Raw genomic sequence first — 256730 nt, forward strand, 5'->3', positions numbered from 1 at the left:
TCAATTAATATAAATTCTCTCAATCTGTCAAAATCATTATTTATTCCTTTTGAGGCACACCAACAGTCAAAACATACCGACTTTCCCAGAGCAAATCCATATAAGATTGGTTCCATGTTTTCACCAAACTCCTAAATTTTTGTCTATATGCTTCTGGAACCAACTTATACATTTTCAATACTGCTTGTTTAACACTATCATAATTTACCACTTGCTTTGTAGTCAAACTAGAGCATACAATTGTGCTTTTCCCTTCAATACACTGGTCATTTTTCTTTTGGCCATCTTGAGCCCTCAGCAACCTTTTCAAAACGCTGAAAATATGTATCTATATCTCCCTCATCAAAAGGAGGAACTAGATTTACTTCTCTACTAGCTGATATCCCATCAATAAGACTTCAGGCAAGTGAATGGAATAATACTTGGCTTTTATGAACAGACTTGATGTTACCTTAGTCTGGCCAGTGGGACACTGAGCACCATCTGTTATACCAGCTCAGCAGACACTCCTACAGCAGTAGCCAATACACAAGTACGTCTGTGTGAGTGACAGTCAGTAATAGTACATTCACCTCCTCCCCCCACCCCAGAATTTAGCTAAATTCAAAAATACTGACTGGAACATAAAATGGCTGAGAAATTGCTTTTAAATTTTAGAAACATGCAATAGCAAAGTGTGTTGGTCAAAAACTTAAATACATTTAGCACTAATTGGAAATAAATTCCATAAAATGATAACATAGAGTAAACATTAAGTATTAATTGGAAGAAAATTCCACAGAATCATAACATGAAACAAAAAAAAATAACATTTCAGTTGTCACGGTCACTAAGAAACTTTTCTCTGAGTTTTGTGTATTGTAATCTCTGCAGGGCCTTAGAAATGTGGGTTGAATGTCGGAATGGAACAGGTGGAGGCCATGGGGGTGGAATTGAGACATTGGGAGAGACAGGGCATTCATTCCCAGCTGCGGCTAGAGGTTGAGGTTCAGAGGTGGGTAGGACATGTTCATGCTGCGGTGATATTTCCTGGGCTGACCCAGAATATTGGAACAGATTGTTAGATCGACTGACCCATTGTGACCAGCAGACGGTTGGAACACGTTAGTGGTTTGAGGAGTTAGTTAACTGCACACCGGGCAAGGCAAGGTCACGGAGGGAGACAATGTCTTCCCTTCCATCTGGATACATAATACAGGCCCTTGACTGCCCTTTCAGCGCGAGAGCCAAAGCACTGTCACTTTCATCGGGATGTTGTTTTCGGGTGTGAAGTTGGTGCCTCGCAATCAATATATTATGTGGCATATTATAGCAGGTTCGGAGAAGGCCCATGGTATTCTGATATATGACTGTTTCCCTGATCACTGAGTAAGGAACCTGTCCTAGGAGAGCGACCAGATGATTAATTTTCACGGGATCACTCACATGTAAACTTTGAAGCACTGGAGTCAATAGTGTAAATATTTCACCGGCTCTTGGTCCATCTTGATCTATCTCCAGCCTTCCAGGTTTCAAGGAAGTATCCATCATTGAATCTGTTAATAAAATCGATATCCCATCAATGAAAGTTCAGGCAAGTGAATGGAATAATACTTGGCTTTTATGAACAGACTCGATGCTACCTTAGTCTGGTCGGTGGAACACTGAGCACCATCTGTTATACCAGCTCGGCAGTAGCCAATACACAAGTACATCTGTGTGAGTGACAGTCAGTAATAGTAATTAGCCAAAAACCACTCCCCAGGAGTTACAGCCCCAATTCTCTTACCTCCCTCCATCTCAATTTTTAACTTCTCTAATTGAAACCGTCTGTTTCAATTTTTTCCAAGTTATATTTTGTCTTTCATCATTCCTCCCTCTGTTTTTCAGATTTGTCTGCCTTATTTTGATGTTTCTGCAACTCAAAGTTTCCGTTTCTCTCTTTCTTCCAACTCCCTCCATTTCTCTCTTTCTTCTTCCACCCTCAATTTCTCCAATTCCAATTTAACAGATCTATCCTCTGGAAAATTATCTAAGTTTTTCTCAATAGATTTCCCCTCACCTATCTAATATTTCACTATAATCCTCTGTATTTGTACTTTCCTCATTCAATGCTTGACTTCAGTCAGTTTTAATGCCTCAGAAATAACCACCAGGTCCTCTTTTCTCTTACTCTGAAGCTCTGTAGGAGATGGTTGTGACAAAAAATGTACTAACATCCAATTGCTGTTGTTTTTCCACACACAAGCTGTAAATTAGCTTGAAAAAGCAATTAATTAATAAATTACAAAAATTCCAGAAGTTTAAGATCCCAAAACTCCAATTTTGAATCCGAAAAAGAACAAGCCCCTAAATGTTATGAGCCCAGAGGACCCCGAAACCCAGCAGCAATAGAAATTCACCAAGACAAATGGTTACTTAAACAAAAGTTGTTTTTAATTACTTTTGAACATGAAAACAGGATCAAACTTTAACATTACTATTAAATTCACCCCCTTCTATTTCTATGCACATGTGTAGGTAATGTGTGTGTAAGTTCAGTTAAGTTCTTTGATACACAGTCCAATCTCACTTCTCATTCCTCCAAGTTCACTGCTTGCAGGCAATTCTTATACTGTGCACAGAATTTAACATTTATGAAGTTCACCAGGCTTTGGTTACTGTTCAGGAAGGTTCTTGTCAGTTTTTAGAGAGAGAGATTTGTTGCTCATTGGACACAAACTGATCCCTTGCAATCAGCCACTTCAGTGTCTTGCCAAAGAAACTTGCCCCATCAGGCTTCTCCAGATGATAACCTCTTTCTTTCAAGTCACCCAGAGTTCCTTTTTGTTTCCCTTATTTCAAGTCCTCTCTTCTTATATGGACCACAAGGTCTTTGACCAGGCTGACCTATGAACTCACAACCCATCTTCAAAATGGGGTTTTCCACAAGCTTGCCAGCTTGTCCTGTTCCATTCACAGCTACTGCAGTTGAACTGTAGAACTGAATTCTCTCGCTCTCAGAGAAAAACTTGTTTGACTTTCTCTGCATGCAAAACCACATGAACTTCCGAGAACAGCAAACTGCATTCAGACAGACTGCAGCACCGGACCTAATCTTCAAGTCCATTCATCTGTTGCTTTCCAAAACAATAATACATTACTCCACGGCATCAGTCCAATTACACACCTACTTGTGAAGTCCTTATAGGCATTCTTCAAAGTTTTTGCAAAGGCACCTGGAGCCTGGACTGTCTGGCTTGAGCAGAACTCTGGCATTTTAAATGAGATCTGTTTTGAAGTGTTTGCACCTGTGTGTGACCTACACAAAAAAACCCCACAATTTATCTTCTTTTAAAACATATCTATATTCAATATAAAATATAACATAATCTGCCATAATAGACATTCACTTCAGACTTTGGGTAGACTCCAACAATAATGAGCCTAGACTCTACAAACATGGACTCTTACACACTTATACCTGGTTCCCTGACCAACGGGATTGCAGCTCTCTGCGAGTACTGACCTATCGCCATAGTAACAGCACAGCTTCAGTGAAGTGCACACCTTGCCCGCGATACTTCCAGCAGTGTCCACAGTAGCGACCTGGCATAGAGCGATGTCCAGGGCTTGGACCAAAGGCAGGGAGAGGGAGAATGTGCCTGTGCACTGGTGCTATATTCAGTGCTAATCTGTGTTTTACCCAGTAATGACCCCTAAGTGGCAATAACTTTGGTAGGAAGGGTTAACTGTATTATAATGAATGTGTTGCCAAGACTCCAATATCTTTTTCAACCATTACTCATACCATTACCACAAAGATTTTTTTCAAGATTTAAATAAATAAGTTTGGAAATTCCTTTGGAATGATAAAGGGGCATGAGTTTCTATGGAAATATTAACATGGGAGAACCACAGCGGCTGAGGGAACCCACAAAGGCTGCAAGTTGGGGAATACTCGCAGGTTGCGGGGCTGCTAGAAACTAGTTCATGCAAATCAGATATTGGAGGAGGAATTTAAGAGGATGCTGAGGGCAAGAAGGGCTTCCCGTTCAGGTTGGAGACTTGCACCTGGAGCTCAGGGTGGCTGACGGATCGAGCAGGAGTCCGTGTGGCTGCAGAGGCGGCGGGAGGCAAATCTACAGACACACGGTGACTCTGAAGGGACCCTCTTCTGCGGCTCTTTCTCTCGTTCTGTCAGGGGTTCAGCAGGTTGTGCGGCGTCGACAGGAAGCACAGGAGAACCAATGTTTCAGGCCTGGGCCCCTTGTCAAGATGAGTGAAAAGCACCGGGCGCCTGAATGAAAAGGTGGGGGAGGAGAAGGGAAGGGGCTGGGGAAGAAGTAGAGATCATAGGTGGATATAGGTAATATTGGTATATTGTCATGTAATACTACACTTCAAATATAACATTGTTTAACTTGGTCTATGTGAAGAGGAAGAAATTGGTTCGGTCTAAAATTGGCCCTTTGAAAATGGGCAAGGGTGAAATTATTACCGGAAACAAGGAGATGGCAGAGGAATTTAACAACTACTTTGCAACTGTCTTCACCAAGGAGGATATAGGTTATAGTCAGTTAGGGGGTAGTGGTCATGCGGTACCAAGAGACGTGGGGAACTTTACTGGGGAGGTAGGGGATCTAATGGATATCCGGATCCAGAAGCAGGAGGTTATGAGTAAATTGTTGGGACTGAGGGCTGATAAATCCCCAGGGCCTGATGGGCTGCATCCTAGGGTGCTTAAAGAGGTGGCTATGGAAATTGTGGAGGCACTGGTCGACATTTTCCAAAGTTCTATAGATTCCGGGGAGGTCCCTGAGGATTGGAGAGTGGCTGATGTGGTGCCGCTTTTTAAGAAAGGAGGGGGGGAGAAAACAGGAAATTATAGACCGGTTAGCCTGACTTCAGTGGTGGGGAAGATATTGGAGTCCATCATAAAAGGAGAAATAGCAGAACACTTAGTCAGTAATAATAGTATAAGGGCTAGTCAGCATGGATTCCTTAAGGGTAAGTCATGCTTGATTAACCTTCTGGAATTTTTTGAGGATGTGACAAAGAGGGTGGACTCGGGAGAGCCAGTGGATGTGGTGTATTTGGACTTCCAGAAGGCCTTTGATAAGGTACCGCACAGGAGTCTAGTGGGCAAGATCAGGGAGCATGGTATTGGAGGTAAGGTGCTGACATGGATAGGAAATTGGTTAAGAGATAGGAAACAAAGGGTTGGAGTAAATGGGTCTTTTTCAGAATGGCAGGATGTGACGAGTGGAGTGCCTCAGGGATCGGTGTTGGGTCCTCAGTTGTTTGTAATTTATGTTAATGATTTGGATGAGGGGATTATAAATAACATGAGCAAATTTGCAGATGACACTAAACTGGGTGGCGGTGTGGGGTGTGAGGAGGATGTAAGGAAAATGCAGAGGGACTTGGACAGGCTGGAGGAGTGGGCGGCTAAATGGAAGATGAATTTCAATGTGAACAAATGTGAGGTTATTCATTTTGGGGGAAGTAATAGGAAAGCTGAGTATTATTTAAATGGAGACAAGCTAGGGAGTGGGGAAGTGCAAATGGATCTGGGTGTACTTGTTCACCAGTCACTGCAGGTTCAGAAAGCTGTGAAGAAGGCAAATGGAATGTTGGCTTTCATAAAGAGGGGATTAGAGTATAGGGACAGAGACGCCCTTCTGCAGTTATACAGGGCCCTGGTGAGACCCCACCTGGAGTATTGCGTCCAGTTCTGGTCTCCAAACTTGAGGAAGGACATACTAGCTATAGAGGGTGTGCAGCGCAGATTTACAAGGTTAGTTCCAGGGATGGCAGGGTTGTCATATGCAGCAAGGCTAGAAAAACTGGACTTGTATCCATTGGAGTTTAGAAGGATGAGGGGGGACATGATTGAGGCATACAAAATCATCAGGGGGATAGACAAGGTGAAGTCTGATTACTTGTTCCCAATGATGGGGGAGACGAGGACTAGAGGGCATAGTTTAAGAATACAGGGTAGGCCCTTTAGGACGGAGATGAGAAAGCATTTTTTTACCCAGAGAAGTGTGAATCTGTGGAATGCTCTGCCACAGAGGGTGGTAGAGGCGGATTCGCTGACTATGTTCAAAAGAGAGTTAGATAAGACTCTTGTGGGTAACGGAGTTAAGGGTTATGGGGATAAGGCTGGAAAGGGGTACTGATGGTAATGATCAGCCATGATCTAAAATGGCGGGGCTGGCCTGACGGGCCAAATGGCCTACTATTGTCTATTGTCTATTGTCCAGCGCCCCTCACAAAAATGAGGCTCCAGCGAGGAACGAACTCACGACCCCTGGTTTACAAGACCAATGCTCTAACCACAGAGCTCCTGACCTGGGAAGGTAGAAGAAAAGATAGTGAGGTGATGGGGAAGGGGAGGGGGTTAGCTCTCTGAATAGGCGCTGGAAGAAACAAGACAGAGGGATGGGGAAGAGAGGGGTTTCATGGTAATTGGATGTTAATGCCATGGGGTTGGAGAGTGCCCCCCATTTGTTCTTCCCATTTGCAGGTAACCTGGGTTTGGCAGTGCATGAGGCCATGGACAGACCTGTCAGCGTGGCAATGGTGTGTGGTTGGCCACTGGGAGGTTCTTGCTGCAGCAATGGACAGAGTGAGGGGCTCAACAAAATGATGGGGAATGTATTGCGAGGACGTAAATTCAACAGAAACTTACACATGAGAAACACAGTAAAACCCCTGGTACCTGGCGCCTATGGGGATTGGTAGATTCTGGATAAGTGATCTTCCAGTTGCTTGTGACTAATGCATCTGCATTAAAAATAAACAGTTAAAAGACAAAAATGCTACACTGTAGTGGCCTGCTAACTGGGACGTGACCCGGTACACAAAATGGCTAACGAATACGGCAACCGCGCACGCGACCCAGTACACAAGATGGCCAACGAACGTGGCGGCTGCGCAGACCCTGCAGGGGCCAACGACATTCATCCCAGGTGACCACCCACATGGTGGGAAATAACGAGTAACGGCAGGAACACTGGTCAGTTGGAGATTGGTGCTGCTGTGACGTCAGCGAGGGGTGAATACAAGCAGAGCTGCCAGTGCAATAAACCAGTCTGACTTCGACTCCTTGTGTGTGTGTCGTTGCTTCCACACTTCGCGGTATCGTGATCATTACCTTGTTGGACACCAAGATGACGGATCGAGCAGCTCGTTACACGGTCTCGTAGAAGCTGCCAATGTTCTGGGAGTCGCAGCCACACGTGTGGCTGAGACAGGCTGAGGCCCAGTTCCATCTCTAACAGATCACCGCTGATGACACACGTTACCATGAAACCCCTCTCTTCCCCATCCCTCTGTCTCCTTTCCTTCAGCTCCCACTCCCTTCCCTCTCCAATCAAAGAGCTACCCCCCCCCCCCCCCCCCACCATCACCCCACTATCTCTTCTTCTAAGCGGTGAGATCGCTCGACCAGGACACAGAAGCAAGGATCATCAATTTCCTACAGCAGCCTCCAAAGCAAAGGCAAATACGATGCCCTCAGGGATCTATTAACCTGCACTTTCAGGCTCTCATAGCATGAGCGCACCACCTGATTGTTGCACATGGACAGATTGGGGGGACAGGGCCCCATCCGCCCTCACGAGTAAAATGCTCGTCCTTGCTGAGGGGTACAACCCTGGAGCAGCTGCCTGAGGATATCTGACTCTTACTCGTGATGAGGACTTTAATAACCCGAGGAAAGTCGCAACCTGGGCAGACGTGCTCTGGAGAGTGAAGAAGGGAAAAGGGGCCTCGATGAAGAAGGTCACTAGGCCCCGCACACAGCCGGCAACAAGGCCACAGTAAACAGAAAGGCAAGTTGACCCCCAACCCAACAGTAACGATGGGGTGCAGGGTCCCGTCCATGCCGCCCACCCTGCGGATTTCAGGAAAACACCATGGCCAACCGACTTTAATAGCTGCGGCAGTTCACCAACATGACAGCCTCATCCATGCGTGGAACTCTGTCAGGAAGGTGCTTGCTCATTGACACTGCCATTTAAATAAATCCCCCACCACCACCCCCAACCCCGCTCCAGCCTACAACACCTGGAATGGCAAGCCATTCAAGTTCATCTATTTGGACAATATTCTCATCGCCAGCTGCAATCAACATGGATCATGTAGCCCACCTGAGGCAACTGTTGCACCTGGCTGCAGGAATTCAGACTAACTATAAACCCTGCTAAGTGCAAGTTCGGGTTGGAAACGATCAACTTCCTGGGGCATTGAATCAACAGGCACGGAACGAAACCCCTGCCCGAAAAGGTAGAGGCCATTCAGCATTTCGCCAAGCCCTGCACAGTGAAGGTGTTGCAAGAATTCGCTGGTATGATTAACTTTTATCACCGGTTCGTACTGGCAGTGGCCTGCATCTGGCGCCCCCTTTTCACACTCATGGCGGAAAAAAAGTAAAAACATTACCTGGGACAATGAGGCCTTGGAGATGTTCCAGAAGGATGCACTGGCCAATGCCACCTCTCTGGTACACCCCAGGTCAGAGGCACCAACCACAGTAGATGCTTCCAGCACAGCAGTAGGGGGTGCACTGGAGCAATTCATTGAAGGGCAAAGGCAGCCTCAGGCCTTCTTTAGTAGGCACCTCTGGCCACCCAAACTCAAATACAGTGGTTTTGACTGGGAGCTAATGGCGCTTCAGGTATTTTTCGGAAGGTAGACAATTCAGGGTCTTCACGGACCATAAACCGTTAACCTTTGCCTTCTACAAAGTGTCGGCCAGGTAGCAGTGACTCGTCTCATACGTGTCTGAATTCATTGCAGGCTTTCAATATATGGCAGGGAAAACCAATGTGGTGGCTGATGAACTGTCGTGCCCTGCGATTGAGTCTGTCCACGCCCTGTCACAGGAAATAAACTATTCCGCCCTAGCCAAGGTCCAGCTGAGATCCCGGCGTACAGAACAGCAGTTTGCAGGCTCAGGCTGGAGGATTTCGCCATCGGTCCTGGCAACCAGATGCTACTCTGTGACATCTCCCCTGGCAAACCCCGCCCCATCATCCAGCAGCATGGAGGCGGCAGGGTCACCCAGCTGGTCTCCATGTTGCCGGCACGATAGGGCAATATATCTCCTCACCATGAGTGACCACTCCATAAAGTGTCTGGAAGCAGTCCCACTGGCCAACACAACCACTAAGATCTGTGCCAGGGCACTGATTAACATCTGGGTGTCGAGGTTCAGAGTCCCAGAGCATATGACCTCCAATAGAGGTACACTTCGGGGCTCTGGGCAGCGCTGGGCAATTTGCTGGGAACCAAGCTCCACCACACCATGACTTACCACCCTCAGGCCAACGTAGGTGGAATGGTTGCACAGGCACCTAAAGGTGGCCTTGATGGCTCAACTCAAGGAATCGAACTGGGTGGATGAGTTATCCTGGGTCCTCCTGGGGATCTGCACCGTGCCGAGAGGATTTCAATGCCTCCGCAGCTGTGATTGGATACAATGCACCGTTGGTGATACTGGGGGAGTTCTTGACCGCCGCCAAGGACCTAGAGGACCCATGGCCTCATTGACTAAACTGAGGAAACATCTGGGCACTCTAGCAACTCTGCAGCCTCCGCCACACGGCCAGGCCAAAACCTATGTCCCCAAAGACTTAGAGACCTGTAAGTACATTTTCATTCGGAGGGGGGGCACACCGAACAACTCTGCAACGGCTGTATGAGGGGTCGTAAAAAGTAATCAGGCACAAAGGGTCGACATTGGCTGGACATGGGCAGTAAGAACGAGAACTTCATTATCGACCACCTCAAACCACATACAGTAGCCAATCGGTCTCCATACAGCCCATGCAATGCAGAAATAGGCCACCGAAAGCGGTGAACAGTGCTCCGATTGCTGGTATTTTTCTGGGAGGGATGCAACCCAGTATGCAAAATAGCCAACGAAGGCCACCACGCATACCCCGTCCCAGGTGATGACCTGCATGGTGGGAAACAACGAGCAATGGCAGGAACAAAGCCCACTCGGAGATCGGCGCTGCCGTAACATCAGTCCTGTCGTCAGCAGTGGGGAAAGGGAATATTAGAGGAGGTGCCAGTGCAATAATCCAATCTTCAAGTTTGACTCCTTGTTTGTATGTCTTCTTTCCACAGCTTGTGGTTGCATGCATGCTACAATACTGTACTTTCACTGAACAAATTTCACCAGCATTCAGTCACATTCTTTAAAAACATTTAACTGTCGCTGCATCTGCAGGTTCCTCCCCCTCCACGGAGCCACCCAAAAGATGAACAATAACATTATAGATAATAACACCCCCCCCCCCCCCCAAGTTTACAGATAAAGCCTCTGACCGGGGCAACTCTTACTAAGCAGAGATAAGGAGACACTTTAAGAGAGTCGCCCCCAACGGCGAGCGACATCAACCAGCTCTTCATCTTGGGCGACGCCAGAGCAATTTCACACAAATTTATTCAAACAGCTGCTATGAGCAAAGCCCGACCAAGGCTGAATATTTGCTCCCATCTTCACCAAAGGTTTATGCATCACTTCAGAGAACATTGACTTTCACAATTTTTAACTCACATTTTTTTACCTATTACAGTAAAACTTCATTAGAACGCGGTAGTTGGGGGGGGGGGGGGTCCAAGATTTCATACCGCGTTACAGCCGAGTCGCGGAACAGATGCATATAGGCCAGAGTGCATATTACCAGTTTTCGAAGGATCTACAACTAACAATTTCAATGAAAGAAAGCAAGTGCATTCTTTTAATATTGGGATTCTGAATTTTAATCAACTTATTTGCAAAGTTTGGGGTCCACAGACACCCACGCTATAAGCGATTCCGCGGATGAATGAATTACTTTCTAACGAGGTTTCACTGTATTTCATTTTTACTTTTTTTTCTCGATTTTATTTGCTGGTTGCTTGAATTCTGGATACCAGAGGTTTTACTGTGGATAAATTCTCGGAATAAAATAAAAGGGGGAAGTGAGACAAATTTTAGGGAAGAGATTTGAAAGAGCTGGTGCCGTTCCTGATGAGCCAGTGCCCTCTGCTTGAGTCCGTTCAGCTAGGGTTTCCTTCCTCTGGGTTCAGCTGAAGTTCATCAACAGCTCGAATGCTGGGACCTGTGATTCATGGCAAAGTCACATGAAACCCTGGAGAAGTTGCTCACAAAAGCAGCAGTTGTGCACTGTTCTTACTCTCACAAATGCCTCTCACTCGGCATCAGTAATTTGCATATCTCCATGGAGTTACCATGGAGTGCTATGACATTGGGCGCTTAGTTACCGTCACTGCACAACTTGTGACTCAGCGCCAGCTGAACACGGCATGGTCAAGGCCAAAATCAGACACGTCATTACAAATTCTGGCATCACAATGTGTGTGTGGATGCAGGGATTCTTGGCCCATCAAATTCAGTATTAAAATATCCATTCAGTAAAAGGTCAAACTTTTTTTCTTGCCCAAATCCTATATATTTTGTTCCCGTAAAGCAATAGGTGGTTTTCAAACTGCACCCCCCCACCAATGTCACATCCCATCTTAAGTAATCCCTTGTGCTACCACTGTGATTAGATGTACGTATGGGCTGGCCCAAACCCCCCCCGAACCTTTGACTCTCCCCTCCCAGATATACCCCATAAAGGCGGTTACCCCCAAACCCCTCCCTCAGTACCTGCCTTGGAACCGGGCCAGCAGCATGCAAGCTGTGCTGACACTTTAAGGTGATTAAAGCCTATTAATCACGACTCTCTGTCTGATCGTGGCTGATTGGTTGGACAATCCTACGCCATCGGTGCTCTGTGATTAGTAAGGGATGTGGGTTGGAAGAAAAAGTTTGAAAACCACTTGTCCCTCATTGACTCGTTATGTGCACAGTTTCAGAACTCCAAAGGAAATGGGCCAATGACAATTTTTCTCAGGCAAAATATTTCAGTCACAATTGGGTCTAGAGCAGTGATTCTTGACCTTCCCTTCCCACTCACATCCCACCTTACTAATCACAGAGCACCGATAGCATCCTAAGGTTGAGAACCATTCAGGATCATGGAGATGGAAATTGTGTTGACACCCCAATAAAACTAATTATTATACCAAGAATGGAGGTTTCATACTGTCTCACAATTGGCAGAGACTGTAAATGTAATTTTTTACTCCCCACATTCGATTGCGTGTGGTTTACCACAGTTAATGCAGCGGTTGGCGCAATGCTGTTACTGCACCAGTGACTGGGGTTCCAAGCCCTCGCTATCTGTAGAGAGTTTGTACTGTGCCTGTGTGGATTTTCCCTGAGGGGTCCCGTTTCCTACCACTCTTCAAAACATACTGGGGTTGTAGGTTAATTGTCACGGACTCGTGGGCCAGAAGAGCCTGTTACCGTGCTGTTTGTCCAAAATAATGCACAAGAAAAATGAAGTCATAATAGAACATCGAACAGCCCCGCTGACCCAGCACAGCCCTGCTGACCCAGCACAGCCCCACTGGCCCAGCACAGCCCCACTGACCCAGCACAGCCCCACTGACCCAGCAGTCCCACTGACCCAGCACAGCCCCGCTGACCCAGCACAGCCCCACTGACCCAGCATAGCCCTTCTGACCCAGCACAGCCCCACTAACCATAACACAAACATCCCCTCCCCTCCATCTACATTTCCCACTGCCTCAGAAGAACAACGAACCAACTAAAAGATCCATCCCTCCACGGCAACATCCTAGTAAATTTTCTCTGCACTCTTTCTATCTTATTGATATCTTTCCTGTAGTGAGGTGACCAGAACTGCACACCATCCTCCACATTTGGGCTCACCAATGTCTTATATAACTTTACTATCACAATCTAGCTCCTATACTCAGCACTTTTGACGAAGGCCAATATGTCAAAAGCTCTGCTTACAACTCTATCCACCTGTGACGCCACTTTCAGGAAATTATGTGCTTGCATTCCCAGATCCCTGTTCTACCGCACTCCACGATTCCCTACCATCAACCAATGTTTTATAAAGTACAGGTACTGTGACCTCTGAGCCTATATATTGTCTGTCCCAGAATATCCTTTGCTCACCACCTTATTTACCTGTGCTGCCACCTTTGGACATGCACACCAAGGTCCCGTTGTTCCTAAATGAGGGTGTACCTTCATAGTGCACGTCCCATCCATACACATCACCTCACAGTTATGGGGATTGCCAGATTAACTCATCATTCTGTTTCCTGACTATCCTCGTCAATATCAACAAAACATTTCCTACATTAAGATCTGGATCATTGATGGGTCAAACGACATGAATTTCAGAATTAAACCCTTTGGTCATGTCATGGGCTTCTAACTGCAGAAATCTCTTCAACATCATCCCCTGTATCTCATCACCAAGATGTTTTGGATTCAATTTTCCAATCAGACAAGGGTTCCATCTGCTCTAACCTTTTGGGTCAGTCTTCCCTTTGGCACTGCATCAAAGGCCTTATTTTTGTTTAAATTTTTTTTATTTTTCACACTATAAACCATATTGACCAAGATACATACAGACATTTTTCTTCTTAAATATATACAGTGTCGTTTTCTCCCCATTTTTCTCCCCTCCCTTCCCTCCCTCCCTCACCCCCTTTCCCATTTATTTGAAGTTCAATTTATAAGATACATTAAACCCGTTAAACAATGTCGTCACTTAATAAAATAAACAAGAAATTTTACTGAGTCAGTTCTTTTCGTTGTCTTCTCCTTCTGTCATTTTAGGTGGTGGAAGTCCACGGTAGGATTTCTCTATTGTGTTTCATGTATGGCTCCCATATTTGTTCGAATATTGTGATGTTATTTCTTAAATTATATGTTATTTTTTCTAAAGGAATACATTTATTCATTTCTATGTACCATTGTTGTATTCTCAAGTTGTCTTCTAATTTCCAGGTTGACATAATACATTTTTTTGCTACAGCTAGGGCTATCACAACAAATCTTCTTTGTGCTCCATCCAAATCGAGTCCAAATTCTTTGTTTCTTATATTACTTAGGACGAAGATCTCTGGGTTTTTTGGTATATTGCTTTTTGTGATTTTGTTTAATATCTGATTTAGATCTTCCCAAAATTTTTTCACTTTCTCACATGTCCAAATTGCATGAATTGTTGTTCCCGTTTCCTTTTTACAGTGAAAACATCTGTCTGATACTGTTGGGTCCCATTTATTTAACTTTTGAGGTGTGATGTACGGCCTGTGTATCCAGTTATATTGTATCATGTATAACCTCGTGTTTATTGTATTTCTCATAGTTCCGGAGCATAGCTTTTCCCATGTTTCATTCTTTATCTTTATGTTTAGATTTTGTTCCCATTTTTGTTTAGGTTTTCCGTTTGTTTCCTCATTCTCCTTTTCTTGCAGTTTGATGTACATGTTTGTTACAAATTTTTAAATTATCATTGTGTCTGTAATCACATATTCAAAATTGCTTCCTTCTGGTTACCTCAGACTGTTTCCCAATTTATCCTTCAAGTAGGTTTTCAGTTGGTAGTATGCAAACATTGTATCGTGAGTTATATTATATTTATCCTTCATTTGTTCAAAGGATAATAATTTATTTCCCGAAAAACAATTTTCTATTCTTTTGATCCCTTTTCTCTCCCATTTTCTAAAGGAAAGGTTATCTATTGTGAAAGGGATTAGCTGATTTTGTGTAAATATTAGTTTTGGTAGTTGGTAATTTGTTTTATTCCTTTCTACATGAATCTTCTTCCAAATGTTGAGCAGATGATGCAATACCGGTGAATTCCTACGTTGCACCAATTTTTCATCCCATTTATATAGTATATGTTCAGGTATCTTCTCCCCTATTTTATCTAGTTCTAATCTGGTCCAATCTGGTTTTTCCCTTGTTTGATAAAAATCTGATAGGTATCTTAATTGTGCGGCTCTATAATAATTCTTAAAGTTTGGTAGTTGTAAGCCTCCTTGTTTGTACCATTCTGTTAATTTATCTAGTGCTATCCTTGGTTTCCCCCCTTTCCATAAGAATTTCCTTATTATTTTCTTTAACTCCTTGAAAAATTTCTCTGTTAGGTGTATTGGTAATGACTGAAATAGGTATTGTATCCTTGGGAAAATATTCATTTTAATATAGTTTATCCTTCCTATCAGTGTTAGTGGTAAGTCTTTCCAATGCTCTAAATCATCTTGCAATTTTTTCATTAATGGATGGTAATTGTGTTTATATAGATGGCCGAGTTTTTATTTAGTTGTATACCTAGGTATCGTATTGCTTGTGTTTGCCATCTAAATGGCGATTCTTTCTTAAACTTTGTGAAATCCGCATTATTTATTGGGATTGCTTCACTTTTATTTTCGTTGATCTTGTACCCCGATACTTCTCCATATTCCTTCAATTTCCTATGTAATTCTTTTATTGATATTTCTGGTTCTGTTAAGTATATTATAACATCATCTGGAAATAGACTGATTTTATATTCCTTCTCTTTTATTTTATTTTCTGTTCATATCAGTTCTGCTAGTAGTTCTATAGCTAATGTGAACAGTGAGGGAGATAGTGGACATCCCTGCCTTGTTGATCTGCTTAAGTTAAATTGTTTTGATATATATCCATTTACTGTCACTTTCGCCAATGGCCCCTTATATAATGCTTTAATCCAATTAATATATTTCTCTGGTAGGCTGAATTTTTGTAGTACTTTGAATAAATAATTCCATTCTACTCTGTCAAAGGCCTTCTCTGCGTCTAAAGCAACCGCTACTGTTGGAGTTTTATTTCCTTCTACTGCATGAATTAAGTTAATAAATTTACAGATATTGTCTGTTGTTCGTCTTTTTTTAATAAATCCAGTTTGGTCTAGATTTACTATTTTTTGTACATAGTCAGCCAATCTGTTTGCTAATAGTTTAGCTATTATCTTATAATCTGTGTTAAGTAGAGATATTGATCTATATGACGCTGGTGCAAGTGGATCTTTCCCTGTCTGTATTACTGTAATTATTGCTGTTTTGCATGAATCTGGTATGCTTTGTGTTTTATCAATCTGGTTGATTACTTCCAGGAGGGGAGGAATTAATAAGTCTTTAAATGTTTTATAGAATTCTATTGGGAATCCATCCTCTCCTGGTGTTTTATTGTTCGGTAGTTTTTTTAATATCTCCTGTAATTCTTCTATTTCAAATGGTTTTATTAATTTATTTTGCTCCTATGTTTGTAATTTCATTAGTTCAATTTTAGTTAGAAATTCATCTATTTTGTCTTCTTTCCCTTTGTTTTCAGTTTGATATAGTTGCTCGTTTTAATTGATCTCCATTGAATTATATGTAATTTGTTTGTCCTTTTTCCTTAATGCCAATACCATTCTTTTAGTTTGTTCTGTCTTAAGCTGCCACGCTAGAATTTTGTGCGTTTTTTCTCCGAGCTCATAATATTTCTGTTTTGTCTTCATTATGTTCTTCTCCACCTTATATGTTTGTAGTGTTTCATATTTTATTTTTTTAATCTGCCAATTCTCTTCTTTAAGTTGTATCTTCCTTTATTGCTAATTCTTTTTCTATATTTATTTCCCTTTCCAACTGTTCTGTTTCCCGATTGTAGTCCTTCTTCATCTTAGTTACATAACTTATTATTTGCCCTCTGCTGAATGCTTTCATTGCGTCCCATAGTATAAACTTATCTTTCACTGATTCTGTATTTATTTCAAAGTACATTTTAATTTGTCGTTTAATGAATTATCTAAAATCCTGTCTTTTAAGTAGCATGGAGTTTAATCTCCATCTATACATTCTTGGTGGGATGTCCTCTAGCTCTATTGCCAATAACAGGGGTGAGTGGTCCGATAATAGTCTAGCTTTATATTCCGTTTTCCTAACTCTCTCTTGAATGTGGGCTGATAACAGGAATAGGTCTATCCTTGAGTATGTTTTATGTCTACCCGAATAATATGAATATTCCTTTTCCTTTGGGTGTTGTTTCCTCCATATATCCAAAAGTTGCATTTCTTGCATTGATTTAATTATAAATTTGGTTACTTTATTCTTTCTATTAGTTTTTTTTTTCCAGTTTTATCCATGTTTGAGTCCAAAATAAGGTTGAAATCACCTCCTATTAGTATATTCCCTTGCGTATCTGCTATCTTCAAAAAGATATCTTGCATAAATTTTTGATCTTCTTCATTAGGTGAGTATACATTGAGTAAATTTCAAAATCCTGAATATATCTGACATTTTATCATTACATATCTCCCTGCTGGATCTATTATTTCCTCTTCTATTTTGATTGGTACATTTTTATTGATTAATATAGCTACTCCTCTGGCTTTTGAATTATATGATGCTGCTGTTACATGTCCTATCCAATCTCTCTTTAATTTCTTGTGTTCCACTTCAGTTAGATGTGTTTCTTGTACAAATGCTATATCAATTTTTTCAGTAAATTTAACAGTTTCTTCCTTTTGATTTGGTTATGTATTCCATTAATATTTAAAGTCATACAGTTCAACATAGTCATTTCATACTTTGTTTATCTTTCCTTTCCATTTCCTCATCACCACCTTCCCTTCTTATCCATTTCTGCTTTCTTTTTTTGAACACATTATAAGACAACATTTCTAAAACATAAAATATTTCCAGTATTCTCATATCTAAAATTCCTTTAACCCCAATACTCCCTCCCCTTTCTGAGTTGCCCTTTGTCCCCTCTCCATTTGGATTTGCGAATCCGCTCGCAAGCGTCAACTGATTTAGCAGTGACTGTAATTCTTCCCCACCCAGCCCCCCCCCCAGAAAAGATTTTAATCTTCATATATAACAAAGGTCACTCTCTTAATTCCCTCCTTACTTCCTTTCTTCCCTTTCTTAATTCTTATCTATACTCTATTTTTTATATATACACATATATACATACACACATATACATATATATATATATATATATATATATATACCTACATACACACATACATATAGTCATTTTTGTTCTTGTTACATCTCTGTCTGTTTTGTAGTTGTTCTGCAAATTTTCATGCTTCTTCCGGATCCGAGAATAGTCTGTTTTGCTGCCCCAGAATAACTATTTTAAGTGCCGCTGGGTATTTTAACATAAATTTATAACCTTTTTTCCATAGGGTCGTTTTTGCTGCATTGAACTCCTTCCTCTTCTTCAGGAGTTCAAAACTTATATCTAGATAGAAAAAAATATTTTTGACATTTGTATTCCAGTGGTTTTTTGTCTTCTCTTATTTTTTTCATTGCCTTCTCCAATAAATAAGCCCTTCCTATCTTGTGGCCTCCTGTTTTTATTTCATCCATGTGCCTATCTAAGAGCTTCTAATGTTCCAGCCTCCACCACCACTCCCTGGCAAGGCATTCCAGTCACCCACAACTCTGAGTTTAAAATTAACAATCCGATATCTTCCCTAAACTTTCCTCCCTTCATTTTGTACATATGTTCTCTGGTTTTGCTACTCTGGCCCTGGGTAAAAGATGTTGACTGTCTACCTCAGTGGTTCTCAACCTTTTTCTTTCCACTCACATCCCACTTTAAGTAATCCCTATACCATAGATGCTCTGTGATTAGTAAGGGATTGCTTAAGGTGGTACGTGGGGGGAAAGAAAAAGTTTGAAAACCACTGTTTTAATCGACTCATTATGTGCACGGTTTCAAAACTCCAAAGGAAATGGGCCAATGGCAATTTTTCTCAAGCAAAATATTTCAGTAATAATTGGGTCTGGACCAGTGGTTCTCAACCTTCCCTTCCCACTCACACCTTAAGCAATCCCTTACTAATCACAGAGCACCGATGGCCTAGGGATTACTAAAGTGGTGTGTGTGCGGAAAGAGAAAGGTTGAGAACCACTGGACCTTATCTAGGCCTCTTAGAATCTTGTAGACCTCTATTAAGTCACCTCTCATCCTTCTACGCTCCAAAGAAAAAAGTCCAACCCCGCCATCTGGCCTTTTGATCTCAAATTATCTGCCCTTGTCCTCGAAGCAGCTATCAAAAATGCCATGGGATTTTCTTTACCTGTCACTTGGCCCCTCTTTGTCCTCCTAACTTCCCTTTTAACAACCTTGGTATGCATTCTGTTCTTCTTGTCTGTTTTCAGTGCTGTTTACTGGGAAAATTGGCTTGGTGGAAGGAGTCAGAGGGGGGCAGTGGAGGATTGCTTTTCAGATTGCAGGCCTGTGGTCAATGTGCTCTAGGGATTGGTGGTGGGCCCCATAATCTACATTGTGTATATTAATGATTTGAACAACAGGTTACTGATGTTTAGTAAGATGCCGTGGTGGTCTAATAGCTGGCGAGGTTCAGGTTCTCCACCAGGCTCAGGAACAATTGTGACCCCCTCCACCATTAGACTCCTGAACTACAGACATAATCAGATACTAATTTAAAGACTCTCGTTTGCCTATTATTTATTATAGGACATTTTCTTCTGTATTTGCAGTTTGTTTACACTTCTCTCTTTTGTACACGTGCCTTTTTCTTAAATGCAGTTTACACGACCAATAACTAAAAATCTAGACATTCATACAGCCTGGTAACAGGCCCTTCTGGCCCACGAGCCCGTGCTGCCACATTACACCTGTTTGGCCTACAACCCTGGTACGTTTTGAACAGTGGGAGGAAACCAGAGCACCGGGACAAAACCCACGCAGACACAGGGAGGACATACAAACTCCTTGCAGACAGCTCTGGATTCAAACTGGGTCACTGGCATTGTAACAGCGTTGCTCTAACCGTGCTGCCCCAGAAATTCTGCGAGGTCAGCAGGAAAAAAGAATCTCACGGTTATATGTGACGCCATGTGTTACATACAGTAACCATTTCCCATTACGTCTGAAGCCACATCCGGCTGTCCGTCAGCATTGAGGCACCACCCAGCCTCTCCAGCCTGCCAATTAGTTGTGAGCCCACTAGCCAGAGCACCCACTCCCATTGGCCAGCCCCGTACCTCACACCACTGCTGAGCAGGGGTTAGTTATAAACTGCAGCACTTCTGTTTCACTTCCTCTTTGTCATGTCGTTGCAGGTAAAGGACTAGCAACCTCTTAAGCCTACCAGGGTATCACTGAGGACACAGCTGATACCGGTGTTGTCGCTATGCTCCCAATGATCAGGGGTATGGGAGCACGTATATCCTTGCAGGTAGCCGGTGTATAGGGTACCCTCTGTAGTCAGAATCCCCTTTCCCTACAGGCATATTCCAGGGTTGGAAGCCGGTTACGTTCCCCCCTCCTTTCTCCTGGAACTGTTTCTGATTGCATGCTCCTGCTGGGTTTAGGTTCCAACTGTTTGTAAATTACTAATTGCTTTGTGCTGCTAATGGCTCCTGATCTTCCGCTGTGTTGCTGGGGTAGCCAGCCTGTTTGTTTCTGTGTTATGTGACAGAATATAGATATGTTTTTGCGAGACAAATTGGGGCAGGTTCGTTAGTGTAGGTCACATACAAACACTTTAAAACAGATCTTATTTAAAATACTGGAGCTCTGCTCATGCTAGACATCTCGACCTCAGAGCCTTTGAAAAAGCTTTGGAGAGGGCCCAAGAGACTTCACTAATGGATTATTGGTAACAAAATAGGCAACAGATGAAAGAGCATGTTGCAGCCACATTCTGTCTGGAGGGGACTTGCTGTTCCAAGAGGGTCATGTGGTTTTGCAAGCAGAGAGAGTCAAACAGGCTTTCTCTGAGAGAGAGAGATCAGTTCTACAGTGTTACAGTCAGCAGCAGCCACTGGAACTGGAACAGGACAAGCTGGCAAACTTGTGGAAAATTCCATTTGGTTGACAGGTTGTGACTGCTTAGTTTTTTTTAAATTTTTTTATTTTTCACACCATAAATCACATTAGCCATGATATACACTTTTTCTTTTTCACACATATACAGTGACTTTTTCTCCTCCCCCCCCCCCCTCCTCCCAAGCCACCCCCCCACCCCCCCCCATCCATTTTAGGTATACAATCTAGGTTGCATTAAACCCGTCAGACAATGTTGTCATTCAACAAAAATACACCAGAAATTCTACTGAGTCCATTCTTTTCTTTCCTTCTCCTTCCATCAACTTAGGTAATGTTTGTCCCCGGTAGGTTTTCGCTATTGTATTTAATGTAAGGCTCCCATATTTGTTCGAATATTTCAATATTATTTCTTAAACTATATGTTATTTTTTCTAATGGAATACATTTATTCATTTCTATATACCATTGTTGTATTTTCAAATTATCTTCCAATTTCCAGGTTGACATAATACATTTTTTTGCTACAGCTAGGGCTATCTTTTTTGTGCATCCTCCAAATCAATTCCAAATTCTTTGTTTTTTATGTTACTTAGGAGAAAGATCTCTGGATTCTTTGGTATATTGTTTTCTGTTATTTTATTTAATATCTGATTGAGATCTTCCCAAAATTTTTCTACTCTCTCACATGTCCAGATTGCATGAATTGTTGTTCCCATTTCTTTTTTACATCGAAAACATCTATCAGATACTGTTGGGTCCCATTTATTTAACATTTGAGGTGTAATGTATAGTCTGTGTAACCAATTATATTGTATCATACGTAGCCTCGTATTTATTGTATTTCTCATCGTTCCAGAACATAAATTCTCCCATGTTTCCTTTTTTATCTTTATATTTAAATCTTGTTCCCATTTTTGTTTAGTTTTACCATTTGTTTCCTCATTCTCCTTTTCTTGCAGTTTAATATACATATTTGTTATAAATCTTTTGATTAACATTGTATCTGTAATCACATATTCAAGGTTACTTCCCTCTGGCAAACTCAAATTGCTTCCTAATTTATCCTTCAAATAGGATCTCAGTTGGTAATATGCCAGCGCTGTAGCTCCAGTTATATTGTACTTATCTCTCATTTGTTCAAAGGATAAGAATCTACTTCCTGAAAAACAATTTTCTATTCTTTTAATCCCTTTTTTTCCCCATTCTCTAAAGGAAAGGTTATCTATTGTAAAAGGGAGTAGCTTATTTTGCGTCAATATTAGTTTTGGTAATTGGTAATTTGTTTTATTTCTTTCTACATGAATCTTCTTCCAAATCTTGAGGAGATGATGTAATACTGGAGAAGTTATATGTTGTACCAATTTTTCATCCCATTTATATAATATGTGTTCAGGTATCTTTTCCCCTATTTTATCTAATTCTAATCTCGTCCAGTCTGGTTTTTCCCTTGTTTGATAAAAATCTGATAGGTATCTTAATTGTGCAGCTCTATAATAATTTTTAAAGTTTGGCAATTGTAAGCCTCCTTGTTTATACCATTCTGTTAATTTATCTAGTGCTATCCTCGGTTTCCCCCCTCTCCATAAAAATTTCCTTATTATTTTCTTTAACTCTTTGAAGAATTTACAATATCCTTGGAAAAATGTTCATTTTAATACAGTTTATCCTTCCTATTAGTGTTAGTGGTAGATATTTCCAATGCTCTAAATCGTCCTGTAATTTTTTCATTAGTGGATTATAATTGAGTTTATATAATTGGCCTAGATTTTTGTTTATTTGTACACCTAGGTATCTTATTGCCTGCATTTGCCATCTGAATGGAGATTCCTTCTTAAATTTTGAGAAATCCGCATTATTCATAGGCATTGCTTCACTTTTATTTACGTTTATCTTGTAACCCGACACTTCTCCATATTCCTTCAATTTCTTATATAATTCTTTTATTGATAGTTCTGGTTCTGTTAAGTACACTATAACATCATCCGAAAATAGACTGATTTTATATTCCTTGTCTTTTATTTTATTTCTTTTATATTATTATCTATTCTTATCAATTCTGCTAGTGGTTCTATAGCTAGCGCAAACAATAAAGGTGATAGTGGGCATCCCTGCCGCGTTGACCTGCTTAAGTTAAATTGCTTTGATACATGTCCATTTACTGTCACTTTCGCTAACGGTCCCTTATATAATGCTTTAATCCAATTAATATACTTCTCCGGTAAACTGAATTTTTGCAATACTTTGAACAAATAATTCCATTCTACTCTGTCGAAGGCCTTCTCTGCGTCTAAAGCAACTGCTACTGCAGGTGCTTTATTTCCTTCTACTGTATGAATTAAGTTAATAAATTTACAAATATTGTCTGTTGTGCGTCTTTTTTTGATAAATCCAGTTTGGTCTAAATTTACCATTTTCGGTACCTGTTCTGCTAATCTGTTTGCTAATAGTTTAGCTATTATCTTATAATCTGTATTTAGCAAAGATATTGGTCTATATGACGCTGGTGAGAGTGGATCTTTCCCTTGTTTTACTATTACTGTAATTATTGCTGTTTTACATGAATCTGGTAAGCTTTGTGTTTCATAAATCTGGTTGATTACATCCAGGAGGGGCGGAATTAATAAGTCTTTAAATGTTTTGTAGAATTCTATTGGAAATCCATCCTCCCCTGGTGTCTTATTATTTGGTAATTTTTTTATTATCTCTTGTATTACTACTGTTCCAAATGGTTCTGTTAATTTATTTTGTTCCTCTATTTGTAGTTTTGGTAGTTCAATTTTAGTCAAAAATTCATCTATTTTCCCTTCTTTCCCTTCGTTTTCAGTTCGGTATAATTTTTCATAGAATTCTCTAAAGTTTTCCTTAATTTCTTTTGGATTATATGTAATTTGTTTGTCTTTTTTCCTTGATGCCAATACCATTTTCTTAGCTTGTTCTGTCTTAAGCTGCCATGCTAGGATTTTGTGCGTTTTTTCACCTAGTTCATAATATTTCTGTTTTGTCTTCATTATATTCTTCTCTACCTTATATGTTTGTAATGTTTCATATTTTATTTTTTTATCCGCCAATTCTCTTCTTTTAGTTGTATCTTCCTTCATTGCTAATTTTTTTTCTATATTTACTATTTCCCTTTCCAACTGCTCTGTTTCCTGATTATAGTCCTTCTTCATCTTGGTTACATAACTTATTTGCCCTCTAATGAATGCTTTCATTGCATCCCATAGTATAAACTTATCTTCCACTGATTCCGTATTTACTTCAAAATACATTTTTAATTGTTTTTCAATAAATTCTCTAAAATCCTGTCTTTTAAGTAGCATGGGGTTTAATCTCCATCTATACATTCTTGGAGGGATGTCCTCTAGCTTTACTGTCAATATTAAGGGTGAATGGTCCGATAGTATTCTAGCTTTATATTCTGTTTTTCTTACTCTATCCTGCATACTAGCTGATAACAAAAATAGGTCTATTCTTGAGTATGTTTTATGTCTAGCCGAGTAGTATGAGTATTCCTTTTCTTTTGGGTTTTGTTTCATCCATATATCCAAAAGTTGCATTTCTTGCATTGATTTAATTATAAATTTGGTTACTTTGTTCTTTCTGTTAATTTTTTTCCCCGTTTTATCCATATTTGAATCCAAATTCAGGTTGAAATCCCCTCCTATTAGTATGTTCCCTTGCGTATTAGCTACCTTCAAAAAGATATCTTGCATAAACTTTTGATCTTCTTCGTTAGGTGAATATACATTAAGTAGATTCCAAAACTCCGAATATATCTGACATTTTATCATAACATATCTCCCTGCTGGATCTATTATTTCCTATTCTATTTTAAATGGCACATTTTTACTAATTAATATAGCCACTCCTCTTGCTTTTGAATTATACGATGCTGCTGTTACATGTCCTACCCAATCTCTCTTTAATTTCTTGTGCTCCAATTCAGTTAATTGTGTTTCTTGGATAAATGCTATATCAATTTTTTCCTTTTTCAGTAAATTTAGTAGTTTCTTCCTTTTAATTTGGTTATGTATTCCATTAATATTTAAAGTCATATAGTTCAGCGTAGCCATTTTATACTTTGTTTATCTTCTCTTTCCGTTTTTCCATCATTACCTTTCCTCCTTTTCCATTTCTGTTTTCTTATTTTAAACTCTTTATAAGACAACATTCCTACAACATCAAACATTTTCCTTATTCTCCTATTTATATCTTCTTTGTCCCCAATCTCCCCTTCCTCTCCTGAGTTGTCCTTTATCCCTTGTCGGACAACCACATCTCCCCTCTCCATTTGGGTTTGCGAATTCACTCGCAAGCGTCAACTGATTTTGCAGTGACCGCTATTCCCCCCCACCCAGCCCCCCCCAGAAAAGATTTCGCTTTTCATATGTAACAAAGGTCACTCTTTTAATTCCCTCCTTATTCTCTCTATTCCATTACCTTCCCTTATTCATTTTTGTCTATACTATCTAAGTACAGATACATTCACGTATGCACATTGTATCTATTCACTCTTATACCTCTTTACCCACATACATATCAATCGTGATCATTTTTACTCTCATTACCCGTCTTCATCCCTCAGTCTATTTTTGTAGTTGTTCTGCAAATTTTCGTGCTTCTTCTGGATCCGAGAATAGTCTGTTTTGTTGTCCTGGAATAAATATTTTCAATACCGCTGGATGCTTTAGTATAAATTTATACCCTTTCTTCCATAAAATCGCCTTTGCTGTATTGAACTCCTTTCTCTTCTTTAGGAGTTCAAAACTTATATCTGGATAAATGAAGATTTTTTGCCCTTTATACTCCAGTGGTTTGTTGCCCTCTCTTACTTTTTCCATTGTCTTCTCCAGTACCTTTTCTCTTGTAGTATATCTTAGGAATTTTACTAAAATAGATCTTGGTTTTTGTTGTGGTTGTGGTTTAGAGGCCAATGCTCTATGTGCCCTTTCTATTTCCATTTCTTGCTGTAGTTCTGGACATCCTTGGGTCTTAGGGATCCAATCTTTTATAAACTCCCTCATATTCTTGCCTTCTTCATCTTCCTTAAGGCCCACTACCTTTATGTTATTTCTTCTGTTATAATTTTCCATTATATCTATTTTTTGAGCTAACAGTTCTTGTGTCTCTATAGCTTTTTTATTAGATTCCTCCAATTTCTTTTTTAAGTCCTCTACCTCCATTTCTGCTGCTACTGCCCGCTCTTCCATCTTGTCCATTTTCTTTCCCATTTCTGTTAAGGTCATATCTATTTTGTTCATTTTCTCTTCTGTGTTGTTTATTCTTCTTCTTAAATCATTAAATTCCTGTGTCTGCCATTCTTTTAATGACTCCATGTATCCTCTAACAAGAGAAAGTATATCCTTTATCTTGCCTTTCCCTTCTTCTTCTATTTCACTGTACTCTTCCTCTTCTTCTTCCTCTGGGTTGGCCATCTGTTGTTTCTTTGTTGCCCTTTTCTTCTCTTCTTTCTTGTTTCCATTGTCTTCTGTGTTCTCTTCTTGCTGCAGGTGTTCTGCAGCTGTCGTTGCCGGCTGTGGTGATCGACTCCCCAGCTGGTTCCCCCTCCCGTCAGTGTGTTTTTTTTCATGCGCGGTTGCGCACTTTTACTCGGCTCAGCGAGCCATTTTTGTAGTCCTATTTCTACCGACCTGAGGAAGCGGGCTTCTCTCTCCACAGCGGGCCTCTTCGGACAGGTGAGGCCTTCTCCTTCTTCCTCCGTTGTCTTCTCTTCCTCTCTTCTTACCGTTGCTTTTGATTTTTCTTTTTTTGTCGCCATCTTCTTTCCACCTTTATACTCACTTTTCTTTAACTTTTATTTCTGTGCCTTTGTGTTTTCCCTTGTTTTTGCCGACTTTTCTGGAGAGGGCTGGAGTTCACCGTCCTGCCACTACTCCATCACGTGACTCCTCCGTGACTGCTTAGTTGAGCCTGGTCAAAGCCCTGGTGGTTCATGCAAGAGGAGAAGACTGGCTGTCTAATGTTTCACTTGGAATAACGGGAACAAAAAGGCTCTCTGTGGTGACCTGAAAGAAAGAGGTTGTCATCTGGAGGACCCTGAGGCGGCACATTTCAACAGCAAGACACTGGAGTGGCTGATGGAAGTAAATCAGAAGTAAATCCTGGAACAACGAATCTCTCTCTGAAAACCGACAGGAACCTTCCTGAGTGGTAACGATTTACCTTTCAAGCACCAAAGTTTGGTGAACTTCATAAATGTTAAATTCTGTGCACAGTATAAGAAATTCTGTGCACAGTGAACTTGGAGGAATAAGAAGTGAACCAAATAACTTTTCTGACTTACACACACATATATATCTATATACTCAGTCACACTACAATTCACAGTACAAATCCTTTCGATTAACATACCAAAGGGCAACGCCTTGCTCTTGGCTGTTACCTTGGGGAGTGACCATTGACCAGAAACTAAACTGGAATCACCGCAGCACCAGATTAAAGGCACTGTTGGAGTCGTCTTTCCTTGTACTGCATGGATTAAGTTAATGAACTTAGAGATATTGTCCATTGTTTTGTCTTTTCTTAATAAATCCAGTTTCGTCAAGTTTTACTATTTTTGGCACACAGACAGCCAATCTGTTTGCTCATAGTTTTGCTATTATCTGATTCCACTTGCATTGAATTCGCTCATCGTTATTGAATGAAGATCGACCGAGACCAATGCCTGAAGAGGGCTCACAAAATCAGTGAACCAGTGCGGACTCAAAAGGCCAACATGGCCTGTTTCCGCTCTGTAAATGGTTATATGGTTATATTACATACATGTGCACTTAGAATTAGAAGGGGGTTAAGTCAATAGTGATAAGTTAAAGTGTGATTCTGTTTTCATGTTTAAAGATAATTAAAAGCAACGTTTGTTTAAGTAACCATTTGTCTTGGTGAATATCTATTGCTGTTGGGTTTTGTGGTCCTCTGGGCTTGTGACATTTTTATAAATCCTTGCTACACCATTGGTCTGGACTCGTTTCCTTCTGAACCCTAAACGAATCTCAACATAACTTGACTTTGAAGGTGACTCGAGATTTTAATCTGGTTAGCGTGGAGGCGTTTGGTCAGAGAGGCTGATTCCCCACTGATTAGCCCGATACCTGGAATGTGTCTGCAACTTTTTTAAAATATATACACAGAATGGTTAGTAAACTGATTGGAACTTCCCAAAGATTTTGCCTCTTTAAAGTTCCTCTAAACATTATGAAGTTTTCTCCATTACATATCAATGGTTCTGTCATGGAGAACACAAAGATCCTTGGTGTGGATATATAGAACAACCTATCCTGGACCATGTCACCTCCTCATTAGTCAGGAAGGAACAGCGTCACCTACACTTCCTAAGGAGGTATGATGGTAAGAACAAGTTTGGAGGGTCCAAGAAATAACAAGTGTAGACAAGGATTATTAACAATGATCTTTATTTACACGCTGGGGGAATTTGCAACAGAAACAGGACCTACGCACGACTCATAGGCATTGGACACAACTAAATCTCCCGAGGGATCGCTACTCCTGAATGTGGATACGAGAGCTAAACTAATGTACTCACGAGCAGACACAGCATCCTGATCAATACAAGGTATATCGAACTGCAAACAACGAGTAAGATGTGATAGTGTCTCTCGGGTAGGCATCACAATAGCTCCCCACCCTTTACCAGCACACACCTTGTGATGGACTCTCCAGCATCGTCCATGGCTCTCAACCCTCTAAATTTTGACATACGGCACTGTAACAGGCCCTTTTAGCCCACAAGCCAGTGCCACCCAATTATACCTGACTGACTTAAACCCCAGGTACGTTTTGAAGGGTGGGAGGAAATCGTAGCCCCCTGGGAACATAGACTCAGAGAGAATGTACAAAATCTTTAAAGACAGCACAGGATTTGAACCCCGGACCTGATCACTGGTGTTGTAACAACATTGCACTAATTGCTATGCTCCCCTGGATACATTTACTGGGAGCATTGCTTAAACAGCGCTAAAGGAATTACAGAAGACCCCATCCATCCAACACATCTATGACCTGCAACCATCAAGGAGGTACAGGAGCATTAAAAATTAGGTCAGGCTTGGAAATAGTCTTCCCACAGACCAAAACTTCAGAGTTTCTGAACTTGCACACACATGCCCTTAGAAGGGTGTTAAAAGAGAGGGTTAGGGTCTGCCAGAGGAAGCGGTTTGTCAATCTGGAGGCAGCACACAGGTTTGTCCACATTGAGCAAGTTTCACAATGGGACTATCCAAGAGGTCAAAAGGGAATTGATAAATGCCAAAGGGTGGGGGTGGGTCGATTGAACTTTTGGGGTCGAAAGAGCCCAAGGTTGCTGTTCCCACCCGGGAGCCCGAGGTCCCCGCTCCTGCCCGGGAACCCGAGGCAACTTCTTCGATGTCAACAGCACCGCACCTGATGTTGAGAATGGAGTCACCAATGCTTAAGACTTGGAGCCAACTCCATTTGGCATCTTCCTGGCCAGAAGCAAATGTTTTTTTTTACACTGTTATTGTAATCACTTGCTTAATTTACAGATTTGTTACTTGGCGACTAGGGTGTTGTAACTGTTTGAGATGTTGCTGGGAGGCCTGGACATCATGCATATAGTTTTCCTCACTAATGCATATGGAAATTGCATGTCTACTTAATTATCTATTTATTTTTGTACATGCCTGGGAGTCTATGAGGGATCAAAGATTCCATGAAGGGGTCGATGGTCTAAAAACTTTGGGGACCCCTGGCCTAGAATTTCCACACTGCATATCCCTCCATTTTGCTCAGTTCCACGTACCTATCTTAAAAGATCCAATTGTCCCTGCCTCCACCACCGTTGTCGGCAACACATTCCATGCCCCATCACTCTGTGAGTGAAAAAACTTTACTGTTACGTCCCCCCTGTACTTACTCCCAAGCTGCCTTGGGTTAACCATTTCAGTCCTGGGAAAATGTCTCTCATTATCTTGTATTGCGCTATCAGGGCTCCTTTCATCCTCCGCCATTCCAAGTTTTCTCAACCTATCCTCATAAGGCATGCTCTCCACTCCAGAGAGCGTCCTTCTGCACCTTCTCTATAGAATATGGTCTCTACAAAATGGTAAAAGATCAGGTCAGAAATGAGCAACTCAAAAGAATGTTGTCTATTCTCACACCTACCCTGCATGTTCTAACTGAAGCACAAACATTAACAGCCACTCAGATTGTATTTAGGATGTGATATGGCTCAAATAATCTCATGCAAATTTATAAATGCCTGAATAGCTGTGTATCCAAAAGCACTGGCTTATGAGTCACTTTTATTAATGTTGTAGATTCTTAGCCCAGCAATCATAAACCCTGCCAATCAAATTCTTAAACATATCTAATACAGTAAAACCCCTGGAATCCAGTACCAATGGGGATTGGTAATGCTGGATAAGTGAGTTTTCTGGTCACTTGAGACTTACTCTTACAATGTCCAACTAATACACCTGCATTAAGAATAAACAACAAGACAAAAATACTACAGTGAACAAACTTCACTTGCATGAATATATAAACGGTATATATTATTTTCCTTTATTTTCAGACACATTCTTTGAAAACATTTAACCGTCACTGCATCTGCAGGTTCCTCCCCCTCCACGGAGCTGCCTGAAAGACAGATGATAGCATTATAATTATCCCCCTCCCGCCCCAAGTTTACAGATATAGCCATACTAATATATTTAATAATATACTAATAAAGACTAAGGATAAGGAGACACTTTAAGAGAATCACCCCAAAGGTGAGAGCATCCAGTTCTTCCACCTGGACACGGGGCGGCACGGTTGGCATAGTGGTTAGCACAACACCTTTACAGCGCCTGAGATCAGGGCCGGGGTTCGAATCCCACACTGTCTGTAAGGAGTTTATACGTTTTCCCCGTGACTATGTAGGTTTTCCCCGGGGGCTTCAGCTTCCTCCCACCATTAAATGTACCTGTAGGTTAATTGGACGGCACGGACTCGTGGGTCGAAGTGGCTTGTTACCGTGCTGTATGTCTAAATTAAAAAATTTAATTAATTTTGTTCAAACAGCTGCTATGAGCAAAACATGACCAAGGCATGGCTCAATATTTGCTTCCGTCAGTGCTGTTAGTGTGGCGGTAAGCACAACTCTGTTACAGCACCAGCGACCCTGGTTCGAATCTGGTGCTGTCTTTAAGAAGCTTGCACTTCCCCCCACTTCTGCGTCGGTTTCCTCCCACCCTTCAAAACATGCTGGGGTTGGAGGTCAATTGAGGGTAATTGGCTGGCACAGTCTCATGGGGCATAAGAGCCTGTTACCGTGCTGTACATCTAAATGAAAAATTAAAATTAAATTAAAAAATCTTCACCAAAGTTTGTATGTTATTTCAAAGAACACTGAGTTTTACAATGTTAAACTTTTATTAATGTATTTATTTTCCCCAGGGGTTTTTTTGCCAGTTGCTTGAAATTGCTGGTTGCTTGAATTCCACATAACAGGGGTTCAGTGAAACACTAAAAGGCAAATTCTCCACAGATATAACAATAATTGGAAGAAAAGTTATTTAAACAGAACTCAATTGCCAAGAAAAGTTTAATAGCAACTTATCTCAAACAATTTTACCTCGCACATGAAGGCCACAAAAACCAATAGCAGTTTCATATTCAAACAAATCCATGGAAAATTTTATTGATTCAGAGGAATAAGGAGCCATTTGTCTCCTGGAACCCACTCCAAAACTGTACAGTATGAATGTTTCATTTAATACCACAATACAAAGTAAATGATGATAATCTGTCAAGTCAGAAACTTATAATTTATTTCTGTGGCCTGAGGATTTTGAAACAAAACTATCCTCAATTACCCAAAACATATAGTGTTTATCATACAGCTTAGCAATTTTTCATCCCCTCTCAACTACAAGGGATACGAAAAAGTGGCAGGGTGGAAATAACACAGAAATACACATTGATTTACTTCCCATCTGTAATCATGCCAGGTCTGTGTCAGCTGTGCATTAAAGTTACTTTGGTATCTAAAGTGCAGAGGCAGTAGAGATACGCACATGTGGATGACTGTGGGTGACTGCTCAGGGACTCTGTTTCCCATCGACTCCAGTTAATGGGGAACTGCTAATACATGTTAACTCAAGAACTACCCCCTCCCTAAAATGAGGGGATCTAAAGTAACTCTGTGTCTTAACTAGAACAAGAATGCCTGAGTGAGTTTCCTTCCAGTTCAGTGTTGTGGTTTGTGTTGAGATAACAGATAAAATGCATTTATACTTTGGTCACATTCAGATATGCTGCAGGATTGGGTTTCTCTGACAACAGTCTCCAGAGATTTATAGGTTCTGCTGTTCTGCTATATAAAAAAACATTGCATTACTTACAGATCTTTTCATCACACATCATCTTCCCACAACAAATCTCCCCCACCGATAGAATCTCAAGAACATCGACAGATACCATGCTTATCTCTCGTTACCCAGCACAACTTACCCAACCACTACTGAATTCATTTCCATTCTACAGCTATCCTCCCGAACATAATCTACAAATGCCATCCCTATAATTCCTCCTTCAACCAGCAGAGACCAGCTCCTCCCTCCACATTGGCTGGCATTTCCATCCCACAACATGCAACTCACAGATGCTGTCTTCAAATGCTGCCCCATTTTATCTAAAAGTCCTCCCCTCCCCCCCATTTTAGAAGCTGCCTTATGCACTCCGTCTCCTTCAAAAGCAGAGCTTCACCCCATATTATTCCAATGACTGACAGTATTAGGCAGATAAAACACAAGGGACTTTGCATTTGAGTAATGAGTGAATAGAAACTGCAAAAGTATCCAGTTACAGTTCCCCTTTCCCTATTTGGCTATGGCCAGTTATACCTTTCAGGGACAGAGTTGATTTATGAGCGAAATAAACAACCCTTCCCCACTGTAACAAGACCCGACAGTGAGGAGGTTTCAGATTTGGAAATGAGTGAGTGGTTAGGCTCTTCAGTTTTAGTTCTGGTTGATGAAGGATGAAAATATTGAGGCAGTGATGGCAATTCCCTGCCAATGTGTTCTCTCTAAATAAAGCTGGATTGTGCCAACAACAGATTTCTAACATTCACTTGCCCTTTGGCTCTGGAGTCCAGAGAGATTTTCAGCCTTGGATTCATTACTGTCTAGGTATCAACTCCGTATTGACTGCCACTGCTTCCCCTACACATTTTGATTAAAACCTCTCCCCACTGCTACCTGCTGGCTAATTCCTCAATCTCAAGTTCCAATCAGGCCCAAATATTCAAAACATTCCGAGAGCCACATTGAAGGGCAGGATGGGGCAGAGGACGGAAACTCAGAGCATGCGAGGTGTCTGACTGATGGGCAAACCCTTGTGTTGGTACCTCAACCACCCACATGTCTATTCAGCCTGCAGTTCTGGATCCGTGGTTCAGCAATGGAATGAGTTGTATATAAATTTACTTAATGGAAGTAAAATCTTCAACATCTGGCAATTTAGAAACCCTTCCACTGGATTGTCAAAACATTTATTAAGGTGCCAAAAGAATATTTAATTGTTCCGTTTGACATATGATCTCACATATTCCCCCCCCCCCCCACATTATTTTGGTTAGGCAGACCAAGTTCTGAGTTTTGGTGATTGCGGTTTGGGGCGGGTGAGCAAGTTCTAATCTTGCTCTCTGTCAGAAAACAGATGGCTAACTTTATACGTGACAGAGGTCAGTGGGAGTCTAATCCTGATGGGTGTAATGTAGGTGAGTTCACTGGAACGTCTCCCTGAAAATACTTCAAGTAATGGGGCATTTGAATTGCACAGATAAATTATTGTGTCAGGTGTTTTCTTTATAAATCATCTCGAAAACAATTGGAAACCCGATGCCAACAGGATCCCAACTGTGCTCTCTACTCGCGATCAGATTGTCAATGCAGCCACCCAAGTTTAGTGTCCATTTTAAGAAACAAGGAACTAAAACAATTTTAAAACTTGATTCATCACTTGAAATCTGCGTGCAAAGGCCACTTGGACAAAAAAAAACCCCAATTCTCCAAGTTCTGGCGAACACAAGCACCCTCCCAGTCAATTATGTAATTATATATCAGCCACACCATTGGCAAAGATTTTCTTTTGGTTTCCTGATATTTAGAAATCTAATTTTTTTCTAATTCTTGATTGGGAAATTTCAATAAGCTATTGATGCGTTTGTGCTGGGGCAGAAACACACAATCATGAATTTTTTTTTTCGAAGATCTCTTTCTCCCCCCCCCACCCCCCATCAAGTAATCTTGCTGCCCAAGATTCTCCGAAAACTCTCTGGAGCAAGAAATAGAGTGAAACGTTGATGAGGAGAGGATGCTGCTCAGATTGAAATTTTACTCAAATTTAGCTTTGACCCCAGAGGTCATGTTACTTGGCCCCTCAATCCTTTCCCTCATTTTTGATATTTATATAATTTACACATTTCCTTTACTGAAGCAACAAGATGAAAACAAAACACTTGTCCCTCATCAAATTTTCCACACCGAGTAGTTTATATAATTTTTTTTTAAAAAAAGCACCAACTCTTGTGTAGGATACTTAGGCCACTGGGTCATTTTGAGATATGCAGACCTGAAAATAAATGAATGTTTTCCTCTGATAAAATCTTCTATATTCATCGTGGTTGGAGTTTAGGTTCTGTCCATTCAACGCAGAGCTGTAGTGGCTACAAAGAAAGGATTGGTTGGTATTCCTCATGTCAACCGTCTATTCTCCAGCTCTGATGAACCTCTACCTCCTCGCTTACAACCAAGAGAAGCTCACAGTTCTTCCCCCTCAGCTGGTGTTTCAGGAACTTTCTGCAACAGGAAGAAAGAATGCAGAATTGAGCATTCGTGAAAAAAAATCTCTGCTATAGCCGAACAAGAGGTTGCAACACATCTGAAGTATATGACAGCTGCTTAAGAGATCAGTGTGATATTCCGACGAGGCAGCTCTTTTATTCAATATTTGTCACCCCCATCTCCTGTCCTGATTTTTCAATACACAAAAGTGCTGGAGAAACTCAGCAGGTCACGCACTGTTCCTCATGCAGGAAAGATATACAACCAACGAAGATTTGAGGTGTTGTGGACACTGAAGAATGTTTTCAAAGCTTGCAGTGGGATCAGGACCAGCTGGAAAAATGGCAGATGGAATTTAATGCAGCCAAGTGTGAGGTTTTGCATCTTGAAAGGACAAACCAAGAAAGGATGTACATGGTGAATGGTCGGGCACTGAGGACTGCGGTAGAACAGAGGGATCTGGGAATACAGATACATAATTCCCTGAAAGTGGCATCACAGGGGGTTGTAAAGAGAGAGCTTTTGGCACATTTGCCATCATAAATCAAAGTACCGAGTATAGGAGCTGGGATGTTATGGTAAAGTTGGTGAGGCAAATTTGCAGTTTTGGTCACCTAACTACAGGAAAGATGTCGATAAGATAGAAAGAATGCAGAGAAGATTTGCTAAGATGTTGCCCGGACTTCAGGAACTGAGTTATAGGGTGAGGATTTTATTCCCAGGAGAAGAATGAGGGGGAGATGTGATAGAAGTATTGAAAATTATGAAGGGAATAGACAGAGTAAATGTAGGTCAGCTTTTTCTACTGAAGTTAGGTGAGATACAAACCACAGAGGACATGGGTTAAGAATGAAAGGGGAAAGGTTTAGGGAGAGTGGTGAGAGTGTGGAATGAGCTGCCAGCTGAGGTGGTGAATGCGGGCTCAATTTTAACATTTTAGAAGAATTTGGATAGGTACATGGATGGAAGAGGTATAGAGGCTATGGAGAGGGTGCAAGTCAGTGGGACTAGGCAAAAAAAATGGTTCGGCACAGTTAAGAAGGGCTGAAGGGGTCTGTTTCTATGCTGTAGGTGTAGTGTTCTATGGTTATGAGCCTGAGCCCTTCGTCAAGGTTGATTCCAGGGTTGACCAATGAAGAGAGATTGAGTTGTCTGGATCTTACAGAAACATATAAAATTATGAAAGGCATAGACAAGATAGAGGTAGGCAAGTTGTTTCCATTGGTGAAGGAGACTAGAACTAGAGGACATAGCCTCAAGATTCAGGGTAGTAGATTTAGGACGGAGATGAGGAGGAACTGCTTTTCCCAGAGGGTGGTGAATAAGTGGAATTCGTTGCCCATTGAAGCAGTGGAGGTGACCTCAGTAAACACATTTAAGCCAAGGTTGGACAGATTTTTACATAGTAGGGAATTAGAGAGATGGGGAAAAGGTGGAGATGAGCCCATCATCAGATCAGCCATGATCTCTTTGACTGGCAGAGAAGGCTTAACAAACAGGATGGCCGACTCCTGCATCTATTTCTTATCAAAGCACAAGCAAAAAGCAAGCAGGCGCCTGAAGAGAATGGTAGGGCATGGGGAGCACAGTTAGGCCCACAGGCAATAGGTCATATGGGCGGGAGGGCAGAAGAGAAAAAAAGGCTAAGTGATAGGTAGAGGGGGTAGCTCTCTGAATGAAGAGGGAAGGGGGCTGGGAGCTGGAGAAAAAGAGACAGAGGGGCAGGGAAAGAGGGAAGCATGGAAGGGACCTAATGGAAGTTGATGTGAATGCCGTCTGGTCGGAGGGTGCCCAGACGGAATGTTAGGTGTTGCTCCTCAGATTTGAGGATGATCCTACTGTTGATGTATTAGTTCACGGAAAATTATTGGCTCCTGGAATTGGGAGAACTGTCTGGCACAACCAATACAATCTCAAGAAGATGAGAGGCTTCAGTAGAGGAAGACAAGTGTAGATCTCTTGCCATGTGTAGAGCATAAATGCTGCTCCTCATCTATCCCAAATCAGTGTCTCTCCCAGCCCACGGTGAATGATCATTCTTAAATGAGGGGCACCAATTACAGCCAGCCTGTGATGGTAAAGCTACAATTGCTTCAGTAGATGGACGTGTAATGGACACCGAGTGCCGGACAGCACATTCAGGTGGCCATTACACTTGGAACCAGCAGGCTATCTGACTGTTGAGGAGATTGGAGCTGGGAGGCAAGTCACATTGTCTAATATCCATCAGTTCCCATTCAAGGAAGGGCTATGCTTGCAAGGTAACATACCACTCTTTCCTGTATATGAGACACAATGGTGGTTTATTAGAAGGATGAGGTTGGGACGACTGATAGTCAGCAACCTTCCCTCCATTCATAATCAGTGCAGCTATTTCACAGAGCCCCAGAGAGGTGAAGGAATTCTTGAGACTTCTGTTGAGGTGGCCCTGGAGGGTGTTAGAGCCACTGTGAGTGTCCCTAGGTTGAGAAGTAGAAGCACCCTGATTTAGGTCAGTGTAGGTATACCCTTCCTCCTTCATTGATTCCTACTGTGACAATAAATGGGCCAGTAAATAAAACATTGAGATGACCTTGTGCAATGTGAACAGCTGTTGGACACATGTAGTCGGGAGCATGCCAACTTAATTGCCCAATGAAATTTGAGACAATTTTGATCCCTTAATATCTTACGAGAGAACTGGCTCTGTAGTGAATCCTTCTCCTTTAAATAAGGTGGCATGCTTGGCATAGCGGTTAGTGCAACACCCTTACAACGCCAGTGATCGGGACCCCAGATCGCATCCTATGCTGTCTGTAAGGAGATTGTACATTCTCTCCATGTCTGCATGGGTTTTTCTCCAGGAGATCCGGTTTCCTCCCACTGTTCAAAAATGTATAGGTGGTGTAGGTCAATTGGGTGTAATTGGGCATCATCGGCTTATGGGCCAAATGGCCTGCCACTATGTGTATGTCTAAATTTAAATTTAAGGCACTAGTGGGGGATGTGATGCAGCTCCCAATTTTTTCCAAATCGACATAAATAAGTGACAAGATTCAAGGTGGGAGCTTATTATCACCTCCCAGAAGATTAGTAAGTATGGACTATAAACAGTAACTTTGACAGTGATAAATTCCTTGATAAAGGGTTCAAGTCCGAAACATTGATTACGAATCTTTATCTTTGCTATATTAAGGACTCTGTGACCTGCTGAGTTTCTCCAGCGTTGTATTTTTAATTCAATCACGGTGACTGCAGACTTTCGTGTTTTACCCCAATCTACTGCAAAACTGTTAAATTTCTTCATGGGATTCTTACCCTGAAGAGATTCTCCTGTGCTCTCCAAAGGGATTTCTGTGGGATTCTTCCTGCTGTTCTCAAGCTCTACAACCACATACTCACCCAGACAAGAAAAGTGTCAATGAAGGACTCAAGCCCAAAATGTTGATTATCTATCTTTGTCTTTGCTATAGTTCGGATGCCTGCCTACATTTTGCTCATAAAGAACATTTTCGATTATCTGAAATTCTCAGTTATCTATTTTTTTTTTTAAGTTGAGCAAAATGATCTTTTCTTAAATTTATCTTTTTTGTAAGTATTGTCCCTTTATTTTTCTTGTTGTTTAATCCCTGATACAAGTTTTCTGCTGATGCTACTGGGCTACTTAAAGCAATTTCTCAGTTATCCAAAAAATCTGGTTAACTGAAAAACATCCGGCCCCAAGCATTTTGGATAATTGGAAATGTACCGTATATTGATGAAGGGTTCAAGCCCGAAACTTTGGTTATGTATCTTTATCTTTGGTGTAGTTCGGGCGCCCGTTGGGTGTGGAGTAAACATGGCCTCCCTGCCTGTCTGGAATGCGTATTGTGGGTGGTCACGTATCCTTCAAGGCTGAAACTTATTCAGAAGTCACATCACTGATCAATCAAGGTTTGATTCCAGCCACCCATCAGTGCACACCTTGCCAATGGCTAATTTAAATCAACTAGGGTTATTTTTTTTAAAAAATATTTTATTTATAGAATTTATGTCAAAAAAATCCAATAATACAATAAACGAATATATTTAACAACAATTCTTCTTGTTGTCAATAATTGTAAATAACTCCCTCCCCAATCCCTTGGGAAAAGAGGAAAAAAAAAAGAACAGAAATAAGAAGAGAAGGATCTTCCAGACACCTTCAATCTCTCAAGCCTAAAAATTATCTGACTTTTCTGGATGGGGGGGGGGGGGGGGGTGGCAGGACAAAGGGGAAAACAGTTAAAAGATTAGTTCCCACATGTCAAAGGTATGGCTGCCAAATATCCATAAATACGTCATACATAGAAGTGACTTTCTCCAGGGGGACACAGTTTTGCATTTCCGCATTCCAACATGCCAATCCTAAATGAGAATCAGACTGCCAGGGAACCGCCAGGTTTCCTGGCTACTGTCAATGTGACCGTAACGAATTGTAATGTTTTGACAGCTTCATTGTAACCCTTACGTTGTTAACATTTCCAAACAAAAATAATTCTGGGTTCTGTGGAAATAGTTTACCATAAATTTGTTCTAGAAGATCGTCCAGATCTACTCAGAAAGTTCTCACTATGGGACATGACCAAGTTGAATGCAGAAAGGTTCCTACCTCACTGCAGTATCTAAAACATTGATCTGAAATGGGAAGGGATTCCGTTTGAAACAGCTGATATAAAATTTTTTGTGTTCCCCTTTTCATTGAACAAGTGTTCCCAAGTTCCTGCATCTCAGTAAGTTCATCGTGGGACCTAAAAGGCCCTTAAAAAAAGATTTTAATTGAAGATAGTAGACGAACATATTATTTTATAAACCATATTTTTTTATTAAGCTGATCAAACGTCATAAATTTCACCTGGTCAAACCAGTCCTCAACACTCCTGATTCCCGCTATGAGACCAGGTGTCCAGGATCCTATTATCTAATGTCAATAGTATTAATTTATTATTAAATAGTGGAGTTTTAGGTGACAATTTCTCTCCTTAATTCCAATTTGCTTGTTTTTATCTAATGTTTTAATAGTGGGGCATCTCCAGATATTAATTTTATATTCTTTTTAAAAACAAAAGTCCTCTGCTTGCTTTTCACCTACCTTATGCAGATCCATTTGTGCCCTGGAAAGCCTATCTACCCCCCTCAATGAGAAAGGCGATAAATTGCCCAGTAATATTTTTTTTTAAATCTGGGAGTTGAAGTCCTCCCATATCATAATCCCATGTTAATTTTTCCATAGAAACTTATGCCCCTTTATCATTCCAAAGGAATTTCCAAACGTATTTATTTAAATCTTGAAAAAAATCTTTGTGATAATGGTATGGGTAATGGTTGAAAAAGATATTGGAGTCTTGGCAACACATTCATTATAATACAGTTAACCCTTCCTACCAAAGTTATTGCCACTTAGGGGTCATTACTGGGTAAAGCACAGATTAGCACTGAATATAGCACCAGTGCACAGGCACATTCTCCCTCTCCCTGCCTTTGGTCCAAGCCCTGGACATCGCTCTATGCCAGGTCGCTACTGTGGACACTGCTGGAAGTATCGCGGGCAAGGTCTGCACTACACTGAAGTTGAGCCGTTAGTACGGCGATAAGTCAGTACTCGCAGAGAGCCGCAACACTGTGGTCAGGGAACCGGGTATGAGTGCGTAAGAGTCCATGTTTGTGAGCAGGTCGACTATACATTTATTGTTGTCGGAGTCTAACTGAAGTTCGAGGTGAATGTCTATATCGTCACTTAAGTGAAATCGTGATCGGGTACCGTTTAACGTTGTCCCCTGTTTATTTCCCACGTGTTAATAAAAGTTACGTGTGATTGTAACACTGTGTCCAGCCTCTCTGTGAACCCACCAAACTGGATACTCTTCCCAACACGACAGCCCTTGCCTACATTTTGCTCATACCTTAACGAAGGGCTCAAGCCCGAAACGTTGGTTCTGTATCTTTACCTTTGCTATATAAAGGACACTGTTTGACCTGCTGAGTTTCTCCAGCATCATGTTTTACAGACTTTTGTGGTTCACAGTGATGCCCAGATAGTGAGGATGACACATACACAGATTTGAATCCCATCTGTCTACATTTACTTGTAGTCAGGTGACTGGTGTTGGAAGTATTTGCAATTGCTAGATATGGAAACATTGGCCCACAATGTCCCAACTCCTTCCAACCAGCAGATAAGCAACTTGCTGCCATTCAGGGAACAGGCTCTCATGTGAAATATGTCACCTTCACAGTGAGCATGAAGCCCTACCCTGGAATGAGTCAGCACTTTCGGAAGAGACGAGGTAACACGAACCAACATGAAACATTAGACTGCCAAGGAAACAGGCCCTTTGGCACATGATGCCTATCCTCAACTAGGGCAGCACAGTTAGCATAGCAGTTAGCACAATGCTTTAGTGACCAAAGTTCAATTCCTGCACTGTCTGTAAGGAGTTTGCCCATTCCCCCCATGTCTGCGTGGGTTTCCTCAGGCTGCTCCAGTTTCTTCCCATCGCTCAAAAATGTACCGGATGTGTTAGTCAATTGGGTGTAATTGGGCTCGTGGGCTAAAAGGGCCTGTAACCATGCTGTATGTCTAAATTTAAAATTTAAATTCAACCACCCACTTGCACTCGTCCACAGATTCTTATTTATCTCCCCCTAGTTCATTCACTTACACACTCGTGACAATTTACAGTGGCCAACTTTAGGATCTGGGAGGAAACCAGAGAACCCAGGGGAAACACACACAAAGTCCACACAGAATACGCATGGACAGGGTTGAACCCAGGCCGCCTGACCCTGAGAGGCAGTGGTTCCACTAGCATTACTGCACCAAGGTGGTGGTGACAGTGTTCACAATGGTATGGGTAATGGTTGAAAAAGATATTGGAGTCTTGGCAACACATTCATTATAATACAGTTAACCCTTCCTACCAAAGTTATTGCCACTTAGGGGTCATTACTGGGTAAAGCACAGATTAGCACTGAATATAGCACCAGTGCACAGGCACATTCTCCCTCTCCCTGCCTTTGGTCCTGGACATCGCTCTATGCCAGGTCGCTACTGTGGACACTGCTGGAAGTATACCTTGCGTATAACATTTGTTACAGAGTTCTGTGTTGTATATTGGCCTATGTGTTGTGTGGTTTTGTGTTGGAAAGTGACAGTTGGTGAAGTGGACTGCTGAGAGAGTGGGAGACGGACTGGGTATGTGCAGAAGGTGATCTAGAAATTTCTGGACTTGGATGACAAACCACCACTGGGTGTGGCTGTGAAGTGGAAAGAGGCCCAAGCAGAGTCATTGTCTGGGAGGCAGTTTAGAAAGTTGGGCATTTTAAAAGGGATGCAGCCAGAAGGATCCAGACCAAGTCATTGTTCCTCTCTCTGCAGCAACACAAGACAACTTCGAATTTTGTGCTCTCTCTCTCTCAAAGATCTTTTGGCTTCAGTTTACCAAACAAACTGAATTTTATTTATGATCTTTGCTTTGGTTGAGATCGAACTTTTGTGAGTCTTGTGTATTTTATGTCTAAGTTTTTCTGTGGGCTGGTTGGAAGTGTAGCTTAGACTTTGATAACGTATGAATTTATTAGTTTTACACTGTTGTAGAAATCTGCATAGTGACCAGTGGGCATTGTTATAAAGGGGGGAGATTTTGAATTAAAGTTTTGAAGGTGAATTTTTTGTTAATAAAGTAATTGTTCATCTTTACCCCTGTGTGATATGCCTTCTTTGTGGTTGCTGGTTTGATCTTGTAACACATTGCACTTTAACACTAAGTTTGTCAATTGTAGAGAGACATTGCCTCTCCCACATCCAATCGCCTTGTTTCTACATACACAAGGGAGATCATTTTATGTTTGATTCCCCCTCCATCCCCTGACTAAACTCATCCCTCACCGTGCAGCACGTTATCACTGACCTGAGTTCATCCTCATTGCCGATCTGATCCGGCAACTTTAGCTTCGAGTCGAGGTTGTAGTAGATTCCTGCGACCTCACGTACACCAATCCAATGCTGCCGTTTGAGGGGAAGTTTCACGGGACCCCAACACAGACTGGAGGGGATGTTCATGATAAAGCCCATCACATTTGAAAGAGCAATAGTATTAACATCCCTGAGAACAAAAAAAAAGAAACAAATTGAGCAATTCAAAGATGCACAAGAAATACCAAGCACCTTGGGATGGTTGACCTTATCTGAGACAGCTTCAAGTAGTAGATATAGTGTTTAGGTAACAGCAATGTTCACTGATAGAGAACCATATCTATCATAAGGAACACACATATGCAACAGGCACATGTAAAAGTACAATCTAATGTGCTTCTAAATTACCCAGAAAGTTTATTTCCCATCTGGGCATAGTTTGCAGTTTTTAACTAGGTGGATTTAACAACTGGCATTAAATGGTGTGAGAGGAACGGAGTTAATTCCTTATACACTTGGTCCATCTCTGGTGACACATCTCTGTCTCCATCTCAGGGGATAAGCTTTCTATAGACTTTTTTTTAAACAAACCTACCAACTCCCACAACTACCTCGATGACAATTCTTCACACCCAGTCCCCACGTGGATTCTATTTCTTTCTCTCAATTCCTCATCTTTGTCGTATCTGCTCCCAAGATGAGATCTTCCAGTCCAGATTATCCTCCTTCTTCCAAACAACATGGCTTCCACTTCACCACCATCAACTCAGCCCTTAACCCTATCTTTTCCATTTCCTGCTCATCTGCCCTGCCCCCCCCACCCCCAGACACAACAAAAACAAGATTCCCCTTGTTCTTATCTATATCCAGCACATTATCCACTGTAATTTCTTTCATTTACAACGTGATCCCACCTCCAGACACATCTTCCCGTCTCCTCCCCTCTCCGTCTTCTGCAGGGACCACTCCCTTCGTGACTCCCTCGTTCACATATCCCTTCCCATTAATTGTCTTCTTGGCATTTTCCCCTGCGGCCAAAGGAAGAGCCACACTTGTGCCCACACCTCCTCCCTCACCACTTCAGAACTTGCGGGAATCATCGACGGCATCCAGTGCTCCCCTTGTGGCCTTCCCTACATAGGAGAGAAGGGTTGTAGATTGGGAGATCACTTCACTGAGCACTTCGCTCTGTCCACATCAGTGACCGGGATCTCCCAGTGGCTGACCATTTCAATTCTGCGCCCCACTCCCCCATTGACAGGTCTGTCCATTGTCACACGTACTGTCAGACCAAGACCACCTGTAAATTAGAGAAGCAACACCTAATTCTCCAATCAGACGGCATTAACATCAACCTCTCCAGTTTCTGATAGACCACTCCCTGTTTCCCTCTGTTCCTGTCTTCCATCCTCTATCTCTCCACCCCATTCCCTCTCCATTCACAGAGCCAAATCCCCCCCATCTGTTTACTGCTGTGCCCTCCCTCCCTTATCCACCAATTACCTCCTGCCTTTGGCACTACCCCTCCCCTCCACTACTTTGTTCAGTTGCTTGCCCACATTTTGCTCATACCTTGTTGAAGGGGTCAAGCCTGAAACATTGATTGTGTGTCTTTACCTTTGTTATATAAAGGACCTGCTGAGTTGTTGGGAATGAGCAAGCTTAGCACCACCAATCAACGTAATTGTCGGGTGCTGTTGAGAATAGGATACTCCATGGACTCGGCAAGCACGAGGGAACTCAAAGGAACTCAGTGTGTGAGGTCATCCCAAGCTAAAAGATGCACGGAGTCCCTGAGGGCAATGCCATAATAAAGGTGATGGGAAAACTACTGAACTGGTGGAACACTGAGCCAGAACAAGAACCCTTCGCTCCAACCTGACCACATGAGGAATGGGTCAGACTGGAAGTCAAGAGGACCAGGAACTGCCCCACCACGTTCAAGATTCCAATGGGACTGTTCCCCTTGTGACCCTGGTTTGCCCATCCATTTCTGAGACCAATGCCCATCTCATTGCATTTACCCATAAATCTGCTGAGACCCAATTCATGCTGTCCCTTCCCAGGCATGTCAGAGCAGGAGTGGGGTGCATAATTGAAATTGTTGACCGCTGGGAGATTCCTGTCCCTGATGCTGACAGAGTGAAGGTGTTTAGCGAAGTGATCTCCCCAGTCTGTGTTCAGTCCTTGACGAAGGTTCAAGCCTGAAACGGTGGTTATGTATCTTTATCTTTGCTACATAAAGGACACTATTTGACCTAAGTTTCTCCAGCGTTGTGTTTTTACTTTAATCACAGTGTCTGCAGACTTTCAAGTTTTCCTCGAATTTAGCAATGGTTGAGTTTTAATTTTAGACCAAGTCAGACTGGCTGTAATGCCAGCACATTACCCAAATGGAAATATAGACACTGTTGTCTCCAGGTAAAGGATGGGCCACATAGGACCAAGATGAGGAGATATATCTTCAGAATGGTCAAGGTCATGGGGTGCTCCGATGCAATGGACACAACGGGAAACATGGAGAATAGTGAGAAAACTAGACAAGATTGACAAAAAATGTTGCCGGGACTCGAGGGCATGAGTTATCGAGAGCAGCTGGGACTGTTTTCCCAGGAGCGAAGAACGAGAGGCAACCTCATCAAGGTACACCAAATCATGAGGGGTAGAGATTAGGTGAACAACATCCACAGACACACTTCCATGGCCATGTTGCCTTCTCTCTTCTTGCATCCGTCACCATCTTGCGCCTCGTGGCTTCCTGCTCCAGTTCCAGGCCACCCAGACTAGACCCCACAAGGATCTCAGTACCTGCACAGCACTGACTGCTGCTCTTGTTTCTCTCGATGAATTCTATCCCGAAACATTAGTTAGGTGTCTTTATCTTTTGTTACCTAAAGGTCACTGTTTGACTTGCTGAGTTTCACCAGCATTGTGTTTTGACGTAGGCAAAGAGCACAGTCTTTCCAAGGGGACAGGATCTGAAACTTAAAGGCATAGATTTAAGGTGGGAGGAGAAAGATTTGAAAGGGCCCTGAGGAGCACCTTATTTCCACAAAAAGGGTGGTAGATATGTTGAACGAGCTGCCCGATAAAATGGCAGAAGGATATGGGCCAAATATTGGCAAATAGGACTAGCTCGGGTACATAATGTGGTCGGCATGGAGGAGTTAGGTCAAAGAGCCTGCTTCCAATGCAGTAAAATTCCACAACTATTCTTCTGCCTATTTCTGGTGCACATAGGTTCTAAATTTTAAATTTAGACATACAGCACGGTAACAGGGCCTATTGGCCCACGAGCCCCTGCTGCCCAATTGCACGCAATTAACCTACACTCCCCCCGCCCCCGCGGTACATCTCAAATGGTGGGAGGAAACCAGAGCCCCCAGGGGAAAGAATGTACCCACCCCTTACAGACAGCGCAGGATTCAAACCCTGGTCCCAATCACCGGTGCTGCAATAGCATTGCACTAACTGTGCCACCTTCTTGACCAGCCACTGGGAAGAGATCCAAGTAGTGAATCAATGGCTTGAGGATAAATTTTAAAAAGGCTCAGTTCCTGGCCTAAACAGAACAGCTAAAACTAAAAATGGCCACTCGGAACCTAGAGGTGAACTGTCCTTGTGGATATGGACCAACTTTCAAAGTGAACAGAATACTGACGCAGAGTGAGCAAGTAGAAACGTACACGTGCATCCTTTCCAGATGAGCCGCACTGTGACTCCTGATGCTGCCACTGACATTTATCTTAATGAGGGCTCCAGGAATTACATCAGCTGCTCGTCTGTATCAGAATTGGAATTTATAGACACACGTTTTGTCAGGCATAAAATCAATCTGCAAGGAAAAAGGCTGAGGGGTCATGCTTCCTTACACGTACACACAATGGCACACGGACACACATACCATATACAAACAAACCGTATACACACACTTGTATATACACACACGTGTAGATTCAGTTACTGTACTTGTAAACATGAACATACGAAGCCCGAGGACCCCAAAACCCAGCAGCAATGGAAATTCACCAAGACAAATGGTTATGTAACAAAAGTTGCTTTTCATTTTCTTCAAGCATAAAAGCAGGATCAAACTTTAACTTATTATTATTAACTTAACCCCCTTCTAATTCTAAGCACACGTGCATGTTCAGAAAAGTTCTTTGATTCACAGTCCAATCTCACTTCTCCAAGTTCACCGGTATCAGACAATTCTACGCACAGAATTTAACATTGATGAATTTTCACCAGGCTCTGGTACTTAAAGGTAAATTTCTCGTTGGTTTCAGAGAGATATTTGTTGCTCATTGGATACACACAAACTGATTCCCTCTGATCAGCCACTTCAGTGTCTTGCTGAAGAAACTTGCCCCATCATGGGTTTTCCAAATGATAACCTCTTCTTCCAGGTCACCACAGAGTTCCTCTTGTTTCCTTTATTTCAGGAGAAACACTCTAGCCAGCCATTTCCTCTTGTAAGGACTACAAAGGTTTTGAACAGGCTGAACTCAGAACTCACAACCCATCTTCAAATGCTGTATTCAACAAGCTGCCAGCTTGCCACGTTGCAGCCTCCAAAAGCCACTGCAGAACTGTAGAACTCTCTCTCTCTCTGCTTGAAAAAACCAGAACATCTCCTCAAGGCTCCAAAACCCAATCCTTGAAAGATTTTATCAGCACTTTGAGCCTGGACTGTTCATTTGCACCTGCTTCTCAAGTTTCTTCCAAAGTAATTTCATTGTCTTTGCAAAGGCATTGATGTCTCAATGTCTCACTTTCAGCAAAGCTCTTGCAGTTTAAATGAGATGGTCTTTTGTGAAGTGTTACTCGGTTTGTGAAGTGACCTACACACTAAAACCCCCACAATCTATCTCTTATATATAATATATACCCCGTAACAATATATACACACACACCATATATGCACACACCGGCACACGCATTCACACACAACATTGCAACATTTTCACTGAACAATTCAATGCACAATAGCCCTTTTCACACTGCCAAACCTCCTAGGAAGTGGGTAAACTTTCTGGGCATGCTGCACTGAGGAGTCTTTCCCACTGATCCATAATTTATCCAGTTCATTGGGAAACTGAGATTTTAAAGTTTCCAGCGGTGATTTTGTGTGGCGTATGGCGCTCTGACAGCCCCGCCAACTGCACAGTTATATTTCACAGCGCGGCTGCCCTTGCTGGTATCAAGTCGAAAAGACTGTTCACACCACCTCAGAGTGATAAACGAGTTAACTTGGCTGGGACAGAGTGATGAACGAGTTAACTCGGCTGGGACAGAGTGATGAACGAGTTAACTCAGCTGGGACAGAGTGATGAACGAGTTAACTCGGCTGAGACAGAGTGATGAACGAGTTAACTCGGCTGGGACAGAGTGATGAACGAGTTAACTCGGCCAGGACAGAGTGAGGAAAGAGTTAACTCAGCCGGGACAGAGTGATGAACGAGTTAACTCAGCCGGGCTCTGACACGGGCCCCCATCAAGAGTCTGAGCCCGGTTGAATTTTACTCCCCTGTCCGGATGGGACTCTTCCCACCGCCAGATTATCTGCTAAGAACTCATTAAATTAGCTGGTTCAACCCACATGAACTTGACTCACTGTTTTTGCAAATAAACAAAGTCCTGATTTTTTTTTTGTGCAGGGAAATTTTACACCGTCATGTCAGCCTCCACATGATGCAAAATTGAAGAAGTCACTTCAAATCAGCTAGACTGGTTCAGGAACAAATTGTGGTTTCATTATTTTAGATATAAAACTACCAATGCCATTAATTGGCGATGGCTTCAAAAAAGAAAGTCTGCAGATACTGGGGTCAAATGTAATACCCAATTATGTTGAAGAAACTCAGCAGGTCGCACAGCATCCACAGGAATACATTATCAGGAATACATTGGTGATAGCTTGTGTTTTCCTGTAATACTATTGAAAGTAATTAGATCCACGGTATGCAATATTTGTGTTTTGCATTTTCTCCCAGGTTTCATGTACCTGTTCTATTTATACATTGCGCCTTCAGGATCAGTTAAGTTACAAGTGCTTAAAGGGGAATTCCCTGAGAATTCCCTGCCAATCAGTGATGCAGTTAAGCACATTTCACGGAATGATATTACAGCACCAGCGACCTGGGTTTAAATCCAGCACTGTCTGTAAGGAGTTTGCACGTGTCTGCATGGGTTTCCTTCAGGTGCTCTGGTTTTCTACCACCCTCCAAAAAAAACATACAGGGTTGTAGATTAATTGGTGTATTTGGGTGACACAGGCTCATGGGCCAGGCCTGTTACCATGTTGTATCTCTAATAATAAAATGATCTGATTTTGCAGTCATACTTCACCCGACGGAACCACACACCACTCCGCAGACTGACAGAGAAATTACCACAACTATATTGGGAGAAATCTAGAGGACTGACAGTACAATGAATACCATATTTGCTGCACTATAGAACGATCCCGAAATTTCACCTTAAAGTTGGGGTCGTCCTGTATGCTGGGTCTAAAATCCAAACCTTGACAATAAAGACTCAACACCGCTGCCATCGTCCCACTGGCTCTGACGCAATTTGCGAAGTATCAGCCTTCCCCTGTGGGGTATCCGCCCAGTCCAACTGCTGTCAGTCCTGTATAGGCTTGAAACAGCCTGTTTCAGGTACTGACAGTGATTTATTTTAAAATATCCAAATAAAATTTAAACCTTTAAATGATCATTTGTTATTAATATTGTGATTTGCTTTTAACAGCATCTACTGGTCAGTGGTAAGTGCCAGATTTGGGGGTCATCTCATATAACGGGTATCACTCAAAATCAACATTTAAGGTGAAATTCTGAGGTCATCCAGTTAGAAGCAGGAGTAACCCAATTAGTGCCTCTATACCCAGTTATTTATTTATAGCATGGTTTATTAGATTGTAATTTGAACTCTACATTTCAATCCACGCCACTACCATTCACCCCTTTCCTTATCAAGAATCTATCTCCCTGTCTTCAAATTATTCAAAGATTCTGCACTGTGCGTTCCACAGATTCATGACACTCAGAAAACAATTCACCTCACCATCTGAAGGAGGCAAGCACTTAATTTTAAAGAGTAGCCCCATGTTTTAGATTCTATCTCAAGAGAAAACATCCTCTCTATATCCACTCTGTCAAGACCTCTCAGAATCTTAAACATTTCAAACAAGTCCCCTCTCTCTTCTGTATATATGTCTAGCTTTTGAATCCTTTCCTCAGAACACAGATTAGAAGGGCCTCAGGGGCCTGTTTCTGTGCTGTAGTATTCTATGGTTCTAACATAATCTTCCCATTTCAGCTATTAGTTGAGTTCACCCATTCTCAACAGGAGCCATACAGCTCCCACTGGGGGCCACAGCACATTTAATGGGAGCTACAGACTGAAATCATAATATTTTTAAATGCTTTTGTTTGTGTAGTTGGTAGGAGAGAAGTATGGAATAAACCAACTAAACGTGACTGCTTCACAGGAAAGGGGAGCAGAGTCCATAGAGACAAGCCAAAGAAAAGGCTAATCTAGTTAACGTTCCATGTACTGCGCCAATGCATTTACATCAGTGATTCTCAACCATTTTTGCCCTTGGGCCCACTTTAATTTTTTTTTAAAACATACGCCCCACCATAAGCGGAAAAAAGTTATATATTCAAAAGAAGTTTTAATTAAATCATTTACTGCAAATGTATTTCAATGCAATTAAATACACTGGAACACACATTTCATATTCAACTACTACTTCAATATGTCAATACTTCAATATGTCAACCATCTCAAACACACATTCAACAATTGTTGTCACTTCAGTGGGAACCTTGCCCTGGATGCTGGCTGCATTTTTTTGATTCAATGGACTAATTTTGCTAGTTTCAACCTTAAATCTTCACGTTTTGCAATTTCCAGTCAGTTTCTCTCAGCTTGTAGCAAATCACTAACAGCACTGAAGCTGCCACATTCTACTAAATAAGATGATGGAAAAGGTATTATTAGTTCCCTTGCTAAAGTAGTTGAGTTTTGGTATTTCTTTTTGATCTCGTTAGACCGCCACATCATGGTTCCTTTCATTTTGAACAGAGATTTCATAAAATCTATAATTGAAGTCAGTGACTTCAATGGTCAACAACGATTAGTTACCTCACACTTATTCAGCCAATAGATTCAGGGCAGTGGCAAATAATGAAGTAATTTTTGATCTATTTTCAAACTTCTCTATCAGTGATTTAAAATATTCCAAATACCCTCAGTTTCTGAATATTATTAAAAGGGTGAAAAACTACAGCATGCTGTTGTGTAGAGGGACTTGGGAGTGCTTGTGCATGAATTGCAAAAAGTTAGGTTGCAGGTGCAGCAGGTTATTAAGAAGGCAAATGGAATGTTGGCCTTCATCGCTAGAGGAATTGAATTCAGGAGTAGGGAGGTAATGTGGCAACGGTATAAGGTACTGGTGAGACCGCACCTGGAGTACTGTGTCCAGTTCTGGTCTCCATATTTGAGGAAGGATATACTGGCTTTGGAGACGGTCCAGAGGAGGTTTACTAGGTTGATCCCTGGGATGAAGGGGTTGACTTATAATGAAAGATTAAATCGTCTAGGATTGTATTCGCTCGAGTTCAGAAGAATGAGAGGAGATCTTATAGAAACATATAGGATTATGAAGGGTATGGATAGGATAGATGTAGGAAGGTTTTTTGAGCTGGCCGGGGAAACTAAAACGAGAGGACACAGTCTCAAGATTCGGGGGAGTAGATTTAGGACAGAGATGAGGAAAAATAGTTTTTCCCAGAGAGTGGTGAATGTTTGGAATTCTCTAACCAGTGAAGTGGTTGAGGCTGCCTCATTAAACATATTTAAAATTCGGTTAGATAAATTTTTACATGATAGAGGAATTAGGGGATATGGGGAGAAAGCAGGTAGGTGGAGTTAGGTCATAAATTAGATCAGCCATGATCGTATTGAATGGCGGAGCAGGCTCGATGGGCCATTTTTGGCCTACTCCTGTTCCTACTTCCTATGTTCCTATGTTTCTATGAGCTTCAAGACGGCCTGCTTTCATTGATTCATTTGTTAAAGTCTGCTGGCATAATAGGTGCACGTTCATTGTGTACAGCGGTTATAAACCCAAACTTTAAGTACTTCACTGAGTATTGACGAACCTTTTGCTTGCTTGGTCTGCTCATTTTTAATATACAACAGTGTGAGCTTCCTGAAACAGATTAATACAACAGCACGAGCTCTCTGAGACAGATTAATCAATATTTTATTATGTCTTAGAATTGAAAAATGTAAAAGCAATGATCGAATCAAAGGATGAATACTGACCCTAAAAAAAACCACGAAAAATATACTAGCGCGATTTCTGACATTTTTTTCCTCGTACAAAGTGCATGAAAACTGCACTTGCCTTGTGCTTTACCTTCTGAAGTCCATATTTCCAATTTTGGCGTCCCCCTCAGACTAGCGCCTGAGGCGGACCACCCTGCCCCCCCCCCCACCGCACCATCAATATGCTAATGCACAATGGATACTGGTCTCACTCACTACTGGACTGAAAAAGTAAAGGGGTATGGATGGAGACATAATTGTTGAGATCATTTGGAATCCTCATCGTCAATGAGATAATTTGGAATGGATGATAATAAGATTGGTCAAAAAAATATATAATTATAATGTTAACAGTTAAAATAAGAGAAACAACAAATGAGCAAAAACGCATGTTATGAAAATAAAAACAAAGTAATTTTACTTGGAAGTTACCACAATTGTGTTGTACTGAGAGTGTTACCAAGTCACATCTTTCACACCGACGTAACGAGTTGATTTTTTCAAACCAATTTTTTAATATTTCCCAAAATATTCCTATGCCTCATTAAAATATTTTCAAATTCCATTGGTGGGGCATACACCCCACCTTGAAAATCTATGATTTACATCCTTCCTTAAATAAAAATCATTGTGTCCTCCTAAGTGTATTCTCCCCAGCCATCTACATGACTTAAGCATTGTTTCCCACTTTATATTCAAATTTCCCAACTACAAATAATCAACTCACATTAACATTTCTAATTACTAGCTGCACCCGCACACTAGGCTTTTGTAAATTGTGTTCTCGGACTCGCAAAACCATCTGCATCTCAGAACACTGCAATTTCTATGGGTCCTCTACCAGCATCACCTACGGCTCCTAGAACGCTTCCACCAGCGTTGTCTCCGCTCCATCCTCAACATCCATTGGAGCGCTTTCATCCCTAACGTCGAAGTACTCGAGATGGCAGAGGTCGACAGCATCGAGTCCACGCTGCTGAAGATCCAGCTGCGCTGGATGGGTCACGTCTCCAGAATGGAGGACCATCGCCTTCCCAAGATCGTGTTATATGGCGAGCTCACCACTGGCCACCGTGACAGAGGTGCACCAAAGAAAAGGTACAAGGACTGCCTAAAGAAATCTCTTGGTGCCTGCCACATTGACCACCGCCAGTGGGCTGATATCGCCTCAAACCGTGCATCTTGGCGCCTCACAGTTTGGCGGGCAGCAACCTCCTTTGAAGAAGACCGCAGAGCCCACCTCACTGACAAAAGGCAAAGGAGGAAAAACCCAACACCCAACCCCAACCAACCAATTTTCCCCTGCAGCCGCTGCAACCGTGTCTGCCTGTCCCGCATCGGACTTGTCAGCCACAAACGAGCCTGCAGCTGACGTGGACTTTTTACCCCCTCCATAAATCTTCGTCCACGAAGCCAAGCCAAAGAAGAAACATAACATTGTCCTTTGTTCCTATCAAAATTTCCCACACTGTTCACTGTCTTCACTCACTCACCTGTTTGAAGCCTCCTTACATCCTCTGTACCATTTACATTAAAACCCCTATGGAGATTGGTAAATGTTGGATAAGTGCATTTTCTGGATGCTCAACACTTCCAAAGCCTATCTAATACACCTGCATTAAAAATAAACTGTTTAAAAGACAACAATACTACTCTGTACTTGCACTGAACAACACTTTTATGAATATACAAACCTTAAAGCTTTTTCCTTTATTTTCAGTCACATTCTTTGAAAACATTTAACCATTGCTGCTTCTGCAGGTTCCTGCCCCTCCACAGAGGCACCTGAAAGTTGAACATAAATCCTCTGACAGGGGCAACTCTTACTAAGCAGGGATAAGGAGACACTTTAAGAGAGTCACCCCAACAGTGAGCGGCATCAACCAGCTCTTCATCCTGGGTGATGCCATTGCTGTCTCACACAACTTTATTTAAACAGGTGCTACAAGCAAAGCCTGACCAAAGCAATGGCTGAATATAGGCTCCCATCTTCACCAAAGGTTTATGCGTTACTTCAGAGAACATTTTACAATTTTATGTATTTTTAACCTATTATTTTTTCTTATTTATATTATTTTTTATTTATTTGCCTCTGTTTTTTTTGTCAGTTGATTGAGGCAGCCAGTTGATTGAAAATCTTTATGATTCAAACTTACCAAGGTTTCACTGTATTTCATCTACTTTTGTGATTCAAAATAGCAGACATTCCTTAGGACTCTTCATTCGTTATTTATACAAATTACAAAAAGCGTTGATATCCATGTGGCACATTGCCTGCTACATCAGAAAAAGACCCATTTCTACCCACTCTCTCCTGTTTGCCAACCTAACTTATCTACAACAAAATGTGACTGACTATATATGAGCTTTTACTGCCTGCATCAATGTTTGAAGTGGCACCTTATCAAATGTTGAAATCTTTATTCTCAATGCATTATTTCTTCGAAAAAAACAACCAATAAAGCGCGAATGTTATTTCACTTTCACTAAATTTGCTCCATTACTTTGAATTTGTCAAAGTGCCCCATTTTAATGACAGATGTGAAGCTGACTGGCCTATAGTATCCTGATTTCTGTGTTTCTCCATTGTTGAATAGAAAGTTATAATTTCTCCCCGCTTCACCCCCCCCCCCCAGATTTAATTGAGGGTTAAGTTTTTTTTTACATTTTTCTTTATACACAGAGTTGTGGGTGCACAGAAGGCCAAAAGGCCTGTTCTGTACTGTAATGTTCTATGAAATTTTTATAATCCTTCCAAACTTCTGACATCATCAATCTGTTTTGATGCTATCTTTAAAAAGTTAACCACAGACAATGGCAAAGAACCATTTCCCACAATGGCTTTTCTACTTCATTTTTAACTTCCTCCTGTTTTCCTCAATTAAATCTGTTTGTGTGATCATCTCTTCCCTTCATCCTTGTTTGCTTGTCAAGCTCCCCTAAAATTCATCTAATATTTTATTACTGATCTGAGTACAAATTCTATATCTCGTGAACAGTACCAAAGTAAATAGATTCTGTTTGTTGTCAATCCTGCTCCCACTTTAGCTTGCTGCATCACACAGTGTTGGCACTATTCAGCTTTGTTTTAAAGAGAATTTCCAAAGAATCATCCTTTCTCATTTACAAGACAAAAAGTATTTTAACAGTGAGGAATGATTTCTTGGATATTAAAATTGCTTCCCATTTTGAAGAATAATGATTGATATTTTTCATATTTTTGGGATATCCAAAGTATTTTTTTTTACCACCAATGGATTATTTATGAAAATTATAATTGCTGTCTCAGTTAAAAGAACCACCTAACTCACACTCCGCAAAGTTCCACAAAAGGCAGTGATGTATGCTGGATAAACAATCTTAATGATGTCAGTGGGAGTTATACACGTTAGCAGAACCAAACCTCGACTCATTCGATGATTAGAAGTACACAAGGTATAAGATTGTGAGGAATGCAGTCTGACCTCTTATACTGATATAGTCTATAAGATTATCACAATTTTTGTACTTCAACTCCATTTCATTGTTGCAATCATCTGGTCTGTGCCAAACTATTATTCTTCCTAGAACCTGCACCTGGACAGTAGCCCTTCATATCCCTCCCACCCATGTCCTGATCCAGAATTTTTATTAAAAGTCAAATAATAAATGTAACAATCTCAGTGCAGAATACATGTTGCTTGAAATTCCATGTGTAGATTTCCTTCAATCCGCAACTCTCAGCAAAGAAATTTCTTCTCAGAGAGACTGCACTTCTGACTGAGGACTTCCCTGAGGTGTGAGTTGATCATGTTCAAATTGAGCTGAAGTCTTTTGCATTGTCCCTACCTTCGCTTGTCCCACCAGACAGCTTCGTATCCTTTAGTTTGAAGAGCGGCCATGATCACATTGACGTCGTAGTTTCCTGTTCCCAGCATGCTCTTCTTGTGCGGCGTTACCATGGTATTTGGGGACAACCTGTCAGACAAAAGTAGAGTTATCCATTGAAGCAGCATGAAAATAAATACCTACACTTCTATAGTGTCTTTCTTGTTCCCAAAGGGTTTTACAGACAATTAAATACTTTCAAGTATGGCCATCACAACAATCACACAAAATAAACCAGCAAACTTTCACAAATGCCAAAGTGATAATATCCAGATAAATTGCTTTCAAAAAAGCAAATTAAAATGGAAAATATATGAAGATATTGAGCAGCAGTTTAGTGTCATGGTTAGTGCAATGCTATTAGTGTCAGCGAATTGGGTTCGAATCCAGCACTGTCTGTAAGGAGTTTGTATGTTCTCGCTGTATCTGTGAGTGTTTTCCTCACGTGCTCTGGTTTCCTCCCACCCTTCAAAGCATACGGGGTTTTTAGGTTCATTTGGGTGTAATTGAGTGGCATGGATTTAAAAGGCTGGAATCGGCTTCAACCGCGCTGAGAATAAAATTTAAATAATGACCCCATGAGACCAGTGTGGACTCCATTGTGAAACAGTACCATACTATCCTTCTCACTTCCACCAAAAAGAGCAGGATACTTCTGAAGATAGTTTCTCCAACAGTGCAGAACTCCCTCTGTACTCACTGAAGAGATAGCCTGGAACATCATGCTCAAGTCTCTAGAATTGGACTTAAAACTCTGAAACTGAATAAGGCAGCAAATTATCCCCAGAATAAAGTTGTACAAGAAAGTCTGTAGACACTATGATTGTAGATTAATACACAAAAGCATTGGAGAAACTCAGCAAGTCACGCAATGTTCTTTATGGCAATGATACATAACCAATGTTTCAGGCCTGAGGCCTTCATCAAGGCATGAGCAACAGAAGGTATCTGAATAAAAAGTGGGGGAAGGGCACAGTTCCCTCTAAGCCAAGCGTGCATACACACTTTGCAACCAGCGCTCGAAGGAAATTAATGTGTGCACAAAAGGTTAGTTACCCAAAATAAAATAAAATCTTAACTAAAGGTTACTTTGAAATATATTAAAACATGCCAATACAGTTTGATTAGCCAAGAGAGGCAAGCTGTGCCAAAATTATTTTGAAACTATTTAATTTAACATTTTTGCACACGCATTCAGTGTGCACATACCTTTGTCATGGGAAAAAAAGTTTGCGCAAGATTTTTGCACACAATGACTACTAAAAATTAGAAGGAATATTGGGGATGGGGTATGGGGAGGAGCACATGCCCATGGGCAAGAGGTCATAGGTGGACATGGATGGGAGGGCAGAAGAGAAATAAAAGTTGAGAAGTGATGGGGAGGAGAGGGAAGGGATGGGGAACTGGAGGTAACGAGACAGAGGGATGGGGAAAGAGAAAGAGAGGCCCAATGAAAACCAGATGTCGATGTTAACGCCTTCTGATTGGAGAGAGCCCAGACGGAATATTGAGTGTTGTTCCTCCATTTTGTGGGTGGTCTTGGCTTGGCAGTGCATGAAGCCATGGACAGACATGTTGGCCTGGGAGTCGGACGCAGAATTAAAATGGTTCCCCGTTATTGCAAGGTGTTCAACAAAATGATCCCCATAATTAATTGGGATGGCGAAAATTCTTGGCAGGCTTTCTGGACTTTAGTATGGTGGTGATCTCATTAAAAGGTTAGAAGGTATGTAGATAGAACATAGAACAGGTCCATCGGCCCATGATGCCTGCACCAATCATTACAAGTTAAATCTCTGCTACTTGCATAGGATACATATCTATTTCTTGTATGTTCATGCATTTTTCAAGAAACCTCAAACTTCCTAACTGCTTCCAGTACTTCTGGCTAAACATTGATAAACATTCTCAACTCCTGATTTGGAATACGAGGGTTAAACACACAGTACCATCAACTATCTCCAGCATGCAGAACACACTAACAGTAAATTAATTACAACCAACAAGTATCAAATGAAGTAAAACATGAAAATCTGTAGACACTGTAGTAAAAATACACAATGCTGGAGAAACTCAGGCACCCACCACTCTGTGGTTAAAAAAACCTTGCCCGCACACATCTCCCCTAAATCACATATATTCTCTAAACTGAGATTTTTACCGGGGGTGGGGGGGAGGAGGAGGAAGATTCTGATTGCATACCAAGAGGTTAACTGGAAGATTTAGATGTTACACTAAAGTTTTATCTATTGAAGACATCCACAGGAGAAATTTCTTCACTCAGGATGTTGTAAATCTTTGGAATTTTCTACCCCAAAGAGTCTTGGATGTTCAGTCACTAAATACATTCAAGGTCCTGACTGATGGATTTTAAGGGATTTGGGAGGAAAGTGGAGGAGGTACAGCCACAATATTCTCAAGTAGTGAAGTTACCTTGAATGGATAAAATGCACCATTTCAATTTTGTTTCAATGGGCATTGAAGCATAAATAGATACTGAGCCCACAATACCCCAACTTTATCTTTTAGAAATACTAATGCATCACTGAATTAATCGTGGTTCATGTTCAAGCTGTTCAATGCATCACTCTTGTCCTACCATTCTTTTTTTTTTTCTCTTTGGCTTGGCTTCACGGACGAAGATTTATGGAGGGGGTAAAAGTCCACGTCAGCTGCAGGCTCGTTTGTGGCTGACAAGTCCGATGCGGGACAGGCAGACACGGTTGCAGCGGCTGCAGGGGAAAATTGGTTGGTTGGGGTTGGGTGTTGGGTTTTTCCTCCTTTGCCTTTTGTCAGTGAGGTGGGCTCTGCGGTCTTCTTCAAAGGAGATTGCTGCCCGCCAAACTGTGAGGCGCCAAGATGCACGGTTTGAGGCGATATCAGCCCACTGGCGGTGGTCAATGTGGCAGGCACCAAGAGATTTCTTTAGGCAGTCCTTGTACCTTTTCTTTGGTGCACCTCTGTCACGGTGGCCAGTGGAGAGCTCGCCATATAACACGATCTTAGGAAGGCGATGGTCCTCCATTCTGGAGACGTGACCCATCCAGCGCAGCTGGATCTTCAGCAGCGTGGACTCGATGCTGTCGACTTCTGCCATCTCGAGTACTTCGACGTTAGGGATGAAAGCGCTCCAATGGATGTTGAGGATGGAGCGGAGACAACGCTGGTGGAAGTGTTCTAGGAGCCGTAGGTGATGCCGGTAGAGGACCCATGATTCGGAGCCGAACAGGAGTGTGGGTATGACAACGGCTCTGTATACGCTTATCTTTGTGAGGTTTTTCAGTTGGTTGTTTTTCCAGACTCTTTTGTGTAGTCTTCCAAAGGCACTATTTGCCTTGGCGAGTCTGTTGTCTATCTCATTGTCGATCCTTGCATCTGATGAAATGGTGCAGCCGAGATAGGTAAACTGGTTGACCGTTTTGTGTGTCCTACCATTACCAATAAGAGAAAGAACCCACAAGGAATCTCACCCAAAGCCTTGTACAAATCAAATGTTCCTTGTAGACACAAACCAGTGTCCAAGGGCATATTTTAAAATGTCACTTACAGTGAATAGCATTTTATGGCCAAAAGAAAGATCCCTCCCAGGACATTAACGTTCTTCTAGTATCAGCTAACTGTGCAGTTGAGCAAAAACAGCTGGCTTCTTATTTTCTAGTTTTCTGTTGAAAATTCAAGTGGCAATTATTTGAGTCTGTACTTGTATTTATCAAGTGACAACATTGCATCAGCTATGTGTGTTCACAATTGTTTGAAGGAGCACTCTAGTTCCATGCTTATTGCATGGGACATAAGAACATAAGAAACAGGGGCAGGAGTCGGCCATCCAGCTGGTCGAGCCTGCTCCGCCATTCAATGGCATCATGGCTGATCTGCTCATAGGATCATCTCCACCTTCCTGCCTTTTCCCCATATCTCTTAATTCCCCGAGTATGTAAAAATCAATCCAATCTTGTCTTAAATATATTTACAGATATAGCCACCACTTCTTCAATGGACAGCAAATTCCACAGATTCACCATTGTTGTGTTCAAGAATAAATTTGATGGGTTCAAAGATGGACACATATTTATTTACACACAAGGGAATTCACAAAAGGACACACTCTCACACAGACCAACATACACAGCACACAGGCACAGTATATCGAGAAACAAGGGTTTAACTTCTTCAGCACTCATCACCCACGGGCATGGTATATTGTGTAACTAATGAGTATAGTGTCGCTACTGCTCGAGATCTGAGATAGGCCCATTGAGTCAGTCTTCCGGAGCTGCCTGTGGCTTGCAGCCTGGAGTTCAGCAATGGTCACAATTAACGAACACACACACAGCAATAATGTACAAATAACTACACATCGGTGCAAATAAATCATTGATAAACATTCTCAACTCCTGATTTGGAATACGAGGGTTAAACACACAGTACCATCAACTATCTCCAGCATGCAGAACACACTAACAGTAAATTAATTACAACCAACAAGTATCAAATGAAGTAAAACATGAAAATCTGTAGACACTGTAGTAAAAATACACAATGCTGGAGAAACTCAGCAGGTCAAACAGTGTCTTTTATATAGCGAAGTTAGAATTTATAACCAACGTTTCGGGCTTAAGCCCTTCAAGGTATGGAAAAATGTCAGCAGGCCTCCCATGCAAATGAGTAAGGGGGGGGGGGGGGGAGGGTGGGGAGAACACACCTTATCTCCAGCATTGCTCATGACTTGGGATCTGGGGCTCGATTTTTTCAATGCAAGACCTGTCAACATGACCTGCAAGGATCAATCGTGCATCAGCTATGGGTTGATCTAACCCATGATTGGTAGGTGAGGTGACTTCTGACAACTCCAGCCAGAGAGGTCACATGACTCTCTGCGTTCCACGTTCACACCAGATTCCAGAGAGGCCGGTAGGTGGTATAAAGGATGGGGATGTCAGCATGGATATTAGAAACTTAACTGATTGATGCACCAATAATAACCTTGCACCAATAATAACCTAGCACTCAATGTCACCAAAACTAAGGATTGTTGACCTCAGGAAAGGAAAGCCAAGGGTATACAATCCAGTGATCATTGGGGGATCAGAGGTGGGGGTTCTTGGGAGTCACTACCTCAGAGGACCTTTCCTGGACCCAACTCACCAATGGCATCGTGAAGAAAGGCAAATTTATACAGAGGTGTGCTGGAAAGTGCACTGACCAGCTGCATCACAGTCTGGTGTGGGGACACCAATATCCCAAAGAGTAAAGACCTCCAAAAGATAGTGGATACAGCCCAAGACATTACAGCAAAACCAGGGAACGCTGCCGTCGGAGAACAGCAGCAATCATCAAGGACCCACACCACCAGCACACGCTCTGTTCTCGCTGCTGCCATCAGGAAAGAGGTGTCGGTGCCACAAGACTCATACCACCAGGTTCAGGAACAGCTGCTCCCCTCCACCATCAGCCTCCTCAACAACAAACTCAATCATGGACTCATTTAAAGATTCTTATTTGTGCACTTTATTGATTTTCTTTGCTCTCCTTGTATTCCAGTTTGTTAGCATTTGTTAACTGTTTACAGTTCTTTTATTTGTTTAAGTGTTCACGTTGTGCAGAGTTTATTTTTTGCACTACCAATTAGTGGTAATTCTGCCACACCCTCAGGACAAAGGAATCTTAGGGTTGTATGTGATATCATGGAGGTACTCGACAATCACAGTATCCTCACAATCCACACTCCCATCAGGTTCCAGGAAGAAAGGCCACATGACCCTCACAATCCACACTCTCATCAGGTTCCAGGAGGAAAGGCCACATGACCCTCACAATCCACACTACATTACCCTACTCTGGGAAAAGCAGTACCTCATCTACTACCCTGAATGTAATCCAGAGGGATGGATTCATGCTTTGCAAACCTCAGGGCAGCCCAAATATATTAGGGCAAATTAAATACTTCTACAAATGAGATCACAATTGGAAAGAACCAAACCAGTGGACCATTTGCAGACAACAATCCCATGACTTGTATTGAGGTCATGTTGATTAACCAATAAACATTGGTTATGGCACAGGAGAACTTCCTTGCTCTTTAAAAGAGTTTGTGGGAATCCAGAAACAGTGATAGGGGCCACAGTTTATAATCATTTCTGTCAATACATCACACTTCTGCCTCCTGAAAAAAGACTAACATTTCCTAAACTTCATTAAGGCCTAAAGTTATTCAAGTTCTGCTGAGGAAATGTAAGGAACTATGTTAATACATATGTTGTGGTATTCACCTACAAATTATTCCACCCCCCAAAACAAATACAGATACACAATCCTTTATCTGGAACTCTTGGGGGACAATGTGTTCCGAATTTCAGATTTTTCTGGATTTCAGAACAAAAGCTAGCTGCTCCAGATTTAAGCCCACCCGAATTGTGCTGCCGTATCCACCCCCTTCCAGTCACGCTGGCGTCTCGCTCCCTCCTCGCCCACCAGAGTTGTGCTACCGTCTCTGTCCCTCCTCGCCCACCTTAGTCGCTCTGTGTCTCTCTCTCTCTCTCTCCTCCCCTCTGAGTCACGCTGCCTTCTCTCACCTAGTCGCGCTCCCGACTCTCTCTCTCCCTCTGCTGCACCAGCACCAGGAAAAAAATGCCAGCTTTTGGAACTTTCCGGATTTTAGATGTCTGGATTGTGTACCTGTAGAGCCATTGCTCTTTGAAAATTAGTTTCAGATATGTACTGTATATTGCATTGGTAATGCATAATAGGAATTGAAGCAGATTCAGTTGGGAGAAACTGTTTCCAGTAAAGGAGCATCAGAAGATGCAACTTAAAGTACAGTAAAACCCCTGGTATCTGACACCAATGGGGATTGGTAGATGCCAGGTAAGTGTATTTTCCGGTTGCTTAAGGCTTACTGTAACAATGCCTAACTATGGTAATACAACTGCATTAGGAATAAACAGTTTAAAAGACAAAAATACTAGACTGTTCTTACATTGAACAAACATCACTTGCATGAATACATAAACCTTAAAGTATTTTATTTTCAGTCACATTCTTTGAAAACATTTAACCGTCACTGCATCTGCAAGTTCCCCCTCCACGGTGCCGCCCAAAAGGCGAACAACACATTACAGATAATTAATCCAACCCCCTCCCCCCACCTCAAGTTTACAGATAAAGGCTCTGACCAGGGTGACTCTTACTAAGCAGGGATAAGGAGACACTTTAAGAGAGTCATCCCAACTGTGAATGGCATCAACCAGCTCTTCATCCTGGGCGACGCCATTGGTGTTTCACACAACTTTATTCAAACAGCTGCTATGACCAGGCATTGCAAAAGATTTGTTCCCATTTTCACAAAAGATTCAAGTGTTATTTCAGAGAACATTCACTTTCACTATTTTGGAGACGGAGGTCTTCACAGACATCCTCAACACCGCACTGCAGCAGACTGCAAGGTTCAGGACAGCCATCATCATCCCGGTACCCACGAGGGCAATAATAACAGGCCTCGATGACCACCGCCCTGTGGTACTCACCTTCACCATATGAAATGCTTCAGCGTTTGGTGATTGAACGCATCAGAATGCCACCTTCCAAAGATGCTGGTCCCATTTCAATTTACCCACAGAAGAAATCATTCCACAGAAAATACTATAGCCTTGTCGCTTCACTTGGGTCCTGGTCCACTGGTGAATGATGCCTCACAAGCCAGGCTGCTGTTCATTGACTTCAGCTCAGCCTTTAATTTAATCATTCCCCAGAGGCTGGTGGAGACTATGACCTCGCTGGGACTCAACACCCTTCTCTGTAATTGGATTCTGGACTTCCTAACAGAATATCAAACATTATCACATTTTTTTTTAAATTTTTTATTTTTCACACCATAAACCACATTGACCATGATACATACATTTTCCTTTTCAAATATATACAGTGTCATTTTCTCCCCCCCTCCCATCCCACCCTCCCTACCTCCCCCGCCATCCATTTAAAGTACAAAATCTAAGATACATTAAACCAGTCAAACAATGTTGTCATTCAATAAAAATAAACAAGAAATTCCACTGAGTCAATTTTCATTTCCTGCAGTTGTAAGCCTCCTTGTTTATACCATTCTGTTAATTTATCTAGTGCTATCCTCGGTTTCCCCCCTTTACATAAAAATTTCCTTATTATTTTCTTTAACTCCTTGAAGAATTTCGCTGTCAAGTGTATTGGCAATGCCTGAAATAGGTATAATATCCTTGGGAAAATGTTCATTTTAATACAGTTTATCCTTCCTATTGTTAATGGTAAATCTTTCCAATGCTCTAAATCGCCCTGTAATTTTTTCATTAGTGGATAATAATTGAGTTTATATAGATGGCCGAGATTTTTATTTATTTGTATACCTAGGTATCTTATTGCTTGCATTTGCCATCTGAATGGTGATTCCTTCTTAAATTTTGAGAAATCCGCATTATTCATTGGCATTGCTTCACTTTTATTTACGTTAATCTTGTAACCCGACACTTCTCTATATTCCTTCAATTTCTTATATAATTCTTTTATTGATAGTTCTGGTTCTGTTAAGTATACTATAACATCATCCGCAAAAAAACTGATTTTATATTCCTTGTCTTTTATTTTTATCCCTTTTATATTATTTTCTGTTCTTATCAATTCTGCTAGTGGTTCTATAGCTAACGCGAACAATAAGGGTGATAGTGGGCATCCCTGCCGTGTTGACCTGCTTAAGTTAAATTGCTTTGATATATATCCATTTACCGTCACTTTCGCCAATGGCCCCTTATATAATGCTTTAATCCAATTAATATATTTCTCTGGTAAACTGAATTTTTGCAATACTTTGAATAAATAATTCCATTCTACTCTGTCAAAGGCCTTCTCTGCGTCTAAAGCAACTGCTACTGTTGGCGCTTTACTCCATTCTACTGCATGAATTAAGTTAATAAATTTACAAATATTGTCTGTTGTGTGTCTTTTTTTAATAAATCCAGTTTGGTCTAGATTTACCATTTTAGGTACATAATCTGCTAATCTGTTTGCTAATAGTTTAGCTATTATCTTATAATCTGTGTTAAGTAATGATATTGGTCTATATGACGCTGGTGCGAGTGGATCTTTCCCTTGCTTTGATATTACTGTAATTATTGCTGTTTTACATGAATCTGGTAAGCTTTGTGTTTTGTCAATCTGGTTGATTACTTCCAGGAGGGGAGGAATTAACAAATCTTTAAATGTTTTATAGAATTCTATTGGGAATCCATCCTCTCCTGGTGTTTTATTATTTGGTGGTTTTTTTATTATCTCTTGTATTTCTACTATTTCAAATGGTTCTGTTAATTTATTTTGTTCCTCTATTTGTAATTTTGGTAGTTCAATTTTAGTTAAAAATTCATCTATTTTGCCTTCTTTCCCTTCGTTTTCAGTTTGGTGTAATTGTTCATAGAATTCTCTAAAGTTTTCATTGATCTCCGTTGGATTATATGTGATTTGTTTGTCTTTTTTCCTTGATGCCAATACCATTTTCTTAGCTTGTTCTGTCTTAAGCTGCCACGCTAGAATTTTGTGCATTTTTTCCCCTAGTTCATAATATTTCTGTTTTGTCTTCATTATGTTCTTCTCCACCTTATATGTTTGTAGTGTTTCATATTTTATTTTTTTATCTGCCAATTCTCTTCTTTTAGTTGTATCTTCCTTTATTGCTAATTCTTTTTCTATATTTACTATTTCCCTTTCCAACTGCTCTGTTTCCTGATTATAGTCCTTCTTCATCTTGGTTACATAACTTATTATTTGCCCTCTAATGAACGCTTTCATTGCATCCCATAGTATAAACTTATCTTTCACTGATTCTGTATTTATTTCAAAGTACATTTTAATTTGTCTTTCAATTAATTCTCTAAAATCCTGCCTTTTAAGTAGCATGGAGTTTACTCTCCATCTATACATTCTTGGTGGGATGTCCTCTAACTCTATTGTCAATATCAAGGGTGAATGGTCCGATAATATTCTAGCTTTATATTCTGTTTTTCTTACTCTATCTTGTATACGAGCTGATAACAAAAATAGGTCTATTCTTGAGTATGTTTTATGTCTACCCGAATAATTTGAATATTCCTTTTCCTTTGGGTGTTGTTTCCTCCATATATCCAAAAGTTGCATTTCTTGCATCGATTTAATTATAAATTTGGTTACTTTGTTCTTTCTGTTAATTTTTTTCCCAGTTTTATCCATATTTGAATCCAAATTAAGGTTAAAATCCCCTCCTATTAATATGTTCCCTTGCGTATCTGCTATCTTCAAAAAAAATCTTGCATAAACTTTTGATCTTCTTCGTTAGGTGAATATACATTGAGTAGATTCCAAAACTCCGAATATATCTGACATTTTATCATTACATATCTCCCTGCTGGATCTATTATTTCCTCTTCTATTTTAATTGGTACATTTTTACTGATTAATATAGCTACTCCTCTTGCTTTTGAATTATACGACGCTGCTGTTACGTGTCCTACCCAATCTCTCTTTAATTTCTTGTGCTCCAATTCAGTTAAATGTGTTTCTTGCACAAATGCTATATCAATTTTTTCTTTTTTCAGTAAATTTAGCAGTTTCTTCCTTTTGATTTGGTTATGTATTCCGTTAATATTTAAATTCATATAGTTCAACGTAGCCATTTCATACTTTGTTTACCTTCCCTTTCCGTTTCTCCATCATCACCTTTCCTTCTTATCCATTTCTGCTTTCTGGTTTTGAACACTTTATAAGACAACATTTCTAAAACATCCAACATTTTACTTATTCTCCTATTTAAAACTTCTTTAACCCCATTCTCCCCTCCCCCTCCTGAGTTGCCCTTTATCCCTTGTTGGGCAACCACATCTCCCCTCTCCATTTGGATTTGCGAATTCACTCGCAAATGTCAACTGATTTTGCAGTGACCGTAACTCCTCCCCACCCAGCCCCCCCAGAAAAGATTTCAATTTTCATATGTAACAAAGGTCACTCTTTTAATTCCCTTATTCCCTCTATTCCCTTTCATTCCCTTATTAATTCTTATCTATACTCTATATATTTTCCTCTAAATATGGATACATTCATGTATACACACACATACATACACATCTATATATATATATATATATATATACCCATATACACACACATACATATAGTTTGTGGTCATTTTTACTCTCATTACATGTCTTCATCTCTCTGCTTGTTTTGTAGTTGTTCTGCAAATTTTCGTGCTTCCTCTGGATCTGAGAATAATCTGTTTTTTTGCCCTGGAATAACTATTTTAAGTACCGCTGGGTACTTTAACATAAATTTATATCTTTTTTTCCATAAGATCGTTTTTGCTGTATTGAATTCCTTCCTCTTCTTCAGGAGTTCAAAACTTATGTCTGGATAGAAAAAATTTTTTTGACCTTTGTATTCCAGTGGCTTTTTGTCTTCTCTTATTTTCTTCATTGCTTTCTCCAATATATTTTCTCTTGTTGTATATCTTAAAAATTTTACTAAAATTGATCTTGGTTTTTGCTGCGGTTGTGGTTTCGGGGCTAATGTTCTATGTGCCCTCTCTATTTCCATTTCTTCCTGTAATTCTGGTCTTCCTAGGACCCTGGGGAACCAATCTTTTATAAATTCTCTCATATTCTTGCCTTATTCATCTTCCTTAAGGCCCACTATCTTTATATTATTTCTTCTATTATAGTTTTCCATTATATCTATCTTCTGAGCTAACAGCTCATGTGTCTCTTTAACTTTTTTATTAGATTCTTCTAATTTCTCTTTTAAGTCCTCTACTTCCATTTCTACGATTATTTCTCGTTTTTCCACATTATCCACTTTTTCCTATCTCTGATATGACCATTTCTATTTTATTCATTTTTTATTCTGCATTCTTAATTCTTCTTTTTATCTCATTAAATTCTTGTAATTGCCATTCTTTCACTGATTCCATATATTCTTTAAAAAAAGATATATCCATTGTCTTGCCTTTCTATTCTTCTTCCATTTCTTTCTGTTCTTCTTCTTCTTCCTCTGGGTTGACCATCTGTTGTTTCCTTGTTTTCTTTTCACCCTCTTCTTTCTTGTTGTCGTTATTTTCTGTTCGGCACCTATTGCTGAGTTGCAGCTGTCTCTCTCAGCTGTGGAGATCGACTCCGCAGCTGTTCCCCCCTCCCGTCAGTGTTTTTTTTCATGCGCATCGCGCATGCGTGACTCCTCGCGCATGCGCGGTTGCGCACTTTTACTCGGCTCTGTGAGCCATTTTTGTAGTCCCGAGCCCGGAACTTCCACTGACCTGAGGGAGCGGGCTTCTCTCTCCGCGGCGGGCCTCCTCGGACAGGTAAGGCCTTCACCTTCTTCTTCCGACGTTCTTTCTTCTTCCCGTTGTTTTTGACTTTTCTCTCTTCGCTGCCATTTTCTTCTCACCTTTATTTTTACTTTGTTTTAAATTTTAATCTTGTACCTTTGTGTTTTGTGTCTTTTTTTTAACTTTTCCAGAGAGGGCTGGAATTCCCTGACCGGCCACTACTCCATCACGTGACTCCTCTCAAAAATTATCACATTGAGGACTTGTACACCACAGGGCTGTGTGTTCAGCCCATCCCTGTTCACGCTACTGACCCACAACTGCATCGCTAGATGCAGACCAGTCGTTGGCCTCGTCAGCGACAACGAAGAGTCACACTACAGAGAAGAGGTGGAAAATCTCGTGAAATGGTGTGAGAATAACAAGCTTAGTCTCAATGTGGACAAGACGAAGGAGATAATCGTGGACCAGAAGGACCAGGAATAACCACCCTCCGCTAGACATCTGTAGTAAAGAGAGTGGAGAGCACCAAGTTCCTTGGAGTTCACTTAACTAGTGATCTATTGTGGATGCTCAACATCTCCTCAGTTGTCTGGAAAGCGCAACAGCGACTGCACTTCCTGAGAAGACGGAAGTGGGAAAGGCGACCGGCCACCATTATATAGGAGCTCTATCGAGAGCATCTTGGGTGGAGGCAGCAGTGTGGTACGGCTGCTGCAGAGAAATGGATCGGAGGTCAATCCACAGGACCATGTGTGGCAGAGATCACTGGAGTCTCCTCCCCGCCACCCCCCCCACCCCCCATGACGTGATCTACTGAGATCATTGTCTGAAGAGGGCATGCAAAATCATTGAGGCCCCCTTCCACCCTGCACACAGCATCTTTCAGCTGCTCCCTTCAGGAGGATCAGAGACAGCACCACCAGGCTGAGGAACAGCTTCGTCCCACGGGCAGTGAGAACGCTGAACGACCAAAGGAACTGCTCACACTAACCCTTCGAGACTCTCATCTGGACAAAAAAGGTGTATATTTATTTATTTATTTTATAGATTAAAATACTAGTCTTACATTGGTACTATTTGTCTGTATGTGTATTATGTCTGGCTGTTTTGCACTGAGGAGCGGAGGATGCTATTTTGTCGGGTTGTACAATCAGATGGCAGGCACCAAGAGATTTCTTTAGGCAGTCCTTGTACCTTTTCTTTGGTGCACCTCTGTCACGGTGGCCAGTGGAGAGCTCGCCATATAATACGATCTTGGGAAGGCGATGGTCCTCCATTCTGGAGACGTGACCCATCCAGCGCAGCTGGATCTTCAGCAGCGTGGACTCGATGCTGTCGACCTCTGCCATCTCGAGTACCTCGACGTTAGGGGTGTGAGCGCTCCAATGGATGTTGAGGATGGAGCGGAGACAACGCTGGTGGAAGCGTTCTAAGAGCCGTAGGTGGTGCCGGTAGAGGACCCATGATTCGGAGCCGAACAGGAGTGTGGGTATGACAACGGCTCTGTATACGCTTATCTTTGTGAGGTTTTTCAGTTGGTTGTTTTTCCAGACTCTTTTGTGTAGTCTTCCAAAGGCGCTACTTGCCTTGGCGAGTCTGTTGTCTATCTCATTGTCGATCCTTGCATCTGATGAAATGGTGCAGCCGAGATAGGTAAACTGGTTGACCGTTTTGAGTTTTGTGTGCCCGATGGAGATGTGGGGGGGCTGGTAGTCATGGTGGGGAGCTGGCTGATGGAGGACCTCAGTTTTCTTCAGGCTGACTTCCAGGCCAAACATTTTGGCAGTTTCCGCAAAGCAGGACGTCAAGCGCTGAAGAGCTGGCTCTGAATGGGCAACTAAAGCGGCATCATCTGCAAAGAGTAGTTAACGGACAAGTTTCTCTTGTGTCTTGGTGTGTGCTTGCAGGCGCCTCAGATTTCTAAAGAAATCTCTTGGTGCCTGCCACATTGACCACCGCCAGTGGGCTGATAACGCCTCAAACCGTGCATCTTGGCGCCTCACAGTTTGGCGGGCAGCAGCCTCCTTTGAAGAAGACCGCAGAGCCCACCTCACTGACAAAAGGCAAAGGAGGAAAAACCCAACACCCAACCCCAACCAACCAATTTTCCCTTGCAACCGCTGCAATCGTGTCTGCCTGTCCCGCATCGGACTGGTCAGCCACAAACGAGCCTGCAGCTGACGTGGACTTTTTACCCCCTCCATAAATCTTCGTCCGCAAAGCCAAGCCAAAGAAGAAGAAGACAATCAGATGACAATAAACTTGTGCATTTTTACCTATTATTTTATTCTTATTTATTTTAATTTTTTTGTATTATTTTCCTCAATTTTTTTTGTCGATTGCTTGAATTCCAGATAACAGTAATAGAAATTAAAGGAGGGACCTTTTTTAAAAAAGCACAGCAAGTTGCTGTTAACAAGAATTTGATTCCTGAACTGAAAGATAAATTTTAAAAGAGACAAGAATGAATGCAAAAAGAAATTGCTTCAGGGCTTTGAAAAGTTCCTCAAAAGAGTTTTGCACACCTGCATATTCCGCCTGGAGGTCAGTGACTCATGGAGTTACAATTGATCCAGCCACTATAATTGATACAAGTGCAGCTTGTAATTGTTTTGTCTAAATAAACTCGAACCCCCCCCCCCCACCACCTCAGTGGCTTGGCAGGATTTCTGATAAGCATGTGCCACAATTACATGGTTGAAATGATTTAAACTGATTTGTGGATCTTTTTAAGACTGATCTAGGTGTGGCAGTCTTGGCTCTCCGTGTACGTTTCTGAAGGTGGTTAATTTGTAAAAAAAACTTTGTATTTTGAAATTGTAAGGTAGCAATTTTCTTTTAAATCATTTACAGTGGGTCAACAATAGATTCAAAGTGGCAGCATAAACTCTCAAAAATTTTGTGGTTTTGAATATCTTAGCTGAAGGTTGATCTTTTTCTCAAAGAATTGTACAGCAAGGAAGCAGGCCATTTGGCCCATCTATGCCAACCATTCCATATTAACCCCATTGCCACAGCTCCCTCTGTCTGAACATTCAAGGGTTCATCTAGACAATTCTTAAACACCATCAGGGACACAGGTTTAACCACAACCACAGGCAGTACATTTCAGGGGCTTAAAGTACAGGTGCTTATATTCCCTCTGAATCTCTTTCCCCTTTCTTTAAAGGTTCCATTATTATCATGTAATACATATTTAGAATGAAACATGTATGAAATTCTTTTACTTTACCGTAAGGAAGACAGAGTTGCCAATTTGTCCAGCACCCCTCACAGAAATGAGACCCCAGCAAGGAACCATCTCATGACCCCTGATTTACAAGCCCGGTCCTTTAACCACTGAGTTAAAATTTGTCCTCTAGTTTTATCTACCTTGATATGGGGAAATGCTTCCAGAAATCTACCTCATCTATACCTTTTATTTGTATATGCTTTAATCATACCCCTGCTAACATTCTCCATAATTTAAATTTTAATTTAGAGATTAACAGCTAACAGGCCCTTCCAGCCCACACTATCCAACCACACCTGTGATCCACCAGCTTTTTCAGACTATCCTTTCTACCTGAACTGCTTAATCGCAGGCCACATCATAGTCTAGCCATTCTCAATGCAGGCCATACACCCCCTCCCACCCAGGGGCCAGTGGACATTAAGGGGAGTAAGAATACGTAGAAATGCTGGAGGAGCTCAGCCGGTCTCATAACATCCAGAGGAGGTAAAGATCTATTACTGACATTCTTGAAGCTATAAACAAAGAACAGGAAGGTAGGTGGGGGGGTTTGAGTCCAGACCAACAAAAGGTGAGAGGAGAGGTGAGAATTGGTTTTGGTTCTGAAAAAGGGGACAGCGGGAAAGAGAGAGAGAGAGAGAGAGAGAGAGAGAGAGAGAGAGAGAGAGAGAGAGAGAGAGAGAGAGAGAGAGAGAGAGCGCTAGGGGAAAGATGATAGGAGTTTAACAGAAAGTGGGGGTTAATGTTAATGCCATCCAGTTGAAGGGTGCCCAGACAGAAGATGAGGTGCTGTTCCTCCAATTTTCAGGTGGTCTCAGTCTGGCAGTGCATGGGACCACAGACAGACATGGACTGAAATCATAAAATACCATATATGCTGTCATCTAGAACGACCCCAGAATTTCCACCAAAAATGTTGGTTTTGAGTTATTGTATAAAACGACCCATATCAAATCTAGCACTTGCCGCTAACCAGTAGATCCCATTAAAAGCAAATCACAATATTTTAATAACAAATTACCAAGTAAAGATTTCAGTCATTTGGATATTTTAGAATAAACCAGTGCTGGCTCCTGTAACAGGCAATTTAAAGGCTGTACAGAGCCAACGGCAGTTGGACTAAGTAGAGCACAAATAACTAACATGACCTGTGCGAGATTGAATAGGAGCCATAGGTGGGAGGATGGCAGCGGTGTTGAGACTTCATTGTCAAGGCTTGGATTTTCAACCCAGCACACAGGACAACCCCCACATCCCCCTCCCCGATTTTTAGGTGAAATTTCTTAGTTTCGGGAATCATTCTACACGATAGCAAATACAGTATTTTTTAAATGTTTTGGTCAGTAGGAGAGAAGTAAGGAAGAAACCATCCAAACCCATATGTTTCACAGGAAAGGGGGCCTAGAAACTTTGTGCAGTTCCAAGGGGGCCATAGCTAAAAAAATGTTGAGAATGCCTGTCCACATCAATCTCCTCTACACCCTCTTTACTTCTATCACATCTCCCCTGTATCTATTTAAGGCATATCACAGAGTAACAGGCCCTTTCGGCCCATGAGCCTGTACCGCCCAATTGACCTACAACCCCCTGGTATGTTTTGAACAGTGGGAGGAAACCAGAGCCCCCGAGGAAAACTCACGCAGACATGGGGAGAACATACAAACTCTTTACGGACTGCACAGGATTTGATCCTTGGTCCCGATCACTGGCGATGTGACAGTTACACTGCCTGTTAACTGCTACGCTAACCATGCTGCTAATTTTTTCTTGGTACTTTGTGACATCTTTTATTGATATTAAATGTCCAGTATCCCTCTGAGGCTTTCATCCAGAACCACCCAAAGACTGGCGCTAAGACGAGACTGTTGACCAGAACCTATGTCCAAAGCAAGCTCACATATAATTCCAAGGATCTTAAGACCTCACACCGAAGATAATTCTGCCTGAGCTGGATCAGAGGCTGTAGGTTCAAGTCACACCAGAATCTGGCAACATGAGTCAACACCAGGACAGACTGAAGTCAATGTTTAGACACATTAAGAAATTAGGGACTGTTTGGCTGCTCCACTGAGGTTATTAAAAAGTTTTGCATCACCATCCTAGGGATCCTCTTGGCCAATAATCCGCACACCATCAAAAACAGATTACACTGGACAACAAAAATTTTGCTTCCTGAACACTTTTGGGTGTATTTTATGGAGTTTAGGCTGCTGATCATGAAAATCACCTTCAAATTTCATATCACTTACCGTCTTTTAGATAGAACTTATTTTGTGATTTACTGTCATATTTAAATCTACTGGTTTTTTTGCCCACAAAGCAAGCCATTTTGGTGAGTCCAAGCACACTTAGGCACGCACTCAGTGCAAGGGCTATGCAAATGCAGCCTTAGGCTTGGGCATGCTTAGTCAGGATAGATGCAGAGAGGCTATAAAAGCTGCACACATATACTGATGCTGTGCATTACATTGATTATAGAATACATGTCGATGCACATTCTTCAGGCAACAGCATCATGAGTGCACTTAACAACTGCATTTATTGTCTTCAGGATAAGATGCAATACAGCAGAAATGTCTCATCAATGTTGCAACAACTGTGAAACATTGTTACATTTGGGGCAAGATACACTTAAGGCTCAAAGACGCAGATTGACCATACTTTTTAAGAAAGCCCATGAGCTTGCATTGGTTGTAAAATTGATGACCAAGACAAGCCCTGGGTTCCTCACATTCGTTGTGCAACATGTGCAGTCAACCTGAGAACTTGGATCAGAGATACATTATAGGATTAAACCTGTTGCATTCAATACAAGCTAATTTAATGTTTGTCCAACCTCCTACGTGACATGGAAAATCTAAAATTATCTCTGTTCAGCTTGAAGTTGTCTATCATAATCCCCAATTTTTTTTTTCGGGAAGGAAACCTTGTGAAAAAAATTTGTTGTCCAGCATTAACAGCCCCTTTGCCTCTCTGCACCCTGTGGGACAGTCCTTCTTCTAAATCGCCTGTTCTCAATTTTCCTCATTGTGCTTCTTTAATGGTGAGAGTCTCACAGCACCAGATTCAATCCTGACTGCCAGTGCTGTCTGTATGTGAGTTACAGGTTCTCCCTGTGACTATGTGGGTTTTCTCAGGTTATCTCCCACATCCAAAAGATTTGTGGGTCGGCAGATTAAATGACGACTATAAATTGCCATTGGTATGATCCAATCTGTATGCTCATATTGTTTACACCTTTCCAAGTAAAGCATCACAAGCCGGATCAACATCTCCATGGTTTGTTGTTCACGTTATAAATTCTAAATATACCGCAGCATATTGTAACCAAATGCAAAATTTGATTTAGAAATGGCTGCCAAACCCAGGCTCAGAGATCCCCTTGATGATCAGGACTGGGCGCTGGGATACTTCTCAGACCATGGAATTGAATTATACAAATGCTGATAAGCACCTTCTGCTTTACTCTGCATCACATTATCATCTCCATAGCAACGGGCCCTCTTGCTTTTAGCAGTACAATTGTTTGCTTTGGTTTTCCTGGAGCCATGAATATGTGGCTGTGCTCATCTTGTCAAGATGAAACACTCTACCGTTTTTGTGCTTGAATCAGTAATGTCTCAAATTGGATGAAGGGATCGAGAGATGAGCAGCAAAAGCCTGCCAGTTGACCTCACAGCAGAAGAGATATATTCAGACTGGTTATGGGAAGGGAGAAAAGCCAGAGAGGGAGAGGAACTAACCCAGAAATGTAGAATATCAACATTTAATGTGTTGTGAGATCAACTCATTAATCTTTAATTTAAAAAAAATCAACATGAAACATACTGGCTCAGTTGGCATAGCAGTCGCACAACGCCTTTACCACGGCAGTGATTGGGACCGGGGTTCAAATCCCATGCTGTCTCTAAGGAGTTTGTACGTTCTTCCTGTGCCTGCGTGGGATTTACCCGGGGGCTCCGGTTTCCTCGCACCATTCAAAATGTACTGGGGATGTAGTTTCGTTGGGTGTCAATTGGCAGCCCATTACTGTGCTGTATGTCTAAAAAAATAATTGAGGAAAAAAACCAGTTGAGATTTCAAAAAAAGTCAGGCTTGACAAAGCCTGTAGTTCCTTTGAGAAGTTATGTCTGGTGTAAATGTAATGGACAATGTGTACATGGACTTATAGAAAGCCTTTAACGGGGAACCACATAGGTTGAAAATGAAGAACAAGGCCTCTAATATAAGGAAAACGCATAGAATATTTCAGCATTGTACAGGCCCTTCGGCCCTCAACGTTGTCCCATTCCCAAAATAAAAGTATTAAGCCCTCCCTATCCCATAACCCTCTTTTCCTTTCATCCATGTGTATAAGAGTTTCTTAAATGCCCATAATGTTTCAGTCTCCACCACCATCCATTCCAGCACCCACAACTCTCTGTGTAAAAACTTACCCCTGATGATGCCCCTAAACCTCCCTCCCTTAACTTTGTACAGATGTCCTCTGGTGTTTGCTGTTCCTGCCCTGGGAAACAGGGGCTGGTTGTCCACTCCATCTATGCCTCTCATAATCTTGTGAACCTCTATCAAGTCTCCTCTCATCCTTCTACGCTCCAAAGAGAAAAGTCCTAGCTCTGAAGACTTGTTTTCCAGTCCAGGCAACATCCTGGTAAATCTCCTAAAGGTAGAAAGGCAGTTTCTCAATGAAACTGATAGGAATGTCTGACAAAGTTTTATTCTGTGATGGCCTCTGTTCTGACCAACTATTAAAGAATATGACTACATGGTTGAGCTACAACTCTGCAGACTGCAAGGAAAGAAGCAACGTTAATAATTCTGGTTCAAAGGAGGTGGAGGCAACATTATGATGGAATAAACAAAGGGGTAAACACAGAAAGCTTGTCAAACAGGAGGGTAATTCAGCCCCTTGTGTCCATACCAGTTCCATGTAACAGTGATCCATATCATCCCATCTTCTGCCCATATACCTGAAAATTCTCCCTTTTCAACAACTGATCCTGCTCCCTTTTGAATGCAAAAATTAAATTCAATCAGCATTCCTGTTCCCAACCACTCAGTGCATTAAATAGCATCGTTCTTGACTTCTCTGCCAAATTAAAAAAATAATTAGAGATACAGTACGGTAACAGGACCTTCAGGCCCCCGAGCCCGCGCCGCCCAAAATACACCAATTAACACCTGCAAAAGTCCCATACATTTTTGGAGGATGCAAGGAAACCGGAGGAAACTCACACAGGGCAAGGGGAGAACATACATATGGGAACAATTTCTATTCACTGCCGAAAATTTTTACAATTTTAAATATCTTTACCAAATCCCCTTGCAAACTCATCTGGATAAAGAATAATCCCAACTTCTCCAGTCTATCCACACTTAAAATCCCTGGAATCATTAGTTCCATCTTTTCCGCACTTTCCTAAAGCATGGCACCCAGAACTGAATCCAATTGGGAATAAACAAGATGGCAGGGGACTAAAAATCTGTGTCAACCAACCAACCAGGGTGTTCATTGACATTTTCACTCTCTCACTGCTGCAGTCAGAGGTTCCCACCTGTTTCAATAGATCTTCTATCATCCTGATATCCAAGAAGAGCAGAAGGAGCTGCCCTCTAAAGACTATCGGCCAGCAGCCCTCATATAGACCATATGAAAATGCTGTGAGAGGTTGGTCAGAGCCAGAATGAACTTGCACCCAAGTAAAAGATGCGAACCCACCGCAATTCACCTACCATTACAATCACCCCACATCAGATGCTCTTCACTCAGCTCTGGATCACCTATACCCTTTTACACTGCTGTTGAAAGATGGAAATTAACTGCCTTTTAACCAGTTCACTTAACCTGTGTGAACACAACGAATGGGGGGGGGGGGGGTGGGGGGAAGGCGTCATTTTCATCCCACCAAGGTAGGTAATATCAGAGCCATCTTTTCTTGGTTCAGTGTGAACGACCCGACCTGGCTTTAATCACGGGTCGTTCTCACGCCAATTAAGTGGAATCTCTGTGTAAAAAGGATACTAGACAACAGCAACACGGGCATCTACTCTTCACTGACCACAGCTCAGCCTTCAACACCATGATACCCTCAGTGCTGGTGAACAAGCTCCAAAACCAGGGCCTCTGCACCCATCTCTGCAACTAGATCCTGGAATTCCTCATCAGAAGATCACAGCACGAATTGGAAACGTCTCCTCCTCATTGATGATCAACACAGGTGCACCTCAAGGATCCATACTTAGCCCACTGCTCTATGCGCTATTCACCTATGGCTGTGTGGTTAGGCGCAATTCAAATGCTGTCCACAAATTTGCCAATGACACCAGGTTCGTCGATAGAATCACAGACAGTAATGAGGAAGTGTACTGGAAGGAGCTAGATTAGCTAGTTGAGTGGTGTCATTCAACTTCAGAGCATTAGCAAAACCAAGGAGCATATTGTGGATTTCAGGAAGGGGAAATCATATGAACATGAACCAGTCCTCGAGGGGACAGCAGTGGAAAGAATTAAGAACTTCAAGTTCCTACATGTCAACATCTCCGAGGAGCTGTTCTGGAGCCTCTATGTTGATGCAATCACAAAGAAGGTTCACCAGCAGCTATTTGAGGAATTTGAGATTTGGAATGGCAGCAAATATTTCTGCTGGTGGACTGTGGAGAGCATTCCAACTGGTCGCTTCACTGTCTGGTATGGAGGTGCCAACACTCAGGACAAGAAAAATACCTGAGAGTTGTGAACTCAACCAGTGACATCATAGGCATCAGTCTCCACTCCATTGAGGAAAGCAGCCTCGATCCTCAAAGTTCCCCACCACCCAGCCAATGCCCTCTTCATTCTGGTACCATCAGGACAGAGGTACAGGAGAAGATGAGCAATCAGCAGCACAAGGACAGCTTCTTCTCTTCTGTCATCAGATTCCTGAATGGACATTGAACCAGACACGACCTCACTTTCTCTGATTTTTGTACTGATTTATTGATTTTTAAAGGTGATTTCATTGCAATATTTGCACGGTGATGGTGCAAAACAATGAATTTTGTGACATGCACATGACAATAAATTCTGATTCTGGTTTTAGGAAGGATGTGATTTTCTTGCTTTGTGCCCTAAACCTCAATTTATAAAGTTCAGGATCTGAGGTGCCTTTTTTTTTTTCAGTAAACCGTTCTGCCACTTCCAATGAACCATGCACAAATATCCCTGATGTTTGGTCCCTACATCCCTTTTGAAAATGTGCCCTAATCATTCTTCCTGTTAAAATATAGCATCTTGCTTTTCCCAGCACTAAATTTCATCCACCCACTCTGCAATCCAGTAAAAGTCCGAAAATGAGAATGCCAGAAATGCAGACCACCTGAGAATCTGGACTTCTCGAAAACCCTCGGCTTTCGCGTGCGTGCATATATCGCACAAGTGCAGTACTGCCCGAGAATCTGGAAAATTCAAACCAACCCAATTCCCAAGCAGTACAGATTTTAGGACTCTTCCTGTACTATGTTCCCTTTCTGCTCTTGTCACTACAAATCTGAAAATCTGTGCAACCAAGTCAGTCGTTAACATATTGCAATTGCTCTAGGGGAACTCCACTTTACAGGTCTAGAAAATACCTTTTCTCTCCTGCTACTTCCTCTCACCATGCTGTTATACCACCTTTTCTTTCACGGCCTCCAATCTTTCCATTGGGGGAGACATAGCCTCAAGATTCAGGATAATAGTTTTGAGTCACGTGATGGAGTAATGGCCAGTAGGGTAAAACCAGCCCTCTCCAGAAAAAAAGAAAAAAGTCAAGAAAAGACAAAGCTTAACAAATATAAAGTATAAGAAATAGAAGATAAAGTTGCAAAGAGAAAGAAGATGGCACCCAAGAAAGAAAAAGTAAAAACCACGGGGAAAAAGAAGAAAAGTCACCAGAAAAGGCCTTTCCTGCACGAAGGAACAGGAAGCCGTGGTGGCAAAGAGCATCCGATCTCCAAGGTTGGTGCTGGCCCCGCGGAGTCGCAACCCCCTGATCAGTGGACTGCAAAAATGGCTCTCTTAGCCAAACAAAAGTGCACAGTGTGCAATCAAAGGTAAAAGGAAACACCAACGGGAGGGGGGCTCAACCGAGGAGCGTGCAACCATGGCGCGACCAGCTGACGGATGCCCAACACCAGGGCCCTCAGCTGGAAGATGAGGAAGGCGGCAGGAGAAGGAGTGAGGAACCAGTAGAGGAAGAAAGTCAACAGGGAGAATGGCAAGAGGAGCAGCAGCAGGAGGCCCGACAGATGAGCAGCCCAGGAGGGGAGGATCAACAACAAAAGGCCCAGCAAGAAGAGGCCTGACAAAGTGATACAAGCAACTCATCAGGAAGAGACACAGATACAGAGAAGAAGACACAAACACAGGTACAGACACAGAAGAGGAAGAAGAAGACCAAGATCTTCACAGAGAGATAGAAGGTAAAACAGATGGACAGAATATAAAGCCTTTTTTGAAGAACAAATGAGATCACTAAAAGAATGGTTGTCATTAGAATTTAGTACAATTAAAAGAAATCAAAAAGAACAGAAGATAAAATGCAAAGTTTAGAATGGGTCATGACAGAAATAGAGAAAAGAGTAGAAAATGTGGAAGAACGAGAAACGGCTGTAGAAATGGAAGTAAATGACTTGAGGAAAACTGGAAGAAACTGACAACAAAAATTCAAGAGTTGTTATCTCAGAAAATTGATATGTTGGAAAATTATAGTAGGCGAAACAACATAAAAATAGTGGGCCTGAAGGAGGGTAAAGAAGGCACAGACATGAAGGAATTTATAAAAGGATGGATCCCGAAGGTCCTGGGAACGACAGAAATGCAGGAAGAAATGGAAATAGAAAGGGCACACAGAGCATTAGCTCCGAAACCACAGGCACATCAAAAACCAAGATCCATCTTGGTAAAATTTTTGAGATATTCGACAAGAGAAAATATACCAGAGCGGGCAAGGAATAAAGTTAGAGAAGATAATAACCATTGGAATACAAGGGTCAAAAAATATTTTTTTACCCAGACATAAATTTTGAACTTTTAAAGAAGAGGAAAGAATTTAATACAGCAAAATCAATTCAAAGGAAAATGGTTACAAATTCATGCCGTGCTTAAAATATTTATACCCAGGGAGCAAAACAGACTGTTCTTCAATCCGGAGGAAGCACAAGAATTCGCAGAGCATTTGCAGGATAGAAAGAGAGATGAAGAGATGTGATAAGAATGAAGAACAGTGATAAAGTATATATAAAGATGTAAAAACAATGTATATGTAAAGAACTAAAGAGGGAAAAGAGAGGGGAAGGAAGGAAGGGGGAAAAAAGGGGAGAGCTTTGTAAAATGTGTAAAAAAAAAGTATTTTCTTGGGGGATGGGGGGGGAGAGAGAATAACCGTCACTGCAAAATCAGTTGACGCTTGCAAGCAAGATCACAATCCAAATGGAAAGGGGAGTTGTGGTTGCCCAGCAAGGGATAAGGGGCAACTCAGGGAGGGAGTTGGGGTTAAGGTAATATTGGGTATGGGAATTGTTGGAGTATTTTATGTTTTAAATGTGTTGTCGTACATTGAGTTTAAAAAGGGAAAACTAAGAGATGAAAATTGGAAAAAGGGGGATAGAGGTGACGAGGAAGCGGAAAAGAGGTGGTAGCAAGATACAAGATGGCCACGTTGAACTATATGACTATAAATGTTAATGGAATACATAACCAAATTAAAAGGAAGTGACTACTAAATTCACTGAAGAAAAAAAAAATAGATATAGCATTTGTGCAGGAAACGTATCTAACTGAAGTGGAACATAATAAATTACAGAGAGACTGGGTAGGACACGTAGCGGCAGCATCATCTAATTCAAAAGCTAGAGGACAAATAATAAGTTATGTCTTCTTCTTTGGCTTGGCTTCGCGGACGAAGATTTATGGAGGGGGTAAAAAGTCCACGTCAGCTGCAGGCTCGTTTGTGGCTGACAAGTCCGATGCGGGACAGGCAGACACGATTGCAGCGGTTGCAGGGGAAAATTGGTTGGTTGGGGTTGGGTGTTAGGTTTTTCCTCCTTTGCCTTTTGTCAGTGACAAAAATAAGTTACGTAACTAAGATGAAAAAGGACTACAATCGGGAAATAGAGCAGTTGGAAAGGGAGATAGTACAGAAAAGGAACTAGTATACCTTTACCTTCTACGGACGTTGCAAGACCAGCTGAGTTAGTTCCTCCAGTATTTCTGGGTTTTTACTACAATTACAGTGTTTGCAGACTTCCATGTTTCACTACTCTTTTTGAGATAATGAAAACAAAGCAAAAGTATTACGAACTGGGAGAAAAAACACACAAAATATTAGCCTGGCAACTTAAAACAGAACAAACTAAAAGAACTGTATTGGCATCAAGGAAAAAGGACAAATAAATTATATATAACCCAACAGAGATTAATGAAAACTTCAAGGAATTTTATGAACAATTATACCAAACTGAGAACGAGGGGAAAAAAGACAAAATAGAAGAGTTTTTAGCTAAAATTGAACTGCCGAAATTGCAAGGTGGAACAAAACAAACTGATAAAACCATTTGAAATAGGGCAAGTACAGGATATATTAAAAAAGCTGACGAACAATAAAATGCCTGGAGAGGATGGATTGCCAATAGAATTCTACAAAACGTTTAAAGAGTTATTAATTCTTCCTCTCCTGGAATTAATGAACCAGATAGAAGAAACACAAAACTTGCCAGATTCATGTAAGACAGCAATAGTTACAGTAATACCAAAGATGGGGAAGGAACCATTAACACAAGCATCATATAGACCAATATCGTTACTTAACTCAGATTATAAAATAGCAAAATTATTAGCAAACAGATTGGCCGATTGTGTACCAAAAATAGTAAAACAAGATCAAACTGGATTTAAGAAAAGACGAACAGCGGATAATCTCTGTAAACTTATTAATCTAATTCATGCAGTTCAAGGAAATAAGAAACCAACAGTGGCTGTTGCTTTAGATGCAGAAAAAGCCTTTGACGGCGTAGAGTGGAACTATTTATTTATATTACAGAGGTTCAATCTACCAGAAAAATATATTAATTGGATTAAAGCATTGTATAATGGACCGTTGGTGAAGATAACAGTAAATGGATATGTAGAGCCAATTTAAATTAAGTAGGTCAACTAGACAGGGATGTCCATTATCCCCCCTCATTGTTCGCCTTAGCAATAGAACCATTGGCAGAACTGATAAGAACAAAAAATAAAATAAAAGGGATAAAAATAAAGGAGAAGGAGTATAAAATCAGCTTATTTGCAGATGACATAATAGTATACCTAACAGAACCAGAAATATCAATAAAAGAATTACATAAGAAATTGAAGGAATATGGAGAAATATCGGGGTACAAGATCAATGCAAATAAAAGTGAAGTGATGCCAATGAGTAATGTGGATTATACAGAATTTAAAAAAGAATCACCATTTAAATGGCAAGCACAAGCAATCCGATACCTAGGGATCAGGTTTGATCATAACTTAAGCCACTTGTACAAACTAAATTATCAGCCACTAATAAAGAAATTGCAAGAAGACTTACAATATTGGAAAGAATTACCGCTAATGTTGATAGGGAGGGTAAATTGCATTAAAATGAATGTGTTCCCAAGGATACAATATTTATTTCAATCGTTACCAATTCCCTTAACAGAGAAATTCTTTAATGAACTAAAGAAAATAATAAGGAAATTCTTGTGGAAAGGGGGTAAACCGAGGGTAGCATTAGATAAATTAACAGAGAGGTATAACCAAGGTAGTTTGCAGTTACCAAACATTAGAAATTATTATAGAGCCGCACAATTAAGGTATTTATCAGATTTTTACCAGACAAGGGAAAAACCAGACTGGACTAAGATAGAACTTGATAAAATAGGGGAGAAGGTACCGGAACATATACTTTATAAGTGGGATGAAAAACTGGTGCAATATAAAAGCTCACCAGTACTGCATCATTTACTTAATATATGGAAGAAGATCCACTTAGAAAAGAAAAAAATGAATTACCAAATACCAAAAGTGTTATTGACACAAAACCCACTAATCCCTTTTACAATAGATAACCTTTCCTTTAGAGAATGGGAGAGAAAAGGAATCAAAAGAATAGAAAATTGTTTTTTGGGAAATAATTTATTAACATTTGAACAGTTGAAGTCTTTCTTTGGCTTGGCTTCGCGGACGAAGATTTATGGAGGGGGTAAAAAGTCCACGTCAGCTGCAGGCTCGTTTGTGGCTGACAAGTCCGATGCGGGACAGGCAGACACGATTGCAGCGGTTGCAGGGGAAAATTGGTTGGTTGGGGTTGGGTTTTTCCTCCTTTGCCTTTTGTCAGTGAGGTGGGCTCTGCGGTCTTCTTCAAAGGAGGTTGCTGCCCGCCAAACTGTGAGGCGCCAAGATGCACGGTTTGAGGCGTTATCAGCCCACTGGCGGTGGTCAATGTGGCAGGCACCAAGAGATTTCTTTAGGCAGTCCTTGTACCTTGTCACGGTGGCCAGTTGAAGTACAAATATGGAATAACTCATAGTGCAATGTTTGCATATGACCAACTGAAAGATTATTTAAAGGATAAATTGGGAAGCAGACTGAGATTACCAGAAGGAAGCAGCTTTGAATATGTGATTACAGACACAATGATAATTAAAAGATTTATAATGAACATGTACATTAAGCTGCAAGATAAAGAAAATGATGAAATAAGCTATAAACCTAAACAAAAGTGGGAAAAGGATTTAAACAGAAAGATAAAAAATGAAGTATGGGAAAAGTTATGCTCTGGAACTATGAAGAATATAATAAACACAAGGTTACGCATGATACAGTATAATTGGTTACACAGGTTATGTATCACTCCTCAAAAATGAAAAGAATGGGATCCAACATGATCAGATAGATGTTTTCGCTGTAAGAAGGAAACGGGAACAACAGTACATGCAATTTGAGCATGTACGAAAGTGAATAGGTTTTGTAAAGATCTAAATCAGATATTAAATAAAATCACAAAAAAATAACATATCAAAAAATCCAGAGATCTTTCTTTTAAGTAACATAAGAAGTAAAGAACTAGGCCTCAAATTGGATAAAGTGCAAAAAGATTCATTATGATAGCCTTAGCAGTAGCAAAAACGTGTATAAGGTTAACTTGGAAAATGGAAGAGAGCCTGAGAATACAGCAATAAAACATGGAAATGAATAAATGTATTCCATTGGAAAAAAAATAACATATAATTTAAAAAATAAAGTCACATTATTTGAACAAATTTGGGAACCGTAGATGGAACATAACAGGGAGAGCTTGCCTCGGACCTCCACCCCCTAAAATCATAAAAACACAAAACGATTTGATTCAGTGTGTAAAAGCAGATGATGCATTTTTCTTATTTATTTTTCATTGTGTGAAGACATTGTTTATGGTTTTATTGTATGTGATGATCAGTTTGTAGAATTTCCTTCAACAAACTAGAATGTATCCTAGTTGGACCAGATGATTCAACCTCTTTAAATTCCGTTAAAGCCAATCAAAAATCTTCACTAACTTCCTTTGCTGAAACTTCCATAATTTCCTTATTGAAGAGGGGTAAATTATTCATTCAGTACCTCCACCAACCACATGCCTCTAATAGAGTTCTGGTCTCTGTCAACCCCAGCTCTCTCTTTACAACACTTTTTCACATCACCACAGAATATTTCTCGGATCTCTTTTTTGTGGGCTGCCTGCCCTTTTTGCCTCTCCTTTTACTTTTTACCTTCCCTCTCACAGGCAACACTGTCCTTCTTTTTCCTACTTAATTTTATTCTCTACCTTTTTGATCATCCAGACAATTCCTATCTTTCCACCATCTGGGACTGTATCTAGATGAAATTCAAAGTCTCCACCTTAAAAGCCTCTAGTATTCAATTAAAGTCTTCCTTGATGAGGTTTGATTCCAATGAACTTAGGCCAAAGTTCATTAAAATCTCACCCTTTCCAACTGACCACTTTTGACCTTTGAGTGGTCCATACCTTTATCCACAGCTGTTCTAAAGCTAATGCCATCAAAAAGTGGCATATCCAAGATGATCTACTTAGCCTGGTTCATTTCTCCGAACCATCAGAGAATGGTGCCCTTTTTGCTGGACCGGAAGCATAACCATCAGGAAAGTTCTCCTGAATGCTCTTCAGAAACTACCGACATTACTGCAATCAGTCACATTGGATAGTTGAGGTGATTATAAGTACCCCGACCTTTGCACATTCCCAGCAAACTTGATAATACTCTCAGTTGTTAGGAATTTTACCAGCCTATGTTTCTCTTCAACCTTATTATTATTTTCCAGACAATTCACTGTGCCTCCAAGATTTGTGTCACTCCAAATATAGAACAGAACAGTCTTATATAATTTTGCCTCTATTGTTTCTTAACTCTACATACACAGATTGCATCCTTGATTGTTTCAGGACATCCTCTCTCCATTCTCCTCCAGCAATGCTGCCACGCCCCCTCCTTCCTTCCCTTCCTCATCTTTGCTGAACATCTTGTATCCAGGAATATTTACAATCCAGGTTTTGTTTCGCTAGTTCTTTGTTTTTGCAACAAAACTGTAACCTCCTCCGGTAATCTGTGTCTGCAACTTTCCAACCACGTTTAATACAGCTCTTACAATTGCCCGCACTGCAATGGATCTGACACATCTTCTTGCATTCATTTTATTTCTGAATAAATGCTTTTAATTTTTTGTCCTGTTGCTGTTTCCTCTTTCCCAATCCACCCTTCTTGTCCATGTGCTCCTGCAAGTTTAGTTTAAAACTCTCCCAATAGGCCCTCTGAGGACATTCCACCTCCAGAGAGCTGGACTACATAGGTTCCAGCAGTCCTAGCAATGCCTCAGGAATGTAAATCCCCTCTCTCATGCACTACCTTTCCTGTCACACTGTGCTGTCCTCCTCTTTATGAAAACCAGAGAAATACTGGAGGAACTCAGCCGATCTCACAGCGTCCATAGGAGGTAGAGATAGCTTACCAACGTTTCAAGCCTGAGCCCTTCTTAAAGGCTCATACCTTGAAGGAGGACTCAGGCTTAAAACGTCACTACTATACCTTTACCTTCTATGGACGCAGCAAGACCAGCTGAGTTAGTTCCTCCAGTATTTCTGGGTTTTTACTACAATTACAGTGTTTGCAGACTTCCATGTTTCACTCCTCTTTTTGAGCAGACCACATAAAGGTTACAATCTTTGAAGTTCCTTTTCTTGATTTCTTTTCCCCAATCCTAAAAATCTTTTCTGCTGATCCATCTTTTGTTTTCCAACCTGTGCAAATGGCACTTTGCGAACAATGGCCCCTGACTATTCCACCTGTAGATTTTCTTTTCTCTCTGTGTGGCACATATTCAATTTAAGAAAAGCACATGCTGAAACTGGAACATAGATCAAAATAGATGGACTTCCAATTATCTTGTACCCTTCGCTGAGTCAGTTTTCCCCCTTTTGACCAAACACAGATTCTTGTGAGAATTCTCGCTGGAATTTAGAAGAATAAGAGGAGATCTTATAGAAACATATAAAATTATGAAAGATATAGATAAGATAGAGGTAGGCAAGATGTTTCCATTGGTGGGGGAGACTTGAACTCGGGGACATAGCCTCAAGATTCAGGGCAACAGAGTTAGGACAGAGATGAAGAGAAACTGCTTTTTCCAAAGGGTGGTGAATCTATGGAATGCACTGCCCATTGAAGCAATGGAGGTGACCACAGAGAATATATTTAAGATGTTTGGATAGATATTTACATAGTCGGGGAATTGAGGGATATGGGGAAAAGGCAGGTACTGTAGATGGAGACGAGCTAATCACAGATTAACCACGATTTCAATGAACGACGGAGCAGGCTTGATGGGTCGGATGGCCTCCTCCTGCTCCTATTTCTTATGTTCACATTTACAAGTATTTACTGATTTTTTTTTAAATTGATTTTGATCGGGAGACAAATATTAACCAAGCAAAATACCGCCTACTTTTCAAAAATATCAAAATTATTTTTAAAGTTTTGCTGAGAGATATTCGTTTCCACCTGGCAGTGCGTGTGGACTGGGAAGAATCCAAAAGCTTGTGTTTCAAGAGTGAAAAACACCAAGTCTCAATTGACAATACTACAGATTTTGGGCAAGATGCAAAGGGAGTGTGATTTAGAAATTAGAGATTGTGATACTGAACGTCACAATTTCAGATCAAATCAGAGACTGCATCAATATTTGGTTTACTTTCTGACATGAAATGGCTAAATAAAAAGTAACAAATCAATAAACAAATAGAGATATCTATATATATGTGTGCGCGTATAAGAACTAAATGGGTTTAGAATGATTATCACATCTTAATTAGAGAAAAACAAGGCATTCGCAGAAGCCCAATCAAAATAAAATGGCTCCATTTGAGAAAGCAATGAGTTAATAAATGAACTAATAATGAATGACTCAATGGATCAGAGAGCATCCAGAAAGAAAAATGTGTGATTTTAAGGTCTTAAAGAAAAAGGAAGTGGAGAAACAAGAAATTCTACAGCTTAGTAATTTGCCAAATGAAGTTGAGTTGCCAATGGATGAGTGAAATGAGAGGTGTAGAAGCAGAGGTCAGATTTTGAGCAATGTGGACTCCAGAGGGTATGGGAAGTTATATACCGGGCAGGGTAAGGCCTGAAAGAATGAGGATGTTAAATCTCAGGGGTATGGAAGCTGAGAAGCAGCTGCTGTTCAAAGAACAGGGCCCAGCATGCCTAGGATTAATTTTTGTTGAGTTTGTTTACAGAGCTGAAAACCCATTGAAGATCAGATCAAAATAGTTGAGCCTGTGATGAGAGTTTGAATGATATGTGTTGACATTGGGACGGAGATGGAAGGATGGCATGCAGATAAAAAGTGCCAGACTTTGAGATGCAATTAGGATGACAGCTTGTGTGCAATATGAAATCCAACTCTGGTTGGCTGGCCCAGATGAATGCTTCTGTGGTGTGATTTCTTGGAAGTAAATGGGACATGAATGACCACCACACGAACAAATCCTACTTCACCTTACACATCACTCCGATTTAGAAATATACTTGGCTGTCACTGGATCTAAATTTTGGAAATCGCTGTTCAATAGTATTTGGGGAGCACCTTCACGGATATGGACTACAAGGTTCATGGCTCAAGGTTCAAGGTTCATGGTGACAATGGATCATCTTCTCTCCAGCCATTCAAAGGGCAAAAATATCTGCCACCCACACCTCTCCCCATATCCAAGAAATATTTAATTTTCCTGGACCCAAGATGGCGGCCCCAGGTTTGGCAGCGGCCTCAAGGAGTTGCTGACTCCGGCACCAAAAAAACAGGAAGACCAACCCCCGTTTGAGGAGTAGCAGAGAAGATGACCCTACATGATGGTGACCGCGGCAGCGGACCAGCAAAGGGCTTTGAAGGCTGAAGAAAATCCAGGCTCAGAGAGTGGTAGCCGTGTGGAATGAGCTTCCGGGAGAAATAGTGGCGGCGGAGTCAATTGTATTATTTAAGAAAAGGTTGGACAGGTATATGGATGAGAAGAAGATGGAGGGTTATGGGCATTGTGCAGGGAGGTGGGACTAGAGAGGGGTGTTTGGTTCGGTGCGGACTAGAAGGGCCTAATGGCCTGTTTCCGTGCTGTAAATTGTTATGTTATTGTGTTTTATGTTAGGTTGTTGGGGACTGCAGTCAGGGAACTTGCACCAGGCTGTGGACAGCAGGAAACTAGCTTGAAGGGGTAACAGCTATCGGAACTGGGATACGAGAGGATGCCAAGGGTGCTGGAGCCTTCCTGATTGTGCCAGAGGTTTTGGATCTGGAGCTCAGGTTGCTAACAATTTGGAATGAAGGTTGTGTGGATGCAGAGGCTGCAGAAGCACTGGAGGCAAATCCATGGACATTTGGTGACTCTGGGGGGTCTCTCTTTTGCTTCTCTTTCTCTGACTAAGAGGGGGCAGGGCAATTTTTTGCTGATGGTGAATCCCTGTCTGCCTTATGGTAGACTAAAGGAAATTTTGTGTAATATTTTACATCTTCAGTCTTATTTCATGACTTAAAAAAAAGCTTGTATCATTTCACATCAGAGGCCCATTGGGTCTAGGCCTACTTGAAGTACTGGTATCAACTCCAATCCTCACATTCCACATCACACTTGCCAATTAACATTCTCCCAATTCTCCCCACAGGCTAGCTACATTAAGGGAGATTTATACTAACCCAGCAGCCAGCATGGGTTTGGTGTGTGGGAGGATACAGGAGCCCTGGATTGGGATGGGGGCGGGCGGCCACAGAGAGACCATGTTGACCCCACATCGACATCAGGATTGAACCTGAGTCGCCGAGGCTATGAGACGACCACACGACCTCTCAAAGGGGTGGGGGCGGGGGGAGAGTAATCGCAGCAATCCATCAACTTGTGCAAGATTGAAGTGACATTACTGGAGCAGTCGCTTTTAATGTGGTTTGAATGCACCTCTCATTTCTCAGAATAAACCAACACTGGAGGATCCACTTCTGAGCAAAAGCAAAACGTGAAGGTCTGCAGACAGCACAGTTGAATTAAAAAAAAATACAATGCTGAAGAAACTCAGCAGGTGAGACAAGAGTGGAGGAAGAAGAATCAACATTTCACAACAAATTTTCTGGCAAAAGGTTATCTACTTGACACATTGATTCCATCTCTCCCTTTACAGATCACGTCAAACCTGCTAAATATTTCCAATGATCTCTGTTTTTAACATTACAGCAACCTTTTGATTCGGCACATTTCAGCCTTCTGCAGTCAACAATTAAATCAACAACTTCAGGTTGATCCAAATCCAAAATTGTATCCCACATTTCCACTGCTCAGTATTTTTCCCCTATCTAAACTTACCTGAAGAGGTGAGTTCACCACCCTCATTCATACCTTCTGTTATTCACTAGTCTGTCTCGTCATCTTCTCGCTGGACCACCACCACTTACGTCATTCAGTATCTCCTGATCAGCCTGTCACAAGCCATCCCTTTCATTCCCCTATGCTGACATTTGATTTGCTCTTGTAACATCATTGAAATCAATCCGCGCTTTATGGCAGAGAAAAAACAACCACCACACCTTTCAAGGAAAACTAAAATACATTACACCCAGTGAGGAGTACTGAAAAAAAAAACAATGCTGGAGAAACTCAGCAGGTTGAATAGCATTCTAAGATAAAAATATATAACCATCGGCTCGGGCTTGAACCCTTCATCAAGGTATGAGCAAGATGGTATTTTTTGATGAGGTCCAGCTCTATAAAGTGCACTTTTTGATCTGATGAGTTTCTCCAGCATTGTGTGTTTACTACAACCACGGTTCCTGCAGACTTTCATATTTGACTCCCGAGGACCAATGAAATTCAGTGCATTAAAGAACTGTGTGTTTATCTTTGATTAGTTAGGACACTGTAGCTGATAGAATCTCATCTTAAAATCATATCCAAAAAAAAAGCACCTTTCAGTTCAATCCTCTCAAATTATTACATTAGATTGTAAACCCAGATCATTTGGCTTGTCTCTGGAGTGGGACTAAACCCACCATCTATCTCAACTTCCCACCAAGTCATGGTCAACATTAGGCTGAGCATAAAAGAAACATAGAACATCGAACACTGCAGCCCTCAATATTAGGCCAACCCAAAAAAAAACCTGCACCACAGAAACAGGCCTATCAGTCCACCCAGGGTCACGTATAGCAGTTTGTGCCACACTGTTACAGTGTCAGTGACCAGAGTTCAAATCCAGCTCTGGCTGTAAAGAGTTTGAATGTTCTCCCATGACCTGTGTGGGTTTTCTTTAGGTGCTCCAGTTTCCACCCACCCTTCAAAATGTATGGGGGTTGTAGGTAAATTGGTGTAGTTGGATAGCACGGGAGGAAGGGCATTTTGTCTAATTTTTAAAAAAATCAAAATATTACTACGCCTAGAACCATTGTACCTGCACCAATCCAAGTTGTTCTTAAATTTCAAGATCAAGCCTGCATTCACCACTTCATTTCGCAGCTCGTTCCACACTCTCGCCGCTCCCTGCGTGAGGAACTCCCCCACCAATGTTCCCTTTAAACATTGCACCCTTAACCCCCGTTATCGTTCTTGTTAATCGTTGGCCAGGGTAGCACGGTTAGCGTAGGGGGACAGTTAGCACAATGGTGTTCCAGCACCAGCCACCTGGGTTCAAATCTGGTGGTCTGTACATTCTCCCCATGTCTACGAGAGCTTTCCCTGTGTGCTTCAGTTTGCTCCCACCCAGGGTTGATGGTTAATTGGGTTCGTGGGCTGGAGGGCCTGCTACCGTGCTCTATGTCTAAATTTATTACTCCACACCACAATAGAATGCAGTAACACCTTTTCTCTTGTTTCAGGTACCTCTGAAAAATTTCCTGCAGCGTGTCTCTGGTAAACGCTCTCCCATCCTGGAAGACATTGTTGAGAGCATGAAGTGCACACAGCTCTCTTCTCTGTTTCTCATGGTAAATCAAAGTAGGCGGCTGCACATCAGAGTCCAGTTTTAACTTATCTCCTTTCCAGGGGACACAGCTCATTTTTCAGTTCAGCAAAACGAACTGTCCGAAATGTAGTCAAGCTTAAGAGAAAGTGCACTCTGACCTCAGTTCACATTCCAGGTTCATTATAGTCATGTTAAGACTTCTGAGCAGTAGCATTGAGTCTATTCGCAACTCCGTAATATTCAAATACGAACAAAAGCTGTGACATTCAAAATGTAGTCATGGTCATTTCCTGGTTCTTAAAAATATATTGTACGACTCCAACGAAGAAAGGCCAGTGAGAAGAGAATCTTTTAAGGACACATTCCTCCGACAAAAATAGAACACTTTTAAGACAAAAGTCAGTATTTTGTACCCTGCAGTTCAGCCATTCCAGTGCAATGTTTAGAAATTCTCAATTAGCTCCTTGTTGCTGTGAAAATCTTCTTTGTTGCAGAAATCTGCATTGCGAATTCCATTCTTCTCAAATCTACAGACCAATCCCACAGATCTTCTTCTTCTTGGCTTCTGTGATGGTTCCTATGGGTGGCATGTCCCAGGATTTCAAAACAATTCTGATACCCTGCACATGTAAAAAAAGTTACCTCCCTGTCCAGGGATCCACACTGGAATTATGCTCGACGCAGAATCCTCTGAGATCATACCCTTCCTTGGGAATCACTTTAGGAATTGTCCTTTTGCCTTGGGAACCACACTGGACCCCTCTCTCCCCTGGTAATCACCCCCCCCCCCCACCCGAGTAAAACACCTCACCCATCTCCCTGGGGAAATCACTCCACTCCCCAAGGGAATCACTCCAGATACCCCTTACTCTCTGGGGAAATCACACCTTTGTCTGAGGAAATCACTCCCTCCCCAGGGAATTGCCCCCACCCTTCTCCATGCAGTATACATCCCACCCCAATTGCAGAATAAATGAAGATCCACTCTCCCTAGGGAGTCACTCTGGAACAGATTAGGAGCCCTCCTCTGCCACAGGAACCCCCCTCTCCCCTGGGGATCACTGGAGACCCTCCTCTCCCTAGGGATCACTGGAGACTTCTCTCCCCACTGGGATCACAGGAGACCCTCCCTCCCCTGGCGGAACACTGGAGACCCCCCTCTCCCCTGGGGGAACACTGGAGGACCCCTCTCCCTTGGGGGAACACTGGAGGAGCCCTCTCCCCTGGGGGAACACTGGAGACCCCCTCTCCCCTGGCGGAACACTGGATACCCCCTCTCCCCTGGCGGAACACTGGAGACCCCCCTCTCCCCTGGGGATCACTGGAGAAACCCCACTCTCCCCTGGGGATCACTGGAGAAACCCCCCTCTCCCCTGGGGATCACTGGAGAAACCCCCCTCTCCCCTGGGGATCACTGGAGAAACCCCCCTCTCCCCAGGGGATCACTGGAGAAACTCCACTCTCTCCTGGGGATCACTGGAGACCCCCTCCTCTCGGGATCACTGGAGACCCTTCTCCCCTGGGGGAACACTGGAGACCCTTCTCCTCTGGGGGAACACTGGAGACCCCCTCTCCCCTGGGGGAACACTGGAGATCCCCTCTCCCCTGGGGGAACACTGGAGATCCCCTCTCCCCTGGGGGAACACTGGAGATCCCCTCTCCCCTGGGGGAACACTGGAGATCCCCTCTCCCCTGGGGATCACTGAAGACCCCCTGTCCCCTGGGGATCACTGGAGAAACCCCCCTCTCCCCAGGGGATCACTGGAGAAACTCCACTCTCTCCTGGGGATCACTGGAGACCTCCTCCTCTCGGGATCACTGGAGACCCTTCTCCCCTGGGGGAACACTGGAGACCCTTCTCCTCTGGGGGAACACTGGAGATCCCCTCTCCCCTGGGGGAACACTGGAGATCCCCTCTCCCCTGGGGGAACACTGGAGATCCCCTCTCCCCTGGGGATCACTGAAGACCCCCTGTCCCCTGGAGATCACTGGAGAACCCCCCCCCCCACTTGTGAAACATTCTGGAGACCAGAATGGGACCCCGCCTCCACCACTGGAGCCTGTGATACTCTACAATCCTCCGGCGTCCCGGGGTCGCCCTGTTCCCTGGGATCCTCCCGTGCGCGCCTCCTCCTTCCAACTCCAGGCCGCCTCGGCCCCTCCGCCCACCACCCCGAATGCCGCCGCCGCCGCCAGGCCGCCCCCATTCACCGAGCCGCCGCAGCAGGAGGAGGAAAGAGGCCGAGCCCACAGCGCCGCAGCCGCAATCCCCTTCACGGCACGGACGGACAATCCCCGAGCACCAGCTCTCCGCTCGCCGCCTGCGCACGACGTCAGACCCACCCACGGCTGCCGTAACGACAGCCGGGTGGGGAAGCAGCGCGCCGCGTCGTGGCGTCATCACGCTCAAGGTCCCGCCCCCTTCTGATTCTCCTTGGGAATGGCAGTGCCTGGCGAAGTTGGTCCAAGTTGAGGACACCTTTCGTGCACAAAGCCCAGCAGAAGCATCGTAAAGCATCAGAGCATAGCTGCTCAGTTGTCATTGAACCATAGAACATTACAGCGCAGAAACAGGCCCTTCGGCCACTTCACCTGGCAGGTCATTCCACACCCCCACCACTCTCTCGCCGGCTGTCAGGCAGCAGGGAGTTGGGTCGCAGCTGATAGTGTCATCAGCCCGTCCCTTAGCTTCAAGATGTATGGATATCCCCCAACAATCTATATATGTGATGTCCCCCCCCTCCCTCTCCCACCCACCCCCTCCCTCTCCCACCCACCCCCTCCCTCTCCCACCCACCCCCTCCCTCTCCCACCCACCCCCTCCCTCTCCCACCCACCCCCTCCCTCTCCCACCCACCCCCTCCCTCTCCCACCCACCCCCTCCCTCTCCCACCCACCCCCTCCCTCTCCCACCCACCCCCTCCCTCTCCCACCCACCCCCTCCCTCTCCCACCCACCCCCTCCCTCTCCCACCCACCCCCTCCCTCTCCCACCCACCCCCTCCCTCTCCCACCCACCCCCTCCCTCTCCCACCCACCCCCTCCCTCTCCCACCCACCCCCTCCCTCTCCCACCCACCCCCTCCCTCTCCCACCCACCCCCTCCCTCTCCCACCCACCCCCTCCCTCTCCCACCCACCCCCTCCCTCTCCCACCCACCCCCTCCCTCTCCCACCCACCCCCTCCCTCTCCCACCCACCCCCTCCCTCTCCCACCCACCCCCTCCCTCTCCCACCCACCCCCTCCCTCTCCCACCCACCCCCTCCCTCTCCCACCCACCCCCTCCCTCTCCCACCCCCCCCCTTTAAAAAGAATAAAAGAGAAACCTGGGTGGGGAGTCAGTGCTTCCGGTGAATATCTGGGGAGATGCCCCCTTATGTAATTTCTTTTATTAATCCATCTATTGGTGATTTTGTCAGGGTGTGGCTGCTGCTGTGTTCCCGTGTACATCAGGTATGGCTGCCATATTTTAACAGAGGTGCTGTGCCAGTTTCTAAAATCAGACATGATTTTTTTCCATGGAAATACAGCTATGCATTTCAGTAATCCACTTACCAATCAGAAGAGGGGAGTCCGTCTTCCAAGTATCGCTGCGGACAAAGCAATTAATATGAAATGAATTTGGAATTTGGTTAATTTGCAATATATCCATGAGGTTCCCCAGTAGATACAATGTTGGGTCTGGTGGAAAAGTTACCTTCGTTATCCTGGTTAGTATATCGGCCAAATCCTGCCAAAATGGGGCCACCTTTGCTCAGGGCCAAGTAGTTTGAACAAACGTTCCCAACTCCACTCCATGTCTCTGGCACCACCGGCTTTGTCTTGTGAATCTTCTGTGGTGTGTGGTAGAGATGGTATAGAAAGTTGTATTCAACCAGTCTGTACCTAGAGTTGTCACACTGTCTCTACACCAGTCCAACCAGCATCTCTCATCAATTGTGTTGCCCAAGCTCGACTCCCAACTCTCTCTTCATCTGTGCAGAGCTTTCACCTTGGAGAACTGAGTACATTCTCGAAATAAATTTGGGTGTGTTTCCCAGTCGAAGCATTCTCTCAGTCCCACTAGGTGTAGGCGGAGTCATTGTAGGGCCCCACCCAACCCTTTGAAACAATCATAACTGGAGGTAACAGTGAAAGATCCCATATGACAAATCATATTTACCTTTTAGCTGCTCAAAGGACATAAGCTGTCTGACTCATCCCCATCCTTTATACAACTCACTATCGTGGTATCGTCAGCAAATTTGTTGATGATGTTGTTGCTGTACCTAGCTACACAATGTAGGTGTAAAGTGAGTGGAGCAGGGGGGCTAATAATGCAGACCTGTGGTGCTCCAGTATTGAGGGAGATTAAGGGGGTGATGTTCTTTCCAATCCTCACTGATTGTGGTTTGGAGGTGAGGAAATCCAGAATCCAATTACACAGTCAGTCGGAAAAACACAAAATGCTGGAGAAACTCAGCAGGTCAAACCTTGTCCTTTATGTAGCAAAGGTAAAGATATAGAACCAATGTTTCAGGCTTAAACCCTTCATCAAAGTATGAGAAAATGCTGGCAGGTGGACAGCAGCAATGAGTGGGAGGGGGGAGGGCTGGGTGGGTGGGAGAACTGAAAAGACAGAAAAGGGGAGGGGAAAGAAAAGGCGAGCAGGTTTAATGGAAAACAGTAAAGTCAATGTTAAGGCCATCTGGCTGGAGGGGGCCCAGCTGGAAAATAAGGTGTTGCTCCTCCAATCTGCGGGTGGTCAGGGTGGGATAGACGTGAGCACGGGAGTGTGACTCAGAATTGAAAGGGTTGGCTACTGGGAAGGCGCAGTGACAGAGAGGAGTTGCTCAGTGAAGCGATCTCCAAATCTGTGCCCAGTCTCTCCGATGTAGGGAATGCCACAAAGGGAGCACTGGATGCAGTAAATAAGTTCTGTGGATGTACAAGAGAAGAGTTGCTTGTTTTGGGCCGCGGACCGTGGTGAGGGAGGAAGTGTGGCCGCAACTATTACATCTCCTACAGGCACAAGGGAAGGAGCAAGGTGTACTGACAATAACCACAACAGCAGTGGGAGTATAAGACAGCTTTAATAAACTAATATGTACACTAAGAGGACTTGTCTCTGCAAGACAAACTCTAGACTGTAGCTCTGGACTGCTTTATATACAAGGTCACCGGGATGACCCCTGGTGACCTAGTGGTGTAATTACATATCACCACACAAGCAGTGAGGAGAGACGAATCCACAAGGGAGCCACGGAGGGAGCGGTCCCTGCAGAAGGCTGGGGGGGTGGGGGGAGGAGGAAGAAGGAAAAGTATGTCTGGTGGTGGGATCCTGTAGTAAGTGCTGGAAATTCTGGCACATAATGTGTTGGATGCAGGGGTTCGTGTGGTGGTAGGTGAGGATGAGGAGGTTTCTACGTTTGTTGTATCTGGGGGCAGATGAACGGGAAATGGAGGAGATGGGGGTGGGAGATGGGGCCACCTGTAAAAGAAGGAAGACATTTTGGAAGATGTGGACTGGAACAGATGTGGCGGAAGCGGAGAAGGGGATGGAATCCTTGCAGGGGACAGGGTGTCAGGAAGTGTAGTCCAGGTAGTTGTGGGAGTTGGAGGGTTTGTAGTATATGTCGGTGGAAAGTTTATTTCCCAAGATGAAGATAGAGAGATCCAGGAAGGGGAGAGTGTTATTGGAGATGGGCCAGGTGAGTTTGAGATCAGGGTGGAAGTTGGCCACAAAGTGGATGAAGATGGCAAGCTCATCGCAGATGCATGAGGCAGCGAGTCCCATGGCTTCTCCTTTGATTTGGTGGAAGTGGGATGAGTTGAAGGAAAAGTCATTTAGAGTGAGGACAAGTTCTGCCAGGCAGAGTAGGGTGGTGGTAGAGGGTGACTGGTCGGGTCTCTGGTCCAGGAAGAAGCAAAGTGCTTTCAGTCCTTCTGTGTGGTGGATAGATATATAAAAGGATTGGATATCCATTATGAAGATGAGGTGGTCCAGTTCAGAGAATCTGAAATCATTGAGGAGATGGAGGGCATCTCCTAAATGTTCCAATTACACAGTGGGGTGTTGAGTCCCAGGTCTTGGAGTTTGCAGATCAGTTTTGAGGGGATAATGGTGTTAAATGCCAAACTGTAGTCCATAAAGGACACAAAGCCAGTAGAACAATAATAAACCATCAAGAATCATGGCTGTTCAGGTGTCAATTGCATAAATTACTGCAGCTTAGCTAAAATATTTATTTATATGCGGCGGCTTGCAATTGTGGAGATCCAGCTGGCCCATGGCGCAGCAGCCCACATGGACAGAGATCGTAAAGCAACTCCCAGGACAACAAACCGGCAGGGTTAGAAGCTGGGGCAGCATCAGACCAACAGCCCTAAAATGACATTGGTCAAGCTGCCCAGCTAACTCAGCAGAAACAGGCTGGGGAGGAAGGGCCTTCATATGCATGAACGGTCCTACCCGCTATTGTTATTCATATCAGCAAAAATGGCGGGAACTTGAACAGTATAAAAGCAGCCCTTCCAGCCCTAATAAAGGAGTGAGCTTAACCTGCCACACTGTGTGTGTGTGTGTGTGTGTGTGTGTGTGTGTGTGTGTGTGTGTGTGTGTGTGTGTGTGTGTTTGTTTCTTTGTAGCGGTCGGCTACATATCCACCCTTTTACATTCATTATCTCTTTTTCTGCTTTATGGCACTTTATTGCAATTTAATTCATACTATTCAAGTTCATGTTTATTATCATCTGATTGTACATATGCCGCCCTACCAAACAGCATCTCAAACCATGGTGAGGGCAGAAAAGCACAGAATAAATATCAAAATATGGGATGACTTTCACGGTTACAGGATAATGTTCATCAATCTCACAGCCTGTGGGAATAAGCTCTTCCCATAAGACCATAACACATAAGAGCAGAAATAAGCCATTCAGCCCATCAACTCTGCCCCACCATTCAATCATGAGCTGATCCATTTTCCCATTCAAACCCACTGCCCTGCCTTCTCCCCATAAGCATTGATGCCCTGGCTATCAATCTCTGTCTTAAATACACCCAATGATTTGGCCTCTACAACCACCTGCAGCAACAGATTCCACAGATTCACCAACCTCTGGCTGAAGAAATTCCTCTGCATCTCTGTCCAAAGCTGACATCCTTCAATCCTGAAGTTGTGCCCGCTTGTCCTAGACTCTCCCATCATGGGAAACAACCTTTCTACATGTATTCTGCCCATGCCTTTCAACATTCAAAATGTTTTAATGAGATTCCCCTCATTCTCCTAAATTCCAATGAATACAGACCAAGAGCTGTCAAACACTTCTCGTATGATAACCCTGTCATTCATTCCCAGAGTCATTCTAGTGAACCTCCTTTGAACCATCTCCAATGTCAACACATCTTTTCTCAAATGAGGAGCTCGTAATCCTCCAAGTGAGGTCTCACCGGTGCCTTATAAATGCTCAACATCACATCCTTGTTCTTATATTCTATTCCTCTTGAAATGAACGCCAGCATCGCATTCGCCTTCTTCACCACCATCTCAAACTGCAAGTTCACCTTCAGGTTATCCTGCATGAGATCTCCAGGTCCCTTTGCATCTGAATATTTTCAATTTTCTCCCCATTTTAACAATAGTCTGCCCATTGATTTTTTTTTTCTACCCAAGTGCATGACCATACACTTTCCAACATATTTCATTTGCCACCTCTCTGCCCATTCTCCTAATCTGTCTCAGTCCTGTAGCCTCCGAGTTTCCTCCACCGCTCTTCCACCAACCTTTGTATCATCTCTCAACTTGGTCACAAAGCCGTTCGTTCCATAATCCAAATCATTAATATACAACGTAAAAAGAATTGGCCCCAACATGGACCCCTGTGGACACCATTAGCAACTGGCAGCCAATCAGAATGTGATTCCTGTATTCCGACTCTCTGCTTCCTGCCAATTAGCCAATGCTCTTGTACGTTCCCTGTTAAACCATGGGCTCTTATCTTGTTAAGTAGCCTCATGTACGGGGGTCGTGGCGTGATGGCGTAGGAAGAAGATGTGTAATTCCACCTCTCCCCAACTGGACTAATTAATGTCCGATTTAAAAAATTTGGAAAGTTTTAAAAATAGTTTTTAAAGATGTCTGAAGACTGAAGGAAGAAAATAACTACTAATGTGAAGAAACCAAAGGCTCAATTACAGAAGAAACTATCATACAAGAGTGCTGAAGAATTGAGGCCTACTCACCAAGTTGAAACTACGGAATTGACAGATCCAGTTCCCAAGGCCCAACAAACTCCAGGTCGGATTAGTATGATGCCTGTATGGCACTGCTGCCTACTCAGCTGACTCTAATACACTTGCCCATGATACTGGGCGAGCGGGTGAGGAGGCTGAGTGGTGTCTCCCGATTACACCGCGTGACCCCACAATTGTGCCCGGCAGCCCTGAAACGTGCGGAGGCCCGTCTGAAGACGCGCCTGCACGATCGATGGCGCTGCCGGGCATGTGCAGTGCGTCACGAGTTCGCGACTTGTTAGACAGGGTCTGGGCTGTGAGGGGAACTGGCTGGCAATGGGCTGAGGAACTCGGCCCTGGGTCAGTGGGGGTCCAGACCCGCAGCAGAGCGACCTGGCCGATAACAAGCGCAGGTGAGGAGGGGGAGGGAAGTTCTGCCTTGTCAGAATGGAGACAGGAAGAACTTGCTTCATACATTACAGCTAAAGAAGGCTGGCCTCAAGGAGGAATGGAGGAATCTGGCTGAGAAGCAGTTTTTACAACTTTGGAAGGGACTGCTCAACAAATGGACAATATGTCATCCCAGATGTCTTCTCAAATGGATCAAGAAAGTTAAAGTTAAAATGAACAGTATTGGTGAAAGAGTGTCATCTGTAAAGAAAGATATGACTTGTTTAAGCTGATGTTAATAGATGTCTGAAAGTGGTGGACACAGTGCAAGATAATTTCAAAAAGATTGAAGGGGCATTCCATGATCAAAAGACCAAATGGAACGGAATAGAGATAAAATTGAAAAAGTGGTAGATTCTTTTGTAGGATGGGAGATTCAAAAGAGAGAATTTTTTTTTTGTATTTTAAATTTTTTTAAATTTTTCACACTATGAACAATATCAATCAAAATACATACAAACATTTCCCTCAAATATACACAGTGGCATTTCCTCCCCTTTTTTCCCCCCTACCTTCCTTCCCTCCTTCCCACCCCCCTCCAAACCCATTAAATGTTCAACATATACCATTAAACAATGTCATCACACAATGAAAATAAAGAGAAAATTGTTGAAGAAGATCGAATCTCTGGAAAATCAAGGGCGTCGGAATAATGTGAAAATAGTAGGACTCCTGGAAGACATTGAAGGTTCAGATCCAGAGAGATTTTTTTAAAAAATGGATTCCAGATCTACTGGGCATCGAATTTTTCCCGGATGGTTTGGATTTAGATAGAGCACACAGAGGGTTTTACTTCATTGTCTGGGATATCAGGATAGAGAGATGATTTTAAGAGGTGCTGTTCAGAAGGCTCGGCGTAATCAAACTTCAATGATGGTTCAAGGCAATAGAGTTTTTTTCTATGTTGCTTTGAGTCAGGAATTATTAAGAGGCATAAGGAATTTAATTCAGTAAAAGGAATGTTGTGGAGAAAGGGGTACAAGTTTACTTCCCGGTTTTCTATGGAAACTTACAATCTCGGTTTTTTGAGAATGACCATGATGCATTAATTTTTGCTAATTCTTTACCAGATGTGCAGGGAGCTGATCAACCATTTTCACCATAGAGGAGAATGTCTGATAAGAGAAATGGGAATGGGAATGGAAAGAAGAGTGAAATGTCAAGGATCCTGATTGATATTGAAGATCCGGATCAATCTTTGGGATTGGAATCATTGAGAATATGATTGAGATGGACAATTGCTGAAAAGTTCGACTGGGGGGTGGTGGGGGTGGATGACTGAAACTTTCGAAAGTCATCTGCCACCAGTGGGTTTTTTACCACACACAGTTAATTGGGGAATGACTACATTGGTGTAGTTTTGGGAAGATTTTTTTTTTCTGTGTGTTTATAATATTGTAGGGGTTTTTTTTTTGTATTTTATTTTAGAGGTTTTTTTATTATTTGAGCAAGGGAAGCTTTTTTTGTAATATACATGTGAATTGTGAAATTAGAAATTTTTTTAGTATAAAATGTCTAATTTGAATTTTGCAACTTTAAATGTACAGGGATTGAATAATGCGATTAAGCGTAAACGTGTTTTGGGTTACATTAAAAAGGTGAAGATTGATATTGCTTTTTTAACTGAAAAAGAACATTTAAAATTGAAGAGAGATTGGGTAGGACATGTAATTGCATCTTCTTTTAATTCTAAAAGTATGAGGAGTGGCGATTTTGGTTCATAAGAAAATACCGTTTGAACTGGAATCATCTTTTGAGACAGAGGGTCAAGTTTTAATGGTGCATTGTAAGATTTTTGCAGAATCGTGGACTTTGTTCAATGTCTATTCACCTAATAGAGATGATGAATAATTCATATCTCAAGCTTTTCTGATGTTAAATCAGGCTAAGGAAAACATTTTAGTGGGAGGGGATTTTAATTGTGTTTTAGATCCATTATTAGATAAATTTCCGAAAAGTATAAAGAAAAAAAAGTAGCCTCATGTATGGCACCTTGTCAAATGCCTTCATATTTATTAGCTCTTTTTCTGTTCTAATGTAATGGAGGATTAAAACCATGTGCTCAGATGCTTGTTTGCTTATGTGAAACTGACGACACTGGGGCCACACTCAGGTCATCTTACTTTCAGAATTAGCAGATGTAATTAAACTCAGCCATGGGGATTTATCTGAAGATACACTTTGAAATGGAATTCCACTATGAGGCCCAGGGAAAGCAGTTGTCAAATACGACGCTCTGAAATTGACGAATTGGTCACAACCTGTCTTGCTCAATAAGTTTTAATGAGTCTTTGTATCTACGAGATAAACCAGGAAATCATAGCATCCTGGTTCCATAATAATCAATCTTCTAAATTGTAGAATAGTATGCTCAGCTTTGATTTTGACTGACAAATGTTAGAGGGAGTGGGTGCATGATTAATTGTTTTTGGGGTATATAAGCCTGTGATCCTGCTGCTGAAGTTTAGACTCTCCAAGGGATGGGAACATCCCTTGTCAAGAAGGAAGAACAGCCAGAGTCCGAGCAATGTCCCGGTCAGGGGAGGTGAAGAAGCTAGTACCGGCGCCCCGGAAACCTACTACAAGTGTGCTGTCATTGCCTCGCTTCGGCAGTTGGGATCAGTCGAGGCGCTGTTAAGTATGATTAGGCAGGGCTTGCATATTATAGTTTGGAACCTTTTTTTGAATTTGTAATAAACATTTGTGTAGACTGAACTGCTCTCGGTGTGTGTCTCTGTTTTCTTTCGGTAGCTCAAACACTGTGTCCAATCTAAAACGAACAAAGTGAGAGGTACAAGTTTACCCAAGACATCTGTGGCACTTTATTGGAATTTAATTTATACTATTCAAGTTGAAGATAATTGTCATCTGATTGTACATGTCCAACCCTACAAACAGCACCTTTCCAAACCACAGTGCAACCCCAAAACACACAATACACAATCAAAATAAGTGTATATAAATATTTGGGGTCAATCTCACAGCTTGTGGAAAGTAGCCATTCCCCAGTCTGGCAGTTGTAATTTTGATACCTTCTTCTTGATGGTTTTGGGCTGTGATCTGGATGGAAAGGGTCTTCGATAAGATGAAGATTTTGCTTTCTGAACACTTTTCGATGTAATTTATTGATTTTGAGCTGCTGATCACAAAAATTGCCTTAACATTTTCCTATCACTTATTTTTATTTTTAGATATAACCTATTTTTGAGATTTCCTGCCATATTTAAAGTCTACTAGTGTATTGCCCATAAAGCAGGCTGATTTGGTCAGTCCAAGCACGTAGGCAAATATTGTCTTAGGCCTGGGCATGCTTGGAAAACTTTTAAAGACATTGCTGAGAATTTTCTTGGCAGCTACATAGCACCAAACTCCAGCTGATTAACAACATGCTTCAAGCAGACAAAACCCATAAAGTTCAACATGTCATTAAAATTCATTTTTTCCATTCACACTTGGGCCTCTTCCCTGCTGATCTTGGTGCCGTCAGTGGTAAACATGGTGAAAGGTTTTGCCAAGACATTCCAACCATGGAAAAGTGGTATCAGGGCAACTGGAAGCCATCAATGCTGGTCGACTATTGCTGGACACTGACATGAGAGGCATCAGATGCTGAGTACAAACGAAAATCAGTGGCAAAACAATCTTAGGCCAGTTGAACTAACGCAATGTGTCAGCATCATGGGATTAAATGTGCTAAATTTTCCAGCTTCCTCCATGATACTGCAAATCTGAAATGATGTTTGTGTTCAGCTTGAAGTTGTCTATCTGTAGCGCTATCGACCAACCACATTAGACAGAGGGTTGTGATTAATAGGCTTTAATCACCTTAAGACATCAACACATCTCACATGTTGCTGGCCTGGTTCCAAGGCAGGTACTGAGGGAGGAGATTGGGTGTAACAGTCTTTATGGGGATTTCTGGGAGGGAGGAGTCACAGGTTCAGGGGGTGTGCCAGGTTGCAAAGTCCAGCGGGGTGAAATGAGTCAATGTCCATTACAAGTTCAGCATGTATGGTGGTCTCATCTATTGCTGTGACCATCATAAGGTTTGCTGTGGTTCAGCTGCTGGTTCCCAGGTGGTGTTTTTCATGTCAGGCACCTTTGGAGGCTGAGGGGCGGTAATAGGACCATGGGGATGCTCAGTCTGGGGTTGGGGCATAGTGTCAGGTGAATTAGAGGGGCTGGTTGGCCAGGGTTACCATGAGGGGGCGCTGATAGGTTGGTCGAGAGGTCCCCTGCATGTGCCAGGTCTCAGATAGAAACTGTGTCCTGCCGCCTATCCTGGTTCTCATGTAAGCGTATTGGGGGTTCGTGTGGAGGAGGTGGATCTTCTCAACCAGAGGATCAGTCTTATGGCTCCTGGTATGTCTCTGGAGCAGGAGAGCCCTGGGGGTCATCAGCCAGGATGGCAGTGTGGTTCCCAACACCTGGGGAATGAAAAAAGCCTTTTCTTCAGTGTCGCATTAGTAGCAGTACAGTGGAGGGACCTGGTGGCATGGAGCGCCTCAGGGGGGACGTCTTGCCACTGGGAGATGGGCAGGCCTTTCAATCTTAGGGCTAGGAGGGCTGCCTTCCAGATGATGGTGTTCTCCCTTTCTATCTGGTTGTTCCCCCAGGGGTTATAATTGTGGTCCTGCTTGTGGCTATGCCCTTGGCCAATAGCTCCTCAGTATGAATGAGGATCCCCAGTTACTGTGGATAAAGCAGGGGTATCCAAGTGAATATGCTACAGAGGACCTTTATAACTGTGGCCGTGGTCATGTCCGGGCAGGGGATGGTGAAAGGGAAGCGGGCGTATTCGCCAATGAAGGGAGGGGGGTCCTTGAAGTCCATACTCAGATGCTCAAAAGGACAGGTGGTTTTGATGAGGTGGGTTTTGTCTGACCGATAAAATTGGGGTTTACATGGCACAGACAGGGCAGCTCCAGGTCAGCTCCCTGATATCCTCAGCCGAGTAAGGGAGGTTACAGGCTCTAATAAAGTGGTAGAGCCTGGTGACCCAGGTTGGTGCATGTCCCCTGGTGCAGGGCATCGGGAAGCTCATCGAGATTCCCAGGTCATTACAAGATCTCATAGTTGTAGGTGGACAGTTCAATTCTCCACCTCAGGATCTTGTCGTTCTTAATTTTTCCCCACTGTTTGTCATTGAACATAAAGGTGACTGCTCGTTGGTCAGTCAGCAGGGTGAAAGGTTTGCTGGCCAGGTAGTTCCTCCAGTGGTGCACAGTTTCCATTACTATGGCCTGGGCCTCCTTCTTGATGGCTGAGTGCCAAATGTTTGAGGCACTGGAGGGTTCGGGAAAAGAAAGCCACAGGGCTGCCTGCCTGGTTGAGAGTGGTTGAGTGCCAGGTTGACATAATACATTTTTTTGCTACAGCTAGGGCTATCACAACAAATCTTTTTTGTGCTCCATCCAAATCGAGTCCAAATTCTTTGTTTCTTATATTACTTAGGAGGAAGATCTCTGGGTTTTTTGGTATATTGCTTTTTGTGATTTTGTTTAATATCTTCCCAAAATTTTTTCACTTTCTCACATGTCCAAATTGCATGAATTGTTGTTCCCATTTCCTTTTTACAGTGAAAACATCTGTCTAATACTGTTGGGTCCCATTTATTTAACTTTTGAGGTGTGATGTATAGCCTGTGTATCCAGTTATATTGTATCATGCGTAACCTCGTGTTTATTGTATTTCTCATTAGTTCCGGAGCATAGCTTTTCCCATGTTTCATTCTTTATCTTTATGTTTAGATCTTGTTCCCATTTTTGTTTAGGTTTACCGTTTGTTTCCTCGTTCTCCTTTTCTTGCAGTTTGATGTACATGTTTGTTACAAATTTTTAAATTATCATTGTGTCTGTAATCACATATTCAAAATTGCTTCCTTCTGGTAACCTCAGACTGTTTCCCAATTTGTCCTTCAAGTAGGTTTTCAGTTGGTAGTATGCAAACATTGTATCGTGAGTTATATTATATTTATCCTTCATTTGTTCAAAGGATAATAATTTATTTCCCGAAAAACAATTTTCTATTCTTTTGATCCCTTTTCTCTCCCATTCTCTAAAGGAAAGGTTATCTATTGTGAAAGGGATTAGTTGATTTTGCGTCAATATTAGTTTTGGTAGTTGGTAATTTGTTTTATTCCTTTCTACATGAATTTTCTTCCAAATGTTGAGCAGATGATGCAATACCGGTGAATTCCTACGTTGCACCAATTTTTCATCCCATTTATATAGTATATGTTCAGGTATCTTCTCCCCTATTTTATCTAGTTCTAATCTGGTCCAATCTGGTTTTCCCTTTGTTTGATAAAAATCTGATAGGTATCTTAATTGTGCGGCTCTATAATAATTTTTAAAGTTTGGTAGTTGTAAGCCTCCTTGTTTGTACCATTCTGTTAATTTATCTAGTGCTATCCTCAGTTTCCCCCCTTTCCATAAGAATTTACTTATTATTTTCTTTAACTCCTTGAAGAATTTCTCTGTTAGGTGAATTGGTAATGACTGAAATAGGTATTGTATCCTTGGGAAAATGTTCATTTTAATACAGCTTATCCTTCCTATCAGTGTTAGTGGTAAGTCTTTCCAATGCTCTAAGTCGTCCTGTAATTTTTTCATTAGTGGATGGTAATTTAGTTTATATAGATGGTCGAGATTTTTATTTAGTTGTATACCTAGGTATCGCATTTCTTGTGTTTGCCATCTAAATGGTGATTCTTTCTTGAACTTTGTGAAATTTGCATTATTCATTGGCATTGCTTCACTTTTATTTGCGTTGATCTTGTACCCTGATACTTCTCCATATTCCTTCAATTTCCTATGTAATTCTTTTATTGATATTTCTGGTTCTGTTAAGTATATTATAACGTCATCTGCAAATAGACTGATTTTATATTCCTTCTCTTTTATTTGTATCCCTCTTATTTTATTTTCTGTTCTTATCAGTTCTGTTAGTGGTTCTATAGCTAATGCGAACAGTGAGGGAGATCGTGAACATCCCTGCCTTGTTGATCTGCTTAAGTTAAATTGTTTTGATATATATCCATTTACTGTCACTTTCACCAATGGCCCCTTATATAATGCTTTAATCCAATTAATATATTTCTCTGGTAGGCTGAATTTTTGTAGTACTTTGAATAAATAATTCCATTCTACTCTGTCAAAGGCCTTCTTTGCGTCTAAAGCAACCGCTACTGTTAGAGTTTTATTTCCTTCCACTGCATGAATTAAGTTAATAAATTTACAGATATTGTCCGTTGTTTGTCTTTTTTTAATAAATCCAATTTGGTCTAGATTTACTATTTTTGGTACATAGTCAGCCAATTTGTTTGCTAATAGTTTAGCTATTATCTTATAATCTGTGTTAAGTAGAGATATTCGTCTATATGACACTGGTGCGAGTGGATCTTTCCCTGTCTTTGGTATTACTGCAATTATTGCTGTTTTGCATGAATCTGGTATGTTTTGTGTTTTCTATCAATCTGGTTGATTACTTCCAGGAGGGGAGGAATTAATAAGTCTTTAAATGTTTTATAGAATTCTATTGGAAATCCATCCTCTCCTGGTGTTTTATTGTTTGGTAGTTTTTTTAATATCTCCTGTAATTCTTCTATTTCAAATGGTTTTATTAATTTATTTTGCTCCTCTGTTTGTAATTTCGGTAGTTCAATTTTAGTTAGAAATTCATCTATTTTGTCTTCTTTCCCTTCATTTTCAGTTTGATATAGTTGCTCGTAGAATTCCCTGAAGTTTTCATTGATCCCCGTTGGATTATATGTAATTTGTTTGTCCTTTTCCCTTAATGCCAATACCATTCTTTTAGTTTGTTCTGTCTTAAGCTGCCACGCTAGAATTTTGTGCGTGTTTTCTCCTAGCTCATAATATTTCTGTTTTGTCTTCATTATGTTCTTCTCCACCTTATATGTTTGTAGTGTTTCATATTTTATTTTTTTGTCTGCCAATTCTCTTCTTTTAGTTGTATTTTCCTTTATTGCTAATTCTTTTTCTATATTTCCAACTGTTCTGTTTCCCGATTGTAGTCCTTCTTCATCTTAGTTACATAACTTATTATTTGCCCTCTGATGAACGCTTTCATTGCGTCCCATAGTATAAACTTATCTTTCACTGATTCCGTATTTATTTCAAAGTACATTTTAATTTGTCATTCAATTAATTCTCTAAAATCCTGTCTTTTAAGTAGCATGGAGTTTACTCTCCATCTATACATTCTTGGTGGGATGTCCTCTAGCTCTATTGCCAATAACAGGGGTGAGTGGTCCGATAATAGTCTAGCTTTATATTCCGTTTTCCTAACTCTCCCTTGAATGTGGACTGATAACAGGAATAGGTCTATCCTTGAGTATGTTTTATGTCTACCCAAATAATATGAATATTCCTTTTCCTTTGGGTGTTGTTTCCTCCATATATCCAAAAGTTGAATTTCTTGCATTGATTTAATTATAAATTTGGTTACTTTGTTCTTTCTGTTAGTTTTTTTTTCCAGTTTTATCCATGTTTGAGTCCAAATTAAGGTTAAAATCCCCTCCTATTAGTATGTTCCCTTGCATATCTGGTATCTTCAAAAAGATATCTTGCATAAATTTTTGATCTTCTTCATTAGGTGAGTATACATTGAGTAAATTCCAAAATTCTGAATATATCTGACATTTTATCATTACTTATCTCCCTGCTGGATCTATTATTTCCTCTTCTATTTTGATTGGTACATTTTTATTGATTAATATAGCTACTCCTCTGGCTTTTGAATTATATGATGCTGCTGTTACATGTCCTATCCAATCTCTCTTTAATTTCTTGTGTTCCACTTCAGTTAGATATGTTCCTTGTACGAATGCTATATCAATTTTTTCTTTTTTCAGTAAATTTAACAGTTTCATCCTTTTGATTTGGTTATGTATTCCATTAATATTTAAAGTCATATAGTTCAACAGTCATTTCATACTTTGCTTATCTTTCCTTTCCGTTTCCTCATCACCACCTTCCCTTCTTATCCATTTTTGCTTTCTTTTTTTGAACACATTATAAGACAACATTTCTACAACATAAAATATTTCCACTATTCTCATATCTAAAATTCCTTTAACCCCAATAGTCCCTCCTCTTTCTGAGTTGCCCTTTGTCCCTTGTTCGGCAACCACATCTCCCCTCTCAATTTGGATTTGCGAATCCGCTCGCAAGCGTCAACTGATTTCGCAGTGACTGTTATTCTACCCCACCCAGCCCCCCCAGAAAAGATTTTAATCTTCATATATAACAAAGGTCACTCTCTTAATTCCCTCCTTACTTCCTTTTTTCCCTTTCTTTCCCTTCTTAGTTCTTACTTATACTCTACTTTTTATATATAATACATACACACATAGTTTGTTGTCATTTTTGTTCTTGTTACATCTCTTTATCTCTTTGTCTGATTTGTAGTTGTTCTGCAAATTTTCGTGCTTTTTCCTGGATCCGATAATAGTTTGCTTTGCTGCCCCAGGATAACTATTTTAAGTACCACTGGATATTTTAACATAAATTTATAACCTTTTTTCCATAGGGTCGTTTTTGTTGCATTGAACTCCTTCCTCTTCTTCAGGAGTTCAAAACTTATATCTGGATAGAAAAAATTTTTTTGACCCTTGTATTCCAGTGGTTTTTTGTGCTCTTATTTTTTTCATTACCTTCCCCAATATATTTTCTCTTGTTGTATATCTTAGGAATTTTACTAGAATGTATCTTGGTTTTTGTTGTGGTTGTGGTTTAGGGGCTAATGTTCTGTGTGCCCTTTCTATTTCCATTTCTTCCTGTAATTCTGGTCTTCCTAGGACCCTGGGGATCCATTCTTTTATAAATTCTCTCATATTTTTGCCTTCTTCATCTTCCTTAAGGCCCACTATCTTTATATTGTTTCTTCTATTATAATTTTCCATTATATCTATCTTCTGAGCTAACAGCTCCTGTGTTTCTTTAACTTTTTTATCAGATTCTTCTAATTTCTTTTTTAAGTCATCTACTTCCATTTCTATGGCTGTTTCTCGTTCTTCCACCTTGTCTACTCTTTTTCCTATTTCTGTCATGATCATCTCTAATCTATTCAGTTTTTCTTCTGTACTTTTTATTCTTCTTTTTATTTCACTGAATTCTTGTGACTGCCATTCTTTTACTGTTTCCATATATTTTTAAAAAAATATATATATCCATGTACTTGCCCTTCCCTTCATGTTCCATTTCTCTGTGTTCTTCCTCCTCTTCTTCTGAGTCCACTCCAGGATCTGTGTCCTTTATCTCTGTCTCTTCCGATTTTCTTGTTGGGTTGTTTGTTTTATTTTGTTGGGTATTTTTGGTCTTCTTATTTTTATTAAAAGTGTCTTGGTGTTGGTCTTCTTCCTCTGGGTTGGTCATCTGCTGTTTCTTTGATTTCTTATTTTTATTCTCTTCCTTCTTGTTCTCGTTATTTTCTATGTTTTCCTGTTGAGAGTCTTGCTGTTGTATTGTACTTGTCTGTTTCAGCTGTGGAGATTTACTCCTCAGCTGGTCCCCCCTCCCGTTGGTGTTATTTTTGTCTTGCGCATTGCGCACTTTTGTTTGGCTCCGTGAGCCATCTTTGTAGTCCTGAGTTCGGGGTTTCCACTGACCTCAGGGAGTGGGCTTCTCTCTCCACGGCGGGCCTCCTCGTACCGGTAAGGCCTTCACCTTCCTCTTCCGACGTCCTTCCTTCTTCTTTTCTTCCCGTTGTTTTTGGTTTTTCTTTCTTTGCTGCCATTTTCTCCACACTTTCACTTTCACTTTGTGATGGTTTCTATGTTTGTGCCTTTGTTTTTTCTCAACCTTTTTTTTACTTTTCTGGAGAGGGCTGGAGTTCCCCTATTGGCCACTACTCCGTCACGTGACTCCTCTGGGCCTGGCCAGTTGATGAGGACTGTCCTGATCCAAAGTAATCGAGGCCAATGTTTGGTCGCTGTCTGACATTTGTTCGGGGGTGCCCACCAAGACTGTTTCCCCCATGCTGCGCACGTGGTGCTGCTCCCTGCTGCTATAAGTGGTGTCAACCCAGTTTTCCACCCCCATGGTTCCACCAAGTTGTTTCCCGTGACTGGAAGTGACTCCAAAAGTGGTGTGGTCCAAGATGGTAGCGGCTACTGGCCACATATAGCACTGCTGGAAGAGTGTTGGAACCTGCGTAGTGTAAGGTAAAACATCATGAGATGGGAATGTGTAAGGAGTTACCCTGTGCAGGGCTGTAACAAGAAGGGGAGGTGTCCTTGTACTCCTGTTAGGTAAAACATCATGAGATGGGAATGTGTAAGGAGTTACCCTGTGCAGGGCTGTAACAAGATGTGAATGCATCCTTGTACTTACAAGATAAGAGAGACATTGATGGATTGAGAGGCAGGAAGCTAGCAGGGAAAGGATAGCAACAGTTTTAGTCATTGGACAAGTAATGATATGATGATGTTCTAAGCACGTATCCAAGGGTATAAAAAATCACCATTTTGCTGATAACGGCAGAATACATTCTCCGACTAACATTGTTAGTCGCAAGTGTTACAATCCGGTAATAAAGAACAAAGAACCCTGATTTCGACTCAGTCTGGTGTTTGTCTCACTCATTCATGAACAAAGCAGACCTAACAGTAGCTTCCTGCAGGCGGAACATGTAGTATTTCGGGCTGGGCTGCTCTTTTGGGGATGTTTCACATATCTGTAGCAGTAGTACTTCAGGTGCTCAATGGCGGCAGTGGTGACCCGGTAACCCATGTCCCAAGATGGCGGCGCCCAAGATCCTCATGTGGTGGCTGTGTTCCCCGAGGAGAAGACCTCTGCATTCAGCTGTGCTGTCTCGAGTGTTTTAGACAGGTCAACTACTTCTTGCAGGCTTCAATCACCCTTTTAATCCAGCCATATATGCATCGGGTATCAGACCTTCTAAGTAGGCTGCACCAGAGACTTTTCTGCAGTCGCAGGCTCACCCCAGCTCCCACAGGACCCACATGTACTTGTCCACTGACTCACCAGGCGCTTGTCTATGACTGCCCAGGAGGAATCTGACATAGTTGACATTCGTTGGGGTCCGATACTGTTTCTGCAGGAGGTCTATTGCGGCCGAGTAAGACGTGCAGTCCCTGATCATCTGAGTGGAGAGCAGATCTCATTTATCTTCCTCACTTTGCACGTCGTTGCGCCTCATGAAAGTGTTGAGGCAGTGCAGCCACTGATCAAATTTGACTGAGGCCTCCGGATCTTTGGGGTCGGTGTCCAATTTATCTGCCCGAGTATTCTTGACCATGGCCCAAAATTAAAGTGATTAAGTTGTAGCTCCATCGATCATCCACATCAGACAGAGAGTTATGATTAATAGCCTTTAATCACCTTAAGACATCAACACATCTCACGTGTTGCTGGCCTGGTTCCAAAGCGGGGGGTACCGAGGGCGGAGTTTGGGTGTAACAAACTTGTTGGGGATTTCCGGGAGCGAGGAGTCACAGGTTCCAGGGACGGGCTAGCCTGTACAGTACATGTGTAGTGGTTGCACCACACTATCATAATCCCCAATTTTCTTTTCAGGAAGTAAAGCTTTTGAAAACATTTGTTGTCTGTAGCATCTGCAAGTAAGAATTTTGGTGCATTTGTACATTGCACATTGGGCAATAAACTCTCATAGCTAACAAAAACCTTTCTTTTAAAAAGTCATTTGAAGTCGTAATTCATCCCTAAGCATTTCAGGGTGTTTCAGGGCTAAAGGAAGGTGCAACGGTTTAACGACCATGGAATGAGAATTTGAAAAAGGAACCAGGTCAGCACGTAAAGAGCTGATGCAGATTACCCCATTTTTATGGAGAACACAACAAGGAGGATAGATCTGATTTTTTTTTGTTTGGCGATATCGTAGAAGCTTCACTTTGCTTGCCATGAACTGGCACTATTTTGGAGTTGCAAAACAAACAAGAAAAATCACATTGAACCACAAAAGATAACAGGATTAACCATGACAATGGTGATATTTAACTTGAGCATGACAGGTGGATTACAATTTAAAATTTAAATTTAAAAGCAACAGCAGGCTCCAGACAGGGATCTGGTATGACAGTTACTCCAGTCAGTCCCGGAAGAGTGGCCTCTGTTCATGCTGTAACGCCTCGACTTCCTCAGGAGTTTGCGGAGGTTCGGAGTGATATCAGAAATCCTGGCAAATCTCTACGGATATGTGGTGCAAAGTGGGTTGGCCGGCTGCATCCCAGTCTGGTACAGGGTCACCAATACCCCTGAGAGTAAAGACCTCCAAAAGGAAGTGGACACAGCCCAGGGCATTGCAGGCAAAACCATCCCCAACATTGAGAACATCTACGGGGAGCGCTGCCTTCGACAGCAGCAGCGATCATCAAGGATCCACACCACCCCAGCACATGCTCTGCTCTCGCTACCACTATTGAAGAAGAGGTGAAGGTGTGTAGCTCACACTCAACTGGAGGGAGAACCAATGCTTTTATTAGTTTACCACACAGGTCGGGTTCATGAACAGGCTTCAGAGGGGTTCAGGGTTTAGGCAGGAAACCAGGGTTATATATGGGACCCCGGGGGAGGAGCTGGGAGGCGGGACTAGTCATCCTCAGGACACTTCTAGTGAAATCCCAGTTCACAACACTCACCCCTTCCTTCAGAATTAAGGGTTTGTGGATGAAGAGAACAAGGATCAGAAGCTGGTATAGACACAGAAGACAAATATTTACAATACTATTTACAGATTCAGGAAGCCGGGGGGTCTGGAGCACCTTAACACCTGGGGGCCTTGGGCTCCTTGTCCACCTGTGATTGAAGGGTAATGGGCTAGGACTCCAGTTCAACGATAGAGGGGGGTTTATCCACCTCTTCAACTGGGTCCCCTGAGGCCCTGGGCGGGGGTGGGGAAAAAGAGCTAGGTAGCTCGTGGGGCACCTGAGGCAACGGATCCTCGGTTCTGGTGGGAGCCAGATTCCTGATGGAGACGGTGTCTTCCCTACCATCTGGGTACTCCATGCAGGTGTACATTAGGTTGGCATGGATCAGTTTCACCCTTTCCACCAGTCTTGTTTCTTCTCTTGCGCTTCTTGAGAAGGACCGGACCAGGACTAGTGAGCCAGGCTGGGAGTGTAGTCCCTCATGCCGACCTTCTGTCGAATATAAACATGAGTTCATGAGGAGTAGCATTGGTTGCAGTGCAGAGTAGCAAGCGAATTAAGTGGATTGCGATGGACATGTTTGGAAGGCCTTTTTTGCTTCAGGGAAAGTTTGATAGCCTTCTCTTCTTCAACTGGCCTGTTCCCCCAGGATTGAAACTGGTAGTGCTGCTGGACGCGATGCCCTCACCAGCAGGTACCGATGCAGCTGGTAGCTCATGAAGGCTGAGCCCCGGTCGCTATAATTATAGCCGGGATACCTGAACAAGGTGAAAATAGAGTCTAGGGCCTTCATAACGGATGAGGCGGACGTGTCTGGGCATAGGATGGCAAACGGGAAGCAGGAATACTCATCGATTACTGAGGGAAAGTAGGTGTTCCTGTTTGTGGAGGGTAGAGGTCCCTTAAAATCGACGCTGAGCTGTTCAAAGGGCCTGGATGACTTAATCAGGTGCAGTTGCGCAGGACGAAAAAAGTGCAGCTTCCACTCAGCTCAGACCTGGCAAGTTCCCTGACGTCTTCTATTGAGTAGGGCAAAATGCGGGACTTGACAATATGATTCATGCGGGTGACCCCTGGATGGCAGAGCTCATTGTGTATGGTCCGCAGTTGACCAGTGTGTGCGGAGGCACAGCATCCCCTGGACAAGGCATTTGCAGGGTCGTTAAGGGCCCCTGGTTGGTAGGCGATGTCAAAACTGTAGGTGGAGAGTTCAATCCTCCACCTAGCAATTTTGCCATTCTTGATTTTGCCCCTCTTAGCGTTGCTGAACATGAACACAATAGAGCGCTGGTCCATGAGGAGCGTAAATCTTCTACCAGCCAGGTAGTGCCTCCAGTGCCTTACGGTTTCTACAGTGGCCTGAGTCTCCTTTTCCACAGTTGGGTTCCAGAGCTCGTGGCCTTGAAGCATCCATGAGGAAAAGGCAACTGGCCTGCCTGCCTAAAAGAGAGTAGTGGCCAGGGCTACATCCGAAGTGTCACTCTCCACTTGGAAAGGTACTTTCTCATCAACCGCGTGCATGGCTGCTTTCACAATGTAACTTCAGACGTAATTAAAAGCCATCTGGGCTTCGGCCAAAAGGGAAAAAGTGGTGGCAAATCTTTTTGGCGTATTAAGGGATCCACTGGGTATAATATGAAATAAACCCCAGGCATCTCCTCAAAGACTTTCTAGTTCCGGGGAGGGGAAGCTCTAACAGGGGGCACATCCTATCGGGGTTGGGCCAATTATGTCATTCTCCACCACGTAGCTGAAGATAACCAGTTGTGTAGTGCTGAATACACACTTGTCAGAATTGTAAGTGAGGTTCAGGGCTCTTGCCGTGTGGAGAAAACTCTGGAGATTGGTGTCATATTCTTCGACGGTGTGGCCACAGATGATGATATTGTCAAGGTAGGGTAAGGTCGCCTTCAACCCGTACTCGTCCACCATCCTGTCCATCTGCCACTGGAAAATAGAGACACCATTGGTAATACTGAAAGGGGACCTCCGGAACTGATAGAATCGACCGTTAGCCCTAAATGCTGTGTACGGGCAGTGCTCGGAATGGATTGGCAGCTGGTGATAGGCAGATTTCAGGTTGATGGTTGAATAGACCCGATACTGTGCGATATCGTTCATCACATCTGAAATGTGAGGGAGGGGGTATGCGTTCAGAAGTGTGTATCTGTTAATTGTTTGGCTATAATCAATTATTTAACCTGGACTGTCTGGGCCGTTGGCGGCATAAGGCAAGCTGGTGCCTTGCTAGGACCTCGTTCAGGGCCTTCATGTAGTGGGCCTTCAGCGCGCTTCAACGCGGCATCGTACGTTGGGCGGTCTCAGACAACTGCATACCCTTTTGTCCCTACCCTTGAGATGAGCACTGTCCTCCAGAGCTCGTCTCTATTGGAAGACGTCCCTTGTCACATTCAGGTTGGCCTGGAAGGAGTCCAGCCAATATGTGAACTCCTCAGCCGCATCGGGGATCTGGGGATCTATTAACAGCAAAGGAACGCCTCCATCCTTGTTTGTAAGCTAATAAAATTGTAGCATAGGTAGAGGCTCACGCTCAACTGGAGGGAGAACTAACATTTTCATTAGCTTACAACACAGGTAGGGTTCAGGAATGGGCTTCAGAGGAGTTCAGGATTTAGGTGGGAAACCATGGTTATATAAGGGTCCCTAGGGGAGGAGCCGGGAGGCGGGACCAGTCATCAGTACAGGACACTTCTAGTGAAATCCCAGTTCACTACCAGACTCATACCACTAGGTTTAGGAACAGCTGCTACCCCTCCACCATCAGACTCCTCAATGACAAACTCATTTAAGAACTCTTACTTTTGCACTTCACTGATTGTTTTTTTTCGGTATTGCACAGTCTGTTTGTTTACATTTCTTTATTTGTTTACATGTATGTTGAACACTTTTTTTTGCATACCATTGCACGGAGTCCAGCCGAAGCTCCAGATCTGAACCTCCACCATGGTCAGTCGACCTTCAGCACCCTTTCACGTGCCAGTTCTGCTACCTGGTGCGCCCGTCAGCCAGTCTCGAGTCAGCGGGCCGCTGGCTCGGTGTGAATCCCTCAATCGCAGTCGCCCGCAGCCTGGATAGGTTCCTCGCCTCGTGTCGCCAACAACCCCGTGATCGCCAGGGATTCCGCCTGGCCTGTAGGAGAAAGGACCTCAGGGTTGTACGTGAAGTTGTGTATGCCGTCTGACAATAAATCTGATGTCACAAACAAGTTATACAAGCGAGAGAAAAATTGGTTCAGGTTGTTGCATGGAACGTCAGCAGTGTTTCATCAGAAAGCTAAATTCCCAGTAAAAGGTCGTGAGATTACATGGCACATTGTGGCTTTTTGTTGTGTTGTGTTGCTTTGCATTGCATCAGATTGACACACAGAGGGAATGACAGGGGTTGTCCCTAGAACCTTGATTGGCATGGCAATTCTACCGCTTATAGGTGGATGTACGTGCCAATCAGATCCTGGGCGTTTGCGCAGCTCAGCCAATCCTCGTCGACCCCGCCTACCAGCAGCCGCTTAAAGGACCCGTCCCTCTCTTTCACCTTGAATGCCCATTGGCCCATATGTTATGTCCCGCCCTTTCACCTGTGCCGTGATGAGGAGGAAGTTTGAGAAAACAGCGAGCGGTTGCGAGCAGTTGGTGCGCGCGCGCGCGCGCGAGGGTCGGCGTTTGCCAAAGGGGCTTCGGGCTGCCTTGAAACAGCCGTCCGTCGACCTGCGTAGGGGAGCCTTGAAGCGGCCGATACGCGAGCGGGCAGCGGGGTACACTTGAAACACTCGCCCGGAGAGCCTGGAAACCGTCGCCTGAACGCGCCCGGCTTTTTTTTAAAATTTGCCTCGGCGGACTTTTATTCGTTAAAGAACCTTAAAGGCAGTTTGTCCTCCTGAGGAGGCCTCGGATGAATGGCGGCGCCGGCTGTGGCAGCCGAGGCCGGGCCCGGCGCCGGGGAGCTGGCCAGCATCTTCGCCCCCGAGCTGGACGGCGACGTGAACGGCGAGCTGGAGCCCGACCTGGCGTCCAAGGTAGAGGACAGGGCTCGGGGCTGGGGGAAGGAGGGGGAGGGGGCCCGGGCCCGGCCGAGCTAGGCCCCGGGCCCCCAGGCAGCCCCTTGGCCTGTCCGGACGGTGCCGGCAGCCACTCCAATGCTGAGTGCCCCGCGCAAAGGTTGACCTCCAGTTTGAGGCTCTTGGTGAAGAAGGTGAATGCAGTGTTGGCATTCATGTCTGGGGCAATGGCATACAAGAGCAGGGGTGTAATGTTAAATTTAAATGTAGGCATAGACCCAGGTAACAGGCCCTTCTGGGCCATCAGCCTGTGCTGACCTACAACCCCTCTATGTTTTGAAGGGTGGGAGGAAACCAGAGCACCCTTAGTGACGTGAGGAGAACGTGCAAACTCCTTACAGACAGTGTGGGATGTCACTCCTGGCCCTTTGGCACTGTGGCTGTGTCGTGCTGAAACGTTATGGGACACTTGGGAGTACAAGTGTAGAGTTTTAGGTGCCTTATTATAGAGGGAGAGGGTTCATCGAAGATTTATGGGAATGAAAGGGTTAGCACATCAGGAATGATTGTTGGTGCTTGGGCAACACACGTTGGAGTACCGAAGGATGGTTGGGGGGGGGTGATCTCAGATATTTTGAATGCTGAAAGGCCTGGACAGAAGTAGATGTTTCCCATGATAAGTGAGTCCAGCACAACTTCAGGATAAAAGGTCTCAATTTCAGAGTAAATACATGACATCATCTACAACCTGTGATTCTTTTTCCTGGCAGTGCCAAAAAAAAATCCAGTGTAAACAAATGAAGAAATATAAACAACTGACTGCAATTCAGAGAGGGGGAAAAAATCAATAAAGTGCACAAGTAAGAGTCCTTAAATGATTGAGTTTGTTGTTGAGGAGTCCGATGGTGGAGGGGTAGCCAGCTGTTCCTGAACCTGATGGTGCGAGTCCTGTGGAACCTATACCCCTTTCCTGATGGCAGCAGCAAGACTAGAGCGTGTGCTGGGTGGTGTGGATCCTTGATGATCGCTACTGCTCTCTGATGGCAATGTTCTTTGTAGATGCTCTTGATGGCGTTGAGAGTTTTGTCTCTGATGTCCTGGGCTGTGTCTACCACCTTTTGCAGAGTATTTGTGTCCCCATACCAGACCACAATGCAATCAGTCAGCATATTTTCCACTGCACCTCTGTAGAAATTTGCCAGGGCCTCTGTGTCATACCAAACCTCTGCAAACTTCTGAGGAAGTAGAGGTGCTGATGTGCTTTCTTCATTAAGCCAGGAAAGATCCTCTGAGAGAGTGACTGCTAAGAACTTAAACTTGCTCACTCTCTGATCCCCTCAAAGATCACTGGATTGTACACCTCTGGTTTTCCCTTCTTGAAGTTGACAATCAGCTCCTTGGCCCTTTTTATGCAACCAACTACCATGGTATTATCAGCAAATTTAAAACTGATGTTGAAAAATTGTTTTAGCCGGAGATTTGCGAATCTCTGGAACTTGTTGGCCGCAGGCGGCTGCGGAAGTGAGGTCGTTGGGTGCATTTAAGGCAGAGATTGTCATGTATTTGATTAGTCAGGGCTTCAAGGGTTCTGGGGAGTGAGGCTGAGTGGGAGGGTGGATCAGCTCCTGATTGGAATGGCGGAGCAGGCTCCATGGGCCTACTTCTTCTCTTGTATCTTGTGAGCATAGTGCAGTCTGGGCCCTTCAATCCACAGGTTGTGTTGACCTAATTACCTAAACAACACTCCATCAGAGACTCCTTTAAGGATTTTTAGTTTGTAAATTATTGCTGAATTTTTTTTCTTCATTGCACAGTCAGTTTGTTTACATTTTTGTATTCATAATCTTCCTCTGGAGTACAGCTTACAGTTGCCGAATAGTAGAAATTCTATTATCCCACAGGAAAAATAATTTCAGGGTTGTATGTATCTGATAATGATTTTGAGCTTTGCACCTAATCTAACAAATGTCTATAATTCCCCTATTGACTAATCCTCCTATTGTACTTGCCTCACCACTGTTTCTGCTAAAACATAGAAAGAATCTATTCCCCATTGAGTTTGCCCTGCCATTCCATCATGAGTTGATCTATTTTCCGACTCAACTCCACTCCCTGGCCTTCTCCCTATAACCTTTGATTCCCTGGGTACTCAACACCTATCAATCTCTGTCTGAAGAATTTGCCTCATGTAATCCCCCTTCTTCCAGGCACCTTAAAACTAAGATCCATTGTATTGTCCACTTCAGTCCTCAGTGAAAAAGCCGCTGGCCATCCACGTTATAAATAAAAAAAATTTAAAAAAGTTCACTCAACCTATGCTCTTTAATTCAGGCAACATCCCGGTAACTGACAAAGAATTTCTGGAAGAACTCGGCATCAATGGGGAGGAATGTTTCGTTTCTCCTCCTCGACCCTTTATTAATATCTACTCATGGAAGTTGAGGTCTCCCAGCAACTGTTGGTCCTGATTGAGCAGCTGCAAGGTTTTCTTCTCTTTTGAAGCAACTGTCGATAAGATGTAAAACCTAAGTGAAGCACAAAAGTCTGCAGATGCTGTGATTATCATAAAAACACGCCGAAATGCTGGAGGATCTCAGCTGGTCTTTCCAGCATCCATAAAGAAGGGCCTGGGCCCTTCTTCAAGGAATAAGCAGAGTGAGCCAGAATCAGGAAATCAGAATTCAGATCAACAGAAAGGGTTAATTTGATGTGATAAAAGAAGAGATAAGAATTGATCGCCTCTGCGCGAAAGGAGGCAGTGAAGGGAGAGACAGCTGGGGGAAGTGGGGTGGGGGTTTGGAGGGATTTAATGAAAGACAGAGAAGTCAGTATTAATGCCATCCAGTTGGAGGGTGCCCTGTTGGAAGATGAGGTGTTGTTCCTCCAATTTGTGGTGGTCTCAGTCTGGTAGTGCATGAGACCATGGAGAGGTCAGCAAGGGGATGGGGCTGGGACTTGAAATGGATGGCCACTGGGAGATCCGTGCTGTTACCGCAGACAAAGCGATCTCTCATTCTGTGTCCAATCTCTCCGATGTAGACTGTGTTTGTTGATAATTTAAATACCTGGGACAGAACATCATTATACTACTGGCCTTGAGTTTTAAAGGCATATCTGTTTGGTCTGTGCCACACCTGAGGCCCTGTAAGGTGTTCAGGGTGCTATTGTTTAATGTGGAAGAGGAAAGGGTGATAAATTTGGCACATTTATTGCAATGGGTGATTTGCTGCAATTGGCAATCCTGTATATTGCTGAATGGTGGGACTATCTGAGTGGTGAAATCCTTCGACATTTTCTTTCTGCATAAACTTGATGAGTTGAAAGGCTGCTTCCTGGGCCAGCTTGCTAACTTCCCCTATAACCTGTTCAGTCAAAGTCCCTGACAAATGCACTCAGGTTTGACCAGTCTCCTACACGATATATAGTGGCTAATTCACTTTGCCTTGCAAAGAGGAAGCTGGTGTACTTGGTAGGTGGGGGAGGATCCTACACAGTCATTAGAGAATGACAAACTATGCAGACGGTACTAGAGGTCAAGATGGAACTGTGTGGCACTAATGACTGGCTGTGCTGTTGACCTTGGAGTTGCTGAGCCTGTGGGGTCCTGTTGCTAAGTTCCACAGTGATTTCCCTCGCCTTCTGCTCTGTCTAGGAGAGAAAGTCTTCTCTCTTGCTCCATTTGAACCAGTGTATCCAATTTGTACTAGAAGTTGTGTACTACATTTAATGTAGCAAAACACCCTAAGTTGCAAACTGTTTCCAAACTTATATCACTGGCATAAACAAATGTTGCCTACACACAGCAACTTTTTTTTAGCGTCTCCAGCTACCCCAATGTGGTCTAAGGACATTTACAGGAGTGTTGTCAAGTTAAATTTACTTTAAAAAAAAAATGTAGACATACAGCACAGTAACAGGCCATTTCGATCTAATTGACCTACACCCCGGTATATTTTGAATGGTGGGAGGAAGCCAGAGTGCCACCCCACCCCCCCCCCCCCCCCCCCATCACCAGAGGAAACCCACGCAGACGGCGCGGGATTTGAACCCTGGCCCCAATCGCTGGCTGCTGTTAGAAAATTGTCAATCACGGCGTCTGCAGAATTTTGAGTTTTACTTTTGTTAGGACATTGAGTTTGTTTCCTGATGAAGGGCTCAGAAAACATGGATTGGCTTTTGCATCCAATGGCGTGACCCAAGTTTCTCCCTTCTGGTAATTATCGAGCTGTGATGGAGTTTAAGAGCAACCAATGACGCTTGCTCGTCAGAGCCAGCTGATGGAGCGAGGAATTTTGGCCGGGAGGCCATGTTGATGATGGGTTCACTTGACCTGGAAGATTTTGCCAAGGCACCAAGGGTGATGCCTCTCCATCTCTGAGCTGGCTCTCCTAGTTTTCTCATTTATTTCCTCAAGCAGTAAAAGGAGATCATTTGGTGTCAACTTTCAGATCAACAATCCCATAGCCAAATCTTCTCAGGCTCATTTTCAAGAAGATCACTTCAATCTTACAGCTCCCAATCCACCATCTTTCATCATAAGGCAACTGGTTCCTTTCCTGCATTGCATTCAAAGCAAGAAATATTTCCTTCAGCGAAGTCCAAAACTATGTTCGTTAATCCAGTAAAATCTTGCCAAGCATCTCCATAATTCTGGCAAAACAACAAGAGAATGATTTTGATTATTGGCAAAGTACTTTTTTTTTAAAAAAAAAAGAGGATGGATCAAAACACTAAAACCCAATTATAACAGGAAAATAAGTGGAACTGAGGCAATTTAATTTTTAATTTCGACATGCAGCATGGTAACAGGTTCTTTCGGTCCACAAGCCCTTGCCACCCAATTTACATTCAATTCACCTACACCCCCTCCCCACCCGTGTGTCCTGAAGGGTGGGAGGAAACCAGAGCCCCCAAGGAAAACCCAAGCTGCCTGTCAGGAGAACGCACAAACTCCTTGCCCTAACGTTGTAATGAAATGAGGTAAAGACAAAATAGTTTGCAGTGATCTAATTTACAATGTGATAAGTGACCAAAGTGATAGGAACAAGCTTGGCTTTCAAATATTGTGCCTTTTGTAGTGTTTCACATGCAGCAAATTGCTTTGTGCAGTCCTTGCAGTATGCACACGCCGATATCCTATCATTGATAAAACAAGAATCCCAAATCTACATGTCCTATTTGCTTTACAAAAAAAGGGACAGGGTAACAATCTAGATTTAATCCTTTGTCAAATGGTGTCTATTTCTAGAATTTTCCCACTTTATTTCTGATTTACCCTTTCCTTTCTGTGGATGCTGTGTAACCTGCTGAGTTTCTCCAGCACTTTTGTGTATTCAACTCTAATCACAGCATCTGCACTCTCCTGTTTAACCCTGTCTTTAAACTTAGCAATGCGGCTTTGCTTTTGACTGATTTTAATCAATTTATTTAAGTAATCCTACAGCAATCTCCTTTTCTTTAATCTAGTTTGTGTTAGTGAGCCCAAGTTCGGAGCAGTATGACTACTTGCTGAAGCAGCTGAGAGAGCGAATGGACGAGGGATGTGGAGAAACCATATACGTGATTGGCCAAGGCTCGGGTAAAGTTTCAAGGTTTTCTTCTGCATTTATTTATACTGTCAACTTCAGTTTATTCATTCAATCCGCTCTATCCGTCAAATGCCGCACAAAGTTTGAGGAGAGAATCTTATTGTTGGTGGTACCTCTCGGTTCACCTTTCCTGGATGGTGCCCAATGCAGGGCTGTACTGGACAGTGGTGCCAATCCATGCATATACCATCTACTTCCATTTCCTTTTGAGTTGGAGATACAGCACAGTAACAGGCCTTTCCGACCCACAGGTCTGTGCCCTCCAAATAGACCAATTAATTTACAAACCCTGTATGTTTTTGGAGGGTGGGAGGAAACCCAAGCACCCAGAGGAAACCCACGCAGGTCTTGGGGAGAACATTCAAACTCCTGACAGACAGTGCTGGATTCGAACTTGGGTCACTGGTGCCATAATAACATTGCGTTAACCGCGTCATTTGAGTTACCACACTGGACAATTGAAACAGGCAAGTGTACGATTAGAAGGACGTCAGGTTAATACTACGTTGCAGGAATAGTGGGGGATTGAGCTATATGTTCCTGGATCACTGTGATGGTTCTGTAGAAGGATGGTGTGCACCTAACTGGAATGGTACCAAACTCTGAATGGGGAGCAGCACACAAAATGTTGGAAGAATTTAGTGGGTGGGCAGCATCCATGAACAGCAATTGACAATCAATGTGGCCTGAATTATTGCTTTCTATGGATCTTGCCTGAGTCCCTCCACAGCATGTTGTGTGGTACTCCAGTTTGTCAGCGTCTGTCGTCTTGATGGCATCCATCCTCATGGGGAGGTTTGCTGGTGCATTTAGGGAAGGTTTAAACCAAGTTGGCAGGGCAAAGATGATCAAAGTAGATATTCAGATGGGAATATCTGTCCAGAAGGCAGAGCAGGAAGATAAAAGCACACAAGGGGGATACAACTTTTAATGCAAGACCTCAAACTAGTTGGGTAGATTAACTTGTTGAATTAACACTTGGTGTGATGAAATTGTTATCACTGAGTTGTGGTTGTGGGAGAACACACCGTGGGAGCAGTGCTAATAACTCTGTATCCCAATATACAGAATTTTCAGGCAAGGTTGGGATTTAAAATAAGTGGCAGCCTTGGCAAGGAATATGTTATTTCAGTATATGGGGAGGATATACTGAAAGGCTTCTTAAATGATGCCAGATGGGTAGAGATTAGAAATAAGGGTGTTGTCGCTTTAACAGTGCATTACAGACCTCCCAACAGTCAACAGGAACAAATATGCAATTTGTCGATAGATGTAATTGGAACTGCAGTTGTAGGAGTTTGGGGTTTCAATTTCCCAAATATTAATTGGGAGTGCTTTGATATAACAGGCTCCAAGGGAACAAATTTTTTTTGATGTGTTCAGGAGAGCTTTTGAATGCTGATATAGACTGAGGGAAGGAGCATGACAGAACCTTGTTGGGGAAAATAGATGGTCAGAGAGAATGTTTTTGTGGATTCATTTTGGAGATGGTGACCATATATTTCAAATAGGTTTTGAAAAAAGGGGAATTGGAGGAAGAACAAATTTTGGTAAAACAAGACATGACCCAGCTAAGGTAAACTTGGAGCATGTACTTGGAAGCAAATCCACATCTGATCAGTGGGAAGAATTCAAAGGGCAACAATATAGGAAACCCTGCAAGACAAAGAATAAAGGGATGGATAAAGAGAATGAAAGCGTGTGGTGGATATAAGGAGCAAAAGAAGGGAAAGCCAACCAGGAGTGCTGCTGTGGACCTGAGGGAGCAGAGACAGTGCTCCCCATCGGGGTCCAACTGCCCAGTCTGACTGCTGTTGGCTCCATGCAGGCTTTAAAGTGCCTTTTAAAGGAGCCGACGGTGGTTTATTTCAAAATCCTGCAACAGCAGAGGTTACAAATCATTGGGTGGTGTTCATGCCAGCAGGCCAGTGGGGGGCTCTGTAGTTGAAGAGCAGACAGGTGATGAGTCGAAGCGAGGAACCCATGCAGGCTGCAGATTACTATAGTCACACACCAGGCTGCTGGAGATTGACGATACTGGCTGAAAGGGCTGATTGGAACTGAGTTGCGAGAGGGTGCTTCGGGGATGGAGGCTTCCTGATTGTGTCAGAGGTGTACCTCTGGAGCTGGAGGTTTTGTGGCTCTGAAGGCTGTGCGAGTGCTGGAGGTGAATCCATGGACACTCAGTGACTCTGGGGGGAGGGCGAGGGGTAGTGTGGGTGTGGGAACTCTCCTTTGATTCTTTCTCTGACTGTAAGAGGCTCTGGGCGATTTCTGCTGATAGTGAATCTGCCTGATGGTAGACAAAAAGAAATTTCATGTAATATCACATCTACAGGTGTACCGTGGAGAGCATTCTGACTGTTTGCATCACTGGTATGGAGGTGCCAGTACTCAGGGAAAGAAAAAGTTTGAGAGGGTTGTTGACTTGGCCTGCGACATGGGTGCCAGTGATTCACTCCATCGAGGTCGTCTGCAAGAGACAGTGTCTTAAGAATGCAGCATCTATCCTAAAGGACCCCCACCACCCTCTTCACTCTGCTACCATGGAGGGGGGGGGGGGGGGGAGGTACAGGAGCCTGAGGATGAGCACTCAGTGGCACAAGGATAGCTTCTTCCTCTCTGCCATCAGATTCTTTTATTTTTTGAATATTTTATTTTAAAACCACCATTACATCGAATTCTAATAAAATTCATATGCAGAGGACCATCGCCTTCCCAAGATCGTGTTATATGGCGAGATCTCCACTGGCCACCGTGACAGAGGTGCACCAAAGAAAAGGTACAAGGACTGCCTAAAGAAATCTCTTGGTGCCTGCCACATTGACCACCGCCAGTGGGCTGATATCGCCTCAAACTGTGCATCTTGGCGCCTCACAGTTTGGCGGGCAGCAACCTCCTTTGAAGAAGACCGCAGAGCCCACCTCACTGACAAAAGGCAAAGGAGGAAAAACCCAACACCCAACCCCAACCAACCAATTTTCCCCTGCAACCGCTGCAACTGTGTCTGCCTGTCCCGCATCGGACTTGTCAGCCACAAACCAGCCTGCAGCTGACGTGGACATTTACCCCTTCCATAAATCTTCGTCCGCGAAGCCAAGCCAAAGATATATAAATATATATATAAAAAACAAAAAAACAACCTCCCTCTCCCTCCCCATTAATTCCCACCCTCCTTCCCCTACAACTGGCCAATAAGATTAATTTTTAAATTTATTTTGCAAGGTGGTTTATATAAATGTTTACACTGTGATGTTGCCATAAAATCAACGAATCTCGTGACATGTTCATAACAATAAATTCTGATTCTGAGAACATCATTTGGCAGATGATTGAGGTAAATCTGAAGCCAGGGAATGAATAGAGCACAAGTGTGGAACCAGAAGGTATGGATGACTACTTCAGTGTTCACTATGAAAGTTTGTGATTGTTTTAGGAGGCAAGGAAAGAGATTGCTGGGTCTCTAGCTAAGTGTTTTGAATTTCTGCTGGCTGCAACTGCGGTACCAGATGATTGTCAGATGCCAAGAAGGAGAACAGAGGAGAAAACCTGGCAACTACAGACCTTCAAGTCTAAAGTACAGGTTTTTTTTGGGGGGGCGGGGGGGGGGGCAGTGTGGTGGGGATGGAAATAGAGCAACAAGTTGAATGATTGCTAAGAAAGAAAGGAACTAGTCCGAAGTTGCCAACGCAGCTTTGTCAAGGGCACATCTTGTGTGACCAATTTGATTGATTTTATTTTTTGAGGCGATAGCAAAATACATTAAGGGCAGTGTCATTGATATGGTTTATGTGGACTTCATTGAGGCCTTCAAGGTTCCACCTGGGAGGCTGGTCCCAAAGGTTAGGGCCTGTGAGATCCAAGGCAATTTGTGAATTATATCTTAGATTTGCTTGGCAGGAGGAAAAGCTGAAGGTAGAGGGTTGTTTTTGTGATTGGATGCCTTATTTTGCCAGATCACCCATGATATTATTGAATGGCAGAGCAGGTTTTAGATGGACCAGATGACTGACTCCTATTTCTTGTGGTTCCCCAGGGATTGGTGCTGGGACCCTTGCTGTTTGTAGTGTGAATGTCATAAGATATGGGAGTAGAAATGGGCTATTCAGCTCATCGAGTCTACCCCACCATTTAATAATGAGTTGATCCATTTCCCCACTCAGCCCCACTGCCTAAGCTTTCTCCCCATAACCTTTGATGTCCTTGGCTAGTCAAGAACCTATTGATCTCTGCTTTGAACTGACCTCCATAACTGTGGCAACAAATTTCATAGATTTACCTCCCTCTGGCTGAAGAAATTCCTCCATGCCCTTCAATCCTGAAGTTGTGCTAGACTCTCCATCATGGGAAACAACCTTTTGACATCTGTTCAGTCCATGCCTTTCATGTCAGTTGTATGATCAGCAAGTTCGTAGCCTTAATTGACATTGATATCGGTGCAGGTTAGACTTGGGCTATGGGATGAGAAATGGCAGATGGAGGCAGATAAATTTGAGGTGATGTGTTTTGAGTATACTGAGGCCAGGATATGTACCACTGCTGAGGTTCTAGAGATTAAGAAGTAACAGAGGAAATAGGGTACAGTAAAACCCCCTGGTATCCAGCATCTATGGGGATTAATAAGTTGATTTTCCTTTTGCTTGAGACTGCTTGTTGCATAATTGGCGAGCTGACCACGAGGGGTGCCACTTTTAAACTTTCGTATTTTTTTACCTATTTTCTGTATTTTTTTGCCAGTTGCTTGAGGCTGCTGGTTGCATGAATTCTGGATAACGGGAATTTTACTTCATTAGTCAGAGACGGAAGAAGCTGGAACCTGGAGCAAATAAAACCAATCCGGTTGGTTTTTTCCCCTCTGCATTCTGTCTTCATGAAAGGTTCCAAGGTTCCAACCCAAAACATTGACAATTTCATTTTGTCCCACTGATGCTGCTTGACTTGCTGAGCTCCTCCAGCAGATGGTTTTATTAGTCAGGCGATTGAATGCCAGAACATGGGAGTTGTGCTTCAACTTTATATAGCTGAAGGACTGCGAGCAGTTACACTCACCACACCGTGGGAAAGATGTGGTGGGGTTGGAGTGGGCACAGGGGCAATTCATTGGGATGTTGCCTTGGTCGTGATGACAGACTGGAGAGGCTAGGACTGTTTGCTCCTGGGTGGGGTAGGTTGAGAGGATTGCAGGAATTTTTTTTTCCCCCTTGTCAGAAGTCATTAAAACTAGAAGACATAGATTTAGAATAGCGGGTAAGGGGGCCCTCTTCCTGCACAGAGTGCTGAGTGGTGGAAGCAGAGTAACTGACAACATTGAAAAGATGTCTAGACAAGCACTTGAATTGCACAGGCTAAGTGTTGGAAGATGGGATCAACAATGATGGGGGTGGTTCTGTGATTTGTCTTTTGATGTTATCTTGGTGTAACGTTCTTGGTCAGAAAATTCTGTGGATCTGCTACAAGTATCTATCCTCATCTCACGGTAACTTATATGGATCCTGTGCCATGTTGGTAAATAGAAGGAACAAAACTTAATTTAGACGTACAACACAGTAACAGATCCTTTTGGCCCATGATCCCATGCTGCCCAATTATACTCAATTGACCTACAACCCCTTGTTGGGTAGCATGGTTAGTATAGCGGTTAGCACAACACAGCACCAGTGACCGGAGTTTGAATCCAGTGCTGTCTGTATGTTCCCCTCTTGTCTACTTGGATTTTTTTTCCGGGCAATCCAGTTTTCTCCCACTGTTCAAAAAATCTTGGGGGTTGTAGGTTAATTAGATATAATTGGGTGGCACCGACTTGTGGGCCGAAAGGGCCTGTTTCCATGCTGTATGTCTAAATTAAGTTCTGTTCCTTCTATTTTCCCTCCAACTCCCAACTTTTAAAATTGCTTAAAGGTGGAAGCACACCACGATCGAATAGGGTGCTAGGTCAATTTTTTTAGTTCCTGCTATAATTGTACGGTCTTGTTTCCAGGAGGAAAACTAACTAACAGGGCATTAAGGTAACCAAAACCTGCATCATTTATTCCCAATGCTATTATTCCAGATGGCAAGAAATATGGACTGAATGATGATGACATAGAAGCGTCTGTAGCAACCGTCAAGAGTCTGTCTGACCAAATCTACTCCGACCTGATCCTTCTCCGTGAGCGGCAGGAGGCGGGAGGAAAAGTAGCTGACTACTTGGTGCGCAAGCGAGTTGGAGAGAATGACTTTTTGGAAGTCAGGTAGGCAATTTTTTTTTCTTAGCAACAATAGAAGGCTGGAAATCCTTGGGTCAACCTGTACCCGCGGAACAATTGAAGTAAATCATCAAAGTTTGGGATGAGGGTAAATCACTGCTTTCAGCAAAGTCGGAGCAGGAAAGATTATGATTTATTGTTGGACATGGTTCATTTGTTGCTGCTACCTTCTGAAAGAACGGTTGACTTGTTTTTCATGTCAAGTTTATTGTCATCTGATTGCACGAGTAGAACCCGATTAATCAGTGATCCAGTCCTTGGTGCAAAACATGCAGACACACATCAGACATACTGTAGGCAGGACAAGTATTTTATGTCTGTATGTATAAAAATAAATATTTTTTTGTACAAAAAAAAAACAGCTTTTGGGTGTTAGCCTAGATATCAAGTCTCAATCAGAGGTGAATTACAAAGGGAATAGAGAGTCCAAACTTGAGCACTTTTGCATTTCGCTGAGCAATGCAAAAACATCCAGGGTATTTGCTGAAAGTTCAGTCCTTTAAACTGAATTATTTCACATTGCATATAAATTAAAAAAAAAAGACACATGCATATCCATACTTCTTCTGATCGCTCCAAAGCACTCAATGGCAAAAAGGTTCAGTAAAACTCCGATATCCAGCACCTGTGGGGATTGGTGGATGCCGGATAAGTGAATTTGCCGTTTGCTTGAAATTGCATGTTGCATGATTGGCGAACTGACTGCTTTTTGTTTGCCAGTTGCTTGAATTCCAGATAACGGGAATTTTACTGTATTTTTGAAATGTGATCCCTGTTGTAGTAAATGCGAAAATCTCTCAGTAAATGATCAGAAAAATAAAAATGATTGCACAATGATGGCTGAGGGATAAACATCAGCTACTAACTTGGGAGAACACCACTGTTGCTTTTAAAAATCTTCTATCTGTGTGGGAAAGCAGTTTTACATATTAAAGGACAGTATTTGATGCTGCGTTCCCCTTGCACAGGAATGTCAGTGCCCTAGTCTACACTCCTACTTCTGAAACGAAAGGCAGCACGGTTAACATAGCGGTTAGCTCAATGCTATTGTATGACAGCAATCTGTGTTTGAATGCTGCGCTGTCTGTAAGAAGTTGTATGTTCTCCCAATGTCTGTGTGGGTTTTCTTCCATCTTTCAAAAAAAAAGATTTGTCAGCCAATTGTTGTACAGTACAAGTCCAATTATCTGAAATGGTTGGGACCGGGCCTATTTTCAGATAAGCGTTTTTTTTTCAGATAAACGGCCCAGTAGCAACAACAAATCACTTTTAAGTGTTTAAACAACAAGGTAAGGCTTTTTAAACATTAAAATAATGTTTAATTCTCTCAAAAAACAATGCTGGCCACTGCGGATCACTGAGACTTCCCCACCGAGGCCCCACTCGTGTCTGGAGCCAGAGGTCCGCTGCTGAATTCAACCCTGTCATTTTGCCACTTGTTCTTAATTTCAGATAGCCTTGTGGCCTTCAGTTGTTAGAATTATTTCCTCTTTCTCTTCCAGGGTGGCAGTGGTTGGAAATGTGGATGCCGGTAAGAGTACATTGTTGGGCGTCTTAACGCACGGAGAACTCGACAACGGTCGAGGGTTTGCACGGCAGAAACTTTTCCGACACAAGCATGAGGTTGAATCCGGGCGGACAAGCAGTGTTGGCAATGACATTCTGGGCTTTGACAGCACAGGGGATGTAGTGAACAAGCCAGACAGTCATGGTGGAGGTCTGGACTGGACAAAAATCTGTGAGAAATCCACCAAAGTCATAACCTTTATTGACCTCGCAGGACACGAAAAGTATCTGAAGACAACAGTGTTTGGAATGACTGGGCATTTGCCAGACTTCTGCATGCTGATGGTAAGAGTTCAGAACCAGACTATTGCAGTGCCTCAGTTTTGCAGGCAATAGGACATCTCTGAAATGTAATCACTTGTGTGGGAAAGCAGGAGCCAATTTGTGTACTGAAGGTTCCAAAAGCCTGCTATTGTCATACAAGTTAAGGGGTATGGTTAGCGTAATGCTATTATAGCGCCATTGACTGGGATTTGAATCTGGCAATTTCTGTAAGATGTTTTAACATTCTCCTTGTGTCAATGTGGGGTTCCTCCCACTGTTCAAAATGTATTTGGCTTGTGGGCCAAAAGAGCCTGTAACTGTGCTGTATAGTCTTGTTCACATTTCAAAATATCTGTCTCCATTGCTTGATCTTCAGTGCGGGAACCTGGGACTTCAGATTAGGACTTTATTCCCTGGAGCTTAGAAGGATGAGGGGAGATTTGATAGAGGTATACAAAATTGATGGGTGTAGGTAGAGCAAATGCACCTTGGCTTTTCCATTGAGGTTGGGTGAAATATAAACCAGGGAAAAGTATGGCTGGAACTTCCTCACACAGAGAGTGGTGTGGAACAAGCTGCCAGCTGAAGTTGTGAATGCAGGCTCAATTTTCACATTTAAGAAAAATATGGGCAGGTACATGGATGGGAGGGGTGTGAAGGGGCTATGGTCTGTGGAACAAGGCAGAATAATAATTTGGCACAGACTAGAAGGACTGAAGGACCTGTTTTCTGTGTTGTAATACTCTATGGATCCCCCGTTACATTTGTTGGATGTGTCCTTGACTTGCAAGGCTAACACTCGGTTGCTGGTAATAGGATGAGTAGTTCTGTTTCACAGGTATCAACCAGATGCCTTCCCTTTATTTTGTTAATTTTCAAGGATTTGTGATTTGTGGCTGGCAACAATTTCTAGGCAAAAGGATTACACTGAGGAAGGAGTTCTAGCCAAGTGAGAGCAGTTGGTGTATTGCATAAACACAGGCATTGAATGTTGTCAGTGAGTCTTGGTGGTAGCGTTATTGGGTTTGAGATGGCTTTTACTCAAGCTTTCAAGCACGGAATGAGTACGGTATCAAGCGCCCAGCTAAAATAAGCTGATCAGTTGTTGACGTGCCTCTGGTGAGTGTTTAGAACCAGTACTAATCTGATGGGCAAAATTCTCCCTTTCTGCCAAGAGCAGATGGATTCTTGGAGTGTGACATCTTGAGATTTGCTCAATGATGACCCACTCTACGAGTTTTTGGTTAGTGTCAAATCACTCAGAATTAAAGCATCGGGATCTGTACCCAGATGCCTGGACTAACCAAGGGAAGAGTTCAATTTCCACAATGGCAGCAAGGGGTTTGCATTCGATAAATTAACTAAATTTTGGAATTTAAAAAATTGAGTGATTTTTGTAGCCACTGTATCTTTGTACTGGAGAAGTTTGAAAATTCGGCCTGTTCGAGGATTGAATTGGTCTGGATTCCTGGGCAATATTTTTAAAATTTAAATTTAAGGAGGAATAAAGAAGAGGTGAACAGGTACATTTTGATGGTTTATTGATTAGCAAGTATAGCATGCTTCATTTGTCAAAATGAGCAGTTTTAAAGAAAAATAGCCAACAAGGGTCATTGTTGCCGCCGTACTTCTGTGGCGCTTACACACGCACACACAAAAGCCCACTAAATTTAAACCGTTTGAGAGTTTTCAAAAAGTCCGGATTCTCAGGTGGTTTGGATTTCTGGCATCTGGATTTTTGGAATTCTACTGTAAAAACCTTGAGGTCCACAGTTATTTTTGGAGAAGGAAAGGAGCTGATGTCTCAGTTTCAGTGTCCTGGGTTAAATTCTGACCTCTGTTTGCAATTTCTCCCTGTGACCAAGAGCGTTTCTACTCCTAAAAATGTGTCCGTAGGTTAATTGGCCACTTGTAAATTGTCACTGTGTAGATGAGTGGTAGAAGCTGGAAGGAGGGATTGATGATGAATAAAGGGAGGATAAAATGGGTTAGGATGGGACTACAGCAGATAAAAATGGGTGTTTGATCGTTGAAATATAGTGGACTGAGAGGCTAGATTCCAGACAGTATTTCAGATTCTGACATCTACTTTCCTCCTGGCAGCAGATCCTCAATAGTGTTATGACTCTTTGTTAATTCTTTATTTATCGCACTATGAACCATATCAACCAATATATTTACAGATACACCTCTTTAAATATTCACAGAGACATTTTCTCTTTCCCCATCCCTCCCTTCCCCCTTCCCACCCCCTCCAAAAACAGACATAAAATACAATAAAACAAAAAAGACGTATCATTTACTTACTCACATTAAATCTGATCGTGTTTATCTTCTTAACATTTTAGGTGGTGGAGGTTCTAGGCCTCTTTCTGTTATGTTCCATATATGGTTCCCAGGTCTTTGTCTTTGTTTTTTAACTTTGTCTTTTAAATTATATGTGATTTTTTTTTCCCATTGGGATACAGTTAAAGTTGGTTATGTATTCCATTAATGTTTATAGTCATATAGTCCAACATGGCCATCTTGTATCTTTATTTTCACTTCTTTTCCGCCTCTTCACCTCCATCCCTTTCTTTCCATTACTGTTTTTTAAGTTTTCCTTTTTAATCTCAATACATGACAATGCATTTAAGACATGAAATACCCCAACAATCCCCACAAGCAATAACCCTTTAACCTCAAATGAACCTCCCCTCCTTGGATTGCCTCCTGTCCCTTGACGGCAACCACAACTCCCCTTTCCATTCGGTTTGCGAACTTACTTGCAATCATCAACCGATTTCGCAGTGACCCTTATTCTCCCATCCCCAGCCCCCCCCGAGAACATTTTTTCTTCTTCCATTTCTCTTATCCATCTTTAAATCTTTATATATACATTATCTTTATATTTTTACATAATTTTGTATATTTTCTTGTATATCCTTCTTGTCACTCCTCCTCCTCTCTTCTCCTATCCTGCAAATGTTCAGCAAATTCTTGGGCTTTCTTTGGGTCTGAGAACAGTCTATTCCATTCCCCAGGAATCAATACTTTGAGTACTGTTAGATGTCTTAATATAAAGTTATACCCTTTCTTCCATAAGATTGTTTTTGCCATGTTGAATTCCTTCCTCTTCTTTAAAAGCTCGAAGCTTATGTCCGGGTAAAAAAATATTTTTTGTCCCTTATAGTCCAACGGCTTATTGTCTTCTCTAACCTTCTTTCTTGCCTGCTCCAGTATGTTTTCTCTTGTCGTATATCTTAGAAATTTTACCAATATGGATCTTGGTTTTTGATGTGGTGGCGGTTTCGGTACTGGCGCTCTATGCGCCCTTTCGATTTGTATTTCTGTTGTTCCCAGCACCTTTGGGATCTATCCTTTTATAAATTCCTTCATATTTGACCCTTCTTTACCTTATTTCACCTATTGTAATTTTCCAAAATGTCAATTTTTTTGTGGCAATAAATCTTGTCTCTTTAATTTTTTTTGCTCTCTTCCAACTTCCCACTTAAATCATTTATCTCCATTTCTACAGCAGCTTCTCGTTCCTCCACATTTTCTACTCTTTTCCCTATTTCAGTCATGACCAACTCTTAGCTTTGCATTCTGTCTTCAGCTCTTCATTTTTCTTTTGATTGGCTATCATTAGAATTTAGTTCATTCTTTTAATGACCTCATTTGTCCTTTGAAAAAGGCTTCATCTAAACTTTGTCCTTCTATTATACCTTCTTCTTTCCTTAGAAATTCTTGGATCTATGTCTGTGTCATCTTCTCTTTATCTTTGTATCATCATCCTTCTCTGGTGAGCTGCTTCTGTATTCTTGCTGGGCCCCCCGCCGCAGCGGGTGGACCGGGTGCTGGGCCCCCCGCCGCTGGGCCCCCCGCCGCGGTGGGTGGACCGGCCGCCATCACGTGACTCTTGACCCCGGTTTAAACATTGAAACATAGAAGATAGGAGCAGGAGTAGGTCATTCGACCCTTCGAGCCTGCTCCGCCTTCTCTCCGTAACCTTTAATACCCTTATACTGAAGAAATATATCTAATTCCCTCTTAAATATATTTAATGAACCTGCCTCTACTGCCCTCTGTGGCAATGAATTCCACAGATTCACCACCCTCTGGGTAAAGAAATTCCTCCTCATCTCGAAATGGTTTGCCTATTATCTTCAAACCATGGCCCCGGGTTCTGGATTTTCCCATTCTGTTGTATAGAACATGGACAAGCCCCTTGGCCCATCCTCTGCATCACTGTGTTGTCCACATTAATGCATTGCATTAGCCACTTGAGCACATATATATATAAACTAAATAAAATACAATATGTAAATGAATATACAGGTGTATTTTGCAAGTAAAACTATTTCTCGGCTTCCAAATACATCGTCTGTCAGTCACAGAAGATCTCAGCAGTTAATTTTTTGAAAAAGAGATTACCCCAACACGTTTTAAATGGTTTCCTTCACCTTAAACCCACACCCTCTAAAATGTAACGTGTACTCTAGGGTAATGAGATTCTGACTACTTGCCTTTGCCTCATAATCTTCCATCAATTCTCCCCTCAGCCTTTGAACACCAGAGAAAGCAATTTCTATTTCTTCAACTTCTCACCATGTATAGCCATATAACAATTACAGTACGGAAACAGACCATCTCGGCCCCTCTGGTCTGCACTGATTTAAATGAACGCAACTAGTCCCACCTACCTGCTCCCTGTCCATAAACCCTCCAATCCCCTCATCCAACCTTCTCTTAAATGACAAAATTGACCCCGCTGCAACCACCTCTTCCGGAAGGTCATTCCACTCAGCCACTCCTCTCTGAGTGAAGAAGCTTTCTCTTGTGTTACTTCTAAAGTTTTGCCCCCAACCCTTAACTTGTGACTTCTCGTTCCAATCTCACCCTCAAGGGGAAGAGCCTATTCTCATCTAGTCTATCTATCCCCCTCATAATTTTGTATACCCCAATGAATAAAGATCCAGTCTACTCAATCTTTCTTTGTAGTCTAGATACTGCAATCCAGGCAACATTTTAGTAAATCTTCTCTTCACCCTCTCTACCTTATTGGTACCTGAGCTCATAGGATTTAATTTGGCCAGCATCCTGTGTAAACCCATTCCAAAGCTGCCACAATCCTTGTTAACAGGACGTCAAGAATTGCACCCAACTCTCGAAACAGCTGCAGGAGCTTGCGGTTGATGGTGCCTGATAGTGACCTCTCACCCAGTGAAGGTCGATTTTGTAGCCTTGCAAAGTTGCACTTGCTGATTTGGGAGGTCGGGCCTCTGTTTCTGAAATCCTGACATTGTTCAATTCTGACTGGATGAATTTTATTTGATAAAGGTTGGTAGCAATGCTGGAATTGTGGGAATGACAAAAGAGCACCTCGGACTGGCACTGGCCCTCAACGTTCCAGTCTTTGTTGTGGTGACTAAGATCGACATGTGCCCATCCAATATCCTGCAGGGTAAGAGGGGAGATGATCAGTCTCCATTTGATTCATTTCTAAATGGGTATTTGTTTCTGGCCACCTGTGGCCAAATGAAGCCTCTTGTCAGTAAATGTGTATGTTGTCTTTAGTAATTGTTGGAGGAAGTTTTTCATCTAACACCTGTTCTGTGAATCTATTTCACAAGGACTATACTTGCAGTGTTAGAGCATAGAGCGGCATGGTTTGCAAACCAATTAGCACAGCGGCAGGGACCGGGGTATGAATTCCACTCTCTGTCAGGAGTTTGTATGTTCTCTCTGTGTCTGCGTGGGTTTCCTCCCACCCTTCAAAACGTACTGGGGGTGTAGGTCAATTGGGTGTAATTGAGTGGCATGGGCTGGAAGGGCCTGTACCATGCTGTATGTCAAAAATTTTTTTTAAAAATAGCTTGAGGTCACCACTTTCATGTGACTTGCCAAAGTGGTCAATATGGGTGCAGTGGGGGGTGGGGGGGGGTGTTCAGAATAACCTTTACAATTGGATTGGTGGTTTTAAATAACCTTAACGTTTGGAGAAATGCCTCCATCTGTAAACTTGAGTTAGATGAAACTGCTTAACAGCTCCCCTTTGTGATTCAAGTCTGAGAATCAGTGTCCGGATACCCCCCCATCTCTTTATTTGGACATGGTTTTTCATGTTTACCAGGCATATCCATATGTCTATAGCATGGGTGAAGTGGTTGCATGCGACATTGATTCATTGTAAATTTTCCAGGTGTACACCCGACAGGTGTGCCTAACTGAGATTTTCATGTGAAAATGGATATCAAACTATTGTAAACATTACTGACCCATCCCCATTGAGTTTAATAGGGGCACTCTTTCAGCTTCTAGCATGAATCGTGGTAGAAAACACTTGGGAACAAACCAGGCCCAATAACTGCACTGTACCCTTAATTAACGAGTTAGTGTTTAGGATTAAAGGGTGTAGAATTTTGCTTAAATTTGCCTGCCACGCTCCCATTCTGTTGGAAGCCAATTCAATATGCACATAATTATTTCATGATCAAAAAACAAATGCCTTGGTGGTGTTTAATCTCTCTGCTATTTTCACAGTGATCTATGTGGGTCAATGCATGCAATGAGAATTGTGTGTAGTTTCTGAATAGTCTTGCTGCCACAGATTTTGTTTTGGAAAACCAGCCCCTCAGTTGGAGTGAATAAGTTGATCTAGTCCACTTTGAGATTTGTACATGTAGATTTATAGTACGCAACTATGGCTAACTCGAAGTGGTAGCACAAGTAGACAGGGTGGTAAAGGCATTTATCATTTGTGGCAATGAGTATAAAAGTCAGGGAGTTGTGTTGGAGCTGTAGAAAACATAATTTGGGCTGTGTTTGGTGTATTCAGTGCAGTTCTGGCCACCACAGGGTGGAGAGGCTTTGGAAAAGGTGCAGGAGAGGTTTAACAGGATGTTACATGGATTAGAAAATGGATACATGGAGAAGTTGGACAAACTTGGATTGTTTTCTCTGGAGTGTTGGAGGCAGAGGGGAGGTGTGATAGATCTTTATAACATTGAGAGGCGCTGATAATTAGAGTACTTTTCCTAGAGTGGAAATGTCAAATACCAGATTAAGGCTATAGGAGATTTGTGAGGGAAGGTTTTTTCAGAAATAGGTGGCTGGAATGCACTTTTAGGGATAGGGATAAGCAGATATGACATTCAGACGCACAGTATTTCTTGAATGGGACACAAACCATGTGCAGACACAGAATTAGATTAGTATTGCGATTGGCACACAGTGGGCAGAAGGGCCTGTTCCTGATGAATGGACATCCATCCTGCCTGTGCCTCTCTAGGAGCCTTGCTCCTGTTGCAGCTCAGCAAAAGGTGGTGGAATTGGTCCAGCTGTACAGCTGTTCTGTGGTGTTCGTACCTGTATTTATAGTTGACATCTTGGCCTATTATTTAAATATAATCTGCTGGAGAACCTCTGTGCATCAAGCTGCACCAGTGTGAGAGAAATAGTTTCCAACAGATTGGCTTCAGATTCTAACATCTGCAGTCCACTGGGTGTCTATTATACTGTCATGCCGTGTAAAGGTGAAATAAATACCACTGAGTCGTCTCGTCTTCACTTCACCCCCTTGACTTCTGAGGGCTACATTTCTTATTGGTGTCTATTTTTTCCAAAAACATGTATGTTGAACTGCTTCATCCAGCTGCAAAACAAAATAGCCATGAATACCATACATACTCGTATAATAGTAGAGTTTCTTTTTGGACCAATTTTTCAGGACAAATATTTGGGCAGGGGGGGGTGTTTTACATAGCTTGACTTTTAACTGCAGTAAGTACTATGTTGTTCAAGCTATCGGGAACTCAGATGGCCGGGAATGGGTGGTAAGTCCACTTTCAGGGTGTTGCGAGCTCAGATGGGCTGGTGCCTTGGAGAAAGTTTGGCTGGGGCATTTGGAGCTCTGTTGGGCGGACTGCCGGGCAAAGTTCCATGATTGAGGTGTCAGGAGCTCTAGTGGACAGGTTGTGATGTAAGGATCTACGCTCGGGTGTTGGGAGCTTGGGACTAGACGCTGCTGCTTAAGAGAAAATCTGGCTGGGGCATTAGGAGCTCTGGTGGGCAGACTGCCAGGCATGGATGGGTCTGTGTTCAAAGTGTTGAGAGCTCCAGTAGATGGGTTGTGGGACGAGGATCCACTTTTGAGGTGTTGGGAGCTCTGGTGGGTAGGCTGCAAGGTGAGGATCTGTGGCCAGGGCATCGGGAGCTCTAATAGGCAGGCAGCAGGGATGAGAATACCCGGTCAAGGGAGTTTTGGTGGGTGGTTGGGGTGTTAGGAGCTCAGATGGCCAGGTGTCTGAAGTGAGGATTAACGTTTGGGGTATTGGGGGCTTGGATGGTTGGGCAGTTGTGGCCAAAAATAAGGGTGGGGGTGGGGTTAACTTTTACATGGGTCATAGGGAAAATGCGAGTTTAGGGCCAAAAAAGGGGTGTGACTATTGGACTATTGCACGAGTGTATATGGTAGGTATTTTTTAGTCTTTTGTGGCATCCATAGCAAGGATTTTTAAATTTGTGTAACCTTCCACCCTTCTCGCTTGCTTAAGAGGTGCTGGTTTCCTTCTAAACCCACACTATGTTCTTGACGAAAGAGACAACATCAGCACTGACTCTGGAGAAATTCATACCTCTTCATGGTGTGGCCATCCTGAAGGTTCCCTCAAAATATTTAATCTGCTGTATTAGTCTCGACTGAATTCTCTCCTCCACACACGAAACAAATTTGGAGCACTTGCTCTGAAGTTTGGAAATTGTAGTGCCTTGTGAATGTTGGCGTAAAGATATTGGCAAACTGACCAAAAGTCAAACCCCAGGCAGCTGATGGATCAAGGGTGCACTGCAGAGCCCAAGGTACAAGCCTCAAAAAGGGAAGAAAGTGATACAGTTTGGTGATTGGAAGATGGGTCACACAAGGCCATGATACTAGTGAAATTTGATAGCATGGCACAAATTATTTGTATTTGCTGCAGTAATTAAAATGTTAAAGGTTTGTTTAGAGGTATTTTAAAATTATGAAGGGAATAGATAGAGTAGATGTGAATAGGCCCTTTCCTCTGAGGGTAGGGGAGATTGGAACAAGGGGTCATAAGTTAAAGGTTAGGGGGCAAAACTTTAGGAGTAATATAAGAGGAAGCTTCTTCATTCAGAGAGTGGTGGCTGAGTGGAATGATCCGGAAGAGATAGTTGTGGCAGGGTCAATTCTGTCACTAAAGATGAGTACATGGATCTGAGGGGGTTGGAGGGTTATGGGCATGGGAGTGGGTAAGTGGAACTAGTGGAGTTTCACGTAAATCGGTGCAGACTAGAAGTGCCAATATGGCCTGTTCCTGTACTGTAAATTGTTAGATGTGGAGATGTTGAATTTTGTAAATCAGTGTCTATGTAAATGAAGTGATTAGTGCAACGCTGTTAGAGTGCCAGTGACCTGGGTTTGAATCTGGTGCTGTCTGTAAGGAGTTTGTACATTCTCCCCATGTCTACATGGATATCCTTCCAGAGCTCTGGTCTCCTCCCACTCTGAAGGTTTGTGTGGGTCCCACAGGTTAAGAACCAGACTGAGATCGAGGTACAAAGCATGTTTATTCTCAAGATGCAGAGAAAACCACGGATGTAAACGATAAATTAACTTAAACGTGAAGTTTGCAAGGGGATGGATATGTGCTGTGGCTAATGTGGGAAAACCGACAAAATGTTGGAATGGCACAAATACTCTTGCAGTAAACAATCAAATCAAGGTAATGCTGTGTGCCCCCCACCCCTTGACCTGTACAGAGATGGCTCTAACTGGCCTCTGGACTCACCCCAACCCAATACAGAAAATGATACACACTGGCTATGAGGAGTCAAGAGAGCGAGCAAAGGAAAGCATGGTCGTTTATAATCCAGCAGCAGGTATTGGGAGGCCCATCACTTGGGGGCAGGCTGGGCCCCGTTGGCTGCTGTGACCAATGGCTCGACGTTCACCTGGGTGAATTAGGTGAAGGTCAGGGTTAAGTCCAGGCAGGCTTCCTGGAGCCCAGTACCTGGTAATTTGAACAGGCCAATCACGAGGGTCACCTTGATGGCTTGGGGCGAGTCCAGCCTTGATCGGCATGCGGTGTCCTCTGAATAGGAGCCCGGCAGTGCCACCATGTGGTGGCCACGATCTCTCCATTACACCTTCCATCCTTCAAATGTAGTAGGTTAATTGTGTGTAATTTCAGCTCGTGCACCTATAGGACCTGTTGCTGTGTTGTATGTTTAAATTTAAAAATTATACAAATAGATAGGTAGTGCAATTTATTGATGATAATCAATCATGTGGCCTTTTTACTTTTTGAATAGGGAGAGGTGAAGAAAATGTTTGAGGATATCTTTAAAAACAGTATAACTGTAAAAGGCACTACTGTTTAATTTTGAGAATGTCTGACTTGTATGAAGAATACTCCATTTGGATTTGTCTGCCTACGCAATAGGATTTGTATTATTAAAGAAACCTGTCGATGCTCTAGAGTCCCTTTAAGATTTCTGTTAAAGGTGGAGTGGGGAAATCCATTGGTGGCCTGTTGGTGGTGAGGGTTGAGGGTGGTGTGTCCTGTGCTAGCACTGAGTCAAAGGCTGACAGGTTGAGTTCTGTCCCTTTATTATCAACTAGAAACGCTAAAGTTGCTGCAGAGGCTGCTGAAGTCTCCAGGCTGCAGGAAGATCCCAGTCCTGGTTCAAAATAAGGACGATGTGATTGTCACAGCATCAAACTTCAGCTCTGAGAGGTAACTGGTTTGACTGACTTGGCTGTGTTTTACAAACTGTCAAAAGTAGAAACAACTTCTGGTAAAAGGTCTCATGAGTCCGTATCATTTTCCACGGATGCCAGAGTTGCTCAGTCAGACTGAGCATTGTCGACAAGCACAACCTTTGCTCAACGAGCCTCTGTGTGCTTATGAACTTTGGAGTTGGGTTAGCCTTTCTCCAGCCATAGAATTGTTGCACCATAAGAGGTTTTACGACCTGTTGTGTCAATGTCTCTAGTTCTTTTTTTTGCCAATTCCCTATGATCCTGCATGCCTAATCCATATTAACTCTGCTTGGGAGTACTTTTGTGGGAAAAGCTGCTTGAATTGGCTTGTGTTATAATACAAGAGGCTTTTGAAATTTGAATCGTGTGAGCACACTACAAAAAATATTTAATAGTTAGTGTAGTGGTTAGCGCAACACTAGTACTGCACTTGCGGCCTGGGTTCGAATCCAGCCCTGTACATTCTTCCTGTGTTTGTGTGGGTTTCCTCTGGGTGCTCTGGTTTCCTCAACCCTCCAAAAACAATCAGGGTTAATTGGTGTATTTGGTTGGCACAAGCTTGTGGGCCAGAAGGGCTTGTTACCGTGCTGTTTCTCAAAAAATTAAATAAACTTATTACCACAACAGGAAGTAAGTAATATTGTGGTCAGTTGCATCTTAACGACCTCCCTCCCCCAGGTCTCTGGTCTTCATTCTTTTTTGCCTGGCTCTTGTCGTGCAAATTTATTCTTTCTCTTCTTGTAACGGAGCCTGTTCCTTTTCCTCTCCCTGTAGGATGTGCCCAATTTTCCAGATCTCAAATGTAACTGGAGAGAACCTGGACCTCTTGAAGATGTTCCTGAACCTGTTGTCACCGCGGACAAGTTTTAAAGAGGATGAACCAGCAGAATTTCAAATTGATGACACCTACTCTGTCCCAGTGAGACCCTCTATTGTTGGGTAGAGGGTGGAGGTTATCAGAAATTGTCCATGATTCCCTATCAATCCTCCTTTATGGTTCTTGCCACTTTTACCACAGTAAAATGCCCTAACTTGAGGCAGAATTTCTTATTTGTCCATAACACTGGACAACAATTTTTTTTTTCCAAACGTTTTGCTTCCCGAAACAAAATTGGGGATTATGATAGATAATTTCAAGATGAACATGAGGATAACTTCAGATTTACTGAGGAAGTTGGAAAAACATTAAATGAACTTTTATTGAATTTAGGATGATTAATCGCATCATGGTGCTGAAACATTGCATTAGTTCAACTGAACTAAAAATGTTTTGCCCCTGATTTTTGTTTGTTCTCAGCATCTGATGCCTCTCATGTCAGTGTCCAACAATAGTTGGCTGGAACTGATGGATTTGAGTTGCCCTGATAGCGCTTTTCTACGGTCGCAATGTCCAAGTGAAACCTTTCACCATATTCGACACTGACGGCACCAGGATCAGCAGGGAAGAGGTCCAAGTGTGAATGCAGAAAATGAATTTTCAATGATATGTTACACTTCATGGTTTTGTAGACTTGAAGTAGACAAAATATGACGGGAAATCACCAAAATAGTTTATATCTATAAACAAACAGTTCGTGATGGGAAAAATTTCAAGTTTTTAATCCCAAAATCCATAAAGTACACTCAGAAGTGTTCAGGAAGCAAAATCTTTGTTGTCTAGTGTAATTAATGCCAAGTTGAAATATTGGAATGGGAGACCTAAAAAAAGGACCATTTTGCTAAAGAGAGAACTTTAAATTGTTTGCACATTGGCCTTGGGTTGTGTTTCTCGAAAGCCTGTCTTCTCAGCCCATGGATCTTGTTGGGAAAGAAACTAAAGATAGTTCTGCAGAACCAACTAGCTTCATTGACCTTGTCCTCTCAGAGTCAGAAATGAAAATGTTCAGTGATGATTGTACTACTTGTAACTTCTGGGGTAACACAATCCATGCTTCATGTGCAGCTATACTTTAAGGCATGAATTGTGCCAAGAAACATTGGAGCCATGTCCGAGGCAGCTTCCATCTCCAAGGAAAGTCTATTCACATGTTCTCAATGTCCATTTTCATCAGATCTATGAAAATCCTAACTATCAACATCCTGGAGGTGATTATCATCAGAAATTTAACTGGGCCAGTCACAAACTTTGCTTGCAAGTCCAGGTCGGAAACCAGTTTTTGTGTGGAGAATGATTTGTCTCCTGTCCGCTCGGCTGGGTGAGTGCAGATTCGCAGTTCTACCCAAGGACAAAGTAACCAGCTTATTGGGCACACCACTCACCATCCTCATCCACTCCTGCCATCTGGGTGCCACTGATATGACATTCAGTAAAATCCCTGGTCTCTGGGATCGTTAGATGCCAGTTAAGTGAATTTCCCAATTGCCTGAGACTGCGTGTTGCATGAATGGAGAACTAACAGTGAGGTGCGCCAGTTTTAAACTTCCGTTTTTTTTTACCCATTTATTTTCCACAATTTTTTTTGCTGGTTGCTTGAATTTGGATAACAAGGATTTTTACTGTATCTGCAAAATGCTTTGCAGCCACTTAAGCTACAGTGGCGGCAGCTCCCTAACCTGTCAACTCTAAAGCAGCCATTCTCAATAGGTGGCATATTGCCCCCTGCAGGCCATTGTGTATTTAAGAGAGGCCGCACAGAATAAAATCATAAAATATTTTTTTGTAGCCAGATTTTTTTTTTTAATGGCTGGCCTAAAGGACTTGAGCAACATATTCATAGATCCACCAACTCACAGGTTCCCCTCTGGTCTTAAATGATCATGAACTAGAAAAAGACCAGTTCTTAATCTCTCAGGGCCTAAACACAGGAAGCCTTTGGTCAACAGTAGTTCAGCAATACCTTCACTAGTGGCTGAGTGTTTCAATCCCAAGAGCAGTAAGTGATAGATTGTTTTCTAAAAAGGAAGTGGTCAAAATAAAATTTGACAACCTGCCACAGAAGGAAGTATTTGAATAGATAGCAGAAAGCAGGAAAGGAATGAAAGAGCGAGGACTCCAGTACTTGGAGGTGAGCCAGCCAAAAGTGTAGGCACCAGAGGGATACACTTTTTTGAATATTTTATTTTTGATTTTCAAAGACTAGAATTGATTCAGACAAAAACACACTTTCTTACAACACTTACAAATAACATGTAGAGCAGTGGTTCTCAACCTTTTTTTCCACTCACGTCCCACTTTAAGTAATCCCTATGCCACCGGTGCTTTGTGATCAGTAACGGATTGCTTAAGGTGGGATGTGGGTGGAAAGAACGTTTGAAAGCCACTGTTTTTAATTGTCCCTCATTGACTCGTTATGTGCAGGGTTTCAGAGCTCCAAAGGAAATGGGCCAATGACAATTTTTATCAAGCAAGATATTAACAGTTGGGTCTTGAGCAGTGGTTCTCAACCTTCCCTCCCACTCACATCCCACTTTAAGCAATTCCTATCCCATTGGTGCTTTGTGGATTGCTTAAGGTGGGATGTGAGTGGGAAGGGATGGTTGTGAATCACTTTAACCAATTGTTAGTGAAATATTCTGCTTGAGAAAAATTCATTTTTTTCATTTGGAGTTATGAAACCGTGCACATAACAATTTAATTAAGTACGATTAAAACAGTGGTTTTCAAACCTTTTCTTGCCACCCACATGCCACCTTAAGCAATCCCTTACTAATCACAGAGCACCTATGGCATAGGGGATACTTAAAGTGGGACGTGAGTGGAAAGATAAAGGTTGAGAACCACTAATATAGTCTGTTTTTCCCCTCCCCACCTCCTTCCCCAATGCCCCAGTACAACCGAGAATAAAGTTGTATAAATTATATAGGTACTTAAATAAGAAGGGGTAAGGGACAAAAAAAAAGCCAAGACCCCTTTGTCTGTGCCATGTCCTGCTTCTTTGATCTCAATAGTTTCCCTGTGGGCGGATTGTTTCATTTCCTTTATTCCGAAGGTGGGTGAAATTATGTCTGTGTACTTGTATGTTTCAGACAGGGTCGCTGCACTCTAATGAATGTGCCATATTTCCTCCTTAAATTGTATGTGATTTTTCTCCAGGGGAATGCAAACTCTTAATTTACTTATTCCACCATGTAATATTTAGTTGGGAGTCTAACTTTCACATGACCGCTATACATTTCATGGCTACTGCCAAGGGGACCCTCACAAACTGATTTGGTACTTGGACTGTTTAATACTCACATTCATAATGTTTCCCAGAAGATACAATTCCAGATTCTGTGGAAAATCCATTTTTCTAATTTTTAGAATATCGCCCAGGTCCTCCCAGGAGGATCTCAACTACGGACATAGCCAGGTTGAATGGATAAAGGTTCTGATCTCCACACTACACCTAAAGCAGAATTTTGAGATCTCTAGTTCAGATTTGTATAGTTTTTTTTGTGGTGTGAGGTACAGTTGATGCAGGAAATTGTCTTGCACCAACCTGTACCTGGCATTCATGCTGTCCCGACACAGATTTGATCAGCACCGCTCGTGGATTGTTGTGCCCAAGTCCAACTCTCACCTTTTCCTCGACCTGTGTAAGCCCAGCTTTGGAATATGAAATCCATTGAAGAGATAAACTTGCATACATTCCCCCTTCAAATTAGAATCTCCATGTCACTACAGACAGGCAGGGTCATAGATGGTCCCAATTTGTACCTTAAAAAAATCTTGGTTGCAGATAGCAGAAAAATGTTCTATTAGACAAATCATATTTATTCCTCAACTGCTTGAATGACATGAGCTGCCCTCGATTGCAACACTCCTCGAAACATTTGATCCCCTTCTGACACCAGGTGTCCAGGATCTTATTGTCCAGAGTCACACCAGAGGGATACACTTGAACTGCTGTAGGCTTGGCTTGCTCTGGGAAAGACTCTTGAGTGAGGCTCTGGAAAATGGTGAAATGATTGAACTCTGTACGAGAACATGAGAAATAAGAATAGGAGTTGGCCATCCGGCCCATCAAACCTGCTCCGCCATTCAACTCATGATCTGATAGGCTCATCTCCATCGACCTGCCTTTTCCTCATATCCTTTAATTTTATTATGTAAAAATCTATCAAACCTTGTCTTAAATATATTTATTGAGGTCATCTCCACTGCTTCAGAGAATTCCATAGATTTTTCACCCTCTGACCTTGCCACAGAAGGTGTAGTAAGGGCTAAATATTTGTAAGTGAATTGTTAACCTAAGCAAGGTTGCAGTCTAATGCCCCTTGAAAATACGCAGAAATATCACTTGTCTTTGTTCACACATCACGTTTACTTGCTGCTCGGCATTAAATTCTGATCCCTGTAATACTTCCATTTGATTGTTCCAAGGGTGTTGGAACAGTGGTATCTGGGACAACACTACGAGGTCTCATTCGATTGAATGACATTTTACTGCTGGGACCAGATCCACTGGGAAACTTCATACCCATCGCGGTGAAATCCATCCATAGGAAACGAATGCCGGTCCGCGAGGTGCGAGGAGGCCAAACTGCTTCCTTTGCTCTGAAGAAGGTACTTTATGCTTGATTCACATATTACTAATGGCTCCTTCAGTGTATTGGATTCCAAGATCCATCTGCTCTGTGCACAATCTCCTGCACTCTCTGGTAGAAATATAGACAGTTTCTTAATGGTATAGATCTAAAATTTGCTACAAAATTTGTCCACTTGGCTCAACTGGTGGTGCAGGTCTCTGTGCACAAATGTAACCTGAACACCAACACAGAACCACTAGAATATTACAGCTGTTACAAACTGCGTGTAATGAGCAGCCATAGGTGATGAACCAGATAGTGTTTAATTTCAAAACAATAATTTTATTTCTATCTCTTAAATTATAGTCATAACTTTTAAACTATCCTTAACACTAAATCTATCCCCAACTATGCACAGATGTACTAGATATGTATGTGTGATCTACCCAAACCATTACAGTCCAGGCCAAAATCTAGAAAGTTACTTCAAAGTTCAGTCTTTCAAATTCAGTGTTAAAGTGTAGGCCTTTAAAATTTGATGCCCAGAATTAATGTTGAACTGATGGGAAGACTGGAGTTGTGGCTGCCACAGACTCATGAATTCTCCTTGTATTGCCTTTGAAAAAATGTCCATCCACACGAGCTGTGGTCACAACACTCCTGGTCCTTTTGTAGGCGAGACTCGAACTGGGCGAAACTTCCAAGACCCTGACATCGGTCTCTCCAAGTAACTTCACTGCGAGTCTCTCCAAGTGACCTCCACTGTTGGTCACATTCAAAATTAATCACTTTGCTTCCCAAAAAAGACTCCTGGCACAGGTCAATCCACCGAAAAGGCCCAGTCATTCCCAGAACTGGCTTTGCTCTGAATTCCACAAAATAGTTGGACACAAGAGCTGCTTCAAAAAGCTGCTTCCTCTTCAGCAGCCAGAATGGTTCCCCCTTTACAAATTAACAGTGTCTTCGCAAATGTATCGAATCTGGAGCAGACTGTGTCAGACCTTCCTTCAGTTCTTCCAATGTATTGAATTGTCGCTGGGATGTGACTTGTGATGGTGCTTGTGTGAAATGTTAACTGACCAATCAGTCCCTCCTGTCTATACTGTCCCTTAGTGATAATCCCATTTTACTAAAATGGGAGCCTGTAATAAAGCAGAGAAAACTGGCCCTTCTAGTCTGTGCTGAACTCTTATTCTGCCTTGTGTCACTGACCAGTCCATAGCCCTCCATAACCATCCTATCCACGTACCTGTCCAAATTTTTCTTCACTGTTAAAATTGCACCTGCGTTCACCACTGGCACTCAGCTGCCACGCCTACTCTCTGAAGTTTCCCTTAAATCTTTCCCCTTTCACCCATAACCCATTATCTACTTTATATCCCACTTAACCTCACTGGAAAAAGCCAACTTGCATACACCCTCATAATTTTGTATCCCTCTTCAAATCTCCCCTCATTCTTCTACACTCCAGGGAATAAAGTCCTAAATTGTTTAACCTTTCCCTGTAACTCAGTTCCTGAAGTCCAGGCAACATCCTAGTAAAGCTTCTCTGCACTCTTTCAATCTTGTTGATATTTCTCTTGTAGTTAGGTGTCCAAAACTTACACAATAGTCCAAATTTGGCCTCATCAATGTCCATAACATCCCAACTCCTGAACTCAATACTTTGATTTATGAATATGCCAAAAAACTCTTATAACCCTATCCCCCTGTGACACCACTTTTAGGGAATTGTGTATCTATTCTCCGATCCCTCTTCTATTGCCCGACCATTTACCATGCACATCCTTTCTGGGTTGGTCCTTCCAAAATGCAACACCTCACACTTGTCTGCATTTAATTCCATCTGCCATCAGTAAGCTCCCTTTACTCTCGAGAGTGTGGTTAGTTGATTTAGAATAGAAAAAGATTTTTGTGGAATGTAGGCGTAACATATGAACCATTTGGAGGAATGGCCAGGTTTTCTGGGCATTGTATACTTGAACATCCCCAGCAGCTAATGAAGTGGAACGGGAATGAAAGTTGGGGTTTAAAGGGTGACATGGTTGGGGTGGAGAGGGAGGGAGGGAGGGAAGAGGAAACTGCTTCTGCCTCCACTACGATTTATGCTGCCTAATGAATTGATCACGATCCTCCATTGAATGCTTAATCTCATTGGGTTCATATTTTGGAAATATTAAGAAAATTGTTCAACAGGGCTCCATCACTGCTCTTTGCCATTGTTGGTCTTTTCTTTTCCGTCCAGATTAAGCGATCATCCATCCGAAAGGGCATGGTGATGGTGTCTCCAAAACTGAATCCTCAGGCTTCGTGGGAATTTGAGGGAGAAATCCTGGTGCTACACCATCCGACAACCATCAGTCCCCGCTACCAGGCCATGGGTAAGCAAACCCAACACTGCAGGATTCACATCACCCCTATTGTATTGGGTCGGATTTCTTCAAAGAGCTGGGGAGAGATGAAATGGTCTGTCAAGGTAAAATCTTGCATTAAGGATGAAATAGTGAGACATTTAGATTCAGAAAGGACTATTGTGTGAAGTTTTGGACACCTAACTACAAGAGAAATATCAACAAGATTGAAAGAGTGTAGAGAAGATTTACTAGGATGTCTTGTTTGACAAACTTGTTAGATTTGAGGATATAATGGGTGTTGTAGATAGAGGGGAACAGGTTGATATTGTGTATTTGGATTTCCTGAAGGCGTTTGATAAAGTACTGCACAAGAGACTTATCAATAAGATACAGATGAATGGAATTAGGGGAAGTATATTGACATGAATTGAGGATTGGTTAACCGACAGAAGGCAGAGTGTCGGGATAAATGGGTGTTTTCTGATTGGCAGACTGTGGTAAGCGGGGGGCCGCAGGGGTAGGTGCTGGGCCTGCAGCTGTTCACCATTTACACTGATTTGGAAGAGGGGACAGGGGGTCGTGTAGCCAAGTTTGTGGATGATACGAAATTGAGTGGAAAAGCAAATTGTACAGAGGATGTGGAGAGGCTGCAGAAGGATAGAGTTAAGTGAGCAAAGGTCTGGCAGATGGAGTACATCATTAATAAATGCAAGGTTTGGTAGGAAAAATATTTAAATGGTGAAAAACTGCAGCATCCTGTAGTGCAGAAGGACCTGGGAGTGCTTGTGCATGAATCACAAAAATTTGGGTTGCAGGACAACAGGTTATTAAGAAGGCAAATTGAATGTTGGCCTTCATCGCAGAGGAATTGAATTCAAGAGCAAGGAGGTCATGATGCAATTGTACAAGGTCCTGGTGAATCCGCACCTGGAGCACTGCATACAGTTCTGGTCTCCATACTTGAGTAAGGATATACTGGGCTTGGAAGCAGTTCACAGGAGATTCACCAGGTTGATCCCAGAGATGAGGGAGAGACTAAATCATCTTGGATTATACTCACTCGAATTCAGAAGAATGAGAGGAGGTCTTGTATAATAATTATGAAAGGGGAAGATAAGATAGAGGCAGGAAAATTGTTTTCACTGACCAGAACTAGGGGACACAGCCTCAAGATTGAGGGGAGTAGATTTAAGGCAGAAATGAGTAAAAACTTCCCAGAGAGTAGGGAATCTGTGGAATTCTCTGCCCAGGGAAGTGGTTGAGGTTACTTCATTAAACATATTTAAGGTTCAGTTAGTTAGATATATTTTTACATAAATAAGGAATGAAGGAATATGGGGAAAAGGCAGGTCAGTGGAGTTGAGTCAATGATCAGATCAGCCATGATCTTATTGAATGGCAGAGGGGGCTCGAGGGGCTGGATGGCCGACTCCTGCTCCTATTTCTTATCAGGCTCCACTTGAAGCATGGAGCATAATACAGGAAACCCCCTAGTATCTAGCGCATATGAGAATTGATAGATTTCAGATTTATTGTAGAGTACATACATGACATCATCGGTTAATTTGGGGTGTGATTGGACAGCACAGGCTCATGGGCTGAATTGGCCTGTTACCATGATGTGTGTCTAAATTTAAATCACATACAACCCTGAGGTTCTTTCTCCTGTGGGCAAGGCAAAATCACCACTTACTTGCAGTGCAAAAAAAACCTGACTCAATGTACACGTAAAGAAACTGCAATACTGAGAGGGGTGGATCAAATCAAAAAAGTTAAAGCCCTGAGATGAGCCCCTGATTGAGTTTCTTGAGTCTAGTGGTGGAGGGGTAGCAGCTGTTCCTGAATCTGGCGAGTGTGAGTCTTGTGGCACTGAGACCTCTTTCCTGATGGTAGAAGCAAAAACCAAGCGTGTGCTGGGTGGTGTGGGTCTTTGATGTTTTCTGGTGATGTTCGACAGCAGCCTTCCCCGATGTTCTCGATGGTGGGTAGGATTTTACCTGTGATGTTCTGGACTGCCCTTCCTTTTGGAGGACTAACTCCTGAGGAAGTAGAGGCGCTGATGTGTTTTCTTCACGATACCATATGTATGTTGGGTCCAGGAAAGATCCTCTGAGATATTGACTCCCAAGAACCTAAATTTGCTCACCCTCTCCACCTCTGATTTCCCCTAATGATCACTGGATTGCATACATCTGGTTTTCCCTTCCTGAAGTCAACAATCAGCTCCTTTGTTTTGGTGACATTGAGTGCAAGGTTGTTGTTCGTGCACAATTCAGCCAAGTTTTCAATCCCCCTCCTGTACGCTGACTCATTGCCCCCTTTTTATGCAACCCATTACCATGGTATCATCAGCGAATTTGTCAATGGTGTTGCCACACCTATGACTGGGTGGCTTGGTATATAGCGAGTAAAGCAGGAGGCTAAGAACTTCCCGTACTGATTGTATAGAAGATGTTCTTAGCAATCCTCGCTGATTGTGGTCTGGAAATCCAGGATCCGATTACACAGTGGGATGTTGAGTCTCAGGTCTTGGAGTTCGCTGATCAATGGGATGATGGTGTTAAACGCTGAACTGTAGTCGATAAAGACCATCCTGAGGTTATGCATCTTTGCTGTCCAGGTGTTTAGATGCTGGATGTGAATTTTCCGATGGCTTGATATTTTGTGGTGCGTGGATGGACAAACTAATGGCAAGTTATGCCAATTTTAAACTTCCATATGTTTTGCATTTATTTACTGTGATTTTTTTTTTAAGCTAGTTGCTTGATTTCTGGCTAACAGGTTTTTTACTGTGCAAACTGCCAGAACTGATAGCACCCCACTATCAGGATGTTGATGTAAACAAATTAAAAAAATTTACACCATGGTAACAGGCCATTTCGGCCCAAAAGACCTCTGCCATCCAAATACACCCAATTAACCTACACCCCCAATATGTTTCAAATGGTGGGCGGAAACCAGAGCCCCCGGCGGGGCGGGATGGGGGGGGAAGAAAACCCACACAGACATGGGGAGAACGAACAAACTCCTTACATACAGAGTGGGATTTGAACCCCGGTCCCAATCACTGGCGCAATAAAGGCGTGGCGTGAACTGCTACGCCAACCGTGTCACCCCAATTTAACATTTTTCGATTTGAAATGATCTCCTGTCACTGAAGAGCAGAGATCTAAGGTCTGTATTTCTCGTGGCAGTTCTATCATGGCCAATGCTGTTTTGTTTGCAGGACTTGCTGCGTTGAATTAGTTGTAGCATTTAAGAAGAGCTGTGACGCTGAGACACTGGTTGAATCGGAGGTTGTGAAATGTCACTTTAGTGTAAATAAATCTCCCAATGTGTCTGCGTGCCCGTTTCATTGAACTCCTTCTGATAAACAGTGCACTGTGGCAGCATCCGGCAGACGGCCACAATTCTCTCGATGAGCAAGGACTGCCTGCGCACGGGCGACAAAGCTACTGTTCACTTCCGCTTCATTAAAACTCCTGAGTATCTGCATGCTGATCAGCGCCTCGTGTTCCGAGAGGGCAGGACCAAAGCTGTGGGGACGATAACCAAGGTAAAATGGGGACTGCTTTTATCCTGGATAGAGGGAATATTTTTCTTTTTACTGTAACGGGCACTAATGACAACTGCTTTACAGTAGGGCAGAGGCAATTGCATGTAATATTGCATGGTTAAACTATTGGATGAGAATAAAGGAATCTTGAATCAAGAGGCTTTCTGCAACTTGTGTATAAACCAGAGACCAGTGAGCTATAATGCGGATGAAATGAAACTCTTGTCAACACAAGCTGGTTTTGCTTGATTAATTTGCCAGGGACGTGGACAAATGTATTCAGAATAGAGGATCTTCTGCAAGCCTAGCAGCTCTGGGCCTTTTAAAGAGTCACTCTGATTTGTACAAAAACTGTTGGAAACCGTTATCAGGCCAACCAACAAGTTAACTTTAGTGTTCAGTGTTTTCTGGTTTTTTAATTTCTGATTTCCTGAATCCTTGAGGGGGGTATTCAGCTCTCTAGCTGGTTTTACAATCAATCAGACATGATTACTCTTTGTCTCCTATTCCCCAGACACTTTTAGACTATAAAATTATAAATCTCTGAAACAAATATCCTGTTGTGGTTGTCTCTACATCCGAGAGACTGGAAACAGACTGGGTGATCACTTTGCTCTGCCTACATCAGTGCTGGGATCTCCTTGTGGTTAACCATTTCATTCTGTGCCCACTCCTGCACTGACATGTCTGTCCATGGCCTCATACTGGCAAACTAAGGCCCCTCATTAATTGGAAGGGTAACATTTAATTTTCCCTCTCCAACCTGATATCATTAACATTAACTTCTACAGTTTCTGCTAGCCCACTCCGCTCTTTCCCATCTCACTGTCTTCCTCCAGCTCTCCACCCCTTTCCCTCTTCATTCACAGCCATTCCCCCCTCCCCAGTTTGTTGGTGGGGCCTCCCTCCTTCCCCCCCCCCCCAACCCCCCCTTTATCCACCTAGTTCCTCTGGCCGGTGGTACTCTGCTCCCCCCACCATTTTGTTCGGGCGCCTGCCTACATTTTGCTGAAACCTTGATGAAGGGATCAAGCCTGAAACACTGGTTATATATCTTTATCTTTGCTACATAAAGTACCCTGCTTGACCTTCTGAGTTTCTCCAGCATTGTGCTTGTACTTCAACCACGGTGTCTGCAGGCTTTCGTGGTTTATTTCTTTGAACCAAATTCTAATTTTCTGTGTGAAAGTGCTTTCTGGTTTAATCCTGAATTACCCAACTGTAATTTTATTTAATTTCATTTTCCTAAAGGTGGAAATAATTCTTCCTGTTCAAAATCAGAGTTAATATTTTCTTTGTCAGATCACTCTTTACATTCAACATTAGGGGGGGATGTAACTGTCTGTGTAATCCTACCTTGCAGTTGAACCTTTTGTCTTGATGACCAGATGTGGAACCATGCAGGCCAACTAGTGTTACTGGGTAGAGCAATGTCAATTAGTAAGTGGTATTTTGGCACAGTGACAGACAGGTTCCCTCTGGGGACTAATTCAGCTGCTGCAGCCTGGAGTGTTTTACTCTTGTCAGTATTTTGTCTTGACATCTGTTACAAACCGCGTGTAACGAGTAGCAATAGACAATGAAGCAGACAGTTTAATTTTAAAACACAAATTTTATTTCTAACTCTTAGTCTTAACTTTTAAACTATCCTTAACACTAAATCAATCCCTAGCTAACTATGACCTGTGTGTGTGATCTACCCAAACCATTACAGTCCAGGCCAAAATCCAGAAAGTTACTTTAAAGTTCAGTCTTTCAAATTCAGTGTTGAAGTGTAGACCTTTGAAATTTGATGCCCTGAATTAATATTGAACCGATGGGAGGACTGAGTTGCGGCTACTACAGTCTCACGAATTCTCCTTGCGTTGCCTTTGAAGAAATGTCCATCCACAAGAGCCGTGGTCACAACACTCCTGGTCCTTTTGTAGGCAAGACTCGAATTGAGTGGCCTCCATGAAGCTTCCAAGACCCTGACTTCGGTCTCTCCAAGTAACTTCACTGCTAGTCTCACTTAAAATGAAGCCGTCTCTCCAAGTGACCTCCACTGTTGGTCACACTCAAAATTAAGAACTTTACAAGTCAGTTCTCTAAAAAGGCCCAGTCATTCCCAGAGCCGGCTTTGCTCTGAATTCCACAAAAATGGTCGGACACAAGAGCTGCTTCAAAAAGCTGCTTTCTCTTCAGCTGCTAGAATGGTTCCCCCTTTGCAAATGTACTGAATTCTGGAACAGATTGTGACAAACCTTCCCTCAGTTTATCCATTGTATCCAATTGTCGCTGGGCTATGACTTGTGTTTGTGTGGAATGTTAACTGTTACCATTCAGTCCCTGTCTCTATTATCCCTTGCAGTGATAATCCCATTTTACTAAAATGTGAACTTGTAATACCTTCCCCAACAAAGAAAATTGAGTTTTAAGAGCAAAATTTTTAACTACAATCTGCAACATTAAATAATACCTTCATTTTATTTATATAATAAACAAATAACATTATTTTAGAAGCATATACAACTATGTTTCGTTTTGCTGCGAAACATTGCAAATTTAACATCTGGAAAGGCAATCAGCAGTTACATTATCTTTTCCTTTAATGTAAGTTATCATTAAATTATATTCTTGCAGAATTAAACTCCAGTTTAAAAATCTTCAATTTTTTTTGTTTTTCATATTACTTAAGAACACGAGAGGATTATGGTTAGTATACACAATAACTGGTCCCTGAGCTGTGCAGATATAAACATCGAAGTGCTGCAAAGCCAGTACAAGGGACAACAGTTCTCTCTCAATGGCACAATAATTTTTTTGATGTTCAATGAATTTCTTGGAAAAGTAATACCATCACAATAATTGTGGAATAACATTGTTCCCTCAGCCTCTTCACTCTCATCCATAGCTAAAGAAATCCGTTTGTCCAAATCAGGAGATTTTAAAACAGGGTTATTGCACAATATCTCCTTTAAATTTTCAAAGCTCTCTGACAAGATTTTGTCCACACAAATTTCTCCTTCTTTCTGCTTAGTCATTCCCCAAAATCAATGAAACCCCTTCTATTGGTAAACTCTCTCAGATCTTGACAGTAACAATCACATTAATTATTTCTGACTTCATCAATATCCTATGCAAAGATACTGGCTCTTTTTCACCTCCCAAACCTCAGATTAAATTTATTTTACCCTTGGCAGTCTCATCACCAAACTCTAAAACTCTGTGAAACACAAGTGTCTGGGCTGTCCCAGTATCTCAAAGTATCTCCCTCATGTCCTCAGCAGATCTGAAACTTTTTTTGTTTCCAGGTTCTCATCTTTTTGAATATAGGCATCTGGTGCCTCTTTCTGTTTCTTCAGCTTATAATAATTTACCATCACATGACCAAGTTTCTATGATAATGATAAAGGGGACCTGAAGGTTTTTCCTTTTCCTGCTTCTCTTCATCTTTAATTCTCACATTATTTACTGATTTATTTTCAAATAGACTGGGATGAACCACATTAACCCATTGAAAGGTTTTATTGGTTATAAATTTAACCTTGTGGGTCAGAGGCTACTCATCGGCTAACTTAGCAGATTCTTGCCAAATTCCACTTATCTGTCACCCAAGTATGATTTTTATATCATTAGGAACACATCCTTCAATTTCTTCAACTAACATCAGTTCTCTTAATCTGTAGTAATCATTATTTCTTTCTTTCGATGCACACAATTTTTTCATAGGCAAAATCCATACAAGATGGACTCAAAGTCCTGAATTTCTGCCTGAAAGCTTCAGGAACCAATTTGTAAGCTGTCCGCATGGCTTTCTTTACTATCTCATAATGACCAGCTTGTTCTGCAGTAAGGTCTGAGTGAACCTACAGTGCTTTCCCTTTAATTACACTTTGTAACATGAGGGACCACTAATCTCATGGTCATTTTAAACTTTCAACTACCTTTTCAAAATGTTGAAAGTATTTATCATTTCATGCTCATCAAGTGGAGGAACTAACCTCCCCTCTCCACTGGCTATAAACTTCTCAGTTGGACTAGAAGGTAGAATTCTGCTTTGTCTCTGCTCTGCCTCGAACCTCCTTTGTCTCTCCTTTCCCTCTAATTCCATTCGCATTCTTCCCTCTCCCTCTTGTTGCCTTTGCCTGTACATCTTCTAACTCCATTTTTTTAATCAAACTGTCCTTCTTTTTCCCTCTAACTAACTCCATTTGCTTTCTTTTTTCCTCTGCCTCATTTTTTTAAACTCCATCCTTTCCAACCCCAGCTGCTGCTTTAATGGATTTACTCTCAGGAGGTTTCTCTAACTCCGCCTCTTCAAACTTTCCCTCTTCTACATATTTCCTTACTATGATTTCCTTTATCTCTCCTTTCTCAGGGATAATTTTCCTTCAGCAAGCCCTAACTGTTGAGCAATATTCACCAAATCATCCTTTTTATTTGCCTTCAGCCACTCTGCAGGAGATGATGACTCCAAAAATCGTCCAATACCCATGGCTGCTTTTGCACACGCACCCAAGCCTCTGAATTAGCTTGCAAAAAGGAATTTAACCACCCAATTGAAATTTTATCGATTACAAAGCTCCAAATTCTGGCCCAACTTCTGTAGCACATACAATGTAAGCTCCTTAGTTTGGTTAAGCTACAATTAGCTCCAAATTTTGAACAACGAACCCCTAATTTTGTTACGAACAACATGTAACAAGCAGCATTAGTCAATGAACCAGACAGTGTTTAATGTTAAAACACTAACATTGTTTCGAACTCGTAAACTAAAGTCTTAACTTTTAAACTATCCTTAATACTAAATCTCTCCCTAGCTCTGTACGTGTCCCTGTGTGATCTACCCAAACCATTACAGTCCAGGCCAAAATCCTGAAAGTTACTTCGAAGTTCAGTCTTTCAAATTCAGTGTTGAAGTGTAGACCTTTGAGATTTGATGCCCTGAATTAATGTTGAACTGATGGGGAGACTGGAGTTGCGGCTGCCACAGGCTCACGAATTCTCCCTGCGTTGCCTTTGAAGAAATGTCCATCCACACAAGCTGTGGTCACAACACTCCTGACCTTTTGTAGGTGAGACTCGAACTGGCCGGCCTCCACGAAGCTTCCAACACCCCGGCACCGGTCTCTCCAAGTTACTTTACTGCTAGTCACACTTAAAATGATCAATCGACTGAAAAGGCCCAGTCATTCCCAGAGCCGGCTTTGCTCTGAATTCCACAAAATAGTTGGACGCAAGAGTTGCTTCAAAAAACTGCTTCCTCTTCAGCAGCCAGAATGGTTCCCCCTTTACAAAATCACATTGTGTTTTCAAATCTTATCAAATTCTGGAACAGATTGGGACAAACCTTCCCTCAGTTCTTCCAATGTATCAAAGTATCACTGGCTGTGACTCGTGCTTGTGTGAAGTGCTTAATGTTAACTGTGGCCATTCAGTCCCTCCTGCCCATACTCCTTATTGAGATAATCTCATTTTACTAAACCAGGAGCTTGCAATGCATCTGAATAGTTTATTTATTTGTTCAAATACTTCTGCTGTGGGGTAGTGGTGGTTTTGGAGTTGTGCGAGGTGGAGGGATTAATTTGTGTGGTATTGAGCAACGTGCCATTAAGAAGTGGAATCTCATTCTTGCAGCTTTTTGAAGATGTTTATTGTCATACACATTGTACAATGTACACATACACCAACATTCTTCTGCTAAACAGGGGCTTGTAAATAAACACCATAATAGTAAAACTAATTAAATTAAGACAATACATAGATAATATTCACAGTAATCTTTATGCTACAAAATGACACAATAGTTCAGACAGGCCTTTTGTGGTGTCATAGTAGCCTATGATTGTAGATAGGGGAGGTCCAAGAGTGTTGGCTGCAGGAAAGAAACTGTTCTTGAAGCTAGATTTCAGGCTTCTATGCTTTCTGGCCGAAGATAGCAATGAGAAGAGGAGGTGCCCAGGGTGATGGGGGTCCTTTATTATGATGCCTCTCATCCATGTCTCCACTGGATGGGAGGTCAGAGCCTGTGATGGACCTGGCTATGTTTGCTAGCCTAGTGGAGTTTATTGGTGAGAATTGACTCGAGCTTCCTTTGCAAACCAGCTAATTCAGACAACGAACACATCTCCCTCCAACACCAAACCGCTCCAGCTTAAGATGCAATCAACAAAGAAGAGTACCGTATTGAAGAAGGAGGAGGTGCCAACAGCAACAAGCTCAACCCTTGAAGAAGGTCTGTCCTCAGGACAGGCAGCAGCCCTGCATTCTCTGAACCAACCTCAGGTAGGGCATTGTTGGGGTTCACGCCGGAAACCTGCTGCTTTGTCTGTGATCTGTAGTGACCCTAAAGGAAGCGCGACCATAGTTGCACAGCTCGGAAACTGGCCCATCAACCCTCTGAATCCACACTAGCTCGCAAGCTCTGCATTACCCTAATCTCCTTTTGTTCTCCTTTTCTCTGCCATTTGGCTGGGCCTGAGATTGTGCGAGGATGTCTTGTTCACTTTGTCTGTCTCTTTGCTTTCTCCTGCTTCACGCTTGTCAGATGCCTTCAGAGGAGGATAAGCATAACCGGGATGTTAATAAGGAAAACAAGGTAGCTGTATGGATTTGCTTATTCTCTTTTACTGGTAACTGAGATGAGTGTGTCACCCTGTGGACCAATCTGCATCTCACAGATGAGGACCATCACATTACTGATAGCTGAAAGTTGATCTGGGTTTTGCCCCGAATGGGAATATCGTCTGGTTCATGCTGAAATCTGATTTGAGTGAGGATTGCAGCTCCCTTCCTAAAGGACCCATGAAAATCATCCACGATTCCCAATCATTATTTGGCTGCCATCTTATCTGCCCAGGGCAATATGAGACTTGGCCAAGTGTCTGAGGGGCAAAAACTCTAAACACCATTGGGACCATGATTCTGCCAGTAACCTTGATCTTCATGGAATTGGAATAGAACGTTTCAGTTCTTGAGGTTGTGCTGACCTATATATTTACTCCAAAAACAAAACTGAACCCTCCCCACCTCATAGCCCTCTAATTTTCTTTCATCCATGTGCCTAAGAATCTCTTAAATGCCCCTAATGTTTCAGCCACCCCTGGTAATATATTGTAGTCATCCACAATTCTGTGTAATTTAAAAAAAATACTGCTCCTGATGTCTCCCCTAAACTTTCTTCCCCTCACTTTGTACAAACGTCCTCTGGTGTTTACTATTCCAGCCCTGGGCAACAGGTGCTGGCTGTCCACCTTATCCATGCCTCTCAGAATCTTGTCGGCACCTCTTGTGCTTCTTTCGCTCCAAAAGAGAGCAGTCCCAGCTCTGCTAACCTTGCCTCAGGCACCATCCTAGTAAATCTCCTGTGCCCCCCCCCCCCCCTCTCTATAGCTTTCACATTTTTTCAGATGAGGGGGGGAATCTTGTAGAAATGTATTTTCCTTTTATAAAATTGTAGAAGTAGGAAGGTTGTTTTCACAGGAAGGTGAGACTCGAACTAGGAGCCTCAAGACTTGGAGTAGATTTAAGGTGGGCAAGAAGGAACTGCTTCCCTATGACAGCGGGTCTGGAATTCTCTGCCCAGTTAAGCAGAAGCTGCCTTATTAAATGTATTCAAGACATGGTTGGCTGGATCTTTGCAGAAATGGGAAATTGAGAGTTAATGTGGGACAGGCAGGTAGAAAATGGTGCAGTCATGTCAGCTGTGTCATTGAATGGCCGAGCATGCTTGATGGGCCAGATGGCTGACTACTGCCCTCATTTAACCAGGCAGTTGTCTTTAGAGAGTTCGAGTTCAATAAACCTGATGCTGATGGGGAGAAACTTGTTTGCTGCGGGCACGGTCTCTCTGAACTTGGCCTCGATTGGAAACATGGCATTTGACTCGCGTAAGTGCTGTTCCCCCTCCACTGGTGTGCAACCAAAATGTCCCTTTTTGGGCACGGTGTGGCCAGTGTCATTCTGCCTGAGTCTTGGCTGGATCTGGCAGTTAGCTACCATCTTGTCGGCATACAAGGCAACCCCCAGAATTTCCACTCAAAATGAAAGTACTCACTGTATAAGACTACCCCAGGTTTGGCACTGACTGCTCTTTACCAACCATCCCACTGACCAGTGAGTGCTGTGATGCTGCTAGCAACTTAGCCAATTAAGTTCAAGTAATGGCAATTCATGCGTTCAGGAGCCTTGCCACTCGGCGAGGGCCATCCTGTCCCTCCATCTGTCATGATCTCTGACCCTCCGAATTGGAGTTGTTGCTTCCCCTGTTCTCCTTCAGTGAAGGCTCCATCTTTGACCTGAGACTGAGTCGATGTTGAGATCATGATCATATAAGGGGGAAGAAAAACACTGAAGGGGTTTCCCGGCATCTTCTTCAGTCGCGGTGCCCGTACTGGACAGGTCACCCTGGCTGTTGATCCGCAGATTCATCTGCCCAGCATTTTTTAGTTTTACCACCATAAATTGCAATTTGTAGAATCTGCTTGTAAAAACCATCCACCATCTGCAATCCATGGCTTCAAGTGACCCTGATTGGGAGCCTCAACAAGTCCTACACCTTGCCCAAGGGTGGCCTGTAGGCTATCGGATGGAAGGAGCACCTTATACAGCACTCACAACTCCCATAATATGCATCAAATGTTCCCAGCTGGTGTGAAGTAATGTGAGATGTATTTTGATTGACCCGACAAGGCATTGTAAACAGATCTCACCCTGGGACCCTGGCTGATTGTTTACTGTTTGTCAGCTGGTGCAAATAGTGGCTGTTGGCTTCCTTTGCTGTGATGTTACTTTAAGAAATACTAGACAGGTTTATTAATACATTTTTAATTGTTTTAATGTTACTATTAATCCAGCTTCCCAATTGCAAGTTTCAGTAAAAAAAATACTTGTGGTTGGAACATCTGAGTTCTGCAAGTGTTTTGTGCTGTTGTCCATTGTCATGGGGGACACAGATATTAAGGTTCGGATTATGATGGGCCGACTTGTGATTTTTCAAAGTTAGAATGGTTCGAATCCGGACTTTCAATTGCGACTGATCTGTTCCTGTGCTTGTGATATGCAGTACGTCACTCCCTCACATCCCCACCATCCAGCAATTAATTTTAGTTCAGTGCTTCATTCTTCATGCCCAGTGTGCTTTCAGCTGTGTACATTAATGGGCTTCTTCAGTGTGGAATAAAGGTATTCAAAATTTAATTATAAAAAATGGTAGGTGCGGTATTTTTTTTTGACTTGAATTTTTTTTCAACACGATGGGTTTTCTGAACATGACCCCACCATAGGTGGAGGAGCACCTGTACTTGGCGTGTAAGATGACTCCTGGTTTTGGGGTGACTTTTAAAGGTTCAAATTATATTTTCTACACTGGTGAAAATGATAAATGCAATGATCCTGTTATCACTGCCCATTTGTCATTTTTTTTTCTCTCTCTCTCTCCCCTGTCTGATTTCTTTCCAGCCTAAGACGAGTGGAGGCAGAAGACGAGGAGGCCAGAGGCACAAGGTGAAATCCCAAGGAACTGCTGTGGTTCCAGCCACTGGCTATTAGATTCTGCAGAGACTCTTCTCCTTCCATCTTGGTTACTGCTGACCTAAACCCATTTCCCTTCCCGACCCCAACCCTCTCTTAGAAATGATTATGGAACTGTCCTGAACCAGTGACATGGGCATCGTTCCTTTTTAAACTTTTTTTTGGAATGGATTTTAACATTTTTTAAACCATTGCAGATGGCTGGTATCGGTGTCAATTTAATGTTTCTTCTGAATTTTTTTGCATGTTGCATTTTTGATAAAGATGTTTAAAACAAACATTTTCTCTATTGAGCTTGAAGAATATGCAAGAGAAATGTATCCAGGTTTTATTCTCGTATTAATTTTAAATTTAATCAGACCTGGTTGTGATGGAATTATTTATTAAAGACGCTGGGTCAGTTTTATTCCGTTACTTCCCAAGAGGGTTGTGGTGACTTTTGTAGATCTCGAATTGATCCTAAATTGTGGTTCTAAAAACCTGGTACTTTGAGAGGATGTCACAAGTGTTTAACCAAATTGCCATGATCATAGTACAACAGGATTTGGATGTATTTGGGTCCTACTCCTCCCCATTGATGCCTTTTCTCCATGAATGATTTGCAATAAAACACATTGAACTTGATTTTGGAGAGTGATTGTTATGGCCAGCCTCCTGATGAGCTATCACTTGATCTGATCTTTCCATATAAACATTGGGATGTAAGGGCGGGGTCAGGGTATTGGCACTGCTTTTTGCATGATCTACAATGAAATGACTTAATGTGGACTTCCAGAACAAATTTAACAACTGTGTCGGATTAGTCCTGGGTGATAGAAAGTGAGGTTTCAATTGGATCAGGTCCAGTCTTTGAGATGAATGGTTCTTGTTTTTTCCTTTCTGGGGTGTACAAGACTGGCTCATTTGGGGATGAACCCAGGAGAAAGGTGGAAATGTGCTATCCATACAAACATCTTGAAATCCTGAAAATAATCCTAATTTTTCAGGGGAATGCAGGAAAATCTACATCTTGGGTGTTGGAGCTTTGTTTTAAAACCTCCAGACAATTGGATCCTGATCCAAAAAACAAAGGGCAGTGGAGTTTGGGGGAATTGAATGCCTAAACTGTTTTCTTTACAAAAGCACACCATTTTGTTAAATACTGAGGTAAATTTGCAGTCTGGCTGGTAATGCAGTCTTTCAGAGGTTTGAAAAGTGCTAATAATGTTGTCCACGTGCTGTTTTGTACTGTTAACATATCTCATCATCACTAGAGGTCAGTCATGCACTTGTCACACAAGTAGCAAGGTATACATGTTGTTATGGGAATGTTTAATAGCATCTCTTGCTGGATTAATTCAACACTGGCCTGAATTTGATGTACAGGATACCAATGCAGTGTATTTATTGTATTGCAATCCAATAGTGTTGGAACTATCTCCGTATCACTGAGAAATTGACTCCCTTCCAGCTCCAGGAATATTCAAGTCAAGAAGCAGGTTGAGATTGGTCACCAGCAGAGGGCTCCAGCCCTTTCCTTTCTCATGGACCAGGGCATTGTATTGTATTCATATAAATTAAAAAAAATGGCTCCGTTTCATTTTGCTGTGGTTGTTTGGTCCAACAAGAACTTTTTATTTTTCCCCAGGTTTTTGAACTTGGCTTCCATACTATGCAGCATTTTCCAATGAAGTGGCTAACTTTAAATCTAGATTTTTGGTCGAACCAAAGGATTTGATCTTGGCACCATGACTTTTTCAATCTGAAAGGACAAAGTACTTACAGCATGCTTGGTGATCAGTAAGTGGTTGGAGATGTAATGTTCAGATCAAGTACATTCCTATCAAGTATTTCACCAGTATTGCTGTTAGTTACATTGGTATTTTCAACTGGATTATTTATTGAACATTCTAATTAATTTCATTTCTCAGACAATTGCTTGGGTTGAAAATCTAATAGGACAGTTGTCTCGACCGGCAATGTGTTCATTTAACATGATGCAGCCATGATTACTACAGTTTTTGAAACAGCCATCATTAACATTTTAATTTTGATGGTGCCTTGATCCCAAAACTGTTGTATTGTCAATTCATCTTTCAGGAAGTTTGGAACAGAAAAGTGTTAATTAGTGCATGGGAGCCATTTGTTAGGTTTGATGCCCAGCTGCTAATGGGCCTATGCTGTTCACACAGAGATTAAATTCAGTGAGTGTGGACATTTTCTAATAACCCATTGATCGTGCAGGAAGAAGACTTTGCCCGAAGCATAATTCATGATAATTCAATATCCAGAAATGCAAGTTCACATTCTACCATGAGGTTAGCTGGGTGTAGCTGATCTGAAGAGCAATGATTTTTGTGGATAACTTCTAATTACCTTGTGTCCAACCTCGAGCAATTGCAGTGGGGGAAGAGGAGGAAAATCACCTGAACAAGGCTTTACAGTTCTGATTCATGAAATGCTCTTAAACAAGTCTGAATATGACACAGGTTCACATTTATTTTGCAAGTACAGTTAATCTGTCAAATGACTTTAAATATTTAAAACTGGTAGATATCTACAGGAAAAGGCAATTAAGACTAACAAATGCCAGGTGCCCAAGTCATAATAAATGACCAGCACAGGTAATGAGTGAAACCTGGCCTGGATAATAGCCAAAATGAGTTTTAAAACTCAAGACGATGGCACCACTCCAGCAGTTTTTTGATGAACTTGTTGAATAACTGTCAGAGGGAAGAGCAGCAGGAACTGAAAAGTGCTATGGCTACTGCTCTTTGCCTACCACAATGTCCAGACCACATAACCCTCAGAACCAACAAGCCTGCCCAGACATCCCTGCACTGCATAGTGACACCAGCAATAAGTGCTAACAATCCTTCAAAAATGCTGACTTAGCTAACAAAACATTAGTGTGTGGATATCAGTACAGCTTATTTAGAAAACTGCAATTTAATACTTACTGACCCTTTCACCCCAGTTACTATAAAGATATATTTATACATTAAATAATCATGAATAAATTAATGCACAAGATAAACTAATTCCTCAAAATGAAAGGGTCCTGTTCACCTCTGAATGAGAGAGAGAGAGAGTTCCACCCCAGCATTACTGGGAGCAGTTCCTGCTTTGGGGGGGGGGGGGGGGGGGGGAGAGAGGGGAACTTTGCTGATATTTTCCTGATAACATGATTGACTTGATAGTGAAGGGAGGTGTCAGGGATTGTGGCTGCCTTGAGTTTTATTTTGGGGGGGGTGAAGGGGTTCTCCTTAAACCTGTGCAGTTCACACGAGCTCTTTAGAGAAATTAGCAATTTTGACCAGTTGCTGCTATTAATCCAGCAAATTTATGTCAATTCTCAGAAAATAATGCATGTGACAAAATGTGCCAGTAATATTTACAAATGAAATACAAAGTCCAGTTCCTAAAAGATTCCAGTCTTTTAAATAAAAATCATATTCAAGGTATCTCACTATTGCTGGATTGAGAAACCTGGAATTATGGATCAGACACTCTCACATGAGGAATTAAATCTACAGGGTATAGCATCCTTGCAGGAGTTGTACCAGAAACCATTTTCTGAGATTGTTGTCCATTTCTAAAAATTATTTCAGAACAAGGAACAGAATGCTCCAAGCTGAAGGTTAAACAGAAATGTCAGTTTGTAGACAGAATTGGAATGGACAGTTTGTCTGCTTCCTCTGAGAAAAGAAAAAGATAACTAATCAGCTTGAATCTGACCTTAACTCCAGCAATGTTGGGTACAATGGCTGCTTCTATACCCCACCTCCGTGGAACATTAAATCCCCCCCCCCCCAAAAAAAATTGTATAAAGGAGTTTTACTGTAAAGCTTCCTACAGCCAGTTCTCCAATAGTTATCTCCTCCCCATATTAAACAGCAAAATACCTGCTTCTCAATCTGGAGTAGTCTCTCACGTTATCAATCCTACTCTTCCATCTTGAGGTTCAAAAGAATAATAAAAGTCAGGAACTGTGTTTTCCGATTTAAGATTATGGTATAAAGACAACAAACTCCTAAAGGTGTGAACAGTTGAGTTAAAAACTCTAGAGGGAACTTATTTAAATGACACACAAGCATGCAGAAGTTCCCAGTTTTGAATAAAAGTACATAGCTTAAATCTTCCAAAACTGCACCTTCACTAACAACATTACCAACGGCTCAATACGTTTTCACATTTTTTAATGTGACTCTCAAAACCACGAACAGGCACATCTGCAACAATTGTGCCAATGCATTAATTTTTAGTGTAATTTTAAATGTGCTGGATACCAGTTTCCAGTTCAAATACAGAACGAGCATTTACTGTTGAAAGCATGGGTGGTACCCAGAATATAGTTCCCTCTAAATTGTCCATTTTATGCAGAGATTGCATAAACTATTTCTCCACCACTTGGAAAGTTTGACATAATAGAGTAAAACTCCTCTGCCAGGTGCAGTGACCAGATAGGCTGGATAGGTGCAAAGTGAAGATCCTGGGATTATTGCCTTAGCCCAACCAAGTTTCAATCCTTAACACCCAAGCCACAAGCAATATATTTTTCCTGCACTTGCCAAGCTTATCAGAATTTGCTAATTAATGCCAGAGGTGAACGATTAACATTAGTATTGTCCAGACATTGCATTTTCAGGGGAATTGTCTTTGAACAGGATGCTCCACTAATCTCAAGATCAGAAACTACAGATGAAACTAAACCACCGCCTGATTTCTGGGGGAGTGGAAAGTTGGAGGACAGATCATCAAATCTGAATAAAACAAAATCTCCAAACTAGTGTGAACTGCACATTACATTATTAAGGCTACCATCTGTATTACAGACTGAAGAACAGGACAGTTAGTAGGAGAGTACTGAAACAATGGCTGGGCACAGCAGTGTAAACTGTAAACACGGTCACAAAGCATTTACAAAGGAATACAGCATAGCTCACAGCATTAGACAAGAAAACATCTCCAATAATAAATAGGTTTTTACAAAACTGGAGAAAGTCTATCTTGAGACTCGAAAGTACTTTGTCCTGTAATTATTGTCCAGTTTTAGTCAAAAGCTTTTCCTGCAGTGTGGTACGGAAGCTTCCTCTGAGAGGGAATCGACGGTCACTGCACAGCAATACAAAGAAAAACTTGGCCACCCGGCTCAGAACACTGACCATCGTGTTCAACACCTAATGCCCAGGGTTTATAGCAGAAGCTGGCTTCCAATATTCTGCTTTCACAGATAATATTGCAGAGGATTTTGGTGTGAAGGGATGAACACTGTTGGAAGTAGGAATGTGAGGAGCTTCTACCAAGGATGTGGTCATCTGCACTGATTTCTCTGGCTTTTTTGGTACTACTCCTGTGGAGCGATCAGAGGTGTATTTTCATTAAACTTTAAAGGGCAATATTAAGGAATTGTATTAATACTGTAGGGTGTTACTGTATTTAGTAACCCATGATATTGCAGTAAACATAGCAACCATTAAGACTGCAGCGAGTTACTAAATGCACTGATAGTAATACTGTGTATGGTTAGTGTAAACAAAAAACATTGATCTGCAGTGTACTGCTGGGCATGACTGTAAACCTACCTTAAATACTGCAGGTCACTGTGTACAGAGAATAAATAATACTGTACAAGAAAGACATTGTCCTCTGAGGCAGTGCTTAAGTACTTTCTAAATTGCAAGCTCCATCCACTTGCTCTAGACAGAAATAAAATTTAATCTATTTTACACTAAAGCACTCCACTAATAATTTTTTTAAAATTCTTAGTGAAACTTTTCTTACAGGTCACCAAAGATCTAGAAACCACACTCGGACCAATGGTCAAATAATGTGACAGGGTTTAAAAATCGGAACACTTGCTTTCTCCCTGTAATCTGTGTTTGTAAATTTCAAGAGTATTTCATCAGACTTCATCCATCTAGGGAAAGGGTGCACGCGTGAACCTTGGAGAAAACACGAGTAGAAGAAACTCCAACCATTCTCACTGAGACTCGAAGAGAGAGAAAAAAATAATGGCTTCAGTAAGAAAACTCCCAATCAAGCCAGTTTTATGGAGAGTCACTGAATTTGAAAGTTATGTCCTGTACAGAAGATTAGTCAGATTCTTCAAGCACCTTTAAGCCAGTTTCTTAGTCAAAAGCTTAGCACAGAATCATGGAGATCTGTACAACAACCTGCTGAAGCAGGAATTGACATTCACTAAATAGTGGGAGTAAATAAGTTCCACTACTCCTCCACCCCCCCAACCATCTCTCACCTCTACTCTTAAGCCTCTACATCTTAAGAGAAGTGCACAGTTCTCTGATGACCGACTAGGAGAGAAATAATGCAAAAAGCCAACAGGAATGACAAAGAACCCTCTGGACAGGTTAGCAAGCACTGACTCGTCAGCCAGAGTGATGTGTTCCCGGCAGCTTTCTAACTGAAATAATCTTAAAAATCAATCGCACACACATTTTCCCTTTCCCATTTAAAGGAAACAAGGGCAGGTATTTATATCCACTGGTGAAAGTGTGGAGGGGATAGGTACTGATTATACCCAAGAGGCTGTAAGGCCAGCTGGAGATGGGACTTACTGTAGAGCCCTTTGCTATTAAATACCTCATTTACAGTACTTGACTTGGCAGTATTATGTTTAAACTGACTTCACACTGGAGAAAGATGTTGCCAGGGCTCGGTGGGGGGGGGGGGGGGGGGGGCTGAGCTACAGAGTGAGGTTGAGCAGCTGAGGCTTAATACCTTGGAGATTGAGGAGTGTTCTCATAAAGATGTACAAAAGATCCAGTCTTTTGCCCAGATTTTGGGGGGGGGGGGGGGGGGTGGAGAAATAAATCGGTAACCAGGTTTAGTGGGGGACACTTGAGGGCTAACTCTTACACAGAGGGTGCTGGAGGAGGTGGGTGAGGCAGGTACTATTCCAAAGTTAAATTCAAAAAATTGATGGATGGTTTTATGGGCTGGTGGGGCTAGTGTGGGTGGGACATTTTGGTCGGTCTATGCAAGTTGGGCCGAAGGACCCATTTCCACACTGTGTGGTTCTCTGACCATGTCATCCTGTCTGTGGTCAGAGTTATTCCAAGATTGTACTCCGTAATTCACTCAAGCTTTAGTTATGCTATTGCACCCTCCTCCAAATCAGTGATCCTGACTGTGTCTTTGATTCAATGAGTCATTCCCCCCACACGCGATCATGAGATAATTAATACAGAGGGTGGGGGAGGTCAGAGATAATTCAGTGCTCAGAAGCATCCTCATGGCCTGGGTCTCAAAACTCGAGCTGATACAGAACATGTAGTAAACATATGGCGGAAACAAAATGTAAACATCTTTTGAAAAACTTCTGATGTGAAGCATTGGTTAATGGTGGAGAGACTGAGTGGTAATGTACTACCTGAAGCCCATGACACTCAGCAACAAGTTAACAAGAGCTGATGGAAAGAGGAGGCTCAAGGTTCACCACACACTGGTTTCCCCACTGAACTCCAGTCAGGAGGACAGAAGTTCTAAATGCACCCCAGGCCACACTGGTATTAGATTGGCAGTGCCAACGGACTGAGAGACCAGTGCAATCACAGAGTTCTGCTTGGAGAAGCAAGAAAGCCTCTTTTCCTTCCAGAAGGCAAGCTGCCATCCTCAACGACAATCCTTGAGGTGGCAGCTGGACTTTGAGTGCATCATTCCATCCTGTGGTTGGATCCTGCAGAAGTCTGCTTAGGGATTGTACGCCGCAAATGGCAAAAGGATCGAGGTGGACTCTCAAGCCTGGCAGGACTGCGCGATATTATCCCCAGGAGAGGCTGAGAGGGCGAAGCAACAAGGGCAAGGTTAGTTGGCAGTGCACTGGCCATCCACCCACCCTCCATCACCCCCCCCCCCCACCCACACTCCGCGGGCAGCCAATCACCTGCTCCCAAGGCTGAGGGGCAGGGGTAACACGGGGCATATCAATCAGTTAAGGGCCCCAGCCAAGCGTCATCAAATGCAGGCTACAACCGGAATAACAAAAAGCTGTGAATGAGGCCTTCAGCCCCACTGTACACCCAGACGCTCCTAACACTACTGGATCAGGCTTATTTCTGCTCAGTTTAGATTCATGGGAACTTAGTGTCACTTTCACAATCATCCAAAAGGAAGAATGATATACTTTTGTATTCGAGTTGTATGTGAGAAAGGGGGGGTGGGGGAAGGAATAATCAGTTGTAAAACAACTTACTCAAATACGAGCTGAAACGGGACCCCTTCAACGACTATCATAATAGGAATGGGTTAGTGGAGCTTGGAGTGGGGCCAGGGGCAGGAGGGGTTGGCATAGTAACGTAGGTCGAGCCCATCATGCCTTGCACATTGGTACCCTGAGGCATCATGGGCATGGTTACCATGGGGGTAACCCCAACCCCTGGCGTTGAGAATGGGGCACTGCTCACACTGACGGGACCAAATGGAGTCTGGGTCACGGCCATCACGGAGCTGGACACCTGTGAGGGCACATTGTGGAATGGGTTTGCTGTTGGGGCAGGAACACCTGCAAAGAGAGAGAGAGACTGTTTTAAAAAAAAATCTTGTGTTTAATTCTTCCCATCCTCTTACCCTCCCCAACACCGCTGCTTTCCTAGAGACACCCACTCCAAATCACACAGGCTTCAGTGTCCATCACTGAGGGGTGCACAGTCTAACAAAAGGGGTGAGCAGAATATGTACTTACCCTGCACCAGGAAGGGGTTAGTGTTCACATTTGGGTGCGTCGTGCGGGTCACGAGAGTGTCCAGGTTTACCAGCGAAGCGTTGGGGCCAAGAAAGGATTCGGGGTTCTTCTGTGTGGCTGGCTGGTGCTTGGGGGTGGGTAACTTGGAGCCAACAGTGCCTGGCTTACGGGACATCTCGAAGGAGTCGGAGTAGCCTGCGCCGCTGGACATGGGTGCTGTGGTCAGGGCATCCCCTGGCGCCTCGAACCTGGCCCCTACAGAGGTCAGAATGAGCTTACACAGGACCCACAATCGTTATGTTCGCCAGTCCCCATGGCAAAGGCAAGCTAATGGTGGTGGGGGGCTGCAATCCCGTGAGTTACTGTTTATACTCATGTAATAGCAAATTTTGGGGACCAACTTTTCTGGTCAAATTTGAGGGTGGGGAGCAACTACTTCCAACCGCAGTAAGTACCCGGGAGTTAAGTCCACATTCAGGGTATCATGAGCTTGGATGGGCAGGTGGCCTGGGCGAGGGTCTGTGGTCAGGGTGTCGGGAGCGCAATTGGGCGGATGGTCAGGGCCAATAATTGGGGGGGAGGGGGGGTCGACATTTACACGGGTCAAATGGAAAACAAGCTATTTTTGACTATTACACAAGATGGACCATTTGCACAAGTATACACGGTACTCCATGTTATTTAAATGTTCCACAATCCCAGCAAAATCTGCTGTGAATTCCCAGCAAGGCTCCAGCTTCTGGAGTTGGTCCATCATTTAGATCTCGGAGTCAGCAGCGACAGGGGCTTGGATGAATAAATCAAACTGGTGCACTGAGAAGCTGTCGAGGGAGGGGAGGTCTACAGATCAGGCAGCTGCTTCGGGGAGGGGGTGTTAGGATTGGGCATAGACAAGATCAAAAGGGCCTCCTCTATTCCATGCCGTGCTGTGATTGTAAGCTTACTATTAAAGCACCATTTTGTTTGAAAGCTGCCGAAACCTGCCAATCTGACAATAAACAACGGAATCTCTGAGGCTTAGGATCAAGAACTCAAATTTCATGCAGAAAAATGCCTACAATGGAATAAAGGACAGTTTATAGTGCTGCTGTGGGGAAGTATCTTTGTGTCACGATTTAATATCTGCAGCAGTTCTTCATTACCTCAACAAGGAAGCTTTTAAGTGCGAGATAAAACACACACAGAAATACTAGAGGAACTCAGCCTGCTGGAGGTGAAAATATATCACCGACGTTTTGGACCTGAGCCCTTCTTCAGGGTAGAAGCAAAAAAACAGGCAGGCATCTAAAAAATATAGGGAGAGAAAGGGGGAAGAATGGCAGGGGAAGGAGTCCACACCAACAGGCATCAGGTGTTAATTGGATATGAGGAGGAAAGGTAAGAATCTATTTTGGCTCTGTGACAGGAGACAGAGGGAAAGGGAAGAGAGAGAGAGAGAGAGAACCAGAGGAAAGGAGACAGGGAATGAACATAGAGGGAGGGAGATGTTAACAGAAACTGGAGAAGTCAACGTTAATGCCATTCAGTTGGGAGGTTCCCAGATGGAAATATGAGGTGCTGTTCCTCTAATTTTCAGGCGGTCTCAGTCTGGCAGTGCATGAGACCATGGACAGACATGTCTGCAAGGGAATGGGACGGGGAATTGAAATGGGCAGCTACTAAGAGATCCATGCTATTGCAGCGGATGGAGCCAAAGTGCTCAACGAAGCGATCTCCAAGTCTGCGCCTGGTCTCTCCACAATGGGAGCACTGGATGCAGTAGACGACCCCTGCAGATTCACATACGAAGTGTTGTTTCACAGGGGGTAAATTCAGGGGCGAGACGATCAGCCAGCATCGTGCGTGGGGTAGGACAAACCTTTAAGCAGTGTAGGGCGGATGTAGTAGGAATTTAGGCGTACAGGACGGTAACAGGCCCTTCCAGCCCACAAGTCCATGCCATGCAATTACACACAATTGACCTGTTTTGAAGGGTGGGAGGAAACCCACGCAGTCAAGGGGAGAACATACAAACTCCTTAGAGACAGCGCTGGAATGAAATCCTGGTCACTGGTGCTGCAACAGTGTTGCACTAACCCCTGTGCTAACCATCCCACCCTTAAGGAATCTTTTCCCTGGGTCAAGAGGCTACAGGTTTAAGGGGCAAGAGGTTTAGAGGAAATGTGAAGAAGAACTTGATGACCCAGAGGGTAGTTGGAATCTGGATTGCCCTCCCTAAGTGGGTGGAGGAGGCCAAGACCTTTAAAATATTTACAAGGTATCTATACGGGACTGAATTGCCATGATAGGGAAGGCGACAGAACAAGAACTGGTGAATGGGATTGAAGAAGATGGGTAACTGATGGTCAGGAAGGATGAGAAAGGCCGACAAGCCCATTTCTGTGCCACAAGGCTAACAGGGCAGCCCTGACTGATCGCCAATTTGCCCCAGCATTCTCCAGCAAGTGGGATGAGGCCACTCTCACATTAATTCAAAGATCATGAAGCCCATTAGTTGACTTCCTCCTGTTGTCAAGGCAGTTAGGATTAGCTCAGGATCACAACACACTGCACTATACCCTTGGGAGACACTCGGCCAATATAGGGGTGGGGGTGAGGGAGAAAGAGTGGAACAGGGAGAGAGAAAGAGTGAGGGGGGGAAGCGAGGGCGCGAGTGAGCAAAAGACTGTGTGCGAGTGAAAGCGACAGCGCGTGCGAAAGAGAGAGAGCGCAAGAGCAAGCGAGCAAGCGAAAGAGAGTGAGAGAGCACGTGAGCCAAAGAGAGAGAGAGAGAGAGAGAACGAGAGAGAACGAGAGAGCCAGGCACGTCACCGAAGACTCTGGAAAACTTCTATAGTGCACTGTGGAGAGCATTTTGGCTGGTTGCATCACTGTTTGGTATGCAGACTCCAACTCTCAGGACAAGAAAAACTCCAGATGGTTGATGTACTCCACTGAGTACATCTACATGAGGCTGAGTCTTAATAAAGCAACCTCTATCCTCAAAGACTCCCCAGGCTCTTCACTCTGTTACCATCGGGAAAAAGGTACAGGAGCTTAAATACAAGCCCTCAGCAGCATAAGGACAGCTTCTTCCCCGCCGCCATCAGATTCTTGAATAATCAATGAACCAAAGACACTGCCTTACTTCTCGTGCCCTATTTTAAAAAAAAATTATTGCTGTGAAAGTGGTTTATATGAATGTTTGCACCATGAAACACCGAATTTTGTGACTTATTCGTAACAATACATTCTGATTCTGACATCCAGAGAAAGCACCAGATCCAGAGCGAGAGCGCCAGAGCCAGGAGAAAAGAAAGCAAGATTATTCTAAAGATACACAGAAAGCTCGGGTTACCTCATCCTTGTCAGTATAATAGGAAGCTCACCTGTTGCCTGTCCTTCTGCTTTCTTGGGTGACCCTCGGAGATGGCTAAACGCAGAGAATTCATCTGTCACAGTTGAATCTGCAGTGCTGAGAGAGTGGAAGGGGGAAGGACCTGCAGGAGGGAAATTTTGATAAACTTCTTGTGCCTCACTTTTTGCATTCCTGCACCAGCAGTGGTCGAGTCCATTCTTCCCTCTATTAAAACTAAGACTGTTGATGTGGATCAAGGAGTAAATCATGTTGCTGTGGGACTGGAATCACATACACACACGGGCTTGAAAGTGTCCTTTCCTTAACAACTATTTTACTACAATCTGACTAACTCAACCCATTAAAAAAAAAATCCCAACTTTTTCTTTAACATTTCTCGAATTGCCATGAATTTAACAATCTCTGAATTACTAGTCCAGTAATTTAACCATTACACCAATCAATTTCCTTCATGGATGGGCATAACATGCAAGCTTATTTTTTACAGGAAAGCGGGTGGAAGGAGGTGTAGTCTAGGTAGCTCTGGTACTCGGTGGGCTTGCTGTGAATGTCAGTACAGTAAAACCCATGGTATCTGGAATTCAAGCAACTGGGAGCCTCAAACAAAAATAAATCCATAGATTAGACTTGACTGGTGAGCAAAAATCAGCAAATCAGGAGACAGCAGATCAGTTTTAATTAGGCATTGTAAAAACAAGTTTCAAGCAACCGGAAAATACAGTTATTTAGCATCTACCAATCCCCATAGGTGCTGAATACCAAGGTTTACTGTATGTCACTCGTCTCCTGAGATGGAGAGATCAAGAACGAGGAGCAAGTGCTAGAAATTGTCCAAGTGAACGTGAGGTGGGGTTAGTAAATAGATGGGTTTGGCACATATAGGCGGCAGCTCCAATGCAGTCACCAATGAAATGGAGAAAGAGTTGGGAGGTGATCCCAGGGTTAATTTAAAATGAAGAACGTTCCATTATGTTTAGATTTTGAAGATCAAAGCTGCTACTCCATGGTTTAATGCACTGCACAAAAATGGTGTAGGGGAGGAGGAGGACTGGGGAAGGGCAAAGACGTGAAAGGATACTGGACAAATGAATGTGGGAGAAGTGGAGAGACAGGTAGAGGAAGAAACCACTGGGAGGAGGAGGAAGGTTTGATGAGCGAAAGTAAGAACAGGAACAGGTAAAGGAGAGATGGAAACAGTGGAACTGGATCAGGCTGAGGGTTACCTAAAATTGGAAAATCCAACATTCATGCCATTGGGTTCTAGGCTATCGAAGAGAATATAATATGCTATTCAATACACAAGTGTGTTGGAGAAACTCAGCAGGTCACGCAGCACCCAAAGGAAGTAAAAGGTGTTTCAGGCCTAAGGTCTTTGTCTGGTTGATAATCAGGGTTTACACTTCACATCATCACTTGAAGGGCATAAAGCCCTCAATGAGGGAATATTTTAACTATTAATTTATAAAGTTTGCAAATTCTCATTCACTATCCTTGATTTTTTTTTTAAATCACTCAAATGTCAATTTGTTCTTTTCCATGAGATATTCAAATTTTTATAATTAAAACATGCAAAACTCAAACAAAGGAAACCTGCCCTTCAACACTTAGAAACAAACTACAGTAAAACTAGTTATTTGGAATGCAAGCAACTGGCAATAAATAAATAAATACGAATAAATAAAAATGGAAATAAAACGTTTAAAATTGTAAGAATAAATGCTCCCTGAAGCAACACATAAACCTTTGGTGAAGATGGGAGCAAATATTCAGCCTTGGCCGGGCTTTGCTCGTAGCAGCTGTTTGAATAAAGTTGTGTGAAACAGCAATGGCATCGTCCAGGCTGCCACTCACCGTCGGGGTGACTACCTTAAAGTGCTTCCTTATCCCTGTTTAGTAAGTCGCCCTGGTCAGAGGCTTTATCTGTAAACTTTGGGGAGGGGGGGAGGGGGGTTAATTATCTATAATGTTATTGTTCGTCTGTCGGGCGGCTCCGTGGAGGGGGAGGAACCTGGAGATGCAGCAACGGTGAAATGTTTTCAAAGAATGCGATTGAACATAAAGTTGAATGCTTTAAGGTTTATATATTCATGCAAGCGAAGTTTGTTCAGTGCAAGCAGAATATTTTTGTCTTTTAAACTATTTATTCTTAATGTAGGTGCATTAATTAGGCGCTGTAAGAATGAGTTTCAGCAACTGGAAACCTCGCTTAGTAGGTGCCGGATACTAGGGGTTTTACTGTATTTCACCTTTAGTGAAGCCAAGTGAGACTCTGATACTGGGCTGGGTTTTGAAAACCATTGAGCGTTCGGTTGGTGCATATGAATATTGCACCCCAAAATATTCAGCAAATCTTATATTGGAGTGAGAAATATTACTGAATCCCACTGTGCTCAACCTATACCAGGGGCTAGCACAGCAGAAATATTAGTTACACGCACAGCAAGAACATTTGTTTGGGTGGTTACAAAATATTTCTTGACTCTATTTGGAAGACCAGAGACTTCTTCCCCTTGACCTGGTCCTACAATCGACAACACTAAAGTATTTTTAAATACTTGTGTGTGGAGTCTTTGTTTTTGTGCATTTTGACTCCGTGGCTAACTAAATCCAAATTTCTGCCCATAGAATTTAAGATTTAAGTTCAACGCTGAAGTCAGGTTGAAATGATTTTCTGAATGTAACAGATCTGGTACAGAGCTCTCTGCAGTGTTTGGGCTTGGCCTGCGGTTCTATTACATCTCACCTGGAGTAGTGGCTGGAGCCCAGGGGTCCCGGTCACAGGCTGGTGCGACGGAGCCCCAGGGATCTGTGCTTCTTGCCTGCTGCTCTCCAGGAGGTTGGCTGGCAGTTCCCCACGGATCAGAGGTGGTAGTAGCCAGTCTGGAACCTGCTGCAGGAAGGATTGAGATTTTAAATTTAACAGGCTTCCTAGGAGCAATAGATTTTAACTGTACTAAATCTAGAAACACATTACATACTACACCAAAGTGCTCAGTAATTCCATTTTCATTATTAGATGACATAACCAGCAGACAAGTCAGGTCGCGTTTATTTGTCGTTCATACCATAACCATCACAGTAATAACAAGATAATGCTTCTCTGGACTGTGGAGCTGGTTACTTACATGGATAAATTACCTCAAAAACAACTTTTATAAATAAACATATCCCTCATTAAATATCATGTACATATGCTAGTTCTGTGCCCCCAGAGTTCAGAACCCTCACAGCTTGGGGGGAAAAAGCGGTCTTATAAACTGGTTGTGAGGGCCCCAGCACTTTGGTCCTCTTCCCAGATGGCAGGAGGAGAACAGATTGTGGGAGGAGTGTGTGGAGTCCTTCACAATGCTTTCCTCAACAACTGCCATTATGGCATGGAGAGAGACCCCAATAATCCCCTCAGCCATCTTTACTATCTGCTGCAGGGACTTGCGTTCTGAGATGTTGCAGTTCCCGAACCAGTCAGTGATGTAGTTACATAGGATGCTCTCAATGCATCCCTTGTAGAATTAGGGAGGTGGAGGGTGAAAGCTGAACTTTCGTTAACCTTCGCAGAAATAGGGGCATAATTGGACCTTCTTAGCAATGGATGTTGGGGGACTGGGAGAGATCCTCTGCCAGGCGCACACCAAGGAATTTGGTGGTCTTGACTACCTCGATGGTTGAGCCATCGATGGTCAGCAAGTGGATTCCCCCACCGACCCCACCCCGGCTCTCCTGAAATTGACCACCATCTCCTTTGTTTTGTTGATGTTTAGGCTGTTGTCTCTGCACCAGCCCATTAGTGATTGCACCTCCTTTCTGTAAGCTGACTCATCATTCTTGCTGATGAGCCCTATCACGGGTTGTATCATCAGCGAATTTGATGACACGATTAGAAGTGTGCCTCGCTGCACAGTCGTGGGTCAGCAGGGTAAACAGCAGAGGGCTGAGCATGCAGCCCTGGGGGCCCCCCGTGCTCAGTGTACTGGTGTTGGACATGCTGATTCCGATCTGGACTGACTGAAGTCTTCCAGTCAGGAAGTCGAAGATCCAATTACAGAGAAAGGTGTTTACTTGCCCATTTCTGCTGACAAACCTGTTGGAAATGACAAAGCCAGCATGAAGCAGTCCCTGGTGATAATCAAGGTGACTGCAGATTTAATTTTTAATTTTGATATATAGCACAGTAACAGGCCATTTTGGCCGACAAGTCCGTGCCACCCAATTTACACCCCATTAACCTACACCCCCGGTACATTTTGAACTTTGGGAGGAAACCAGAGCCCCTAGAGAAAAGCAGACATGGGGAGAAGGTACAATCTCCTTTCAGACAGTGTTGGATTTGAATCTCAGTCCGGTCCCAATCACTGGCACTGTAAAGGGATTGCGCTAACCGCTACACCAACCGTGCCGCCCCTAACGGATCTTCTGTTATAGCATCATGAAGAAAGCACATCAGTGCCTCTACTTCCTTAGGAGTTTGGGGAGGTTTGGTATGACACCATAAACCCTGACAACTTTCTACGGATGTGTGGTGGAAAGTGTGCTGACTGGCTGCATCAAGGTCTGATATGGAGACATCCATATCCCTGAGTGTAAAGCCCTGCAAAGGGTAGTGGACACAGGACATCACAGGCTCTCCCCCCATCAAGAAGATCTACAGGGAACATTGCCATTGGAGAGCAGCAGCAATCGTTCTCACTGCTCTCACTGCTACTATTAGGAAACTACCACAAGACTCACACCACCAGGTTCAGGAACACCTGCTCCCCCTCCACCACCAGATTCCTCAACAACAAACTCAATCAGTGACCCATTTAAGGGACTCTTACTTTTATATCAAGTAACATTTGTTCAAATCGCCTTGGCAATAGTTAGAAAATATATTGCTATAACTTGGAAGTCTAATATTGATTTGGGAATGGATAGATAGCAGACAGAAGTTCGGAGTTGCATTCCATGATAAAATTACTTGTAATTTAAGAGATAAATATCATACATTTTGTAAAATATAGAGGCCATATTTACAAACTGTTGGTATTAAAATTTAAATGGATCTCAAACATATCCCTTCTTTTATAGGTCTCTATAAATATTTATATGTTTAAAAGTATCGGAAAGTGAAGTACTCCTGTTGTGGTTTTCTTGTCCCTCTTCTCTTTTTTTTTAGTTTGTAGTGGGTTGGGGGGGGGATTAATAGGTTTTTATTTCTTTTTTATAAAATACCACATGTATTTGGATTGTTTGAAATATTGTGATATGTTTGGTGTGATTTTATTTTAAATAAAGTATTAAAAAAGGACTTATGCATTTTTTTTCTCTGTATTGCACAAATGGTTTAAAGTTCTTTATTCATTTGCAGGTGTACATTGTGCAGTTGTTTTTACATTACGAACAAGTGGTAATTCTGCCTCGCCTGCAGAATAAAGAATCTTAGGGATGTATGTGATGTCATGCATGTACTCAGAAATCTGCATTAACGTACAGATGTGAGTGTACATAGTCAAAAGTATTACAATAAACAAAACTCATCTGTTTCTCAGTTCTACTAACCAGGGAAATCCTCAGCTATTGAAACAGTAGCACTGTACAAGGGTCACCCACCTCCACCAACTGAGTAGGCAAAAACATGGACATCTCAAATGATATGCAGAAATATACAACCACGCAATATGGTGGATAGAGGAGGTGAACTAAGAGAATATTGCATTGCTTTTGGAAAGGAAGGGTGCAGATACCTGCAATGGAGCTTTAAGATTAAAAGATCCCTGGGGAGTTTTCATTACACTATAGATCGAGGATGGCCAAACTTGCTTAACACAAGAGGTACATACAATAAACTTCAGATGACTGGAGCCGCAAAACATGAAAATATATCACATCCATGATTTTACTCTTACATGCACATTTTGTTACAGAATTCTTATATCAATACAGTATTAAGAAATACATGCACATAATCATATTTATTCTTATATGTAGTTTTTAAACTGCTAATTTGTTTTAGATTCAATAATATCACATTAATACTCTGCTAGTTTCAATAATAGCCCAGTATCGCTGACTTCACTGCCCGCAACATGTGCCACTTGATCACATGCCAGTCACTAACACTACCATTATGAGTACCGACTTATACGATTCCAAACTCAGCCAACATATTTCTGCGAGCCACACGTTATATGTCAAAGCGCTGCATGAGGCTCGCAAACCGTGGTTTGGCCACCCCTGCTATAGATTTAAAACTTGCTAGGCTCACAAATCAGACAAATATAAAGTGTGCAACATCGCATCATGACCTCATTTCAGGACGCAGCCTAGAGAGCAGCTAAAGAGGTGACATACTAGCTATAGTGGGTGTGCAGCGCAGATTTACAAGGTTAGTTCCAGGGATAGCGGGGTTGACATATGCTGAAAGGCTAGAAAAACTGGACTTGTATCCGATGGAGTTTAGCAGGATGAGGGGGGGACATGATTGAGGTATACAAAATCATCAGGGGGATAGACAGGGTGAAGTCGGATTACTTGTTCCCAATGATGGGGGAGACGAGGACTAGAGGGCATAGTTTAAGAATATAGGGTAGGCCCTTTAGGACGGAGATGAGAAAACATTTTTTTACCCAGAGAAGTGTGAATCTGTGGAACGCTCTGCCACAGAGGGTGGTAGAGGCAGATTCGCTGATTATGTTCAAAAGAGAGTTAGATAAGACTCTAGTGGGCAAAGGAGTTAAGGGTTATGGGGATAAGGCTGGAAAGGGGTACTGATGGTAGTGATCAGCCATGATCTGTAAAATGGCGGTGCTGGCTCGACGGGCCGAAGGGCCTACTCCAGCTCCTATTGTCTATTGTCTATTGACATCATTGGTACCGTGCTGGAAAATTTGGTAGGTTGAACAAAATGCAGTTTGAACCTCTGTCACGCCCATGGATCATCAGTCTGATGGTGGAAAAAAAACCACAGATGCTGGAGAAACTCAGCAGGTCAAATAGTGCCTTTACTTGGCAAAAGTGAAGATACATCACCAATGCTTTGGGCTTGAGCCCTTCATCTGTGAAAAGTGTTACCTCTGATTACTGTAACAACTCTGTGAAATCCCATGTTTTACCATCAGTCTGATGGTTGTCCTTTAGGGAGAACTCCAGTTCAGACAGAGGCTAACTTTAAAGATTCCTACACAAGCATCTCTGATGACAGCAGACCATTTAAAGTCAGTCAACATTATGACTAACCAACAATGGATTCCTTCCACAAACGAATGAAATTGCATGGAGGCGAGGATCACATAAAGGAACAATAAGGCAGAGGACAGAGAAATAAAATAACACACCTGGATATGTGTGACAGTATTAGTTATTAACAGGCAGATTTCTTTACTGACAACACTCCCTCCAAAACTAATCGACTCCCACTAGAGTTTCAACAGTGGTGAGAAGGAAAGTTCAGTTAGGATTGATCTAGTCAATAGGTGGTGTGAGAAGAACACCACAAACCAAAGGCTACCAATCTAAAAAAGAGATTATTAGACTCAGGATTAAGAATTTGGTCAGATTTCAGGAGTAAGAACATGGTGGGAACAAGAAAGAAAAACAGATCTAATGACTCAGGCCATCCAAAGATTACTGACCTGAAATGTTAATTTGCTTCCCTCACCACAAATGCTGCCTGATCTGTTGAGTATTTCCAGCAGTTTTGATTTTTGAACCAGTTCGCTCTAAATCACACATGTCAAACTCAGGCCCACGGGCCAAATTTGGCCCATGATATCATTATATTTGGCCCACAAGATCATATCAAATATGTATTAGAGCTGGCCCGCTGGCCGCCGCGCCAGTATAGCACAAGCACAGCTGATACTACAAATCCCAGAATGCTTGGCAAATGTGTTGGCGCCGGCCCGTCAGCCCGCTAATCGCCCCCACCTCCTCTCTTTACTTTCATTAGCTTCTTCGAACCGTCGCCTAACTCACATGTAATAAACCCCTTACGAAAAATGGCCAAATGAAAGACAGAAAAATTGTTTGATTTCAAGACAGGTGGGAGGCAAACTCTGACTGCAGAGTTTGATGAACTTGCATCTAAGAAGGATGCCAAGTATCTGGTTTAGACCCAGGTGCATCAGAGTAAATCACAGTGTAGCAAGCTAAGTTTGGATTAATATTTTCTTTGGTTAACTTTGGACTGTTCATAGTTGAAAGATTGGATTTACATTGAAGCAAGTTGTTATTTTTTTGACTTGTTGGCTTGTGAAAAAAAATAAAAGGAGCTTAAAGGCTATAGAGAAATATTATTTATTGAATATTTTATTTCTCATTTGTTAATGCTTCTTCTGGAAAGGGTTTAAACAAAACTATTATTAAACATCTATTTATTTATTTATTTATTTTAATTTTTATTTTTCACACCATAAATCACGTTAGCCATGATATACACTTTTTCTTTTTCACACATATACAGTGACTTTTTCTCCCCCCACCTCCCTCCTCCCAAGCCACCCCCCCACCCCCCCCCCTCTCATCCATTTTAGGTATACAATCTAGGTTGCATTAAGCCAGTCAGACAATGTTGTCATTCAACAAAAATACACCAGAAATTCTACTGAGTCCATTCTTTTCTTTTCTTCTCCTTCCATCAACTTAGGTAATGTTTGTTCCCGGTAGGTTTTCGCTATTGTATTTAATGTAAGGCTCCCATACTTGTTCGAATATTTCAATATTATTTCTTAACCTATATGTTATTTTTTCTAATGGAATACATTTATTCATTTCTATATACCATTGTTGTATTTTCAAATTATCTTCCAATTTCCAGGTTGACATAATACATTTTTTTGCTACGGCTAGGGCTATCTTAACAAATCTTTTTTGTGCATCTTCCAAGTCAATTCCAAATTCTTTATTTTTTATGTTACTTAGGAGAAAGATCTCTGGATTCTTTGGTATATTGTTTTCTGTTATTTTATTTAATATCTGATTGAGATCATCCCAAAATTTTTCTACTTTCTCACATGTCCAGATTGCATGAATTGTTGTTCCCCTTTCTTTTTTACATCGAAAACATCTATCAGATACTGTTGGGTCCCATTTATTTAACTTTTGCAGTGTAATGTATAGTCTGTGTAACCAATTATATTGTATCATACGCAGCCTCGTATTTATTGTATTTCTCATTGTTCCAGAACATAATTTCTCCCATGTTTCCTTTTTTATCTTTATATTTAAATCTTGTTCCCATTTTTGTTTAGTTTTACCATTTGTTTCCTCATTCTCCTTTTCTTGCAGTTTAATATACATATTTGTTATAAATCTTTTGATTAACATTGTATCTGTAATCACATATTCAAGGTTACTTCCCTCTGGTAAACTCAAATTGCTTCCTAATTTATCTTTCAAGTAGGATCTCAGTTGGTAATATGCCAGTGCTGTATCTCCAGTTATATTGTACTTATCTCTCATTTGTTCAAAGGATAAGAATCTACTTCCTGAAAAACAATTTTAATCTTCTTCCATATATTGAGGAGATGGTGTAATACTGGAGAAGTTCTATGTTGTACCAATTTTTCGTCCCATTTATATAATATGTGTTCAGGTATCTTTTCCCCTATTTTATCTAATTCTAATCTCGTCCAGTCTGGTTTTTCCCTTGTTTGATAAAAATCTGATAGGTACCTTAATTGTGTGGCTCTATAATAATTTTTGAAGTTTGGCAATTGTAAGCCTCCTTGTTTATACCATTCTGTTAATTTATCTAGTGCTATCCTCGGTTTCCCCCCTCTCCATAAAAATTTCCTTATTATTTTCTTTAACTCTTTGAAGAATTTTTCTGTCAGTTGTATTGGCAATGCCTGAAATAAGTATAGTATCCTTGGAAAAATGTTCATTTTAATACAGTTTATCCTTCCTATCAGTGTTAGTGGTAGCTCTTTCCAATGCTCTAAATCGTCCTGTAATTTTTTCATTAGTGGATTGTAATTGAGTTTATATAATTGGTCTAGATTTTTGTTTATTTGTACACCTAGGTATCTTATTGCCTGCATTTGCCATCTGAATGGGGATTCCTTCTTAAATTTTGAGAAATCCGCGTTATTCATAAGCATTGCTTCACTTTTATTTACGTTTATCTTGTATCCCAACACTTCTCCATATTCCTTCAATTTCTTATATAGTTCTTTTATTGATAGTTCTGGTTCTGTTAAGTACACTATCACATCATCCGCAAATAGACTGATTTTATATTCCCTGTCTTTTATTTTTATTCCTTTTATATTATTATCTATTCTTATCGATTCTGCTAGTGGTTCTATAGCTAGCGCAAACAATAATGGTGATAGTGGGCATCCCTGCCGCGTTGACCTGCTTAAGATAAATTGCTTTGATACATGTCCATTTACTGTCACTTTCGCTAACGGTCCCTTATATAATGCTTTAATCCAATTAATATACTTCTCCGGTAAACTGAATTTTTGCAATACTTTGAACAAATAATTCCATTCTACTCTGTCGAAGGCCTTCTCTGCGTCTAAAGCAACTGCTACTGCAGGTGCTTTATTTCCTTCTACTGCATGAATTAAGTTAATAAATTTACAAATATTGTCTGTTGTGCGTCTTTTTTTGATAAATCCAGTTTGGCCTAAATTTACCATTTTCGTTACCTGTTCTGCTAATCTGTTTGCTAATAGTTTAGCTATTATCTTATAATCTGTGTTTAGCAAAGATATTGGTCTATATGACGCTGGTGAGAGTGGATCTTTTCCTTGTTTTAGTATCACTGTAATTATTGCTGTTTTACATGAATCTGGTAAGTTTTGTGTCTCATCAATCTGGTTGATTACATCCAGGAGGGGCGGTATTAATAGGTCTTTAAATGTTTTGTAGAATTCTATTGGGAGTCCATCCTCTCCTGATGTCTTATTATTTGGTAATTTTTTTATTATCTCTTGTATTTCTACTGTTCCAAATGGTTCTGTTAATTTATTTTGTTCCTCTATTTGTAGTTTTGGTAGTTCAATTTTAGTCAAAAATTCATCTATTTTCCCTTCTTTCCCTTCGTTTTCAGTTCGGTATAATTGTTCATAGAATTCTCTGAAGTTTTTCTTAACTTCTTTTGGATTATATGTAATTTGTTTGTCTTTTTTCCTTGTTGCCAATACCATTTTCTTAGTTTGCTCTGTCTTAAGCTGCCATGCTAAGATTTTGTGTGTTTTTTCACCTAGTTCATAATATTTCTGTTTTGTCTTCATTATATTCTTCTCCACCTTATATGTTTGTAATGTTTCATATTTTATTTTTTTATCTGCCAATTCTCTTCTTTTGGTTGTATCTTCCTTTATTGCTAATTTTTTTTCTATGTTTACTATTTCCCTTTCCAACTGCTCTGTTTCCTGATTATAGTCCTTCTTCATCTTGGTTACTTAACTTATTATTTGCCCTCTAATGAATGCTTTCATTGCGTCCCATAGTATAAACTTATCTTCCACTGATTCCGTATTTACTTCAAAATACATTTTTAATTGTTTTTCAATAAATTCTCTAAAATCCTGTCTTTTAAGTAGCATGGGGTTTAATCTCCATCTATACATTCTTGGAGGGATGTCCTCTAGCTTTACTGTCAGTATTAAGGGTGAATGGTCCGATAGCATTCTCGCTTTATATTCTGTTTTTCTTACTCTATCCTGCATTCTCGCTGATAACAAAAATAGGTCTATTCTTGAGTATGTTTTATGTCTAGTCGAGTAGTATGAGTATTCCTTTTCTTTTGGGTTTTGTTTCCTCCATATGTCCACAAGTTTCATTTCTTGCATTGATTTAATTATAAATTTGGTTACTTTGTTTTTCCTGTTAATTTTTTTCCCCGTTTCATCCATATTTGGATCCAAATTCAGATTGAAATCCCCTCCTATTAGTATGTTCCCTTGCGTATTAGCTACCTTCAAAAAGATATCTTGCATAAACTTTTGATCTTCTTCGTTAGGAGAATATATATTAAGTAGATTCCAAAGCTCCGAATATATCTGACATTTTATCATAACATATCTCCCTGCTGGATCTATTATTTCCTCTTCTATTTTAAATGGCACATTTTTGCTAATTAATATAGCCACTCCTCTTGCTTTTGAATTATACGATGCTGCTGTTACATGTCCTACCCAATCTCTCTTTAATTTCTTGTGCTCCAATTCAGTTAAGTGTGTTTCTTGGACAAATGCTATATCTATTTTTTCCTTTTTCAGTAAATTTAGTAGTTTCTTCCTTTTAATTTGGTTATGTATTCCATTAATATTTAAAGTCATATAGTTCAGCGTAGCCATTTTATATTTTGTTTATCTTCTCTTTCCGTTTTTCCATCATTACCTTTCCTCCTTTTCCATTTCTGTTTTCTTATTTTCAACTCTTTACAAGACAACATTCCTACAACATCCAACATTTTCCTTATTCTCCTATTTCTATCTTCTTTATCCCCAATCTCCCCTTCCCCTCCTGAGTTGTCCTTTATCCCTTGTCAGACAACCACATCTCCCCTCTCCATTTGGATTTGCGAATCCACTCGCAAGCGTCAACTGATTTTGCAGTGACCGCTCTTTTTCCCCCACCCAGCCCCCCCCAGAAAAGATTTCACTTTTCATATGTCACAAAGGTCACTCTTTTAATTCCCTCCTTATTCTCTCTATTCCATTACCTTCCCTTATTAATTCTTGTCTATACTATCTATATTTTCCTCTAATTTCAGATACTTTCACGTATGCACATTGTCTCTATTCACTCTTATACCTCTTTACCCGCATACATATCAATCGTGGTCATTTTTACCCTCATTACCCGTCTTCATCCCTCAGTCTATTTTTGTCTTTACCCACATACATATCAATCGTGATCATTTTTACTCTCATTACCTGTCTTCATCCCTCAGTCTATTTTTGTAATTGTTCTGCAAATTTTCGTGCTTCTTCTGGATCCGAGAACAGTCTGTTTTGTTGTCCTGGAATAAATATTTTCAATACCGCAGAATGCTTCAGTATAAATTTATACCCTTTCTTCCATAAAATCGCCTTTGCTGTATTGAGTTCTTTTCTCTTCTTTAGGAGTTCAAAACTTATATCTGGATAAATGAAGATTTTTTGCCCTTTATACTCCAGTGGTTTGTTGCCCTCTCTTACTTTTTCCACTGTCTTCTCCAGTACCTTTTCTCTTGTAGTATATCTTAGGAATTTTACTACAAGAGATCTTGGTTTTTGTTGTGGTTGTGGTTTAGAGGCCAATGCTCTATGTGCCCTTTCTATTTCCATTTCTTGCTGTAGTTCTGGACATCCTAGGGTCTTAGGGATCCACTCTTTTATAAACTCCCTCATATTCTTGCCTTCTTCATCTTCCTTAAGGCCCACTATCTTTATGTTATTTCTTCTGTTATAATTTTCCATTATATCTATTTTTTGAGCTAGTAGTTCTTGTGTCTCTTTAGTTTTTTTATTAGATTCCTCCAATTTCTTTTTTAAGTCTTCTACCTCCATTTCTGCTGCTACTGCCCGTTCTTCCATCTTGTCCATTTTTTTCCCCATTTCTGTTAAGGTCATATCTATTTTATTCACTTTCTCTTCTGTGTTGTTTATTCTTCTTCTTAAATCATTGAATTCCTGTGTTTGCCATTCTTTAAATGACTCCATGTATCCTCTAACAAGAGCAAGTATATCCTTTACCTTGCCTTTCCCTTCATCTATTTCACTGTATTCTTCCTCTTCTTCTTCCTCTGGGTTGGCCATCTGTTGTTTCTTTGTTGCCCTTTCCTTCTCTTCTTTCTTGTTTCTATTGTCTTCTGTGGTCTCTTCTTGCTGCAGGTGTTCTGCAGCTGTCGTTGCCGGCTGTGGAGATCGACTCCCCAGCTGGTCCCCCCTCCCGTCGGTGTGTTTTTTTTCATGCGCGGTTGCGCACTTTTACTCGCCTCTGTGAGCCATTGTTGTAGTTCTTTTTCTACCGACCTGAGGTAGCGGGCTCCTCTCTCCACAGCGGGCCTCTTCGGACAGGTAAGGCCTTCACCTTTTTCCTCCGTTGTCTTCTCTTCCTCTCTTCTTACCGTTAATTTTGATTTTTCTTCTTTTGTCTCCATCTTCTTTCCACCTTTATACTCACTTTTCTTTAACTTTTATTTCTGTGCCTTTGTATTTTCTCTTGTTTTTCCCGACTTTTCTGGAGAGGGCTGGAGTTCTCCGTCCGGCCACTACTCCATCACGTGACTCCTCCCAAACATTTATTTTAATAAGAAAAAGTTTAACATTAAATATGTTGAAAGAAGAGAAAACATGCAGATGTTGTTGAAAATTTTCAATAAATATTTAATTTGGCCCATGACTTAGTCCAAATTTTTAATTTTGGCCCTCTGTGAATTTGAGTTTGACACCCCTGCTCTAAATGATTTGGTATTCTAGTTTGCAATATCAATTTCCTCTTTTCAATCCAACAAGACACATTGTAGGGACAACTGTCTAGCCTCAGCCCAGTACCCAAGTAGTAATCCCTGCAGTAAGAAGGAGCAACAAGTTAATATTGCCAAGGACAAGGAGGAACCCTGAGACCACCCCGCCCATAATGTTTGGGACAGATTTTTTTTCCTTTATTTGCCCCTGTGCTCCATAGTTTTAAATTTGTAATCAAGCCATTCACATGTAATTAAAGTGCACATTCCATAGTTTATTAATATACATCTTGGTTTGACTATGTAAAAATTACAGGACTTTTTATACATAGTCCAGGACATTTAGCTTCACATCGCCCAAACTTTAGGATTAGCAAAATTAATAGTTTGGAACATCATGAAGAAGAAAGAGTGTACTGGTGAGCTCAGCAATGGCAAAGGGACTGGTCTTCCAAGGAAGATCTCCATTGCTGATGTCAGAAGAATTTTCATCCTCATGAAGAAAAATCCCCAAATGTGTGTCCCACAGATCAGAAATGCACTTCAGGAGGCATTAATGAACACTGTACGCAGACACTTCATACAGAGGCTACACTGCAAGATGAAAACCATTGCAAAGGTAATTTGCTTTGTATCTTGGGCAGTTCCCTTATGCCTCCACACTTTGCTCTTGCCATCACGCTGATTCAGATTAATCTTGGTCTCATTTGTCCACGGACTTTTTTTCCAGAATTCTGCAGCTCTTAAATACTTCTTGGCAAACTGTAATGCTGTCATCTTTTCTTTGGCTAACTAGTGGTTTGCATGTGGCCTTGATATTTCTGTTCACAAAGTTTTCTGCAGACAGTTGTGACAGAAGTATTTTGAGGTGTTTGTGAGATAAATTGGGAAAGGTTTGTTAGAGCAGGTCACACACAAAAAAAACACTTAAAACAGAATTTTTGCAGGAGCTTTTGTAAAAGGCAACAAATGTTAACAACAGGTCGTAGTAGCTTTGTCTGGAAAAGAGCATTTACTGTCTGGAAGGTCATGTGATCTTTGCAGGCAAGGAGTAGAAAAAAAGAGCCTTTGCTCTCAGAGTTGGAGGGAGAGAGAGAGAGAGAGAGAGAGAGAGACATCAGTTACAGAGGGACAAGCTGGCAAGCTTTGGACGACAGCCTGGTCAAAGGAGAGGAGTGGCTGTCCAATGTTTCCCTTGGAGTAGAAGAAACAGAAAGGAACTCTGTGGTGACCTGAAAGGGATCTGGAGAACCCTGAAGGGGGAAAGACACTGGAGTGGCTGATTAAAAAGGAATCAGTTGTGGATTTTGTGGAACAAGAAAAATTCTCTCTCTGAAAACCAACAAGAATCCTTCAGAGTGGTAACCATTTACCTGTTAAGCACCAAAAGCCTGGTGAACTTTATTAATGTTAACTTCTGTGCACATTGCCTGCACCCAGTAAGATTGAACTGTAAACCAAAGAATTTTTCAGAACTTACACACACGTACGCTTAGAATTAGAAGTAGGTTAAGTGAGTCAATAGAGATAAGTTAAAGTTTGATTCTATTTTCATGTTCAAAGATAATTAAAAGCAACTTTTATTTAAGTAACCCTTTGTCATGGTGCATATCTATTGCTGCTGGGTTTTGGGGTCCTCTAGACTCGTAACATAATAGTCATTGATATATCCACATCTCCCTCCTGAAGAGAGCTTCTGATCTGTTGGACAGGCATTGGGGATTATATTTCATTATGATGAGAATACTTCTGTCATCGGCAGTGCAGGTCTTCCTTGAATACCAGTCCCTTTGCAATTACTGAGCTCACCAGTAAGTTCTTTCTTCTCAATGTTCCAAACTATTAATTTTGCTAATTCTAAGGTTTGAGCAATGTGAAGCTAAATGTCCCAAACATTATGGTGCCCTGAAATGAGGGGACTATATATAAAAAGTGCTGTAATTTCTACATGGTCAAACCAAAATGTATATAAATAACTTTGAATAAAATCTGGAATGTGCATTTTTTTTTTGCATGTGAATTGTTTGATTACAAGTTTAAAGCTGTGATGTACTGTATTAGGGAACTGGAGCTGGATGAACTTCAGGGAAAAATGCGTCTTTGACCAAAACATCATGGAGAACAAAGTTCGTGGTCAACATAGGTTGAGGCACTTGCCAGCAGAAAGTCACTGATCAGGAATCAATCATTAATTATCCAAGAGCACTTAAATAACATTCATTCAATATAAATAAAAGTGAAAGAAAAACCTGGGAGGCAGTGCAGAGGAGGTTCACTAGATTGACTCCAGAGATGAGTGGGTTAGCCTATGAGGAGAAACTGAATCATCTGGGCCTGTACACGCTGAAATTCAGAAGAACGAGAGAGGCTCTTATAGAAACATTTTAAAAATTACGAAAGGAATAGATAGAGGTATGCAGATTTTTCCATTGGTAGGGAGCATAACCTCAAGAAACAGGGTTGTAGACAGGTCAGAGTTGAAGAGGAACTGCTTTTCCCAGAGGGTGGTGAAGCTGTGGAATTCGCTGCTTATTGAAGCAGCGGAGGTGACCTCAGTGAATATATTTAAGACAAGGTTGGGTAGACTTTTGCATAGTAGGGGAATTAAGGGATATGGGGAAAAGGTGGAGATGAGCCTATCATCAGATCAGCCATGATCTCATGTAATGGCAGAGCAAGCTTGATGGGCCGAATGGCATGTTTCTGCCCCTATTTCTTATTTTCTTCAATCTTTCAGCCCAGCGGGGGGCGTGGCAAGATGGCATAAGGATCAGACGTGCCTTCCAGTCCTCTCCCGACTCTTTGTTATTGTTTTGTCTAGAAATGCCCGTTAAAACTTTTTAAAAGTTTAAAAATAGTTAGAGGTGTTAGGCTAATCCCTGATGGTACAGTTGTTGAAGAAAAGTAAAAAAAAACGGCAACAGATTGTCAAGAAACTACATTTTCCAGGACTTAAAGATTCCAAGCCTACCTGCATACGGGAAGCCAGACTACAGTGCGAGATGGACCCAGGGGAGGAGATCCGAGGTTCGGCAGCGGAGTCCAGTTCTTTGTCGGTAGGACTCTTTGAAGATGGCGCCCGGCAGCCCTTAGAACAAAGGGCTAGCCGGGCGCATGTGCGAGAATCAGCACTAGCTGTAAATATTATGAATCAACCTTTACTCCTACAACCAGCTGAGACGCTGTCTGCTGAAAATCCGACAGGGAGTGGAGATTTAACCTTGGATAAAGCACCAGTGCTGCAAGATGTACTATTAACAAAGGAGACTTTACTAAAACCCGATTTACAAGAAGTATTTGATAAAATATGGGGTAAGAATATCCCTAGCCACAGACCTCCAGATACTGCGGAGGAGGCTGTGGCAGGGGTTTCTACATGCAGCCAAACTATAAGAAAAACTGCTAAAGTTAAAATGAGGGAAGAAATAGAAGATCATTCAGTGAAACAGAAACGGCAGGAGCCTATTGTAGTTGAATCTACTTAAATGGACATGTATTTTCAGAATTTTGAAACCAAGATATATCTTACAATGACGCAATTATCCAGAGTTGTAGTTCAAACTAATACTGAGCTTAAGGTTTTGACGGAAACTATCACTAAACAGATGGCTGATTATGGAGCTTTCAAGCTTGAAGTGAAAGAAAAATTTGAAGATGTTGATCATGAAATGGATATAGTACAGGAACAAATGCAAGAAGTAAATAAAACAATTGAAGATTTACAAATTCAGAATAAGAATCTGATGAAAAAGGTTGATTATTTAGAAAATCAATCTAGACGGAATAATATAAAAATTGTTGGTTTACCAGAAGGTATGGAAGGACCGGATCCAAGAAAATTTTTTACTGAATGGATCCCGCAGGTGTTAGGACGGGATAAGTTCCCGGACGGTTTAATTTTGGAACGTGCCCATAGAGCTTTAAGAAGAAAGTCTTTTTCGGGACAAAATCCAAGATCGGTTTTGGTTCGTTGTTTAAATTATTGCGATAGAGAGACAATTTTGTGCACGGCTATAAGAAATGCACAACAAAGATCCCCCTTGATGGTCAAAAATAATCGTGTTTTCTTTTATCCAGATTTGAGTCAAGAAGTTATGTTTCAACGGCGTGAATTTAATCCTGTGAAAGAAGTGTTATGGAGAAAAGGATATAAAGCAACATTTAGATATCCAGCAGTATTGAAGATTTTTCAAGATGGTTATCAACCCAAATTTTTTGATAATCCTAAGGAGGCTATGGATTTTGCTCAATCTTTGTCAATTACACAATTTCAAGAAAGACTTAGTCCACCACGGTCTCCAAAGAGAGTGGAGACAGAAGAAGGGAGTCGATTTTCAAGAAGAAATGGAGATAAGGGAGATAAGAGAGATAAAATTGTTCAGAAAAATTTGGAGATGGAAGAAGGGAAATGATCCCCAAGAAGAGATGGAGATAAGGGTGGCCGTAGAGATTAAATTGATTAAAAGAAAATTCTGGAGATGGTTTTAGATAATGATTATGTTAATATGATATGGGGGTTGGGAGAGGGGGCTGGATGGGTAGTATTTTCCAGCAGTCATCAGCTACGTGTGAGTTATCTCACACCCATTTTTTTTTTGGGAGTTACCGCATTGTGCGGTTTAGACGGGAGGAGGTATTTTTAACCTCCTACCCGGTTTTTCTTTTCTTTTTTTTGTATTTTCAGATTAAAGAGTGAAGGGGTTTTTTTTTGTTTAATAAAAAAAAATTTTTTTTTCCTTTTTTTTTCTTTTTTTTGATTGTATTAAGAGAGGGTAAAGGGGTAAGAGTTGGGGTTTTGTTTTCTAATTGTTGAAAGATATGTCGAAATTTAAGTTTGCTTCTCTTAATGTTCAGGGTTTGAATAATCCTATAAAGCATAAGAAAGTACTTGCTTATTTAAAAAAATTTAAAGTAGATGTGGCCTTTTTACAGGAAACTCATTTGACAGATAAAGAACATTTGAAACTTAAGCGGGATTGGGTTGGACAAGTCTTCTATTCTTCATTTAATTCAAAGGCAAAAGGAGTTGCGGTTTTGGTACATAAGAATTTACCGTTTCAATTGCAAGACGAGGAGAAAAATGGAGGAAGACTACTTAAGTTGAACTGTATGATTTCTAATGAAGCTTGGACTTTGATTGATGTTTATGCCCCAAATGTTGAAGACTCTGCTTTTATTACAGAAATATCTTTATTATTGGGACAAGCTAATTCCAATGTGATGATTGGGGGGGAATTAAATATGGTATTAGAACCGTTATTGGATAAGTATCCAAAGGTAATTAAGAAATCAAAGATGGCGATACATATGGCTAATATGATGAAAGATTTGAATTTAGTTGATATTTGGCGTAGATTTAATCCTACACAGAAAGACTTTTCTTTTTATTCTTCTCGACATAATTCTTTTTCAAGACTTGATTATTTTTTAATTTCGGCACATTTACAGGATAAAGTTATAAGGCAAGGTTAGTCTCGGATCATTCATTGTTATTATTGGAATATCAAAGTTCTCAAGTTACACAACATACTTTAAGATGGAGATTTAATACTATGTTACTACAAAAGCCAGAATTTATTGTTTATTTGAAAAAACAAATTGAGGATTTCATTGCTAATAATGTTCATTCTGTTTCTGATCAGTTTGTTTTGTGGGATGCAATGAAAGCTTTTTTATGAGGTCAAATTATCAGTTATGCATCAAAATTGAAGAAAGAGAGAGTTAGAGAAACTGAGGATTTGGAGAAGAAAATAACAATCTGTGAAAAAGAATTTCAAAAGAAAGCTACTGAATTTCAAAAGATCCAATTAACTAATTTAAAGTTGAAGTATAATAAGTTACAGTCATATCAATTTGAATGTCTGTTGAATCGTTCAAAAAATAAATTTTATGAATGGGGTGAGAAAGCTCATAAAGTATTAGCTTGGCAATTAAAAAAAGAACAGTTATCTAGGATTATATCAGCTATTAGAAATAAATCGGGTATTACTTTTAGTCAAAAAGAAATTAATGATGAATTTTGTAATTTTTATAAAAAACTTTATTTGACTGAATGTAAAGAGATAAAAGAAGATGCAATAGACTCTTTTTTGAAAAATATTAATTTACCACAGTTAACTCAAGAAGATAGACAGGAGTTAGATAAACCTTTTATGGATAATGAAATTGAAATGGCTCTAAAAGATATGCCAAATGGAAAAGCGCCCGGTGGAGATGGTTTTTCTATTGAGTTCTATAAGACTTTTTATGTTGATATATCTTCCTTATTTAAGAATGTAATACAACAACTTTATGATACTTTTCATTTACCTGAGTCCTGTTCTAATGCTATAATTACAGTTATACCAAAAAAAGATAAAGACCCTTTACAGGTAACTTCTTACCATCCTATATCATTGTTAAATGTAGATTACAAAATAGTGGCTAAAGTTATGGCTAATAGTATTTACCAAAGATAATACATCGTGATCAAACAGGTTTTATTAAAAATAGGTATGCTTCGGATAATATTTTATGATTAATTACTTTAATAAATAGATCTAAATCTCAGAAGAATTATCCAATGGTGGTTTCATTGGATGCAGAAAAGGCATTTGATAGAGTAGAGTGGAAGTTTTTATTTAAGTACTTGAGAAGTTTTCGTTTGGTCCCTCATTTATTGGTATGATTAGGGCTTTGTATAATGGCCCGAAAGCTAGAGTTGTTACTAATGGTTTGCTTTCAGAATCTTTTAATTTAACAAGATCTACTAGACAAGGATGTCCATTATCACCCGCTTTGTTTGCTTTAGTTATTGAACCTTTAGCACAATTAATACGTCAGAATGAAAGTATCAAAGGTATGAGAGTTTTGAATGAAGATTATAAAATAAATTTATTTGCGGATGACGTTTTGCTGTATTTGGTGGATCCTGATGTTTCTCTGCCAGCACTTCAAGATTCTTTAGAGATTTATGGTCAATTATCTGGTTACAAGGTTAATTGGACTAAAAGTGAAATTTTATCAATTAGTAAAGATGATTATTCAATGTTTATAAATATTATGAATTTGAAGTGGACGAAACAAATTAAATATTTGGGAATTTAATGTTAATACTGATTACCAAAACTTATATTCACTTAATTATCTTCCTTTAATGAAGAAGATTAAGGCAAATTTAGTTAAATGGAAAGATTTACCTTTGGGTTTATTAGGAAGAATTAATACTATAAAAATGAATATTTTTCCTCGTATACAATATTTATTCCAATCAATTCCCTGCTGTTTACAAAAAAGATTTTTTAAGGACTTATATAAGGTAATTAGGGATTTTTTGTGGAAAGGAAAATTCCCTAGGGTGGCGTTGAAAAAATTGATGTGGGATTTTCAATTTGGAGGGTTACGACTACCTAATTTTCAATTTTATTATGAAGCAGCTCAATTTAGATTTCTTAGCGTATTAATGGCCACACAAGAAACGCCTAGTTGGGCACAGATAGAATTGGCAGTTATTTCTGAAAAATTTTCGAATGAATTTTTATTTCGATGGAATAAAAATTTGTTACGAACTTATGATGTACCAATATTGAAACATTTAATGAATTTATGGACAAGTAAATTACATAAAATGGGATTGAAAAATAAGTGGTCGGGAAGATTACCATTATTTAATAATCAACTTGTTCCTTTCACGGTATCTAATACTATTTTGAAACAATGGGAGGAGAAAGGAATACATAATTTATCTGACTGTTTTTTAGAAGGTCATTTTTGTTCTTTTGTAGAATTGCAAAAGAGATTTGATATAAGTGGTCATTCTATATTTGTGTATTATCAGTTAAGATCTTTTGTAAAACAGGTATGTGGTTGCCAAATGAATTTATTGTCTGAAACTGATTTTGAGAACTACATGCTCTCATTTCCAAAAAAGGGTTATATATCAGGCTTGTATCGTATTTTGTTGGAATGTGAAAGTAAAATAGATTGGGATAAAGATAAAATGAAATGGGAAAAAGATTTAAGCTTAACAATAACTGAAGAAGATTGGTCTGAAATTTGTCGTAACAGTGTTCAAAAATTGATCAATGCTAGATTGGCGATGATCAATTATAGTTTTATACATCAATTATATTTAACACCCGAAAAATTTAAAAAATTTGATTTTAGTAAGTCAGATCTTTGTTTTCGTTGTGATCAGGTTTCTGGTACTTTTTTTTTACATGCTGTTTGGTTGTGTGATCGGTTACAACAATTTTGGAAAGGTATTCAATCTGTATTTAATAATCTATATAATCTTCATATTGTATTAGACCCTGATATATTTTTATTAGGGAATATGCAACCGTTGATTGATTTAGAATTAGATAATTACCAGATTTCTTTTATTTATTTAGCGTTGGCAGTGGCTAAGAAATGTATAGCGATTACTTGGAAGAATAGAAATGTATTGTCTTTAGATAGGTGGTATTCAGAGATGAAGTTTTGTTTGGTCATGGAAAAAATATCATTTTCTATACAAGACAAGATGTCTTTTTATGAGTTAAAGTGGACCCCATTTATTGATTATATACAATTTAAATAAGTTTGAATTAATTATTTTTTTCTCATTTTTTTTTCTTTTAAAAAAAAATTTTTCATTTATATATATATTTTTAAAGGAAAACTGCCTCAGGACCTTCGTGATGCCACCATCATCACCCTGTACAAAAACAAAGGCGAGAAATCAGACTGCTCAAACTACAGGGGAATCACGCTGCTCTCCATTGCAGGCAAAATCTTCGCTAGGACTCTACTAAATAGAATAATACCTAGTGTCGCCGAGAATATTCTCCCATAATCACAGTGCGGCTTTCGCGCAAACAGAGGAACTACTGACATGGTCTTTGCCCTCAGACAGCTCCAAGAAAAGTGCAGAGAACAAAACAAAGGACTCTACATCACCTTTGTTGACCTCACCAAAGCCTTCGACACCGTGAGCAGGAAAGGGCTTTGGCAAATACTAGAGCGCATCGGATGTCCCCCAAAGTTCCTCAACATGATTATCCAACTGCACGAAAACCAACAAGGTCGGGTCAGATACAGCAATGAGCTCTCTGAACCCTTCTACATTAACAATGGCGTGAAGCAAGGCTGTGTTCTCGCACCAACCCTCTTTTAAATCTTCTTCAGCATGATGCTGAACCAAGCCATGAAAGACCTCAACAATGAAGACGCTGTTTACATCCGGTACCGCACGGAAGGCAGTCTCTTCAATCTGAGGCGCCTGCAAGCTCACACCAAGACACAAGAGAAACTTATCCGTGAACTACTCTTTGCAGACGATACCGCTTTAGTTGCCCATTCAGAGCCAGCTCTTCAGCGCTTGACGTCCTGCTTTGCGGAAACTGCCAAAATGTTTGGCCTGGAAGTCAGCCTGAAGAAAACTGAGGTCCTCCATCAGCCAGCTCCCCACCATGACTACCAGCCCCCCCACATCTCCATCGGGCACACAAAACTCAAAACAGTCAACCAGTTTACCTATCTCGGCTGCACCATTTCATCAGATGCAAGGATCGACAATGAGATAGACAACAGACTCGCCAAGCCAAATAGCGCCTTTGGAAGACTACACAAAAGAGTCTGGAAAAACAACCAACTGAAAAACCTCACAAAGATAAGCGTATACAGAGCCGTTGTCATACCCACACTCCTGTTCGGCTCCGAATCATGGGTCCTCTACCGGCATCACCTACGGCTCCTAGAACGCTTCCACCAGCGTTGTCTCCGCTCCATCCTCAACATCCATTGGAGCGCTTTCATCCCTAACGTCGAAGTACTCGAGATGGCACAGGTCGACAGCATCAAGTCCACGCTGCTGAAGATCCAGCTGCGCTGGGTGGGTCACGTCTCCAGAATGGAGGACCATCGCCTTCCCAAGATCGTGTTATATGGCGAGCTCTCCACTGGCCACCGTGACAGAGGTGCACCAAAGAAAAGGTACAAGGACTGCCTAAAGAAATCTCTTGTTGCCTGCCACATTGACCACGGCCAGTGGGCTGATATCGCCTCAAACCGTGCATCTTGGCGCCTCACAGTTTGGCGGGCAGCAACCTCCTTTGAAGACCGCAGAGCCCACCTCACTGACAAAAGGCAAAGGAGGAAAAACCCAACACCCAACCCCAACCAACCAATTTTCCCCTGCAGCCGCTGCAACCGTGTCTGCCTGTCCCGCATCGGACTTGTCAGCCACAAACGAACTGACGTGGACTTTTACCCCCTCCATAAATCTTCATCCGCGAAGCCAAGCCAAAGAAGAACAATTTAAATAAGTTTGAATTAATTAATTTTTTTTTCATTTTTTTTTTCTTTCTTTTTTTTAAAAAAATTTTTCATTTATATATATATTTTTTTCTATATATATGTTTTTTTTTCTTTCCTTTTTTTAGTTTTTTTTATTAGTTGGCTTTTTTTTCATTTTAAGTTTTTTTTTGTTTGTTTTTGTTTTTTTATATATATAGTTTTATATAATAAAAATTTTGTGGACTAATAATTAATACTTAATTAATATTTTTTTAAATGTATATTAATTTTCTTTTTAAGATATTTTTTTATTTTTTTTTTCTCTTATTGTACTAACTATTAATTCTTCACTCTTTATTGTGGGGGTGGGGAGGGGGGGTTTAGGGGTTAAAAATAGTTTCTTTTCTTTTAGTCTTAGTTTTTAGTTGTCAGGGGGAGATTTTGAGATTGGTATTGTATTAATTATGTTACTTTGTATTTGTATTACTTCGTTTTGTATTTTTTTTGTATGTGAATTACTGACTTTCTTTATATGTTAAAATTAATAAATAAAGTTTCAAATAAAAAATCTTTCAGCCCAGCAGCAAATCCTTCTTTACCCCATAGTTCAGTTTATAACTGTCAATTATAATTATTATCCAACTCATCTGGTTACTGATTTCCCAACCATTAATGTAGTAAGAAAAAACAAAACAAGAATTACAATAACTCCAATAGGTCTTACCCATTTGCTTCCAAGGATCGGTGGATACTGGATGAGACACAGCAGCCCATGGGTCAGGTTTGGCAGTGGGTGCTGACGGGAAAGGGGTCCCCCAGGGATCAGATTTCTGTGCCTGAGGAGATGGAGTGGAGTCTGTCAGATCCAGCAAAGCTGTCTGTAAAAATAAATGTATGAAGGAAAATGAATATTTGGCCTACCTGGTGATGGTTAACTATTTTTTTTCCTTACACAAGATTATTGGAAATAACTCTGAATAAATACTATACCAACTAACAAAACATTCCTAGCAAATGCACTGAGCATTTTGACTTGGAAATGTCCTACATGAGGGGCAGACACCAACATTTTCCAGATCCGTTGGGGAAATGCAATCAATTTAGTTTCCAAAGGACAGAATGTGGTGAAACTGCTATTCCAAATCAGAATGTGTTTTGTGGCAGCATTACAGTGCAAATATTGCCATAAAATTTACATTTAAAAATAAATCAATTAGTGAAAAATTTGTGTGGTCTCTTGTCCATTCAGAAATCTGATGGCAGAGGGGAAAATAAGCTGCTTTTGTAGACTCCTGTACCTCCTTCCTGATGGTAGCAGAGTGAAGAGAGCATGGCATGGGTGGTGGGTGTCTTTGAGGGTAGGGGCTGCTTTCTTAAGACACCGCATCTTATGAATGACCCTTAGAGCATAGACTGATGCCCATGATGGTGTTGGCCGAGTTTAACTCTCTTTTTCTGTCCTGTGTATTGGCAGCTCCATATCAGACAGTGATGCAACCAGTCAGAATGCTCTCCACGGTACATATGTAGAAATTTGCAAGTCTTTGGTGACATACCGAATCTCCTCACTAAGTATACCTGCTCGCGAGCCTTCCTCATGATTACACGAACGTGGAGGCCTCAGGATAGATCGCCAAAGAATTTGAAGTTCTTGACCATTTCCACTGCTGACCTCTCAATGAGGACTGGTTTGAGTTCTGATTTCCTCCTCGTCATCTCCCTGGTTTTGGTAACCTTGAGTGAGAGTTTGTTGTACCCTTCTTCATTGATGGCATTTGAATTGTACTTGGCCACACAGTCATGAGCGTAGAGAGTAGAGCAGAGGGCTAAGCACGCAGCTAGGACTTGGTAACTGGTGAATGTTGGGAGCTGTACTTTGTTTCAGGAAGTGGAGCAGCGACTGGTGGGAGTCAGTGCTACAGATCGGACTGGTATCAAATAAAAAGGGAAGCAGAAGCAAAAGAGCCTGTGTCGAGCGGCCCAGTGTAGGAGTGGACAGTTAGAGGCTTTGGCTTGAGGACATGCTACAGGTAAGGTTGGGTAAGATCTTTTCATAGTAACCCAGAGTATGTAGTAGAGATGGAAGTTAGGGCAGTGGAATCCTCCAGGTGAAGGATGTGGGAAATCTGGGACAGCACTCGTGTCCCTGATTACTACACCTGCAACAGATGCATCCTTACAGACTGTATTAGGGGACTGGAGTTGGATGAACTTCAGGAGGCAGAGGGGATGATAGACAGAAGCCATAAGGAGACAGTCATCTAAGAGGCAGGTAACTGGGTGACTTTTAGGACAGGGAAGGGGTACAGCCAGACAGTACAGAGCCCCCCTGGGGCCATTCCCCTCAGCAACCCAAGTTGAAAACTGTTAGGGGAATGACCCATCCAGGCAAGGTCGCAGCCAGACCAATAGCACTGTGGTCGGCTCTGAGGCTCAGTAGGGAAGGGTGAAGACAGGTAGAGCAACAGTCATAGGGAACTCTATTGTTAGGGGTTAACAGAGAGGAGATTTTGCAGGATAGTGTGTTGCCTCTTGGGTGCTCAAGTCCAGGATGCCATTGAGCAGTTGCAGAATATTCTTAAGGGTGAAGGTGAGCAACCAGAGGTTGGGGTACCTATTGGTACCAATGACCTAGGCAGGAGAGGGATAGAGCATCTGTAAAGTCAGTTTAGGAAAGCAGGATGATTTCCAGTGCCATGAGCTAGGGAAGGTTAGAACATGAAGATAATACAGACAAATGCATGGCTGAGGAGATGGCACAGGGGGCAGGGTTTCAAGTTCTTGGATCATTGGAACCTTTTTTTTGGGAAAGGGGTGATCTGTACAAGTGGGACTGATCGCATCTGAACTGGAGGGGAGTCAACATCCTGAAAGGAAGTTTTCCTAATGCTGTTGGAGGAGGGAGTTTAAGCTATATTGGTTGGGGGGGTCAAAGTGAAGAGGTCATTGGCGCATAAGTAGAAACAGCTGGTCGGGAGTGTTTGTGGAAGGACAGGCAGATAGGGCAAAATTTCAGCCATGGAGATGAGTTGCAATACAACAAGGACACAAAGTCCAATAAGCGGCTTAGGGTTTTGTATTTAAATGCACGCAGCATAAGAGATAAAGTTGATACCTTGCGATACAGCAACTGATTGGCAGGTGATTTTGTGGCCATCATAAAGTTAATGCTAAAGGATGGATGTCATTGGGAACTGAATGTTCAAGGATACACAGTGTATCGAAAGAATAGGCAGGTCAGGAGAGCTGTTGTAAGGAAAAATATTAAATTATTAGAAAGAGGTGACTTAAGATTAGAAGATATGGAACCACTGTAGGTTGAATTAAGAAATAGCAAGGGTAAAAGGACACAGTTGGCAGTTATAAAAAGACCTCCAAACAGTATCCGGGATATGGACAACAAATTACAACAGCAAATAGAAAAGGGGTGTTCAAAGAGCAGTGTTATGGTAGTCATTGGGGATTTTAACGTACAAGTAGATTGTGAAAACTAGGATTGGTATTGTGACATGAACTAGAATTTCTTGGTTAGGTCAGCACAACATCATGGGCCAAAGGGGCTGAACTATGCCATAATGTTCTATGTTCTTTGTTAAGCTGACAAGAGAGTTGAAAGTAAGGGAACCCTTAGGAGGCAATAATATGATCGAATTCAGTTTGAGAGGGAGAAATAAAATCAGAGGTGTCAGTATACCAGTGGAACAAAGGGGACCAAAGAGGTATGAGAGAAGAACTGGCAAAAGTTCATTGGAAAGGCACACAAGACGCAATGGCTCGAGTTTCTCCAATAAACAAGGAAAGTGCAGCAAAGGTATATTCCAAAAAAAAAATTTGAATGGAAAACTCACAACTGTGACTGACAAGTTTTTAAAAGTGTACAAAGGCAGCTAAGAAGGTCATGAGGAAGGAAAAGATTAACTTTAAAAGGAGGCTAGCAAATAATATCAAAAAGGACACTTAAAGCTCGACTTCCGACCTACGTCCACATGCACATACGACCAAATTTTAAAAAAAATCTTTATTAAAAGTACTGAACAAGCACATATTTTGTATTAAGAGTACTGTATACAGTGATCCCCGCTCCCCATTCCCCCTCAGCAGTCGTCACGACCAACCCGAGTTACAACCAATCCTTCTGTCCCCATTATGGTTGTAAGTCAGGGACTACCTGTATACAAGAGGCAAGTGTAGATATCGGATGATAGAAAATTATGCCGGAGAAATGATAATGGGAGACAAGGAGATGGCAGAGAAATTGAATGAATATTTTGCATTAGTCTTCACTGTCAAAGACATGAGCAGTCAAGGAAGAGAGGCGAGTGTAGTCACAATCACCAGAGAGAAGATGCTTGTGTAGCTGAAAGGCCCAAGAGTAGACAAGTCCTGCATACGAGATGGAATGCTCCTTCGATCTGCGAACAAAGTAGCCATAGGGGCACTAGCAACGATCTTCCAAGAATCAATAGATTCTGGCATGGTTGTGGAGGACTAGAAAATTGCAAAGGCCACTCCATTATTTAAAAAGGGAGGGAGGCAGCAGAAAGGAAATTATAGATCTGTTCGCCTAACAACAGTGGTTGGAAGTTGTTAAGAGTTGATTGAGGATGGAGTACGTGGAGGTGCGCGACAAGATGGGCCAGAGTCAACATGGTTTCCTTAAGGGAAAACCTTGCCTGAAATCTACAAGGATTGTTTGAAGGAACCACAAGCGTGGAGCGGATGTTGTATATTTGGACTTTTAAATGGCCTTTGACGAGGTGTCGCACATGAGGCTGCTTCACAAACCGAGAGCCCAGGGAAGATGCTAGCATGGGTAGAGCATTGGCAGAACACAGAGAGTGGGAATAAAGAGATCCTACTCTGGTTGGCTACTGGCTATCAGCAGCGTACCACAAGGTTTAGTGTTGGGGTCATTTCTTTTTATATTAATGATTTGGATTGCAGAATAAATGGCTTTGTGGTCAAGTATGGAGATGATACAAAGATAGGTGGAGGGGAAGGTAGTGAGGAAACAACAGAGACTTGGATGGATTTAGAGAGTGGGCAAAGAGGTGGCAAATGAAATAAAATGTTGGAAAGTGTACAATCATCACTTTTGGTAGAAAGAATAAAAGGTCAGACTATTATTTGGATGGGGAGAAAATTCATAATTCCAAGGATTCCAAGGAATCCTTGAGCAGGACACCCTAAAGCAGGGGTTCCCAACCTGGGGTACATGTACCCCCAGTGGTACATTTGCACTTTTCAGGGGGTACACTGGGTCTGAGAGAATAACCACTACTGTACAATACATGGTGCTGTAATCTGCAGTCAGATTGCACAATGCCGTGTTTAAAAAAATTTTTTAGGGGTACACGGGAACTTATAAAAATGCCAAAGGGGTACAGAGGAACAAAAAGGTTGGGAACCTCCAGGTTGAGTCGGTGATGAAGAAGTTGAATGCAATGTTAGCATTCATATCTAGAGGAATAGGATACAAGAGCAGGGATGGGGATGTGATGTTGAGGCTTCATAAGGCATTGGTGAGGCCACACTAGTAGTACTGGGGTACTTGAAATGAGGCCTCACCAATAAGGTGATTTGGGCTTCTTATTTAAGGAGGATGTGCTGGTATTGAGAGGGTTCAGATAAGATTCACAAGAATGATTCCAGGAATGAAAGGATTATCATACGAAGTTCCTTTAAGTTCAGAAGAATGAGGGGGTGCCTCATTTTGAAAGGTCTGGACAGAGTAGATGTAACAGAGTAGTTCTTTTCCATGGTAGAAGAGTCAAGGACAAGACAGCACAGTTTCAGGATTGAAGGGTGTCCATTTAAAACAGACAGGAGGAGGAATTTCTTTAGCCAGAGTGGTGAACCTCTGGAATTTGCTATCACGGGTGGCTGTGGAGGCTGGGTCATTTGGTGTATTTAAGGCAGAGACTGATAAGATATCTGAATAGTCAGGGTATTGAAGGTTATGAGGAGAAGGCAGAGGAGTGAGCTCATGACAGAATGGTAGAGTCTCTCAACAGGTCAAATGGCCTACTTCTGCTCCTATACCTTATGGACTATAGTCTAATATAGCTCCAAGCAGAATTTATAGTTCCCTTGCCTCAGTTTCTGAGAGGGGATAAATTATCCTTTCTACTGCTGATCCCTCAATGAAGACTGGTTCGTGTTCTCCTGAAGTACACAATCACAAGGGTGGCACGGATGGCGTGGTGGTTAGCTTAACACCTTTACTACACCAACAATTGGGACCGGGTTTGAATCCCACACTGTCTGTAAGGAGTTTGTATGTTCGGCCCATGTCTGCATGGTTTTCCCCAAGGGAAATGTACGGGGTGGGGGGGGGTCTAGGTTAATTGGGTGTAAATTGGGCACATAGGCCAAAATGGCTTGTTACCATGCTGGATGCCTAATTTTAAAAAAAATTAATCAGTCCTTGGTTTTGCTAACATTGAGTGCAAGGTTATTATTGTGACACCACTCACACTAGCTAGTCTACCACTCCCCCCGTCCTGTACACTTCCTCTTTGCTGTCTGTGATTCTACCAAGTGGCACCATTGGCAAATTTGTAGATGGCATTTGAATTGGCCTAGCCACACAGTATTGGGTGTAGAATGAGTAGAGCAAGAGGTTGAGTGCGCATCCTTGAGGTGTGCCTGTGTTGAATGTCAGTGAGGAGATATTGTTTCTGATTCGTACTTCCAATGAGGAAGTCAAGGATCCAGTGGCAGTGTCCAGGCTTTGGAGCTTTTGACCAACACTGATGGTGTTGAAAGCTGAGCTGTAGTCAATAAAGAGTAGCCTGATGTATGTGTTGCTTGGTCTAGGTGATCCAGAGCCGAGTGGAGAGCCAGTGATATTGCATCTGCTGTGGAGCGATTGTGACGGTAGGCAAATTGCAATGGGTCCAGATCTTTACTTGGGTACGTTAATTCTAGCCATGACCAGCCTCTCAAAGCATTTAATCTTAGTAGACGCGAGTGCTACTGGGCAATAGTCATTGAGGCAGCTCACACAGCTCTTCTTGGGCACATTTCAAAACATCTTTTGGAAGCTCCGACTGTAGTAATGAGAGATTGAAAATGTCCGTGAACACTCAGGCTAGTTGGTCGGCTCAGATTTTCAGTCCCCTGCCAGGCACGCCATCAGGGCCTGACGATTTGCAAGGGTTCACCCTCTTGAAGAATGTTCTGATGTTGGCCTCACTGACTTATCAGAGGGTCATCAGCTTCTGCAGAGATTCTCATCGGTACCATTAAGTTCTCCTTCTCAAAGAGAGCATAAAAGGAGTTCAGCTCATCCAGTAGTGAAACATTCCAGTGTTCAGCCTCGCCTTGTAGGATGTAATGGCCTGCAATCCCTACCATAAATGGCAGCTATCGAACTGTTTCTAGCTTCCCTCAGAATTGCCTCTACTGTTCTGATGGACTTCCTCAGGTTGCACCTGGACTTCCTGTAGAGGTCTTGAAGTCGGTGACAGCCATGGCATATTCAATCAAGTTTGAGGATGAATCCTTGAATTTGGTCCAGTTCAAGTTTTTATAGGTGCTCTTTCACCTTCCTCGACCACACTTTCACCATTGGTGTGGTAGTCCTCAGTCTCTGCGTGAACACCGGGAGAAGTGGTACAACCGGGTGATCAGACCTGGTTAACAGGATGATTCAGCTTGGATTTATATCTCACCTCAACTTCTCTCCCAAGTTGTACTTGTTATTAATTATTCACATATCTAAAAAGTCTGGTTACAAAACTTTAAAACTAATTACCCGTTATAAATCCTGTTTTTCCATGTACAATGGAAGATGCTTATATCAGCAAGTTAGATCATAACTGCATCTTGCAATCAGTAATTTCCCCTCTTAGCTCCTCAGAGCAGCAGGAAAAAAAATTGCTCAATCCTATTGAACTCTGCCTCTAAATTGCTATAGATTAACAATACAGAACATGATATTTAGAATAAATGCAAAATCTGCATCTTAAAATTCGGATTGAATTACATCTGTGTGTTGCAGTTCCATCATCCTCAGCTTCCAAGCCCACCTCATTTTAGTTTTACAACATATGGAGGAAAAGTTGTAAATCCCAGATGGAGCAAAAATAGAGATCGTTTAGGCTGAATGAGGGGCATATGCATTACAAATCTATGCAACAAAAATTTCAGCGATGATCATTAAATTTCACGTACATAGACAACTGAATTTTCACCTCCAAATGTCTTTCAATATAAATTAGTGCCACTATCAATAAATCAGCAGGGAACTTAATTTAAGACTTTCAAAATGTAGCATATTCTGACATTCCAGGGAGGAAAATTTAGGGGAGACATCAAGGGTAGCTTTTCTATACACACAGTTGTGGATGTCTGGAATCTCTTGCCAGGGGTGGTGGTGGAGGCTGGAACATTAGGGGCATTTAAGAGATTCCTAAACAGGCACATGGACGAAAGAAAAATTGAGAGTCATGGGTAGGGAGGATTTCATTTTTTGCTTGGTAAGGATATATAGGACGGCATAATATTGAGGGCTGAAGGGCCTGTACTGTGATGTTGTGTTCTATGTTCCAGCACTATGTACCACTGTCAAAGTCTCTCCTGTTCACGTAGTGTTAAAAGATAACACCTCATTTGTTGTAGGGCAAGGTAACAATATGATGAATACAGTACAGTAAAAATCCAGAAATCCAGGCCACTCAAGAAACCAGATTCTCAAACTTTTTAAATTTTGTGGGTGGGTGAGTGGGTGTGTGTGTGTGGTGTGTGGTGTGTGCGCGCGCCGCAGATGAACAGTAGCAACAAGCGACCATGCTTAATACAGGTCATCTTATCGTAAAGAAATTCATTGGTATACTGTATTTTTCTTTTACAATGTTCATTTTTAAACATAATTTCAAGCATTACACGCTATTTTTTTGTAGTGAAAGAATTTCATGTTTACGTTTTTGTTCTGTTAATGGATGAACAATCAAAATTTACCTGTTCCTCTCTTCTTTATTCCTCCTTAAATTTGAATATTAAAAGTACAGCCCAAAAATCCAGACTGACCCAATCCCCGAGCAGTCTGGATTTTAAGACATTTTATAGTAATTATTTTTTAATGAGCTGTTAGCCAGCATAAGTCAAGGTGACAAGGTGAGGCGGATCTAACAGGTTATTATGGATGTAATAAAGGATGGTCACTAGCTGTACCTCATTTTTATGAGGGCCCCCGCCTGGCATCTGCAGTTTCTGCCGGCTCTCTTCCAATGCCAGCTGTAGACGGAGGTCACCTCCGCGGCGACGCCGATCATCCTGCACAAACCAACCCAAAAATGGGAATATCATTAATCAATCAGACCTCCAGCTGGGTAACCAACTTATTTTGATTTAACAGAGGTCTTGAGAGTTGTTGATACCTGAAACTCACTGGCAGAGAAGAGAGTAGAATCAGTCACAAATATTCTGTTTAAAGATACCCGAGTAGGCAAGGCATATGTGATAAAGAGGATGAATATAGATTGGCCAAAGGGCCGCACGGATAAGGTGGGCCAAAGTGCCTGTTCGCATGCAGCACAACTCTAGGACCCTTATCAGATGCTCTGTTTGAAGTGTTCAGCTGATAACCAACTCCCCTCGCAGCACACTGTAAAGTTCGCAGTGAGATTATAAACTTAGTAGCCTGCACATGAGAAAGTCACAATAATTTTGGGGTCAATCAGTTCTTGCAGGCTACATAAGACAAAATTAACCTTATTTTTTTCACGACTACCGCAAGTAAAGTCTCTCTCTGCTGCAGGACATGTTGTCTACGGAGTTCAGACCTGACTGAATGGTTAAGTAGGGAATTTAACATCCCATACTGGGCACGAATAGAAAAAATGACCACTTCTAGTGTCATCATTCCTCAGCTCATTAATCCATATAAAGGGAAACTTCAGTAACCTTATTCCAGATGAACATAACTATCACTTTGCGTGCCCTGTTTTAACACATGCACAATGCAAGAGTAGGTGACAGGTCTTTAATTTCAGGGTAAAATCTCCCCAAACTGGACGGCACGGTTAGCGAAGCAGTTAACACAATGCTATTACAGCAACCCGGGGTTCGAATCTGGCTCTGTCTAGGACGAGTTTGTACATTCTCCTCACGTCTCCATGGGTTTTCTTCAGGCCCTCCAGTTTCCTCCCACCTTTCAAAATATACTGGGGGTGTAAGTTAATTGGGATAGTTAGGTAGCTCAGGCTTGTGAGCTGGGAAGGTCTGTTACAATGCTGCATGTCTAAAGTTTTAAAAACAATTAAACTAGTGACATGAAAGAGCAAGCATTGTTCAGCTTTTTTATACTCTACATTTCATCCTTCAGTTCTCGTGGAGGCAGATATGTTCAGGTTCACTCATGTATGACTAATGTGACCAGAGCTGTGGTTAATGGCTGCTTGGGACAGAAACCCTGCTGATCAGAATATGTTGGTTGGTTTTAGGTTGCAGTTCAAAATATCAAAGTGTACTTAGGGTTATCATGCACATATAAAATGGGTGGACTTGCATTTGGAAATTAATCATTCGAAATGATCCTACCTGTGCAGCCAAGGTGGTCTCTGTGATCCTTGATTGGCTGCCAGCTGTTGTGGTACATTTAAAAATCTACATGGGCAAGGAAGAAAATATTTAGAATCTTGCTCAACATTATGTATTGTAATAACAGTGCAGCTTCTTGCGTGATTCAGGAAATTGCTTTGTCATTCAGTTGGTTGAAGAAGGAAAAGCAGAGGGAGACAACCCATTGGACGGTGACCACAGTAGTGGACCAGCAAGGGGCTCTGAGGCTGAAGAACCCACAAGAGGCAGACTGTTGGGGACTCGAGGCAAGGAACCCAAGTAGAATGTGGGCTGCTGGCAACTGCAGTCAAAGGACCCAGATCAGGCTGCAGATTGCTGGAGGGGCACCAGATATCAGAAGTGGGATGTGAGAGGGCATGTGCGATCATGTCAGAGGTGTGCATCTGGAGCTTGGCTTGCTGATTTTTCGGACTGAGGTCTGTGTGGCTGCAGAAGCACTGGAGGCGAAGGAATGGACACTCAGTGACTCGGTGGTGGAGGGGGGGGGGGGTGGGGAGAACTCTTTGCTTCTCTTTCTCTGGCTGTCAGGGGCACTGGGCAATTTCTGCCGATAACAAATTTTTGTCGGCCTTACAGTCGATTAAAGGAAGTTTTGTGTAATATCACATTAACTGCTTTATTGCAGGACAATAATCTTGAATCTTGAAATGCACACATAGTGTGTGCACTCGGTCGAAGGGCTCAGAGAGAAAATTATTTCCCCCATCAGAAATTTTTTTTGAAATTCCTTAAATTCTTTTGAGTGTCTGAAAATAGGCAAAGCTCGTACACAATTACTTTTACTGTGTTATAATAAATGACTGCAGAATTGAATGGCTTCATCACTTAAACTGCTTTTCCATCTTGAACCCATGTGTGCAATTGGAGCGAGCAAGTTGCTTTTGCTGACAGATACCACGTGATGGACTGAGAGGCTTTACTTTGACTTTTTCGGACTGTGAACGTTCAATTGTCGCAAAGAATAGCAAGAAAATTTAATTGTGCAGGCATGATTTGGCCTAGTTCTCTAACCCAAGCTTAACGGCAGCCTATATAACCATATAACAGTTTATGACATGGAAACAGGTCATTTCGGCCCTTCAAGTCCACGCAGGTTCACTCAAACAACTCCACTAGATCCCCCCACCTATTCTCCACCCATAACCCTCCAACCCCCTCCTATCCATGTATATATCCAGCCTCCTCTTAAATGAAAGAACTGACTCTGCCTCAACTATTTCCTCCGGAAGATTATTCCATTTAGACACCACTCTCTGAGTGAAGAAGCATCCTCTAATGTTTCTCCTAAACTTTTGCCCCCTCACCCTCAACTTGTGTCCACTTATTTGAATCTCCCCTGCACTTAAGGGGAAGTCTACTTGCATCTAGTCTATCTATTCCCTTCATAATTTTAAACACCCTGAATATTCAGCAGCCAGTCACAACCTTCCTTCAACCATGTCTCACTGATTGCTATTACATCATAACGCCACGTGTCAATCCACACCATTAGTTCATCCACCTTGTTTACCACACTCCTTGCATTGAAATAAATGCAGCTCAGAGATCTTCCACCTTTAACTTTCTGCCTCTCACCCTCTCTACAATTGTTACTACGGCCACTATTTATTACCTGTTGCTGTTCCACCTCCTGATTGTGTGAAAAAGCCTTTTTGCCTAAAGGCTCTGTTCTTGCTCTCCTCCCTGACATGAACCCTTGTCCCCAATCTTACTAGTTTAAAGCTCGAGCAAACGCCCCTGCCAGGAGACTGGTACCTCTGGGATTTAGATGTAACCCATCCTTACAGTATAGGTCCCATCTCCCCCAGAAACAGTCCCAGTGGTCCAAGAACTTGAAACCCTATCTTTTACTCCACCCCTTCAGCCACACATTCAGTCTCCACCTGACTCTATTTTTGCCCTCACTATCGCATGGCACAGGAAGTAATCCAGAGATTACACCCTTAGTGGTCCTTCTTCTGAGCTCCCTGCCTAACTCCTTATATATTCATTCTGCAGGACCACTTCTTCCTTCCTACCAATGTTGTTGGTACTGACATGAACCACGACCTCAGGCCCTTTCCCTTCCCACTTTAGGTTGTTCTGGACTCATGTAGCCACATCCCGGACCCTGGCAAGTAAAGGGAGGCAAACCACCATCCAGTTTTCTTTATCTCATCCACAAAAACCTCTGTCCATCCGCCTCACCAGCAAGTCCCTTATAACTATCACCCTATTCTTCCTATCAATTTCTTTCTGGGCTACAGAGGCTGACCCTACATCTCTGCCTGCCTTAGCCTGACTATCCCCTTCCTCAGTACTCAAGGAAGAGTACCCATTTCTGAAGATTTCAGGCTCATATGCTCTCCCTGGTGCCCAACCTTTCTCTTTCTTCCTCCTAACAGTAACCCACTGCCCCTCCTCCTGTGGGCCAGGTGTGACCACCTGACTATAACTCCTATGGTTGGTGTAGCGGTTAGAGCAACGCCTTTACAGCGTCAGTGATCGGGACTGGACTGGACTGGGGTTCACATCCCGCGCTGTCTGTAAGGAGTTTGTATGCTCTCCCCATGTCTGCATGGGTTTTCTCCGGGGGCTCCGGTTTCCTCCCATTGTTCAAAATATACCGGGGGTGTAGATTAATGGGGTGTAAATAGGGCAGCATGGACTTGTGGACTATGTTGTATTTAAATTTAAAAATTTTAAAGTAATAGGTTCAATTCGGATTCTGTATCAGGCACGTTTATCCTAGCGGTTAGCACAGTACTATTATAGCACCCAGCGGCCAGGGTACTGTCTGTGAGGAGTTTGTACATTTTCCCCATGTCTGTGTGGGTTTCCTCTGGGTGCTCCAGTTTTTTCCTACCTTCCAAAAACATACGGGGGTGTAGGTGAATTGGGTGGCATAGGCTTGTGGGCTGAAAGGGCCTGTTACTGTGGTGTATGTCTAAAATTTATAGAAAATTTTTTAAAAATTATGGACTAAGATCAGATTGGCTCTAAATAAATGCACTGAGGCTCTTGACAAATAACTGAAAGGTCAGAACTGGAATCAGTTCTTATTTCTCAGCATATAGCTTCAATATAGAGCCTGCTTATAGAACAGGACAAAAACATGTCCAGTTAAGGTATCATGCAGGTCCTCAGGCTTGGGCAGACCTCTTGAAAAACCACATCAATTCAACTCACTTACCACCCCACTGCAATATCAGTGAGTTGGATGGGGGTGGTGCAAGAAAGGGTGGTCTGGCTAGAGCTTCGCCTGGGTACCTGTTCAGCCTCTTCCCGGCTCATGGCTAATGCCAACTGTAGCTGCAGCTCCTCTTCACCACTGGTTTGAGGCCGTGTCTGCTCCAATTCAGAGGAGATCTTTGGTGAAGTCGCTGTGGAAAGAGAATTAACAGCAGATAGAGTGTGTTGTAGCGATGCCAGTCCAGATTTTAACATCCATATTAAGACACCCTAACCAAGGTATTATTATTGTTTCTTACCTGCAATTACAGAGCATGGATTAATTCAATAATACGGAAGGTTACCAATGCCTCTATCATCTTAAACACCAATTAGATTACCCCTCTTATCTGATCACTGCACAAGAGATTCCAAACTAGGTTTATGTAACCTTTGCTCATCGTGCATAATCTTTGAGAAAAAGAGACTTTTTACTTTATTTTCCCCTGTACTCCACAGTTTCCAATTTGTAATCAAAAAATTTGCATGTAATTAAAGTGCACATTCAAGATTTTGTTTGTTTATTTGTATTCATTTTGGTAGAAATTACATCACGTTTTACACATACAGGACCGCCAGATTACAGTTTGCCAAGAAGTATTTGAAAGAGCTGCAAAATTCTGGATAGATGGAACCTATAGAGTGATGGCAAGAGTAAAGTGTAGAGGTGTAAAGGAACTATCCCAAGATACAATGCATTTCACCTTTGCTATGGTTTTCATTTTGCAGCGTCCTCTCTGTATTTCTGTTCATGAAGTTTTCTGCGAACAGTAGTCATTGACATGGCAACACCCGTCTCCTGAAGTGCGTTTCTAATCTGTGGGACACACGTTGGGGATTTGATGAGTATCTTCTGTAATCAGCAGTGGAGTTCTTCCTTGGAATCCCTTTGCGATTACTGAGCTCACCAGTACACTTTCTTCTCAATGATGGTCCAAACAGTTGACTTTAGTAATCCTAAGGTATGGGAGATATCTCTTACTGTTTTATTCTTGTTTTTCACCCTCATAATGGCTTCATTATCTTTCATTGGCACAACTCTGGTCCTCAGGTTGAAAAATGACATCGACAGACTCCAAAGGTGATCAAATCTGAGAAGCAAAGCTAACTCTCTTGTATCTGCACCAATGAAACAATTAAATATTCCCAAGTAATCACAAATACCTGTGAAGCCACATGTCCCAAACATTTGGTGCCCTGAAATGAGGGGAAGATGTATAAAAAGTGCGGACATTTTCACACGGTCGAATGTGGATACAAATAACATTGAATAAAATCTGGAATGTGCACTTTAATTACATATGAATTGCTTGATTAAACTGTGGACACAGGGGCAAATAAAGAAAAAAATAGCCCAAACATTATGAAGGGCACTCTAATTCTTTAAACTCAAATGTACATCACAATCCAGATATGAAGACAAGCTTCATGTTGTTCAACAACTGTTTATCAAACATCATTTTTGCACTGAATACAAATGTGAATTTTAACTACCGTCAGCAAGAGAGAAAGTGATATTTTCAACTACAACATTTGATTACCGTCATTAGAGCTTCATAAAACGTACTACATAATACTATTGATCTGTAGTTGGCAAGAGTGAGCCCAAGGTGCCTATAGTTAAATCACCATCACCACGGCTACACTTGGGGCAGGGCTACTGATCGCTCTGCAAGGTGTCAACATGAAGCAAATTAGAACATCAATGTAAGGCTAAAAACAGGATTTAAAACATGAGCCCAGAACATCTTTCCTTTATTCACAAATGAGCTCACACGTGGTTTGGACACTTACAGCCATGGTAAGAAGCAGGCGATCCACCCACTTTGCCGCACTCATCTGATTGGCTAGTGGAGAGGTTTGGGTGGCTGGACCCACGGCCGAACATGATCTGGTTATTGCTGCCTACTCCAGTTGTCACACTTGACATCCGTTCTTTTGTCTTCAGAGCGTGACTGCGCTCAACTCGAAGTCTCTCATCATCCTTCAGTAGTGCAATGAGCTGTTTTGATTTCTCCCTAACATTGACACCTGGTTGAGAGAATCAAGTGTAATAGGTCAGTGCAACTAAGTACTGAGTAGAGGGAATATGGATTTAATTGAAGGAAATTGCATCGGACATATTCCTCAAGGTGTAATTACCAGCGGGGAAACCAGTAGATGGGGCTTATAGGAGACAATTAGCTTAGCAGTTAGCGCCATGCTGATCGGGATTGGGGTTTGAATCTCGCACTCTCAAGACTTTGTACATTCTCCCTGTGTCTGTGTTGGTTTGCCCCAGGAGCTCCAGATCCCTCCCACTGTTCGAAACATCCAGGATTCGTAGGTATGTGGGTGTAATTGGGTAGCACAGGCTTTGGGGCTGAATTGCCTGTTACCAAGCTGTATCTCTAATTTTTTTTTAAATTGAGGTGATGGTTAAGTGTTTAGATGAAGTCCTACAACTGCTGATCAATAAAATTTGAGCACATGGAATTAGATGCATTAAAATGACGTGGATTGAGAAAGCAAAGATTGGGAATATGGATCCTTTTGGGTAGGAGTAAAGCACAGAGATCAGCAGGAACCATGATTGAAGTAAAAACACAATATGCTGGAGGAAGTCAGCAGGTTAAACAACACTTTATAATAGCAAAGATAAAGCTACATCACCAATGTTTTGAGCTTGACCATTCAGCAAATGTTGGCAGGCACCCTGCAGAGGGAGCAGCACAGTCCTACTACAGACTGGAGGTAATAGGTGGGTAAAGGAGAGAGGGCACACCAGCCCACAGGGGGAGGGGTGATGGCTCTGTGAGTGGAGAGAGAATGGGGTGGAGGAAAGAAAACAAAGGGATGACGTAGGGCAGGGATTGGTGCTTGGGCTCAAGCTTTTCAAAATCTACATCACCAATTTGGCGGAAGGGACCAAATATCACATTTCCAAGTTTGGTGAGGATGTGAGTAAGGAGAGGGAATGCAAAGAGGTTCCAAGAAAATTTCGACATCAAATATAAATTGGCAAAATCTGAAATTATCCACCTTTGTACAAAAAATAAAATGCAGAGAGGTGTTGCCATTCAAAGCGACCAGGGTATTCTCGTGTACAAATTGCTAAAAGTAGGTATGGAGGTACATCAAGCAATCATGTTTCTGTGTTAATTAAAAGCCAATAGAAAATAAATATTCTTATCAATCTTACAAAATTTAAAGGTGGTATTTGGGGGTGGCACAGTTTGTGCAGCGGTTAGCGCAATGCTGTTACAGCACCAGCAATTGGGACCCAGGTTTAAATCCACGCTGTATGTTCTCCCTGTGTCTGCATGGGTTTCCTCCCACCGTCGGGGATTGTAGGTTAATTGGATATGATTCAGCACCACAGACTCGTGGGAGGGAAGGGCCAGTTGCAGCTCTGTAGGTTTAAATTTCATGCAGCTTCATGATCTTTTTCAAAGGTAGTTTATAAACACACCTATAAAAAGCTCTTGTCAATGGGGAGTACAGAAACCACATTGAACTTTGCGCATCTAACTAGAATCAGCAATTCTACCTTGCTTAACCATATTAATTTTTTTAAAAAAAGGTTTTTCAGACCTGGCTGTTGGTGGCAAGACCAAAATGTGCTGCTCTTATGTTTTATTGAGAAAGTAGCCTTCTTGAACTGCTGTAACCCTTCTGGCAAAAGTATTTCTACGATGCTGTTGGGTAGGAAATTCCAGAGTACAGTATAGGCCCATCAATAGAGAACTGGCCATATAAATTCTGGAGTCAGGGTGTTGTGCGACTTGGTGAAGCCTGCAGGTGGTGGTATTTTCATTGTTTGCAGTATAGTACCAGATCTTTTTACAGGTGCAGTGTGAGGGACATACAGGATAATGAGGATTCGAACATTATTCTCACTTGGTAAATCCTGCTGCACATTGGTTTGTGAAAGCCAGAATCAAGTTGTTTCCCCTCACCTAAAGTGGCATAGGGGATAGTATTTCCTTGGCCCTAGCAAGACTAACTGTGCACGTCACTGAAGAACAGTCAAAGCTTCTGGAAACATCTGTGGAAGGAGATAAGCAGGATGAAAGTTATCAATGTCGATCTGGGATCCAAGATCTTGGCAGCAGTGATGAGACTTGTCCCAACAAATCCATGAATTTAACCAAAATCCTGGCTTAGAGCACAGGATAAAATTGTGAGAAAAAAAAAGTTTCACTGTTGAATACAGATGCTGATGTGCTTGATTGGTTCAACATGATAGACAACAAAACCTCCAGTACTGATAATCAAATTATTCATCTCATGTAACTTAACATGCTAAGTAACTGAGTACCTTTCAAGTATAGTAAATCTCTTATCTGGCACTTACAGGGATTGCAGATGCCAGATATGCAAATTTTCCAGTTAACTGAGGCACACTCTTAACAATGCCTAATACATCTGCATTAAGAACACAGTTCAAAAGACAAAAGAGTGCAAAATGTAAAGTAATTCGAAAAAAATTCAGCATTGCTTTCATAATTTTGTAAAGTCCACTTTAATCAGGCAATTCCCATAATTTACAAAATTTAAATCCAAACTCCGGTCGCTGGCACTGTGCTAACTGTCCTGTCATTATAATTAACACTCCCTCCCCCAAGTTTACAGATAAAACCTTACTAATATACCTTACTAATAAAGATAGTAGGCAGGTAGAGGGAGACACTTTTGGAGAGTGACCCCAGCAGCACTGACTGGCTCTTCATCCTGAGCGCCATCATTTTATTCAAACTCAACTTTAATGAAACTTTACTCAAACAGCTGCTGTGGGCAGGCAAGACCAGGGTACTCCGCTGGCTGAATGTTTACTCCCATCTTCACCAAGTGGTTGTGTGTTGCTTCAAAGAACATTTAATTTTACAATTTTAAACTTTATTTACATTTTTTATTTATTCTTGTTGATCTTAATGTCTATTTATTTATTTCCTTGGGTTTTTTTTTGCTGGTTGGTTGGGTTGCTTGAATTCCAGAGATTTTACTATATAATAGAATATATTTCAAAGGCGGTCTTGTGCACAATAATGTCATAAATCATAATTTTCATGATCTAGAGCAGGGGTGGCCAAACCTGCTTAATGCAAGTGTCACATACGATAAACTTCAGATGTTTGAGAGCCACAAGACATGAAAAAAATATTACAAACACGTTTTTACTTGCATGCAAATTTTGTTACAATCTTTTTCATAAATAGTAAGAAATACATGTACGTTTAATATTTATTCATGTAGTTCTTAAACTGCTCATTTGTATTAGTTTCAATAATAAAAGAGTACACAGATAAGTGCCAAATATTTTCAAAATTCTGATTTTCTGTGGAAATCTCTGCCTGAGGAAGCAGAAAAGGCTGCCTCATTAAATATATTTAAGATGCAATGAAATAGATGTTTACATCGTAGGAGAATTAGAGTTATGGGGAAAAAGGAAGAGCTGGGTCCATGGCAAGATGAGCTGTGCTCTCACTGACTGTAGGAGTAGGCTCGACAGGCCGGACTGACGACTCCTGCTCCTGTTTCTGATGTGTTCTCTTCAGGAACGCTGCTAACACTGGTCTCTGAAGATACCTGCAGCATCGACAGCCGAGTGACCCGATGCAAAGCTGACTCCTGCGGCAGGGTGAGGACAGAAGGCCCGCAGCTCTGTTCTTCCCCATTTCAGCCTCCGCTCCCATCTTCCCAGTCATGGTGGGATGACAGTTGGGGGTATTGGCTGCTTGGAGCAGAGGCTGGAGTATGGACTGGTATAACTTCTGCGCTGCCTGGTGCTGGCTCTCCATTCAATTGGGCCAGGTCTTGTCCATGGCCACTGATAGGACCTTCACTGCTGCTGCCAGCTCCACCTCTGCCCTGACAGTGCCTGGATGAGCTCCTCATTGGGACTCCTTCTCCAGCCTCTCCTCCTCATTGGGACTCCTTCTCCAGCCTCTCCTCCCCATCTCTATTATCTTGCTTCCTTTTGCCAGAGGGCCTGGACAAACACCCTGCCACTATGGCAGACCGTGCCTCATTGGAACTCTCCCCACTTCCCGACCTCTGCTGCTGCTCCCTTCAGAGGGCCCTCAAGTTTGCCCGACCCCATGTTGGCAGCATTCTGCTGTGGCCTGGCACAGTCTGAGTGAGGAGAACACTGCCCATCCCAGGACACCCTGGCCCGTGCCCATCCCAGGACACCCTGGCCCGTGCCCATCCCAGGACACCCTGGCCCGTGCCCATCCCAGGACACCCTGGCCCGTGCCCATCCCAGGACACCCTGGCCCGTGCCCATCCCAGGACACCCTGGCCCGTGCCCATCCCAGGACACCCTGGCCCGTGCCCATCCCAGGACACCCTGGCCCGTGCCCATCCCAGGACACCCTGGCCCGTGCCCATCCCAGGACACCCTGGCCCGTGCCCATCCCAGGACACCCTGGCCCGTGCCCATCCCAGGACACCCTGGCCCGTGCCCATCCCAGGACACCCTGGCCCGTGCCCATCCCAGGACACCCTGGCCCGTGCCCATCCCAGGACACCCTGGCCCGTGCCCATCCCAGGACACCCTGGCCCGTGCCCATCCCAGGACACCCTGGCCCGTGCCCATCCCAGGACACCCTGGCCCGTGCCCATCCCAGGACACCCTGGCCCGTGCCCATCCCAGGACACCCTGGCCCGTGCCCATCCCAGGACACCCTGGCCCGTGCCCATCCCAGGACACCCTGGCCCGTGCCCATCCCAGGACACCCTGGCCCGTGCCCATCCCAGGACACCCTGGCCCGTGCCCATCCCAGGACACCCTGGCCCGTGCCCATCCCAGGACACCCTGGCCCGTGCCCATCCCAGGACACCCTGGCCCGTGCCCATCCCAGGACACCCTGGCCCGTGCCCATCCCAGGACACCCTGGCCCGTGCCCATCCCAGGACACCCTGGCCCGTGCCCATCCCAGGACACCCTGGCCCGTGCCCATCCCAGGACACCCTGGCCCGTGCCCATCCCAGGACACCCTGGCCCGTGCCCATCCCAGGACACCCTGGCCCGTGCCCATCCCAGGACACCCTGGCCCGTGCCCATCCCAGGACACCCTGGCCCGTGCCCATCCCAGGACACCCTGGCCCGTGCCCATCCCAGGACACCCTGGCCCGTGCCCATCCCAGGACACCCTGGCCCGTGCCCATCCCAGGACACCCTGGCCCGTGCCCATCCCAGGACACCCTGGCCCGTGCCCATCCCAGGACACCCTGGCCCGTGCCCATCCCAGGACACCCTGGCCCGTGCCCATCCCAGGACACCCTGGCCCGTGCCCATCCCAGGACACCCTGGCCCGTGCCCATCCCAGGACACCCTGGCCCGTGCCCATCCCAGGACACCCTGGCCCGTGCCCATCCCAGGACACCCTGGCCCGTGCCCATCCCAGGACACCCTGGCCCGTGCCCATCCCAGGACACCCTGGCCCGTGCCCATCCCAGGACACCCTGGCCCGTGCCCATCCCAGGACACCCTGGCCCGTGCCCATCCCAGGACACCCTGGCCCGTGCCCATCCCAGGACACCCTGGCCCGTGCCCATCCCAGGACACCCTGGCCCGTGCCCATCCCAGGACACCCTGGCCCGTGCCCATCCCAGGACACCCTGGCCCGTGCCCATCCCAGGACACCCTGGCCCGTGCCCATCCCAGGACACCCTGGCCCGTGCCCATCCCAGGACACCCTGGCCCGTGCCCATCCCAGGACACCCTGGCCCGTGCCCATCCCAGGACACCCTGGCCCGTGCCCATCCCAGGACACCCTGGCCCGTGCCCATCCCAGGACACCCTGGCCCGTGCCCATCCCAGGACACCCTGGCCCGTGCCCATCCCAGGACACCCTGGCCCGTGCCCATCCCAGGACACCCTGGCCCGTGCCCATCCCAGGACACCCTGGCCCGTGCCCATCCCAGGACACCCTGGCCCGTGCCCATCCCAGGACACCCTGGCCCGTGCCCATCCCAGGACACCCTGGCCCGTGCCCATCCCAGGACACCCTGGCCCGTGCCCATCCCAGGACACCCTGGCCCGTGCCCATCCCAGGACACCCTGGCCCGTGCCCATCCCAGGACACCCTGGCCCGTGCCCATCCCAGGACACCCTGGCCCGTGCCCATCCCAGGACACCCTGGCCCGTGCCCATCCCAGGACACCCTGGCCCGTGCCCATCCCAGGACACCCTGGCCCGTGCCCATCCCAGGACACCCTGGCCCGTGCCCATCCCAGGACACCCTGGCCCGTGCCCATCCCAGGACACCCTGGCCCGTGCCCATCCCAGGACACCCTGGCCCGTGCCCATCCCAGGACACCCTGGCCCGTGCCCATCCCAGGACACCCTGGCCCGTGCCCATCCCAGGACACCCTGGCCCGTGCCCATCCCAGGACACCCTGGCCCGTGCCCATCCCAGGACACCCTGGCCCGTGCCCATCCCAGGACACCCTGGCCCGTGCCCATCCCAGGACACCCTGGCCCGTGCCCATCCCAGGACACCCTGGCCCGTGCCCATCCCAGGACACCCTGGCCCGTGCCCATCCCAGGACACCCTGGCCCGTGCCCATCCCAGGACACCCTGGCCCGTGCCCATCCCAGGACACCCTGGCCCGTGCCCATCCCAGGACACCCTGGCCCGTGCCCATCCCAGGACACCCTGGCCCGTGCCCATCCCAGGACACCCTGGCCCGTGCCCATCCCAGGACACCCTGGCCCGTGCCCATCCCAGGACACCCTGGCCCGTGCCCATCCCAGGACACCCTGGCCCGTGCCCATCCCAGGACACCCTGGCCCGTGCCCATCCCAGGACACCCTGGCCCGTGCCCATCCCAGGACACCCTGGCCCGTGCCCATCCCAGGACACCCTGGCCCCAATGCAGGGATACAGAGTGCCCCAGGATGGCTTTGGAAGCTTTGGTATCTCCTTCAGCTAACATATTTCCACCAGCAGCACCTCATATGTCAAAGAGTCACGGTTTGGCCACTCCTGATCTCGAGCATAAAAGCCTTGACTATTATTTTTACTGATGCAGTTCCTTCACCTGCAAGGGTTGCTCGTTTTGCCATCTGATATCTACATTTCTCTTCCTAAACATTGTGTATTAGAAGGTTTTCACTCACCAATTCTAAATGTGACTACAGCATATGACCAATGTGGCAGCTTGGAAGAAAACCTCTGCCCCTCAAGGGGTTTTCTCTCCTTAGGCCCGGGCCTCCTAAATTCATTGATAATGACCAAATATTTGGGTGAATCCATTATGAACAATTTCCAGACAGTTAAAAGGCTGCCTGGTTCAACATTGCAGTTCAACTCAGCATTCTGTTGAGTCCAAAACAAACAATGGAGAATGCACAAAAGTTCATTTTTTTGGTTCTCACCAAAGAAACAGTTATTTTTTTTAATCTCGCCTTTTCTGATTTTGCCAACTAAAACTGGAATGGGACGACAGTAAAACCTGTTATCTATAATTCAAGCAATCAGCATAAATTGACAGAAAATAAATAGGTTAAAAAGTATGGAAGTTTAAAATTGGCACACTTCCTCATTTGTTCGCCAGTCATGCAACATGCAATCTCATGCCACCAGAAAATTCACTCATCCGGCATCTACCAATCCCATCAGTGTTGAACACCAGAGGTTTTACTGGACTTCGTTTTAACAAGTACAACAAAGGTTAAAGCTGCTACAGCTTGTGCGATGTTAATTGGTTCCTCCTGATAGCTGTGATCATGAGTAATTCCCACCAACATCTCAGAGTCACAATTAAGCCTCAAACCACCACAAGGTATGCGTGGCATTGAAAGGTCACACACTGGAGCATTTTAATAGCAGATAGGTGAAGCCGAGAATACAGCCTGACCACTTTTTTGAAATTATTTGGCAATCGTGTACATTCAACATTTAATGAGAATTAAGAATTTGGATCACGTTCAGAACTCCAAGAACTTTATCAAATTTATCAAAAGCTATCTGCAACATAGAGCAGCCATTGTTATGGTTTCTTCATCTGAAGGCCTGACCAGTATCAAATAGAGCGCAATATCCCATTTTTATATTTGCTTACATTACACTTGCCCCATCACTCCCTATTTTCTATGTTTCTATTAGAACCAGGGGTCACAGTTTAAGGATAAAGGGGAAGTCCTTTGACTGAGATGAGGAAGAATTTTTTCACTCAGAGGGTGGTGAATTTATGGAACTCTCTGCCACAGGAAGTGATTGAGGCCGGTTTCATAGCTATATTTAAGATTTAGTACTTGTGACTAGGGGGATCAGGGGGTATAGAGAGAGCTGGCACAGGGTACTGAGTCAATGATCAGCCATGATCAAAATGAATGGCGGTGTAGGCTTGAAGGGCCAAATGTCCGACTCCTACACCTATTTTCTATGTTTCTAATTTGGTGAACGCCAAGCAGTCGCAGTCTCTGGCACTGGGTCACCTTCAAAGGGAGATTTGCAAGAGATGTTATAAACAAGGAAGGTAATGTGGTCCCTACTTTCCAAAGTTTAAAGTTTGGTTGGGGTGAACAACAGCATCTTAATTAGCTGCTACAACAAACTTGGGATAGACTGTATGAATTAGTTCCTCACTGGTGCATGCGAGCCACTCTTCCACCTCAAAACAAAACATGCTTACTGTTTCACAGAAATCACAAGTAGATATTTCATTACCCTGATCCCTTCCATCTCGATCAATATACTGAAAGTCCTTTAGCGTCTGAACAGCAAAGATGTTTTCCTTGCACTGTTGTGCTACCCGCTCAGAGCCTGTCTTGATCAGGTAGTCCATCAACATCAGAGCCTTGTACACATGACGCCAGTTCTTGCCGTGGTCATTGAGGCGCTTCCAGATCATGTTCATAATCTCTGTGAAAGCCACCACATTGTAGGTCAGGTCAGATATTTCCGCCATCAGCGAGCTTGAAGGACCCCATGGGTCATTTGATGTAGCCTCCCTTACTTTTATCTCTGCTTCAGAATAATTGTTTACAATATTTTTCATCTGTCTTCGAAGGGATGAGGAAGTCATGGTGACTGTTTTAGCTTTTTATTTACTTCCACCCTCTCTGCCGTAGGTTCCTTTCAGTTGACACGTCTTTATAACATTAGCAATTTCTGTGTGGGAATTGTTCTTTTCAGCCCTGATTGAAGCACCATATTGCCTAACAAGGGCTATTCAGCCACTTTGCCCTGCTGACAATTCCACCATTGTCATATATCCAGTTCCTGGAACAAGAAAACAAGATTATGCTTCAGTGAGTGTTTTGGTCTACATTTTTTCCCAAAGCTTCACCTGCCTCTTTCCTCACTATATTTAAATAATGGTTTTCCTCCTCTGGTTTAGTTTCTCCCAAAACCTAAAAATATAACCCGTCACCTCTAGTTTTGCTGTCTTATCAAAATTTAAAACAAATATCAGGACTAGGGCACAGTCTGTTCTCCCTGTGTCTATGTGGGTTTTCCCCGGCGGCTCCGGTTTCCTCCCACTGTTTGAAACATACCAGGTGTTATTGGTTAATTTGGTGTAAATTTGGCAGCTTGGACGTGAGCCAAAATGGCTGTGCTGTATGTATGACTGATTTCACACTCATTTGACTTTTAAATCCTAGCCATGACCTGTGCTGTTAAACTTGGTCACTTACCAAAACTTGTTAGATGAGTAGATGTGAAGAAAGGCATATTGAAACATGGCCTGCAGATCTTTGTGAGTACAGCCAATGAACTTCATCCTGTATTTCTCTCTAGACCTGCACTGTCAGATGTCATAATAGGCAAGGCCAAAAAATGAGCACAGTTGGAAAGCATTTTCTCCAGGTTAGTGCAACCCACAATTTCTCTACAGTATTTTAGTGGGAATACATAAAATTTGATAAAAGGTGTAGGATGTTGCAAATGTCTAAGGCATTTTAATGATCACTTTTAAATGAAAGACTTGACCAGGTGAATTTATTCTACTCACAGATGTCTTCACTCTTCCTTCCACTTTTTAAAATAGCCACAAAATGCTTTGGCCATGGATAAAAATCTAAATTACAATTCCTGCAATACATACCAAGTACCTTCTTGTCTCTTTTTTCCATTCAACAAAGATTTCAAAGGTTTCTGTCTCAAGCTCTGTTCCAAAGGATAGTTCATAATGTCAATGACTTTATAATTGCTCTGGAAGTCAAAGAAAGAGAATCTCTTCTACAGCCAGATCTCTAAATGAATCCACTATTCTTTAGTGTAAAACTGCACACACCAGCCTCAAAGTGCACGCTGACCTAGATTCTTCATCTTACATATTGCAACATTCCGGCTCAACATCTGCCTTACCACAAGCAGCACCACAGGACATTATGTCGTTTTAGCTGTCAAGACTGGGATATATCTGTTAGTGTACTTGGGAAAAAAAAATATTTGCAGGTTACTGAGAAAATGCAATGGAGTGAGACTAATTTGATCGCTCTTTTAGAGAAATTTCTCAGGCAAAATGCACTTCAGGTTAGCATAGTGGTTAGTGCAATGCTGTTACAGTGCCAGCAAGCAGGGTTCGAATCCAGCGCTGTCTGTAAGGTGGTACGTTCTCTCTGTGTCTGCATGGGCTTCCTTTGGATGCTACGGTTTCCTTCAAAACATACTGGGCCTTGGAAATCACTGAGCACCATGGGATTGTGGGCTGGAAGTTCCTGTTATGTACTGTATATCTAAATTAAAACATTAAATTATTTGTCTTGTGGTCAGTGATTTAAAATTGTACTTTATCCTTTATGAACATAGATGTAAATCATCAAAACTGAAGTTAAGCTGGAGCTTAACAAAACATTTACAAACACGTCATGTAGCCACTAATTACATTTACCTTGATAAGCAAGGGATAGAATTCAAACTAGCTTCCTACAAAACTCACATGGCTCAGTCTGGACTCTCATTTCATTCAATGAGCCAAAAATGCTCAGTTACAAAGGAAGGAATGTTGGCTCCAAGAAGGTGCACATATGGTGAACCTGACTGCCAAGTTCAACCAAACAAAGAGGTACAAGAAGAAAGATACAAAGTTACTCAGCAAACTAAACCTCCCCTACCTCACACCCATAACCCTCTATTTTTCCTGCATCCATTTGCCTGTCTCAGAGTCTTTTAAATTTCCCTATTGTACCACCCTCCACCACCAACCCCGGCAAGATGCTTGCTCCAATTTCTTTCCAAGTCAGAGGGTTGCATGTGCAAAGTAGATCTGTCATTCCACCGCAGAGGTAAGCAAGTTCATCGGCAAAGATCTCTGGAATATGAGCTGAACAACCACCAACATAATGAAGAACCACATGAGACAGAAAGGAGCACTGTTCATCAAAAAGCATAAAAATTAAATCTTATGAGGCAGTAACATGAAGTGCAGGCATCAACATGGCTCGATCGGATAAAAAGTTCATTATCTTTGCCAACATTTGCTCAACAGGATACACAAAATCCAAAAAAACAACTTGCAGGTTACAATACAAACGGAAGATTCTAAAGCCCCTTTCACACTTGCATCCCAGTAAATTGGCCGTTCAGTGTCCCGGGATAAGAATGGGGGTTTGGCCTCTCACATTAGACCACACCTAAGTGGGACACTGTGAAAGGGGCTTAAATTAAAACCATACACCTCAATCTAATTTGCAAAAAACACCAAATAACTAAATTACAGAGGTGAAGTTGTACAAATTGCTGATCAAACAATTCAGCTCATGGCAGTGCCAGAGCTTTGAGGAGAACACCAGGTTTATTACCAAGGGCTACCCACTGATTCTGCAGTGAAATATTGAAGAGTGAACAACATCGAAAGCAATGCTGTGATCCAACTGATTGCCTTCTGCCATAGGAATAATAACTAGTCATTATGTTCAGATGAGCTGGCGAACGGAAAACAAAAGAAACTATCAACATCACTCACAAATCTGAGATGAAATATTTAACAATATAAATGTCTGCAAATCTCATCTAATGTGCAAAACTCAATAATTATTCTGCAATACCACCAAATGAACAATTGATCCAGCTATTTCACTGTTTTGGGATGTTATTAATCAAAAAAATATGCCGTTTTCCTGCACTGTAGTCATAGCTCTACAATAATTAATTCATTGGTGCAAGCAGTTCATAGCATTAACGAAAATCTAAGCATTCTGAAGGCAAGCTGTCCCTTCTTTTTACCATTCACTATCAACCCTTCACCAAGTGATGAAACTCACATCTGACCTTTCTTCGCAACTAAAATACATACATTTATTGCTCCAATTCCAAAGATGTTTTCAACCCTTCATCAAATCCCACAAATCTCAGAAGTAATCGTCAGCACATTCCCCTCTGCCGGTTAATCAAGTCAGTCTGCTCTGGCCAAAGTGGTGTCCCCTCTGCCGGTTAATCAAGTCAGTCTGCTCTGGCAAAAGTGGTGTCCCCTCTGCCGGTTAATCAAGTCAGTCTGCTCTGGCAAAAGTGGTGTCCCCTCTGCCGGTTAATCAAGTCAGTCTGCTCTGGCAAAAGTGGTGTCCCCTCTGCTGGTTAATCAAGTCAGTCTGCTCTGGCCAAAGTGGTGTCCCCTCTGCTGGTTAATCAAGTCAGTCTGCTCTGGCCAAAGTGGTGTCCCCTCTGCTGGTTAATCAAGTCAGTCTGCTCTGGCCAAAGTGGTGTCCCCTCTGCTGGTTAATCAAGTCAGTCTGCTTTGGTCAAAGTGGTGTCCCCTCTGCTGGTTAATCAAGTCAGTCTGCTCTGGCCAAAGTGGTGTCCCCTCTGCCGGTTAATCAAGTCAGTCTGCTCTGGCCAAAGTGGTGTCCCCTCTGCCGGTTAATCAAGTCAGTCTGCTCTGGCCAAAGTGGTGTCCCCTCTGCCGGTTAATCAAGTCAGTCTGCTCTGGCAAAAGTGGTGTCCCCTCTGCTGGTTAATCAAGTCAGTCTGCTCTGGCCAAAGTGGTGTCCCCTCTGCTGGTTAATCAAGTCAGTCTGCTCTGGCCAAAGTGGTGTCCCCTCTGCTGGTTAATCAAGTCAGTCTGCTTTGGTCAAAGTGGTGTCCCCTCTGCTGGTTAATCAAGTCAGTCTGCTCTGGCCAAAGTGGTGTCCCCTCTGCCGGTTAATCAAGTCAGTCTGCTCTGGCCAAAGTGGTGTCCCCTCTGCTGGTTAATCAAGTCAGTCTGCTTTGGTCAAAGTGGTGTCCCCTCTGCTGGTTAATCAAGTCAGTCTGCTCTGGCCAAAGTGGTGTCCCCTCTGCTGGTTAATCAAGTCAGTCTGCTCTGGCCAAAGTGGTGTCCCCTCTGCTGGTTAATCAAGTCAGTCTGCTTTGGTCAAAGTGGTGTCCCCTCTGCTGGTTAATCAAGTCAGTCTGCTCTGGCCAAAGTGGTGTCCCCTCTGCCGGTTAATCAAGTCAGTCTGCTCTGGCCAAAGTGGTGTCCCCTCTGCTGGTTAATCAAGTCAGTCTGCTTTGGTCAAAGTGGTGTTCCCTCTGCTGGTTAATCAAGTCAGTCTGCTTTGGTCAAAGTGGTGTCCCCTCTGCTGGTTAATCAAGTCAGTCTGCTCTGGCCAAAGTGGTGTCCCCTCTGCTGGTTAATCAAGTCAGTCTGCTCTGGCCAAAGTGGTGTCCCCTCTGCTGGTTAATCAAGTCAGTCTGCTCTGGCCAAAGTGGTGTCCCCTCTGCTGGTTAATCAAGTCAGTCTGCTCTGGCCAAAGTGGTGTCCCCTCTGCTGGTTAATCAAGTCAGTCTGCTCTGGCCAAAGTGGTGTCCCCTCTGCTGGTTAATCAAGTCAGTCTGCTCTGGCCAAAGTGGTGTCCCCTCTGCTGGTTAATCAAGTCAGTCTGCTCTGGCCAAAGTGGTGTCCCCTCTGCCGGTTAATCAAGTCAGTCTGCTCTGGCCAAAGTGGTGTCCCCTCTGCTGGTTAATCAAGTCAGTCTGCTCTGGCCAAAGTGGTGTCCCCTCTGCCGGTTAATCAAGTCAGTCTGCTCTGGCCAAAGTGGTGAAGTCAACAAAGTCGCATGCTATGCAACAGTATGTTGTGAGCTCCTGCAGTGTACTGAGCCAACTCCAATGTAGATCTTTGCACAACAGTAAAGCAGCCTTATGCACAAGAAAGCAGAAGTGTAGCAGCCCTTCAGCTTGATCTCAAAAAGACATAAATGTTATGTGGAGCATCAAAGCTAGAAAAGAAAAAAATATATAAATGAACAGAAAGGATCAATAAGCAAAACTACATCCCAAAGATGTTCTGTAAATACATGATGAGCAAAAGGATAACCATGGAAAGGAAAGGGTTGGAGATCAAAACAATAATCTATAAGTGAAGGCAATTAAATGAGTAATGTTCTTACTAAATTCTGTATGGGGAAAGTTGCCAATGCAGCAATTAAGGAGTAAAATATTAAATGGAATGATAATAAAAAGGTTTAAAAGTCAATGAATCAACAGACCCAGATGATATACATCCTCATCTATGAAAAGAGTAAATAGTCAGAAGTGCATTCTGTTGGCACGGTTAGCACAGGGCTGGTGTGAATCCAGTGCTGCCTTTAAGAAGTTTGTACTTTCTAAATTTAAATGAGAGAACTATTAAAGCTGTTCCACTGTTTAATGAAAGAGGAAAGGCTAAACTTAGTCACTGCTGACCAGCTAATTAGTGGTGGGTGAATTATTAGAATCAACAAGCGCTTAGAAAGGCATAGGACAACACAGATCTGCTCAGGGAAATTGATGGAGTTGCTCAGAGGAGGTAACAAGGAGAATTTGTGAGGGCATTGTGATTGATGTCATCTAATTGGATTCTAGAAAGGTTTTGACATGGGCAGCCTGGACCAAAAAAAAAGTCCATGGAATCCAAGGAATTGCTAAATCACATTCTAAAATTGTTCAGTTGCAAGAAGCAAGAGTAATAGATGACAGGAATTTTTGAGAATGGAAGGCTATTAAAAGCTGTCAAGTCTTTTGCTTTAAGATTATACATGAATGATTTAAACTTGCATTTAAGAAAGCTCCAGGGGAAAGTGTTACATTGCAGAAAGATACAGATAGTCTGATCAGTTGGGCAGAAGAAGCAATTGGAATTTAATTCAGAAAAGTGTGAGGCAGTACATGGGAGGTGCAACAAGCCAAGGGAACAGAAAGAAATTGAGAGGTATGGAGAAACAGCACACGTCCATAGATCCTTTAAAGTGGCACAATGGTTTGATAAGGTGCCTGAAAAGACAAACCAAAAGCTACCAGTTAAAGTACTAGCTAAGGAATAGAACACAGGAAGGTGGTTTTACAGGAAGAACTGCACACAAAGTCATTTAAACCACAAGAAAGGTGTGAATCACTGGAGGACACACAGGAAATTTATGAGGATGGTGCCAGAACTGAAAGCTGTTGTCCATGAAGAAAGATTGGAAATGGTTGTTTGCCTTGCAAAGGTGTGGCTGAAGGGAGACATCAATTATGTACAAAATTGAGAGGAATCCAGATAGAGTAAATAGAAAGTATTTCCTATTTCCCTCAAAAAGATGCAACAAAATTGATAGGATAAGTAGTCAAGCTTATTGTCATCTGATTGCACAAGTACAACCCGCCAAAACAGGATTCTCCAGTCCTCAGTGCAAAGCTTGCAGACACACAAGTAGACATAACACATATACAAACAATAAATATGCAGAAGGATTCACATATACATATATATATATATATATTAATAAATAAATTTTGTTTCATATGGTAGTCTCAGATGGTGAGTGTGAGCCGTTCCTTTGGTCGTTCAGCATTCTCTCTGCCCGTGGAAGAAGCAGTTCCTCAGCCTGGTGGTACTGGCTCTGATCTTTCTCTCTTCCCCAACGGGAGCAGCTGAAAGATGCTGTGCGTGGAGTGGTAGGGGGTTTCAATGATTTTACACGTCCTCTTCAGACAAGGATCGCGGCAGATCATATCGATGGAAAGGGAGACTCCAACGTTCCTCTCGGCCACTCTTATGGATACTGTGGATTGACCTCTGATTCATTTCTCTGCAATAACTGCATGACACTGTGACGCAGCCTGCCAGGATGCTCTCAACTGAGCTCCTGTAGAAGGTTGACATGATGATGGCTGGTGGCCTTGCCTGCACATGTGGAATTTGTAAGCCACTTTCAGGTGCAACCGCTCCAAGAATGTGCCTGCAGAAGCGGCTGTGGGTGTGTTCGAATCGACGTTCAGGTGGCAGCGCTGAAGACGCTGTTCTGGCACCTGAAAGGTCCGGCTGCAGGAGAGGCGCCTTGGAGTGAACGCTGGCTCCTGTCGACTGTGGCCGTAGTCCCACCTGCTGTCGTGATGTAATTTGCAGTGCATCAAGGCTGAAGCAGAAAGGAACATAGGATCATGGCGGGCCTGGAGCAGAGAAGAGAAATGCCTCTAATGTACCGAAAAATGTGACTTTTCTGGTAATGCTGAGCCTGCACACTCTCCAGTTTTTCAAAAATCGCGCCACAGCGTCTCAGGCTAATGACATCACCTGCCCGCCCCTTAGCAGCCGCTGGCGCTTTCAGGCACCTCGGGGGACTGCTCGTAAGCAGAGAATATACCTCCCCAAGGAGGGTTGGGTAAGTACTCCTCAGGGCCGGGTTTTCCGCTTTCAGGAGGCCTCCCGACAGCCGGATTCAAGTAGAATAAGGTGGCTTTACATCAGGGTATTCTGGCCAGCTGAAAGCGGCTATAGCCTAAAAGGCTGGAAAGGCAGAAGCTCTCATTACATGTAAAATGGTTTGTACGCAGAGACAATCTACAGGGCTACTCACCAGGTCACTCATCTGTGTGCTACTGGTACCATATAACCTAGTATTACCTGTCACATGGTTGGATATAGTCAGCGACTAAACTGGCTCCCCCACCAGGCTTGCCTGGTAAGGAGGGTGGTTATATACCCTGTAGGATGTAAAACAAGACCCATCAAAGGGCTGACAAACCCGCTCATAGGGTCAACAGCCATCTAGCAAACACTTGCCGTGATGCGCAGAAAGGGCGTCCCTTGTATCGAAGCTTGGTATGGCCATTCACTGCAACAGAACTTCCCCCAGCCTCACCATGTTGCTGGATGTCGAGAGGGTGGGTCTGGACCTGCGCAACCCTACTCACCTAAAATCTATTCACACATGCAGTTCCTTTCTGAGGAGTGGGGTTTTCTCTTATCAAACCCCACAAACTGACTGAAAGGAACCCTCTTCATCCTACGAGGTGGATAGCCAAGATCTTGTGCTGTAAAACAGGATGAAGTTTGGGTGCTATTTTGTCAGTTTGCAGTTGAAGGAACAGCCTCTTTCTATGATCCTACAGGTGGAGTACTGTGTCTAGTTCTGGTTATTACATTTGGGAAGGCAGTGAAGGTCTTAGAGAACAGAAAAGATTTACTGGAATGGCACAAAAAGCAAATTGCTGGAAGAACTCTAAAGCAGCATCTGTGAATGGAATGGTCAAGGTTTCAGGTTGAAACCTTACCCCCAGGACCCTCTTTACTGGATTAGTTCCAGGAATGAAAGATTTCAGCAAGACAGTTAAACTGGAGAAGATGTGATTGTCCTTGAATAAGAGGGTGATAATATTTTTTATGAAGCTGTACATTATTGCCATATTTAGAACCAATTTCCAATAGCAGACAGTTTGAGGACCAAGATTAAATGGCAAGGGATTGCAGCATACTGCTGTGCAGAAGGACTCCGGAGTGTTTATGCATGAATTGGAAAAGGTTGGTTTGCAACAGGTACAGCAGGCTATCAAGAATGCAAATGGAATATTGCCTTTCATTGCTACAGGGACTGAATTTAGGAGCACAGATATTAAGCTGTAACTGTACAAGGTACTGCTGTGGCCACAACTGGAGTAATGCGTGTAGTTCTGGTCTCCTTACTTGAGGAAGGATGCATTGGCTTTGGAGGCAGTGAAGAGAAAGTCCACAAGGTTGATTCCAGAGATGAGGGGGTAAGTCTATGAGAAGAGATTGAGTCATCTGGGACTGTATTCACTGGAATTTAGAAGAATAAGAGATTTTACAGAAACGTATAAAGTTATGAAAGGCATAGATTAGAGGTAGGAAAGTTGTTCCCATCGGTGGGGAGAGACCAGAACTAGGGGACATAGCCTCAAGATTCAGGGGAGTAGATTTAGGATGGAGAGGAGGAGGAACCGCTTTTCCCAGAGGTGATTCTGTGGAATTTGCTGCCCATGGAAGCAATGGAGGCAACCTCAGTAAATATATTTAAGAAAAGGTCAGATAGATTTTATTAAAGGATGTGGGGGAAAGACAGGCAAGTGGAGATGCCCATTATCCAAACAGCCACGATCTAATTGAATGGTGGAGCTGGCTCAAGAGGCCAGATTGCCGACTCCTGCTTCTATTTCTTACACTTAAAGTAACAGGAAAACAAAATGGAGACTAATCCAGTTTTATGCAGAGGGCCATGTCTGGTACTCAGTACCAGTGAAGATGATGGAAGCAATCAGTCAGACTACAAATGAAGAATTGACAGACACAAGAAGGAAAATAGGGTGCAAAAATTTGGGGAAACAATGGGGAAATAAACCCAATGGGAATGCTTTGAAAGGAACAGCACCAGACTTGATGGGTCAAATTTCTCCCTGTTTCATTGTTATTCTTCAAGATTCCTCTTGAATTATATCCATATATCCGGGAATTGACCCTGCCTTTTCTGCAACTTGTCGTTCATGAAAGTGGAACAGATCAGTTCGACTAAAATCATTTTAATTTGGGGGAAGATTCTCAAAACAAGGGTTTAACCTCTGGAGATTTTTTTTTGGGGGGGGTGGTGTGTATCTTTGAAACCCACTGACCCAGGTGGTCAATCAATGATGAGTATATTCAAGGCTTAGAATTGTGGGCTAGTGATGAATCTATGGTTATGGCAATAAGACTGGAAAGTGGAACGGAGCACAAATTAAAAACCTTCCACAATCTGATTAAACTGCAGAGCAGGCTCAAAGTTCCAAATGACCTACTCTTGCTGCTGATAGCCCCCTTCTCCAGTACTGCCTCCCATGCCCCAAACTCCTTTCTTCCCCCACGCATTCAACTATGACCCATCTGACCCTGTGCCAATTGGGCCCAGATAACTATCCAAAGATGACCAATGTTATTTATTAATTTGGTCCCGAACACCTCACCTGGACCTCAGTTCCTTTCAATTCTCCTTCTGAGAGACTGCCGCAGACTGGGAGATCACTTCATTGACCACATGGGTTAGCTCTGATATCCTTTGCAATAGTGTGGATCTCCCAGTGGCCGCCCATTTCAAATCCCCATCCCATTCCTTTCCTGACATGTCTGTCCATGCTCTCAATGCACTGCCAGACTGAGGCCACCCACAAAATGGAGGAAGAACACCTCAACAGTCTGGGCAGCCTTCAACTGGATGGCATTAGCTTGGACTTTTCTAGCTTTCGCTAAACCCTCTCCCACGTGTCCCGTCTCCCCCCCCCCCCCCCCCCCCCAAGCTCTGGTCTCTCTTTCTCTTCCCTTTTCCCTGTCTTTTTTCACAGAGCCAAAATCAATTCTTACCTCTCTTCTCATCATATCCAATTAACACCATTTGTTGGTCAGGACTCCTCCCCCAGCCAGCCTTGTCTTTATTCTGACACCTTCCTGTTCTTTGCTTATTCCTTGAGGAAGAGCTCAGGCCTGAAACATCAGTAATAGATTTTCACCTCCTGTGGATGCTGCGAGACCAGCTGAGATCCTCGAGCATTTCTGTGTGTTTTTACTTTGTTCCTTACAGGTCACTTCTTCCAGGGCTCAAGTTCCCCTGTCATTACTGTACAATCTCCAGCCCCAAGGTGATAACGGTACATTGTACGTATATGACAATATATGTCCTTTTCATATTCTCACCCCAGTACCTACAGTCAGGTCAAGTTTATTGTCATCTAATTGCACAAGTTCAATAATGTTCTCTGGTCCCCGTGGAAACTCCCGGCACATTACCAAACACAACGCCAGTGACCGGGGTTCAAATCCCACACTGTCTGTAAGGAGTCTGCATGGGTTTCCTCCCACCATTCAAAAAAAAGTACAAGGGTTTTAGGTTAACTGGGCAGCATGGGCTGAAAAAGCCTGTTACCGTGCTGTATGTCTAAAAATTTAAATTCAAATACACATCCACAACAAGTATTCATATATATATATATATATACATACACGTATACACAAAAAATAAATAATCTATATATATATAGTGTGTGTGTGTGTGTGTGTGTGTGTGTGTGTGTGTGTGTGTAGATATATACATATACACACACACAAATAAATAAATAGTTTTATAAATGGTAGAGCCTTCGAGGGTTCGTGTGAGCAGTTCCTTTGGTCATTCAGCATTCTCTCTGCCTGTGCGAAGAAGCTATTTCTCAGCCTGGTGGTGCTGGCTCTGATCCTCCTGTATCATTTTCCTGACAGGAGGAGCTGAAAGAAGGATTTTTGTGCGCCCTCTTCAGACAATGACCCCCGGTAGCTCACATCGGTGGGGGAGCAGGGAGATTCCTCTCTGCTGCTGTTACGGTCCTGTAGATTGACCTGGGATCCATTTCTCTGCACGAACCACACCACGCCGTAATGCAGTTGGCCAGGATGGCCCCGATAGAGCTCCTGTAGAAGGTTGACACGATGGTGGCCACTTCAGTCTTCTCAGGAAGCGCCGTCACTGTTGCGCCATCCTGTCAAATGAGTCTTGGAAAGCAGCACTGCATACCCCCCCTCTTTATCGCTCAGGTACATAGATCAGGCTGCCCAGGGTCTGGGAATCACACCCTATACCTGTGAGGAACAAACTGCAGGGATCTGGGCTCAACCCCAGCGCAAGTATAACAGAAAGCTCTGCAGACACCCGTGGTTGAAGTATGACAAAACTATCCAGCTTCCTACTGCACAGGGCAACTCCAGGCTGCAAAATGCAAAGCATATATATAATCATTTCCACAGACCAAGCCTCAGGGGGCTCCTCAATCTAATAAGGGGCTTTCACTGATTTATTCCACCCTACACCCTGATACCTCCAGCATTTTAATAGGAGGTGCTCTCATTCATTACGAGCGTGTCATAAGGAGGTGAACAAAGGGCCTGGGCTTCAGGTGGTCGCCGTCCTCCCCTCGGCTTCAGGGCGGCCAGAACGAGCAGGAAACGACGAGGCAGCATTTGAGGCCTTCGACCGGGACAAGCCGAGGAGACGCAGTTTATAACCGATAACAGGACCGCCGGTGATGGAGATTTCGACCCCTACCCCCAACCCGGCCCGGCCGCCTTTGATGGTTTAAATCCAGCCCGGCAGCACGCCTCAGACCCACGGACCGTTAACCACTCACCGCCATCCTGCTCGCGTCGATCCCAACCTGACTGCCAGGCGAAAGGCCGGCCCTCCATCGCCAATTGGAGGAGGAGGTGGAGAGGCTAAACTAAAGCCTGCCTTCTAGTCCAATCACGGAACAACATCAACGGCGAATCCTGAGTGACATGAGTCATAGCCAATGAACGTAGGGATACGGTTTCTATTGACAGCGACAGTAGCCAATGGTCAGGAGATGTCGTTCGATTGACAGCTCTGTTCACGTGATGTGGGTGAACTTGGGATAAGAGGGCGGGCAGCGGTTTGTTCAATCGAAATGAAGATCGAACGCAAATCGTTCTGATTGACAGTTATTTTATCCAATCGATGCCTGGAGAGACATTGACCTTGCAAACTGTCAATCAAATCTACCTTCTGATACAAATTAAGAGGGACATCGGCAGGGCGATGTTAAGTGCTCCAGTTTGGGGGGTGGGGGAGGGGGGGTTTGACAAAGGGAATGCGATGATTATTGAGATAAACGAACTGAATAAGAAAGCAGTAATAAAAACGCGAAAGTCTGCGGGCACCTTAATTGAAGTAAAAATACAATGCTGGAGAAACTCAATGGATACATGACCAATGTTTTGGTCTCATAAATGCACCAAATGTTCTCCACCACCACCTCCTGGCAAGGCATTCCAGGCACCCACATCTCTCATTGTGCAAAACAAAAACCTAACCCTGTTGTTTCCCCAAAACTTTCCTCCCCTCACTTTGTACAGATGTCCTCTGATGTTTGCTGCTCCCACCCTGGGAAACTGTCCACTCTGTCTATGCCTCTCAGAAGGAGCACTGACACAGGGTCTTTGCCCACTGAATCCATGCATCCACTTACACTGTTCCCTTTTCTATTCTCCTCACAGTCCCATCAACTCCCTCAAAATTGTGTCACTCACCTACATATATATGGATGAAGGGCTGAAGCCTGAAACATTGGTTATGTACCTATGCTAAATAGTTCAGCTGCCTGCCTGTCTACATTTTTATCCATACTTTGATGAAGGGCTCAAGTCCGAAACATTGGTTATATATCTTTATCTTTGCTATATACACTGTTTGACCTGCTGAGTTTCTCTAACATCGTGTTTGAACAGGAAAACACTCCAGCGAACTAATTGTCAGTAAAATGTCCTGCTGGAGCAGTGTCTGTGGAGGGAAAAATGGTCGATCAAGATTTCAAGATTCAATTTATTATCATAGTAATAAAACAATGTCATATTACATGAAATTTCTTTGCCTAATGCAAGGCAGACAGATTTGCCACTGGCAGGAATTGCCTTAGTGCTTCTTACAGTCAGAGAAGCCACTTTCAGGTGGCCAGAATACCCGACTGTAAAGCCACATATTCTACCCCAATGCGGCTGTCGGGTGGCCACCTGAAAGTGGAGAACCCGGCCAGGAGGACCACTTACCTAACTCTCCTCCTATAGGTATATTCTCCGGTTTGGAGAATTCCCCATTGCACCTGAAAGCAGCAGTGGGACTACGGCCACAGTCTACAGGAGCCTCATTCACTCAGACGGTGCTCTCCTTCAGCCGGCACGTTCAGGTGACAGAAAGGCGTCTTCTCCGCAGCTACCTGAACGTCCAAGCTGCACTCCCCCAGCTGCGTCTGCCAGCGCATTATCTGCATCTGAGCACCTAAAAGCAGCGAGAGAGAGAGAGTCCCTCCAGAGTCACTGATTGTCCGTGGAATCACCTCCAGCACTTCTGCAACCCCCAACAGTCCAAATCACTGGTGACCCGAGCTCCAGATCCAAACCTCCGTCATGGTCAGGAACCCTTCAGTACCTTTGCCATCTCCTTGCATCTCGATTCTGATACCTGGGACCACTCCAGCCAGTTAGAGCTAGTCCTCAGCCCAGCATGAGTTTTCTGACAGCAGTCTCCAGCAGCCCACAGCTTCCGTGGGTTCCTCACCTCGAGTCTCCAGTAGCCAGCTGCATGCACTTGTCCCTTAGCCACAGAGCCCCCTCATTGGCAGCAGGCTTCCATAAAAGAGCCCTGACCTGAATCGTTGACTGACCAGTTCTGCCTGGAGATGTTTAATGCAAAAAAGTGCTGGAGAAATACAGCAGGTCACACAATGTCCATAGAAGGCAAGGATATGGAACCAATGTTTTGGGCCTAGCTCTTCTTCTATAGATGTTACCTGGTCCTCCAGCAGCTCGTTACATTGATTCTCCATTTTCCTCATAGATGCTGCTTGACCCGCTGAATTTCTCCGTGATCCCACCACCAGACACATAATCCCTTTTTCCTCCCCCCTCCACCTTCTGCCTCCCTCCAGGACTCCCTCGACCTCTCTTCCTTACCCATTAATCGTCCCCTTGAGACCTTGTCCTGGGTAAATTTGTACCTCTCACTTTGTTAGTTTTAGATTGGTCACAGTGTTTGAGCTACCGAAAGAAAACAGACACACATATTCCTAACTCTAAGAGCACTTCAGTTTATACAAATCTTTATTACAAAATCTAAAGCTGATTTCAAACTACAATAAGCAAGCTCTTCCCAATTATACTTATCAATGCCTGGACTGGTCCCAACTGCCGAAACGAGGCAACAACCGCACACTTGTAGTAGGTTGTCTGTGCGCCGGTAGCAGCTTCTCCACCTCCCCCAACTGAAACGTTGGTTGGACTCTAGAAGTTCTTCTTCTTGCTGAGAGATATTGCCACCCCTCAGGGAGTCTGAAACTTCAGCAGCGGGACCATAGCTTATATTACCCAAAAATTCCCTGCTCAAAAAAAAATAACCGAGCACGCCTAGGCTTCTATCAAACACCACAACTTTCTAGCTTATCACTTTCAATACAATGATTTATTTAGCTTTAAGGTGTCGCCTGACAGTCTGCGACCAACAATCCCATCAACCTCAAACAGCAACCGGCCTACAAGCAGGAAGATTAAACGTTCTTGGTACCAGATGTCTTTTTGTCAGATAGCTGCATCTCTGGGCCCCGTGGTGGAATTTAACTTCTGCCTGCTGATTCTTACATTCTTCTCAAAGTAGGTTACTGATATTCAGCCTTGGATAAGCAAAAGCAGGGTCTAAATCCTCCATTACAGACCTACCCCTGTGACATAGGAGATGGTCCTCTTGTTCCCACACCTCCATCCTCGCCACCATTCAGGGCCCCAAATGAAGCAACATTTCACTTGTGAATCTGCAGGGGTCAGCTACTGCAGGTGCACCTGCTGTGGTCTCCTCTACATCGGAGAAACTGGGCACAGACTGGACTTCTTTGAGCACCTCATCTTCCATTAACATCGACCTCTCTCCCCGCCCCTATCATCTTTGTCCCCTGTCTCCTTTCCTCGAGTTCTCTCTCTCTCTCTCTCTTCCTCTTCTTTTCCCTCTGTCTCCTTTTACAGAGCCAAAATTAATTCTCACCTGTCCTCTTAGCAGATCCAACGAACACCTTTTGTTGGTTTGGACCCCTCCCCCTCCCATTCTTCCCCCTTTCTCTCCCCAGTCTTTAATTCAGACGCCTGACTTATTTTAAACTCACGCCTTGAAGAAAGGCTCAAGCCTGAAATGTCTGTAATATATCTTTACCTCCAATGGACGCTGAGAGACCTGCTGACTTCCTCCAGTGTTTCTGTGTGTCAGCTGCACTTGCAGCATCAGCAGATTTTTGAGTTACACACTGCTAAGTTTCTTCAGTAGTTCATTTTTTTGCTCTAGTTCCCAGTGTCTGCATTCTCTTTAGGTTCAAGTTCATTATTATCTGACTGTACATATGCAACCTGCCTATGTAGATATGATTCTAAATAAATAAACACACACACACACACACACACACACACACACACACACACACACACACATATATATTCTTTCTTTGGCTTGGCTTCGCGGACGAAGATTTATGGAGTGGGTAAATGTCCACGTCAGCTGCAGGCTCGTTTGTGGCTGACAAGTCCGATGCGGGACAGGCAGACACAGTTGCAGCGGTTGCAGGGGAAAATTGGTGGGTTGGGGTTGGGTGTTGGGTTTTTCCTCCTTTGCCTTTTGTCAGTGAGGTGGGCTCTGCGGTCTTCTTCAAAGGAGGTTGCTGCCCGCCGAACTGTGAGGCGCCAAGATGCACGGTTTGAGGCGATATCAGCCCACTGGCGGTGGTCAATGGGGCAGGCACCAAGAGATTTCTTTAGGCAGTCCTTGTACCTCTTCTTTGGTGCATCTCTGTCATGGTGGCCAGTGGAGAGCTCGCCATATAACACGATCTTGGGAAGGCGATGGTCCTCCATTCTGGAGACGTGACCCATCCAGCGCAGCTGGATCTTCAGCAGTGTGGAGTCGATGCTGTCGGCCTCTGCCATCTCGAGTACTTCGATGTTAGGGATGAAGTCGCTCCAATGAATGTTGAGGATGGAGCGGAGACAACGCTGGTGGAAGCGTTCTAGGAGCCGTAGGTGATGCCGGTAGAGGACCCATGATTCGGAGCCGAACAGGAGTGTGGGTATGACAACGGCTCTGTATACGCTTATCTTTGTGAGGTTTTTCAGTTGGTTGTTTTTCCAGACTCTTTTGTGTAGTCTTCCAAAGGTGCTATTTGCCTTGGCGAGTCTGTTGTCTATCTCATTGTCGATCTTTGCATCTGATGAAATGGTGCAGCCGAGATAGGTAAACTGGTTGACCGTTTTGAGTTTTGTGTGCCCGATGGAGATGTGGGGGGGCTGGTAGTCATGGTGGGGAGCTGGCTGATGGAGGACCTCAGTTTTCTTCAGGCTGACTTCCAGGCCAAACATTTTGGCAGTTTCCGCAAAGCAGGACGTCAAGCGCTGAAGAGCTGGCTCTGAATGGGCAACTAAAGCGGCATCGTCTGCAAAGAGTAGTTCACGGACAAGTATATTAATATATATTAATATATATATTAATCAAGTATATATACACACATAAAAACATATTACTTGATTACAGCCTGTGGGAAGAAGCCTGACAGTCCTGATTTTGATGCTCTATCTGTAACTGCACGGGTTTTCTTTGTGACAGAGTGGGAGTCTCCCAAAGGCACAGGCGTGCAGGTTGGTTGGGTAACTGGCTGTAAATTTCCCTAAGTGTGTAGATCATAAAACTTCGAACATAGAACACCACAACACAGTACAGGCCCTTGGGCCCTCAATGTTGTGTCAACCTATAAATTCCAACCGAAAAATTCTAAACCCTTCCCACTCTGTAGCCCTCCATTTTCCTTTTATTCGTGTGTCTGTCTAAGAGTCTCTTAAATTGCCCCCAATGTTTCTGCCTCCACTACCATCCCTGGCAAGACAATCCAGGCACCCACAACTCTCTGCGTAAAAAAAACTTACCCTGATATCTCCCCTGAACTTCCTTCCCTTCACTTTGTACTATGACACAGTATATCGAGGTGCTTGGGAGATAAATTGGGAAAGGTTTGTAGAGCACACACAAACACTTTAAAACACAGAATTTTTGCAAGAATGCTCAGACTCAAGATGGACTGTTAATTGAAAAAGGCAACAAATGTAACAACAGGCAGTAGAGGCTCTGTCTGGAAAACAGAACTTACTGTCTGGAAGGTCATGTGAGAGAGAGAGAGAGAGAGAGAGAGAGAGAGAGGGAGGCTTTGGAAGACAGCCTGAATAGAAGAAACATAAAGGAACTCTGTGGTCACCTGAAAGAAAGAGTACCCTGATGGGGCAAGTTTCATCAGCGAGAGACTGGAGTGGCTGATTAAAAAGGAATCAGTTGGGGATGTCCTGGAACAAGAAAAACTCTCTCTCTGAAAACCAACAAGAACCCTTCTGAGTGGTAACCATTTACCTGTTAAGCACCAAAGCCTGGTGAACTTTATTAATGTTTACTTCTGTGCACAGTACAAGAATTGCCTGCAACCAGTGAGATTGGACTGTGAACCAAAGAACTTTGCTGAACTTACACACACCTGAGCTTAGCATTAGAAGGGGGTTAAGTGAATCAATAGAGATAAGTTAAAGTTTGATTCTATTTTCATGTTCAAAGATAATTAAAAGCAACTTTTGTTTAAGTAACCCTTTGTCATGGTGCATATCTATTGCTGCTGGGTTTTGGGGTCCTCTGGGCTTGTAGCAGTACACATGTCCTCTGGTGTTAACTCTACAAAGTTTGTTAAGCATGATCTACCCCTGACAAAACCATGCTGATTACTACCTATCAATCCCTGTTCTTCCAAATATTTGTAAATGCCATCCCTCAGAACATTTTCCATCAACTTACTCACCACAGACATCAGACTCACAGGTCTATAATTTCCAGGCTTACATTTGGACCCTTTCTTAAACAGCGGAACATCATGAGCCACCCTCCAATTCTCTGGCACCACCCCTGTGACCAATGACATCCTAAATATCTCTGTTAATGGCCCCACTCTCTGTACACTAGTCTCCCTGAGTGTCCTTGGGAATACATTGTCTGGACCCGGAGATTTGTCCACCTTTATCTTTATTAACACTGCCATCACTACCTCCTCGGTTATCCTTATATGATTCATGACCTCCCCACTATTTTTCTTTACTTCAAATGGTTCAATATTTTTCTCCCTGGTGAAAACCAAGGAAAAGAAATCATTTAAAATTTCCCCCATCTCCTCTGACTTCTCACATAGCCTACCCTCCCTATCTACAAGGGGTCCAATTTTATCCCTCACTAATCTTTTACTTTTAATGTACCTATAGAAACCCTTTGGATTTATTCTTACTCTGCCTGCCAAAGCCTCGTTGTGCCTCTTTTTGGCCTTTCTAATTTCTTTCTTAAGATTATTTCTACACTCCTTGTAGTCCTCTTTCAATTTCTCAGCTCTCTGCTCTTTATACCTCTTGTACACCTCCCTCTTTCTCCTAACCAAATTTCTAATATTCCTCAAAAACCTAGGCTCCCTATGACTTCCAGCCTTTCCTTTGATCCTCACTAGGACATATCTACTCTCTACTCTCAAAATTTCTTCTTTGAATATTCTCCATTTTTCATTTACATCCTTTCCTGAAAAATTCATGTCCCACTCAATACTCCCCAAATCCATTCTTATTCCTTCGAAATTTGCTTTTCTCCAATCCAGAACCTCAACTTTAGGCCCTTCTTTGCTCTTCTCTAAAACTAATAGAGTTGTGATCACTAGACCCAATTTGTTCTCCAACATTAACCTCAGACACCTGACCTATCTCATTCCCTAACAGGAGATCCAGTATTACACCGTCCTGAGTCGGTTCCTCTACGTATTGATTAAGAAAACTATCTTGCACACATTTGACAAACTCTAGCCCATCCAGCCCTCTTACTGTATGGATATCCCAATCAATGTGAGGGAAGTTAAAATCTCCCATGATCACTAATGTTTATTACACATATATGCTATCTCCTTACAAATTTCTTGGCCCATTTTGTGGTCTATAATACACTCCCATTAGTGCCCTCATGCCTCCTCCACCCCTCAATTCCACCCAAACAGCCTCACTGGACGATCCCTCCAAACCATCCTGCCACCTCACGGCAGTAATGTCCTCCTTCACAAGCAGAGCAACTCCTCCCCCTTTTTTTTTTACCCCCTGTTCTATCACATCTAAAACATTTGTATTCTGGAATATTTAGTTGCCAGTCCTGTCCCTCCTGTAACCAGGTCTCACTAATTGCCACAACATCGTGATTCCAAGTGCCAATCCATGGTCTAAGCTCATCTACCTTGTTCACTATGCTTCTTGCATTAAAGTACACGCATTTCAGAGAATGACCCTCACATATATTCCCTATTCTACCTTTTACCTTAACCTCCATCCTTCCTTTGTTATCTTTATCATTCTTAATTAGGTGGCCATGCACCCTAGACACTGCTCGCAAACTATGCTCCCCACCCCCCTGCCAAAGTAGTTTAAACCCTCCCCCACAGCTCTAGCAAATCTGCTTGCCAGGATATTGTTCCCCCTCCAGTTCAAGTGGAGTCCGTCCCTTTTGTACAGGTCCGACTTTCCCCAGAAGAGATCCCAATGATCCAAAAATCTTATCCCCTGCCCCCTGCACCAGCTCTTTAGCCACGCATTCATCCTCCACATCCTCCTATTACTACCCTCTCTAGCGCATAGTCCAGAGATTACTACCTTAGAGGTCCTGTTTTTTAACTTCCTGCCTAATTCTATGTATTCCTGTTTCAGGACCTCATCCCCACTTCTAACTAAGTCATTGGTCCCCATATGGACCACGACTTCTGGCTGCTCACTTTCCCCTTGCAGAATTCTGTGAACTCGATCAAAGACATCCCGGACCCTAGCACCAGGGAGGCAACAGACCAACCTGGATCCCCGATCTTGTCCAACAAACCTCCTATCTGTCCTTCTGACAAGCGAGTCCCCAACCACAATTACCCTGTTCTTATCCCTCCTTCCCTTCTGAGCCTCAGGGACGCGAAATTTATTTCTGCTGAAAGGGAGGCTCCATTAATAAAGCACCTTTTGAATATTTGGCACAAGTTGAATGATGGTTGAAGAAAAATAATTAACTCCTAAAACACCCTTGATTCAAAATAGAATAATTCCTTTAACTGCGGGCAATTTAATTCTATGTGCCTGGACCCATAAATGGATCAGCTATGCAGAAGATTGCTATATACAAGGGGAATTAATGTCATTTGAACAGTTAAAAAATAATACAATATCTATAATAATACAATCCCGTGACTTTCAATTAAGAGCTTTTTTTTAAGAGATGTATTAGAACCACTTTGTATAATGATTTTAATAGAAAATTATTGCAACTTAGGAGGCCGTTATGATCTTGCTGGCCATGTAAGAGCAAGCCACCTCAGCCCTTCAAATTCTGTGCTTCCAGCTTCCTTCTCCGTAACACGTCTGTTTACCACTCACTAGAAGTTATTGGGAACTAAATTGGGAACTAAACCTCCCACCCAGCAAGTCCTTGTGGCACGGCAAGAAGCCGAGGATATTCACATGGCTGAAAGTGCACATTCCACAGAGACAGCCCCAGAAAATAGACTCAAGCCCGGATTGTTGGAGCTGTGTTGCACTGTTGAGTCCTGTAAAAACACAGAGAAGCACAGTCAGTCTCACAGCGTTCACAGGAGGTAAAGATGCATTACCGACGTTTTGGGGCTGACCCCTTCTTCAAGGTATGAATGAAAAAACGCAGGAGCCTGAAGGTACAAGCCAAAAGCAGACGGGTGTCTCAATAAAAACTGAGAGAGAAAGGTGGAAATCCCATCGATCCTCCCCCCCACCACCCCACAAGCAAAAGGTGTTAATTGGACACGATAAGAGAAAAGATGATGTGTAGCGGCAGCGACTCTGCTCCTGCAATAACACACGCAACCAGACGGGTTGAACTCAGTGAGCAGACTGGTTTATTGCAGGCTGCTGGGGTGTACTTATACTCCCAGCCCAGACCTGGCTGAGAACTGCACTGGAGGATGCTGATGTCACCCAGGCGTCACGTGGTCCCCCAGCACAGGCTTCTGAGCCCCATGCTGGGTGGAAGGGAACACACTCGATGAAGCGGGGCCGGTTCTCCTGTCTAGTGGTGAGCTGCCACACAGCCTCCCCCAGAACCGGCGCCAATGTCCTTTTTCGCCGGGCAGCCTCACTTCTTGGGTTGGGCTACGACCACGGGCTCAGTGGGATCGAGGTGCACTGGCTTCAACCTGTTCACGGTAAACAGCTCCCGCATGCTGCCAATGTCCAGCGTGAATGTGGAGCTGGAACAATGTACAAACCTGTACGGCCCCTCGTACGGTCGCTGCAGAGGTGCCGCGGTCAGGCCCCGTTGAACGAAAATGTATTCCACAGAAAGTAGTTCGCCGGGAACGTGAGATGGACGAGTCCAAACGTGCCCTGAGGTGAGGAAGTAGTTCGTGCAGCGACCGCTGGGGATTGTGAGGTGTGTTGATGAACTCACCAGGTAGTGCCAGCAGCACACCATAGACCAGCTCAGCAGATGATGCCTGCAGATCTTCCTTGGGAGTGGAGCAGATACCCAGGATCATCCAAGACAGTTTGTCCACCCAGTCAGGACCGGTGAGGCGGGCCATGAGTGTCGACTTAAGGTGGCAGTGCAGAAGTTTGACCAATCCATTGGCCTGCGGGTGGTAGGAAGTGGTGGGGTGTAGCTGGATCCCCAACCTGTTGGCGAGCTGTGCCCAGAGCGCAGATGTGAACTGAGCGCCTCGATCGCTGGTGAGGTGACCCGGGACGCTGAAACGGGCGACTCAATCAGGCAACAGTGCTCAGGAGCAGGAGTCGGTGGAGGCATCTGGCATCAGGATCGCCTCGGGCCAGTGAGTGGTGCGGTCCACCATCGTAAACAGGTAACGGTTGCCCTGGGAAATGGGTAAGGGCCTGACGATGTCCACGTGAATGTGGCTGAACCGTTCCCGGACGTACTCGAACACCTGTATGGGCGCTCTGGTGTGCCTGTGCACCTTGGACATCTGGCAATGGGTGCATGTTCTGGCACGGCCCGTGATCTGCCATACAAACTGTTCTGCCACCATCCGGACCGTGGACCTGATGGACGGATGTGAAAGGTCGTGGATGTGATGGAAAACCTGCCTGCGCCACTCTGGGAAACCACTGGTTGTGGGGTGCCCATGGAGATATCGCACAGGACCAAACAAGGGAAAAGCCAGATTGGACTAGATTAGAACTAGATAAAATAGGGGAAAAGATACCTGAATACATATTATATAAATGAGATGAAAAATTGGTACAACGTAGGAGTTCTCCAGTATTACATCATCTACTCAATATTTGGAAGATTCATGTAGAAAGGAATAAAACAAATTACCAATTACCAAAACTAATATTGACGCAAAATCAGTTACTCTCTTTTACAATAGATAACCTTTCCTTTAGAGAATGGGAGAAAAAAGGGATTAAAAGAATAGAAAATTGTTTTTCAGGAAATAGATTATTATCCTTTGAACAAATGAAAGATAAATACAATATAACTCAAGATACAGTGCTGGCATATTACCAATTGAGATCCTACTTGAAGGACAAATTAGGAAGCAGTCTGAGGTTACCAGAGGGAAGTAACTTTGAATATGTGATTACAGATACAATGATAATCAAAAGATTTATAACAAATATGTTTATTAAACTGCAAGAAAAGGAGAATGAGGAAACAAATGGTAAAACTAAACAAAAATGGGAACAAGATTTAAATATAAAGATAAAAAAGGAAACATGGGAGAAGTTATGTTCTGGAACGATGAGAAATACAATAAATACGAGGTTACGTATGATACAATATAACTGGCTATACATTACACTTCAAAAGTTAAATAAATGGGACCCAACAGTATCTGACAGATGTTTTCGATGTAAAAAAGAAATGGGAACAACAATTCATGCAATCTGGACATGTGAGAAAGTAGAAAAATTTTGGGAAGATCTAAACCAGATATTAAATAAAATTACAGAAAACAATATACCAAAAAATCCAGAGATCTTCCTTCTAAGTAACATAAAAAACAAAGAATTTGGAATTGATTTGGATGGTGCACAAAAAAGATTTGTTAAGATATCTCTAGCCGTAGCAAAAAAATGTATTATGTCAACCTGGAAATTGGAAGATAATTTGAAAATACAACAATGGTATATAGAAATGAATAAATGTATTCCATTAGAAAAAATAACATATAGTTTAAGAAATAATATTGAAATATTTGTACAAATATGGGAGCCTTACATGAAGCACAATAGAGAAAACCTACCGGGGACATTCACTACCTAAATTAACGAAAGGAGAAGGAAATGAAAAGAATTGACTCAGTGGAATTTCTTGTTTATTTTTATTGAATGACAACATTGTTTGACTGGTTTAATGTATCTCAGATTTTGTACTTTAAATGGATGGGGGGGGAGGTAGGGAGGGTGGGATGGGAGGAGGGGGGGGAGAAAATGACACTGTATATATTTGAAAAGGAAAATGTATGTATCATGGTCAATGTGGTTTATGGTGTGAAAAATAAAAAATTTTTTAAAAAAAGAGATATCGCACAGGAAGGTGCCTTCGCCACTCGGAGTTGGGAGGTCTCGGAACCACAGGTCCGTGATGGTGGTCTTGAAGACCCTCGTCTCCTCATCAAACTTCTGGTCCTGGGCGAGCTGGTCGAAGTCGAGGCCAGGCATCAGCACGCAGATGGCCAGTCGTGAGAGTGCATTGGAAACAACATTGTCCTTCCCTGCCTTCTGCCAAATGTCGGTGGTAAACTCCGGTACGAAGGAGAGGTATCGCAAGCACCTGGGTGAGGGGTTTGTGGTCTGTGAAGATGATAAAAGTCCTCCCCTCCAAAAAATAGCAGAAATGCTGCACTGCCAGGTACATGCCCAGTAACAGGCAGTCGAAAGCACTATACTTGCGTTCCAGCGGGCGGAGCAGGCGGCTGAAGAATGCCAACAGCTTCCAGTGTCCATTCACCTGCTGCTTCAGGACTGCACTGACGGCTGTGGCAGAGGCATAACAGAGAGTTCCATATACAGGTCAACGTGCATGTGAGCGAGCATGATGGCCTTCACGAGGGCGTCCTTGGTGGCCTTAAATACTGCGCAGGCTTCTGGGTTCCAAGCGAGCATTTTGTGCTTGGCTGTGATGAGGGTGAATAGCCGCTTCATCCCGGGATGAAGCGGTTGTAAAAGTTGACAATACCTGCAATTTCCTGCAGCCCCTTGAGGCAGTCTGGGCATGGGAACTCCCTGATAGTGGCAACTGTAATGGAAAATTTAGACCAGCTTATGCAAGAAGGGATTCAGTTGCATCAGAAGACATAATCTAAATTCCACCATGGAGCCCAGGGATGCAGTTGAATCGGAAGACATAATCTAATTTACACCATGAGGCCCAGAGATGCAGTTGTCTTTTGTTGGTCGCAAACTGTCAGGAGACCTTGAAGATAATTAAATCATTTATTCAAGGAGATAAGCTATGAGTAAACAATTTTTGGGTAATATAAGCCATGGTCCCACTGCTGAAGTTTGAGACTCTCCGAGAGGTGGCAACATCTATCAGCAAGAAGAAGAACTTATAGACTCCAACCAATGTCCTGGTCGGGGAAGGTGGAGAAGCTGCTACTGGTGTGCAGACAACCTACTGCAAGTGTGCGGTCGTTGCCTCGTTTCGGCAGTTGGGACCAGTCCAGGCATTGATAAGTATAATTGGGAAAGGCTTGCATATTGTAGTTTGAATTCAGCTTTAGATTTAGTAATAAAAATTTGTATAAACTGAAGTGCTCCTGGCATGTGTGTCTGTTTTCTTTCGGTAGCTCAAACACTGTGACCAATCTAAAACTAACAAAGTGAGAGGTACAAGTTTATCCAGGACAATTGGCGTAGTCAGCAGGATTGGTCTCAAAGATGTTTCGTCGAAAGAAAGAGGTGAGCCCTGAGCAGTTCTTGATTCCGGGATGGACTTCCAAAGACGATGGGTTTTGCATGTTGGCCAATACCCTGTCTTTGTTGGGACCACCCATTAGTTGGGATGAAAAGTTAGATCCATCAAGTGCGCCTCTGGGAGAGCGCGATGCCACTCTCCTTCGAGAAAGTAAATTTCCTGTTAAAAGGGGGACGCTGATGGACAGTTTTTGGCTGCTGGCCACAGCCTTACGCCGCGCCATTCAGCGTGAAGCAGAATCTGTACAGCAAGAAGTAGAATCCCAGCACAAGAGAGAGCAACTAGAGGAGGAGCTAGAAGCTCTGCGACAACGCTGTTCCATGATGAGCGAGATTGTTCGCACCAGTCAGGACCGAGCCAAAGAATGGGAGGATAAGCATGTCCAAACGATTTGCCGTAATATTAAACTCTGGCAGCAGCTCTGTGCAGATAAGGAAAGGCATGGAGTAGAACCCGGTCCACATCGTATTCGTGCCATGATAAGGAATGGCGACGATCCTGATGTAATTGATGAATGGGACGGGAATAACTGGAATGATGACGATGGTAATAATGCAGATACTCCTCAGCATGTGTCTAACATACTACCCTCTCCACCTGCTGTTCACGCCCGCCCCGTAAGGCAACAGACTTCCCAAACAGATGGAAGGGGAGAGGGGCGGAATGTAACTGACGAGATTGAAGAGGTAGATGATCCCCTGATCTCACTAGAGGACCCAGGGGAAGGTACCCGAACCCCTGTTTATGCTCAATGGCCCACCCCCTCTATGGGAAAACCTAGGCCACGTCCTGTCCAGTGGGCAAAGGACCCTGTGGGAGCAGATTTCAAGAGCCGTCAATGATACGTGACTTCTCTATAAAAGAGCTGGCTGCCATTGGAGATTGATTGAGGCAAAAGGTGGAAGAAACTCTGGCAGCCTGGCTCCTGCATGTTTGGGAGCAAGGAGGGGGTAATGTATATTTAACCCCTCAGGAATTGTTGGGATTAGGAACATTGACTACTGATATCCAGGTCACTGCTGAGCTGCGGGGTAGAGGGAGAGAGGTGGATTACTTACTTACTACTCTAGGGGATGCCCTGCTATGAGTAGATTGGGATTTACATTTACAGAACAATTGGAGAACCCCAGAGGAGGGTATAACAGTAATTCGTCAACAGGCCCTGGCCTCTGCCTTGTATGCAGGGCATTTGAGGCTGTGGGTACATGGGGGGGAGCCTGACGAAGAGATATTCACGGCCGGAATGCATACCCGACCTACTGTACAGGGACTGGTTCTGTCCGTAACTAGGCCGCTAATTGGACACCCTGTGTCTGAGGCGGTGGATGCCTTATCTGGGTTTCAAGAATTAGAATTGGGAGGTAAAATCCACTCACGTACAGCCCAGGTTACATCAGACAAGCAGGATGAAAAGAGAGGGGCTGCTGCTATTAATGGACCGACAAGAAAGGACCTAATTCTAACCTTCTTAAAGTTAGGCGAAACTATAAGTGATATTGATGGGAAACCTACTGCGGTCCTTTATGCCCTTTATAAGAGGAAGGCAGGGGAACATCATTCCCAGCTGTTGAGTCCTCCTGGCCCAGCTGTGCCCTCTGCTCCCACTGCTGGCCCTATCTAGCCAGCTTCTCTTGCTCCACTTACCCGTGATGAGCTACAACAATTGGTTAAAAAGGCTCTTATGGATAATAGTAGCATGTGGGCCTGGAAGCTCCCAAACCCTACTAAGGCATGAGGGTGCGGGTGGGGTTCCCGTGTCTACTCCATTAAGATACGGCGGATATACGGGGACCCACGGCCCTACATGCCATTAACAATCCATTGGGGTGGGGGTAATGACCGCCAATATTTGGCCTTGGTCGACACCGGTGCGGAGCACTCGGTGATTCCTGGTAACCCCGACCTCTGGACTGGACCAACATTTCGAATAGAGGGGGTGGGAGGAGCGATCACCCTGGCGAAGGAAATAAAAGTCCATGCCACGGTGGGTGATGGCCCTTCTCCTGTATTTTACATGCCCTGGTGGCTGCCACTGACGAGTGTATCCTGGGTATCAATATGTGGGCCGTACGACCCTTAATACTAGCCAAGGGGGACTTGCATTTGGAATTCGGACTATTACAAAAAGACTAGTAGTGGGTCGGGCTAAGTGGGATTCTGTGATGGTGCCCCCCCCCCTACACAAAACCAGTGTGCATTCCACAATATCACCTCTCTGGAGGGCGGGAAGAGATTACTGCCACCATCGATGCTTTGCAAGAAGAAGGGGTAGTGAGGCCCGCAACGTCGCCCTTTAATAGCCCTGTTTGGCCGGTCCAGAAGCCAGATGGCTCCTGGAGAATGACAGTTGACTATCGTTTTTTGAACAAACATGCCCCACCACTTGCTTCGGCAGTTCCGAACATTGTTACCCTTATTAGAAACATTGCTACTGGGAACTCAGGAACATGGTATGCTGTCATTGATCTCGCTAATGCCTTCTTCAGTATTCTTATAGCTGAGGTCTCACAGGATCAGTTCGCCTTTACTTGGAAAGGGCACCAGTATACCTTCACCCTCCTCCCTCAGGGCTATATACACTCTCCCACTATTTCCCACAGCCTAATTGCCCATGACTTGGAGACGGTGCCAGTATCGCCTTCTCTCTCGATTCACCATTATATTGATGATGTGATGATCCAAGGAGCCAAGGAAGAGATGGTACAGGAAGGTTTGGAGAGTGTCCAAGATACCCTGATGCAAAGAGGGTGGGCCATTAACCCGCCAAGGTGCAGGGCCCATCCCAGATGGTTATTTTCCTTGGATTCAGTGGCATGCTGGAGAATAAAGTTCCCGATAAAGTTCGCAATAAGATCGCAGTCTTGGCCACTCCTACTAGTAAAAAGGAGACCCAGCATTTCCTAGGGTTATTGGGATACTGGCGACCCCATATTCCTCACTTGGCATTGCTTTTACATCCTCTATATAAGGTTACCCGAAAGAAAACAGACTTTTTATGGGGTGACGATCAGGAAAGGGTGTTCCAGTCTGCCATTTCAGGCTATTCTTCAGGCCCTGCCCATTTCTCCCCGCATCCCAAATACCCCTTATGAACTACAGGTCTCCGTTACTGATCATGTGGCATCCTGGAGCCTCTGGCAGAAACAAGAGGGACGCCGAGTCCTGCTGGGAATCTGGTCACGAACCATGCCCGAGGCTGCCACTCGTTATTCTGCTTTTGAACAACAGTTACTGACCTGTTACTGGGCCCTGCTGGAGACAGAAAGAATGACAGGCGATGCAGATGTCCAGTTGCGACCTGCACTTCCAATAATGAACTGGGTCCTGGCTAATGATGCTAATCTAAAGATCGGGCAGGCTCAGCAGTCTTCTATTGTTAAATAGAAGTGGTATATTCAGAGTCGTGCGACCAGAGGGCCTGAAGGGGTGGGCCGGATACACGAACAGGTGGCTGATCTTCCATCTCATCATGAGGATGTTGAACCCGCCTTTCCCCCTCCCCTACCCCCTTCACCAGTTCAGTGGGGTAAACCATATGATTCGCTCACTCCAGCAGAACAAGAGGATGCCTGGTTTACTGATGGTAGCAGCTGGTGGGTGCAAGGAAAGGAGAAGTGGAAGGCGGTGGCTTACCATCCCAGGTCGGGAACTCACTTATCGGAGGAGTGGGATGGTGGCTCCAGTCAGTATGCTGAGTTGAAGGCGGTCACTTTACCACTACACTCCCATGATCACCCTCTTCAGCTGTTTACTGATTCCCGGGCTGTGGCTTATGGACTTGTGGTATGGATGCCTGATTGGCAAAAGAATGACTGGCTGGTACATGACCGCCCAGTATGACGCAAACAGTTGTGGCAGCTGTTGTGGGATGCTTCCCATCATCGTGAGATAACCGTATATCACGTTGACGCCCATACCAATGTGACGACGAACATGGCACAACATAATGCAGTAGCAGATCAGCTTGCCACTATCAGCCGCGCCGATACCGTCCCCCTGACTCAATGGGCACACGAACAGAGTGGCCATCTGGGGGAGAAGGGATCAGCTATGTGGGCCCGTATACATGCCTTACCCGTTCATCAGGACAATGTCCGCATGGCTGTGTGTACATGCCCAGCATGTCAGCTTGTGAAGTCCCGCACCGTTCTTCCTGGTCCGCATGGCCAAATAAAACAGGGAGCTCGCTCAGCTGCGGTCTGGCAAATTGATTACATAAGACCTATGCCAAACTGTATGGGTAAACGTTACATCCTAGTAATGGTTGACACCTTTTCAGGCCTGGTTTTTGATTTTCCCACCAAGACGGCTGACCAAGCTAGCACTATCCAAGGACTAAACTATTTCATTTCTCGTTATGATGTACCAGAGGAGATTCAGTCTGATAATGGTTTGCACTTCTCCGGGAAGGCAATTTGTGATTAGGCAACTGACAACAGTATCTTATGGGTCCACCATATTCCTTATTACCCGCAGGCTGCTGGATTAGTTGAATGAATGAACGGCTTACTGAAGGAACAAATTCTACCCCCTTCCCTTCTGAAGTTATCTGGTAAGTACATATAATTTCACAACCATTAGAAGAAACCACACAAGGTCACAAAGCAAAAAATCTTATAAATTGTGAAAATAATTGATAAAAGGATCCCATAAACTTATAAAATTTAAATCTGTTACAGTAGAAGAACTCTGATTTTTTTTCCACAGTTAGGCATGCCGCCATATCAGATAGTCATTGAGTATGTGTAGGAGGGGCAGTATCTTTCCATCTCATCAGTATTGAACATCTAGCAATAAGGGAGGCAAAAGAGAACATAGGATTGAGACAGAATTAAATTCAAATCAGTTGCCTTAGTTTTTAAAATTTAAAAAAAAAATTTCACACTATGAACCATAATACACACATTTCCCTCTTGAATGGCAATCGCACGACTCTGAATAGACCACTTCCATTTAACAATAGAAAACTGCTGAGCCTGCCCGATCTTTAGATTAGCATCATTAGCCAGGATCCAGTTCATTTTCTCCCCTTTTTTCCTCCTCTCCCTTCCCTCCCTCCTTCCCACCCCCCTCCAAACCCACTAAACTTTCAACGTATACAATACAATAAACCCATTAAACAATGTCATCACACAATGAAAATAAACAAGAAAATTGTGTCATCAACTTTTACATAAATCAGTTGTCTTAGTTGATCCAAAAAGGGCAATTCTAGGATTAGAGATCAGATTCACATTAAAAACTAAAGATAAGGTACAAAAGATATCTTCCCAAAAAATAGAAAGAGAGGAACAAGACCAAACATAGGTAAGAAAGGACCTTCTTCAGTCTTACAACCTGTCACATTTTGAGGAAATGTGAGAGTAATTGATTAGAATTTTACCACACTCCTTTACCATTCTGCCTTTGCCCTTCAGAACTGTAAGTACAGTAGAACTCCAATTATCTGAAATCGGATTATCCAAAATCCTCAATTATCCAAAGCAAATTAAATTTCAGATAAATGACGATATCCAAAACAAATCAGAAATCCTCATTTATCCAAATTTTTTTCCAGATCCGAACTGACCTCACAGGTTGAAAAAAAGTTTCACCTGAAATGAGATTAGCGCAACAATTGTCCTTGTTTCAGGTAACTCCCTCCCCTCTCTCTTTCCATTTCTTCTTTCCTTTCCCCTATTGACTTTTCTCTCCAACTCTCCCTCTCAAACTGGATGCCACTGTCTCCCAGCCTCAAGTGATCGGAAGAATCCCTTGTCAACAAGGAGACCGCCCCTACCCCCATCCCAGGCAGGAGCAGAACCTCAGGCACAGTGGCGTTCCCTCCCCTCCCCCTCCCCTCCTCTCCCCTTCCTCACCTTTTCCATCCATCCCTCTCCCCTTCCTTCCCTCTCTTCCCTTTCCTCCTTCTCTCCTCAGCCCAACGGATCTCCCGACGCCCAACCTTCCCCTCGGCTTACTATCGTGCACGCCCACCAGACTCCCCAGTGTGCGTTGTGTGGTAGGCTTAGGGGAGAATTCGAAGTTGGGAGTGAGGACCTCCAGTGTCTGGGGAGACAGGAGCCTGCCAACCCACCACCGAGTGTTCCACATTGGCCCGGGAAGCTACCCCAGGCATCAGCGGCAGCGGTTGGTCGGTCTCGGTGATTGGCAGCAATGTTGAGGCCAGCGTTTTTTTGGTAAGAATTAAACATTTAATTTAATGCTTAAA

The 256730-nt window shown here is 42.8% G+C and overlaps 3 protein-coding genes across 13 annotated transcripts; 1 reads left to right on the top strand and 2 right to left on the bottom strand.

The window, feature by feature from the left end:
• Nucleotides 1-31244: 31244 nt before the first annotated feature.
• Nucleotides 31245-94051, bottom strand: josd1 (Josephin domain containing 1). Of its 4 annotated transcripts, none has more exons than XM_069910036.1 (5): nt 93910-94051; nt 91596-92275; nt 55592-55720; nt 42414-42608; nt 31245-34521 (listed from the first exon to the last, which is right to left on the bottom strand). In XM_069910036.1, exons 2-5 carry the CDS (start codon nt 91790-91792, stop codon nt 34422-34424), a joined length of 621 nt encoding a protein of 206 aa, XP_069766137.1. In that variant the 5' UTR covers nt 91793-92275; nt 93910-94051; the 3' UTR covers nt 31245-34421. The 4 variants fall into 4 exon arrangements, with proteins under 4 accessions (XP_069766137.1, XP_069766138.1, XP_069766136.1 ...); XM_069910037.1 differs by having other exon boundaries at nt 91617-92318; XM_069910035.1 differs by having other exon boundaries at nt 91596-92318.
• A 23590-nt stretch (nt 94052-117641) lies between these two features.
• Nucleotides 117642-163953, top strand: LOC138748206 (GTP-binding protein 1-like). 3 transcript variants are annotated; one of them, XM_069907996.1, is made up of 12 exons: nt 117642-118045; nt 123494-123605; nt 129665-129845; nt 131363-131711; nt 137013-137136; nt 142315-142429; nt 143230-143374; nt 147761-147943; nt 150152-150287; nt 153638-153816; nt 159904-160083; nt 160346-160453. In XM_069907996.1, exons 1-12 carry the CDS (start codon nt 117926-117928, stop codon nt 160436-160438), a joined length of 1917 nt encoding a protein of 638 aa, XP_069764097.1. In that variant the 5' UTR covers nt 117642-117925; the 3' UTR covers nt 160439-160453. The 3 variants fall into 3 exon arrangements, with proteins under 3 accessions (XP_069764097.1, XP_069764099.1, XP_069764098.1); XM_069907997.1 differs by lacking the exon at nt 160346-160453 and adding an exon at nt 163258-163953 and having other exon boundaries at nt 117646-118045; XM_069907998.1 differs by lacking the exons at nt 159904-160083; nt 160346-160453 and adding an exon at nt 163258-163953.
• Nucleotides 163954-165787: 1834 nt separating this feature from the next.
• Nucleotides 165788-237210, bottom strand: LOC138748208 (epsin-2-like). Of its 6 annotated transcripts, XM_069908002.1 has the most exons (13): nt 237105-237175; nt 236560-236686; nt 224469-225023; nt 215602-215838; nt 213847-213959; nt 210556-210621; nt 209188-209289; nt 200735-200888; nt 178114-178260; nt 175381-175491; nt 172013-172267; nt 171524-171832; nt 165788-171107 (listed from the first exon to the last, which is right to left on the bottom strand). In XM_069908002.1, exons 3-12 carry the CDS (start codon nt 224824-224826, stop codon nt 171561-171563), a joined length of 1815 nt encoding a protein of 604 aa, XP_069764103.1. In that variant the 5' UTR covers nt 224827-225023; nt 236560-236686; nt 237105-237175; the 3' UTR covers nt 165788-171107; nt 171524-171560. The 6 variants fall into 6 exon arrangements, with proteins under 6 accessions (XP_069764103.1, XP_069764101.1, XP_069764100.1 ...); XM_069908000.1 differs by lacking the exon at nt 236560-236686 and having other exon boundaries at nt 165788-168661; nt 237105-237210; XM_069907999.1 differs by lacking the exon at nt 236560-236686 and having other exon boundaries at nt 237105-237210.
• Nucleotides 237211-256730: the final 19520 nt, after the last annotated feature.

This window comes from Narcine bancroftii, chromosome 13, assembly GCF_036971445.1.
Source record: "Narcine bancroftii isolate sNarBan1 chromosome 13, sNarBan1.hap1, whole genome shotgun sequence".
Lineage (NCBI taxonomy): Eukaryota > Metazoa > Chordata > Chondrichthyes > Torpediniformes > Narcinidae > Narcine > Narcine bancroftii.

Excerpts from the sequence above, each read along its gene's own strand:
- LOC138748206 (XM_069907996.1), top strand. The coding sequence starts at position 117,926 with ATGGCGGCGCCGGCTGTGGCAGCCGAGGCCGGGCCCGGCGCCGGGGAG. Across the intron at positions 131,712-137,012 it reads CAGACTTCTGCATGCTGATG|GTTGGTAGCAATGCTGGAAT; the intron begins GTAAGAGTTCAG and ends TATTTGATAAAG. Across the intron at positions 153,817-159,903 it reads CTGTGGGGACGATAACCAAG|CTAATTCAGACAACGAACAC; the intron begins GTAAAATGGGGA and ends TTTGCAAACCAG.
- josd1 (XM_069910036.1), bottom strand. The coding sequence starts at position 91,792 with ATGAGCTGTGTCCCCTGGAAAGGAGATAAGTTAAAACTGGACTCTGAT. Across the intron at positions 42,609-55,591 it reads GTCTGGTGGGACAAGCGAAG|GGATGTTAATACTATTGCTC; the intron begins GTAGGGACAATG and ends TTTTGTTCTCAG. Across the intron at positions 34,522-42,413 it reads GGCAATGAGGATGAACTCAG|AAAGTTCCTGAAACACCAGC; the intron begins GTCAGTGATAAC and ends TTCCTGTTGCAG.
- LOC138748208 (XM_069908000.1), bottom strand. The coding sequence starts at position 224,826 with ATGACTTCCTCATCCCTTCGAAGACAGATGAAAAATATTGTAAACAAT. Across the intron at positions 172,268-175,380 it reads AGCAGAAGGACAGGCAACAG|GGGCCAGGTTCGAGGCGCCA; the intron begins GTGAGCTTCCTA and ends TGACCTCTGTAG. Across the intron at positions 171,833-172,012 it reads TAACCCCTTCCTGGTGCAGG|GTGTTCCTGCCCCAACAGCA; the intron begins GTAAGTACATAT and ends CTCTCTTTGCAG.